This window comes from Symphalangus syndactylus, chromosome 7, assembly GCF_028878055.3.
Source record: "Symphalangus syndactylus isolate Jambi chromosome 7, NHGRI_mSymSyn1-v2.1_pri, whole genome shotgun sequence".
NCBI lineage: Eukaryota > Metazoa > Chordata > Mammalia > Primates > Hylobatidae > Symphalangus > Symphalangus syndactylus.
In genome coordinates this window covers 26,674,288-26,962,645 of record NC_072429.2, presented here as the reverse complement: position 1 = coordinate 26,962,645, position 288,358 = coordinate 26,674,288, and the positions used below count along the sequence as shown (strand labels likewise).

The following is a 288,358-nucleotide window of genomic DNA, read 5'->3' as shown; positions in this document are numbered from 1 at the left end:
CCTGATATCTACAAATATATATCTTTTTCATTAGCCAGCCATGGTGGTTTATGCCTGTAGTCCCAGCTACTCAGGAGGCTGTGGCAAGAGAATCGCTTGAGCCCGGGAGGTCGAGGCTGTAGTGAGCCATGATCATGCCACTGCACTTCAGCCTCAGCAACAGTGAGAAAAAAAATAAAATAAAATAAGATGCGCCGGGCGCAGTGGCTCACACCTGTAATGAGGCCAAGGCCAGTGGATCACCTGACGTCAGGAGTTCGAGATGAGCCTGGCCAAAATAGTGAAACCCCGTCTCCCCTAAAAATACAAAAATTAGCCAGGCGTAGTAATCCCAGCTACTCTGGAGGCTGAGGCAGGAGAATCACTGGAACCTAGGAGGCAGAGGTTGGGGTAAGCCGAGATCGCGCCACTGCACTCCAGCCTGGGCAACAGAGTGAGACTCCATCTCAAAAAAGGAAAAAAAAAAAAAAAAGATAGTAATGGTACTTGCCCTTATGCCATTCACAGTGTAGTGAGGGACAAACACATAAAAACCATTACAGAGACATAAACCAAAATGAGAATGTCTCCCAAAAGTTAAGTGTTTTTTCCCATGTCAAACAGCTAGAAAGTTCTGGGGCAAGAATTTTCTGCAAAGTCTAAGGTCTCCGAAGTCTAAATTCAGAACACTCTTAACAGCACTCTGCAGCATTTTATAAATGAACAAATTTTGATAAAAGAAAATGAGGAAAAGAAAGCTCCCAAACTGAGATTCTGATATTGGAGGGATAAGTCAGGTTAGCTATCTCAGGAACCAGTGAGCAGCCAGCAGAACTGAGAGAGATTTCTCAGCAGAACAAAATGGGGAATTATTCCCATAGATCTACTTCATAATTTCTCCCCAGCAGCCTTGAAGTGATGTCCAATCTGGCACAGCGTCTGGCATTGGATTGGTGCTCAAGAAACATCTACTTACTCTCTGTTCAATTGAATTTAAATTAGTTATATGACTTCTTTTGGGTATGTTGCCAAATGTCAAACAGTTGCCCACTGGCCCCCACAAAATCCTTGAAATCTTAGTGATGTTGCCTTGAACCCTGAATTCTACAGCATGGGAAAGTCTTAAGCTATCCTCAAGACCTTTGCATTTTTCTGGTGTTGAGAATCTTTTTGTTGGCTCACTAATTCCATTCTACCCCGTGTCTCAAGGCATAGTGCTTTCTCTATTTTCCATGAGGAATCTATTTGTATATGCCCTTTGCTAAGCTTTCAAGAATTCACTGAAGATGACGCAGTTCTGGGGAGTGATTATATCATGTACAATGCAGTACAGCTGATTCACCTTCTTGCTGGTTCTACCACCCTCTCCCTTGCCCTCTCTCATATTTTCCTCTCCCTTTCTTCCTCTTCACTCAGGTACAACTGTACTTGCTGTAAGTATTTTACAGCAAGTGGGCTTGTCAAGGGATTTTTCCCCATCAGGGTGGATCTCTCCTCAGAAAGAATTCTCAAACCAACTGCTAAGACAATAAAATTTTCCATCTCTTATTTCACCCAAGACTGAAATCAAAGATGGAGACCACTGTTCTTTACTTTCCATTATTTCCTTTGACCACATGATGAAAGATGTCAGAGTCCCTATCATAATAGAGCTCCTGAGTGCTCACCTAACTCAATGGAAGAACTGCTTTCACCTTGATCCAATTGCCAGCTTATCTACCTGGCTTTGATTCTCTGGAACCACAGGCTTTCTTCACCACAAGTGTGGTCTGACGTGTTCTGGATCTGTGTCTATAAGCAACAGAAAAAAAAAATTATTAAACACCCATTGCAAACAAAGTAAAATTCTAGGGACTGAGAGAGAAGAATCATGGCCTCTGTTCTATAAGAACTTGTGAGCCCAGCTCTGGCACCAACTTACCATGTAATTTTAGGAAGATGACTAACTTCCAAGCCTCAGTTTCCTCATATGTAAAATGGTGATATTATAAACACCTACCACATAGGGTCATTGCAAAGAATAAATAAGGTAAAGACAAAACAAAAAGGCAAAACAAGTGAAGTACTTGGCTTGGTACATGGTTAATAGTGATAATAAATTATGTACAAATAAATCAGTGCTGATTGCTCAATGAAATGGGAAAAGACGCATAATGTAAGGCAGACTTTGATAAGTTTTATAGGAGAGTTACAATGTCCTATGGGGAAATATGGGAAGGAAGTATTCATTCTAATTTAGAGGATTGAGAAAGGATACCCAGAGTAGATAGGAGTTGAGCTAGGTGTGAAGAATAAATAGGATTGGGACAAAAGGTCTTGGGAAGTTTCCACAAAGTATTGAGAATCAGTGTTGAAAACTTGTATATTTTTGGTAGTGTTTCAGTCTTGAAGGATGATGATCTTGGCTCCTACCAGTTATGGTGAGAAACTAGGTTGCTATATTCAGAAACGATTTGGTTGATAGAAGTCTTGAAAGCTTTGTGGCTAAAACTCTACCTGATCCCTATGCAGTCTGTGGGTGGCATAGTCTTTATAAGGCCAGAGGTTACATTACCTGAAAGATCATTTAGACCAATACTCATTAGATGACTCAGCTGTTGTTGTAGGTACAACATCCTTATTCAAAAGCCAACTCATTATCAGTTCATATACCTCCAATGATAGAAAGTTCATTGCCAACACTATTTTGACCACAGTTAATATACTGAAAAGAACCAGACGGCAGGAAACCCACCAGATTCATGGGAGATCATGGTAAGAAGGACATAGTTTCCAGAAATTATCAGTTTTAAAAGGAAACTTAGCTTGCCTCTAAGCAAACCATTCAAACTCTCTGGACCTCAGAGCATCTCTCATGTTGCTTATAGCTCTAATATCCTGAAGCCTCAAATCAAAAAGGTAGCAGAGATTAAACATATTGTAGAGAAAAACCAACTGAAATTGGGCACACATACATATTTTGTAATTTTCAACTACAAAGTAAAGAGATTATTATTACCACTATGAAAGCATTTCATTTCAATTCAACAAGCATTGTGTCAGTCCCCAGGGTTACAGAGCTGAATATTCCTACTCTACTCCACCCTGGACAAACCATACCTGGAAAGCCTTCTATCCCAGTGTGGATGCCTCAGTTTAACAGGTATAGCATTACACTATGGTTTGGCCAGAAGCTGGAGATATAGCTGGAACATAGGCTGTCATCTAAGTGAAAACTCTTCTCAGAGCTATATGAGAGGAACTAAAGTTCTTTTAAACTACTGAGAGCAGAACAGGTGTTCACAGGTAAAATTACCACAGAAGTGGATTTCAGTTTTATGTACTGAAGACCATCCTAGTTATTAGAGTTGCCCAACTGGAAAAGCTAATGAATCCCATTGCAAGAAGTATTTCAGAACGATCTGGAGAACTAACTCTTAGAATAGTTGTAGAAGACATTTTTGCACTGGCTAGGCGATTAGTCCAGAAGATACACAGTAATATTGATCATGATTCATTCACTTATTCAACATATATTAGTGAACATTTCCTGACTTTGGGGCTGGCATCCCTGGGTTTAAATCTCCACTGTGCTACTTCCTAGCTGTGATGCCTTGAACCACTTAGCGTCCCTGTATCTCAGTCTCCTCATCTACAAAATGGGAATAATAATCGTTCCTGCTTCAGAGAGTTACTGTGAAGATAAAAGGAGATGATTTATGTAAAGCAGTTTTGAACAGTGCCTGACACATAATACATAGTCAATTAATATTAGACATTAGTAGCAGTAATATGTGATATGTTACTGCTGTAATATATTGCAGCCAATGGCAGGCACTGAGCTAGACACTGGATTACCATGGTTAAGAAAACAGACATCAATCCTACCTTCTTGAGTTTAAAGTCAGCCAAGAGGTTGGAGGGTGTAAAAGACAGTAAACAAAAAGTCACAGAAACAAATAGAGTTTCAAAATGTGACAATGCTATTAAGGGAAAAAAGAGAATGCCATGATAGCATATAACAGAGAGGAAGGAGACTCATCTAGACTCAGAGGTGCAGGGAAGAGTTATTTGAGGAACTGACACTTAGGGTGAGTTGCAGTATAGACGCATCCCTGTACCAGTGATTTAGAGGAGTGCCCTCATGTTTGACTTATTTTAAGTCCACAGAGAAAGCAAGCCGTCTATCTGCAAGAGTGTAGCATCACCTGGCAATCTGATTCCCAATTTGTGCATCAAGACACGTTGGCAGTGTAAATGTAGACAAGCTCTCTTTGCTTTAGCTATTATATTCCATTTGATTTTTCTCTGAAATCTATAAACTCATCAATAAATCCATCCATTCATTCAATGATCCACTGGCCTATGGGAGATTCAAAGACATGTATCCCCCAATGTCAAAAAATTCTGCAAGGGAAGCTGATGTGTGTATAAATTCCTGTAAGTGAAGATACATGGGGGTGATGGAGGGAAATGCTATGGAATTTTGAAGAAGTTAGAAATTCAGCACCAATCCGGGTAAGAAGGGAGAAGTTGTTGGAAAAGGTGGCATGTTGAAGTGTGCTGGGGGATTCTAAGCAAAGTGAACGCAAAGGAATCAAATCTTACTCAGCATTTGTGTTCTAAAATCAATGCATAGAGCCAAAAAAAAGTCATGAATAGAGGATATCAAAAGTTCCCTTGAAAATCCCTTATGAGAGACTGTGTTGGAAAATGGCACTGTCTCTCAAGAAATCCAATACAGTCACTGTGTCCTGTAGACCCAAAATCAATTGTTGTTGTTTCAGCTGAATTCATGAGCTTGCTTTAAGGGGCCAAGTTGTATGAAAACCATGAAATCTTCCACATTGGACTCACACATGATGTGATGAGATGCTCATCCTGTGGGAAGACCATAGGAGTGGTGAGGAGCAGTAGTTGTGGCCATGTTTCCTGCGTCCTGCAGGGCAGCACTCACCATTCAGCATGGAAAAGCAGGCAGAGCTGTCCCTAGCAGCTTAGCCATCAATTTGCTCTGCTCTCAGCCTCTCTCAGTCTATTCATGTTATTTTTTGCCAACTAGTTAACTGTGCATGCATTAAATATAAATATAATAATGTGTCCAATGCAACATGGTTAAAAACCCAAGGTCAGCAAACAGCTGGGCTATTCAGGAAACAGCTCAGTGGCCCAATGTAACTGGAAGTTGGGGTCTATATTAGTCTCCTAAGGCTCCCATAACAAAGAACTACAAACTCGATGACTTAATGCAACGGAAGTTTATTTTCTCATGGTTCCTTTTGGAGAGCAGAAGTCTAAAAATCAAGGTGTCAGCAGGGCCACACTTCCTGTGGAGGCTCTAGAAGAGATTCCATTCTTTGCCTCTTCCAGCCTCTAGTGATTCTAATTCCTTGGCTTGCAGCTCTTCCCCTGTGTCCTTATGTCTCAACTCTCCCTCTCTTTTATTTTATAAGGACAACGTCCTTGAGCTTAGGGCCCACCCTAAATCTAGGATCATCTCATCTCAAGATTCTTAACATCTTCAAAAACCCCATTTCCAATAAAGTCACATTCACAGGTACTGGGGTGGTGGGGTGGGGTTAGGACTTAGACATATCTTTTGGAGATCTGCTATTCAACCCAATACAAAGTCTAAGAAAGAGAATTTTAAAAGTAGATTGAAGCCCTGTTTTGACAGGCTTTGAAGGCCAATTTTGAATGACTTTGAGGTTATAGTTCTCTTTAGAGTTGTGATGGTGGCAACTTTTACTTACATGCTATTTAAACATCTCTCTGCAGGGTCTCCTCCTCTGCCTTACTGTTCCTCTCTGACACCCTGGAGCCCTTCCCCACTACTTTATGTACTCATGAGGGATCCTGCAGGACAATAAGCTTTGATAAACTTGATAAACTCCAACATTGCTTTTTCATGTCCTAATCAAAATTTCCAACTCATATCGTATCTTCTACATGAGTGATGATTAATCAACTAAAATAATCTTATAAGATTAAAATACTCTCATGATTAATCAGATAAAATAATCTTATTTTAAAATAATAAAATAATTAAGGCACTGGCTTGTCAACATTGTTAGAAATTGCATATGTGGCCTTTTGAGTGTGTCTATGTTAATGAGTGCTCTTGCTTGCAGAGATGCAGCTGCTGCTGAGGACACCACCTGAAGCAGGGAGGGAGAAATGCCCTGACTAGCTGCTGCTTCTTGTCCCCAAAATATCATTGGCCAAACTCAGCTAGAAGCTAGCTGACACAGGAGCCTGGGGGCTGCAGCTTGCTGAGATTAGGTCCCTGTGATACAGAACAGAGGTGGGAAGGGAAAGACACTATGGGAAGACAAATGGGCCCTGGACCAGCAAACTATTATTATCCCCATTTTACAGAAAGGGACATGGAGCTCAGAGAAGGTGATGTAATTGCCTAGAGTCATGCAATTGGTGAGTATGAGTGTGACTCTGAATCCAGGTCTGTCTGAATCATAAGCCTGAGGTCTTGCCAGTCTTGCCTGGCTCTCACTACCATCATAGAAATTTCACTTGCTTTGTCTGACTGCTTGGTCAGGAGATAGACCAAGGTCTTGAGAGGCGGTTTAATGGCTCTGAAATCTGCAATAAAACCTTCCCTGGATTCAAGATCTGGGCTTTTATAAAAAAAATTCTGGGAAACATGTGCAGAACGTGCAGGTTTGTTACATAGGTATACATGTGCCATGGTGATTTGCTGCACCTATCAACCCATCATCTAGGTTTTAAGCCCCACATACATTAGGTATTTGTCCTAATGCTCTCCCTCCCCTTGCCCCCAACCCCCAAAGAGGCCCCAGTGTGTGATGTTCCCCTCCCTATGTCCATGTGTTCTCACTGTTGAAGTCCCACCTATGAGTGAGAACATGTGGTGTTTGGTTTTCTGTTCCTGTGTTAGTTTGTGGAGAATGATTATTTCCAGGTTCATTCATGTCCCTGCAAAGGACATGAATTCATTTTTTATGGCTGCATAGTATTCCATAGTGTATATGTGCCACATTTTCTTTACCCAGTCTATCATTGATAGGCATTTAGGTTGGTTCCAAGTCCTTGCTATTGTAAATAGTGCTGCAATAAACATAAGTGCGCATGTGTCTTCATAGTAGAATGATTTATAATCCTTTGGGTTTATACCCGAGATATGGGCTTTTTGAAGGGCACAGAGTTGCAGTGCTCCGGCCTCCTTCAGGGAAGAACCCACTGAGTCCACTGCTGCAAGTGCCATCAGCAGACACTCCAGCTGTCAGCTTGAGCTTGACAGACTCAGCTGCAGAGAGCCACCTTGCCCAGGAAAGTACCCTTCCCTGACAGCACATATCCAATCACTGATAAAGGCTCAGTCTTTTCAGCTCACTGAGGACAACTCTAATAAACATCACAGTTCAACTTCTGCCTCTCTCCAATCCTGTTTCCTCTCCCTTCCCCAAGTGCCGATCCCTAACAACAAACCCTGACTATGACAGCCTGTGACAGGCCTTGTTGTTGTTATTGTGCTTGTCTCAGAGCCCCCTCAGTCTACACATATACTGGATGATGGTGGTAACAGGAGCGAAAGCCATGGCAGTGACCATCGTGGAGGTGGTTTCACATCCTTCCATCTCTAGACAGTGTGCCGGCCTGTCCTAAGTGGAATTTTTCTGGTTAATTTAGACAGACAAACAAGTGGAGATACCATGAAATGGTGAGGCACTCCATCATTTTTTTTATGATGATCCATTGCTTCACTCCCCTAGAATGAATCACCAAAATAGTATTTGATTGGAAGGCCAGTGGAAGCACAACCATCAGCTTTTTAACCCCACCTCTTTGTTTTTTATTCAGAGGGCAGAAAATAGCTTCTGAACTACTTACTGTCTTGATAGTGCCTTCTTACTGGAACTGAAACACAACCTAACATTCTGTAGCCCTTCTAGGCTATTGGGGTCTTCTCTCTAGAGGTAACCTAGATTGGTTTCTGCCTTTCTGTAAAATATTCCCTCTGAAGATTCCCAGGATGCTTGGAGAAGTGCTCAGACCCACTGATTTCTAATACCAGCCCCTAGAGCCACAATAAAGGCCTGAAGCTTGATGGGGCTTCCAAAAGCCATCAAGTCCACCTCTCTGCCCTTAGGAAGAACTTCCCACCACCAACAACACACACACATTTTCTTTCTTCAAAATGAAATAAATCCCTTATTTTCTTGGCTATCCCAGATCACCACTATCCTGATCAGATGACACAAGCTACTGAAGCTCTGTAGAGCTGTGGGTGGCCTCCTTCACAATTTTCTTCCCTGCCAACTAATTCCTGACCTTAACCTTCTTAGGTGTCAGTGCAGCACCTATTATTCATGACTTCATTGACATTTCTTCCAAATCCCTGAAGCTGGTGGTGACTCATCCTCTCTTGTCATCAAGGGGCATCATTGCGCTGTATACAGTACATGGCATGAAGTTCATGTTAGCTGTTCTCTGAAGCCTTGCAACAAAAGAGCTCTGAAAATTTTTTATTTGATGACCTGGAGGCAAACACGAAGATTTCCAATTTAACAGCCTGAAGAATTAAATTAAACAACCTGTGTGGGTCATGCAGGGACAAGGAGCCTGGACTTGCCCCCTTGAGGGTCAGAGTCCTCAGGTCCACGGAAAGTTGGTTTAACAAAGGTCTAAAATGTCCACAGCAGTCCAGGCCTTCCCCAGAGGGCCCTGTTTAAATTTATTCATCTACCCAAATGCAGTTTGCATGAAAAGGGTATGTCCTTGTATTTTCCGTGGGATATTTTCTTTAGCTGAAAAGAACTGAACATTTATTGGACTAAATGAGAACTGAGAATTCGTGCTCCTAGACAAAACTGCTGTCTTCACAGCACTAATTAAGTCAAACAGGATGGCAATTTCCTGGGAAATTGCATCAAAACTCCTAGCTTCATGGTCGTTTGGTGGTATAGGTCCCCTCCACCCCGATTCTTAGAGCCTGAGCCACACTGGCATTTAGATAAGAGAAGGGGGCTTTGGTAACATAATTCATGGTGGAGAAAACAACAGTGGCCTTTTCAGTAAAATCACGCACAGGACTTATGCTAAGAGAAGGTTTATCCTGCAGGATAAAGGCTTGTTGGCTTGCAGATGTCCTACCTCAATGTCAGGACACGGTTATATCCTTTTATTCTCTTTTCTCCCCTCCTCTATTCCCCACTCCCATATAACTCAAGCCCACAACCGCCGCTCCTACCCAACAGCAAAATCTGAAATAAGTCACCAACAGCCTTAAGGGCCCAGCTCAAGGAAAAATGAAACTCTGGGGTTAAACGCAAATCACAAATATATGACCCTGAGACCATACATAGTGCACAGATACGTCAGTTTGGTTCATATACAGTATCTTACTTTAAAATTTCAACATGCATTTCTAAATTGAGAGTCCACTAAAAATCCAGTTTTCCAGTTTCTCCTGAAAAATAAAAATATCCAGCCACAGCTAGGTAGGATTCCTGCACAGCCAGAACCAGCTGGGGCTCAATAACCAGCATCAGCCCCTTCACAAGGGGCACACCCTCTCTAATTCACCTTCCTTGTGCCACACAAGTTCCAGTTTTGCATAGTTCTGCTCTGGTCCGTGCAGGCATCCAGGTTTGGGTCCCCTGAATTAAAGCAGGGAAAGGAGAAGAAAGAGGGAGAGTCAACTGAGAAGAGGTTTCCCTGATAGATTTGTTCAGATGCTTTGGTATAGATGGAACAGCATACGTGACTAAAAGTTGCTTAAACAACAAGGGGCCGGGCACGGTGGCTCACACCTGTAATCCCAACACTTTGGGAGGCTGAGGTGGGTGGATATCACTTGAGGTCAGGAGTTCGTGACCAGCCTGGCCAACATGGTAAAACCCCATCTCTACTAAAAATACAAAAATTAAGCAGACATGGTGGTGCATACCTGTAATCCCAGCTACTCAGGAGGCTGAGGCAGGAGAATCGCTTGAACTCAGGAGACAGAGGTTACAGTGAACTGAGATCACACCACCGCACCCCAGCTGGGGGACAGAGCGAGACTCTGTCTCAAAAAAAAAAAACAACAATAAGGACTTTTATTACTTCATTTAACAAAAGTCTACAAGTTGGCAGGGTTAGATTGTGGCTCAACAATGTCAAGGCTCTGAATCAGCTTCTGTGCCACGTTTTTGGCTTTCTCCTCACAGTGGCAGGATGGCTGCCAAGCACCACATCCTCATGACATGCAAGAGAAGAAAGAGGGAGAACGGGATTTCTCCTCCTATGTCTCTTTCTTATCCAGGAGCAAAATATTTTCAGAAGATTCCAGGAGACTTTGACTCAGATCCCATTGGCCAGAACTAAACCACGTGACCATCCCTAACCCAATCACTGGCGAATGGGAATGAAATTGTCATGTCTGAGTGAGACCAAACATGGCTCATTCCCTAGATTCAGCAGAGGGGGGTCCATCTTAGCATACTGCTGCAGATACAGTTCTGTGAAAAAGAAGATGGGGAGAATGGTAAGTATGGGTGACACATACCGTTTGTGAAGGTGGCATCCTGAGATTCTGTTAGAGTGGCTCCGTGTTGGAATGCTGGGGAAGAAATGAACATGTGGCTGAGTGGAATCCGCCTCTGTGGGGTCTGTTGGTGCTATAAGTAAAAAGTAAAGGACCATGTGTCCCTTCTGGACTCTATGTATGACCAGCTGACAGTAAAGTCATTTTGTTATGAACTCTACCACTCCTCGCTTTCACTGTTAGGGGCCTGGCGCTTGTGTTTCAGGTACTTGCCTGGCCATCAGAGAGCGGGTTCCCATCCCTACCAAGGGCCCAGAATTTGTTCTCCAGATTTTCTTCCCCTAAGGGGTGCATAAAAAGGAGTTGCCTTTGAGAGCAGTCCTGGGACTCAGGCCTGCAGTCAGAAGGGCAGCCCCTCTGGTTGAAGCTCTTTACTAAAACTACTGATGATGTGTTTTCTGGAATGGGAGCCTCAGTTCATAAATCAAGGCTTGTTGCCTGCCCCTTGTCACCTTCTCAGAGCCGTGCGCTCTAAAAAACACTTAGGAAATAAAGTTTCAGCTCTCGGTCCCCTGTGTCTCCCCTCCACCCTTTGTAAACCACTCCGCTAAGCTAGAAGAACTGAGCAAAGCTGATGACCTCAGAAGACCCAGGGACAATAGCAGAACTCTGTCCAAGCCTCTTCCCTCCCACTGCACCAGATGGGAAGGTCATGCCGGGAGCCAACTCTGGAGAAGTCCTTCATGCCCTCTGGCTGCCGTGCGCCCAATCTTTGGATGCAACAGCACATCAGTTGGCAAATGTCAAAAACTGAGAAAATAATAATTTCAGTACTCCATGTTGGCGTCATGCTCTCCAGCCTCCCTCTAAACACATTCAAATCTCTTATCTCATTGGGTCCTTCTGATGACTCTGAGCAGCCACTAGGGCAGTGGTCACAAAAATCACCAAATCACAGTCATCATAGCCACTATTTTATGGACTCCCTACTGGGCACCAGGCATTGTGCTCAGCACTTTGCACTCATTATGTCTCACTGCTCTCAGCCCCATAAGGTAGGTACTGCCCCTAACCCCACTTTATAAGTAAGGAATCCAAAGCTCAGAAAGAAGGTGCAGCGTACCCAGGGCTGCTCAGTTCACAAACGACAGAGGCAGGCTTTAAGCTCAGATCTCTTTAGTTGAAAAGCCTGGGCTTTTAATAACTGCTACTTTATTCTCTCAGTCTAGGAAGTGATGTTTTGATGGCAGCTGGAGTGAATGCTCTTGAAATCCACTTCCTGATTCTTCCTTCTCTCCCGAGCCTTACTTCCTGTTTTCTGACCTCTTCTGGGAACAACCTGAGTTTCAAGGGCTGGATTAGGTGCTCTGTAACCTAGAAAAGCAGGTTCAGGTCTCTCCAGCTTGGTCTTGTCAGGACTCCAGGGCTGAACGAGGCACAAGAATCAGAGGACCAAATGCTGAGGCAGTCTCAGGCAGCTCCGACAGTCGGGGACGCCAGGCCCAGCAGTCCTAGAGTTGCCCTCTTAAATCAGTCGGGTCCCAAGATGAGCAGCAGCTGTTACCTAAGCTATGTCAGGGCCAGGAGCCAAGGTAAGGGTCAAGGACTAAGAGGAAGAGCACATGAGGGCTGAGCACAGGATTTGCACTGGGCAGCTGGGATCCAGTTCAAGGAGCCTCCTGCCCCAGATGGGAACAAAGTTCCAGGAACACACTTGAGCCAACTGAGAAGAGAACTCCCACTCAGAGTAGGGCTCCAGTCCAAGGAGGGAGGCTGGGAAATAAGGAGCCAATAAACCAGCCCATCTCAGGCAGTTCTGTATTCCCTGTTTTCCGCGTGCAATCTGTCTGATTAATTCAGCTAGTGTGTTATTGGCTGATAACAATACATCATTTCCCCCACGTAGCACATATAATAAAGTGAAGTAACCTATTTCACCATCTTTAATCCTTACCATGGTTCCCAAAATATAGCAGGTATTAGGGAGTCTCCATTTTGTAAGTAAGCAAACTGAGGCTTGGAGAGATTAGGTGACCTGTGCAAGGTCTTCTACAGGAAATGACAGGATTGGAGTCCTAGTCTGCTTAGCTCCCTAAAAAATGTTCTTTCTTTTCTATCATGTACCATGTATCACACTCAAGAACCAGAACTGTGGGGTCTTCACACACTGAGATATTGCATAGATCATGCATGTATACATTTATCAACTAACATCTTCTCTGTGCTTGGTGCCAGCAGTGCCAGACTGGATAAGACAGACAGCCTGTACCCAAGGAACTTACTGCTCATGCCCCCTAGACTTTTCTAATGTCCCTCAAAACCCAGCAAAGAGCCAGCTGCCTCCTCCCGTCCTCACCCCAGCCCTGGGTGAGGCAGGTCAGGTCTGCTATTGCATATTCCTCACGCCACTTTCTCTGCTCATTACAGAAACCACGCTGTTGACAGAGGCAGGGCTGTGGGACCAACGGATTAGACTGTATCATTTTGAATCTAAGCTGCATCCTCCGCAATCAGTGGCCTCTGCTGTCCCAGAGGTTTCTGTTTGTTTGGGGTTGGGAGGATTTGCTCGGATTAGCATAGGGATTGTCTGTTCACCGGGGAAAGGGGCCCAATGACTGCCGATGGACCAGCTGGAATGCAGTCAGCTCGGCTCCTCCCATGAACCACAGCTCTGGAGTGACACAGCGCTTCTGCTGGCTCCAGCAGCAACAGGCGCCTGCCTGTAAGCACGATGGTGGGAATGACATCTTTTGGTTATCACTCCATCACTGAAACTCTTCAGGAATAATTCCAGCCCCCTCTCCAGCAGCCAGGGCTATAAATAAAGAATCCCTGGGGATGCTGAATCCTGCCCTTCATCCTGGCTGCCTCTGTGACTCATTCCACAAGCCAATTCTTCTTCTATCTTCTTAATCATGGGGAGGGGGAGTGAAAGTCTGTGCATATCTACCTCCAGGCTGTGTGCATTGTCTTAGTTGCAGTCCATACGCATACGCGTGTGTGTGTGTGTGTGTGTGTGTGTGTGTGTGTGTGTAGATGTGTGTTTACCTGTGACTCAGTGTTTAAGCTTAAAATGTAGAGAAGTGGCTGGGCATAGTGACTCACGCATATAATCCCAGCACTTTAGGAGGCCGAGGCGGGCGGATCACTGGAGCTCAGAAGGTCAAGACCAACCCGGCCAACATGGTAAGACCCTGTCTCTACTAAAAATACAAAAATTAGCTGGGTGTGGTGGCAAGTGCCTGTAATCCCACCTACTCATGAGGCTGAGGCAGAAGAATCGCATGAATCTGGGAGGCAGAGGTTGCAGTGAGCTGAGATCGCACCACTGCACTCCAGCTTGAGACACAGAGCGAGACCCTGTCTCAAAAATAAATAAATTAATTAATTAAATTAAAATTTAAAAATTTAAAAAGTAAAGGGTAGAGAAGAGATGCATTCCTCATACATACTTCAGTGTGGTGATTGTTAGCTAAGGCTCCATAGTAAATTAAGTCTTCATAAATATCTCCATTTATGAAGGCCCTTTTTGGGCACTACCCTATGATAAGTAAGGTGAATAACACACAAACTCTATCATCTTCATAGACTACAACTGCTTAAAGCAAATAAAATCCCTGAAGCGGTGGCAGCAGTTGAGAGCAGCATTTCATAAAAAGAAAACCCTCACCTATAACAGAGAAGAGTAAAGGAAACATTCATTTACTGAATTCCTTTTTCCCCACACCAGGCACTTACTAAGTGCCACAAAATTCATTCCTTAAAACAGCGCAAGAGTTTCCCATCCCAGTTTTCAAAGGTGATAAAACAGGCCTAGAGAAGTTAAATAATTGGCCTAAAATTACAAAGACCATGTGGACCCAAGGTAAAATGTGAGTTCAAGGGTTTGGGGCAGAATCTTAAAGGTCATCCCATCTAAATCTTCATCTAATGCTTGCATTTACCCTACAAAGCTCATGAAAACTGGTCATTCAGCACCGTGGTAGGAGAAACTCAACTCTCAAGACAAGTGGTTCCATCTTCAGACAGTGCCAAACTGCTAGCAAGCTCTCTTCTATGTTGAGGCCAAATCTGCCCCCTTTTTATTTCTACCCACCCAAGTTTTCTTATGCCCTCTGGGGCTAACAAAGCAGATCTAACTCCTCCTCCTTATCACTGCCTTTTAAATAAGTCATCTTCCATTTCCTTACCCAGCCAGGCCATTCCACACTTGAAATTATTTCAAATCCCTAAATATTTGTTCATTACTATATCCTTCATGCTGGTACCCACAGTGCTGCCACATCTAGGTTAGGTAAATATCAGTTGAGTAAATGAAGAGATACATGAGCTTTTTCAGGGTAGATAGTGCCATGACTTGTTTCATTAAATCTTTGGTCTTAATTAAAGATTGCCTGGTTGCCAGGAACAGTCTATTCTGGCTACTTTAATAAAAATTCTGGCATGATGGAGGGTTTCAGGTGACTCTAAAGACAGGTAAATGTAGAAGATTACAGGGTCCTGTGGAATGAGAACAATATCAGAAAGTTCTCTCTGTCTCTCTCTCTCTCTCTCTCTCTGCCCTTTTCTCCTCTGCCATTACCCTCTCCCATGTTCTCTATATCTACCTTCATTTTGTGCATCTACTACATTCTCTTCTTGGTGTGCCAATTTTCTCTATTGCACATGGCTCAACATGGCAGCTATCCCAAAGACATACCCCCTCACAGCTTCATGTCTGTCAGCATCTAAATGACAGAGGCTCTGTGTCCCAATAGAGAGGAATCGATTGGTCAAGTGGTCACTCCTAGACCTATCAGCAGTGGCTGTCAGGCAGTGGGGAGGAATCTACTAGTACAAAACGTGGCTGCATTAGGCATCTCTTTAGCAAGGATTCGAAGGCTGTCTTAGGAAGGAAGAATCTTTGGGAAGGAGTATGAGTGAACAGAATGGAAATGCTGACATCTCTTGTACACCTTTAAATACCAATATTATAAATAGATCTGAGAGGTCAGGATGCTCTCAGAGAAGTTTACTATCCTAGGATTTCCAGACATGGGCTGTAAGGACTGGAGGCTTTCAGAACTTCTTGCACCTCTGAAAGTCTGATTCAGAGCCATGAAGTCCTGGAAAGCCTGACTAGTGGCATGGGTGGCCCGAAAAGGGCTCAGGCTTCGCTTTTGCAGGAGAACATTGCACTGGACCTATTTGTGGCTCCTTAGCATCTTGTCAATGATCCTGGCCATCTCTGGAAACACAGAAGGTCCCATCCGCAAGCACTGAACACAAAAAAAGATCATTTTCTTCCTCCCTGTGTGCATAAAGTTTGTATGTGTGCAGTGCTGAGGCTTATACAGTAGGGAGCGGATGAAGAGGAGGGACTATGGAAATGCGACTGTTTTGTAAAATAAATGAATAGACTCGTAGGCTAGAAAGTCCCTTACAGATCATCTAGCCATGTAGTCATCAATGGGTGTGCCTCAGACCTTGAGGGTTCCCTAGAAGAACCTCAAGGACCAAAAGAGGAGGTAGCAGGAAAGTATACAGGAATCCTTCCTGAGTAGACAGGATTCCACCCATCAGCATCCTCTGGCAGCAGTGCAATCTTTCTGCTCTTAGCTTTGTATGTTGGGTTGTTATGTGTTGTTTCACTGGTTTATAGGTGAGGAAACTGACTGCAGAGAGGTAGAGCAACTTGTCCAGGATCAGATAGTACTGGTTCCCAGTTGTGCTGACTCCCAGAGCCCTCTTTCTGCTGGCACAGGTCATATTGAGACAAAAAAGAGAACAATGATTTCTGACAAGGAAAACTGTCATAAGAGCTAACCATCTGTGTCTTCCACCCACAGCAAAGCATCAGGCATTCACTATTGACATGTTTCCATCACCCAATAGCCTGATCATACAGCTGTGCTTGGTAGTATCCAAGCTGCAGAACAGGGATGAACTCGTGGCTTCAGGGCTCAAGCTCTCTAAATTGCCAAACTTGCTCCTTGGGTGTCTGTTCATTTTGCAATTAGCTAATTGGCAAAGGGACCCTGTAACTGTTAGGGCAATTTAAATGCAATCAACAGAACTCAACTCTAACCAAAGAGAGAGAGAGGGAGAGACAGAGAATGTTGAGAAGCTCTCCAAACTGACAATATCAAGACACCATGGCTGGAATAAATGAAGGCCAACCAATCTTCCCAAGATTCAAGGTCCTAGGAGAGGGAGACAGACTGTATAAGCTCAGTTCACATGATTACCTCTTTACTGGCCACTGACATTCTCTTGTACCAGTTGGTGGTTCTAGGCTTTCCAAGCCACCATATTTACTGTTACCCTTGAGGCAAGTCTTAACTTGTCACTCAAGCAAGCTCTCTATCTCACAAGTGGCCCTTGCTCCTTCTCTTTTTCCCCCTTCCAACTTGGTTTTTGTCATGCCTCCACTCCTATAATCAAAAAACCCACCTCTTTTCAAACTCCCAAGAAGTGTTTCCTTGTATTCTCAATGTCTTGCAGTCTGATACGATGATTGTTTTATTTGACTCACACATGTAATTTTTTACCATGTTCTCTCTTCTAGGAACTTCAGAGAGATTTCTTTGGGATTGAAACAGAGGGCAAGATGCAGAAAGTGTTGAATCCAAAATTAACCCTTCTCTAACAGACTATCCAAGAATTAGACTCAAACTTAGGGTCAGTTCAGTACAAGACTTAAAGGGCAACTCTTGTTGTCCACCTTGGTTGAAGAAATTTAGCCTAGAGCAACAGTCAGTGCCAACATGTTCCCCACTGGTTCTCCTAGAAGGCCTACAGGGACTTCATATAAACAGAACTTCTGTGTCAGAGTCCCTGCAGCAGTACACAAATTAGGCCTTCCCCATGGACTTGGCTGCAAAAATATTTAAACACATAATGTCCAAAGTTACTTCGAGCTCTAAGAGTCTATGACTCCCTGATGATGCAAATGGAATTTATTTCTAAGAAGAGGGTGATGAACATCTTACTCAATGAACCATAATTCACTTCGTCAGATTCCAGAGACTTCCTGACTGGTTCTTGAGAGAACTCCCATGGTGCTGAATATCTGCCACTTGCCTGGGAGTTTATGACATCAGACAGCAGGGTCTAACATGACTGTTGGAAGAAATTGTTATCTACACTATGAGGCAATAGGCTCATATATACCCTCAATACCAAACACATCACTTTTTAGTTGACCCAAGCCAATTGACCAGTGGATAAGGGGTTGCCAGTGGTTGAATGAGCTGACTACCTGCAACAGAGAGAAGTGGTCTGTGCCATCTTCTCCACAAGCAGCCTTTGTTATGGCCTAAAGCCAAAAATAAATTAAAAAGAAAAAAATCAAATCAATTATGGATGTAGAATTAAGCCATGCTTCAGGATTGGGATGCAAAAAATAATTGATTGTCCCATGTAAGTGAGGAATATTTTCTCGATCCCTAAATGGCATGCTATTATGTTTGGGGTTGTGTTATGGCTTGAAAGTTCATATGCTGGAAATTTGAAAACTTAATTCCTCATGCAACAGTGTTGAGAGGTGGGACTTTTAAGAGGTGATTAGGTCATGTGGGCTCTGCCCTCATGCAAGGATTAATGCCATTATCCAGGAAGTGGGTTTGTTATTATGGAAGCGGGTTCCTGATAATTGGATGAGTTTGTCCCCCTTCCCCTCTCTTGTGTATGTTCTCTTGCCCTTTCCACTTCCACCATGGGATAATACAACAAGGAGGGCCTCACCAGATTCAGGCCCCTTAATCTTGGACTTCCCAGCCTCCAAAACCGTAAAAAATAAATCTTTGTTCTTTATAAATTACCCAGTCTGTGATATTCTGTGATAGCAGTGCAAAACACACTAAGACAGGTTGTTTCTCCAAAAATGGGAGTGGTTTTTCACCAATCTATCCACACTGGTTTTCTTTGAAAAAAAATATATTAACTATGTAATCTGTGACCATAAAACACAGAGGAATTAGCCAAATGAACTAGAAATGTTCAGATCGACCACCCTGCAATGCAAAACACTATTTGAGAGGGACTTGCCATCTTGAATAGAGAAAGGCTTCCCATATATATAACTGAAAAGGCAGATGCTTTGGCACATAATCAACTGTATCCTCCACTCAGTTACACAACTCACTGTTGTGAGTGACAGGCTGGAATCTTGAAATTAATTTCCTTTGGCTGGTTCTTAGTAGCTCAGCACACCTGGGAATGTTTGGCTCTTCCACCTGAAGTGTTTGTAAGAGAGGAAAGAAAGTTGGAAGCAGAAATGGTACATTTCAGCTGCCCTCTCATCAGAAAATGCAGGGACCAAATTAGCCCAGCCCACACTAAGAATGCTGAGTAAAATCAGAGTCACAGACTATCATAACAGGAAAGAGACTGGAAGAGCAAGCAGTCCAAACAAGAAAGTGATAAGAATAACAGTAATAATAAAAATAATAATAGTGAAATTTATTTTTTTTTCTGGAGATTTTTGTCAGATGCCTAGCCAGCATCCACATCAGCCTTATTCTTTCCTAATAGAACCTCAATCAACTTCCCTCCATGTAGCCTCAGGTGAAACTGACTGCAGCCTCCACCTCCAGGGTGAGTTCCATTGGTCAAATGCTGCCTACCAGTGATTGGTCACAACAGGCATGTGACCCAATTCTGGCCAATGAGACATAAGCAGGTATTTGCTAATGGGATTCTACAAAAAAAAGTTTCATTTCAAATAGAGAGTCTCAGGAGAGACATCATTCTTCTTCCTCTGGACACTAACACTAACACATCTAGATGTGATGCCTGGAAGTGATGTAGTCATCCTGCTATCAGCCTAAGGTTGGAGCCAATGCACAGGATCACAAAACAGAAATATGGGGAATCCCAGGTCCTTGATGACACCACTGAGGCACTTATTTAACCAACCTTGAAGACATCCTCTTCCAGAACTTCTTTCTAAATAAAGCTATTACACTTTCATTTTTATGCCACTTTGAGCTGGAGGTTTGATGAGCTGCAACGAAAAATATCCCAAGTTAGACAGTGTTTACCATGAGCCAGCCTTTGTACTTGTAACTCTACAAGCATTGTTGCACTTAATCCTTGTGACAACCCTCTGAGAACAATATTATTATTATCCTCATGATACAGTTGAAAAAGACTAAGTCTTAGAGAGATTAAATGACTGACTTTCTCAGAATCTATTCATAGATGGTAGAGACTAGATTGAAAATATAAGCAGTCTGACTCCAGGGTCTGTGCCTTTAATCTCCATGCTATGCAATCCAGAAAAGGGAAAAACTTGCTCCAAAAAGCACAATAAGTTAGTATCATTCAGGGATTAAAACTGACATCCAGTTGTCTTTCAATGCTTAAGTAATGGTGATGATTTTGGAGAGCAGGAGCTAGTGTAGCCAGTGCCATCACCTTTAACCAAGGCATCCTTTCCCATGGGACCCATAGTCTGCCTTAAATGTCTGGCTCTTTTTTCTAATCGTTGACCACATTCTCTGGCTCTCTATGCTCATCTCCCTTCCACCTTCTTCTTCATTTCTGCCTTTTCAGCTCATTAATTGACTTTCTGTAGCCATTAAAGAGAGACATGTGAATCTCCTGGAAAATCCCCCATGACAGGAGCAAGATCCTTGCCAATGAGGAGTTCTCACCAGCAAGGAAATTAAGCTGTCTGCTGGGGGCATGGAGGATGAATTGGCAGGTCTCCCATGCTAATTGCTTTCATCTTGATTCAGTGAGTCTCCCAAGCCAGGTCACAACTCAGCAGTGCCCAGCAGTTCCAGGCCTAGGAAGAAAGCAAATACTTGAAGCTGCTTCTTGCTAAGGATGAGTCACAGGGGGCTCTGCCATAGGGACCTCATAGGCCTTGGATTGTCCATGAGCAAGGTGACATATTGATGATGGCAATGTCATCATGCTAATATAACAAACAGGAATGGGAAGCCCACTCTTACATTGTGGGGCATTGTGGTTATGAGCATGGTCTTATAATTAAGCAGATACGGATCTGAATCTCAGTTCAGTTACTTGCCAGCTGATGAAAAAAAAAGAGTAATGGAACTTTCCCTGAATTTAGTTTCTTCCTCTGTAAATATATATATATATATACACACACACATATATATGTATATACACACACATACATATACATATATATACATGGTTGTGGGGAGTAGATATGATGAGTATAGTATCTAGCACCTGGTAATGCTCAATGCCTTCAAAGACAATGATATTGACTTCAAAGATGATGACGACGATCATGATCATGATGAAAAATTGAGTGGATAGATAACGGGTTAATTCTCATGGTCAAGGATTCTCCTTAGTAACAACTCAAGACAGGTGTCAGACTCATTCAAAGAAACTCTCTGCCTCAATTTTGCCACATGTTACCATGTTTCTTCCCTCCTAACAAAGACTAGACTACGTACAATTCAGTACACTTGAGCTTTAACCAAACCATTAAGTGGCTCTTCTGTGGTTGGCTACAAAGATGATTTCCCATTATATCAAGCTATGTTAATGGCAAACATCCAGGTCAACTAAATAGAGCCAATTAGTCAGGCTACATGTGGAGTTGGAAAATATAAACCAACACAGATATGGTTAATTTCAATAGGGAATGTCAGTTACAGGACAACTAAGCTTTAGTGTTCAAAGCTATTATAATCATCTTATCAGATTGATGTTGAAAAGACTTCAATATCCTTATTCAAATACCTCCCCAGGATTTCATCTCTGTCTACCATTAAGTGTGGTGTGGCTATCCAGTTGACCAAAATATACATGCCTTGTTTGACATGATTTTAAGGAAGATCAGCACCCAGACTTCTAAATCAAGTGGTATAAGTAAGGCCATGTTTAGACTACCATTTGAGCAATGCATGGGCATCATATTTGGTTGGTTTTGGAAACCTACTTGTTTACCTGAACTTCGGTTTACATGAAGCTATTACACTTCCTTTTTTAAGCCACTTTGAGCTGGAAGTTTTATTAGTTGCAGCCAAAAACATCCCACATCCCATCATGTGCCAGCCTCTCTGTGTAGAGGTGGAATATATAGACGTCATCTAGTGCACAGTTATAACTATGCTCCATGGAGCCCTAGCATTTCAGTGGAAGTGCTAACAAGGGTTTGGGGATGAGATAGGAGTAGAGTACACAGAATTCTAGAATGCCCACCCCTCACTTCAAGCAGTGTACCTGTTTCTGTTTTCCATATTGGGCTTTCAAATAATATTACTCATAACGTTTAAAAGAGGTTTGTAAATCACACTCCTGATTGAACCCATTTATTTTTCAGGAGAAAAGCCTGCAGCCCAGAGAAGTCAAGACTTGCCCAAGGTTACACAGCTAGCTACCAATAAAATCAGGACTAGAATTCCAGGCTTAGAGATCAGCACACTTGCCTAAAAAGAGCTATCGGAAACATTTTTTTTGCAAACATCCACTTCAAATATTCATGACCATCACTGTAAACATCAACAAACACTACTGTCATATACCTACTATGAGTATGTGGTACTGTATTTGGCACCTTAGAGCTTGGGAGGACAGAGTGTGGGGGTGATATCAGAGAAGACGTCATGGAAGAACTAATGCCTGAACAAAGTTTTGAATAGTGCATACGAGTTCCCCAGGTGGAAAGGGGAAGTAATGGAGCCTATTTGGAATAGGCTCCTTCAAACATGAAACCTATTTGGAATTGACAACTATGTTATAAATGTAAAGTATATTATTCTTACCAAATTACCATGTATATCAGTAGAGTCTAGTCAGGAAGCAAGAAGCATATTAGGTATTTCAAATAGAGGGAATTTAATCCTGAAACCTAGTTATATACTGTTGGAAATAATAGGAAACAAAAAAAAATGGGAAAGGAGAGGAAACCCAGAGAATAGGAATTGCAGAAAGCACCTACCCCTCCTAGGGCTGAAACAAAGATGAGACTATGTTATTATCTAAGCCCAGGAATGCACTTATGACTGCATCACTGGGGGTGCCAGGAAGGGTGATGGAACCACCAAGGAGAGGCCACCAAGCCAGTACTAGTGGAAACCTGGTTGTTTACCTGAACTTCGGTTTACATGAAGCTATTACACTTACTTTTGGAAACCTACTTGTTTACCTGAACTTCGGCTTACATGAAGCTATTACACTTCCTTTTTTAAGCCACTTTGAGCTGGAAGTTTGATTAGTTGCAGCCAAAAACATCCCACATCCCAACACGGATGGCTCATCCAAGCTCCAAGCTAGTACTGAGCTTTTATGACTGAAGTCGAAATTGTAAGATATACAGTCACTCCCAAAGATCACATGAGAAACAGTGAAAGAGAAAGAACATTGCTTCCTGCCTTCTCTCAACTTCCAACCTCCTGCCAGTGCTTCACACTGACTGAACCCACCAAGGGAGCCTGGGATTGGTGGTTTGCAGTGGTCCAGGACCTGTGATGCACCGCATGGAAGGGCAAGAATGGTGCTGAGAATAAACAAGGAAGTAGCCGCCACACTGTATTTTCTAAATGTAATACTCCTTCTAGCAATTTCTCCATAGTTCTCCAATTCAAGGTCTATCCTCCCTCTCCCCATCACAAATACACATCCACACACTGATATACCCATATAGCAACAAGTCCCCAACAGCATAGTAGTGGGCATTTTTAATTTTTTTCTACCCAGTACTTGAAGCCTCTTCCTATTTGGAGGGAATTCCCCATTGTCCAAAGACAAAACTCTAGATCCCTGACTTGCCAGCTTCCCTTGTAGCTAGGAAGTAGCACATGACCTAGACTCCATCAATCAGAGGAGCTAGTGATATGAAGAAGTAGAGACAGAGAGGTTCCATCCTGATGGCGAGTAGCCACTTACATCCAGGTTCAAAGGACCATAATGGGGGTCATGCCAGTGGCTGCATCTGGGGTTCAATGACATTCAGGTTCCAATGGCTGTGGCATCCATGTCCTTACTAAACAGGTTCTGTCATGTGATTTGGCCCTTATCCTCTAGACTTCCCAGTGATTTTGAGATCTACCCAAATCTTTTCAATAATCTCATTATCTGGTTAAATCATCTAGAATAACTGTCTGTTGCTTGCAACCAAGAACATGGCTACTATAAATTCCTTCCTTGTTTTATAACCAGAGATCTTCCATCTTGAACCTAACACTTGTGACTGTCTAAAGGCTTTAGGGAACTTCATCTCCTATGATATCCAAAAGAAATGAACAATGGCAGATAAATAGACTCTGGCACAGAAGCCTCCAGAAGGTGCCAAGATATGCTGCCAGCCTCCAGCATCCAGAGGTGTAAGAGCATGTGATCTCCAGACATGACCATGGGCAAGGGGTGCTTGCCTTGAGGGTCAGGCTCCAAACCTAGTAGTAGACACCGAGTTGTTTTTCTGCCTCTCCCTCAAGGATTCACCCTGTCCAGGAAGCTCTTGGTTCTGTTGCATTTCCTGCCATCAACCAGACCATAGATGGCCCCAGGAAGCACTGTCAGAAATTATTGATCTCGGGGGTGGAGCCAAGATGGCCGAATAGGAACAGCTCCGGTCTCCAGCTCCCAGCCCCAGCAACACAGAAGACGGGTGATTTCTGCATTTCTGCTTGAGGTACCGGTTTCATCTCACTAGGGAGTGCCTAACAGTGGGTTCAGGACAGTCGGTGAAGCGCACTGTGCGCGAGCCGAAGCAGGGCGAGGCATTGCCTCACTCGGGAAGCGCAAGGGGTCAGGGAGTTCCCTTTCCTAGTCAAAGAAAGGGGAAACAGACGGCACCTGGAATATCGGGTCAGTCCCGTCCTAATACTGCGCTTTTCCAACGGGCCTGGAAAACGGCACACTAGGAGATTGTGTCCCGCACCTGGCTCGGAGGGTCCTATGCCCACGGAGTCTTGCTGATTGCTAGCACAGCAGTCTGAGATCACGCTGCAAGGCGGCAACGAGGCTGGGGGAGGGGCGCCCGCCATTGCCCAGGCTTGCTTAGGTAAACAAAGCAGCCAGGAAGCTCGAACTGGGTGGAGCCCACCACAGCTCAAGGAGGCCTGCCTGCCTCTGTAGGCTCCACCTCTGGGGGCAGGACACAGACAAACAAAAACTCAGCAAGAACCTCCACAGACTTAAATGTCCCTGTCTGACTGACAGCTTTGAAGAGAGTAGTGGTTCTCCCAGCACGCAGCTGGAGATCTGAGAACGGACAGACTGCCTCCTAAAGTGGGTCCCTCACCCCTGAGCAGCCTAACTGGGAGGCACCCCCCCAGTAGGGACAGACTGACACCTCATTCAACCGGGTACTCCTCTGAGACAAAACTTTCAGAGGAACTATCAGACAGCTGAATTTGTGGTCTCACGAAAATCCACTGTTCTGCAGCCGCCGCTGCTGACACCCAGCCAAACAGGGTCTGGAGTGGACCTCTAGTAAACTCCAACAGACCTGCAGCTGAGGGTCTTGTTTGGTAGAAGGAAAATTAACAAACAGAAAGGACATCCACACCAAAAACCCATCTGTACATCACCATCATCGAAGACAAAAAGTAGACAAAACCACAAAGATGGGGAAAAAACAGACCAAAAAAACTGGAAACTCTAAAAAACAGAGCACCTCTCCTCCTCCAAAGGAACGCAGTTCCTCACCAGCAACGGAACAAAGCTGGATGGAGGATGACTTTGATGAGTTGAGAGAAGAAGGCTTCAGACGATCAAACTACTCTGAGCTACGAGAGGAAATTCAAAACAATAGCAAAGAAGTTAAAAACTTTGAAAAAAAATTAGAAGAATGGATAACTAGAATAACCAATGGAGAGAAGGGCTTCAAGGAGATGATGGAGCTGAAAGCCAAGTTTCGAGAACTACGCGAAGAATGCAGAAGCCTCAGTAGCAGATGCGATCAACTGGAAGAAAGGGTATCGCTGATAGAAGATGAAATGAATGAAATGAAGAGAAAAGGGAAGTTTAGAGAAAAAAGAATAAAAAGAAATGAACAAAGCCTCCAAGAAATTTGGGACTATGTGAAAAGACCAAACCTATGTCTGATTGGTGTACCTGAAAATGATGGGGAGAATGGAACCAAGTTGGAAAACACTCTGCAAGATATTATCCAGGAGAACTTCCCCAATCTAGCAAGGCAGGCCAGCATTCAGATTCAGGAAATACAGAGAACGCCACAAAGATACTCCTCGAGAAGGGCAACTCCAAGACACATAATTGTCAGATTCACCAAAGTTGAAATGAAGGAAAAAATGTTAAGGGCAGCCAGAGAGAAAGGTCGGGTTACCCACAAAGGGAAGCCCATCAGACTAACAGCTGATCTCTCAGCAGAAACTCTACAAGCCAGAAGAGAGTGGGGGCCGATATTCAACATTCTTAAAGAAAAGAATTTTCAGCCCAGAATTTGCTATCCCGCCAAACTAAGCTTCATAAGTGAAGGAGAAATAAAATACTTTACAGACAAGCAAACGCTGAGTGATTTTGTCACCACCAGGCCTGCCCTAAAAGAGCTCCTGAAGGAAGCACTAAACATGGAAAGGAACAACCGGTACCAGCCCCTGCAAAAACATGCCAAATTGTAAAGACCATCGAGGCTAGGAAGAAACTATAGCAACTAACGAGCAAAATAACCAACTAACATCATAATGACAGGATCAGATTCACACATAACAATATTCACGTTAAATATAAATGGGCTAAATGCTCCAATCAAAAGACACAGACTGGCAAACTGGATAAGGAGTCAGGACCCATCAGTGTGCTGTATTCAGGAAACCCATCTCACGTGCAGAGACACACATAGACTCAAAATAAAGGGATGGAGGAAGATCTATCAAGCAACTGGAAAACAAAAAAAGGCAGGGGTTGCAATCCTAGTCTCTGATAAAATAGACTTTAAACCAACAAAGATCAAAAGAGACAAAGAAGGCCATTACATAATGGTAAAGGGATCAATTCAACAAGAAGAGCTAACTATACTAAATATATATGCACCCAACACAGGAGCACCCAGATTCATAAAGCAAGTCCTCAGTGACCTACAAAGGGACTTAAACTCCCACACAATAATAATGGGAGATTTTAACACCCCACTGTCAGCATTAGACAGATCAACGAGACAGAAAGTTAACAAGGATATCCAGGAATTGAACTCAGCTCTACATAAAGTGGACCTAATAGACATCTACAGAACTCTCCATCCCAAATCAACAGAATATACATTTTTTTCAGCACCACACTGCACCTATTCCAAAATTGACCACATAGTTGGAAGTAAAGCTCTTCTCAGCAAATGTAAAAGAACAGAGATTATAACAAACTGTCTCTCAGACCACAGTGCAATCAAACTAGAACTCAGGATTAAGAAACTCAGTCAAAACTGCTCAACTACATGGAAACTGAACAACCTGCTCCTGAATGACTATTGGGTACATAATGAAATGAAGGCAGAAATAAAGATGTTCTTTGAAACCAATGAGAACAAAGACACAACATACCAGAATCTCTGGGACACGTTCAAAGCAGTGTGTAGAGGGAAATTTATAGCACTAAATGCCCACAAGAGAAAGCAGGAAAGATCCAAAATTGACACCCTAACATCACAATTAAAAGAACTAGAAAAGCAAGAGCAAACACATTCAAAAGCTAGCAGAAGGCTAGAAATCACTAAAATCAGAGCAGAACTGAAGGAAATAGAGACACAAAAAACCCTTCAAAAAATTAATGAATCCAGGAGCTGGTTTTTTGAAAAGATCAACAAAATTGATGGACCGCTAGCAAGACTAATAAAGAAGAAAAGAGAGAAGAATCAAATAGATGCAATAAAAAACGAAAAAGGGGATATCACCACCGATCCCACAGAAATACAATCTACCATCAGAGAATACTACAAACACCTCTATGCAAATAAACTAGAAAATCTAGAAGAAATGGATAAATTCCTCGACAAATACACCCTCCCAAGACTAAACCAGGAAGAAGTTGAATCTCTGAATAGACCAATAACAGGTTCTGAAATTGTGGCAATAATCAATAGCTTACCAACCAAAAAGAGTCCAGGACCTGATGGATTCACAGCTGAATTCTACCAGAGGTACAAGGAGGAACTGGTACCATTCCTTCTGAAACTATTCCAATCGATAGAAAAAGAGGGAATCCTCCCTAACACATTTTACGAAGCCAGCATCGTCCTGATACCAAAACCTGGCAGAGACTTAACCAAAAAAGAGAATTTCAGACCAATATCCTTGATGAACATTGATGCAAAAATCCTCAATAAAATACTGGCAAACCGAATCCAGCAGCACATCAAAAAGCTTATACACCATGATCAAGTGGGCTTCATCCCTGGGATGCAAGGCTGGTTCAACATACGCAAATCAATAAATGTAATCCAGCATATAAACAGAACCAAAGACAAAAACCACATGATTATCTCAATAGATGCAGAAAAGGCCTTTGACAAAATTCAACAACCCTTCATGCTAAAAACTCTCAATAAATTAGGTATTGATGGGACGTATCTCAAAATAATAAGAGCTATCTACGACAAACCCACAGCCAATATCATACTGAATGGGCAAAAACTGGAAGCATTCCCTCTGAAAACTGGCACAAGACAGGGATGCCCTCTCTCACCGCTCCTATTCAACATAGTGCTGGAAGTTCTGGCCAGAGCAATCAGGCAGGAGAAGGAAATAAAGGGTATTCAATTAGGAAAAGAGGAAGTCAAATTGTCCCTGTTTGCAGATGACATGATTGTATATCTAGAAAACCCCATTGTCTCAGCCCAAAATCTCCTTAAGCTGATTAGCAACTTCAGCAAAGTCTCAGGATACAAAATTAATGTACAAAAATCACAAGCATTCTTGTACACCAACAACAGACAAACAGAGAGCCAAATCATGAGTGAACTCCCATTCACAATTGCTTCAAAGAGAATAAAATACCTAGGAATCCAACTTACAAGGGATGTGAAGGACCTCTTCAAGGAGAACTACAAACCACTGCTCAATGAAATAAAAGACGATACAAACAAATGGAAGAACATTCCATGCTCATGGGTTGGAAGAATCAATATCGTGAAAATGGCCATACTGCCCAAGGTAATTTATAGATTCAATGCCATCCCCATCAAGCTACCAATGACTTTCTTCACAGAATTGGAAAAAACTACTTTAAAGTTCATATGGAACCAAAAAAGAGCCCGCATCGCCAAGTCAATCCTAAGCCAAAAGAACAAAGCTGGAGGCATCACGCTACCCAGCTTCAAACTATACTACAAGGCTACAGTAACCAAAACAGCATGGTACTGGTACCACAACAGAGACATAGATCAATGGAACAGAACAGAGCCCTCAGAAATGATGCCGCATAGCTACAACTATCTGATCTTTGACAAACCTGACAAAAACAAGAAATGGGGAAAGGATTCCCTATTTAATAAATGGTGGTGGGAAAACTGGCTAGCCATATGTAGAAAGCTGAAACTGGATCCCTTCCTTACACCTTATACAAAAATTAATTCAAGATGGATTAAAGACTTATATGTTAGACCTAAAACCATTAAAATCCTACAAGAAAACCTAGGCAATACCATTCAGGTCATAGGCGTGGGCAAGGAATTCATGTCTAAAACACCAAAAGCAATGGCAACAAAAGCCAAAATCGACAAATGGGATCTCATTAAACTAAAGAGCTTCTGCACAGCAAAAGAAACTATCATCAGAGTGAACAGGCAACCTACACAATGGGAGAAAATTTTTGCAACCTACTCATCTGACAAAGGGCTAATATCCAGAATCTACAATGAACTCAAACAAATTTACAAGAAAAAAACAAACAACCCCATCAAAAAGTGGGCAGAGGACATGAACATACACTTCTCAAAAGAAGACATTTATGCAGCCAAAAAACACATGAAGAAATGCTCCTCATCACTGGCCATCAGAGAAATGCAAATCAAAACCACAGTGAGATACCATCTCACACCAGTTAGAATGGCCATCATTAAAAAATCAGGAAACAACAGGTGCTGGAGAGGATGTGGAGAAATAGGAACACTTTTATACTGTTGGTGGGACTGTAAACTAGTTCAACCATTGTGGAAGTCAGTGTGGCGATTCCTCAGGGATCTCGAACTAGAAATACCATTTGACCCAGCCATCCCATTACTGGGTATATACCCAAAGGACTATAAATCATGCTGCTATAAAGACACATGCACACGTATGTTTATTGCGGCACTATTCACAATAGCAAAGAGTTGGAACCAACCCAAATGTCCAACAACGATAGACTGGATTAAGAAAATGTGGCACATATACACCATGGAATACTATGCAGCCATAAAAAATGATGAGTTCGTGTCCTTTGTAGGGACATGGATGAAACTGGAAAACATCATTCTCAGTAAACTATCGCAAGGACAAAAAACCAAACACCGCATGTTCTCACTCATAGGTGGGAATTGAACAATGAGAACTCATGGACACAGGAAGGCGAACATCACACTCCGGGGACTGTTGTGGGGTGGGAGGAGGGGGGAGGGACAGCATTAGGAGATACACCTAATGCTAAATGACGAGTTAATGGGTGCAGGAAATCAACATGGCACATGGATACATATGTAACAAAACTGCACATTGTGCACATGTACCCTAAAACCCTAAAGTATAATAAAAAAAAAAAAAGAAATTATTGATCTCTACACCCTTGCAAATTCAGAACCCACAACTTCCTTCCAATATCAGCCAAGAATTTTCCCAGGTGTAGGATACTTGCTCTGCTCCTCCTATTCTAAATCATCATCTATTAAATTAGTCATCTATTGCTGCATAATAAATCACCTCAAAATGTAGAGGCTTAAAACAACAATAGTCATTTATTACCTCTCATCATTTCTGGGGATCGGCATTCAGACAGGGTAGGGTTCAGATAAGTTGTTTCCATGATCCACAATGTTCAGGGATCTCAGTAAGAAGATTCAAAGGCAGAAGGCTGCACTCAGTTACAGGCTCATTCATTCATATGTCTGGCTGTTGATGCTTGCTCTAGGCTGGGGGCCTAGCAGGGACCATCAAGTCAAACACCCGCACATGTGCCTGGTCTTCCTTACACATGACACCTGGGCTCTAAGAGCCAGACAGAAGCTGTATTGCCTTCTACAATCTAACCTAGGAATCCACGTGGCATCACTTCTACCACATTCTATTGGTCAAGGCAGCTACAGAGACTTGCCCCATTTCAAGGGAAGGGAACAGAAACAATCCTCCACCACCACCCTAAAGGTGATGTGTCAATTTCTTATTGTAAAACAAACCTGTGAGATGGGAAATACATTGATGTGGCTATCTTGGGGAAATATTTCCTGCCACAGTCACCTTCAATAATTCCCAGGTTTAAAAGACTTCCTTGGACTCATTCCTCCTTGGATCATATGGCAACTCATGCTGCACCTGCCATTCTAACTATATCCCCTCAGTGAGTCCAGAATATCCTACACCTACCCACCCTCTAAGAGGATAGCTATGTTCAGTGAGTTCCAGATGGTCTTCTGGCTCCTTCTTCTGAAGAAAAACAAATAAACAAATGCAAATATCAACTCGAAAGGGCTCCCTGCTACAAACGTTAACCCAATGATACTAATTTCAATAACCCCTCAGAGCTATGCACTGCTTTATAGTACTTTTGCTTGCACAGGCTTATTAAATCAATAAACTCCAAGATGACTTTTCTGATGAAAAACGTAAATAAATAAAACTACACTGTGTTAAGTACAAACATGGCTTGAAAATCACTTACACCACTCTTCCCCATCTGAATTCCCACCTACTTCAATGCCATTGGTTAAGACCCAGCCCCTCAGGGACTGACACCTCAGCAAGAAGTAGGGTTCCACATGAGCAATCTGGTTGATGGGGGAGGGAAAAGCAGGTAAGAAGGTGGCTTACAGAGTAGGAAGGGGAGGCTCTGACACATTTGAGTTAATGTTCTCAAGCTAACGATCCTGCAGGAGCTGGACAACTTGGAGATGGAAAGGCACAAAATAAATCGACTGTGCTTTTAACCCTCAGGCAAAGCATCAGTGATTCATTGTTGAGAATTTTCATAACACCCTCCTGCAGCCCTACTCCCTCAGGTCTTCAGCTGCAGGCCAGGCCTGACTCTGCATGCAACAAGGGCAAAGTGGTAGCGGAGAAACAGAATTGGGCACAAACTAGACTGCTCAATCTAGGCCCTGATTTTGGTAGGGGAGAGCCGCCTTAGGATTCAACCATGGCTACAGAAGAGGAGTAACTTGCACCTGTCAAAAAGCTTGAATTATCAATGCTGAAATTTGAAAGGGGTTCCTCGTGATAAATGAAAGTAACAGCTATCTGGCCAGGCGCGGTGGCTCATGCCTGTAATCCCAGCGCTTTGGGAGGCCGAGGCGGGCAGATCACGAGGTCAGGAGTTGGACACCAGCCTGGCCCACATGGTGAAACCCCATCTCTACTAAAAATACAAAAATTAGCTGGGCGTGGTGGCACACGCCTGTAATCCTAGCTACTCAGGAGGCTGAGGCAAAAGAATTGCTTGAACCCGGGAGGTGGAGGTTGTGGTGAGCTGAGATCACGCCACTGCACTCCAGCCTCAGCAACAGAGCGAGACTCCCCTTCAGAAAAAGAAAATAACAGCTATCCTTTGAAGATGCTTGGTTTGTGCCAGTCACTGAACTAACAGCTTTATGAGCATTATATATTTTTTAAGGTTCCGGGGTACATGTGCAAGATGTGCAGGTCTGTTACAGAGGTAAACATGTGCCATGGTGGTTTGCTGCACAGATCATCCCATCACCTAGGTATTAAGCCCAGCATCCACTAGCTATTCTTCCTGATGCTCTCCCTTCTCCCCCTCAACACTCTGACAGGCCCCAGTGTGTGTTGTTACCCACCATGTGTCCATGTGTTCTCATCATTCAGCTCCTACTTGTAAGTGAGAACATATGGTATTTGGCTTTCTGTTCCTGTGTTAGTTTGCTGAGGATAATGGCCTCCAGCTCCATCCATGTCCCTGCAGAAGACATGATCTCATTCTCTTTTATGGCTGCATAGTATTCCATGGTGAATATGTACCATATTTTCTTTACTCAGTCTATCATTGATGGACATTTAGGTTGGTTCCACGTCCTTGCTATTGTGAATAGTGTTTCAGTGAACATATGCATGCATGTATGTTTATAATAGAATGATTTCTATTCCTTTGGGCAGTTACCCACTAATGGGATTGTTGTGTCAAATGGTATTTCTACCTCTAGGTTGCTGAGGAATCGCCACACTGTCTTGCACAATAGTTGAACTAATTTACACTCCCACCAACTGTGTAAAATCATTCCTTTTTCTCCACAACCTCTCCAGCATCTGTTGTTTTTTGACTTTTTAATAATAGACATTCTGACTGGTATGAGATGGTGTTTCATTGTGATTTTGATTTGTATTTTACGAGCATTATTTAACTTAATTAATTAATGGAATTAATTAATCAAACATGTGTCATTGAGTACCTATCATGGTTTCCTGGAGCTTATATTCTTTGAAGCAGATGCTGTTAGAACTGGGACTGAAAAATGTCTCTGTGGAATTCCAGAGCCTGACATATTAGCCACAAAGCTGTAGAATCCATTTCTGGTAACTCTCATGCCTTTGGTGACTTGAGCAGTTGATGCCAGGCGTCCAAGGGTTTGCCTCGGGCTGCAGTGCTAAGCAAGCTGAACTAAAAGCTGAGTATATCTTGATAATCTGTGGAGACAACTCAACGGAGGAAAATGGAGAGGCTCTAACAGACCCAGGCTATGTAGAAAGATTGTCAGAAGAACCAGTCAAGTCTGGGGTTGAATCCCAGCCCTGCCAGATGTTGGGTGAGTTACTTCACCTCTCTCTAAAGTGGAAATAAAACAATTAAATGATATAATGAGCTTATGCCCAGCACCTTATCCACAGGAAGTGATGGAGCAATGCTTAATGGGGAGAGGCATTAATATGAGAATGGAAAGGCAGCTTGGAAGGAGGGGCTCCAAGTGGCAACCACGGCCTGGGAGCCAAGACTGATAGCTGAGTATGTTGCAAAACAAAGTGGAAAACAAGACATGCATGCCGGGACCTCAAAGGCAAAGACTAGGTAGGGGTTGTACTAAGCCAGGAAGAAGGGAAAAGGTCAAATGTCAAGAAAGATGCAATTCTTTCTTTCTTTCATTTGTTCAGTCATTCAGTAAGTATTTCCTAGTTTCCTGCTGTATGCAAGATGCTCTGTTGTGCCAAAAGGAGCAGAGAACTGGTTGCTGTCTGTGGAAGGTGGTCAGACAGGCAGTCAGGGGCTCAACTGTCATCAAAAGGCTTTTGAAAATACCAGTCCAAAGATTTAGGAGCTGCCGTGATGGGTCAGGAAGCAAGCAGAAACTTGCAAGTTTTTCCCACAGTTCAAATAGCTTCACAGGCCCTGAATCTGCACCAGTTTCTGGGAGTTTGAGAGGCCACAGGGGCTCGGATTGGAAAGGCCTCTCTGGATAGTGTGTCCAGTCTGGACCATCCCAAGTAAACCTAATCACTCTTGGAACCAAACACTAAGGTAGACCCAGTTTCATGGGACTCAGGCTGGCCCCTCACATGGCCAGAATGTCCACCTACTTGGCAAGGGGCCAGGCGGTCAACAGCTACACCTCGCTGAAGTGTTAGAAACCCCCTCTCCACAGACAGGCTGTGGTGTCCCGCAGGGAGACACCCATTCAGTGCCTTCCTTCACATCTACTAAGTGCCTACTATGTGCCAGTTCTGGTCTAGGCCTGAGGCTATGGCCTTAAATAAAACAAATGTGATCCCTGCCCTCTTGGGATTTATGTGCTGGTTGGGAAAACAAACAACTAAGAGTCTGCAATCCTTTATCTAAAACGCTTGTCACCAGATGTTTTAGGGGATAGAGAATTTTTCACATTTTAGAGAGGTTATGCAGTTCAAATACCACATAACATGCTATACTCCGTAGAATCCAGACCAGCACATCAGAGTCAAGCATATTCACAGTTCTGTCTCCACACATGTAAATATTTACACTTAGAGGGATAAATTAAGGAGGCAGATAGCTTCCCATCGGTTTAGGTCAAATTTTGCTACAAAAACTGTAAATTTGTATCAAAAATAAACTGATGTGTGCTGAACTTGTTTTTTTTTAACATTCAGTTTTCAGAATGTTTGGAATTTCAGTATTACGGAGAGGAATTGTAAACAAATTAATTTTAGTTTGTGATACAATAAGAGGGTAATGTAGTCATGCATGAGGTAGGGATAAAGCAACGTCAGGGGAGAGGGCCACTCACTACGCAGGGCCCCTCACACGCATTCTCTCGTGTCAGCTCTGCTAGCCCCAGGAAGGTGATGTTGTCACTGTCATTTTACAGACAAGGAAAAGGAGAACTGGTACCATTAAGAACCTCATTCTAAGCCAGCATTCCCTATGCTCCTTTTAGCACAACAGAGCATCAGACAAGCACCATCATGATTTTACCACGTTCACATACCTCTGCTAGTTCTTAAGTTTCTCCTTTAAATCAAATCATGTTTTAATGTATATAAATTTATCTTTAAAGGAAGCATTATAGAACTACTGTAAATGGAAAGATGGTATCTTTGTAATACACAGAAAAATACACAGCTCTTCAATTTGTTCAACACTTGCCTCTGTACCACTTCAGCGCTATCTACGCAGCCCACACACTCTGAGAAAGGTTGACCTAGGCCGACAAGTGGAGCCAGCCGGAGCCTGATGCTCTTCCTCTCACAAGACACCACCCTTCTAGACCAAGATGGCAGCAAGAATCACATGGACCCATTTCACCAGCTTACCACATCCCAGGCCCAGTGGAATCTTCACCTTCCAAAGATCTTGTCCTCATCAGAATTAACTCTGAAAGCAGAAGAGCAGCCACCAGGAACTGTGCTACATAGTTTCTTTACAAACAATGCCTCATTGAAGCTTCACCACTTGGAACCAGTGCTACTGCTACCTTCTTAGAAAACAGGAAATTAAGACAAGGAGACACCAAAGTCACACAGCTACTAGAGATAGAGCCAGGATTCAAACGCAGGTCTCAGGTTTACAAGCTCGCGCTCAGTATTGACAATCCCACGTTTTCTTAAGATCATTCCCATCCTTTCTGCACAGGAAACCACTATGGCACACGTTTACCTATGTAACAAACCTGCACATCCTGCACGTGTACTCCTGGACTTAAAGTAAAAATTGAAGAAAAAAAAAAAGATCATTCCCATCCTCCCTTTGGCATTCCAAAGCTCTCTGCAGTCCAAATGTATTCAAGGCCTTACATACTATTTTGCATTTCTTGTTCTATGTCTGCCCCATACACCAAGCTGTGAACTCCTGGAAGGCATGGTCCAATTTCAGTGTTCCCGGGCGAGGTGAGGTGGCTCATGCCTGTAATCCCAGCATTTTGGGATGCCGAGGTGGGTGGATCACCTGAGGTCAGGAGTTCAATGCTCCCAGTGGACTATAGGGGCGATGAAAGCAAGGATCTCTTCTGTTTCATTCACCTGTGTCGCCTTCACATAGTGCTGTGCCTGACAACTATAGTAGGTGCTCAATAAATACTTGCTGGTGAATGGATGGATGAAAAGCTATATTGGTATCTACCCAGAAATCTGGTATTCCCAGTACCTAGCACAGTGCCTGGCACATAGAAGGATCTCAGTAAATATTTGTTGAATCAGTAAATGACAGTCCTGTTACTTGAAGATGAAGCAGAACTAAGATTTTGAAATTCTACTTTCTAGAATTCAAAAGAAGAAGATGAATTTTAAATGGGACCTCCTTCAGTTAAAAACAAATAAACAAGCTAAAGGAAGGAAGGTAAAGGAAGAAGTTACTCAAGATCAATTTAGATAAACTTAAATTTTTAAAAGCTTTGGATGTGAAATCACACCTGAGCCCAAATGGAACCATCTTCTGGGGAACATGCTTCCATGAGTGTGCTTGCTATAATTCCCAATTCTTGTATCAATTCTCCTGAGACTGATGGCACAACTAATTTTAAGTGATTAAATGTGTTCCTGGAATTCTCGTGTTCCTCCTGAGTCAGATGAAAGGTGTGTGCTCAGAGAAGAAACATTTAAAAAGCAATTGTTTAGTGAATGTGGGCACAGGTATCCCATATTTGTCAGGGTTTGGAAACGAAATATGATGTGAAACGAATTGCATGTTGAAGAGCATATTAGGTCCTCTGTCAAATCCATTCTTGTTTTATGATGTGATCATCTCAGGGTAACATACTCATCGGCCGCGCTCCACTGAAATCACAAATGTAACAACCCCCTTGACAAAATTCTCAAGGACAGAGAGTACTGCCCAGCACAGGGGGAAAACAAATTCTATTTCTCCAAGTCACCAAGTCAGAAACATGCAGGATTGTTGCATATTATTTAATGAATTCACATGGAAAAGCACCTAACTCTATGCTCAGCACATCAAAACAAGTAAAACAGCTCCATGTAACCAAATTCTGCCAAATTCTGCCCAGGTCTCAAATAATTATTCATATAATATGAGACCATGGAAAAATTGCCTGCATATCTTTTATTCTTTTCTCCCAGCAATCCTTTGGGGCCTATTGGCAATGGCTAGAAAGTCAAGGCTCAGACAACCAAGCAACTGATCCAAAGTCACACAGCAAGGAGATGACAGAGCTGGGAGGAAAATACAGCTTTTTAAACTCCAGCAACTATTTTCCTCGTTTCCTCTGCTTCTGTCACTAACTGACCTGGCTATGCTTAGGACTGGTCCTGGCCAGGCGCGGTGGCTCACGCCTGTAATCCCAGAACTTTGGGAGGCCGAGGTCGGTGGATCATGAGGTCACGAGTTCAAGACCAGCCTGACCAATAAGGTGAAACCCCGTCTCTACTACAAATACAAAAATTAGCTGGGCGTGGTGGCACTCACCTGTAATCCCAGCTACTTGGGAGGCTGAGGCAGGAGAATCGCTTGAACCTGGGCAGCAGAGGTTGCAGTGAGCCGAGATCACACCACTGCATGCAAGCCTGGGTGACAGAGCGAGACTCTGTCTAAAAAAAAAAAAAAAAAAAAAAAAAGGACTGGTCCCTCAAAGCAGGTAGCCATTTAGGTGGAGTGATTTTTAAAATTTCCCCACTTCCAAAAATGTTTCCTCCAATGGCCTTCCACAGTTCCTAAAATCCCTGCCCGTTTCTCCTCAAGATCAGGCGCAACTACTAACCTCCCACAGGGCTGTCCTGTATGGGTCTTTAAAAGAGCCCAGGCCTGTCCTTGTTGGTAAACATGTGAATCAAGATGGTGCTTCCAGAATCCCAGTGCCCTCATCTGTAAAATTAAGAGTCTGGGTCACATGATCCTGAAAGGCCCTTCCTGCTGGGACATTCTCTGTCATTCTGACCTAAGGGGACATCTAAGGGGTTTGGCCACCTTTTCCTTGTCCACTTATAAAAGGCCCAATGGCAGGGTAAGGACAAGGGCACTGGCGCCTGAACAGAAATGTTCCTGCCAGAGGCTGGGATGACAGAGGGCTCGGGGCTGGCACAGCTCCTGCATCTTATGTCATAGCTAATACGGCTCCCTGCCACTTCCTGCTCCCATCCCCTTCCCTCTCTTCCTCTCTCCTTACCCTGCCCAGCCAGGCAGGCAAACCACAGGCAGAGAAGCCCTGGCAAGGCTGATCTGTGGTGTCTCTGCTGGCTCTGTTGATGATTCCACTTAAAGGAACCAGTTGTGCTGGCATCTGGGTCCAGCAAATGTGTTTGGTTGCTTCTAGAATGCCAAAGGGAGCCACTGAAGCTGCTCTTAACTCCTGCTGCCCCCACAACCCTGCATATCACTGGTTCCCTGTGAACACATAGAGCAGCAAGAGTGGGAGAGAGACTGACTCAGGAGACAGCTGTAAGACAGGAGGGCAGAGAAAACTATCGCCCATAGATTTTAGCAGCTTCTGGAACACAGAAACTGATTCCTAGAAGTGGGGTGTGTGTGTGTGTTTGATGACTGAAACTCTGATAAACATCTGATTCTCAATAATACTCAGCAGTTTTTATCTCTAATGTATGTTCGGAAACTAGGGGTTAGATTGAGAATACATTAGAGGCTGTTAGCAAAACAAACACATGTTTATAGATTTCAACAAGGTGATTTTTAAATAGTTCATTGTTATTTGAAAATACTAATTATTGGCAGTCACTATCTAAAGATTTTATCTGCATTTTTGCATTTAATCCTTAAAGCATCCTATAATGTTACCATGGCAGTATTGATTGTTTTGTTTGGCAGTTTTATCACATCTATGTTGGTATCAATGAATAGAAGCTGAGAAGAGACTTGGAAGGGGGATCCTTCTGAGTACAAATTTGAGCTGCTCACTTAAAGCAGTTAAAGCAAATGGATTTTATTTAGTTCAAGGGTCAGCTACAATTGAAAACTAGTGGAGGCCAGGAGCAATGGTTCATGCCTGTAATCCCACATTTGAGAGGCAGAGGCAGGAGGATAACTTGAGCCTAGAAATTTAAGACCTGCCTGAACAACATAGTGGGACCCCATCTCTACAAAAAAAAAGTTTTTTAACTAGCCAAGTGTGGTGGTGCACACCTGTAGTCCCAGCTACGTGGGAGGCTGAAGCAGTAAGATTGCTTGAGTCTGGGAGGCTGAGGTTGCAGTGAGCCTTGATCATGCCACTGTACTCCAGCCTGGGTGACAAAGTGAGACCCTGTCAGGAATGAAGGAAGGAAGAAAGAAAAGAAAAGAAAAAGAAAAAGGAAAAAGAAAAGAAAAAGAAAAGAAAAGAAAAGAATGGAAGAAAGAAATAAAAGAAGGAAGGGAGGGAGGGAAGGAGGGAGGGAGGAATGAAGGAAGGAAGGAAGGAAGGAAGGAAGGAAGGAAGGAAGGAAGGAAGGAAGGAAGGAAGGAAGGAAAGGCAACTAGTGGAAGAACTGGGTTGAGATATCTTAGAGGATTGGGTTGGGAAAGATTCTGAGATTAAGTCTGGGCTCAGTGGGAAAGACTAACATGATTGACAGCCAATGCCTGGAGAATTGATTGACAGCCAGGTGTACTGGAGAAAGAAGCTTCACCGTATGTCATAAGTATTTGTCATCCTTGCTGAAGAATGAATTCCAGATCCATCCTCCTGAGCAGGACTCCTAAATATGCCCATACTGACAGTGCTCTGCACAGCTCCAAAAGGGTACCATTCATATAGATTTTGAGGTAAATGGACCCCCCTGAAATGGTACAGTCATAACCTGCACAACGGCACCTGGCAGCCCTGCTCCTGTGATGCCTTATGGAAATGAAAACTGTGGTAGGAGGCAATGAACTGGACTGTAAAGATGGGTCCTTAAAGGGTAGACAGCTCCAAATCGGAAGTAAAGAATCCTTAGCCCTGCTATTAATGTGTTGTGTGTCCTCAGGCAAGATCTTTCTCCTTTCTGTATCTGTTTTATAGCCTGTGAAATGACTGTTTTAGACCACAGGATCCCTAAAATCTCTGCCAAGAGATTTATCTGGAATGTATAGTGGATGTAAGATGAGAAGTAAGGCTGTAACTTTATTTTTTCCAAATACCCAATTAATGTGTTGATAAAGGTGATATTTCCTTTCCTCACAAATGCCTTTATCAACACAGTAATTCTCATACGTTGCTGAATCTAGTTTAAATAGTCTATTCTATTCCAATAATCTGCCAGCCTGACCTCCTGCCAGTAGCACTGTTTCAACTACAGTTACGTTATCAAGCCTTTTAATCTGGTAGGGAAATTCCCTCCACCTAACCTTTTTTTCTGGAAGTTTGTGGTTATTCTTAAGCATTTATTCTTCCAGAAGCACTGTGGAATCATTTTATTAAATTCCCTCCAAATTCCAGGGATATTTTCGATGGAATAACATTAAATTAATAGGTTAAATTGAGAAGCATTGACATCCTTACAGTACTCCCAGAAGTGGAATACATCTTTCCGTTTATTCAAGGCCTCTTTAATTCCCCTCAGTAAAGTTTTGTCACTTTCTTCATATAGGTCTTGTACGTTCCTTGTTAAAGTTATTCCTGGGCATTGCATATTTGGTTGTTATGGTGAGTAGAAGCTCTTTTCTTTTATATTTTATAGCAAGTTCATGCTGGTATGTAGCAAGCCATTGATTTTATTTTTATAGATGTATTTGTACTACTAGATCTGTCTGGTGTAGTGAGAGCCATCAAAGTGATGAACCTTAATCAGAAATAGCCCTGAGGGAGAGAGAGAGTCAGCAAAGGGGAGAAATGTCCTCACTTCTCTTCTCTCTCTCCCTTCTGCCATCCCCCCCGACTGACCAAGCCCAGCTGGCAGCCACACGACAGGAAGCCTGGATGGGGGGTGGGCAGCCCCCTAGCCATGCAGAGCAGTGCAAGACAGGCCATGGAATGGACTTGGGACAGACAGGCTAAGGACCAGCTCAGAGTGTCTTCATAAGGACTATGGATTGCTTCTGAAAATTATATCTGCTCTCAAAGAATGAGTACTTAATTCCACCATGGTGGTCAGAAGAATGTGCAAACTGGTTTGAGAAGAATAATGAAAGAGGAGAGAAAATAGTTGTAATTGGATTATGAAAACAAGCTCATGGCCTCCTGAGGTGACTACTCTGAAGGGGAAAATCTGCCTATAGATATACTTATTATTATATATTCATTATATTATGTATTACTATTATACATGTTATAGATATTAGATATATAATATATGTACTATTTTTAAGTAGGTACATTAACATAATTATTTATTATGTAAATTCCAACAAGCTCCCAAAGAGTCAGAGATCAAAGATAATCCACTCTCTTGAAGAACCCAGAGAAATCTCATTTTCCTCCCTCCTGCCTTCCTCAGAGGATAAAGGCAGAGGGAGAAGTGAGGGGACTTCTCGCAGGTGCACCCTTCACCCTTCGCTCTTCCAGCACAGCCAAAAAAGTCAAATAGAACCTCACTAGGACCAATACAAGAAGAGGAAGGAGGAAGGGGAGGAGGAGGGGGAGGGAAAGGGAGAGGGAGAGGGAGAGGGGGAGGGGAGGGAGAGGGGGAGGAGAATTTCTGAATACCAGTATAAACCGATGAACCTGTTATATGTTATAATTTTAATTTCTGTATAGTTCAAATTTCTTATAATTAACCAGATATGTTGCTTTGAGAAAAATCTCAAAAGCCTTCCTGAAAGCTTCTTGAGGGGCTTCTTGTTCATCTGAGCTCTTCTCAGCATGTAGAAGTAGATGCTCAAAGAATGTTTGCAGTGACAAATAGCCCAATTCAAAAGTAGACAAAGAATAGACATTTCTCCAGAGGAGTTATGCAAATGGCCAACAAGCATAAGAAAAGATACTCAACATTAATAATCATCAGAAAAACTCAGATCAAAACCACAAGATATCACCTCACACCCATTAGGATGGTCACTATTAAAAAACAATAACAACTGTTAGTGAGGTTAGGGAGAAATTGGAAGCCTTGCACACTGTTGGTGGGATTGTAAAGTGGAACAGCTGCTACGGAAAATAGTATAAAGGTTCCACAAAAAATTAAAAATGGAACTACCATATGATGCAATAATCCCACTTCTCAGTATATATTAAAGGAATTGAAAACAGTATCTCCAAAAGATATTTATGCACCCATGTTTGCTGCAGCATTATCCTCAATGTTGTTGAAGCAACCTAAATGTCAGATGAGTGATAAAGAAAATGTGATATATACGCAATATATACACAATGGAATATTACTCAGCCTTAAAAAGGAAGGAAATTCTGATGCATGCTACAACATGGATGAACCTTGAGGACATTATGCTAAGTTAAATAAGTGAGTCACAAAAAGGCAAATATAATATGATTTCACTTACATGAGATAAGTAGTTGAGTTCATAGAAACAGAGAGTAGAATGGGGCTGGGGGAGGCGGAATGGGGAGTTGTTGTTCAATGGGTCTGCAGTTTCAGTCATGTAAGATGAACAAGTTCTAGAGATCTGCTGTACAAAGATGTCCATAGAGTTAACAATGCTGTAATGTATACTTAAAAACTGTTAAAGGGGTAAATAGATGTTATGTACTTTTTAACCACCATTTAAAAAAAAAAAAGGAATGTTTGACATGAGGTGAAGCTGAACCTATTCAAAGACAAATGACTGACATGCTAACTCCTGGGGCCTTCCCACTCTTCAAGGCCCCACCCTGGGTGACATTTCCTGTTGTCACATCTTAGTCAACAGCCCAGTTGATGGTAGAGTCAGTGTTTTTCCCAAGTTTGTGTCTCCCACACAATCCAACATGATGCCTGGAACAAAGCCCTTGCTCAACCGATGTCCATGGAACAAATGAAAGAGTGGATGTAATGGATCCTCACTTTCCCCATCTATAAAATGTGGAAAACACCTGCCTTTTAAGCAGTGTGTGCAGTGGAGAAATTCCTCTTCTTCCCTTTGCTGGTGGGAGGTGAGAATGTGGGGGTTTTCCTTCCTCCTATGCCTCCGGCGTGTGTCTATTCCCCTCCTGATGAGTCATACAGGAATCAGACACTGTCGCTCTTGGACAGAACATGTCAGGTACTTGCTTGGGAGCAGCAGGCCCATGAATCTGTGCTGCATCCCCCGCGGTTACCTAGGGAACTCTGGGGCACAGCCAGGAAGGGGGACTCTGCAGACAGAGAGGGCTCTGGCCAGTGTCCCCACCTCTCCTTCAACAGCCCGGCAGGACCTTACTATTCTCTAGTTTGGAACTAGCAACCTGTCCCTCTAGAGGACCCAGGCAGTCCCCAGCCAAGAGGCCCTGAAAAGCATCAAGCTCCCCACCCCAAATGTTCAAATAGGCAGAAGCAATCAGTTAGCAAATGACTGCACCAGGAATCAGGGCAGCTGGGACCTGGCCCTGCGTCTTAGTCCTTCCCCGTACACAGTCAATAATAAGCAAATCCTTCTTCTTTCCACTCTCTGTCCATGTGAAGCCTAAATGATGCAATATATTAAACTGCTTAGCATAGCCCTGATATCTAGCAAACAATTAATAAAAGCAGCTATAAATTTAACTACTATTTTTGTTATTAGTAGGAGTAGTGGTATATTATCCTCACTATGATCTTCCAAGTGTTATCCCATTTTACAGATGAGGAAACTGGACTCAGTGGTTAAGTGACTTGCTCAAAGTCCTTCAGCTAAGAATTGGATCCACTGGTAATGGCCAAGTAGCTACTTTAAAGGGTAGAAATTATTCTGGCAACTCCCGTGGGAGTGTGTGGGAAGGGTGGCCACATTCACTCAGCTCCATTCACACCCAGACAGGCTCTCTCACTGTGGCTGCATAGCAACCGCAACACCTCCAGACCTGGCTCCAAACCTCACATCCCCTCATCTTCAAATCCCACATCTTAAGAGCACCTGGGTACTCCTTGGCTCTGATTGGGTCAGGAGTCCACCCCTAGAGCTGGAGGGGAGGGTCCGCCTGGGCCTGACAGGTGGAAGACCCAGGGCACAGCTTCCGTTACGAAGGGAGGCTAAAAGTAGGCTGGGGTCCAAACAAAAGGCACCTGACCTATACACACACACACATGTGTATGTGTGTGTGCACGTGCATGTATGCGTGTGTGTGTGTAAATACTAGAAAGCATTTGCCAAAATGTTAACAATGATGTTCTCTTGATAGTGAAATGAGGGTGATTTTCTTTTTGTTTTCTATGTCTTTCCATAGTTTTGCAGTAAGAACAATTTACCTTGATAATTTTTTAAAAGCTGCTTGCATTTGTTCAGTATTTAAATAATGAAAATAGCATGCAGTTATTTTTAAGACTATGGGGCTGGACATTAGAGTCTTCATTTCTGGTTCTGGCTCTGAGTGACCATGGTCAAGTAACTTGTCTGGCCTCAGTTTCCCCACCTGGGAAATGAGGAAAGGGCTACACAACTTCTACAGTCCCTTCCAGCTCTGATTCTAAATGCCTCTCTCCTATGTACACACAGCACATGAAAAAGTGTGGATAAGCTAGGTTCTAGGAGACCTGCTTTAATGCAAGGAGAGTAGTTGTTCCCAAATAGAAATTAATCCTGAATGCAAATGGGTATATTTGTGGAGCTGAAAAAATTTCCTCACAAATTGCATGGGCTTCCCAGAACCTTACTGGAAGGCCCCTCCTCAGTGGAGACCAGCTGACCTACTCTAGCCCAGAAAAATCTCTCCCTCCCTTAGACAGAAGAAGGAATAGCATTACCAAGTGAGCCTACTATGTGTCAGGCCCACTCCAAAGTGCATTATACACACAGTCTAATTTAAATTCACAGCACTTGTGATCATCAGTTGTTTGGCAAGTAACAAGATACTGAAGTCTCCTAAAGTGTTGTTTAACTGCCACACCATTATTGAATGGGAGTCCATGACTGTCTTCCCATAAAGAGCCTTGGGAGAAAGAAATACTTTTAATTCATCCTTGTATGAACTTCAGACCCTAACACAGTGCTCAATAAATATTTGCTAATCACTAGAATCTTCCTCCTATCATCAGTGTTTGATGGGCTCCATAGAGTCAAGGATTTGACCAGCTCATTGGAACACACAGCCTTAGTTAAGAAAGTGATGATCTTAGTTAAAACTGAAAGGAGAGAAAGAGGAACCAACAGATCAAGTCACTATCCAGTGTTAGCAGGAACCTACCTCTTTGAAGAGTTCCTAACATGCACCAGGCCTGCAGGAAATAGGACATTGGACTGGTAGACTTTGGGAACAAAAGGTTAGAAAAGGTCAGATTTGTGGGTTGCTGGAAGCAACTGGAGACCATTGGGATCTTGGGAAGAGGTTATAGTTGAAAGGAAGAGAGGGTTGCAGAGAGAATAGGTTTCTAACATAAAATTCACTACAGAAATAGAAAAATTGTGATAGACACATAGACAATCAAACAAAGCAACCTCGTCCTACACAATTTTGCATGCTGGAAGCTGAGGTTTCAGGAACGCAATGGGCATTTGGAATCAAAAAGCCTGGGCCAGAAACAAGAATGATAACTTTAAAATGTCTAAAAAGAGAATGCCATTGAAAGACAAAAGCTTCACAAACATTGCTTTATTTTGACTTTCAGTTAAGGCTGAGATCAAACTGTCCTTTTCATTCATTCATTCATTCATTCACTCACTCATCTAATAAATATTTACTGAGCACTTACTAACCATTAGACAATGCACTAGGCCCTTGGAGGAACAAAAAGAAACACTGCCCTGCTCTCATTGAGCCTGAAGCCTAGGGAGAGAGATAGAGTGTGATCAAAGAGTCATATGCAGAAGTATGTAACCACAAACCATGGCAAATGCTATAAAAGAGAGAGAGGTGATTTTCTGGGCGTGGAAAACAAAGGAAACTTGCCTAGACTGAGTGGGGAGGGGCAGGACAGTCTTCCCTGAGGAAACGACCCTGAGCTGAGGTGTGATGAATGGAAACACTAGGCAAGAATAAACTACAGCAAGTGAAAGTCAATGCCATTTGTTTTTTTTTTTTTTTTTTTATTTGAGTCAGAGTCTTGCTCTGTCACCCAGACTGGAGTGCAGAGGTGCAATCTTGGCTCACTGCAACTTCCGCCTCCCTGGTTCAAGCAGTTCTCCTGTCAGCCTCCCAAATAGCTAGGATTACAGGCAGACACCACCACACCTGGCTAATTTTTGTATTTTTAGTAGAGATAGGGTTTTGCCACGTTGGCTAGGCTGGTATTGAACTCCTGACCTCAGGTGATCTGCCCGCCTCAGCCTTACAAAATGCTGGGATTACAGGGGTGAGCCACCACACCAGCCACAATGCCATTTTTAATGAGCCCAGTGGAGGCAAGACGGCCAGACTGGCAATCAGAAAACCTGGGTTTAAGACCTGCATCCTGTTAAGAATCCTCTCTATGAGACATTCAACCAAGTTAAGAACCCTCTCTATGAGACATTCAACCAAGTTATGTGTATAAGAACCCTCTCTATGAGACATTCAACCAAGTTATGTGTATAAGAACCCTCTCTGAGACATTCAACCAAGTTATGTGTATAAGAACCCTATATATGAAACATTCAACCATTTTACAGATAACCTCCATTGGATCATCTGTAAAAATGGCGATGTTGGACTAAAATAATGTTTCTCAAAATGTAGTCTTCTACAATCAAATAATTGGGTTACTTACAAAAATATAAATTCCTGAACCCCATTTCAAACCTACTGAATCAGGATATCTAGGGCTGGGGCCCAGGAATCTGCATCTTAAGGCTTGCTCTAGGTGACTTTTATTCCCTGTAAAGTTTGAGCATAGCTGGCTATGTGGACAAACCTTTGCCTACTCAACACTCTACATTCCTTCCTTTCTAAATTCCAGGCTCTTGATGGAGCAGGACCAAGAAGGGGAAAAGTGAGCAGTTCCCTAGACGGAACAAAGGAAAATTCTAAAGTTTTTGAGTGACAACAAAGGGCCAAACTTTCACACCTGGAGATGATCCAACTGTTTCAGGGAGAAGTTCCCCGGCTTGACTTCAGAGCTCCAGACTGAATACTTTTTTTTCTTTTCCACTTTGTCCCTGGGATTTAATTGAAAATACAAATTCACTGGCATTCACTCCCTGCCCTTTGCTTCCTTCTCTTCATCCCCTTCCCAGAGGACCTGGAAGATGGAGGTTCACATGAGTCCCCCTGCCTTCCCTGCCCTTCTAGGGTATGAATGGCCAGCCTCCAATGAGACGATTTATAGCCTTTGAACCTCTTTGGTCTGATACACAAGGAAAATTCCTGTTGACACTAATTGTACCAATGGCCATGAATTATAGTCCAAGGACCTGCCACTCTGCCTGCTGAACTGAGCTGGGTTTCTCTCCCACTGCACAGCAAGCTTACTGGCCAACTGCCCGCCACACCCCATTCCCCAAGCTCACCAACACCCACACCAGCTTGATCTCCAACCTCACTGTGGATAGAAATATTTCCAACAAGCCCCGGCTCTCTGGATATGGCAATTTCAGAAGTTGCCTCTCAAAGGCCAGATATATTATTTCTGCCTACCTGATAAGATTCTTGTATTAGAATGAGACAATTCATGTAAAGTATATAACAGATGCCTAGTACACAGAAGTTCTCAACAAATGTTAGCTGTTATTATTTGTATTGTTGTTCTTTTACCAGCCGCTGTTTGTTCAGGGCAATTTATGTCAGAAAAAAAAAATGCATCGGTGACATCATTTGGCAAGTAAAGCTCTGTAAGGATAGCTGAGAGATTAACAGAGAAAATCTGTACCTAAATACTCCAGATACTGAGAAATCTTTTGTGTGTTTTTACGATTACACAAAAATATCCATAATAACTAACATTTATTGAGAGCTTTCTAGGTGCCAGGCACAGTTCCATTTAATCTTCACAACAACTCCATGTGGTAAATACTATTAAAATCCCCATTTTACAGATAAACAGATGGAAGCTTAAATAAATAAAGTAACTTGCCCAAGGTCACAAAGCCAGGAAGTGGCAGGAGCTAGAATTTTATCTGTCTGGATAAAGCCAGTTTGGTGTTTAATAAGCTACTTCCTTAGGGCTAACTGGCATTTCTCATGCTGTCTTTGTCTTTGACATCCATAGCTGTGCGTTCTCTCTCCCTCTCTCTCTCTCTCTCTCACACACACACACACACACACAGTTCATTGCCATCATGGGACCAATAATTTTTGCCCTCCTTAAAGACAATTATTGAATCAGGTCTCCCACCCTTCTTGGAAGAGTTAAGGCAGGATCCTGATATAAACTCACTTAAGGTTCCCCAGGAAGTGTTAGGAGGAGAGATTCAATCCTCAGACCTCACCATGGAGAAGGGCACATATTTGTGTTGTGCACACAGCCCAGCACAACTTCTGCCTCTCTGGACTGCCTGTGCTCTAATCCCATCTCTGCATAATTTTGGACAAGTTAATGAATCTCTCTTATCTTCAGTTTTCTCACCTGTAAATTGGAGCTAACGACATGAATCATGCTATGGTTTGAATATAGTTTATTTGGCCCCATCAAGTCTCATGTCGAAATTCGATCCCCCAGTGTTGAAAGTGGGGCCTGGCGGGAGGTGTTCGGATTGTGAGGGAGGATCCCTTATGAATGGCTTGGTGCTATTCTTGCAGGAGTGAGTGAGAGCTGGTTGTTCAAAAGAGCTTGGCACGTCCTCCTCTTTCTTCCTCTTTCCCCACGTGATGCCAGCTTCCCTTCCCCTTCCACCATGGAGTGGAAGTAGCCTGAGTCCCTCACCAGAAGCAGATGCCTGCACCATGCTTCTTGTACAGCCCCCATAAACCTTTCTTCTTTATAGATTATCCATCTTCAGATACTCCTTTACAGCAGTGCAAGCGATTAAGACATACCACAGAAGTGTTGTTCAGGGAATTAAATGAGATTGTGCATATGGATTCACTTGGCACAATGCTGCATGCATAACTGCACTCAGTAAGTCATAGTTAATTCAAATGGGGCCAAAGAAAGCAGGCAATGCTTGCCTGTAAGTGGGTAGCACTCCAAAGGGCAGGGGAAATATTTGGGGCCCTCCCAGGCACTTGCAATTCACACCTCATAGCTAATTGCCATTATACCAGGCTGCTCCTGTCTAAAAGTCTCCACAAAATCTTCCCCATTCCCCAAGCACTCACTCAAGAAGTGCCACAAGAAGCCAAAAAAACAAAATACTGCCTCTTTCTCCCCTCACCTTTTCAGGACTCCCAAGGCAACCTTCCAAATCTTTTGGTTTGGTGTCCAGTAAACAGCAGAGACAAGCTGGGCATTTCCTGTCCCAGCATTCCTCAATGCACGATGAAGATGGGCAAAGGAAACTGCCTCTTTCTCACCCTGCTCCCACCTTCACTATGCTCCCCGTTCCCAAGTCATGCCATATGCTATTTCCCAAGCAAGCCTACACTCATTCCAAGACCCCACACAGCCACCTCTGCCAGACAATGGAGATGAGAAGGCAGAAACCGCCTTCTGACATCACTTCCTTGCCTTGCTCCCCTGGGGCCTGGTCTGTCCTCTCCAAAGCTGGACTCTAACACTTTGTCCAGATACAATTTTTAGATGACCCCAAGGAAAAAGTTCCCACCACTTCCTTTAGGCTTTTCTGAACTTGGTACTACAAGTGAAAATCCCCCAAAAGGGTTGGATGGTTTGCTTCAGAGAGCACAGAAAAAGGAAGAAGAGAAAGGATGGAGAAATTTGAGATTTGTGTCATGTGTTTATTTATTTGCTTATTTAACTCACATCCCTGTTCAATGTCAGACACAATTCTCTATGCATCCGCCATTGCACGTTCCCGTTATTCATCTTAGACTGTAAACTATGGGAGGACAAGGAAGGCCAGCATCAATTCACTACATTCAGTTCAAGTTCTGTTCCGTAATAAATGGTGAAACACTGAATTAGTTCTATTGCCCGAAAGTGAAAGAGGTTACGCCTAGACAAAGAGAGTTACAACAGAGAGGCTCCTCCAACAAAAATAAAAGTAACAAAATGGAAATCAATTGATCAAGGGTCCCTGCCAAGGACTTGGCACTTAGGAAGCCCCTATAAGGAATTCAGGAAAAGTGTCGGGTAAAGAACGTATCCACAGCTGCATCCACAGCTTGCAGCAAATTCTCAGTAAGGTCTAGAATCCAAAAAGTTTAAGAACCACAGGTAAGAGACAGCCTTTTCCCTTCAGAAATTTGGAGTGGGAGAGATACAACTTATATATATATATATATATATATACATACATACACACACACATATATATCCTACACACATACAAACACGTATAAATTATAGAGAACATCAATATAATAATAGTAGAGTTCTTTTGTTGAATGTTTTTACGAGCCAGCTCCCAGCCTGAGCAACACAGACTATATACAGTTCATTTAATTTTCACAACCACCTAGAATGTGCATTATCTGAAGAAATAGAAAGCATTATCCTCTGGGCACAGATGAAAAAAAGAGGCTGAAAGAGTTTATGTAGCTTGCCCAAGGTCACACATCTGGGTCAACTAAAGCTGGGATTCAAACTCAGAGTCTGTGCCGTGCTGCCGAAACAGATGAAAGTGGTGGCAAAAACAAGTTGTGGGAATGGAGTCAAATCTCCTGGCTAGAGACCCTGGCTCTACCTCAGACAAATTTCTCCCTCTCTCTGGGCCTCTGTGTTCTCATATGCAAATTAAGAGCGTTAGACTAGATGAAACATTAACAAATTTTTTCTGCAAAGGTCCAGGGAGTAAATATTTTAGGCTTTACAGGACAGACGGTCTCTGTTGCAGCTACTCAACTCTGCCATTATAACCGGAAAGCAGCCATAGACAACATGCAAACAAATCGGCAAGCTGTGTTCCAGTAAAACTTTATTTGCAAAAATAGGCACAAGGCTGGATTTGATCCATGAATTGTAGTTTGCAGACTCTGAACTAGATGATCTCTAGAGTTTTCTAGTTCTGACACTTCTGTAGCCTCTGATCCTGACTTGTGGCAGTGCAGCCCAGAGGGACCAAGGCCCTGAAATGTCAGCTGTAAGGAACCTATTGCCATAAGTATTTTTTGCTGTTTTTTGTTTGTTTGTTTTTCGTGGTTTTTTTGTTTTTTACCTTTGATGACTTTAGGACGTGTGGTTGGGAAATAGATCCTGGCAGTAGCAATACCAAGAAAGCTTGGGAGGACTTTTGCCCCAGTAAAATCTCTATCAGCTCCCTGACCTGGATCTGTGATGTGGACAGTGACCTCTATCTTGAGAAGGTCATGGGGCAAACAGCTGCATGCCCACCTTCAAACCAGACTGCAACTTAAAAGATCTTTTCCAGAGAAATTCTGGAGGCACCAGAGATTTTTGGGCAAAGTGATAGTGGCAAGCCCATGGCCAGCAAGGGTCAGCCAGAGCCATTCAAGAAAGCAGCACACGGTCCCCTTCACCCTCAATTCTGTAGCAGCATGGGTGGGTTTTGGCAGCCTGTTTCCACTGTCCCACCAGAATAGCACGAAAGCATAAGAGAGAATGGATCTGCTCTCTAGTTCAGAGACAGCAGGCCTTTCGGATCTTCCTTCTGGCACCCTGTGCCTGCACACCCCAGCCCCCACCTCACTCCCCAGCTCCTGGGCTCTCCCCAAACATGTGATGTGCATTCAGCCCCTGGGTGACTTTCAACCCCTGGGTGACTTGCCAATTAATCTTTACCAGCCTGTTGCAAAGGGCTGCCACTGAGCTCTCTCTGCCTTACCAGGGAGTGCTGTATGACTGGAAGTTCTGGGTTGGGGGAATGCATGCTCACCAGAGAGTGACAAGTTGTAATTACCAGAGAGAAAACGCAGTCCTTCCCAGAGGGAGCTGAAATTCCTCACTCTTGGGAGCCTCTGAACCTGCTGCCTTTGGAGGTAGAAGAGAAGGCTTTGCTGTAGTTAGTGTACCCCACCCAGGAGAAAGAATGCATTTCATCCTCCCACCAGGGTACAGGTGGGGCAAAAATTCTTCGAGTCCCCACAGACCCTAGTGTACCTCCTAAAGCAGATGCCTCACTCCTCCAATTCCTTTTTTGTGTTTAGCCTCATTTACTGGGTGTTGTGTATTTCAGCTGTGCCACTTGTTAGTCCTGTGGCCTCGGGCAAATCATTTAACCACTCTGGGCCTCAGATTCCTCATCTATCAAATGTCAATAATAATAGTACCTACCTCATAATGTTATCATTAGGATTAAATTAGATAATGTACAGAAGGCACTTTGGGCCCAACGCCTGGCACCTAGTAAGTGCTGACTCCTAGCAGATAGTATTACTATTACTCTTTGCTGAGCACTTTCCACACATTTTCACATGTCATCCTCACCATAGCCCTGTAGAGCTAGAAACTATTCTGATCTTCATTTCACAGGTGAGGAAACTGGGCCCAGAGTGGTTAAGTGACTTGCCCAAGAACACACAGCTAATAAATTAGTGGAACTGGGACATAAACCCAGGTGTGTCTGATCCAGGCTCTTCATCACTTCACTCTCCTGCCCAGGGTCATAGTAAACATTAAATGACGGAAGTGCAGTTAGAATCCAAGTTAGCTCTCAACTCCCTGAGCAGATCAAGTGCTGGCCTGCAAGGCAAGGACGAGTAACCTAAGGTGCTCCACTGGGGAACTTTTTTCCCAGACAGCTCTCCCTTGCCCTCCCCTCCCTGACCTCTGCCTTACTCAGGACCCTGGTCACATTCTGTTTTCTGCTGTTATTTCCTTCAGGCTAACATTGAGCCTTCTGCTGCCTTTTTCTTTTTTTAATCTCTGTCTGGTGCAGAGAGAAGGGTGCAAGCTTTGGAGCCAGACAACAATGCTTTGAATACCAATGCTACTTACTCACTGAATGGCCTCGGCCATGTCACAGAACCTCTCTGAACCTCAGTTTCCTCATTTGTAAAATGGAGAGAATTCCTCCCTTGCATTGTTGTGAATATTTGAGTAAATGCACATAGATTGCCTAACACAGTGCCTGGCACATAGTAGGTACTTTCTGAAAGGTGCTTTAGCGTTATCATCATCTCCCACAGCACCTAGCTCAGTGTTAGGTTATTGTTTGCTTGGTTTCATTCATCTTTGATTCACCCACGGTACTTAGCATGCTGCTTACACAGAGTACATGCATCTCTATATGCCTGGTCGAATTGAAAGCTAGAGAGAGCACCATGAAAAATTGCATGATCACAGGTGACAGATCTCCTCCCATAGATGTCTTAAGCAGATCCTTGAATCTCCCATAGCTTCAGTTTCTCTACAGGTCAACTTCAGTGGCAGCTTCCCCTGGAGGGTTCACAGAAATGGGAGTTCTGCAACATCAGAGGTTTCTAATGCAATAAGATGGATAATGAAAAGATTCTTCTTCCACAACCGTCGAGTGAGTCAGAGCTCTGTGCTTGGCTTTGCCCCAGGGAGTACCAAGAAAATGAAATATCATCTGTATTCTCATGACACCTAAACAAATGGTCAAGTCCATGGGTCAAAAATCAGCCAGAGGGGTTAAGAGGCATCTCCAGCAAAGGGAGGGGAGGAGCAGCAAGGAAAGCACCATTAGCAAAGGTTGCTGAGTGGGGTCCTGCTACATGGCTGTTATTAAGGCTAATACCTGTTCCCCTTACAGTGAGATCTTTGTTTTGCCTTCATGAAAGACACTGGTAAATGACAACAAGTCTGAAATCTGCAAGGATTTTGAACTTGTCAATCTGGCTCAATAATTTCTTCCACATCCTGACACCTGAATCAAGACATAAGTTCTCATCTAGGTAACAAACTATTTTCTTTCACAATGAGGATAAACCATCTCTGAATCTCAGATTTGCTCTTTTTTTCTCCTCCTGGCCTTTTGCCACCACTGAAAAATGTCTGATAGGCTGAGTTTTCACATTACAGCTGGTTACTGTGATTATGTAGACACAGCCTCAGTAAATTCAATGGTGTGTTGCTGGCTGTTCAATAGCTGGTGAAATTAGTGCCCAGGGAAGTGGGAAATGGGCCACCACAATCAAAATGTGGATTTGGAACTTGCTTTTTGTTCTATCCCACCCTTACCCTCCCCTACACCCCTGTCTTTGTGCTAATGCCAGCTACGTGTCAGGTTACTGGTATTCTCTTCCTCCTCCCTCTCCCCTTGTAAGTAAACCAGCTCAAGAGAAGCCCCATTATCTTAGACTTAAAGATACATTGGGAATGGTGGGAACTGAGTTCATGATACCTCACTCTCACCCCTACCCTGGAAGATGCATGACAGAAAGGATAGCAGGTGCCTTCAGGGGCCACTTTATCCAGCAAGAGAAGCTGACCACCTGGAGCTATGGGATCTCAAAGATCATCTAAGCCAGCTCCTATCTGCAGACAGACTAGTCTGAGCCACCCAGGACCAAGGACAGCCTCTCCTTTCAATAAAGGCCCCTGACAGAGGGCTGCCAAGTTCTTCCAGTCTCACATCCCACTGTGTAGGTCATGAGCAGCTGCAGGAGCAAAAGGAGCACTGTCCTGTAGGCCAGGGAAATAGAGTTTGCTAACCAGCTCTGCACCTGACCATCTTGCCAAGTCTCTTTCCCTAGTGCACCACCTCCAACACGGGAAGATAAGCAAACCAAGGTTCTGAGAGCTTCTGAAGATCTAAATCACTATAAACTTGTGAATCTCTTATTATCAAATCTTCAAATACAGCTTAGGGCAATTTAATTATAATAGAAAATAATCCATTTTCAGGGCTGTCTCTGCCACAGATTTCTTAACCCAAGGGAAACCCCCTGAAATTGTGTATTTTGCACATTTGTGGAGTCTGTGCATTTTGCTGGGAGTAAATTAAAACCTTCGATACGTGTGTGATAACCACCTGCCTCCCTTCTCAAAAAAACAAAAATAAAAAGAGGTTAAGAACTTACCTCTAGGTTGAGAAGCTTAGATATAAGTCATCCTGAGTGACTTCTGTTTTCCCCACCTGTGAAGATCAAGTTATAACAAGTATCAAGAGCAGAAGATGAGAAACCCAAGATGCAGGCTTGCGAACTGGAGTAAAAGAAGGTATCAGGCTTTACATTTCAATCTCCAGCTGCCACTGCCCATTGCTCTGCCGTGTATCTGCTAGCCTGTGACCCCAGGAATCAACTGACTCTCTCTGGACCACTGTTTCTCATCTGTCAATGAACAATGGTTATGCTTCTCTCAAAGAATTATAAAGTGTCAAAGAAAATGAGTAAATGCATGGCTATCAGTAAGCGCTCAGTTCGTGGGAGTCCCTGCCCAGCACCAGTGGCTCAGGCCCCAAAATTAACTACTCAAAAGGCAGCTCCATCTATAACAGTGGTTCCATCCCCTGCCTTGCCCCAAGGGGAAAAGTGTGACACAGTAGCTGAGTATCCAACTTTGGGAGAGACCCCACAGTTGGGTTCAGTACCCAGCAGCTCTCCTCCACGCCTTTGTGAACTTGGGCAAACCGCTAAACTTCCCCGTAATGTGGTGTCTCATCCATGAAATAGAAATGGTGAAGAGTGTATTCTTTCTCTCATGAGAGTCATGAGAAAATGCAAAAAGAACTCAGCACACTGTCTAGGGCAAAATAAATGTTGGATAAATGTGAACTAACATAAAGTTCTTTGGCTCTTTCTTTCTTTCTTTCTTTCTTTCTTTCTTTCTTTCTTGGCCCATACTTTCTCTTCTAAGTACCATTCACCCACTTTTGGGAGTGCGTCCTTGTGACTGAATGTCCAAGATGGATATCAGACAGAAAGGAAAAAACTCAACAAATAACCAAGATCCTCTACGTCCCTTCCCCAGGTCTCTGACCTCCCTCACTCCCACTCCCAGATAGCCAGCTAGCTTCCTCCCTCAATTCCCTTCATGTTTCCTCAAATATCACTTCAGTGACATCCCAAGCACCCACTTAACATTCAAATCCACCCCATAAACACCCCACTGCATTTCCCCCTCCTTACTTTATTTTCAGCCTAACACCTGTCACCACATTACACACCTCATTATCTGCTTATTTAGTTTACTGTCTGTCTTCTGTCGGGAGAAGCTACGCTCCTAGAGGGCAGGAGTCCGTCTATTTTGTTCATTTGCTATGTTCACAGCGCCCAGAGCCAGGGCAGAGAGTGGAGACTCAGTAACAATCGGCTGAATAAATGAGTGAATGCCTGAGCGAATGAAAGGATGAAGAGAAGCCGGATTTTACTGGGGCCAAAGAGTTTGCACGGGGCGAGGGGAGCGAGATGAAGGATGAGGGCTGGCCTCAGATCCGACTCAAGTCCCTCCTACCTGCCTAATCCTAGAATTCTCTTTCCCTCTTTCAGGTGCCGGACAAGTTGCATATCGTTAAATTCGGGGCCCACTCTGGGAGCCCCCTATTAGAGGTAAGCAGCCCCCAACCCACCTTTGACACGGAAGAGTGACTAGCGGGGAAAATAACGCCAGCGGGCCGCCTAGGGGTGAGTGACCCGCCATCTCCACGCCCAGGTCCCGCCCTCCCGGCCCCTGCCCCCGCCCCGCCCCCCGCAGAGGGCGCGCCCTCCGAGCGGCGGAGGACGCGGCTGGCCTGCCGGCTTGCCGGGGTGGCGGCGTCGGGGCTGCGGGAGCCTTGGCTGGACCCGCATTGCCCCCTAGTGCCGCGCGGAGTCAGGGCGCCGGGCTCCCCCGCCTGATGTCACCGCCGTGCAGTCAACCCAGAGGCGGCTCATTGAAAGCAGACCCTCCTCGGCGCTCTCTGGGCGGAGGACGCGCCGCGGTCCGCAGACCCGCGAGAGCTGGGCACCTACGGGCGCCCCCGGCCCTGCCGCCCCCTCCTCCCCGCCGCTCCCCCCCAAGCCCGGCCCGGCGCGCCTGACGTGGACCATTAAACTTGGAGCTGCCGCCTCGTCCCCTCTCTCCTCCTCCTCCCTCTGACAGGCGAGCGAGCGGCTCGGTGCAGGCAGGAGACGTGCTGCCGGGCTGGGCTGCCCGGGGGAGATGACTCCTCGCCAGGAGGGCGACTCTGGGAAGAAGACCACGGGGGAAGCAAAGTTTCAGGGCAGCTGAGGAGCCTTCGCCGCAGCCCTTCCGAGCCCAATCATCCCCCTGGCTATGGAGGGCGGACTCTAAGATGAATCCCGATCTGGACACCGGCCACAACACATCAGCACCTGCCCGCTGGGGAGAGTTGAAAAATGCCAACTTCACTGGCCCCAACCAGACCTCGAGCAACTCCACACTGCCCCAGCTGGACATCACCAGGGCCATCTCTGTGGGCCTGGTGCTGGGCGCCTTCATCCTGTTTGCCATCGTGGGCAACATCCTAGTCATCTTGTCTGTGGCCTGCAACCGGCACCTGCGGACGCCCACCAACTACTTCATCGTCAACCTGGCCATGGCCGACCTGCTGTTGAGCTTTACCGTCCTGCCCTTCTCAGCGGCCCTAGAGGTGCTCGGCTACTGGGTGCTGGGGCGGATCTTCTGTGACATCTGGGCAGCCGTGGATGTCCTGTGCTGCACAGCGTCCATTCTGAGCCTGTGCGCCATCTCCATCGATCGCTACATCGGAGTGCGCTACTCTCTGCAGTACCCCACGCTGGTCACCCGGAGGAAGGCCATCTTGGCGCTGCTGAGTGTCTGGGTCTTGTCCACCGTCATCTCCATCGGGCCTCTCCTTGGGTGGAAGGAGCCGGCACCCAACGATGACAAGGAGTGCGGGGTCACCGAAGAACCCTTCTATGCCCTCTTCTCCTCCCTGGGCTCCTTCTACATCCCTCTGGCGGTCATTCTAGTCATGTACTGCCGTGTCTATATAGTGGCCAAGAGAACCACCAAGAACCTAGAGGCAGGAGTCATGAAGGAGATGTCCAACTCCAAGGAGCTGACCCTGAGGATCCACTCCAAGAACTTTCACGAGGACACCCTTAGCAGTACCAAGGCCAAGGGCCACAACCCCAGGAGTTCCATAGCTGTCAAACTTTTTAAGTTCTCCAGGGAAAAGAAAGCAGCTAAGACGTTGGGCATTGTGGTCGGTATGTTCATCTTGTGCTGGCTACCCTTCTTCATCGCTCTACCGCTTGGTAAGTTGGGGACTAGCAGGAGGGGGACTGGGCATTTTTGGACCCTGGGTTTACTGATGAACTTACTCTAAAGTTTTTTGTGGGTTTTGTTTCTTATGCAGTCTGTGCGTGTTTGGAGATTGAATAATATTTTTTGTTCTGCAAAGGATTTGCAGATTGGGGAGCTGGCTAAAAACCAACTCAGGTGTTAGTAGAACACGCTAAGGTACTAGCTTCTAGAAATAGAACCAAGGAAGGAAAATCTGGTATGGGGAATGACTCACTCAACAGCCTCAGTTTAATTAAAAAGGACACTGGGCTTGAATATCACACCAGCGTTATTTCAGTAGTAATGATGTGTCGGCTAAGGCAGCGTCACTAATGCAGCATACAAAATAGTTTGTAGTTACTGCAGACGCGGCATTTGGGAAGCAGGGAGGCAGCTCGTACACAGAAAGGCAGCATTCATTCAGCATTTCCAGGGCTAGAGCAGAAGCCACGCTTCTCAAGAGCTTTGCAGAGGCTGCATTCTCTCCCTCCCCTCTTCACTGACAGCTATCACCCAGATATACTACATTCATTATCCGTTAGTAAGAGCATTTTACAGCCACGTAGCCCCAACCAGCCTTTAAGTTATTGGAAGCTTGAGATATGAAAAAGAAGATGACTAGGGGGTCACACATTTTTAGTTTTTCCCCAGAAATATTTCTAACTCTGGTGATTTATGGAATGCCCAGAATCAAATTATAGTTGTTCCTCATCTCAGCTGACAGACACCAAATCCTGGTAAGATGGAATTCAGTGCGTCCTCCCCCTCTTATGAAAACGTGTTCATCTTCTTTTTGTTTGGTGGTCCTACTAACTGAATTGTTCAAAAGGCTACCTGATGTTTTCTAAGGAAGAAGCCAAGGTCTGGTTAGCAGGTAAACCTAAAGGGGGGCATCTGTCACATGCTGTCCACATGGCCTGGGGAACCCTTGTCCTTCCTCTGAGGCACTGATCTGCTTTGATTCCTTCTCTTATCCCTGGGGGACACTACAGAAAATGAATGGAGAGAGGTTATCATGACAGTCATGTGCCATATCAGGAGAGGTAACAGCTGCTACACTCCACGGACCACATAAGCCTGCAATCACACCGGAGTCTTAGGTCAGACCCAAATATAACCAAATCCCTCAAGCAGCTATAAATTCTGAAGACACACTGCTTTCAAGAGAAAAAGGCAAATGGAAAGGAAGCAAACGGATATCGAGTTTCCATTTAAAAAGAAAGAAAAAGATTTTCAAAAGCCGTCTAACCTTTTCTCCATGTCATCTTTTCTAAAGCAGGCCTGCAGGCTAATGCCTTTCTAAATATTTTCAGTGGTTAGTGTTAAGCAGAAAGGGTTTGAAAAAGTTCTACTCCCCAGGCGTGATCACATACCATTGCAGGGAAGCTTGCTTTTCTTTCCCAAGGTCTCGGGGTTCTTGTGCAGGCTTGTTCGGTTTACGATGGATGACAGTTCACACTGCATTGGGCCATTACAAAGATCATGGTTGTACATGGAGCTGATGGAGGTGATTTGGCCTCTTATTAGCCATATGACCTTGGCCAAGTGACCACTCCTGTATGAGCCTCAGCTTCTTCATCTACAAAACAGGGCTGATTAATATTTGCTCCATGGAGTTTGCCTAATGTATAGGAAGGACTTAGCACAGTATTTGGTATATAGCAGATGCTCAGTGAAAGTTAGCTATGAGCAGTACAAACCAAACCCCAATCTCCCCTTCGGTATAACTGTGTCTTTTCTCCTTCTCTACACATTTGCCAATCCCACACCTGTTACTGAAGTCTTGGAAGAGAACTGAGTCTTTCTTTCTTTGCCCCTGCCCTCCAGCCTGCAGAGGCTGTGACCAGAGCATGCTCAGGAAGGAGAAGGCCTCAGCAGGATGCAGGAATGGATCAAAGGTGCAGGCTTTGGCTTTTAGGGGCAGGGGAAATAGCTCCAAACAGGTAAGGAGGCTTCCAGCGTACTGAAATGGGAAGAACACGGCTCTGGTGATCAGGAGCAATAGAGTTCCCATTTGAGCTTTGCCATCAGTTAGCTCTGTGGCCTTAGGCTTGTTGCTTTGCTTCTCTGGACTTCAGGCCTCACATCTGGAGAACGAGGAGGTTGAATTAGATTAAGGGATCTCAAACTTTGAGAACTATCAAAATCACTTGTGAAACTTAATAAACAATGGTAGCTGCCTGGGCCGAACCCCCAGCAAATAGGATTCAGTAAGTCAGAAGGATCCCAGGAATCTGCAGGTGTAATCAGCCCACCAGGTGATTCTGTAGAGGTAGTCCAGAGACCAGGCTTTGAGAATCACTGGCCAGAAAATTTCTCAGTTTCCTTCAGGCCCCAGCACCTTGGAAGCCAGGGTTTTAAATGCTGCCAATCTCAGACCTTTCCCAGCCACATCTTAGTGTGAGATGATGTGGCTTCTCTCCGGGTCTTGCTCTTCAAGTCATCAAGCCCACCCTCAGTTTCTTCTCATTCATATTACCCCCATCGTCTCTCTCCTTTCTGTCTGTGCCTTTCTGAGACCTTGCCCCCCTAGCATCTCAGGTACTGAGCTTCCACACAATAGAAAGTGAGAAGTTCTTGCCACCCTGATGCTATCTTGTTTCTCTTCTCCTTGCAATGAAAACTTTCCAACTATCATGCAACAATCTCCCAGAGATCTTCCAGTGATTTGTCCCTGAGCCGATCCCATCAACATCCTTCTTCCCTGATAAGATGGGGAATGTGGACTCTAGGACTTGGGTTTGGGATGGGCTTCAAAAAGTACTCAAGAGCTTCAAACAAAGAAGGTACTTAATTACTGTTTTCTTAATGATTCAGGAAGAGCATTCCAGCAAAATAAAGATGCGAGTTTCTACTGCCTCTGAGTTGAAATAACACCCAAGCACAAGTGGCATGATATAGAACAATAACTTCTTTGGAATCTGAAGAAGGTTCCCAATTCTAAATTTTCCTTGAAAATCTTTTCACTCATAAGGGGAGGAAGCAGATGTGGGGGAGGACTGTGTTTGGCAAAGGGAGAAGTGCAGGTAGGAGCAACTTCCAATTGGTGATAGACTTTCAGGTGCCAGGATGGCACAAGATTTCCATAGCTGTGTTTGTTTTCTCCGTGGGAGAGAAGGGTTGGGATCTCTCCTGGGAAGGAGGGAAAATAGCTGTGACCCCTACAGGATCCTGTTTAGGGGCCCCATTTGTTTTCCTTCATCTCTTATTTTTATTTCTGGAGCAGGGTTGGGCTGCCTGCAGAGCAGGGCCTCTTGTCTCCTCCTAAGCTCTCCCCACCTGGGACTTCCTCCCCAACATCCTCCCACCCTTTCCCTGTGGCCTCAGACCAAGTTGGACCAGGGACCAGTGCTCACTTACTCAGGAGCAGGGATGGACTCCACCAAACAAGGGCCTCTTTATTTGGCCCCTGGAATCAGGCCAGGGAGGGACAGGAAATAACTGGAATAGAATATAGCAGTATTTCTTACTCCATGAGCCATTTGCAAGATGTCAGAGAATCTTCAGCTGCCCAGCATTAGAATGAAGACTAACTTCCAGCCCACCTGGGGAAGGCCTGGTCAGGGTCTCAAGAAGTGGCTGAGCTATTGAGGATGTGCATTGCAGCAGTGGGGGAAATTTGGGGATGCAGGGCCGGTAGCAGGAAGTGCTCGGCAGCCAACCAGTAGCTGGGCTTAGTGAGTTGTTTAGAAAACACTGGAACCTTGCCTTGCTCCAAATCTTTCTTCTGTCTTTTAAAATGCTGGAAGGCACCAGGAAGTCATTATTGAACTAACTGCTTTCCCCTCCAAATAAATGAAGGTCAATTTCAAAGAAACAGTTTTGCTCCCTATAGTATTGGAACAAAATAGAAATCCCTCTCTCCATTGATTTGATCCTCCAGCCCTTTCATTCAAATGGGGGCTGACGAATTTCCACCTTCCACAAGCACAAGGGTCTCAGAGATGACTCAAGACAGAGCCACCCCACAAACACACACTAATCTTCCAGCTCTGAGATTTCGAAACACAGGGATTTGAGTTGCCCACAAATAAATCAATTGGTTTGAGTACTTGGCAAGGGGGACGTTTTTACACACGGGAATCCTTCCTGGAAGAGGGAAATCCTACTAAAGTAAAACCCATTTATTAAATCACGAATAAGGACTTCCTGAAGCATCTACTACATGCAAGGCACTGTACCAGACACTGGGTTATCAAGCCAAAAACAAACATAGCCCCTGATTGAAGAAGGCTTACAGCCTGGTGAGATTGTATTTATTATTGGATACATACTATGTACCAGACATTCTGCTAGGCCTCCTACAGACGTTATCTCATTAGTCCTCACAGCTACTCTAACAGGCAAAAGTGACTGCTCCCTTTTTATGGATGAATATACTGAAGCTCAGAGAGGTAAAACTTCTTGTCCAAGGTCACACATCAAGTAAGTGATAGGGCCAAAAGTTGAATCCAAATCTGTCAGAACAGACCCATACCTGCTCCACCACACCAAGGAAATGTCTGGCCCTTTTGCTGTCTGGTAGCAACCTGTTTTCATAGGACATGTTCTCCAGGAAACCCAGAACCACCCTGTCAAGAACTAGTAACGATGCTTCTGTTGCAAAACCTGCCTTTCTTCCACTGCCTGCTCACTTCTGAAAAAATAACCAACACATGACATATCAGGGCGGGTCATCCATGTTCTAGCTCAGGGCTCAATGTTCTCCTGTGCTGTGTATGACAAGGGTCTCTCAGGATTGGGCATTTTGTCAGTCACCCCAACCAAAAGAGAAAGTGGGAGGGATCTTGCCCTTCTAGTGATGTGGGTTCACATCTTTAATCGTTCATCCATTCACCGAATATCTATTCAGTGGGTATCTATTCAGTGGGTACTGTGTCCAGGCATTATACTGATGATATAATGGTGAGCAAAATAGTTATATCTCATAGAATTTGGCTCTAGTAGGGAACACAGATATATTGAAAAACACACATGCACAAACAAACATGAACATAAATTGCAAGAAGTGACTTGAAGAAAAGGAGTATGATGCTGCTAGAATTCTAAAACAGGGGTTAGTACATCACAGGTCCCTGAGGCAGTGACATTTAAGTAGAACCCTTAACGGTATGGAGAAGCTAATTCAGTGAAGGCGGCTGATAGAGGAAGAAAGGTGTGGGCAGGAGGAGGGCACACGTGAAAGTCCTGAGGCCAGAGAGAGTGGAGAACTAACAGAGGCCAGAGAATTAGAAGGGAGGCAGGTGCGTGTCAAGGCCAGAGGCGTGGGCAGAGGCCGGGTCATGCAGGGGCTTTTAGGCCACATTAAGGACTTTAGATTTTTATCTTAAGTGCGTTGGCCACTGCGGCAGGGTTCGAAGCAGATGAAAGATACTGTCTGAATCATGTCTTTTAAAAGTGACTGCAGCCACTGTGTGGAGCATACACTTCAGACGAGACAGGTAGGAGGCTTTGCAGTGGCAGTGAGAGATGACGATGACCTAGACTAGGCTGGGGCAGTGGAGGTGGAGAAGCAGACAGCTTCAAGGATCTGGGGATGGGTTGGTGATGGCATAAGAGAGTCCGCGAGAGAGGAAATGTGTTCAGAATAACCCTGGGGTTTCTAAGTAGATGGAGGTACCATTTGTTGAGAAGGGGAACAGAGTAGGAGGGGGGAGACTTAACACAGCAAACAAGATACCTCCCAAGATTTTCCTCTGAATACACCATGCTAGGAACAATCTGCCAGACACATAAGTCGAGTAGACAGAATGTCCAACCCAAAAGCCAGGGGCTGTGAGCAACAGCAAACCTAGCTGCTCATCAGAAACATCTGGAGGAGGGGGCTGTTTTTAAAAGCATAGATCCTTGGACCTCACTGTAGATCTCTTGCATCAGATTCTCTCCTTGTAGTGCCAAGAATCTTAATTTTAACAAGTTTCCCAGGTGACTCTTATGCAGCCAGCACCGCACAAGTCCTCCCCGTGCCTAGAAACCCCTGGAAAGCTTTGCAGAGCAAGCATTGTCATCCCTGTCTTTACAGGTGAGGGAACTAGAGTTCAGAGAGGTTCAGTACCTTGCCCAAGATCACACAGTTAGTAAATGGTAGAGTCTATCAAATACCACATTTGGCACTCAATAAACATTCATTATATTATTCCTGTTGTTAGTACACTTCTTCTCCAACATTTATCTGAGACCTAGCACCCAGAGATTTTACTGGGTTATGATGGATCAGAAAAAAAGTTAGGAAAATGCTGTGTTTTTTTAGAAAAACTAAATATATTTCATATAAATTATTGTCTTTTTCTTCTAAAGACTGTGTCTTTTCTATTTGGGGACACTGAAATAGCACTTCTTTGATGGAACGATGGTAATTACTGGCAATAGTGTGTGTATGTCTGTGTGTGTGTGTGTGTGTGTGTGTGTGTGTGTGTGTTGATATCCTACTTGGTAAAATTAAAAGTTAGTACCCTATGTCAGTCCCTTTCAGAAATTTCTTTCAAACTTTACTGAGTCTCCTAAAGTCTTGGAATCATAGAAGACACCATGGCGGCTAGACACAACAAATATTTGTGAGGAAAATGGGAGGGAGGAAGGAAAGAAGTGACGGCAAAAAAGAAGGAAGGAGGGCTGGGTGAATGAGTTAGTCTTAGCTTTGCTGTGAGATTCGGAGGTCTGGGGCAGAGGGGCAGGGAGGGGAAGAATGATGTGTGAAGAGCTATCCTTGTCAGGTCTGACAGGATGACGGGGCCAGTCGTGGAGGCACCCACCCCTGCTGGAGCAAAACGGCTCACAGAAATGCCAGCAGGTGCATGTGTAGCTGCAGTGCCATCACGGATGCGCCTATTAAGATATGTTATGCAGGAAATGCCTTTACCTGAGTGTGTGTGTGTGTGGCTAGTAAAAAAAACTGACGTCTGCCGGGCAGCACTGGAAATTGCTTTCTGCCATATCTGCAGAATGTTTCTGCAGTCACTGTGCTTCCTGACCACATTTGATAATAGTAATACTAATAGCTACCATTTATTAAGTCTCATAGAGTGCCAGGCTTACTGTGCTCTCCATGCTGGCTAAGGGTTCTTTCTCTGTATTCCCTCATTTATACCTGTCCACAGGATTGTGAAGTGGGCACTGGTATTGTCCTCATTTTACAGATGAGGAAACAGAAGCTCAGAGAGTTTGAGTGATTTGCCTCAGGTTACCCAGCTGATCAATGACAGAACATGGACTCTAATGCAGGCAGTCAGATGGGTTCATCATTGGAGCTCTCCTAGAGGTGGGGCTCTGAGCCAGATTTAAGAAAGTGCAGGAAGGAAACTGGGGAAGCCAGAGTTTATTCTAGAAGGAGGAAAGAAGAAGCATGTGGCTGCCCGTCATTCAGCAACCAAGAGGCACCATATCCTGGTGAAACCATAAAGAAGATAAAAATAATTGGGTCGTTCCTCTAGGAAGATAAGTCAAAATTTCTCTTGTATTATTGATGCTTTAGAAGACTTTTTTCAGCTTCACAACTTATTGTTGGTAATGTCACATACATTTTTCAGATTTTTATCAAATTTGGAGAAACATAAAATTTAGAGGACTTTTTTACAGTTTAGTTTCTGGCTGCATACATTTCAGACCCGGATTCACCACCACCCACCCACCTACGTGTGGTGCCAGCACCATGGGGACACTCTTCCATCATGAATCTGCCTCTGGTCCTGCCTCTTGATGCCACAAGATCAGGTGAGTTGGCATCGTGGGCAAGAGAGTATTTCTAGAAGCTGTTTTCTCACTTTGCGGTTACTGTGGCTAGTGGTGACCTAGCTATACAGAAAGAAAAGACTGTAAACCACATACGTATATTCAACAGAACCCTAACAAAATCTATCTTAACTCAACTCTTAGCCAGTTCCCAAAAGTGTCCATGGCCCCTATATTACCACCTACATAAGGAGAAATGGGAATAATATTTAAATAAGGGGAATTACCAATTGCATTAATAAACCTTACTTCTGAAAACTTTGTGTGGCCGTGGAGGGGCATTGCAGGGCCCCAGCTCAGGCCGTGTAGGGTCCCATGAAGAGGGAAGCCCTAAGGCTACTCTCCTCAGGGCTCTCTCCAGCAACCTCGTGACTGCTCTTTCTCCTCTACCTACTGTGGACGTCTTCTGAGCAGTGACCAAATCTCTGCCGAACACGGGTGCTCACACAAGCTGAATGAATGAATGAATGAGTAGTACAGAGCCTAGCAGAAGAATTAGGAGTGCACTCAATTGAACTAAAATTATTTGCCACTTCCCAAATACACTTTGCATTTTGTGTGTGTGCATTTGTTCCCTCTCCCACCAGTGTGTTTCTCATACCCTCTGAATATCCAATTCCTGCTCGTCTGTAAACATGCGGTTCTGCTGACACCTTTCTCGCGAAGTCTTCCTGGATCCCACCCTTTACCTCATCAGTAATCACTCCCTTTATCCCTGGTTTATGGTGCTTGTCACGTTTCTCTCTGGGGATAAAGACAGATGTGCACAACTTTTGCAGCACTGCCAGGCTGCAAACCTTTGCAGGGTCCAAGTTCAAATTGTCTTCTTGTCCTTCATGCCCAGGGATGTGTACATAGTAAACTCAATAAAAAATAGCAATGACCAATAGGATTCATACAGTGTGTACCAGACTTCTTCTAGTATTTGAACCTCCCACAGCCCACCAGATAGGTATTCATGCTTTGCCCATTTTATAAATAAGGAAATGGGGCTGGCCATGGTGGCTCAAACCTGTAATCCCAGCACTTTGGGAGGCGGAGGCAGGCGGATCGCCTGAGATCAGGAGTTCGAGACCAGGCTGGCCAACATGATGAAACCCCGCCTCTACTAAAAATACAAAAATTAGCCAGGCGTGGTAGTGGGCACCTGTAATCCCAGATACTTGGGAGGCTGAGGGAGGAGAATCACTTGAACCTGGGAGATGGAGGTTACAGTGAGCCAAGATTGCACCATTGCACTTCAGCCTGGCAGACAGAGCAAAACTCCGTCTCAAAAATATTAAATTAAATAAGTAAACAAATAAGGAAATGGGCTTAGAGGGGTTACGTGGCTTGTCTCATTCCTCAAAACTACCACAAGTTCATTACAAAGAGACTGTCATAGACTGGTGTTCTAAAACCAAAATGCCGATCTGGGCCTGGTCATGAAGCCAGTGAAGCAAGATTGGCTAGGTCAAGACCCGTGTGGACACAAGGTAGGATCTTAAAAATGGATGGCCTCTTCATTCTTTGTCAAAAGGCTGCCGTTCCACCTGCCTCTGGGGGAGATTGTCCCATTGCCAATTGGCCCTTACATTCCCTCACCCTACTAGCCCTGGTCACCTGCCTCTCACCTCTGAGAGGGATATGGTCAGAGTTGATCCCTGCAGAAGCAGGAAAAGAGGAAACTCTTCCAGTGACTTTATAGCAGAGCCAGATAGAGACCTCTAAAGGCATAAGGTATTGAAAAGGGAATAATAAAATTATAAATTAAAACATACACACACACACACACACACACACACGTATGCACAGAGCCCTAAAAAAATGTAAGGAAGGCCAATGATATTCTGATTCTTTCCATGGAGGTAACTTTGATTTCTTTAATATCAGATTATTTTACGAAAAATACAGGTGCCCCAGCTTTGCGAATGCTCTGAAGACACACTGGGTCTTTCTGTTGAGTAATAGATCACTGTTCTCTAATGGGGTGACCATATATCCCATTTCACTGAGATGGTCTCTTTTTATGCCTATTATCAAAGCATCATTATAATTATAATAACCCTTTCTTATTTTCAAAAGTGTCTCAATTTGAACAATAAAAATGTCTCCCTGTTTTAAAACCTGGAATAAGGGTGTTTATAGTGTGGACATCCAATAGCACACCAGTTTCATGCCACAGCCTGAAATGGGGAGGAAAGAGAAACTGGCACTAACAGCCTCAACAGTCCAGAGAAAGATCCATGATGAGAAAGCAAAGCCACCATCCGTTTAAGAAGGAAAAATGTGACTTACCATGTGTGTATTTTGTGGGAAGCAGGAGTTTTGCAAATGTGGGCTTGAAATTTTTAAATAAAGTGTTCATTTCTTTTACTTGCCCTGATGACATGAGTGAGTGGCTGAGCTGAGATTTGAATCTATGGCTGGCCAGCCCTAAATACTTAGGGAATAAATGATTAAATGAAGGAATGGATCAATTTCAGCACAAGCTAAAAGGTGCCATCTGAATGATGGGTGTCTCCAGAATGCAGAGGAGACAGAAAGAAGAGTGGGCTGAAATAAGATTTGGGGGAGGAAAAGGAAAGTGAGCTGTGTTTTAAGGACTTGTAAGGCTGGAATCAGTGCAGGGGGAGGGCCATCTTCACCCCACCCATCATCACGCCTCCTGGCATGACAGCACATGAGTCAGCTCAGGATACAGTAGAATCTGTCCGCATTGGCAGGCTCTGCTCTTACGACTCTATTGACAGCACACTCCTGGCCACACTCACCTGCAGCTCATCTGACCACCCTTTGAACACTCAAGTGCCCCTCTCTGGTGCGAGCACAGGAATTGTGCTATAAAAGTTGCACCAATGAGCAGTTCAGTTTAAAATGTTCAGTAACAGAATGTTCCAGCACATGTAAGTGGCCCATTCCTCCTAGAGCCCCATTTAACTTTTTCCAAGGGTGTCTGCCTACAGTGTCTTGCTCCCCGCTAAGCTTTCTCTCTCCTGTTGGGATGAATTTGGGGCTTGGTTTTGCACAAGAATTTTTTTTAATTCTTCAAGACAGAGTTTCCGGCCAGGCTAACGTGCGCTGCTTAGAGGCTGAGCTTAGCACCCTGGCCGTGCCCCAAAAGGAGGTTAAAATGGGACCAAGGGCAAGCCGGGCTCACTGTCATTCGCAGGCGTCAGCCCCAGGGCTCACACCACCAGCACTGGGCCGGGCGGAGATCCAGGGAGGCAGCTGGTTGGGGAGGAGGAGGATCCACCAACTGGAACAGCAACAAAAAATTACATCTCCGATTCATATATTCAGGCCATTAATCAGCCCCCGGCATCAAGAGGAAGCAGTAGGGTCCCTTCTCCCAGCTTCTAGGGACACTCCCCACAGCGCCTGTTTGTGATTCCTTGTCCCCAACCCTTTAGCATTTACCTTAACACCAAGGTTTCTTGGCTTCACTGTTTCGCGGACCACTTTGGCAATCTGATGAAGCCCCTTCTCACAGTCGACACATCAAATAAAAGACACAGGATTTCAAAGAAAGCCAATTATATTGAAATACAGTTATAATGTTGAAAACACATTTATTATAGAGTAAAAAAAGTCCTTTAACATATTAAATAAACAAGATCTAGCAGCAAGTCAAATAAATAACTACTATAATTTTGAAGTACTGACAAGTGGAAATATTTCATGATATCTGCAACAAATGTAATGTTATATCACAGATCTGATTTCTATTGGTGACAAATCCTGCTGACTCTAGTGTGGCTGCTTGCCCACTTTCCTATCAAAGGAAATGCAAACTTTCAGCCAAAGTTTAGTTTGGGGGTTTTTGGTTTATATATATATATATATATATATATTTTTTTTTTTTTTTAAAGAGGGTTTTTTTCTCACCCAAGTTTATGGACCCTCTAACTCCAGAATGAAAACCCTGCCTTGGGACATTACAAAGATGTACTTCAGGATATGAGATTTTCTATGCTTTTTTTCTTTACAATGTTTTGTAAAGAATGCCTGTTTTTAGACTTAGGACCACAGGGAACTTGGACCGTGCCATCATGCCTTGTAACTATTTTGCATGATTACTTGTAGCAATTTTTAAAAATCAACTAGTTTATTTTTTAACGATGCATAGATTCTTATTTGAATCAGAAAAAAATGAAAAAATTCTTCTGCTCTTACCTACCCCACGTTCACACCCAGCACTCCCAGTATTTTTTCCCCTGAAGTAACCATTGTTACCAGGTTGTGTATGCTTTCCAAAATAGTCTATTTATTTGTAAGCATACATATCCACATGTGTATATGTATGTTTGAGTGTTTTTGCATGCAGAATGTGTGTGTTTTCACTCTGTTTATTTTGATTCATGGTGTCATTTTAGAAACACTTCAGTGAAAGTTTCATTTTTCACTCAACAGCATAGCATATCTTAGACATAGTTCTGTGTCAGAATGCATAGAGTTACTGCTGGTTTTCATGGCTGCATAATAATCCATTTTACGAAGTATCCTATTTTACTTACCAATTTCCTAGTTGATTGACATTTAGGTTATTTTTGGTCTTTTAGTACAAACAATGTTGAATGAATACTCTTGTATATATGTCTGTGCCCACATATTCAGGATAAATTCCTAAAAATGTAGTTGCTGGGGCAAGGAAGATTTGGTATTTTAGGTTTAACCTGATTATGTGTAATAAGAAATTTAAACTATAGTAAAATGTAAAGTGGTGTTAAAACAAATAGGTTAGGCTGGGCGCAGTGGCTCATGCCTGTAATCCCAATACTTTGGGAGGCTGAGGCAGGCGGATCACCTGAGGTCAGGAGTTCGAGACAAGCCTGGCCAACATGGCGAAACCCCTTCTCTACTAAAAATATAAAAATTAGCCAGAGAATCGTTTGTACGCAGAAGGTGGAGGTTACAGTAAGCTGAGATCACACCACTGCACTCCAGCCTGGGTGAGAGTGAAGCTCCATCTCAAAAACAAACAAACAAACAAAACAAATAGGTTAGATCTACATCTACTAATCTATTAGGAGGATGGCTCATGATATCTAAGTAAAAAAGGCAAGTTATAGAGTAATGTCTAACCCAACTTTTAAAAGCTATTTATTAGTTTAGTTACCTCAAGGGATAGGATGGAGTGAGGAGGAGTAGATTATTAGCTTTTTTATAACCTCTGTATTATTTCACATGTTGCAATAAGCAAATACTCTATTTGTGATTAAGAACATCAAATTAAGAAAATTTGATAGAATACAAATTGGGTTTCAATAGAATTATAGTGGGGACTATTAAACATTTTTATAATTTTAGAAGAAAAACTATCAATGGCCAAAAAAGAAGATTGTTCTTAGTCATTTTCAATCTAATTTAACATATATATATAATATATAATACATATATTATATATATATATATTTAATATATCGCCCGCTCTGTGATTACCAGCCCCGGAACACTTAGAAATTGCTTTGGCCCGTGCTGGGAGCAGTGACTCATGCCTGTAATCCCAGCACTTTGAGAGGCTGAAGCAGGAGGATCACTTGAGCCCAGGAGTTCGAGACCAATCTGGGCAACATAGGGAGACCCCCATCTCTACAAATAAAAAATAAAAATTAGCCTCATGTGGTAACACGGGCCTGTAGTCCCAGCTACTAGGGAGGCTGAGTGGGGAGGATCCCTTGAGCCTAGGAGGTCAAGGGTACAATGAGCCATAACCACACCACTGCACTCAAGCCTGGGCAACAGAGTAAGACCCCATCTCAAAAAAAAAAAAAATGAAGAAATGACTTCAGCCCTTTCCTCTGCTGGTTATAGCCCTGCTCATTCCCCCAGTTCAAAATCAGCTGTCATGTTGTTGATTTTTTATTCTTTTCAAAATGAGAAGAATTTTCTCTTTCTTGGTAGCAAAAGCTAATTTATATGTAACAGCAAAATATAAAAAAGAAAGGAAAAATCATCCATAATCCTATCACCTGCCTTAGTCCATTCAGGCTGCTGTAACAAAATACCCTAGACTAGGTAATTTATAATAAATGACAGAATTTATTGCTCACAGTTCTGGAGGCTGGAGAGTCCAAGATCAAGGAGCAGGCACATTCAGTGTCTGGTGAGGACCTGCCCATAGATGGTGACTTCTGTGTGTCCTCACATGGCAGAAGGGGCAAACAGGCTCTTGAATGCCTCTTTTATAAGTACACTGATCCCATTCATCAGAGTTCTGTCCTGGTGAACTACTCGCCTTCCACATGACCCACTTACCAACACCACTGCATTGGGGATTAAGTTTCAACATATTAATTTTGGGAGACACAAACATTCAGACCATAGCACCATCGATATAACCATGTTTAGTATTTGCCTATGCAACTTTGCAGAATTTTCTGTATGTGTTGTTGTGTGTATTAACACAAGTTGGATCACCCAGTGCTTTTTTCACTGATCAGCAAGTCATCCTGACTGACTTCTTATCATATCGATGAATCTGAGTCTTTTCATTTTTTTGTTTTTCCTTTTCTTCTTTTCTTTTTTGTTTTTAAAGACGGAGTATCACTCTGTCACCCAGGCTAGAGTGCAGTGGCACAATCATAGCTCATTGCAGTCTTGAACTCTTGGACCCAAGCGATCCCCCCCTTACTTCCTCCTCCCAAGTAGCAGGGACCACAGGTGTGCACCACCACACCCAACTAATTTGTAAATTTTTCTGTCAAGATGGGGTCTCCTCATGTTGCCCAGGCTAGTCTCAAACTCCTGGCTTCAAGCGATCATCCTGCCTCAGCCTCCCAAAGTGCTGGGATTACAAGCATGAGCCACCCCACTCAGCCCTTCCCATCTTTTTAATGCTGCACTGAATTCCATAATAGAAGGTATCATAATATACTTAACCAATCCAGTTATGTAAACAAGCCATTTACACCAATAGATAAGACACACACAAGGTATCACTTTACAAGGTACAAATGTGGAGTGAAAAGTCTGTCTCTCTCACTTCCTTGGCCCCAGTCATCCAATTCCCCTCCATGGAGGCAACTACTATTATCAGTTTCTTCTATATCCTTCCAGATACGTTCTATGCATATATAAATATATTTATATGATATTTTTAATGGAAAGAAAATAAACACTATTCCTCATTTTGCTTTTCTCACTGACCAATGTATCTTGAAGGTCTTTCAATTTCAATGGAAATTCCATTTCCAAATAGAGCAGCTTCATTCTTAGTAGCTCTATAGTATTTCTTTTTATTCAGATAGATCTCCATGGAAAGACATTGTAGGTTATTTTAAATTTCTGTTACTACAAAACAATATTTTTATACATCACCAATTTCCACATGAGTAAATATATCTGTAAAATTTTGTAAGTGGACCATTCTGAGTAAATGTTTTCATGTTTATAAATATTACCAGATTGTCTTATGTAGAGATTATATCAATTTACATTTCAATAACTGACATTTGAGGGTGCCCACACATTCACTAAGAGCTGTTATCAAACTTTTGGATCTTTGCCAACTTAACAGGTGGAATTTTTGTGAATGAGGTTAAGCATCTTTTCATATGTTTAAAATAATCCATTCCCTCTTGATGTGCAATTTGTTTTCAGTTTTTAGCTGTGATAAATATTCTGTTACACACATTCTTTTCCTTAATATCTTTAGGGCACTTGCCCTTTAGGATTTCATTGGGATAAAGTCCACTTTGAATGGTTAGATCAAAAGGCAGACTCCCGGGAAAGGCCTCAGATGTATATTGTCAAATTACTCTCTGGGAAGGGTGTAGCAATTTGCACATCCACAAAGTATGTTTCAACATTGATGAAGAAGCCAGTTTTTATGCTGATAGCTTCTCACTGCCTAAGGCACAAGAAGTTTCACGCATCTATGTGACTTCCTCCTGAGGTGATAAGATGTCTTGAAAGCTTCAAATCCTTGCAGCTAATTTGGTGTCAGTTTTCCAGAGTTCAGGGCTAGCTAGCTGCCCTCTTGGGATGCAACACCCATCCATCAGAGGAGCCAGAGGAGACAACAGCCTCAGAATGTGTGTATTTTGTCCAGGAGCTAAGAAAAAAAAGCAGTCAGCCACAACGTATAAACAAATTTGATCTTTCACACATGGTGGGCTGCCAGGCCCACTACGGTCCGCATCAGTGGTTTGAGGCTCCAGGACTGACGTCCCAATTTAAAACCATAACAAAATAAAAGAAAACACTGTTGCCATCCCCAGGAAAACAATCCAGTTGGAGGCACTCAAAGGATGAGTTAATAAGGAAGGATTCCTCTAGGCATCCAAGCTCACCCCTACCCCACCATGAGGGCCTGTGTGGTTCAAGGGAATGCAGTAGACAGCCTATATTTAGATCAGGGCATGGCAAATGCACCACATTTTAATTGCAAAATTCGGATTGGCCCTGGAAGATGCCAGACTCACGAATTGAAAATTCAATTGAGCACCACTCAAGAAGCAAGGAGCTGGCTGCTTGAGCAGATTCTGCCAGGGAAGGAGCCCTTTGAGAGGGAGCCAATGGGCCCTGGTCAGTCAGAGGCATAATTTAATCCTACCCTTGAACTACTGATCTAGAGGGAGAAGCTGGGTTATCTTTAAACTGTACTAAATCTAGAGGTGTTGGAACCAGCAACTAGGACAAGGCAGGGGCTGGGTGAACTTTGACCCACTTACCAGAGGGTTGGGAATGCCACTAAGCCAGAGGCCTGGGCTCACCAAGTGATTCCCAGAATCTGACCAGGAAAGCACTTCCTGTCACCTGCCTCTGTCACCGCCTTCCCACCCCCTCATCTTGAGGAAGAGGGCTAGCACCTTCTCTTCTCTGAGACACCCTTGTTAGCTCTTCATGACTCCTGCTTGAGTTGCTGTACTAGAAGGAATAGGGACTTGAAGGCCAGGTGGTGGCTCACTCCTATACTCCCAGCAAGCACTTTGGGAGTCTGAGGCAGGCGGATCACTTGAGGTCAGGAGTTTGAGACCAGCCTGGCCAACATGGTGAAACCCTGTCTGTACTAAAAATACAAAAATTAGCCGGGTGTGGTGGCAGGCACCTGTAATCCCAGCCACTCAGGAGGCTGAGGCAGGAGAATCCATCGCCTGAACCCAGGAGGTGGAGGTTGCAGTAAGCTGAGATTGCACCACTGCACTCCAGTCTGGGAGAAAGAGCCAGACTCCATCTCAAAAAAAAAAAAAAAAAAACAAAAACAGGGTCGTTGAAATCTGACATATCTGTCTAGCTCTGGTGCTCAGCTGGCTAAGCCTCAGTTAACTCATCTGTAAAACGAGACCAAAATCATCAACCTCAAAGAATTGTAGTGAGGAATAAACGAGAAAAGGATGAAAGGGACTCAGCTGGGTGCAAAACACTAGTACATATTTCATAAACGTCAGCTATTCATATATATGAAGCCTCTAATCTGGCATCCACTTCAGAGGAGATATTTAAGTACCTGTTAATATTATGATCATGACAAATTCTATGAATGGGCTATGTGTTTTGAGGAAACAAAAATGAGACAGGTTCTTTCTCACTGAATAGTTGGGAAAACCCTCTGTTAAAAAAGGGCAAAAGAGTAAAAAGCTAAAGATTTTTTAGAGTGCCAGATATGATGTTCACGTGGTCAAAAATATCAGATGACTTTACCTAACATTTATGGTCATGTTTCTCTCTTTTTAAAATTGTTTCAATATTTAGATTTGTGATATTTCAGTCATTCCAAAAAGTACAAAAGTAATTTGGGACACCCATGAGTCCTCCATCTAAATTTAACATGTTGCTGAATTTGCTATACATCTTCTTTTAAGAAATAAAAATGTTACAAATATATCTAAAAGGCTCCCCACCCCTCATCTCATTCACCTCTCTCCTTCCCAAAGGCAATTGCCACACTGTCTGTGATTGAGTGGACTTTCTTCTATACAATATGTTTTTCTTTTGAGATAGGGTCTCGCTCTGTCACCCAGGCTGGAGAACCATGGTGCAGTCTCGGCTCACTGGAATCTCCACCTCCTGGGTTTAAGCGATTCTCAGGCCTCAGCCTCCCTAGTAGCTGTGATTACAGGCATGCACCACCACACCTAGCTAATTTTTGTATTTTTAGTAGAGACAGGGTTTCACCATGTTGGCCAGGCTGGTCTCCAACTCCTGATCTCAAGTGATCTGCTCGCCTCAGCCTCCCAAAGTGCTGGGATTACAGGCGTGAGCAACTGCACCTAGTCTCTTCTATACATTCTTAAATGTGTACTCTTAAGAAGCAAGAATAGTGGTCAAGACTGGGGCTCTGGATTGTCAGTCCTGGGTTCAAACTCCACTCCTGCTTCTTTACTACCTGTGTGGCCTTCAGCAAATTGCTCAACTCTCTGATCCTCTTTTCCCCCATCTCTAAAATAAACAAATAACAGCTAATTTTGTTGGGTGTTGCAAAGGTGAAATAAGATTATTCATGTAAATCAGTAGTTCTCAACCAACAGCAATATTTCCCCAGGGGATGTTTAGCAATGTCAGGAGACATTTTTTATTGTCACACTGGGGGTGCTACTGGCATTAACTGGGAGAGGTCAGGTATGCTGCTAAACATCCTACAATGCAAAGGACAGCTCCCACAACAAAGAATTATCCAGCCCAAGATGTCAATCATTGTTGAAGTGGAGAAAACCTGACATCAAGCATTCTGTCACTTTATAAGGGCTCAATGAACATTTGTTCAGTAAACACAATAACATAAATTATTATAATTTGTTCTTTGAAAGACATTGTGTTAAACAATTTTACATAAATTATCTCACTGGTATCCAGTGAGTTGCACCTTCTTGATGAAAAGAATGATGGACAGCAAGCACTGTTTTTTCTGCATGTCTGAGGATGTCTATACCATTCGTTAAATCAAAATGATAAGCCTATTAAAAATGTAAACTTTCAGACTGATAGATTAATTGGAAGTTGTTACTTAGAGCCTAACTTCTCTTTGCTCTCAGTGAAAAACAAATTGTATCAGTGCTTTTAGCCAAAAAATTAGTTCATTCAAACCACAAAAAAAATCCCTTCAACCTAAGCAGGCCCAGGAACTGGCGTAGCTGTAAATAAATACATAAATAAGGCATCAAAATTAAGAGAATATTTTTGGCCCCTGTTCACAAGGACTAGCTCTCAAGGACTCAGGAAGCCACAGAGGCAGGGTAGAAAATGGGAAAGAGGAAAACAGCCAGAGCTCTGCTTCTCTGACTCAGCCCAGGCTCAGGTGGACTTGGAACACTCTGTCCTGCAGCTGCTGACTGTGTTGTCAGAGTGCATCCACTGTGAGTGGCCTTATCCAGCGGGTCTTCAAGTGGGGTCCTCAGCCCAGCAGCATTGACATCACCCAGAACTTGTTATAGATGACAAATCCTAGATCCCAACCCAGAACAACTGAATCAGAAACTGGAGGTACACCCCAAGCAGTGTGGGTTTTCCCAAGCCCTCTGGGTACTACTGATGCACACTTAAGTTTAAGAACCACCAGCCTAATAAGAACGGACCTCAAGTTCCCTGTGTATTTCCTGTTTTCCCACTATAGCCACAAAGCACTCCAACACCAGCTCAGATGTGGAGGAATCTCTGCTCGCTGGCCCTTGCCTGGTGTCAGATGCTTGGCACATATTCCATAACTCCCAGCAGATTATGAGGAAGTTGCTATTGTCTCCTTTCCAGATGAGAAAACCACAGCTTAGGGAGTTTAAACAACTTGCCCAGGGTCATACCTGCACAAAAAGCCTGGAACCAGGATATGTGAATCTCAGTCGGCCTCATGCCAGATCCTAGCCTCTTTTTTGTTGTTTTTTTTGTTTTGTTTTTGTTTTTTTTCGAGACGGAGTCTCAAGAGTCTCGCCATGTCGCTCAGGCTGGAGTGCAATGGTGCGATCTCGGCTCACTGCAACCTCTGCCTGCCAGGTTCAAGCAATTCTCCTGCCTCAGCCTCCCGAGTACCTGGGACTACAGGCACGCACCACATGCCCGGCTAATTTTTTGTATTTTAGTAGAGACGGAGTCTCACCATGCTGGCCAAGCTAGTCTCGAACTCCTGACCTCATGATCCTCCTGCGTCGGCCTCCCAAAGTGCTGGGATTACAGGTGTGAGCCACCATGCCTGTCCCAGATCCTAGTCTCTTAATGATGACATCATACTGTGACATCACACTGCCCATTGAGGATGAAAAGAAACAGAACAAAAGAGATCAGCACTGCTCAGGCCAAGTTGTGAGCCCTGTCAAGTTTGTCTTTAGTGACCCTCAGTCACTGGTCCTGGGGTTCGCCTGGCCTCAGGCAGTTCTCTGAAGTTGTTAACCCCCCATGGTCATGACACTGCCCCACTGGAGGCCAAAGCTTCCCACACTTCAGTGCTCTCCTAGGCTTTTCCTCTTACTAGCTGTGTGATTTTGAAGCTGACTCTTCTTCTCTTATTATCAGTGATAATAATACATCCATATCAAGGTTGTTAAAAGAATTAAATGAGATAATCTGTGTGAACATATCTAGCCCAGTGACTGTTGCACAGCAGAAATGAATTAACTCTTGGTTTTCTTTCATCCTTCTCTACACACCAGCAACTATCAAAACTACTCCATCCAGAATCCATTCTGTTGAAGTATCTTGTATTGACCAATTAGCTAATATGATGAGCTAATCCTCAGGTGTCAATTCATAATAATGGTTTTCTGCATTTGCCTCCAAAATGACATCTGCATTTCAACCAGCGGTCCTTATCCTCAAAGTCTTCCAACCATGGAATGATTAATGATGGAAAATTTAGGGAATATGGAAGACCACTGGGGAGAGATTTCCCAGCCTTTCTCCACCCCACATATCACTCCAATATCATATCATTAGCGTTAGGTGGATGGGGAATCCCAGAGAATGGGTAATGAGACTAGAACAGAAAATATGCCTTCAAGGCTGCACCTGGCTTCAAAGAGGAAAAATGAACTACAGGCATCTGAATCTCGGGTTAGATGTGAACAATGCAAAAAAGAAGTGAAATCAAAGACTAATGGGTCATTTGCCAGGATTTAATACAATTGCTTAGGATTTGCGTAGTTGAATGTAATAAAGCTTCATTAAAAAGTAGTTATAACAACTAATAAGACCCTAATTAAATTAGCTTTCACTGGGCAAGTTGCTTGTGAGGTCCTAATTAGGTTATTTGCAGCCATTGGCCTAGCCGGAAAACCAAAGAAGACTCTTAAGTCCTCAGTGATGCCTGGAAAATCCAGTCTCTGGCCTTATGCAGGAAATGCTAACAGACTCTATCTAAATTTGGGGCAGCCAGTCCGAAACTATCTTAGCTCTCCAAAAATCATAGTATGCGGCCAGAGTGAAATCCCTTAATAGGTCCCACCACTCTTAGGAACTAGACAATTTTAAAGATGGAAAGGGCATGTAAAGGTGGAAACGCCAAGAATTTCATTTTACAGATAAGAAAACTGAAGCCATGTGAGAAGCGATTAGTCCAAGGTCCCTCAGCAAGGGCAGTGTCCCCAGCCCCTCTAGTCTTCTTCCACTGTGATCTGGAATAAACATAGAACTCAGAGCTGCTGGTTTTCATTTGAGAAAGAAGAGGGAAACAAAGAGTGCTGGATTCTCAGAGGCTCCTTTCTTTGAAGGAGAGTGAGAGAGAGAATGCGTGTGTGTGTGCGCGCGTGCACAATGCACTGAGGATAGTTCAGCCCAAGGTAAATTGCTGACCTGCTTACAAACTGTCTTTGCTTTGCTGCCGCAAAGATCTTCCTAGAGCACAGATCCGCTCAAGCTGGTACCCTGCTGAATTACCCCAGGGTGACTTCTGAACTTCTGAGTGTGACAGAAAAGACTCTTCGCAATTGGAATCTAACCTACCCCATCTCCCAAGATAGGGCTTTGTGCTCAGACAGATCAGAATCTCAGCCCTGTCCCTCACTAGCTGTGCAACCTCAGGCAAGTTACTTAACTTCTCTCAGCTCCCATTTTTTCTGCCTGTAAGACAGAGATGACATTTTACTTACCTCATTGGGGTGATAAGAGAATTAAAAGACAGTAAGGCAGGCAATCACACGTGGCCCCTGCTATTGCTCCTCCAGCCACACAAGAGTAGTCTCCCTTCCCTGAACACACCTGGCTCTATCATGCCCCAAGCCTTTGCCAGTGCAATTCCCTCTGCCTGTAACACCCTTCCTTCTCTCCTGTGCACTGTGAATTCCCCCAGCTCAAATGTAACATCTCCTTTGCTGTCTTCCACAATTCCCCAGGCAGTGGCTACTGTCTCTCCTGTGCTTTCTCTGTCCTCACTCCATGCCCATCAGAGCCTTGTCACACTGGGCTTTTTGATGTCCCTCTCTCCCAGGAAACTGGGTCTCACCTAGCGTGGGCCTGGCACAGGGACAACTCAGTAAGTGAATGAAATCTGATCAGAGCTGTGAAGAGGAACTTTAAGGAAGGAACAAGACTGATTCCAATGTCACTTCTGCTCTTCTACCAAAGCTGAAATATAGTTGAATTCTGTGTGTACTGACAAAGACTTTGCTTGACCAAACTTTAGTCCAGCTGCTGAATCTTCTTCTAGACTTATCTGTGCACTTCTTTGTAAAACCCAGTTTTAGGAAGAACCATGGTGAGTCAGTTCAGAAAGAACCACCCACATCGATATCTAATCAACCTCAATATCTAATCACTCTCAATATCTGATCAGGCCTCTTATCCTCCAGTATCCCCGCAAGTGACATGTGATTACCCTGGCCTGCCTTCAGCAAGAACCCTGTTAGTTCAGTTTAGCTAGAATCACCCTTACTCCTGATGTTTTCTCTTAGTAATTTTCCATCCACTGCCCCCACCCCTGCTCCTTGGCCATAAATTCCCACTTGCTTATTCTGTATTCACAGTTGAGCCCAGTTTTGTCTCCCCCACTGCAAAGCCCATTGCAGTAGTTCCTATACCTATCTCAATGGTTCTGAATAAAGTCTTCTTTACTGTGCTTTAAGAAAGATCATTAAATAATGTTTTCTTTAATAGTATATACACACACACACATGCATACACACACATGCATATACACACGCACATGCATATACACACACACATACACACACACACCCCCCCAAGATTTTAGCAGCAATTATCTGTGGCAGTTTTTATTTTCTTTTCATGCTTCTCTGTAGTGAGCATGAATTGCTCTTGCACAAAGAAACAAAACAATATAAAGACTGTTCTTTAAACTGATGAGCTAAAAGGAGATACATGAAATGCCAGCTTTCCAAGCATAACTGCAAAAGTTGGGAGTTACCTGAATTTCAATATGGTACAATTCTGATTTAATGCATCACAATCTCTGAATTTCTTCTCTGTGGTGTCTGTGACAAGAGCTAACTTGGAGTTGCAAGGTGCATACTAGAAGGTGGATCACTTGCCTGATATCTTTACAGGGACCTTTTGGGTACTGTCAGTCTTTACATACAGGAGAGAATAAGTACAGTGCTATCCGATACAGTAGCCACCGAACACATGAGTGTAATCATATTTAAATTAATTAAAATTAAAAATGCAGTTCCTCGGCCACAGGAGTCACCTTGCAAGTGTTAAACAGCTACACGTGGCTAGTGACTGCCATATTGGACAGCACAGATTTAGAACGTTTTCATCATCACAGAAAGTTCTGCTGGACAGTGCTGAGTTGTTTTTCAGCTTGCTCCAAATATGGCTGAGATGTCTCAAGAATAAACACATCCATTTGGCGCATGAACATGTTCTTCCTTGTTCTTGTTCTAAAAACTCACATTTATGGCAATGTAGAAGGGCACACCCACTTTGAAAAACAGTTTGGTAGTCCCTCAAAAGTTAAACAAAGGGTTGCCTGATGACCCAGCAGTCCTGATCCTAGTATATAAAGGAGAGAATTGGAAACATGTCCTCACACAAAAACTTGCACACAGATGTTCACAGCAGCATTATTCATAATGGCCAAAAGGAGGAAATAAATGTCCATCTGCCAAAGAACAGATACGCAAAATATGGTATATCCATACAATGGAATGTTATTTGGCCAAAGAAAAGAGAACAAAGCATGGACACATGCTACAACACAGATGAACGTTGAAACCGATACGCTAAGGGAAAGAAGCCAAACACAAAAGGTCACATTTTGTCATATAATTATGTTAAAACAAAATGTCCAAAATAGGCAAATGCACAGAGAGAGAAAGTAGATGAGTGTTCGCAGAGACTGAGGAGAAGGGGAAATGAGATGACTGCTAATGGGTACTGGGTTTCTCTTTTTTTTTTTTTTTTGAGACGGAGTCTCACTCTGTCGCCCAGGCTGGAGTGCAGTGGCGCGATCTCGGCTCACTGCAAGCTCCGCCTCCCGGGTTCACGCCATTCTCCTGCCTCAGCCTCTCCGAGTAGCTGGGACTACAGGCGCCCGCCACCACGCCCGGCTAATTTTTTGTATTTTTAGTAGACACGGGATTTCACCTTGTTAACCAGAATGGTCTTGATCTCCTGACCTCGTGATCTGTCCACCTTGGCCTCCCAAAGTGCTGGGATTACAGGTGTGAGCCACCGTGGCCGGCTGGATACTGGGTTTCTTTAGGGGTTGATGAAAATGTTTTGTAATTAGATAGTGGGGTTGTTGTACAACTTTGTGAATTACTAAAAACCGCTAAATTGTACTTAAAAAGGGTAAATTTATGGTATGGGAATTATATAGCTCAATATGACTTTTTGTAAAAAAAAAATACTGTTCTAATTGGGAAACAACCTAAATGTCTATCCATAAGCAGGTAAGGAAATAAACTCTCACACATTCATACAGTGGACTGTGATACAGCAGTTAGAAGGAATGAATTAGATCTGGAAACTAAGAAAGATCTTTAAGATAAATTGTTGGCTGGCCACACCTGTAATCCCACCACTCTGGGAGGCTAAGGCGGAGGACCACTTGAGCCCAGGAGTTCCAGACCAGCCTGGGCAACACAGTGAGACCCTCGTCTCTACAAACACACAAAAAAGAAATTGTTGGGGGAAGAAACAAGTTTCAGAGCATTGCATATAGTATGAAATGTTGCATTTTTTAAATCCCAAATATTCTATTTTCTAATAGTATGTGTATGGAAATACATAGAAAAAAACTGGAAGGTAATACCCCAAAAAGATGAAAACATTTCCCCATAAAGTAGGGATATGAAATTAGGGATGGTAATCAAAAAAAATTGTTCTTAACTTTTAAAAGAAAAAGTATTCATTTATTACATATGTAATTAATAATTTGTAATGCTTTCTTTATTAAAATAAAAACATAAATTAGATCATCTTTGGGAGGCCAAGTTGGGTGGATCACCTGAGGTCAGGAGTTCAAGACCAGCCTGGCCAACATGGTGAAACCCTATCTCTACTAAAAATACAAAAATTAGCCAGGCGTGGTGGCGTGCACTTGTAATCTCAGCTACTCGGGAGGCTGAGGCAGGAGAATCACTTGAACTCAAGAGGCGGAGGTTGCAGTGAGGCGAGATTGCGCCACTGCACTCCAGCCTGGGTGACAGAGCAAGACTCTGTCTCAGAAAAAAATAAAATAAAAATAAATAAATTAGATCATCTCAGTGGAGGATAAAGGGAAATATAATACAGAACAAGTTTCGATGATATAAACTACCTAACTATAATGAGGTACTTTTTCTGTTTGTAAATTGAGCTCTCATATTCTCCCAGAGAAACAAACTTACCTCTTAAACTTTGCTTAGCTCTGAACTCTCTAGGGCTGAAAGTAAACCTACGGGGCCAGTTCCTCTAGTTTAAGACCCTGATGAAAGAATGCCAGACATGAATGTCCCTAACTCCACAGCTCCAACCTGATTAAAGATCGTTAGTCTGATGACTTCCACCCTGTGTAACCCATCAGCCTCTCTCCCTAACCAGATCTATCTAGGTAACGCCTCGAAATTCTTTTATGCTTTCTGTAGGCTGAGCCTCCGCTGAGACGATTGAGGATACTGTGTGTGATCTACTTAGGGGATTTCAGGGGTTGGGGAGAGATAGAGATTTGCTTTTCATTTGATTTTTTCCCAATCTTTTCTTCCTCAGATCATAGGAAGAAAAGATAAAATTTTAAAGGAACACAATGAAACATTTTCTCATTTTGTAACTAAAATTTTGTGATGATTTCCTTCCAATCAGCATATTGTTACCTGGGTGACTGACTGACTACTACAATTGGCTCTCATTCTCTCTCTTTCTGTCTCTCTCTCTCTCACACACACACACACACACACACACACACAAACACACACACACATTCTCACTCCCCAGTTTTATTCTTCTTGGTTCTCTCTTCCTTTAAAACCAATACCTCTTTACCATTCAATGAGGTACCTTACCCAAGATTTGCTCCTTTATTTATATCACATCTTAGAGCTACCACTTTCACCTTTACGAACTCAGATTCTTAAAGTGGCAGGCCCTGTTTCCTTCTGAACCTTTCATGCAGAGTTTTTTTGTTTTTTAACAAAACTCTTCTAAAGATACCAATTTACTCAGGATGCCCCAAGAACAAATGGCCCCATTTGTCACAGTGGAGAGCTGTGGCTATCAGCTTTCTCGCTGGCCACTGGCTCCCGGCCAGAGTATCGTGCTCCTGTGCTTTCGTTTATTACCTGTCTGACCATGGTGCAGTGTCCTGCAGGCTACTCATTATTCTAGATACAAATTCCATCCGCAGTGCCTTTTAAAGAATGATCTGAAGTAGCACAAGGTCTCTGTTAATCAGTTAATTATTGTACATCACACAGAGGAAGGCTAACACTTAGCCAAAGAAACATCAGAATGATACTGTGAAACCTGGTCTCTTGATAGGCTGTGTTACCATTTTGTCAAAGGGCCTCTAATAAAAGATGATTGCTTGCTCATGACGAATGAATGAGAGAAACTAACAATGCCTTACAATTAGCACCCAGGGAACACAGCCACCATTTACCATGTGCCAGGCACTGTGCTAAGTGCCTCATATATGTTACCTCCTTCAATCTTTACAACAACCCTGGGGGAGATTGGGGGTGGGGAGAGAAGCTTGTTATTAGCCTAAATTTACAGATATGGAAATTGAAATTCAGACAGTGAGAGGCTTGTAAAGATCACACAGCCAGATATCTATTAAGTACCTTCTCTGTCTCGAGTACTCTTCAAAGCACTGCAGATACAAGAGTGAAAAAAAGAGGCAAAGCCACTGCCTCCGTGAAGCTTATAGTCCTGAGGGGTGGGCATGGACAAATCGTACATATAAATAAGCATGTGATATCAGATAATTGCAGGTACTATAGAGGAAATAAGATGGAGTGGTGTGCTAGAGAGGAGCAAGGTGGTGATGATCAAGAAAAAGTATGAGCTGAACCTGAGGAAGCTGATTGAAAAAGAAAATAATTAATTTTAAGAAAAAAGAGGGCCGGGTGCGGTGGCTCACGCCTACAATCCCTGCACTTTGGGAAGCCAAGACGATCACTTGAGGTCAGGAATTTGAGAGCAGTCTGGCCAACGTGGTGAAACCCTGTCTCTACCAAAAATACAAAAATTAGCCAGGCATGGTGGCACGAAGGCTGAGGTGGGACAATTGCTTCAACCCGGGAGGTGGAGGTTGCAGTGAGCCCAGATTGCGCCATTGCACTCCAGCCTGGGCAACAGAGCGAGATTCTGTCTAAAAAATAAATAAATAAATAAAAATAAGAAAAGAAAAAAGAGAGAAAGCTGCTCGTTGAGATCATGGGCTGAAACTTGAGTGACTAGAAGGAGCCAGCCCTGCAGGAATCTAGGGGAAAGCATTCCTGGCAGCAAGGACAGTAAATGCAAAGACCCTGAGATAGGAAAGCATTTGACATGAGTGACATGGAAAATGGCAGCCAGAGTGCTGGACTGCACAGAGGGAGGAGGAGAGAGGTGGCAGACGATGTCAGACAGGAAGGAAGCATGGATATCCTGTGAGGCCTTGTAGGTCATGATAGAAAGGTTAGCATTTTCTCTAAATGCTATTGAAAATCACGGGAGAGTTTTGGAAAGGGAAATAATGTAATCCGATTTCTGTTTTTAAAGACTTCATCGGGTAAGTGGAGAATGGATTGTAGAGGCTTAAGGGTAGAGACAGAGAGGTCAGTTGTGAGGCTGAGGCCGTGGTCCAGAAGAGATGATGGTAACTTTGGATTGCATTCTGTTCTTATCTATAAAAATCTAGACCATCCAGAAAAAAGCCTGATCCAGGATTTACAGAGAATTCCCTAGTAAATTGACATGAGACTTCTCCAGGATTTATCCCACCTCATGCTGAATGCATCCAAACTCTGTGACACTTATTTCTCTTTAAATAAACTTTTTATTGAAGTATGACATGCATACAGAAAAGAGCACCAATCAGAAGGGATGGCCGTGTCAGTATACACAAAATGAACACATCCCGGTAAGCAGCACCCAAAATAAGAAAGAAAAGATTATCAGTACCCGCAAAGCCTCCCCATTTCTCCTTCCAGTCCATCTCTGGCATTCCAAGTGTGTGTCTGTCACGTGTTTTGCCAGAATGACATTCTGTAAATCTATATTTTCAGTCTTGCTTATCTCATGACCTCTTTTTCTAGACCAAAAGTTGCATGCCTTCTGCAATCAGAGATTTCTGATACCACCAGCCACGATTATTTGAATTTTGTATTCTGTGATGTATATTATGAAAACAATTTAAATTATAGTATAATATTGAATATGCTTAGATTCTATTGTGCCCTCTCTTAAGAATCAGAGCTCACACATAAACATGGCATAGATTCTGGAAAGCCTGCAGGTTACCTTATCTGGAATCATCTGGAAATCCAATGGCACAGAGTGTAGGATTATGAGACATGAGTTTGTAGCATAGAACAAAGACATGATTTCAGGGCTTTGTTCAGAAAACAAGACCCTGGTGAAGAACTAATATTTACTGAGCACTTATGACGTCCCTAGCACCGAGCTAGGTGTTTCAGTATGTTATCTTATTTAATCTTCACAACCCTTTGAGGATGGCATAATTCTCTCCATTGTACAAATGAGAAAACCATGGTTAGCTGGGTGCGGTGGCTCACATCTGTAATCCCAGCACTTCGGGAGGCCGAGGTGGGCAGCTCAACTGAGGTCAGGAGTTCAAGACCAGCCTGGCCAACATGGCGAAACCCTATCTCTACTAAATAATAGAAAAATTAGCCAGGTGTGGTGTGGATGCCTGTAGTCCCAGCTAGTCCAGAGGCTGAGGCAGGGAGAATTGCTTGAACCTGAGAGGCAGAGGTTGCAATGATCCAAGATCGCACCACCACACTGTAGCCTGGGCAACAGAGCGAAACTCCATCTTAAAAAAAAAAAAGAAAAGAAAAGAAAACCATGGCTCAGAAAGGTAAAATAATTGACCCAAGTTCTCAGGGCTCATAAGTGGCAGAGCTGAGCTTGCAACTAGCTCTGTCCGCCACGAAATCCCATGCTTATTTCACTCAACCTATGCAGCCTCTATAGCACTTTTTTTCATTTGATCTGCATGAAATAGATTGAAGTATTGGCCTCAATACTTGGTTGTTGCAATAAGCCTCATTTCTTTTAATGGTTTCCCTTTTACATTCTTTTTTTCAATACACTGGCTTTCAAATTAATGCTAAAGCTATTCATAAATGAAATGGGGGACCTGGCTATGACTTTGCTTCTTTCCAGAAAGCAAAGGCTCTTTAAGCTTGATGACGTTGAATGCTTGCTGTAAATCCAGGAAAGAAATGAATGAGCACAATTTAAGTCTCTCCAGCCTAGAGTCTGGCCACGTGAGGGACACGGGATCTACATTGCATCACCATATTATCCGTTATTGAGAAAGGAGACAGCAATTAGCACAAAAATTTAGATTAACCACGTTCACATCTCTGGGAGAGGTATTCACATTCTCTGGCTTTCTGCAAGCTCTTCCAAGCTCAAGCTGTCCCTGGATTCTTTGGCTTTGCGTCATGAAGGGAATTGATTTGATCAATTACACTGCTGCTGTCTAATTAGTAAGCATGGCCACACTGGCCCATCAGTTTCACAGAGATTAAACCTGGAATCCTGACTGCAGACCAATTTTCATAGCTGAAAGTCTCTGTACCTTCATCCTCAATCCATACCAGTTCCCTAGAGTTAATCATAACAGGCCTTTGACCCAGGGCTGGAGGCATGTTCTCCAAGTCTGGACAACAGGGCTTCCGGAGTCCTCCTGCATTACAGCACAGATTATTTTGTGAAAGCTCCACAGGTTAAGAAGCTGGGCCTTTTCACACATGCTATGCACTGCCCTTCACAAAGCACTTTATGCTCACCCTTTCATTTGAGTTTCCTGGTATCTCAACAAGGAAAGAAAATATAATTCTCATTTCAACATGAAGAAAGGAACCTTCACAGAAATGATGATTCAAAGCCACAAAGCGTTTTTCAACAGAGATCAGTCATCATGTTTTCAAAAAGTAACTTTTATTGGGTTAGTCACGTTTTATTACAAGAAGTTATACATGTGTTTTCATTGTAGAAAATTTAAAAGAATCAGAAAAACAAAAAAAGATAATAAAAAGCCACCCCTTAAACATAACCACTGAAATGTTGAAAACATATTTATTCAGCCATTTTTCTATGGCATATCAAATGTACTATTTCGTAACCTATTCTTTGTCTCTTGACATATTGTGAACACGTTTCTAATCATATTCACTTAGTTAATTTTTACTGGTTGAACTGTATGTGTCATTAAGCCAGTCACTTATGTTGAATATTTGGGGTTGTTTTTAGTTATGATAAATAATGATAAATAATGTGCCAATAAAATCCTTGTATCTAAAGAATAATAACATTTATTGAGTATTTTTTTTGTCTCAGATACTGTACTAAGTGTTTTACATGTATTATCTCATTTAACTCTTCCAAGAATCCTATGGATAAATAATATTATCTCCATTTTATAGATGAGGGAACTGAGTCCTAGAGAGAGGTTAAGTAACTTGCCCACAGTGACATAGATAATAAGTAGCGATGTTAAAATTTAATTCAAGTCAGCCTGACTGCAGAGCTAGCACACTTAACCACTAAGACAAATTCTTAAAATTGTAATTTCAGGAAAACTAAATACGTAAAACTGTAAGGCTTTTGAATCACCTTACTCAATTACCCTCCAGAAAGCATATTCCAATTTATACTCCCACCCTCAATGTATGAATGCCCATTCACTCACATCATCACCAACATGGAGTACTACTCAATTTGTATTGTTCATTAGGGAAAAATGAAGCCCAATCTTCTGATAGCTCATTCACGCTTTTAGAGCATGCATGCAACATGGTTCCTGATCAAAACAGTGATTTTCTCTAAATCAATGGCTCTTATCCTTTTTTTGGTACCTGGGCGCTTTTGAAAACCTGAGGGAAGCTGTGAAACAGCTATGCAGAAAATGTACATATGCACATCAAATAACCTTTTATTTTTCAGTGGCTCACAAACACCATTAAGAACTTCTGGGCTTGCCAGACGATTGATGCATCAACAACATGAAAACTAAAATTAAAAGCAGGACTAATACACCCATTCTTCAAATGCTGGTCTTGCCAGATTGTTCTTTTAAACAATCCTGAAGCATAAGGAACCGGATCAGGAGACACTGGAATGAAACACCCAGGCACTATAACAGTGTATTTGCCATGTGGTAGGAGGTACTAGGTCAAGACTCTCTCCTGAGGTCATGCTGTCCTCCACTAAGATCAGCAAGATCTCAGAGCAGATGGACCGGCCGGCACCAGCCCTGCCTCCATTTGTGCACTTCAGCAACCTCAGAAGAATAAGTATTGGATTCTCTTGCCAAATGCACTTCTTCACACGCTGGCGTTTTTCATTATCTCCCCTTGCATCCTGCTCCTTTATGGCTTGCAAAGCCTCGTCCCAGATAAGTCAAACCTCCACCAACCCTACCCACTCCCCTCCTGTCACAAGCAGTGGATCAGGGCAAGCAGGGAAGAGAGAGTGAGGTCCAGGGCCTCGCCTGTCCATCTGCTCTGAATGCTGTTGTGCCAGGCAGATCTTTCTGTGAGCCCTCCTTGACCAGAGCACGTGCTCCCTGGGAGGAATGGGGCAGTTTTTTGTAATGATCCATCAGGGAAGTTTTTTGTAATAATCCATTGAGGCTCAGTGACATTTCAGGATTAGGGGTGAAACATCTGGTTCCAGCTTGCAAGGAAGGAGATGGACAGAGGAATTAGCAAGCTTAAGTGATCTGCCCTTTTGGGTGACCCTAGTGGAGAATTTTTTCTTTTTTTGGCTGAGCACAGGGGACTTTATTGATAGTACATGACAAGGTGGGGCTCCCTAGGCCCCTCCTTCTTCAGGGGGTCTGTATGGAAACTGTGAGGAGGGGAGAGTCTCAGTGTCGTGGGGGACTGAGTGTGGCAGGGACTCCCCATCAGTGAGGGCTTCTCTCTTCCTCTCATGCTCTCGCTGGGGCTGGTTGTCCAGGGGTGTTACTCCGTGGAGGCCATGTGGGCCATGAGGCCCACCACCCTGTTTCTGTAGCCAAATTCATTGTCATACCAGGAAATGAGCTTGACAAAATGGTCATTGAGGGCAATGCCGGCCCCAGCATCAAAGGTGGAGGAGTGGGTGTCTCTGTTGAAGTCGGAGGAGAAAACCTGGTGCTCAGTGTTGCCCCAGATGCCCTTGGGGGAGCCCTCTGATGCTCACTTCCCCACCTTCTTGATGTCATCATATTTGGCAGGATTTTCCAGATGGCAGGGGAGGTCCATGACTGACACATTGGTGATGGGGACACAGAAGCCCATGTCAGTGAGCTTCTTGTTCAGCTTAGAGATGACCCCTGCCCACAGCTTTGTCAGTGCCAGTAGAGGCAGGGGTGATGTTCTAGAGAACCCCACAGCCGTCACACCACAGTTTCCCAGAGAGGCCATCCACAATCTTCTGGGTGGCAGTGATGGCGTGGACTGTGTTCTTGAATCTTCCCACAATACCAAAGTTGTCATGGATGACCTTGCCCAGGGGCACGAAGCAGTTGGTGGTGCAGGAGGCATAGTTGATGATATTGAGTCTGTTGTCATACTTCTTGTGGTTCATGCCCATCACGAACATGGGGGCATCAGCAGAGGGGGCAGAAATGATGACCCTTTTAGCTCCTCCCTGCAAGTCAGCCCCAGCCTTCTCCATGGTGAAAGACGCTGGTGGACTTCACAACATATTCAGCGCCAGCATCGCCCCATTTGATTTTGGAGGGATCTTGCTCCTGGAAGATGGTGATGGGATTTCCATTGATGACAAGCTTCCCTTTCTCAGCCTTGACAGTGCCATGGAATTTGCCACAGGTGGAATCATACTTGAACATGTAAACCACGTAGTTGAGGTCAATAAAGGGTCATTAATGGCCACAATATCCACTTTACTAGAGTCAAAAGCCGCCCTGGTGAGCAGATGCCCAACACGTCCAAATCCGTTGACTCCAGCCTTCACCTTCACCATGGTGTCTCGGGGATGCGGCTGGCAATGCACAAGAAGGTGCCACTGTCTGTCCAACGGGAGGAGCAGAGAGCCCCTAGTGGAGAATTTAGCACAGTCTGGATGGATAGACCAGACCACTGTGAGACAGGGGCAAAGAATGCAGTCTGCTCCTTGGGCTGGAACCTGAGCTGCCCTGGCCTGGCTACCCACCCATAGCCACCTTTGGGGTCTCACTGTGCACAAAACCACCTCATCCTAGTCAGAAATATGGAGCAGAGTGGTGAGGGGAACAAGGGCTGTTGTGCCCTTTTATTGTCTGGCTTAATTCTATCTTTTCATCCCTACTTATATTTTCCATCCTTTGAAAACTCACTCTTTGCTCTATCCTCTCACTTTTGTTCTTGGCATTGCTCGTCCACAGATCATGGAAGGATTTGTGAGTTAGGCATCTCTTCTCCCTCCACCTTCTTGGAGGCCCAGAACTTACTTTCACAAGGCCTGGAGATGGCAAAAGGATGACTTTTCAATTCTAAATTATTACAGTTTCTCCTGGATTTGGCTGGGAAAATGAGTCATCTGAAAGCTAGTGTATTCACAGTCAAACGCTTATCCCCTGCACTTTCCAGTACCCTGTGTAATCTGCTACACTTTCTTAAATTGCCTTTTGGTACAGGAGGTCCTTCTTATTCTTGGGGGATATGTTTCAAGACCCCAGGGATGCCTAAAACCATAGATAGTACCTAACCCTATATACACTATGTTTTTCCTGTGCACACATATCTACAATAAAGCTTAATTTATAAATTAGGCACAGTATGAGATTAAGAATAATAATAATAAAATAGAATGATTGTAACAATATACTGTAATAAAAGCTATCTGAATGTGGTCTCACTTGCTCTCTCAAATCATCTTATTGTATGTAATATTTTTGGACTGCAGTTGACCTCAAGTAACTGAAGCATGGATGGCAAAAGTGTGGATAATGGGGAAACTACTGTCCTTGGCTTCCGAGTGGCCTGCCTCACCAGGTTAAAACAGCAGCATGTGGGAGAGCAGGAGCTCATGGGTCGTACTGAGATAGCTCCATGACTGAGCAAATTACTTCTCTTAAGAGTGTCGATTTCAACATCTGTAAAATGAGGACAGTTAATTGCATCTCCCACATAGAATTGTTTTGGGTATGAATGAGAGGTGCATGTTAGGGGTTATTACAGTGCTTGCCACCTATAAGCTCTCTGTACATGATAACTACTCTTATTGTCATTGTTATTGTTATAAAATTCAGATCCCCACCATCTTCTGTATTTTTCTTTGAATTTTGTCATAAAGACAGAGTCAATTTCTAATTATTGTGAGAATCAGCACACATTCTCCACCTTCTCTGTAATCAGGACACTGTGTAAGAAGCCAGGCCTCCCCTCTCAAGAGCTGAATAACCTTCTTACGTTACAGGCTTTCTGAAATACACTTCCTCTGTTGCAGTTACGCAGAGGATATGCTATTTCCTGCCCTTCCAGCTCCTGTGTCCTCAAAACATGTGAATATGGAATCACTTTTATAGGAACATTCTTTGAAAGTGACAATGTCAAGAACTGGGTGTGGTGGCTCACATCTGTAATCCCAGCACTTTGGGAGGCCAAGGCAGGTGGATCACCTGAGGTCGGAAATTCTAGACTAGCCTGGCCAAGATGGCAAAACCCCATCTCTACTAAAAATACAAAATTAGCTGGGAGTGATAGTGCACACCTGTAATCCCAGCTACTTGGGAGACTGAGGCAGGAGAATCAGTTGAACCCAGGAGGCGGAGTTTGCAGCTACTCGCGAGACTGAGGCAGGAGAATCACTTAAACCTGGGAGGCGGAGGTTGCAATGAGCCAATCATGCCACTGCACTCTAGCCTGGGCAACAGAATAAGACTCTGTCTCAGAAAAATAAAAAATAAAAAAAAAGATAGTGGCAATGTCAAACAATGCCTCCTTTCCAAACTATCCCCACCACACATCTCTCCATCCCTGCGTGTAACCAGCATCTCCCCATCTTCTTCTAGACACCCCCACACTGAATGTTCCAAGGGAGTCACAAGTCTCCAGTCTGTGGCAATCAGCACTGGGGTGTGGAAGGGCCAGTAGCTCTGGCTCAGGCCTCAAATTGAAGCCTGTCTCTACCACTGTGTAATCTTGAGCAAATTCCTTAATCAGGCTGAGCTGTCATTGTTTCATCTATAAAATGGGCTAATAATTATACCCACCTCATAGGCTTGTGAAGACTGAATAATTAGTGAAATCTGCTTGCTTCCTGAATCAGTGTTAATCTCCTTGATCAGATGCAGGCATCTAAGAGATGTTCAATACAGACTTGCTGTGAAGGGGAGCGAAGCTCGGGGACCTCCTGCTGAGGGCGATAATCCAGAACCTATGCCAAATTGAGAATGGAGCATTTATCTATGTGAAAAGAGCTGGTGAAAAAAAGAAAGAAAGAAAATGAAAGCTATTTTCTACCATCACCATTCCCAACTCTCTCTCCCCGGCTGCCTGTCAACAAGGCTGACACCAAAGCTGCCAGAAGACAGGACAGAAATCCTCGCCTGAAAAGAGACATAAGAAAAGTGACAAAAGACATTTATATGAATTTGGAACTCCTGGAGCAAACTGGGAGGGAAATGGAGAGGAGCAGAGATGGGAATGGACAAGGAGGGGGTCAGGGAGATCCGCATCAATAGTTCTCCTCCATGCTTGGTGTCTGAATCAGCTCTGGCTGCTGTAACAAGATACCTTAGACCAGGTGGCTTATCAACAACAGAAATTTATTCCTCACAGTTCTGGAGGCTGGAAGTCCGAGATCAGGGTGCTGGTATGGTCAGGTTCTGGTGAGGGCCCTCTTCCGAGTTGCAGACAGATGCCTTCCTGTTGTGGCCTTACATGGGAGAAAGATGGGGAGGAAGCTCTCTGGGGTCTCTTTTATAAGGGTATGAATCCCATTCATGACGGCTCCACCCTCGTGGCCTAATTACCTCCCAAAGGCCCCACCTCCTGATAACATCACATGGCAGAATAGGACTTCAGCAAATGGATTTTAGGAGGACAATCACTCCATTGCACTTGGTATGGGTGATTTTTCTCTTATGGAATCATTGCCTCTGTGTGGTGCAAACAGAGGAGGCCACCAAGGGAAATGGAGCCCATGAGTCAGGAGAGGCCACAAGGAAGGTAGTGTCCCTGCCCCACAACAGGAATCAGGAGACTCCAAGGGAGGGCTTTGAACTTCCAGGGTTATGGGAAAGGGATACGGGGGATAATCTCACCTAACTTTCAAGGAGTAGGAAGGCCTCCTCCACCTGGCATCCAGGCTACCATATGTAGCCAGCACAGGCAATAATACTGAACACATTCAGACCTTTTATCACTGAGATTCTCAGAAAACATTCTTGTATGGCCACAGTAAGCCCACCCAGCTGGGTGTCCTACAGGACATCTTCAAGTTGTACTGCTACCTGGAAGGTTTCCCCGCTGTAAGGAGCCTTTGAGGGCTGGAATTTCGGGGTCATTTATGGCATGCCGGTAGACCTAGACTGAGAAGCAAGATAAGGGTTCATCTTGCTGGAACCTGGAGAGTGGCATGCGTTCAGCAGCAAAGACTAATCATTTAATTATACAGTATTTATGATGCCAGGCAATGTGCTTAGCCTTCAGGATACAGAAAGACAAGAAAGGGCTCTGGTGAGAAGACAAGACACCCTGGAGATGGTGTACCAGCATCATTCACTCTGTATTGGAGAAGTCCTGAGGGCTGCGGGTGTCAAAGAAGGTATGAGTCCCAGATGTGGCCTCCTCAGGGAGGAATGTGTCCCAGACTGAGCCAAACAAGCGAGAGGTGACACAGAGCCATCCAGGGGTCCAGACATAATCTTAACCTGCCATATCAGTTTGGATGCAGGAAAAGTTTTGATGCCCACCAGCCAAAGGACAGAACAAAGGGATGAGTCAGAAAGAAGAGGGCAGGGAAATCAGCGAACAGCTGCTGAGAGGAGAGATGAAAGGGACTGCATGGAGCCTAATGGCCTAAGTGGCCCAATCTCAGTGTTTTACCACCTGATTCCCCAAGGCTGGAAATTGTCCCTGTTCTCTTGTAGAGCCTTTCATCCTAAGACATCTGTGCCTCTCTGCCAGCCGGCAGGTTCATCTACTGCTTAGGAAGGAAGGATCCACTGTTGTGTGTCCTGTTTGTCCTAGGCTCAAAGAAACTCTGGCTGGAGAAATACCTGCACCTTTTTCCCTAATTTCCATTCTACCTCTAAAGGCTGAACACAAGGCTAAGAGTCAGAGAAGGAGGGGGCCCTGGTAGCTAATGAAACCCCGCTGTTTTGTACATGGAGAAACTGGAGCCCAGAAAGGCCATAACCCAGCTTGAAGGTCTACCAGCTACTAGCCCTCTTCTAGCTCTTTTCCCATCCCTATATTTTTGACCTTTGTCTCTCCCTCAATCTTTCTCTTTCTCTTTCTCTCTCTCTTTCTCTCTCTCTCTCTCTGATTACCAAAGAAATATTTTAGGCCAGGCATAATGGCTCCTGCGTGTAATCCCAGCATTTTGGGAGGCTGAGGCAGGAGGATCACTTGAGCCCAAGGTTTTGAGACCAGCCTGGGCAACACAGGGGAGATCCCATCTCCACAAAAAAGTTTTCAGTTGGCCAGGCCTGGTGACACTAAGTAGTCCCAGCTACTCAGAAGACTGAGGCAGGAGAATCGCTTGAGCCCAGGAGTTTGAGGCTGCAGCAAACTATGATCATATCACTGCACTCCAGCCTGGATGACAGGGGGAGACCCTTTTCAAAGCAAACAAACAACAAAAATGTTCATTGCAAAAAGAATTTTAAATACAAGGTGCAAATGTTCACATAAACACATTCCAGAGATAAAAGCTATGAACAGTTTGGTGTATACTCACCCAGATTTCCAAATTTTATTTTTTTGTTGGCTGTAAATATACCAAAACACACACACAGAGGTTTTTTTAAATAGAAATCCAAAGCATTCTAAGCATTCTTTCCTGAAATTTGCTTTTTTGCTACTTAATTTCGTTATGGACTTCATCCCATTGTTGACAGCTTACCATTTTAATAAATGTATGGTTTTTCATTATGTAAATGCTACGTGGTTTATTTCACAATCCCCTATTGTTAAAAATGTAAATTATTCCCTATCTGTGGAAAGCATTACTGCAATTTTTTATACTTTCATCTTTGGTCTCTTTCAAGAATACTTATGTAGGCTAAATTCCTGAATGTCAAATACTTAGATCAAAAGGCATGCTCATTTTAATTTCATTAGATAATGCCAGTTTTCCACCCAAAATTTACATCTCCGCCCAGAATGTATGACAATGTCTGTTTTCCCACACACTTGCCAAATTGAGCATAAGCACTTTTTAAAATATCTTCCACAAAAATATACCTAAAATATTTTAATATTTTGCTTTTTTTTTCCTGAGACAGGGTCTCGCTCTGTCACCCAGGCTGGAGTGCAATGGTGCAATCTCGGCTCACTGCCATCTCCACCTCCCAGGTTCAAGCAATTCTCCTGCTTCAGCCTCTCAGGTAGTTGGGATTACAGGAGTGCACCACCACGCCCAGCTAATTTTGTATTTTTAGTAGAGATGGGGTTCACCATGTTGGTCAGGCTGGTCTCGAACTCCAGACCTCAAGTGATCTGCCCGCCTTGGCCTCCCAAAGTGCTGGAATTACAGGTGTGAGCCACCGTCCCCAGCCTTATTTTGCTGCTTTTTAATTTACATTATTTATTTTGTAAAGAAATTTCAGGCCAGGCATGGTGGCTCACTCCCATAATCCCAGCACTTTGAAAGACTGAAGTGGGCAGATCACTTGAGCCCAGGAGTTCGAGACCAGCTGGGGCAACATGGTGAAACTCCATCTCTACCAAAAAAAATACAAAAATTAGCTGGGTGCCATGGTGCGCACCTGTAGTTCAGCAACTCTGGAAGCTGAGGTGGGAGGATCACTTGAGCCCAGGAGGTGGAGGCTGCAATGAGCTGAGATCATGCCACTGCGCTCCAATCTGGGCAATAGAGTGAGAGACTCTGTCTCTAAAAAAAAAAAAAAAAAAAATTTATATTTTCCATTAATTCATTGGCTGTCAATTATACTTACTCTTCTTATTTGTTTATTCGTATGATTTAGTTTTCTGTTGAGTTTTCTCTTATTTATTTGAAAGAGAGCTTTGTGTATTAGAAATATCATTCCTTGGCCAGGCTCATGCCTGTAATCCCAGCACTTTGGGAGGCCAAGGCGGGCGGATCACCTGAGGTGAGGAGTTCGAGACAAGCCTGGTCAACATGGCGAAACTTCGTCTCTACTACAAATACAAAAAATTAGCTGGGCATGGTGGCAGGCGCCTGGATTCCCAGCAACTTGAGGCCAGAGAATCACTTGAACCCGGGAGGCAAAGGTTGCAGTGAGCCAAGATCACGCCATTGCACTCCAGCCTGGGCAAAAAGAGCAAAACCCTATCTCAAAAAGAAAGAAAAAAGAAAAGAAAAGAAATATCATTCCTTTTACTGTCATTTGGATTACACATATTTCTCTCAATTCTTCTTTTGTTTTTGAAGTTTGCAGCCTTATAAAAATGTCTAGACAAATTCATCAGTACGTTTACTTACAGATCCTGGACTTTTAGCTGTGCTTAAAATGGTCTTTCCTATTTCATACCTATAAAAATATGTACCTATATCCTCTTCTAATAGATATGTACCTATATCCTCTTCTAACAATTTTTCTATACTTAAGATATTGGATCTAAGTTTATTTTAATGTAAGAAATAAAGTAGAGATCCAGCCTTATTTCTTTCTTAAATAGCTATCCTGTTGCCCCAACTTACAGTCTGTTTTTTCCCACCACTTACAGTCTGTTTTTTCCCACAAGCATTGAAATGGCATATAAAATTCTCATGGATATTCGGTTCTCTATCTAAACTATGTAATGTCATTGATCTTTCTTCTGCCTTTTTCTGCACTTCCTGCCCTAGGATTTTTTTAATTACTATGATTCTATGACAGGTTTTAATATTTATAGAGCTGAGTTTACCCATTTTCCTCATACCCACTCTTACCATTCCTCTTTATGTCCATTGATCTGGATATTTTTCTCATGGTTATTTTTCCAAATTCCATATTCTTCCATAAATTTGGTTTTAGATTATTTAGCTCTCCACACAACAACAACAACAACAAAAACCTGTTGGGATTTTAATTAGACTCTTTCGAATTTTCAGATTAAATTTGGGGAAAACGGAAGTTATCTTGGATAGAGACTTCCTATACAAAAGCAATCTATGTATCTTCATTTATAGATGTCTTCTTTCATGACCCTTTATAAAGTTTTATCGCTTCTTCATGGTAAGTCCCACCAATGCTCAGTTTCTAAAAGTGTTCTGCAGGGAAATTACTATTTCCAATGAGGTCAAAGCATGGAACAAATTCAGTCTGGCATCAAAGATGGAAGCTTAGTGCTGCAGAAACCATTTCATCCCGTCTGCTTTCAACTCCGGGCTTAAGCCAAAAGGTAGCTCCCCTTCTGGAAGTTGGAATGGGTCAATCAGTTAATCAGTGGTAATCAATGGGCACTGACTGCATGCCCAGGCCTGTGCTAGAAGGGCAAGACACAAACCTCATCTTTAAGGAGCTTTTACAGTCCCCAAAGAGTTAAGAGGCACACCCCCTGACAATGGCATTTTATATTAACCCATGTACTATGGACTCTCTTTGATGGTAAATAAAAAAGAAGAAGTCTGGAGCAGTCAGGAAGGGTTTTGGGAGGAGACGGAAACTGAGCTGGGTGTTGGCACATGAATGTCATTTAGGTAAGTAAAGAAGAGAAAGGAATCAAATACAGGCAACAACCGTTTATTCAGCACCTATTATGAACTCGATACTGAGTTAGGCACATGAAAAGGAGGTAATGTTCTCAACAAGTATTTTTACACATTCACTATAACACAAGCTCTGTGTTGGGTGCTAGAGAAACCAAGACAAGTAAGATTGACCCTGGCCTTAAGGAGCTTGTGAACAAGAAAGACAAACCCTTAAATAAGTTCAACTGTTAGATGGAAATCTGTAGAGAGAAGAGCAGAGACTCTTAATCTGGGGACTGTGTACTTCCTGGACATCCATGGATGAGATTCAGCAGGCCTGTGAGCCCCTGAAATTACATGGCACTGAATTATCTGCTTAACCAGTATTGTCAAGTTAAAAGTGACACAAAATTCCTGGCTTCTAGATACTTGCATTTTAATAGCCAGATAAAATATATGTGAAGATATCATTACTTCCAGGAGTTGTCATTTGTAGAAGCAAAATAATATTAATTTTAATAAAAATTTTAAAAATGTAAAAAAAAAAAACCATTACGAAAAATCTAAGTACCTAGTTCTGGCTTTCCCCACCCTAGAAGTATTCTCAGAGTTTGGAAATAATATTGCGTATTATGGAAACTAATTTGAGGCCAGGAAGATTAGCGTTTCAATCATAACTCTACCACTTAATATCTGTGTCATATTGGGTGAGTTCCATACACTCATGGCTTCCATTTCCACATTTGTAAATTGGGAGTTGCAGAACCCAAGGCGTTACACGAGGCACCCTCATGCCTATTGTGAAGATGAAAATACTAATAGGTCGGGTGTGTAAGTCATCTGGATCTTAGCGGGTCTTCTCGGGCTGTTCATTCCTTCCTTCTGCTTTCACACTTCAGAGGAAAGTGGTTATGAGAAGAAAGAATTGGAGCCAGGCCTGGAAAGGATGGAGAGAAAAGGGCATCTCAGACCAGTGCAGACAGCACGAATAAAGGGAAAGGGGCCAGAAAAGCCAGTGCTCTTGCAGAGAATCAGTCCATTGCAGCCACGTTGAATAGGTCTTATATTCTAATCTAAGCAGTTTGAACTTTATCCTATAAACTAGAGGAGTCACTGGAGGATTGGGGCCAAGGGAGTCAACCCCATAGTGAGGTGGCTCTCAGCCCAGCCTTTGCTCACCCATGAAACCCAAGATACACACAAAAACAGTTCTTAAAAGTAAAATTGTAATGCGGGCTAAGGCAATACTTCTCACCTCAGGATCTTGTTAAAAAGTAGATTTTGAACTGAACATGGGGACACCTGCCTGTAGTTCCAACTACTCAGGAGGCTGAAGCAGGAGGATCGCTTGAACCCAGCGATCAAGGCCAGTCTGGCCTGGGCAACATAGCAAGTTCAGAGCCAGCCTGGGCAACATAGCAAGACCCTAGCTCTTAAAAAACAATAAAAGCAGATTCTGATGCACTGGATCAGAGAGTCTGCATTTCTAACCAGCACTCAGATGCTGCTTATCCATGAACCTCATTTTGCATAGCCAGAGGCTAATGTATTTTGGTTTTACTATTTTTATCACTATGATTCATGCAACACCTGTTGGCTGAGTGCCTTTCACGTGTCAGGCACTGTACTAGGTAGGCCTTGGGCAGAGAGAGAAGAGTCAGACATGAACTCTCTTTTCTAGTCATTCACAGTCTAATCAGAGGAGATGAGATATAAACCTAAGCAATTGTAATCCAAGGTCGAAAGGAATAAATGCCACATTTTAGTTTCAGAAAAAATGCTTTGACAATTCAGTGTTCCCAGTTAAGGGAGAAATTCTCCTTTTCCTTATTATTAAACGAGTAAAAACCCACACTTCAAAATTGGATTTTAATTACAGTCCACTACATACTAGGCATGTGACCTTGTTAACCTCTTAAGCCTTAATTTCCTCCTCTGCAAAATGAAATACATAGTAGCAGGGCTGTTGGAGAATTACAATAGAGAATGTTTGTAAATGTGGTACCTTAATAACTGGTTTGGGAATGGAGTTGTTGCAAAAGGTGGCTCTGGTTATTATTGTTTTCAGCATTTGTTTTAAAACTTAACACGGCTCTGTTGGCCGAAAGATATTGTATTCATTGGACAAGTTTATGATCTCATTCCAGGGTTAAGTGGCAAATAAAAATGGAAAAACCTTGAAGGGAATTTCCAAATCCAAGGAAACCTTCTTTTACACAGCTGGTGCTGAAAGAAGCAGCAACTATTGTAAATTTTTCCAGTTTTTACTGGACCAAATTGTTTCAGCTGAGGAGATGTGGTTTGGCTGACGGTGTAGCCAAATGCCCCTAATAAGAGCCACACTGCAAAGGAGTTCCACTCCATTTACAAGAGCATCAAAACAGTTTCTCCACCCACTGACTCCCCTGAGGTCATTGGCTTGTTTGACACTGACTGTGAAATAAATCAAATCAAATTTATAATCCCAGAGTCCCAGAATGTCAGGGCCCAGAGGCATGTTAGAAACCACCCTGCCCATGGCTGGCATTTTGTGGACCAGATAAATGATGCTTTAGGTCCCCACGCCACACTGCAGTCTCTGAGCCCGCTCATTGCCTCATTTCTTCAGCCAATATTGAGTGAAGGCCAATGGATTTAAGAATATGTAAAGTCAGCACTTTGGGAGGCCAAGGTGAGGTTAGAAGTTCAAGACCAGCCTGGTCAACATGACGAAACCCTGTCTCTACCAAAAAATACAAAAATTAGCCAGGCATGGTGGCACGCACTATAGTCCCAGCTACTCAGGAAGCTGAGGCAGGAGAATCACTTGAACCTGGGAGGTGGAAGTTGCAGTGAGCCAAGATCACACCACTGTGCTCCAGCCTGGGCAACAGAGTGAGACCCTGTCTCAAAGAAAAAAGAATATGTAAAGAATAAAAAGATTCCTCCATTTATGCCCCACAATAAAGAGATAGGGACAAGGGACCACAGGCACATCAAGAACTAACGAGGCGGCTGCTGGGGGCTTAGTAACAAAAGATTTCATTTAAAAACTGTCTTTCTCAGGGACCTCAGACTGGTGCTGCCATCTGTCTGAGTGGTGCTGCCATCCATCTGATTTCATTTCATACCTCTCAAATCATCAGATTTCATTTTCATTTCAAATCTCTCAAATCATCTCATTTCATTTTAAACCTGTCTCTCACCTGTGAGGGACCTCGCCCTGGTGCTGCCATCTACCCATTTCTTCATCTGTAAAATAGGGATAATCCCACCCTGCTCAGGGAGCTGTTGTCGAGATTAAAGGAAATAGGAGCTAAAAAAGTTGGCGGCACATAACAAGGACCTAATATGCACAGCATCTTTTGGCTTGTTTTTCAGCTTTTTTTTTTTTTTTTTTTTTTTTTTTTGAGACAAGGTCTCACTCTGTTGCCCAGGCTGGAATGCAGTGATGCAATCATAGCTCACTTCAGCCTCAACCTCCTGAGCTCAAGCAATCCTCCCACCTCAGCCTCCTGAGTAGCTGGTCTACAGGTGTGGGGGCCACCACACCTGGCTATTTTTTTTTTTTCTTTTTGGCTTGTTTGGTTTTTAGCTTTTATTTCTTCTTTTTCTTTTCTTTCTTTCTTTCTTTTTTTTTTTTTTTTTTTTTTGAGACAACGTCTATGTTGCCCAGGTTGTTCTCAAACTCCTGGACTCATGCGATCCTCCTGCTTCAGCCTTCCAAAGTCCTAGGATTATAGCCATGAGCCATTGCACCTGGCCTTTTAGCTTTTAGATAACATTCATTGGATTTTCCCCAGTTACAGAAGGAATTTGTCTTCATGGAGAACATTTTGGAAAACACCGAAAAGCACAGAGAAGGAAAATTCACCCACAATTCCCCCACATTCAAAGATAAGCACAGTTGACATTCCAGTACACGCCCTCCCAGACCTTTCTATACATGAGCATTATGTTGAGACTTGGCAGTGAATAAACAAAAAAAAGTATATATACATTATATATATATATATATATATATATCTCCACACACATAAGTATGTATATTTTGTTTTCGTATGAGCTGCACTGTGGTGATTAAGAGCCTCTGTCACAGCTGCCTGGATTTAAATTCTAACTCTATTACCTACTAGCTCTGTGGCCTCAGGCAACTTACCTATCAAATTTGAGTTTCTGTTCCCCCATGTGTAAGAATCATGGCCCCTAGGCCAGCAATGCAGGTTGGACACAGTCATCAAGAATTGTTGTAAATGACAGTATGAATGGTGCCTTCTAGAGCACAGTCATGAGGGACTGCCTTGGGAACGGTGGCTGTTGAAGGAGTAACTGGCCCAGCAGCAGTTAAGCACTTAGCCCATCGCCTGGCACGGAGTCAGAGCTTGTTAAATGGTAGCTACTATTCTACAGACATGCCCTTTTAGGTGAGTGGCCCTGAGGTTCACGGAGGGTTGAGACCTCCACTGTTCATTGTTTACTGTTCAGATTTGTTGAATGGCACCTTAAGGATGACCTGCTGGGGCCATGTCCAGCCAAGAAATGTTTCTCCTTGTGTATATCCTGCTCAATGTGAGCCTTTGATCCTTGCACTTCTCAGTCCCTCTAAATTGCCCTTGGGCACTCAAAGACTAAGTGACGTGGGTGGGCTCACGGCAACATCTGTTCCTCGATTTATCTCTCCTCCCCTCACCACCCCACCCCAGAAAAAAAGAATAAAATAATAGAAATGCCTCCCACATGTGGTTTCCCAGGGCTGCACCTACACAGCAGGTGAAATTCACTATGGATTTGGGTGGTGTGCAAGATTGAAATGACATCTAGAGATAGCACAAGAAACTGTGAGTCACATATTCAGTCAGTCCACACTGAGCAAGTATCTATTCAGCACCTGCTATGTGTGCCAGGGCCTGGGCTCTCCAGAGACAAAGTGGTTCCCTGTTCACTTCTCTTTCAATCCTTTAGGTTCCTCAGAGAGGAGTGCCTCTCAGTTTAGGGCCAAAATGTCTTCAGCACCTCTCAACCACTGCTAATCTCCCTTTCTGAGAAACAGAGAGCAGGCCCCACAGTCTGGAGCTATCCAGGAGGTACAAACATTGTTTTGTCTTCATCTTATTTTCTCCACCATGATGTTTTATTTATAGTAAATGATGCAAGTTTTTAAATAGTGATAGAAAGCTTCCTTCAAAAGAATTGAGATACCAAAAGCTAACTGACGCAAAGAAAAGTGCTAAGTAAATGGTGGTCCAGGTGGCAGAATGAATGCTTAGCAAGCTTTAGACCTGGGATAGGTGAGTCTCAATCCTTTGAGGGTTACTGATACCTTTGAGACCATGACGACAGCCATGGACTCTCACCAAGAAAATATAGGAATGTTGCCCACAATTTTAGCAGGTTCAGGAACCACGTGGAGCCCATAATTCAGCTGATATTGGAAACAGCAGTAGGGTAAGTCTCAATCCCCAGACAGCACATAGACCTCATCCTCTTCACCACCTTCCTCATCTTGGTAGCAGTGGTACTGGTGGTAACAGCAGTGCTGGCAGTTGTAATAGTAGCAGCGCTCAAAGCAGTCATCATAGCTATACTTATTGAGTGCTTTCAATGTGCCAGGTACTTACCAAGCCTGAGTTCACCTCATCTGTACAGAAAAGAATTATTACCCTCCCCATTTTCCAGGAAACCAAGCCTCACCAAACTTAAGGATCTTCTCCAAGGTCACCCAGCTGAGAATGCCAGGGCTAGGGTTTGAACCCAGATCTACCTACCGGTGATGTTTGAGCAGGTCCTTAACCACTAAACTCCACTGCCTCAATAAATATTTGCTGAAGAAAATGAATGGAAACTTGAAAAGGTCTTGGTGGCCACTCTGCCATTCACCAGGTGAGTGACCTTGAGTGAGTCACTCCCCTCACGCTCACTGACCCTCCATTAAGGAAGGAGGCTTCCCAGGCCTGGTGAGCCATGATTCCAAGAGGCAGAGCAAGGAGCATCAGGAACATTCCATGAGCAAGGGAAGTGGAGGCAGGCTCAGGGCCAGGCTCGGGAACACGCACAGGGGGTTAGTGGGATTTTTAAAGAGCCAAGCGCAGCCTTGACTTCCAGCACAGAGTGTCCAGGCCTTCCAGGAACCCACAATTCCTGTTGTATTTAGTCCCCTCTCCCGGCAGCTTCATCCACCACACTCTCCTCCAGTGACAGGTTTGTTTGGCTGCCCAGGGGAAATGATCCCTGTCACACATCTTCTTACATGCCTAACAGGCTCAGCATCTTGTTACTTAACGACAGCTTCTTGGTTTGCACCAAGGCATGCCAGTGCAGCAAACAGGACCCCCCTAATCCCAGCAGCTACCGTGCTGGCAGAGGAAGAAGGAGAAAGGAGGGGGCCGAAAAATTTGTGGAATCCGTGGCAGCCTGGCGGTCCAGTCCCTGACCCACACTGCCCCGCTGTGGTGAGAGTCTAGGGAAGCAGGCGCGCCCCAGCAGGGATGGGCAAGGCTTTGATCTCTGACTTCATGAGGACTCTTAATTTTTTTTTTTTTTTTTTTTTTGAGACAGCCCAGGCTGTAGAGCAATGGAGCAATCTCAGCTCACTGCAACTTCCACCTCCTGGGTTCAAGCGAGCATTTTGGCTAATTTTTGTATGTTTAGTAAAGACAGGGTTTTACCATGTTGGCAAGGCTGGTCTCAAACTCCTGACCTCAGGTAATCTGCCCGCCTCGGCCTCCCAAAGTGCTGGATTACAGGTGTGAGCCACCATACCCAGCCAGAACTCTGAATTTTAAGGCTGAAAAAGACCCAGCTCACACCACTCAATTAAAGAAGGAAAACAGGCACAAAATTGGAAAGCAGTTCACCCAAAATGACATATGTAGTAAAATAGTTCCCAAATATGTTTCCTAAAATTAGATTTCCAGCCCAATCAGGGATTTACAGGGACAATAATTAGTATTTGGTTAATTACTACTCATGCAGAGTTGACTGAGTGACAGACACCTGGGATCCAGAGTGCTCATAAGGACTCTACATATTTTTACCTTGCTTAATCTTCACAACAATCAGAGAGGTCGGTACTATTATTAGCCCATCTTACTGATGAAGTACTAAGGCTTAGGGACAGTATGAAACTGGCCCAAGGTCACATGGCCACAGCCAGGATTCTATCCCAGGGAGTCCCATTCCAATAAAAAAGGGGACTACCTGTCAGAAGTCACTGAGGACTCGTTCAGGGTGCCCTCCTTTGCAGGAGGACAAGATAAAATGAAGTGCAAATGGAACAAGAGGGTAAGATCAGTGTTCACCTACCAAACAAGTGAGGATTAAAAAGGCTGAAAGAGCCCAGAGCTGGGGAGTTGTGGGGAAAATGTCAGATTCAGGCACAGCTGATAGGTGGGTAAATTAGTACAACCAGTTCAAAAGGCAATCTGGCTGTCAGGGCTTAAATGTGGAAATGACCCCGTGATTCCTCATGTGGAATTTATTGCACAGAAACACCCAAATGTGCATGAAAAAGTGAAAGAATGTGGCTTTTCATCACTGCGGTCCGTAATAGCCAAAAATTGGAAATCAGCTATAGAGAAGGCATTAAATAAAACTACCATCTATCCAGACAGTAGGATGTAATGCAGCCCTTGTGGGGTGGGGAGAGAAGTGAAATAGCACCACGTACTTTGACAAGGAAATATCTTTTACGTACTCTAAGCAAAGAGAGCAATTTGGGGAAAGGTATGTGCAGTATGACCCCATTTTTTAAAATCTGGAAGGATTCCAAATAAAACTGTTAACTCTGATCCCTTCTGCTTAAGTGGAGCATTTTTACTCTAGACTTAACAGATTTTTTGTAATACGTATTTTTTAAATTCAGCATGTATTACTTTTGAAATAAAAAAAATACACAAATCTTGAGGGGAAAAGAAAAGAAATGAAGATATAGCTCCTTTCCAGAAGGAATTTACAGTCTGGGTGATGAACTAGGATTCAGCCAGCCCTGGGATGGCTTAACATGAAAAAGCAAATAATAAAATAACAAAATACGATCTGCTTTTATGAGTTCTATGGGGTGCAGAAGAAATAAGTCCATCTGAGTTGGGTGGGGCTAATGAGAGCTGAGTTCCTGGAAGAGAATGGGCCAGGATATAAAGTATATTTAGAAAATGGTCACTATTTATTATTTTCAAGATGCCAGACTCTGTGTCAAGTATTTTACATGGATATTTTCATGTATTCACAGTAACTCTATGACATAGATATTGTCCCCATTTTACAGATGGGAAAATGGAAGCTGAGATGGCTAATTAACCCTTCTAAAGCTGAACAGCCAATAACTCAAGAGAGGTTTCAATACGGGTCTGTGTCATCCCAAGTTCTGGGTTCCAGCCACTTGACCACACTGCCTAATCAGCCAAGGGCAAAGAATGGCCCTTGGCTGCTTCTTCTCAGAAGAATAAACAGTGTAACAAACCCAAACCCAAAATGTGGCAGTAAATGCCCATGAGAAAAGTTGGCATCACCCCCTCACCTTTGGCTGAACACTTCTCAAGGCCAAGGTCCTTGGAGGGTACATTGCAAGAAAAAAAGGCAAAAATCTAGCCCATCGTTGTTCCTGACAAGGTGCTTCCAGTGTGATGAACATGAAGAACAACCAAAAAACGTATGCCACGCGGACACAGGGGGAAAGTGAAATTTATGCCCCCTTCCTAATGCTACATTTGTTCTGTTGAATGGCCTCTTAGCTGCCATTGTGCAACACCACACTCCAAACTCATCTCTGCATTCCCACAGCTTGTCCTCATGCCTAGCACTTAGCAGGAGCTTAGTGTTTGTGGAATGGATGAATGAATGAACAAATGAATGAACATATAAAAATTTTAATAACTATGACTATCATATACTGGTCTCTTGATCCAAAAAAATGGGACCAACCTTCCTCACTGGTACCTTCCAATTGTAATTATTAAATAAGCTAGTGGTGTGAAGAGTTAGCAGAGGACCTGCAGAGCACACACACAAGATAAATGCTGGCTATGATGAATCTTAGCTATTAGCATTATTGATATTTGTGTAACCTTTAAAAGAGCCAGTTTCTCAGGTTGCATCCCCATTAATCCATTTATTGCCTATTTCACAACCACCTTCAATGGGGTTGGCACCAAACAAAGTTACAATTTTTTCCTCAACAAACATGCTTTCTTGTTCTAGATCCTTTCCATGGTTTTGCCATGTTGGCCAGGATGGTCTCGAACTCCTGGTCTCAAGCGATCTGCCCACCTTAGCCTTCCAAAGTGCTGGGATTACAGCATCCCACCTTTGGCCACGGCTCTAGCCTCCATCCTGGGCCCTATGTGTCCTCATGCAAAGTAATGTGCTGCCTGTATACACACTCATCCCTGTGTAATGCACAAGGCTTCCAAACTTTACCTCCCTCACTCTACTTCTTCCCCAAATTTTCTTTTTTGTAGAGACGGGAATCTCACTATGTTGCCCCAACTGGTCTCAAACTCCTGGTCTCAAGCTATCCTCCTGCCTTGGCCTCCCAAAGTGCTGGGATTACAGACTTGAGCCACCATGTCTGGCCCTCTCCAAAATTTATTCTCCAGTTTCCCATTTTGTCGAGGCCAGTTTCCTATGTTCTTCAGACTCAGTGACAGAAATAAGCCCATCCCTGTGGACAGAGACAACTTCCCGCATCAGGGAATACTAGGTGTTCATACACCATAGTTGCAGTTCAGCTGGGGCCTTCTGTACAGAGTCTTAATCCAAAAGAATAGCTCCAATGGTGAGACCCAAACCTAATGGTGTGAGTCTTGTCACAAATCAGGCCACAAGATAGTGCCCTCCCTTGTCTCACCTAGACCAAACCTAGAAAGTAGCCCCCTCTGACCTGAAAAGAGGTCAGTACTTGGCGCTTACATCTAGGTATGGATAACCTTCTTTCTAAGTTGAACTCCTGGCTGACTTACTCCCGCACCAGGAGCCCAGCCATTGCCCCCCAGCAGCCACCACTGAGTTACTGGGCAGAGAATTAGGAGTCAGGCTCCTTTATTTCTTCTTCTTGATTATCTGAGGTTTGAAACAGGCCAAATCTCAAATAATCAAGAAAGTGAAATGCTACAAAGAAGAAATGCAAGAGCAATCCAAAATCAAAGATGGGAATCCTTGTGGCATCTGTGCCAACCACCTCAGAGATTTCCAGCTACTCTCTGGGACTTGGTTTCTCCACCTGCAAACTGGTTGGACTTGGCAGTTGCTAAGATCTCTCTCATTCAGATATGCTCTAAGAGTGTTGGCTCTTCTTTTAACAAATAGATTCAGTGATGATCCCACAGACCAGGCCCTTGGGAAGCTCAGTCTGAGAAGTCAGGAATACAAAATATGCCACAAGCCAGGTGGCAGGGACAGAGCTATGGTTAGAAGGTACAAAATGTTCTAGAAAGTATTCCATTTTTAAAGATATTTAAATTTGTATATACAAGAGGAAAAATCTGAAAGTATAGACACCAAAATACGGTATTTTGGCACTGCGGAGTTATATGTGCTTTTAAAATAGTTTTTCCTTTTGCATTTTTCTATTTTCTCATCTTTACACAGAGTATTATTAATTGCATCTTTAAAAAAAAAAACCACATGTTTATTCAAGTAGAATTTAAATTCCAGATATATTACAAGCATGCTGTGTGACCTGGGGCAAGTCATTTAACCTCTCCAAGTTTCAGCTGACTTATATTTAAAATGGAAATTGTTTTTAATTTAATATTGCCATAAAATGTTTTGGGATCTCAAATTCAGAGGGGTGAGTTAATCATGTTTCTTATTCATAACGTCTCATTATCATGAGTCTATGCCAGGCCTCTCTCTTATTATATTGATTTATTTCCTTTTATTCCCATTCCCATTTCCCTCTGCCTCCACCCCAGGCATTCTGTCTTTAATATGTTTTTGTTAATTTGAATGTGTTTTTGAAAAATGCACGTGGCTGTTTGGTGAGCTACTTAAATGGTATTATGTCATAAATCTCATTCTATTTCCTACTTTTTTCACAAAGAACCATGTATTTCAGATCTTTCCACGTGGTCATGTGGACATGCCACCCTGGGCCTCTAAATGCTGCATAATATCTAAGAATGCATCTACCCCATTCTACTTTACCCAGAGAGGGACTTCCAGGTTGTCTCCCACCTCCTGTCACTACAAACAATATTGCCATGAGCCCCATCATATATGAACCCTTATGGACTTGTGTGAAAATTCATTAGAGATCAGTATCCTGGAGCAAAATGGCTGGGTCACAAGGTGTATGTATACTTAATTAGACCAAGTGCTACCAGAGTCATCTCCAGGATGTGTGTACAGCCTGTGCACCCACCAGCCATGCACAAAGCTCCTCGTGTCCCCACACCCCACACCCCTGTGTGAACTTGGAACTATCCAGCTTCCTAATTTTTGCCAGCCTATCAGATATGTCCCTTTGTGGTTTTCGTTTTCGTTATTGTTTTTTTAGAGACAGGGTCTTGCTCTGACACCCAGGCTGGAGTGCAGTGCCACGATCACAGTTCACTGCAGCCTTGAACTCTTGGGCTCAAGGGATCCTCCTGCCTCAACCTCCCAAGTAGCTAGGACTACAGGCACGCACCAACATGCCTGACTAATGCTTTAATTCTTTTGTAGAGACGGGGTCCCCCTGTACTGCCCAGGCTGGTCTCAATCCCTTGGGCTCAAGTGATCCTCCTGCCTTGGTCTCCCAAAGTGCTGGGATTACAGGCATGAGTCATTGCACTTCGGCCTCTTTGCGGTTTTTATTTTATTTGACTGCCTAATATTTTGGTTATCTTTTCATATGTTCATTAGCCCTTGCGTTTCCTATTTTGTAAATTTCCTGCTAATTTCCATGGCCCACGTTTCTACTGGGAACACTTTTTCTTGCTGATTTGTAAGAGTTCCTTACATGTTCTAAATATCAATCCCTTGACTGTTTTGTTCACTGTAAATATCTTCTCAGATTCTCGCCTCATGATTCGTCTTTTTGAAGTATTGTTTTTCTTCACCCCTAGATCAAAAAAAATAGTCTTTTATGTTGTTCTCTTTTACCTTTAAAACGTTACCTTTCACATTTAGGTCTTTAATACACCTTCTGTTTTCCACGGAAATAAGTCGGCATCTACTTTATGACGTTTTGTGAAGGATAAACCAATATCGGGAAAGCACCTAGCACAGTGCCTGACCCCAAAGAGATGTGCAATTGTGGGCGATTATTGTTATCACTTAGACTGAAGGTGTCAAGTGCTGCCGGAGGAAATTATAGGAGCTTAGATGCTGTTTAACTAGATCAAGAAAGGTTTCATGGACAAAGGCGAAGTTATTGAGGCTGGCCCTAAAAATGAATGTAGGATTCATTCATTTTGAAATGCAAAGGGAAGTATTCCAGGCAGAGGAACTGGCTCGGGGAAAGGCCTGGCGGCAGGAACGCTGCGGGTTGACAATGTTGAGGAGGAGCATATTGGGGCGAGAGCTTGACTACTCACAAATTGCTGTCTTTCTGCCCGTGCCCATTCCCCTCCCCACTGCAGGCTCCTTGTTCTCCACCCTGAAGCCCCCCGACGCCGTGTTCAAGGTGGTGTTCTGGCTAGGCTACTTCAACAGCTGCCTCAACCCCATCATCTACCCATGCTCCAGCAAGGAGTTCAAGCGCGCTTTCGTGCGCATCCTCGGGTGCCAGTGCCGCGGCCGCCGCCGACGCCGCCGCCGCCGTCGCCTGGGAGGCTGCGCCTACACCTACCGGCCGTGGACGCGCGGCGGCTCGCTGGAGCGCTCGCAGTCGCGCAAGGACTCGCTGGACGACAGCGGCAGCTGCCTGAGCGGCAGCCAGCGGACCCTGCCCTCGGCCTCGCCGAGCCCGGGCTACCTGGGCCGCGGCGCGCAGCCGCCAGTCGAGCTGTGCGCCTTCCCCGAGTGGAAGGCGCCCGGCGCCCTCCTGAGCCTGCCCGCGCCTGAGCCCCCCGGCCGCCGCGGCCGCCACGACTCGGGCCCGCTATTCACCTTCAAGCTCCTGACCGAACCCGAGAGCCCCGGGACCGACGGCGGCGCCAGCAACGGAGGCTGCGAGGCCGCGGCCGACGTGGCCAACGGGCAGCCAGGCTTCAAAAGCAACATGCCCCTGGCGCCCGGGCAGTTTTAGGGCCCCCGTGCGCAGCTTCCTTTCCCTGGGGAGGAAAACATCGTTGGGGGGGAGGGGAGGGCGGGGCGGAGGGGGGAGGGGAGCGTCCACGCCGGGTAGAGGCGCGCCCCAAGGGGAACCGGGGGGAGGGCCGGGGAGAGGGGCAGCTGCTTTTCTGGCAGGGGCATGGGTGCCAGGTACCACGCGGAGAGCCGGGCCGAGCATGCTGAGAGCCTGGGGGACCCGACGCCGCCGGGATTTACCTCTCTCTCCCTCTGTGTATATATAAACGAGTCCCTCTCTACTTGTATTTAACCGTGGGTGCACGTGAGTGTGTCTGTGCGGTGTGCGTGTGTTCCGCTTGTGTGTGTGTGCGTGGGGCCGCCCTATGGGGGCGGAGCGAGTGTGCGCCCAGGAGGCAGCCGGGGGCGTTGTGTGTGTCGTGACTTCGTACCTCTCAAGCCCCTCCTTGTACTTCACTGAAGGATGGCACTTTGGTGGGGTTGGAAACAAAGTCGACATTAAAGGTCATTTCTCCTGTTCGACTTTGAGTGGTTTGTGGACGAGCGTCAGGCAGAGCCTTGCGTTTCCTCTTCCTTCCGCTTCGAATTTGACCCCGTCCTAGGTCTTAGGGTCCTTCTTCGTTTTCCTTTCCCGTGCCCTCCAGTCTCCACCCCAGAAGAGCCGCTCTCACCACGTCCTGAGGACAATTAGTGCTGGCTCCCCTAGGTCCCACTTATGCCTTTGCGGTTACTGACCTATGGGGCTGCACCAATCTGGCCCTGTGGCTGAATGTGATGCCCTGGACTTGCCTAATAAATCCTGCTTACCTGCTTTTGACCCTTAGCAGAATCTGAATCCTCTTGCGGCTCCTTCCTGCTGTGACCAACACTGAGCAACGTCTGGCTTGGTCCTGATCCCTAGAACCCCAACCCCAGCTGGGGTTCCCCCGCCAGTCCCCTAAATGGGCCTGTTTCCTGAGAGATGATGAAGCCCAGGCAGAGAGAGAGGGGCTGGTTCCCTTCCCCTCCCCTTTGCGTCCCCAGGCCAACACTCCACTGATTGTTTGCCTGTGCCCACAGAACTTGAAAAGACATCCAAACTGCAGATGTTTCTGGATAAGATCGGATCCTTGGGGCTCAGCAACACACAGGGTCAGTCACAAGAACCCTCCCAAGCTCTGCTGACTTGTGACCCTGCCTAGAAAAAAGCACTGAGGAAGGTCGCACAGAAAGGTGGAGCATTTTTTGGAGTTGATAACTTGAGTCCTAGTCTCAGTCCTACTACTGATTTATTGTATGAAGAGCAGAGACTTACTTCCCTCTCTGGATCTTGGTTCCCCATCTGTGTAATGGTGGAGTTGACTCTAAGGTCTTTGCTGCCTCTGAAAGCCCCTAGTTTGAAAAGAGAATAAAGGACACTGAGCAAAATATGAAACATTTTTCTTCAGAGATTCAAAAAAGCCTAGGAGGAATGCTCTTCCCCCATCCCATCCCTTTTTCTCTTTCTACTTTGCTTTTCTAAATTGAGCTTCATAATTTTGCAAATGGCAAGAACCTCTTCCAATAATATTAGCACATCAATCATTCATTCTGTAGGTGATTGAGAGAGAAAATACTTAAAGGGGAAAGAGCCAGTGATTGATGTAGTTGAAAAGTATAGGGGTGTCAGGTATGGCTGGATCCAGGGGCACAAACAAGATTGTCAAGTTACTCACAGTCTCTTACTCCTTCCTGTAGCTTCCATCTTTCAGTTCTGCTTATCTTTATGTATTACCCTAGTTTCCTTATTACAAATGCCTTCCTCACAACATTCTTACAACTTGATACCCCAAAAGGAGAAACAAGATTGCCCAGCAGTTCTGTCAAAAAATGAAAAAGAAAAAGAAAATCGGCCGGGTGCAGTGGCTCACACCTGTAATCCCAGCACTTTGGGAGGCCGAGACGGGTGGATCACCTGAGGTCAGGAGTTCAAGACCAGCCTGGCCAACATGGTGAAACTGCGTCTCTACTAAAAATACAAAGAATTAGCTGGGCGTGGTGGTGGGCAACTGTAATCCCAGCTATTCGGGAGGCTGAGGCAGGAGAATCACTTGAACCCAGGAGGTAGAGGTTGCAGTGGGCCAAAATCGCACCATTGCACTCCAGCCTGGGCTACAAGAGCAAGACTCTGTCAAAAAAAAAATCCTAGGAAGCCAGAGATTCTGTATCACAAACCCCCTTAAGACTTTGATGAAGGCTATAAACTCTCTTTCCATAAAAATGCACATACCAAAAAAATTACATTTTCATTCAATTTTAGATGCCGTACCCCTGTGTAAGATCTCACTATCCACAGTTTATATGCTCTGAACTGGATTTTAGTAATTATCTAGGCCAACTCCTTCAATTTTACACATGGGGAGACTGAGGTAAGTAACTTGACTGGGTCACACCAAAGCTGTAGAACCCAGGTCTTCTGCCTGTTTGTCCAGTACCTTTTACATTCCTCTGTGCTTTGTCCAGTACCTTTTACATTCCCCTGTGCTTTGTCCAGTACCTTTTACATTCCCCTGTGCTACCATTCTGTAGTTAAGTACATCCTCCAACAGAGAGCAGTCCTCTTCTTGCCCAAATAGAGAAAAGGGGGCCCTAGGAAAAGAAAAGGCCCAACTCCATCCCCAGAGAAGAAGGAATCATTTGGGGAAGTTCTGAAAACATTTTGTTGGGATCACAAATCTTCTAACAAATCTTACACAGAAATCTGATATAAGATCAGCCCATAGTGGAGTGGAGAGAAGAAGACAGAGCCTCCTCAGCCTCCTCCTCTTCTGAGACACTTGCTCTGGCCTGCCCCAATCACCCTGGGGTTCCACAGAATGATGTTTAAAAATCACTGGTCTAGTGTAAGTAAATGGGATTTGGAGTCAGTAGGGCCTTGGTTCAAGTCTTGGCTCTGCATGACCTTGGGCAGTTCATCTTGCCTCTTCTGGTCTAGCAAATGGACATGATCATCACAGCCCACCAGGACACACAAAGGATTCAATGAGACCATTGTAGTATAAACACCAAAATGCAAATCACTGGGCAGATGCAAGTTATAATTTGGACCTTGGATATTTGAAGCCACAAGGCACCAAAGGCATTTCCTGAGCTGCTCAGTTCTGATGATCTCATTCATTACTGGTGTTTGGAGGTCACCCAGACAGCATAGAGAGGCGGTAGCAGCCTCCTGTTTCTTTCCAGAAGGAAGACTGGCCAAGCAGTGGCTTACATCCCCCAGAAGGTGCTAGGGTCCAGACCTGCCCCTAGCCACAGTCTACATTTTGCTGGCCTTTCCAAGTCACCTCCTTGTAGCCAGGCCCTAGGAGGACCCAGAGTTCCTCAAGAGCCCCTCAGGCAGACGGGTCCTCTCTGTTCGGATCTCCCAACTAGCAGCAAAGCAGCCCTACTTTTTCCTCTCCAGCCACCCAGACTGCTGGGTCATTGTCACCACTGAAGCATGCACAGGAATAAATCTGCCAACCCCAGTCAAGAGGCCAGTGGCTTGGCAAGTGGAATACTAGTTAATTTTCCAGACTTGAACTCAAATTCCACCTCTGCCAGTTAGTAGCTATGTGACATTGGGCAACTTACATCATGGGTCTAAACCTCCATTTCCTTAACTGTAAAATAGAGATAATAATACTAACTACTTCATAGGGACATTGGGAGGATCAAATGAGATCATGAGACTAAAACGATTGACACTATGCCAGGCACTCGGTGAGCATCCCATGAACAGTAGCTATTAACAGAGGTAGTCATTTTTCAATTATTTACTTGGATATATGAAATTTGGAAAATCTGGATATACAGACAAAACAATTCAGATTTTTTTGGCCAGATTCCAGGTTTTAGGACTTGGGGTCCACCCTGAAGAAGAAAGACATAAGTTTATCACAGAGTAAAAGAATTTTGTTGGCCAGGTGTGGTGGCTCACACCTGTAAACCCAGCACTTCGGGAGGCTGAGGTGGGTGGATCATTTAAGGCCAGCAGTTCGAGAACAGCCTGGCCAACATGTGAAACCTGTCTCTACTAAAAATATGAAAATTAGCCGGGCGTGGTGGCATGCACCTGTAATCCCAGCTACTTGGGAGGCTAAGGCAAGAGAATTGCCTGAACTTGGGAATCAGAGATTGCAGTGAGCCGAGACAACTCCCAGAACAAGTTATCTCACTGTCTCAAAAAAAAAAAAAAAAAATTGTCCTACAGCATGAAGTCACGTTACTTAAAAAGGTCATCAGTCCAAACTAAAATTAAAAATAACATTTAAACATTTAATAAAAGTTATGGAACATTCCAGGTGACAAAACCAAAATGGGTAAGGGAAGCACACATGTGTTAGGATTAGCACATCCTGTGTCAGAAGAGATGGAGGAGGGGACCAGGACAGTGACCCTGAGCATGCACCTGGATTCAAGGCACAGCAGTCCTACCCGAGTCAAGCACTTACCCTCTTGAGGCCAACCACTTTGCCCGTAAATTGGGGATGCGGTTAGCACCTACTTCACAAGGTTGGGATGAATAATAAATGAGACAAATATGAAAGAGCTTGGCACAGAGTAGGCACTATTTTTATTAACTATGGGGGACCTTGTATATCCTCCATTCCAGCAGTTCTCAACTTTTCCTGAGTCAGCAGTTCCTTTAAGAATGTAATAAAAGCTAAAGAAAGATGAACATAGCAAGCCCAGACTTCACCTATTATTCCCGCCCCCTTAAATCTCCCAAAGGACACATGGAACCCAGGTTATAAACTTTGCAACAAATATGGCTTCCTCAATATATAGAAGAAGCCAGAGAGAACATACAAGAGTGATTAATCTGGCCCCGTGTTAGACATGTGAACACAACACGGAAGGAGACCAAGACCCAGGCTCAGGGAACTCAGCCTGGGTGAGAGGCAGCAGGTCAGCAAGCAATCCCTTCAAGTGCATCACAGGTAGAAGGTGGCCCACTACTGTCATTTGGTGAGATCCCAGTGTCAGGCTCCATGTCCCATTGGAGGGATGGAGATGATGGTGAAGTGCTCCGGGCTCTTGCAAGGAGGTTGCCCCCCGAGGTTGGTTGGATTTGGAAGAATTTGCATCCTTCCACAGTTTTCCCAGCATATACTTGGACCTGCCTTTTGAAAGTTAAGAGCCAAGAATTTGACACTTTTTTCTTCAGCTTCCCATTGACAGCCATTCCCTTGGGCAATGAGTGGCTGACTTCCAGCCGACTTGGCTGGAGTCAGAGGTTTAGTGTCCAAGCTAATTCACTGAAGTGTGGGTGTTGGGGTGAGGAGGGGGCACACAGGTATGACCTGCCCTTATTCCCTCTCTGATCTTCTTTCCTACCATCCCTGTTTGCTACTCTTCAAATGATAGGAGCAGGGAGAGCCTCACGACTCCTAGCTCAGGGACTTTGCACTTGTTGTCCCCTCTGCCTGGAGCCTCTTCTTTCCATGTGGCTTCCTCCATCACCTCCTTCTCCTCTTTGCTCAAATGTCACCTTCTCAGTGATCATCCGATTTCTCTGACTGTCCAGTTTAAAAGTGACTTCCCTACTGCCAACACTGTCCAGCCCTCCCTATTGCCCTTTCCCACTTAATTTTTCTCCATAGTACTTATCACCACCTGACATATATTTTTTAAACTTATTTACATGTGTATTGTCTGTTTCCCCACACACACACTAGAAATGTATATTCCATGAGAGTGGGGATATTTATCTGTTTGCTCACTGTTGTGTATTCTCAGCACTTCATGTAGTACCTGACACATTGCAGTTCACTAAATATTCTTGAATGAATAAATAGGTACTACCCTACCATGACTATAAAAATGCTATAATAGCAGAACAGAGTGCTATGGGAAGCACATGGCAGGGGGTCCTACCTCTAAATTGATGGAGCAGTTCTGGTCAGGGAGGGCTTCCTGTAAGAAGTGGCATCTGATGAATGTCATCTAGGACTCATTGCCTGGCAACCCTGGTGTTTCCATAGTTAGTGCTCTCCCTTGTGCTCCTAAGTGGGGATGGAGTCTGAAGGCCTGCTGTCTGATTCTGGCTCAGCCCCTAAGTCCCTGGCCCTCTCTAGGGCTCTGTCTTTTACTTGTACTAAGCCAGAGACAATAGCTAAACTCTGTGGATCTGTCACTCCAGCTTTTGTTCTCCCCTCCTTGTTGCACAGTCCTCAGATAAGCTATCTTTGGAGACAACTTCATTGGGATTAGTAAGACAAACAGCTTTGGCCCTTGTTCATGGCCTTATTCAGAGAAACAGAATCTTCACAAGAGATTTACAAAACTGCTTGGGAGCAGAGGAAAATGCTAAAACCTAGTGAATGCTCTCAAATATTGTGTCAGCCACTACTGTCAGAAGCATGCTATGTCCTCACCAAAAAGCACCTGAAACCCAATCAACCACTGACACCTGTCATTCACTCATTTGTTTTTTCATTCATTCATTCTACAAACTATTCTTAAACACCTATGCAAAGCTTGGAGCCAAGGACTTGAGCAAACCCTGTCTTTGCTCTCACGAAAATTTCATTCTGAAAGGAGAGATTGTACAGTCATTCAAAATGGCCAGAGGTAGTGGCTCACAACTGTAATCTCAGCACTTTGGGAGGCCGAGGCAAGAGGATTGCTTGAGGCCAGTACTTCAAGACCAGCCTGGGCAACACAGTAAGACCCTATCTCTACAAAAAAAAAATTAATTTAGAAAAACCTTACATACAAGGTAGAAAGACGTTTGTGTAACACACGAGTTAAGTACTAGAACCATAGAGTCAGCTAGAACTGGTTGACAATCCTGATTTTCCCATTTATTAGTTGTGTCTTCTTGGGCATGTCACCTATCCTCTGAGAGGGTCAGTTTTCTTATTCTGTAAAATGAGAATAATACCTATCTTAAAAGGTTGTCATGAAGATCTGTTACACTTGGGATGTAGCATGTTTAGTACAGTACCTGGCACATGGTACTTGTTCAGTAAATGGAAGTTATTAAGCACCATTGTAGGCATACCAATAAAGGGCTTTGGGAATCCAAGGGTTCATGTCCATTTGCACAGAATCAGAAAGGCTTCATGGAGGAAGTGGCATCTGAGATGGGTCTAAAAGATGTGGCCGGCTGGGTATGGTGGCTCACGCCTGTAATCCCAGCACTTTGGAGGCCGTGGAGGGCGAATCACCTGAGGTCAGGAGTTCGAGACCAGACTGGCCAACATGGTGAAACCCCATCCCTACTAAAAATACAAAAATTAGCTAGGCGTGGTGGCACATGCCTGTAAACTCAGCTACTCTGGAGGCTGAGGCAGAAGAGTCATTTGAACCTGGGAGAAGACGGTTGCAGTGAGCCGAGATCATGCCACTGTACTCCAGCCTGGGCAACAGAGCAAGACTCCATCAAAAAAAAAAAAAAAGATGTGGCCAAGTAGAGAGGGCAAGAAGGAGAGCAGAGGAGACAAGGCATGATGAGGAAGAGGAGAAGATGGGACTGGGAAAGGAAGCCAGAGGCAGATCAAGGCAGCTGAAGGAGTCCCACCAATGTAAGCAGACCATCGTGTGTGGAGAGCCTAAGATTTGCCGTAGAATAGGGAAAGTCATGTTTCACGGGGTCCACTGGGCAGCAAAAGAGAAAGGTGGAAGAAGGGACTCCAGTTTGGGAGGGTGGTTAGCGGGCCCTGACAACCAGCCAACAATGAGGATTCAAGCAGGGAGTTTCAAGGTGAGATCTGTGAAAGGTGACTGGGTGGGTGGCCACAGAACTGACCCAAGAGGTTCCATGTCCATAGAGTTGCCCCATTACGGTTTTCATGTGACAGGCTGAACAGGTACAATAATCTCCACCCAAAAGAGGAGGAAAATGACACTCTAAAAGATTTCTTTCTTAAGTCACATAGCTAGTGTGAGGGAGAGCCAGAACAAGACTCCACACTGCCTGGCCCCAACTGAGAAATGTTTTTCTCTTACTAGATCTTTCTATGTGACAGATGTGTTTCAACCCCAGATTATGATGCCCAAAACATAACTCAGACAAGTAGTAGTACAGCCTGGTCATTAGGACCTGAGCTTGAGGTCAGAAAGAACTGCACTCAAATCCTGGTTCTGCTACTTGCCAGCTGTGTGGTCCCAGACAAATGATTTAACCTCTCTCAGCCTCTGTTTCCTGATTGGTAAGACTGGCAGAATAATAGAATCTTCTTCACAAAGTTGCTATGAGAAATAAATGAGCCAATGCATGGAATTGAGAAGTACTGGGCATATAGGAAATGCTCAACTAATAGCCAACAGTATTAGTAATAGCATTATCTAGTGAGAGGAAACAGGGAAAATGGAGTGTTAGAATTAGCCATCAGGAAAATGCAAACCTCTATGAACCGGGGTAAGAGGTATTAGAGGACTCTCTCGAGGGTACATTATGAGATGCTTCAACTCTCCTGCGATAAGTACTATTTTGGGAGACCTCACAATAAAAGAAAACCAGAAGAAAACAAATCATAAATCCAAATCATCTGAGCAAGGGCAGATGCTAACTGGGGCTGATGAGCAAATGTTGGGGGCAAAACAAGGTCCAGGAGCTGGACTCATGTAGAAACTTCTAGGCCAGGGGCTCTCAAACTTTCCAACTGCAACCCACAGGATGAAATACATTTTACATTACCACCCAGTATACATAGAGAAATACAGATATGTAGATATAGATACAGACATAGATCAAGATTTCTGAATCCCGGCGCTATTGAAATTTTGATTTGGAGAATTGCTTGTTGGGCAGGGGTGGGCACTTTTCACAATTTGTTGAATGTTTAGCAGCATCCTTGACCTCTACCTACTAGATGCTAGCAGCATCTCCCACCATCAGCTGTGACAATCAAAATTGTCTCCAGCCAAATGCCTCCCAGGGGGTAAAATAGCCCCCAATTGAAAACCTCTGATGGATAGAGATGTAAGAAACAAAAGTTTCATGAAGGTTACCCATATTTACAAAATGTACTCTAATAGTTCCCATTTTGTATTATTAGATGTTACTGTTTGTTTGTTTGTTTGTTTGTTTGTTTTAAGATGGAGTCTTGCTCTGTCACCCAGGCTGGAGTGCAGTGGCGCGATCTCAGCTCACTGCAAGCTCCGCCTTCCAGGTTCACACCATTCTCCTGCCTCAGCCTCCCGAATAGCTGGGACTACAGGCACCCACCACCACGCCCAGCTAATTTTTTCTATTTTTTAGTAGAGATGGGGTTTCACCATGTTAGCCAGGATGGTCTCAATCTCCTGACCTCGTGATCTGCCTGTGTCAGCCTCCCAAAGTGCTGGGATTACAGACGTGAGCTACTGCACCCAGCCTAGATGTCACTTTTTAAAAGTGCTAATTTGGGGCTGGGCACGGTGACTCACACCTGTAATCCCAGAACTTTGGGAAGCTGAGGTGGGTGGATCACTTGAGGCCAGGAGTTCAAGACCAGACTGGCCAACATGGTGAAACCCTGTCTTTACAAAAAATAATAATAACAATAATAATAATAAAAGTGCTAATTGTGGCCCACTAACTTGATTTTACACCGTAAGAACCATACTTTGAGGGGCACTATTTCCGGTGAGGGTTTCTACTTATCCCAGGCACTGAAGAACTTAGTTGTAACTATTTTCCAATGTCCCCCGTCATTCCCAGAGGAGACCCCCTAAGATGTTTGGGCTGGGAAAGATAATTATCCTCTCAGGGCCTCTGTCTCATCCTCTGCAAAATGGGGGTCAAATGCCTATCTCAAAGTCTTTGGTGGACATTAATAAGATAATTCTTAAAAATAAGCACTGACTCTAATTGAGCCATCACTAAGTGATAGGCACTGTTCTAAGGGCTTTACACAGATTTACTCATTTAGTTCTCACTTTGTTTCTATAAACAAGGTATTATGGTTATTATCATTACTGTACAGATGAGGAAAGTGAAGTTCTAAGAAGCTAAGTAACTTAACCAATGATGCATACTTAGAAAGGTCTGGTGGTTTTAAAATATTTCTGCAGATTCTTTGGCACTACTCTCATTAAGAGGTGAAGCCTAATCACCCACGCCTTGCATGTAATGCAGCAGAAGTGACCTGTGGGACTTCCAAAGTTATATAAGGTGATTCTGTTTCCACCTGTCTTTCTTTCTTGGAATGCCCACCCTTGGAACCCATCCATCATTCTATGAGAAAGTTCAAGCCACATGGAGAGGCCACATGGAGATGTTCCTACTGGCTAAGGTCCCGGCCAACAGCCAGCCTCAACTGTCAGACATGTAAATAACTCCTAAGTGAGAATCAACTAGCTGAGCCCAGCCAATCCCCATAATGGTGATGAAAGTAACAATAATAAATGATTGGACACCTAACAGGCGCCCTAGAAATGTCCATTCTGTCTTGACAGAGCTAATGAAATGATGGGAAATATTTGAGATCTGGTATCTTCTGGTCTTGACTTGCAAAGGAGTCAGAGGGCATAAAGCCAGGAAGAGATGTGCTTTCTTGTTTGACTTTTTTCTCATCCAATTTAGGTAGGCAGCTTTGTGTCTCGGGGACCTCCAAAGCTTAATATCAACAACCCAGAACATTGGGACTAAAACCACAATGTTAGAACAACACATCAATGAGGTAGGCATTATTACTGTCTCATTTTTAGGCTTAGAAAAGTTAAGGTAATTAGTCCAAGGTAACATGGCTTCTAGGTGGCAGAGAGCCAGGATTTGAGTCATGCCGCCAACCAACCTTGTTCTGCGCACCCCCAGCCTGGACAATCCTCCTTTGTACCTGGGAGGAAGCTCCTCTCATCCTCCTGCTTCTCCAAGCTCCCACTTACCTCTGTCCTCTTTCTGGTCTCTAGCTTTTAGAAAACAAACGCCAGGAAAATTGCAAGTTTCTCCTGCTTCCCTCTCTCCCCCACACCTCACGTGAAAGAGGGAGGCACAAAGCCTGCTACCTGATTGAATCCAGGGAAGGGATGGGTGGGGACAGAAATATGAACGAATATCACAAAATATTATCCAGTCACTCACTACCTAAATGTCTCATCAGTCCCTATCCTAAGGCAGTTACTAAGATGCTCTGCAGGTGCATGCACACACATGCAGGACATGGCTCTGACTCAATCTGATGTGGATGACGTTCAATTAATCCTGCTCAAGGCCACTCCTCAAAAGTTTATGTAGTGCAGGGATTGATGAGGAAGCACCTGCTGCAGAATTCAAGGTTGAAAGTAACCACCTTCCTTCCCCTTCAACCTGACCCAGGATGAGCCCAAAGGTTTCTCATGAAGGGGTTCCAAAGGCAGAGGCTGGTGGCTTACCCACCAGGGCAGAGTGAGCAGGACTTCCCTATCCCAGCCAGATCCCTCCGCTGCTTCAGAAAGCCCCAAGGGCGGGTCAGTCCAGGGCTGTGATCTGTCCAAGAAAATACCCTGGACAAGGCTTTCCTCTCCACCATCCCCCATTCCCACCCCGAAAACACCTGCAGAGAGATGTCAGAGAGGACCAGATGCCTTCTGTTAGGATTCTCCCCATTACAAGCCTTAAACCCCATGTGTTCTGGCACTACGGTCTCCCACTCTCATTACTAATGTAACAGAGACAGGTATTCCTTCAACACCCACTCACCGCATGCCGCTGGGGCCTCTTCTCAGCCAGACACGCTTAAGATACAGTGATGAACAAGGATCTTCATCACTGCCTTGGCAGTGGGAATGTGGCAAGGGTGACAGCCGAACCGAAATTAGGATTTGACGTTTGATTGTGTCTGCTGCATTAGTGACTCACAGGTCCTCCCAAACATCTGTTTGCATAAAATGGCATGCATGGGTCACAGGATTCTGTAAGAAGGGGAATTTTGCAGGTGGGTCTCTGGGGGCAGAGAGACGAGATCTTTTTTTTCTAGCATCGCTGATCTCTCATTTTCTTCCTCTGTTGACCCATGTTGCCTTCCAGCTACCAAACTACTCTGGTATTTCCCCTAACTAAAGCACTCCATGTTTATATTCCCTGACTCCACTTTCCCTCCCCGGGTTCTTGCTGCCATCCACTGAAGATGGCTTTCATCCTTACTTCTCCCTGAGAACCCTGCTTGTCAAGGTCATTAAGGGCCTTGATGCTGCCAGAGCCAAGGCGTCATCTTCCTGAACGTCTCAGCAACATTTGGTGTGACTAATACACTGCTTTTTATTTTTAAGCACTTCTTTCACACTGCTTCCAACCTCGCTGACCACTCCTTCTCAGTGGAGAACCTTCTCCTCTTCCCAATCTCTAAATGTTGAGGTTTCTAAGACTCAGTCCTTAGGCCTTTCTCTTCACTCCCTGGCGACCTCCTCCACTCCTATGACTTTAAGTTTATCCACAATGGTGACTCCCAAATTATGTCACCAGCTCAGGCTTTTCATAGGCATCTCAAACCTAACACGTTCCAAACTGACCTTTTGTTTCTTTCCCACAATGGCTGCTCCCCTATCTCAGGAAATGGACCAATGTTCACATGATTGCACAAAATAAAAAATCCTAGAGCATTCTTGACTTCTCTCTGACTCTTAAACCCCACATCAAGCATCAGAAGCTACCCAGAATCCATCCGTTTCGCACCACCTCCACTGCCACCACCACCCCATCTTCTCCAGCCTGAACAACTACAGTTGCCTCCTAACTAACCTCTGTGCTTCCACCTCAGAAGACTGTCAGTTTGCACCTCCTCCCCAGCTACCAGAATGATCTCTTTGAAAAGTAAATGAGGCCGGACGTGGTAATGAGGCCGGACGTGGTAGCTCACGCCTGTAATCCTAGCACTTTGAGGCTGAGGTGGGTGGATCACCTGAGGTCAGGAGTTCGAGACCAACCTGGCCAACATGGCGATACCCCATCTCTACTAAAAATACAAAAAAAATTAGCCAGGCATGGTGGTGGGTGTCTACAATCCCAGCTACTTGGGAGGCTGAGGCAGAAGAATTGCTTGAACCTGGGGGACGGAGGTTGCAGTGAGGATCAGGCCACATCACTCCAGCCTAGGCAAAAGAGCAAAACTCCATCTCAAAAAAAAAAAAAAAGAAAAAGAAAAGAAAAGTAAATGAGACTATGCCTCTGCTGGAACCCTCCAGTGATTTCCCATCACAATAAAATCCACACTTTGCAATGGTCTGCCCCTCTCTGTTTGCTCTCCCACCTCCTCTTCTGACACTACCCCCTCCCTCACTCCACTTCAGCCACATGGGTCCCCTTAATGAACACACCAGGGACAGTCCCTTCTTAGGGCCTTTTCTCTTGCTGTTTCCTCTACCTGTGCTCATTCCAGATATTTACAGGTTTCACACCCTTCAGGACTCAATAAGTGACCTCCTAAAAGAGGCCCTGATTACCCATTCTAAAACACTTCATCTGTCACTCTGTAGCTCTTTACCTGGTTTTACCTTTTAATTATCACGTTATGAACTGATCTATTATTTATTTCTTTATGGGCTATCTCTTCCATTGGAATATGAAATCCACCTTAGCAAGTACTTTAATTACTTTGGTTACTTCTGGATTCCTATATCAGGGAATAATAACTGGCACATAGCAGGCACTCATTAAATATTTATTGAATGAATGAATGATGTCTTAATATCTGGTCTATGGCCAGGCCCCAACTAGTAGCATGCTAAAGCTGACTTGTACCGGCTGAGAGCAGTTTATAAGCATCTCTGTTCAACTTTGCGTTCAGTGACATCGTACTGACAGCTTGAAATATGCTGATGGGAATATGTACACCACAGAAACTGACAAACACTACAAATCAGGGCTCCTTTTTCTTTTCTTTTTTGTAGAGCTATTTACCAGCACCCCAAAGGGTCTGGAAAAGGACTGGAAATAATCTTGGAAGAAACTCTTTCCTCAAAGGACTCTGGATCACTGAGAGGCCAAGCAGTGCTGCCTCTGGGCCCTGGTGACAAAGCCTGATCCTGCATTGCGAAGAGGAGCATTCTGCTTGGAACAAGGCACTGTGGGACCTGAAGGGAAGAGAGTTCCATCTAGCCCTTGAGGCTTTGCAGCTTTGGGAGGGCTTGGACATAGCATAGCCCTGAAGGAGGAGGAGAGCTCACAGAAGCACCAGAAACATCAGCAGCAGTGACTACTCTTTAATGCAACTTGCTGAAAGCAGTTATTAAGAAGGTGGTGGGAAGAAAGGAACCCACAGGGCCCCCAGAAATATCTAGGGAGCCTTTTTAAGAGGGCCTGAGTTTCACAGGTGAGGACTAATAGACAGATTTTCTTTTAAGAGACAATGCTCACCCAGGCTCACCCAGACTGTGCAGTGACACAGTCATAGCTCACTGCAGCCTCGAACTCCTGGCTCAAGGGATCCTCCCACCTCGGCCTCCCAAGTAGCTGGGACTACAGGTGCATGCCACCATGCTCTTCTAATCTTTAAAATTTGTAGAGACAGAGCCCCACTATGTTGCCCAGGCAGATCTCAAACTACTGGCCTCAAGTGATCCTCCTGCCTTGGCCTCCCAAAGCACTGGGATTACAGGTGTAAGCCAGTATATCCAACCTAGACAGAAAATATTGATTATTCACACTCACGTGACCTAATTTGCACCCTCTGACTTATGAGACTAGAGAGGGTCATCTTTGAAAAGAGGTGTGTGCTCTGAGGCTGGCTCTTTTATTTGAACCGACAGCTTTTAGTACCAAGAGCTGGAGCCGTGATTCTCAAACTCAGAGAGGAGAAGAATCACTCAGTGAGCTGATTAAAAATACCGACTCACAGTCACTTCCAGCCCCGTCTAACGGATTTAGCAGATGGAAATAAGACCCAGTAATCTGCATTTTAAAGAAATGATACAGTTGGTCCATGGACCAGATATTGAGAAGCATTGCACAGACGGTCAATGACTCAGGAGGACTCGATTTACGATCTATCGACTTTACGATGGGTTTTTGGAGACGTGGCCCCATCGTAATTCCAGGAGCATGGGTGATCCAACTTACATTGCCTGGGTAAGGGCTAGGTTTTACTCCCCCCTCAACGGCGCCTACTGTCTTACGGGGCCCCCTTTGCTAAACACCGAGTTGGAAAAGCAGCTTCCTCTCTTTCCCAATCTCTGATGGTGCTGCTTCCAGGTGTAACTTCTACCTGCCCTCTGCCTTAAGGGTCCCTAGAACCCAGGATGGCTCCAGAGAAAGTAAGCTTGTCATCGGCCCGTCACTTCCCAGGTGGTTAACGTCCACACCCTGCCCCCAGCGGCGGGGGAGCGGGGCCTGCGGGCTAAAGGGCGGTGTTGTAAGAAGCCCGGTCGTCCAGAGCCCGGTTCCAGAAACCAAACAGCAGTTGTTATCATGCCTTTTAAATCACGCGTAGAGGTTTTATTTTCTTCCTCTGCAGGCCTGTAAATATTTGCCTTTGGGTTTCTGTGTTTTCTGCCGTTGCCAGGAGCTCCGATCCACCTCCCGCGGCGGGGGCGCCCAGGTGCGCGGGTCTCTCCTGCGAGCTCAGCGGGCCGGCGCCGCGGCGTCTCCAGCAGAGCGCAGCAAAGAAGACGAAGCCTCCTGGGGCCTCTCCTCGCTGCCTGGAGCTGGGCATCCTTTCTCTGTACGTGCAGAGACTGGGAAGCAGCTCTTTAGACACTGCAGTGACCGAGCCCGCTCCACGCCCCTTTCCCCTGAGCAGGTGCTTGACGTGGGGCATGCTCGGCGTTGAGGTGGAGCCGCGCGCCACCCGCTGGCCAACGCGCCTAAGCGACAGGACTGCAAAGAAACGAGGCTGCTTGGCAATTCAGCTTTTGCGGCCCTGCGGCACTTCCCCTATTCCTTCATAGATGCAGCCAGATATTGTAGAATTCTAGGTTAGGAATGCTTAACCTGGGGTCCGTGCGCTGGCTTCAGGGAATCTGGGAGCTCTCTAAAATGCTATAAACAATGTAATATTTTTCTGGAAAATGTGTGCACACTTTTCATGAGTCTGACTAATTTTATATGGTCTGTGGACCAAGTGCCAGGCAATGTGCAAGCCATTGGTGGTAAGTGGTGATCAAGCAGACATGTCACTTCTCCTTGTGGACTTTGTAGTCTTTGTGGTAGGCTGAAGAATGCCCCCCTCGGCCAGCCGCCCAAAATATGTTCACATCCTAATCCCTGGAACCTGTGAATGTTACCCGTTATGGCAAAGGGGACTTTGAAGATCTGATCAAGTTAAGAATCATGAGATGGGGGGATTAGCCTGGTTTATCTTGGTGGGCCTGATATCACAAGGGTTCTTATAAGAGGAACACAAAAGGAGACAGACAGAAGACAATGTGACAACAGAAGCAGGAGAACAAAGGGACAGACATTTTAAGATGCTACACTGCTGACTTTGAAGATGGGAGACTTTGAAGACGGGGAAAGGGGGCCGTGAGCCAAAGGATGTGGGCAGACTCTGAAAGCTTGAAAGGGCAAGGAAACAGCTTTTCCCCAGGAGCCTCGGGAAAGAATCCCACTGCTGACACCTTGACTTTAGCCCAGTAAAACTGACTGTAGACTTCTGACCTCCAGAACTGCAAGAGAATCAATATGTTTGTTGCTTTATGCCACTATTTTGTAGTGCTTTGTTATAGCAGCTTTAGGAAGCTAATATGCATCTCAGCAGGCATCAGACTCTAAAAGTGGTAAGAGACCACAGTCCTTTACAATGCTGAGATTCTCTGTATCACTGGCCCTTCCCCTCTCCAGGAGGAAACAACCAAGAGACAGAAAGTCCAATTGACACTACAGAAGTAGATTTACTGAACTCACCCATGCCATAGAGGTTTGTCTACACCTGAGTCCCTTTCCTGGAGAGTTTCAGAACTAGTTAGGAAGGTAAAATTTAAATTACATCTGTGGCCAGGCATGGTGGTGCATGCCTGCAATCCCAACAGTTTAGGAGGCTGAATGGAAGGATCGCTTGAGCCCAGGAATTTGAGACCAGCCTGGACAACATAGCAAGACCCTATCTCTACAAAAAAAAGTTTTAAAAATTAGCCAGGTTTGGTGATATGCACCTATATTCCTAGCTACTCAGGAGACTAAGACAGGAGGATTACTTGAGGCCATACATTGATGGCCATTTGGGCTGCTTTCTACCTTTTGGCTATTGTGAATAATGCTGCTATGAGGATGGGCATACAAATATCTCTTCCAGACACTGCTTTTAATTCTTTTGGATATATGCGTAGAAATGGATTTTTCTGAGGAACTCCAATACTGTTTTCCGTAGCAGCTGCACATTTTACATTCCCACCAACAGTGCACAGGGGTTTCAATTTTCACCACCTCTTCACCAACTTTGTTATTTTTCTGGTGTTCGGTTTTTTTGTTTCTTTGTTTGTTTTTGAGATGGAGTCTCGCTCTGTTGCCCAGGCTGGAGTGCAGTGGCGCAATTTCAGCTCACTGCAACCTCTGCCTCCTGGTTTCACAACATTCTCCTGCCTCAGCCTCCCGAGTAGCTGGGACTACAGGCGCCCGCCACCACGCCTGGCTAATTTTTTGTTTTTTAGTAGAGACAGGGTTTCACCATGTTAGCCAGGATGGTCTCGACCTCCTGACCTCGTGATCCACCCGCCTCGGCCTCCCAAAGTGCTGGGATTACAGGCGTGAGCCACCGCACTCTGGTGTTTGTTTTATAGTAAGCACTCTAATGGGTGTGAGGTGATACCTCACAGAGATTTTGATTTGCATTTCCCTAATCATTAGTGATGTGGAGCATCTTTTCATGTGCTTATTGGACATTTGCATATTTTCTTTGGAAAAACATTTATTCAAGTCCTTTGCTCATTTTTTAAATCAACTTATTTGTGTTTGTTGTTGATTTTCAAGTAAGTCTTTTAAGTCAGTTTTTTTTGGGGGGTGGGATTTATATAAAATAAAATTCGCTATATAAAATGAATTTCACTATTTTTAAGTGTGAGATTTTAAGTGTATGATAGGTTTCGACAAATGTATGCAATCATATAACCAACACCACAATCAAAATACAGAACATTTTCATCCCCCCAAAAATTTCTCTTAGGCCCCTGGGCCATCAAACTCCTCTTCCTTCATCAGCCCTGACAACCACTAATCTCCCCTATAGTTTTATCTTTCCTGAATGTCTTATAAATGAAATCATACCCTATGTATCCTTCTATGTCTGGCTTCCTTCCACTTAAAATAATGCCTTTGAGATTCATCCATGTTGTTGTATGTGTAATTCATTCCTTTTGATCAGTGAGTGGTATTCCAGTGTATGGATATACTACAATTTGTTTATTAATTCACCAGTTTATGGACATTAGATTGTAAATAAAGGTGCCATAAACATTTGCATACAGGTCTTCCTTTCTCTTGAATGAATACCTAGGAGTCAGATTGCTGGGTTGTATGGTAAGTATATGTTTAATTTTATAAAAGCTGCCAAACTGCCAGGTGCAGTGGCTCATGCCTGTAATCTCAGCACTTTGGGAGGCTGAGGCAGGCGGATCACCTAACATCAGGAGTTCTAGACCAACCTGGCCAACATGGTGAAACCCCGTCTCTACTAAAAATACAAAAAAATTAGCTGCATATGGTGGCAGGTGCCTGTAATCCCAGCTACTCGGGAGGCTGAGGCAGGAGAATCACTTGAGCCTGGGAGGTAGAAGTTGCAGTGAGCCCAGATCACACCACTGCACTCCAGCCTGGGCAACAGAGCCAGTCTCCGTCTTTAAAAAAAAAAAAAAAAAAAAAAAAAAAAAAAAAAAAACCTGCCAAACTGTTTTCCAAAGTTGCTGTGCTATTTCACGTTTCTCCAAACAATGCATGAGATTTCTGGCTGCTCCACATCCTTAGTAACACCTAGTATATTAGTCTGTTTCATTTTTAGTCATTCTAATTGGTTTGTAGTGCTCTCTTGTGGCTTTAATTTGTATTTCCCTAAGGCCTAATAATGTTGAACATCTTTTTATGCGCTTATTTGCCCTCTGTACATCTTTGGTGATGTGTCTGTTTAAATCTTTTGCTCATTTTTATTGGCGATTTTGCTCTTCTTGTTTAGATGTAAGTTATTTATTTACATTATGTGTAATTCTTTTAACATATATATGCTTTGCAAATATTTTCTCCAAGTCTTTTTGTTTCTCCTGTCTTTTCATTTCTTTAACAGTGTCTTCTGAAAAGCAGGCATATTTAATTTCAATGAAGTTCATACTTTTTATTGTCCTGTAAGTAATTGTTTTATTTAAAAAGAAAGCAGGCTGGGTGCAGTGGCTCATGCCTGTAATCCTAACACTTTGGGAGGCCAAGGTGGGAGGATTGCTTGAGTGCAGGAGTTTGAGACTAGCCTCAGCAATGTAGGAAGACCTTTTCTCTACAAAAAAAATTCAAAAATTAGCCTGGCATAGTGGTGCGCACCTGTAGTCCCAGCTACTTGGGAGGCTGAGTCCAGAGAATTGCTTGAGCCCAGGAGTTGGGGGCAGCAGTGAGCCATGATTGTGCCACTGCATTCCAGTCTGGGTGACAGAGCCAGAACCTGTCCAAAAAAAAAGGAAAGCAAAAAACCTTGCTTGCTTGATGAAGCTTACGGGGAGAAACAGTTGGTCTTTCAGTTAAGGAACGCCGAGTAAGGAGAAATTAGAGTGAGCCTTCATTGGACCAAATGGAGAGGGGAGGAGACAATTGCTTTAGGTTCAAACAACTTCCAAGCCCTCATTATCTCTCTCTGCCTCATAAGCGGGGGAAAGTGGAGCTTCCCCACATAATCAATTAATGGCGTGAATAAATGTATAATTGCAGACAAGAGTAAGTATTACAAAGGAGAGATGCACAGTGCTCTGAGGGCTGATCACCAAGTCCCAGGCCTAGTTGGAGGTGGCGAGGGAGGAAATGTTCAGAGGTGAGTTTCCTGAGGGAATGGAGCTTGAGCTGACCTTTTTTACTTTAATTTTTTTAGAGATGGTGTTCCCACTATGTTGCCGAGGCTGGCCTTGAACTCCTGGGCTTGAGCAGTTCTCCCGCCTCAGCCTCCCGAGTAGCTGCTACTATAGGTGTGCACCATTATGCCTGGATTGAGCTGAGCTTTAGAGGTGAGGCAGGAAGGGAGCAATGCGGGCAGAGGAAACAATTCAGGCAGTGGCTCTCGCCGGAGGGCGCTTTCTGAAAGTCCTTTCAGTACCCAGTGTGGATGGTACTGATTGAATGAGAGAGAGATTCATAAGGAGGCTGGGAAGATAGGCAGATCTTGAGGGTTTGGGGTGTATTTTTGTCTTCATCCTAAGAAATTGGGAGGAAAATTTCCAGTTTTGCAGGTGATGTGATCCAGATGGGCATTTTGGAAAGCTCAATCTGGTTGGTGGGTGGAGGGATGATGGATGAGAAAGGGAGTTTGTGCTGCATTAAAGTTAATTTATCCTCCTCACTAGGGTGGGTATAATTTCTTCAAAAAATGGGAAAAAGTCTTGACAATGATGTGGAGAAATTAGAATCCTTGCGCACTGCTGATGGGGATGTAAAATGGCAAATCCACTACAAAAAGCAGTTTGGCAGTTCTTCAATCAGTTAAACATAGAATAAGCATTTGACCTGGCAATTCCACTCCTAGGTACATCTCCAAAGGAACTGCAAACAGGTTACTCAAAAACTTACACACAAAAAGTTCATAGCATCAGTATTCATAGTGGCCAAAAGGTAGAAACAATTCAAATGTCCACCAACTGATAAAGGGGTTTTTTAAATGAGGTATATCCATACAATGGAATATTATTTAGCCATAAAACAGAAAGGGGTTTTTTAAATGAGGTATATCCATACAATGGAATATTATTTAGCCATAAAACAGAAAGAAGAACTGATATATGCCACAACATAAATGAATCTTGAAAGAAGAAGCCAAACACAAAAGCCTACATGTTGTAGGATCCCATTTATGTGAAATATCCAGATTATGAACAGACACTTCTCAAAAGAAGACATTTATGCAGCCAAAAAAACACATGAAAAAATGCTCGTCATCACTGGCCATCAGAGAAATGCAAATCAAAACCACAATGAGATACCATCTCACACCAGTTAGAATGGCCATCATTAAAAAGTCAGGAAACAACAGGTGCTAGAGAGGATGTGGAGAAATAGGAACACTTTTACACTGTTGGTGGGACTGTAAACTAGTTCAACCATTGTGGAAGTCAGTGTGGCGATTCCTCAGGGATCTAGAACTAGAAATACTATTTGACCCAGCCATCCCATTACTGGGTATATACCCAAAGGACTATAAATTATGCTGCTATAAAGACACATGCACATGTGTGTTTATTGCGGCACTATTCACAACAGCAAAGACTTGGAACCAACCCAAATGTCCAACAACGATAGACTGGATTAAAAAAAGTGGCACATATACACCATGGAATACTATGCAGCCATAAAAAATGATGAGTTCATGTCCTTTGTAGGGACGTGGATGAAGCTGGAAACCATCATTCTCAGTAAACTATCACAAGGACAAAAAACCAAGCACCACATGTTCTCACTCATAGGTGGGAACTGAACAATGAGAACACATGGACACAGGAAGGGGAACATCACACTCCAGGGACTGTTGTGGGGTGGGGAGAGGGGGGAGGGACAGCATTAGGAGATATACCTAATGCCAAATGACGAGTTAATGGGTGCAGCACACCAACATGGCACACGTATACATATGTAACAAACCTGCACATTGTGCACATGTACCCTAAAACTTAAAGTATAATAATAATAAAATAAAAAAAATATATCCAGATTAAATCTATAAAAACAGAAAGCAGATGAGTGGTTGCCAGAGCTGGGGAGAGGGGGAAATGAGGAATGACTTAATAGGTACGGAATTTATTTTTGGGTGATAAAAATGTTCTGGAACTTGGTAATGGTGATGGTTGCACAACATTATGAATGTATTATATGTTACTGATAGGAAATTTTATGTTATATGTGTTTTACTACAATAAAAATTTTAAGTTATTTTGTCCTCACTTCCCCCTTGGCACCCTACTTCCCTCATCTATGCAAGAAGGAAGTTGAGCTCACTGTGCCCTTCAGGTTCTAACTTTCTAAGACACCATAAACTGCTCAGGTAGTGTACTTTGCACTCTGCCTACCTATAGGATAACTTAAGTAGAGTACCAAAGAGGCAACAATAATATTAAACCACAAAATTAAAAAGTTACTCTCTTTTCAGTCTCTTTTACTCTTTCTGATTGCGTCAAGTTGAAAGTCTTGCTTTGGTGCTAGTGCAAAGCACTGTTCACCAATTGCTTGCCAAGTTGAGATAGAATATTCACACATACAACCCATTACATGAAATGGGCATATTACTCACAGATAGGCAGCAAGGGACAACAGAAGCCCAGGATTCACAATTAGCCAGTCCCTCAAGGCTCAGGAAAAGCTGCCTGGGTCAGATGAAGACTCATCTGCACATGCCCCTCTTGCACCACAGCTGAAGGAAAGCAGCTCATCCTGGGTTTTATACCAGGACATATGGGACTCACTGAGCTAAAGCATTGAAGGACATCCTGTTTCTAGGAGGGACCAAAACAAAGCCCAAGCTGTACCAGTCAGCTCCTCCAAATCTCAGGATATTATATCCCCAGCACATTCTATAGTTATGCTTGAGAACTATAAGTAAGACGAGGGGGAGAACTGGTTCCATCCAAGGCTACCCAGAGAACTGTCTTACTAGTAGACACCTAACACCCCTCTAATGCTTGCTAATCTCTTTCTTTATGTGTGTTGTTGTTGGTTTTTTTTAATGTTTTACTTTTTTACCTTTTTGTAGAGACAGGATTTACCTATGTTCCCTAGACAGGTCTCAAACTCCTGGCCTCAAGTGATCCTCCTAACTTGGCCTCCCAAAGCACTGGATTACAATCTGAGCCACTACCCCCAACTTGTTTATTTCTTTAAGTAAAGAGATATCAGACCTCAGGCTCAGAAATTTAGGCAGACAACCTCAGACCTCAATTTTAATAACATTATTTTGTTTCTATTATACCTACTTCTGCTAAAAACATCTCTTTAGCACAAGTGACACTAGTATTTCAACTGTACAGATGACATAAAATTTTCTTCTTAAAATAAATTTTATTGAGTCAAAAAGTGATGGAATTCTTTTTAAATTTACTTAATAGAAGACGGCAGAAATAGCAAAAATCATAATGTAGATATGCTAATCACTGACGTTTGAGAAACAGTACACTATTCAATTACTGATGCTACTTCTTGGGAACTGAAAGCAGGACTTACAGCCCATCAGTCCTTTAGAAATTATAGGCTGTTGGCTGGACACAGTGGCTCACGCCTGCAACCCCAGCACTTTGGGAGGCCAAGCCCTGCAGATCACTTGAGGTCAGGAGTTCAAGAGCAGCCTGGCCAACATGGCATAACCCCGTCTCTACTAAAAACATAAAATTTAGCCAGATGTGTTGGCAGGTGCCTGTAATCCCAGCACTGAGGCAGGAGAATCACTTGAACCTGGGAAAAGGAGGTTACAGTGAGCCAAGATCGTGCCACTGCCCTCCAGCCTGGGCAACAGAGCAAGACTCTGTCTCAGAAAAAGAAAAAATAAGAAATTATAGGCTGTGGACAAAGCTTTGGCTAAGAACAGATCATACCTGCTTCATCCATCCCACTGTGTCACTTTATGGAGCAACAGCAATGGGCCAGGGAAGCCTGCAGTTTGGAAAATAAAGCTGAGGAGACAGAAACTGGCTTCAGGTCCAAGACCTTTTGTGCAGGCCCTAGGAGTAACTGGGCACTCTGATGTGACTCCATTGCAGAAGCCCTCAGCAGGGAAAGGGACGGCAGGGAAGAAAATGCCCAGTCACTCTCACTGCCTCCCATATTTCACCTATCCCACAGGGGTGAGAGAATCTTCTAGAAATAGGCCTTCATAAGTTGTGCTCACACTGCTGGTCATACTTACCCTTCCAAGGGGTTGCTACTGGCGGTGTCAGTTCCCGTAAGAAATAAGCATGGTCAAGATAACTCTCAGAGCACCCCCCACAAGCCTTCATATTCCTTCTCATCATTCATCTTATGCCAAGAGGCATCCAGAGCAGTAATTACTAAGGAATCCCAAATGAACATTATTCCTAAATCTAAGATTTAAAGGACTGTTCATTATAAGGAATAACAAAAGCAACTCACTGTGCCTTAGTCCTTAGGAAAATCTCCCTAGATAAGAAAATGGAAATTTGAGAGTTTTCCTCATGTCCTTCAAGCTGATGCCTTGGGAGCCCCCAAATTTTCGTATAGACAGCTGGATTAAGTAGCAAAACAGAGCCCCCTCGGGTGGTTGTGGGGAGAGGAAAGGAGAGGGAGAATCTAAAAGAAATGCTAAAACACTGCTGGGATAAATTACAGGAAAAGTTCATTGGTCTCATTCCTGTTAATATCACTTCTGGAGAGTGGTACTGGGGCTCCAAGTTAGTCCTATTTTAACACTTGGATTTTTTAAATTGTGTTATTTTTATAAAGATGATGATGATGAAGGGATATTAATTAGAAGGGATGCCAAATTTTAGCCTGCCCAGTATACTTCTGGGGACCCAACCAGCCCCCAGTATAGAGAGACATGTGCCTCACTTCTAAGCCCCACATCTAAGCTGTGGTGCAGGAGGGGCATGTGCAGATGAGTCTTCATCTGCCACTTTGGCAGGCATTAACATCTTCGGTGGTCCCTAACCATCAATGCTAAGGAAGTAGTGTCAAAAAAAACAAAAGAGCCAGGTAGATAAATGGCACCATCCTTCGACAGAACTGTAGGCCAAGTGTGCCTTCGGGAACCACAAGCCATCCTTGCCCCTTGAACCCTTGTAAGTCCTACGGGCTCACGCATGCCCTGCATGACCCACATGGCCCCAGCTCATATGGGAGAAAGCCTAGCAGAGTGGTCGTTGGAACAGGGAAGGCATCTGGAGTCCAAAGCTTCTTCACAACTCCTACAAACTCTCCACCACTTTTCATCCCACTTTCTTCCTGTAAAGTCAGCACTGCTGGCAGAAGAAATATCTCGGAGGCTTAGGCAAAGCATTTGAGGAATAAATGAGAAGTTGCTTTAGTCCCCTCGATTTACACAACCCTCTTAATTGCCTCCATGCCTGTGGTTGTTAGCCACTAATTATTAGGTGTTTCGTCTGTGTCAGCATTTTCATAAACTGTTCCTCTCCCTGGGACATGAGAAGCATTTCCTCAGGCTGACTTTGAGGCAGTGGACCAGAGCTGCAGCTGGAGAAAGCGGGCTGGGGTTGGGGAGGGCTTAATGGGATTTTGAGTGTGTGTGAGTGATTTTTAAGCTGTGAGTCAATTTGGTAGAAAGAGCACTGAACTGCAATCCACTGAAACAGTAATAATAATAATAGCTGCTTTTTGCTGTGCCGGGCACTGCCTAAGTCCTCTGTATCTTCTAATCCTCACCAAAAAACCCTAAATGGAGGACTTACGGCTCAGAGAGAGTAAGTCACCCAGCCAGGAAGAGTTGTGTATCAGTTAGGGGAGTGAGTTTGGCTGCACATAACAGAACACACATAATAGTGGCTTGAACAAATCAAAAAGGGCTGTTTATTTTTTCTCTCATATGAGAAGTCTGGAAGTAGGCAGTCTGGGGACAGTGGGGACAGTATGACAAATCCACACTGTCAGGAGAGGCCCATGGCCCTTCTAGTGTTTCCCTACTCTGTCCTTAAAATGTGGCCATAATGTCCCTCTTCCAGGCAGGAAGAAATGTGACAAAGACAAAAGGCACATACTGGGCCAGGTGTGGTGGCTCATACCTGCAATCCCAGCCACTCAGGAGACCAAGGTGGGAGGGTTGCTTGAGCCCAGGAGTTTGAGACCAGCCTGGACTACATAGCAAGATCTCCTCTACAAAGAAATTTAAAAACAAAAAATTATCCAGGCATGGTGGTACGCCCCTATAGTCCCAGCCAGTCAGGAGACAAGAGGATCACTTGAGCCCAGGATCTGCAGGTTGCTGTGAGCTATGATTGCATCACTGCACTGCAGGCTGGGCAACAGAGTGGGACTCTGTCTGTAAAAACAAACAAACTGGCCAGGTGTGGTGGCTCACGCCTGTAATCCCAGCACTTTAGGAGGCTGAGGCCGGTGGATCACCTGAGGTCAGGAGTTCAAGACCAGCCCGGCCAACATGGTGAAACCCCGTCTCCACGAAAAATACAAAAATCAGCCGGGCATGGTAACAGGTGTCTGTAATCCCAGCTACTCAGGAGGCTGAGGCAGGAAAATCGCTTGAACCCAGGAGGCGGATGTTGCAGTGAGCCAAGATCACGCCACTGCAATCCAGCCTGGGTGACAAAGTGAGACTGTCTGAAAACAAACAAACAAACAATCTCCTCCAGTGTGGCAAAAAGAATTTTTGAAATCAAATAAAAACAAACAAAAAGACACATACAGCTGAGTTTGCCCTCTGTTAAAGAGATTTCCAGAAAGTCTCATCTCTCTGCTTCTACTGTGTTGTGTGGCCGGTTTTCTACAAATGGCTATTGTGTCACTGGTACTGTGCTAAGATTTTACATATATTATTACATTTATTCCTCATAACCGCCTTGTAGAGAAGGAATTATCAACCTCTGGGTTCTAGTTTATTCCCTGCTATGTGGCTAAAATGTCTTAGATAAATCACATTCCCTCTCTGGACCTCACTTTTCCATCTGTTTTATGAGGGATTGGACTAGATAAGGAGTTCTTAACTTGAGATCTACAAACCCCTAAAGGGACAATGGATAAAATTCAGAGGGAAGGGTCATGACTTTAGATGGGGGGAAAATTACATTCTTATCTTCACTAACTTTTTTTTTTTTTTTTTGAGACAGAGTCTTGCACTGTCACCCAGGCTGGAGTGCAGTGGCCCAATCTCGGCTCACTGCAACCTCCGCCTCCCAGTTTTAAGCAATTCTCCTGCCTCAACCTCCCGAGTAGCCAGGATTACAGACGATCACCACCACGCCTGGCTAATTTTTGTATTTTCAGTAGAGATGGGGTTTCACTATGTTGGCCGGGCTGGTCTTGAACTCCTGACCTCAGGTGATCCTCCTGCCTCGGCCTCCCAAAGTGCTAGGATTACAGGGGTAAGCCACCGTGCCTGGCCTCTAACTTTTAACTGACATTTAGTTTTTCCTTCTTTTATGAATTTAGCCAATAGACCATAGTAATATTAGCAGAGCTTTTGACATTGTCACCAAAAGAATATCAGATATTTCATAGCATATTACAGTTGTTTCAGATGACTTGAAATATTGAATATACTCATCACTACTTCAAAATTGTGGTAGCTATTACACCTGCTTTATTTAATGTGTTAATAAAAAGGAATATGTGTGTGTGTGTGTAGACAGACAGAATATATAGATATGTAGATATATATATCTTGCTAATTTTATTGTTAATATTATAGGAACTGTATTTCAATATAATTTATTTCCTTCATATTCCAGTGTATTTTGTTTTATGCATTTAAAAAAATTTCTCTGAGAAGGGATCCAGAGGCTTCAGCAGCCCACCAAAGGAGTTCACAGAACAAATGATATGAAGAACTGGACAGAGATCTCTTTGTCCCTCTGGCTATAAATATAACTCTGTCATAAGCTATCGTGGTCCTCCTGAACAAGTCGTTTCAGCTCTCAATTTCCTCAGTTTCTCTTCTGTAAAATGGAAGTAATACTTGCTTTGTCTAGCTCAGAGCTGTTAGGGGAACCAAAGTAATCTTCATATAAGCACACACGAATGCACAGCTTATGCATATTCAATTACGCAGGATCGGCTTCTGTAGTGCTGAGCGAATGTTGAGTCTTACTATATTCTTCAACTTTAGACCTGTTTCCCAAAGACACTGATGTTTTTCTGTCACTTCCATGTAAGTGTCCTGCTATAACCATATATTATTTTTTTAGTGCCAGTTTAGGACTGGTCTCCTGAGTGGCTGGGATTACAGGTATGAGTCACCACACCTGGCCTTGTATATGCCTTTTGTCTTTGTCACATTTCTTTCTGCCTGGAAGAGGGACATTATGGCCACATTTTAAGGACAGTGCAGGAAAACACTAGAAAGGCCATGGGCCTCATCTGACAGTGTGGATTTGCCATTAAAAAAAAAATGTGGGTATGCCACACACTTTTAAACAACCAGATCTCACGAGAACTTACTATTGTGACCACAACACCAAGGCGGGATGGTGTTAAACCATGAGAAACTCATGCCATGATCCAATCACCTCCTATCAGAACCTGCCACTAGCACTGGAGATTATACTTCAACACGAGATTTAGGTGGGGACACAGATCCAAACCACATCAAAAGCTCACTGCAGCTTCCATCTCCTGGGTTCAAGTGATCCACACACCTCAGCCACCCAAGTAACTGGGACTACAGGCACATGCCTCCACACTTGGCTAATTTTTCATTTTTTGTAAAGATGGGATCTATGTTGCCCAGGCTTGTCTTGAACTCCTGGCCTCAAGTGATCCTCCCACCTCAGCCTCCAAAACTGCTGGGATTAGAGAGACGAGCCACCATGCCCAGGCTATGAATATCTTATTTGTTAAATTATGTTTAAGAAAGTACTTCAAATTATGTTTGAGGTACTGCTGAATGCTTTCATAGTCTTTAACTAAAAGACACAGGGTACTGTGAGTGAGGTAGACCACATGGACAAGCAAGATAGTTCCTAAACAAGCTACTATTTTGATCAGTTTCTCCAAATATTTATGGAAATACTCTGAGATATTTATGTTGGGGAGGATGTTTGATTTGCACACTGGAAGCTATTCTTTTTTTCTCGCTTCAAGAGAATTTCAGGATGATGTTGGGGTCTGAGTCATATAAATAATCTGGCTAAAAGTCAGGCTTGAGGAAATTTCTATGCTACTAAAAAAGAAAAAAGAAAAGCCCACTTTTTTTTTTTTTTTTTTTTTTTTTTTTTTTTTTTTTTTGAGACAGAGCATCTCTCTATCACCCAGGCTGGAGTGCAATGGTGCAATCTTGGCTCACTGCAACCTCCACCTCCCAGGTTGAAGCAATTCTCTTGCCTCAGCCTCCCAAGTAGCTGAGACTACATACAGCTGCCAACACACCCAGCTAATTTTCATATTTTTAGTGGAGATGGGATTTTACCATGTTGGCCAGGCTGGCCTCAAACTCCTAGCCTCAACTGATTTGCCCGTATCAGCCTCCCAAAGTGCTGGGATTACAGGCACGAGCCATCGTCCCAGCCTGAAAAGCCCACTTTTATATTTTTTTAAAAAAATCAACTGATTATGCTGGGGGCAGTGGCTGACACCTGTAATCCCAGCACTTTGGGAGGCTGAGACATGTGGATCACTTATTTTTATTTTCCTTACACAGGGTCTCACTATGTTGCCAGGCTGGAGTGCAGTGGCTCAACCATGGCTCACTGCATCCTCGAACTCCTGGGCTCAAGTGATCCTCCCGCCTCAGCCTCCTGAGTAGCTGGGACTACAGGCATGTGCCACCACACCCAGCTGTTACTTTTTAAAAGACAGGCTCTGAGTGTTCTACATATGTTAATTCATTTACACATCCCAGTAGCTCTGGGATGAAAATACTGTCATTATCTCCATGTTACGAATAGGGAATCTGAAGCTTACTTAAGTTAAGGAGCTCGTCCAAGGTGATAGGACTTGTTGGAGCAGAGCTGGGATTCAGTCTTGGCCAGTCTGATATCACAGTTCATCTCTAAAACAGGAGTCAGCACACTACAGACCACAAGCTAAGTCCCGCGTGATGCCTGCTTTTATAAATAAAGTTTTATTGGAACACAGGCATTCTCATTCATTTATGTGGTGTGCATGGCTGCTTTTGTGTGACAACAGCGTTTGAGCAGTTGTGGATAACTGGAGTGGTGGAGCGTAGAGTCATCCTCTTTAAAATGTGAGCCCCCAGAGTGGGAACTTCCAAGCTGAGATCTCAATCCCCAGAGTGAGCTTGTTGCTGAGGAATTTGCAGTTTAGTCGGCTCCCCAGATACCCACTATCTTTGCTTTGACGTGAACAGAGGATGACGAAGAAACCTGTCTCCTTTCTGGCGTGAAAATATTTCCTTACCCTTCAAAATGAGTCTAAATGACAGCTGAAGGTGTTCTGTGCGGTGCTTGGCACCCAGTCAGCACTCAGCAAACGTCCCCTTCCTTCCGACACCTGCCCTTGCCACCTGCTGGACCAAAATTGGCCACCTGCCTAAACTTGCAATGGTTTGTATGTCATGGACACAATGCTTTATGCTTTAAAACCAACATTGACATTTCATACAATAAAGTGAGGGTTGGAAGTAAGTTTCACAACTCAGAATAAACTGGGACCAGCTGATGAGTGTGAGGGTGGTGGGTGCAGTGAGGGGAATGTGTTAGGTCAGCCAGGTCAGCCATTCCATTATGGTTGAGGCAGTGAATTATCTTTCTTTGTCCGGAAGACCAAGGTGGAGGGCAAAAGGGGAATGAGCACTCAAGTGAGTGGGAGCAGAATGCTTGCCAGGGCACCCTTGGATGACTCTTTCCAAGACTGTGTCAGTCTTGGTCCCTCCACCCATCCAAAACCAGCATTAAAAGCCTAATCTTTAACCAGGCACTGAGCCATTTGCCTGACACTGAAAAACGGCTGAGTTTTCCTGCCAAATATATATCTACATTTTTTTATAGATCTAAATCACCTTCAAGTCACTTCTCCTCTCTGCAGTTAAGTTTACTAAATCTGCCCAGCACTTTTGTTCTTTAGAAGAATATAGACTTGTGGTTAGACTGGGTTTTAAGTCCCTGATCCATTCTACTAACTGTGTGACCTTGGGAAAAACTTTTAACCTCTCTGAACCTCAGTCTTATCATTTGCAATAACAGTACTTACCAATTTCATCCACCTGCATAACAAATATTTGAGTGCCTATTGTGTGCCAGGCACTGTGAAAAGCTATAAATTTCACAGCAAATAATACAGACAAGATCCTTATCCTTGTGAATCTTACCATCTAATAGAAGGCACTATAATAATCAAGTAAATAAGATTATTACAGATGGTGATAAATGATGCGAAGGGGTATAGAGGGTGATGTAATAGAGTGAGCCACTTAAGTGACATTGAAGGAAGACCTGAAGTATGAGAATGAGCAATAACCGTGGGAAGAGCTGTTAATGGTATCAAGCCACAGGAACATGGAGCACAAAGGTGTGGGGATGGGAAAAGAGGTGTTGTTTTAGGGCTGGGCGTGGTGGCTCATGCCTGTAACACCAACACTTTGGGAGGCCGAGGTGGGCAGATCATTCGAGGTCAGGAGTTCAAGACTAGCCTGGCTAACATGGTGAAACCCCATCTCTACTAAAAAAAAAAAAAGTACAAAAATTAGCAGGGTATGGTGGTGTGTGTCTGTAATCCCAGCTACTTGGGAAGCTGAGGTGGGAGAATCGCTTGAACCTGGGAGGTTGCAGTGAGCCAAGACTGCACCACTACACTCTAGCCTAGGCAACAGAGCAAGACTCCATCTCAAAAAAAAAAAAAAATGTTGTTTTAGGAACAGAGAGTAGCATAGTGTCAAGAGGGAAGGCGGTACGAGATGAGGTCAGAGAGGGAGGCAGAGGCCCGATCACATGGGCTTTACGCATAATGGTAAGGATTTTAGATTTTATTCTAATCAGGGTGGGAAGTCAATAAAAGAATTGTACAGGGTTCATATATTCTTTTCTCTTTTTTTTTTTTTAATTTCTGAGACAGGGTCTGGCTCTGTCACCCATGCTGGAGTGCTGTGGTGTGATCATGGCTCACTGCAGCCTTGACCTCCTGGGGTAAAGGAATCCTCCTCACTCAGCCTTCCGAGTAGCTGGGACTACAGGCACCTGCAATGGCACCTGGCTATTTTTTATTTTTAGAAATAAGGTCTTACTATGCTGCCCTGGCTGGTCACGAACTCCTGGCCTCAAATACTCCTCCTGCCTGAGCCTCCCAAGGTGCTGAGATTACAGGCATAAGCCACCATGCCCAGCTATGATTCGTGTTTTGAAAAGATCGGTTTTGATGCTTTGTGAAAAGATTATAAGAAACAAGAGAGGCCAGGGTTATTGTAAAGATTACCTGCAATTACAAATGTAATGGGCACAGCCCCTGATGCACGTAAATTCTCTGTGAATGATAGTTAGTTGTTCTGGAAAGTCTAAGCCTGTCCTGTCCAGTACACCAGCCATTCGCCACATGTGATTACTGAGCATCTGGAATGTGGCTAGTGCAACCAAGGACTTAAATTTCTGATTTTATTTAATTTTAATTAATTTAAATTTAAAAACTGATATTCAATTCAGTTACTGGGAAGTATGTTTGAAAAAAACTTACATATATGAATCAATGTTTTAAAATATAGATTTTATGAAATGTGAATGCAGACTCAAGTATTTTTTATGAAAATTTGATGTCCAAATTGAGATATACTATAAAATACACACATGACCCCAAAGACTTAATAAGAAAAAGAGAATGTAAAATAATTTGTTACGGCTGGGCACGGTGGCTCACACCGGTAATCCTAGCACTTTGGGAGGCCGAGATGGGCAGGTCACCTGAGGTCAGGAGTTCAAGAGCAGCCTGGCCAACATGGCGAAACCCCATCTCCACTAAAAATACAAAAAATTAGCCATGCATGGTGGTGCATGCCTGTAATGCCAGCTACTCGGGAGGCTGAGACAGGAGAATCACTTGAACCCAGGAGCTGGAGGTTGCAGTGAGCCGAGATCACGCCACTGCCCTCCAGTCTGGGAGACAGAATGAGTGAGACTCCGTCTCAAAAAAAAAAAAAAAAAAAAAAAAAACTTGATAAACATTTTTGTATTGATCACATGCCCAAAGGATATTTTAGACATATTTGATTAAATAAAACATTAATTGCATTTAATAATGCTAAACATTAAATTAATTTTACTTATTTTACTGTTTTTAATGCCGATACCAGGAAATTTAAAATTTGACCAGGTATAGTGGCTCAAACCTATAAGCCCAGCACTTTGGGAGGCCAAGGCTGGAAGATACCTTGAGGCCAGGAAATCAAGACCAACCTGGTAAAAATAGCAAGACCCTCTCTCTACAAAAAAAAAAAGAAAAAAGAAAGAAAGAAAAGAGGCACGATGGCATTCACCTGTAGTCCCAGTTGCTTGGGAGGCTGAGGTGAGAGGAGGCTGCAGTGAGCTATGATTGTGCCACTGCACTATAGCCTGGGTGACAGAGTGAGACCCTGTCACGAAATAAAGATAAACTAATAAAATATGTGTGGCCCAGTACAGTGGCTCATGTATGTAATCACAGCATTTTGGGAGGCTGACATGAGAGGATCACTTGAGGCAAGGAATTTGAGGCTGCAGTGAGCTAGAATTATGCCATTGCACTCACTAGGTGACAGAGTGAGATCCTGTCTCTACTAAATAAATAAATTACATATGTGGTTCACATTGTATTTCTATTGGGCATGCTGATCTAAGGGAAAACAAAAATGTAGACATAAATGCACAGAATGCTAATTCTTGATTATGTCTCATCAGAAATTTTAATTCAAAGATTGGAACTGGGAAAAAATAAGAAACAAAAGCATCTTTTGGAAACACTGTAGGAATGAATAATCTACATTGTAATTATTTATTTATTTTTATTTTATTTTATTCTACATTTTGTTTGAGACAGAGTCTCACTTTGTTGCCCGGGCTAGAGGGCAGTGGCGTGATCTCAATTCACTGAAACTTCTGCCTCCCAGGTTCAAGCGATTCTCGTGCCTCAGCCTCCCGAGTAGCTGGGATTATAGGCCTGTGTCACCACATCCAGCTAATTTTTGTATTTTTAGTAGAGACAGGGTTTCACCATGTTGGCCAGGCTGGTCTCAAACTCCTGGCCTCAAGCAATCCTCCTGCCTCCACCTCCCAAATTTCTGGATTAAGGCATAAGCCGCCATGCCCAGCCTTATTTATTTTTATATACATCTCATTCTCAAGGAGTTCTTTTAGCATCCCTGACTGTTCCTGGATTTTAGACCCTCCTTTGGCAAGCTCAAGAAGCTCAGTCCCAGGGGAAACATAGAGAATGGAGCTCAGGACTTAGAGGGTCCCAGAATGTAAGGTTTTATCCCCAAAACCAACTGGGCTCAATACAACTGATTAGGTGATGGACATGTGTCATTAAGAAACCACTGAGCTGCTCATCCCCAAAAAAAACACTGAGGGAAACTGATTCTTTTGCTACTTTCTTGATTTATTGCTATACCCACCACTGGACCTAGTATGATGCCTAGCATTTATTCATTATTCAATAATTTATGTTCAGCACTGATTATTTCAACAAACTTGGGTGCTCAGTTCCCTATCTGGGGGGTGTGAATGAAAGCTTCACAAATATTGCCACTATTAATAGTAGTAGTAGTATTCATCAACAATAGTAATAATAAAATCACTATTAGTAATTAATCATAATAATGGTAATATCTGTGAGATCTTCATTAATAGTAATAATGATTACAATAACAACAAACATTTATTGAGTACTTACTGTGCTACGTGCTATTAATATTAAAGCGGCCAGATGCAGTGGCTCACTCCTGTAATCCCAGCACTTTGGGAGGCCAAGGCGGGTGGATCGCTTGAGCTCAGGAGTTTGAGACCAGCCTGGGCAACATGGCAAAACCCCGTCTTCACAAAAAATACAAAAATTAGCCAGGTGTGGTAGTGAGCACCTGTAATCAGTCCCAGCTACTCGGGAGGCTGGGGTGGGGAAGATTGCTTGAGCCCAGGCGGTCAAGGCTGCAGTGAGCCGAGATTGCGCCACTGCACTCCAGCCTGGGTGACAGAGAGAGAACCTGCTTCAAAAAATATTTTAAGTATTTTTTCTATCTTCAGCACTTCATTTTCTGTGTTTTAGATAAGACATGACACCATTTAATTCTCACAACAACGCTGTAACTCCAAAAGTGTCAGTATCTACTTATTCAACTCAGACAGCTGAGTGGCCAGTGTTTTGGCCATAAATTTCTAAAATAGGATGTTCACTGATCCCTTACAACTGTAAACAGGACAAACATGGTCTCTGCCCTGGGAAAATGCAAACAGAGCCACCCTCTGAATCAAAAACATTTCTTGTCCTTTTACAGGATAGTTGTAAGGACTAAGAAACAAAATCTTCGGCCGGGCGTGGTGGCTCACGCTTGTAATCCCAGCACTTTGGGAGGCCGAGGCGGGCGGATCACGAGGTCAGGAGATCGAGACCACGGTGAAACCCCGTCTCTACCAAAAATACAAAAAATTAGCCGGGCGTGGTGGCGGGCGCCTGTAGTCCCAGCTACTCGGAGAGGCTGAGGCAGGAGAATGGCGTGAACCCGGGAGGCGGAGCTTGCAGTGAGCCGAGATCGCGCCACTGCACTCCAGCCTGGGTGACAGAGCAAGACTCCGTCTCAAAAAAAAAAAAAAAAAAAAAACAAAATCTTCATGTTTCCAGGAATGGATGAGTTGGCTTTCATCATTAAAAATTTGTTTCTTGCTTTGTGTTCTACATACACTTAAACAGCATCCAACTACTTATTGTTCCTAAAAATGCTTCTGATATTTTTATGCTCCAGATTCCATGTCCTTCTACCGATCCTGTTTTTTTTTTTTTTTTTCCACTAAGTGAACTATTCCTCTTTCTACAGCCTAACTCGAGTATCTTATTAGTGAAGACCTACCAAATTGGGCCAGCTGCACTTTGATTTCTTTTGGCATACAAAGAAAGGCAGATTGCTCTTCTTTTGGGCTCAGTAACTTCTTTATTTCCCTTCTCCACTCCCCACTAGTCTGTGAGCTCCTGATGATGGGGAAGGGCAAGGATTCTGTCTTATTAGGCTTTCTGTCCCCAGCTACTGGCACAAGACCTGCCATATAATATTATTGTTGCTAATATTCATTAAACACTGTGCTCCTTGTCTTCTAGATATTTTTTTTCTCCCGCGCCCTGTGCTCCTTGTCTTCTAGGTATTTTTTTCTCCCAACCAGCTTGTGAGGTAGGTACCACAGTTATCGATCCCAATTTTTACATATGAGGTAAATGTATACATTAAAAAGTTGGCTGGGCCCTGTGGCTCACATCCGTAATCCCTGCATGTTAGGAGGCTGAGGCAGGAGGATTGTTTGAGCCCAAGAGTTTGAAATTAGCCTGGGAAATGTGAGAACTCGTCTCTTAAAAAAAAAAAAAAAGTAAAATAAAAACCTTAGAAGCATAAGTAACTGGCCCCAAAATCACACTGCTACTCAGTGGCAGAGCCTGAATTAGAACTCAGTAATCAAATAAGCCACCTAGAGCATTTTTCACAGCATGCGGTGCTTAATAAGCATATAGTCTATGAATATTAGCAATGGGAATTATTGTTCAGAGTTGTACAGCTAGTAAAGGACGCTGAGACTGTAACTCAAGTTTTATGTATTTACTTATTTATTTAGCTCCAAAGTTTAGAGCCTTTCCATTACACCAGAATTGAATTATGAGGGCCTCTTAAAGAGGCCTAACCATTTGCTTTTTTCTTTCTTTCTTTTTTTGAAAATAGACAGAGTCTCCCTCTGTTGTTCAGGCCAAAGTGCAGTGTCGTGATCACAGCTCACTGCAGCCTCTGACTCCTAGGTTCAAGCATCCTCCCACCTCAGCCTTCTGAGCAGCTGAGACTACAGATATGCACCACTGTGCCCAGCTAATTTATACACACACACACACACACACATATGTATATATAGATAGAGATGGGATTTGCCATGTTGCTCAGGCTGGTCTTGAACTCCTGGACTCAAGAGATCCTCCCATGTCCACCTTCCAAAGTGCTGGGATTACAGGTATGAGCCACCACACTCAGCCTCCATTTACACTTTTTAAATTCTGGGTGTATTTCTTTAAATTCAGAAATATTAAAACCAAAAATATGATATATTTTTGATGTTTTCTTTTGGTATATAAAGCTTTCAACTTACAAAAAATACAACTGTATGCATAAACTCATTTAGATGGAAATTCAAGAAACAAGTTTCATACTCTTCCTGAAAAAGTCTCTTCCAGCTATCTATCTCTGCAATAGGTTCTGTGAATTACAGAAAACGAATTCTCTGCTGTCATTGCTGGTTACCTGTCTGGCTACCTCGAGGATGGGTACTGTATTTCAATTCTGTGATCCCAGCACAATGCCCAGGGGCTAATAAACATTCAATGAACATTTCTCGAATGAATGTATAGGGCAACCACTTTTGGTCTCAGGGTTCCCTTACACTCTTAAATATTATTGAGGTTAGTCTGAGTGCAGTGGTGTTTACAACTAAATGATCACAACCAGTTACAGATCTTTTTGTTTCTTCTCCACTCCCACTGTTTGACTTGGCTAGCCCTTAAAAAATAAAAATGGGCTGGGCGTGGTGGCTCACGCCTATAATCCCAGCACTTTGGGAGGCCGAGGAGGGAGGATCGCTTAAGCCCAGGATTTCAAGACCAGCCTGAGCAATAAAGTGAAACTCCGTCTCTACTAAAAATACAAAAAAATTAGCTGGGCGTGGTGGCGCGCACCTGTGGTCCCAGCTACTCAGAAGGCTGAGGCAAGAGAATCGCTTGAGCCCAGGAGGTTGAGGCTGCAGTGAGTAGAGGCTGTGATTGCGCCACCGCACTCCAGCCTGGGCGACAGACTGAGGCTCTGTCTCAAAAATAAATAAATAAATAAATAAATAAATAAATAAATAAATAAATAAATAAATACATACATACATACATACCTACATACATAGTGAAACGAACACCACAGGGACAGACTTCCTTTTGTCCTTTTTTCTTTTCGTACAGACTAACGCGGAGTCTGGCCGTAACCCAAGATGGCAACCATCTCTCAAATGTCACGCCGCACAATGACGTCACACAGCGACCATGCCTTTCCTCCCTGAGAGTTTCGCTACATTTCCCAGGATGCTTTGCCAATAGCGACGCTATTAGTCGTCATCGCCGGAAGTGCACCTGACCGAGCGGAAGCAGGAGCTCTCAGAGGCTTAGAAGGTGGAGACCGGAGAAGCTGTGAGGTTGTGAGTAACCCCGTGGGTCTAAGCGTGTTGGCTTTGAGGAACAAAGCTAGGGAATAATCTGCTGGGAAGCGCGAGGCGTCACTTCCCTAACCCTAGGAGCTCAAACTCCTGCGTTCTTCCAGTAGACCTGGGAGCGAAGAGAAGCAAGATATTGCTGTGGAGGCGAAGTCTCCGTATTAAGATCTTGCTGGTTTTTTAAGTGTTCTTGGAACATACTAGGGCAAATTCAGACTCTTGTCGTGATACAAGGGTCGTTGGCGTGATTTTGCTGCGACTAGAGCAATTTACATTTTTGCAAATCTCTAGCAAATTTTTGCAAATATCTGGGCTGCTGATGCTCTGACTCAGCTTCTACAGCAGTGGTTCGCAATTGGTGCACATCAGAATCACCTGGGATGAAATAAATAAATAAATAAACCTTTTGCCCTTGCTTGACGCGACGCTAATAAATCAGAATTTGGTCAGGGTCTGAGCAGTGGTATTTTCTAAAGTATCTCTAGTGTTCTCTTGGGCAGCTAGGGTTCAGAGTCACGCTTTCTAATGCCTGACTCTGGCCCCCGCGGTAATCCTGATTAGAGTCACCTGCGCCAGCGTTCCCCTTCCAGTGTAAGCTGCGTGGGCTCTACCACACGCATTTGGGTTAAAGTGATCACAATTTTGGCATGGATTTTATTTTGAAGTCCACTAGAAACGTATTGTTGGGCTTGCTGTGGTGGTGCTAAAAAGACGGACCGTAGTTTCTTATTCGTGCCTTGGTTATTGATTCTGAATGGAGATTAGGGCTGCTTCCTTTTTCTTGTCACTGTTTTAGTATCTGCCTAATTTTTGCTATCCAAACAGAACGCGAACGGTGTGGAACGTGGAAGAGTTACATTAAAAACGGCTTCTTTTGTTGCTTTTAAGAAGTTCTGGGCCAGGCGCCGTGGCAGGCGCCTGTAATCCCAGCTACTCGGGAGGCTGAGGCAGGAGAATCGCTTGAACCCAGACGGTAGAGGTTGCAGTGAGCCGAGATCGCGCCACTGCACTCCAGCCTGGGCGACAGACTGAGATTACGTCTCAAAAAAAGAAAAAAAGATCTGGTACCAGATTTGACCAGAAAAGGGGTCTCAGTTAAAATGACGTTTGACATTATTATTATTATTATTACTTATAAGCTATATGTTTAAATAATGAATTCCAGTGAAAGGAAGTTACGGTGTGTTTTTTGGCTGTAATGCAGAGGTTGGTTTAGGTTTGAAACAGAACTTTTAAAAATATAAGCACCATTACATAGCAGTTTTGTTTTGTTTTCCCCCAGCTTTAGCGTCACCTCCCTCACTGGGCAGCATGGGGGAGAAGTCAGAGAACTGTAGGGTTCCAGAGGATCTGTTAAATGGTTTGAAGGTTACAGATACTCAGGAAGCCGAGTGTGCTGGCCCTCCAGTTCCTGATCCCAAAAATCAGCATTCCCAGAGTAAGCTGCTCAGGGATGATGAGGCCCATCTCCAGGAGGACCAGGGAGAAGAGGAGTGTTTTCATGACTGCAGTGCCTCATTTGAAGAGGAGCCAGGAGCGGACAAGGTTGAGAACAAATCTAATGAAGATGTGAATTCCTCTGAACTAGATGAAGAATACCTAATAGAACTGGAAAAAAACATGTCGGATGAAGAGAAACAGGTAAGTATTTTATTTATTGTGCAAGATCTGCCACTTACACTGCATTTTAAAATGTGGTCGATACTGTATCATAGACCACCTCATCTGTGGTAAAGAATAACTTGCCCCTTTGTCTTCTTATGGCTTTAGTAGTGTTGGATCTGAGATAAATCGGTGGCATGACAGGGAAGCACTTGAGTGTGTCTGCTTAGCAAAGAAATTTTCATTATTTTCTGTGAACCTTGAGTTATGTTCATCTTGTACTTCAGGAGTCTGTAATGTAACAGTCTTTTTGTTTATTTTCAAAACTATATATACTTTTTAGTTTTCTGTTATGACCTTTTCTATGGTTGGCTGTTGAAATTTCTGTAATGAACATTTTTATGTTTATGCTACATTTATGTTTATGAACATTCCCTGTTTATGCTAATCCCTTATTAGGAAAATATGACTGCCTGAATATCTTGGTGGGGCTTTGGTTGCAGAGGTCTTGAGGAACAGAATTGTGTTGATTATAGCTAGCTATCCTTTGTTGAATGCCTACAATGTGCCATCCGCTGACTTAAAATGTTACTTGTGTTTTCATTAATCATCACGACATGCCTATGAGATACATACTGTTATTTCCCATAAGGAAACAGCTTAGAGGGATGAAGTAACTAGCCCAAGATCAAACACCTAATGAATTGCAAAACTAATTCTCAAATCAAATCTGTTGGATTCCAAAGCTAGAGTATAATGTAGAATGTAATAACAAAAACATCTGTCTTGCTGCAAAGCAGATAGACTAATAAAATGTACACTCTCCTGTTTCTTTGCCCTGGGACCACACCCTTAACTGGGCAAGCCTTCACTTTTGGAGACTGAAGTCCTGCTGTCCTACTTCCTTCTGATTGCACAAGCAAGGTAGTCTCTGAAGAGTTACTGTAATGTCTTGAGTTTGTCTACAAAGAACTTGAACTAGATTGTAGTTTATGCCACTAAGGAGCTCACTCACTGAACAGGTTGTGATACATTGGTATTGAGTTGAGATAATAAATGTTCAGCCTAAGCCTAACAATGGGGGTGGGAAGGTAGCCTGGGGTGGGAAGGAGCATCTTCTCTTTCTCTCTCCTTAGACACTTTTCATTATCAAATCAGTTAGCTTTAATGTGAACGTGTTTGCTTTTGTGCTAGTGTGCGCCACCAGAACAGGAGGAAAAAGGGCAAAAATGAGCCAAGTTCATAAACTACCACAGCAAATACAGCTCAAAAAAATTAAGTACTGTTCCATAACATTATAACAGGTTTCAGGCTTTTTAGAAGCACTGATTATGCATCTATGTTAAAAAGTTAGCAGTGCTTTTCTGATACCTTAATATATTTTGCCCTGAAATTATATTAATTTTCTAGTGCCCTCTAGATTTGACAGTTGAATGGTTTGGCTCAAGGTGTCACAAAGTCTGATCCCCACCTCTAATTTAGTAAAACATTTTTCATGTCTCCTAGGCCAGAAAATCATACTTTAAGTTCTATAAATACTTTTAGGATTTTTTTTTTTTTTTTTTTTTTTAAGACAGGATCTCACTCTGTCATCCAGGCTGGAGTGCAGTGATGTGATCATGGCTCACTGCAGTTTCAACCTCCTGGGCTCAAGTGGATCCTCCCACCTCAACCTCCTCAGTAGCTGGGACAACAGGCTTGCACCACCCTGCCTGGCTAATTTTTGTGGGTTTTTTAGTAGAGACAGTGTCTCACCACGTTGCCAAGGCTGGTCTCCAACTCCTGGGCTCAAGCAGTCCTCCCACTTTGGCCTCCCAAAGTGCTGGGATTACAGGCGTGAACCACCACACCCAGTGAGGATAATTATTTTTATTGCCTGTAAGTTTAATATTCTAAGTAGAACAATACTTTTTTTCACTTTTTTCCCTCCTTTTAAAAATTGAGATATAATTTAGTGAAACTGTTTATCAGTTCTCATGGGTAGAATGCAATGAGTTTGACAATTGTATACACCTGCATAGCTCACGTTTCTATCAAGATAGAGAACATTTCCATCATGTCAGGAAACTCCATTTGTGTGCTTTATCAGTCGTTCCTTTCCCAACCCTGCCAGTCTCTGGTTAACCACTCTTCTGATTCCTGTCCCATAGGTGGTTTTTTCCTGTTCTAGACATTCATATAAACATAATCATACAGTAGTATTCATGTTTAAAACATAAATATTTTCTGTTCATTTATATACCAGTCTAAGTGTTTTCATAGCTAATTTGAAAATTTGTAAGAATATCTCATAACAGTAACATACTGCAGTGCTAGTCCTATTATTTAGAGAAATGAAAGCCACTGACTCTACTTTAAGGAAGCAACCTGTAAGAGTGCAGATTGCCTTCAGCTAACTGTGGTACTACATTATTAGGTGTTTTTATGCTATTTTGATAAATATCTTTCCGAAATTTTCAAGAAGCCAGCGAAACAGATTGAAGAAATGTCTTCTGCATATATGGTTTGGCTTTAATAGCTCATCAGGAACAGGATAGTATTATATTTGAATCTTTTAAAATAGATAAAGTTCAGATAGTTCAACAATGACTAAAAAAGCATAAATGGCCAAAAAATGTGAAAAGACTTTCAACCTCATTAATAATAACAAAAAATACAGGCTGGGCGTGGTGGCTCACGCCTGTAATCCCAGCACCTTTGGGAGGCTGAGGCGGGCGGATCATGAGGTCAGGAGTTCGAGACCAGCCTGACCAACATGATGAAAACCCGTCTCTACTAAAAATACAAAAATTAGCCGGACATCGTGGTGTGCACCTGTAATCCAGCTACTTGGGAGGCCGAGGCAGGAGAATCGCTTGAACCTGGGAGATGGAGGTTACAGTGAGCTGAGATCAGGCCTCTGCACTCCAGCCTGGGTGACAGAGCAAGACTCTGTCTCAAAAAAAAAAAAATACAAACTAAAACATTATGTCTCATCTATCAGATCAGAATATTGATCTGATGTTGACAAGGAAAGGATGTTGGAACTCATATACTAATATTGGGAATTTAAATTGTTGTGTCACTTCATGGGACGCAGATAGCAAATTTTTATGTGAACATTTCTTTAGATAGGGCTATCAATAGACTCTTCTACAATGATAGGAATGTTCTACATCCTGCACCATGCAGTATGGTAGCTGTTGACCACATCAATCTGTTGAGCACTTGAAATATGGCTATTATGGCTGAGGAACTGAATTTTATTTTAATTTATTTAAATAGTCACACGGGGTGGCTCACACCTATAATCCCAGCACTCCGGGAGGCTGAGGTGGGCAGATCACCTAAGGTCAGGAGTTCGACCCGAGACCAGCCTGGCCAACATAGTGAAACCCCATCTCTACCAAAAATAAAAAAAATTAGCCAGGCCTGGTGGTGGGCTCCTGTAATCCCAACTACTCAGGAGGATGAGGCAGGAGAATTGCTTGAACCCTGGAGGTCGAGGTTGCAGTGAGCCGAGATTGGGCCATTGCACTCCAGCCTGGGAGACGAGAGCAAAACTCCATCTCAGAAAATAAATAAATAGTCACATGGGCCAGGCATTGTGGCTCATTCCTATAATCCCAGCACTTGGGAGGCTGAGGCTGGAGGATCACTTGAGCCCAGGAGTTTGAGACCAGCCTGGGCAACATAATGAGACCCTGTCTTTCCAAAAAAAATTTTTTTTTAATTAAAATTTTTTTTAAAGCCTTTAAAAATAAAAATAATCACGTGTGGCACAAGCCTATAGCCCCACCACTCAGGAGGCTGAGGTGGGAGGATCCCTGGAGCCTGGGAAGTCAAGGCTGCAGTGAGCCATGATCACGCCACTGCACCCCAGCCTGTGCAACAGAGTAAGACCTTGTCTCAAAATGAATAAATAAATAATTTTAAAATAACATAGTCACATGTGGCTAGTAACTACCATATTGGACATGACCGCATTAACGCTGATTCTCTTGTAGCCATTTATTTCAAGGAATATTTCAAGAACATTAGAAATATATGCAAATGTATATACATAGATGTGTTGCAGCGTCATTCATAATTTTGGAAAGCTAGACAATGTTAAACAGGGTATTTGTAGTATAGTAAATATATTTGGTCTTTGTCCCTGGTTCCTGTTACAGAGCCACTAAAACCCTTGGAATTTTCTGATAGTCTAGTGTATTTTTTGTTATTCTTAATGTACCCCTTTTGATAACACCTGAGTTCATCCTAATGAGATAACTTTTAGGGTGTGGCCTATCTATAGCCTAAGGAAGGATGGGGCCAGTCACCAAAAAGACTAAGTGATTAGAGGTTTAGAGGGTTGGAACTTTTGGTACCACCTACCGAAATCCAGGAAAGGAGGAGGGCAAGTGCTGGAGATTAAGCTCCATTAAAACTTTTTTCTTTTTGTGTTTTGAGCCGAGTCTCGCTCTGTTGCCCAGGCTGGAATGCAGAGGTGCGCTCATAGTTCACTGCAGGCTTCAACCTCCTGGGCTCGAGCAATCCTCCTCCATCAATGTCCCAAGTAGCTGGGACCACAGGCGCCCTCCAGCACACCGTGCTAAATTTTTTTGTGTTTGAAATGAAGTCTCACTATGTTGCCCAGGCTGGTCTCGAACTCCTGGACTCAAGCAATATTCCCATCTCAGCTTCCCACAGTGCTAGGATTACAGGTGTGAGCTGCTGCGCCTGGCCTATAAAAACTCTTGAACAAGAAATCTGATGTGCTTCCAGGTTGATGAGCACATGGAAGTGTTAAGAGGGTAGCACCCAGAGAGGGCGTGGAAGCTCTGCACCGCTTCTCCCTCTACCTTTCCCTGTGTGTCTCTTCACCTGGCTGTTCTATATCCTTCATAATGTCCTTTATAATAAACTACTAAGTGTAAGTAAAGTGTTTCCCAGAGTTCTGTGAGCCATTCTAGCAAATTATTGAACCCACAGAGGGGGTGGTAAGAACCCTGTGCTAACCATTCAGTCGGAATCATAGGTCACAACCTGGGACTTGTGATTAGTGTCTGAAGAGGGGCCAGGCTTGTGAGACTAAACTCAACCTGTGGGATCAAACACTGTCTACCTGGAGATATGACAGAACTGAATTGAATTATAGGACACCCTGTTGGTGTCCATTGGAGAATTGTTTAGTGTGGAAAAAACTCTCATCTAGTGTCAGACCTATTGGGAGGGTATAGTAGGAGAGAAAAATATGTTCTTCCCAGAGTATTACTTAAATTTTGTTGTTATATTTATGTAATATACAATGCAGTTGCTAAAGGTAAATCTTGGCCGGGTGCAGTGGCTCATGCCTATAATCCCAGCACTTTGGGAGGCCAAGGTGGGCAGACCACTTGAGACCAGGAGTTCAAGACCAGCCTGGCCAACATGGTGAAACCCCATCTCTACTAGAAATACAAAAATTAGCCAGGTATGGTGGTGCGCACCTGTAGTCCCAGCTACTTATAAGGCTGAGGCACGAGAATTGCTTGAACCTAGGAGGCGGAGGTTGCAGTGAGCCGAGATCACGCCACTGCACTCCAGCCTGGGTGACAGAATGAGACTGTGTCTCAATAAATAAATAATTTTAAAAATTTTTTTAAAAAGATGAATCATAGGTATTGACGTGGGAAGCTGCCTGTAATATAATGTCAAATTAATTAATCAGGTTATACAACAGTGATGATTTCTTTTAAGTTAAGGCTATGTGAAAATATGTTTATACATACAAATTTGAAGGGTATACACCAAAGTATAAGCAGTAAGTAACTTTGAGAGGTGTGATTATTAGGGAATTTTAATTTATATGTAATGCAATTTTGTAATACTTGCTTTTTTTACAGTAAGCCTATATTACATTATTCCATTTTAAGAATATAAATAAATAAAAATTGATTACTTTACAACCAAAGTGTGTGCCCTACCACAAAAGCACATGAAGCTGACCCCTGATGATTTGGGAAAGAAGTGCTATTCCATATAGGGTCTATGTATTATTAAAGGTTTCTTGTTGGACACAACCAAATAATAGTAGCCAAAGTCTGTTAATCAAGCTAACTTCACTTGTCCTGTGGCTGGGAAGATAATTCAGGCTGAAGTGTAGTGTCACTTCTCAGCAGGACTCATAAATCAAGAGTAATTGAGGAGGAAAGCAGTTAAGATTTGGTAAAAACAGGAAAAGCTCTCAATGAGAGTATAGTGTATTTGTGTGTTTATTTCAGCAGTAAATCTTACTATTTGTGAAAGCTTAAATGTAGGTATAACTACCCACAGGAATGGAATTTTAGCTAACATTTGAGATGTACTAGGTATGTGAAGCAAATAACTGGTTCTGAGAGGCTTGGCTAAGGTGAAGGACAGATGTAGCAGCAGAAGAGAATTGCAATAATAACCTTATGATACAAAAATGCTATCTTAGTGTGTTGGAGCTGCTATAGCAAAATACCTTAGACTGGATAACTTATAAATAATAGAAATTTATTGCTCATAATTCTGGAGGCTGAGAAGTCCAAGATCAAGGTGCCAGCAATTTCAGTGTCTGGTGAGGGCCTGTTCCTTACAGATGGCACCATTTGTGTCCTTACATGGCAGCAGGGGCAGGGCAGCTCCCTTCAGCCTCTTTTATTAGTACACTGATCCATTCACGAGGTTGGAGCCCTTATGACTTATACTTAATACCAACACAATGGGGATTATGTTTCAACATGAATTTTGGAGGGACACATTCAGACCATAGCGAGTGTTTATAGTATTAGGACCTATGGCACATACTGCAGAATGCTAGTATTGATTCCATAAGAAAATCACCTTTTATGGACTGCTTGTCACAGTGCAGTTTCTTAGGTCTCATGTGTAAATTTCCTAGGTAATTCATATGCACATGCTGAGGCTTGAGGACCACTGTCATGGGCTTTGCACAGTCTTCCTTCATTAAATAGCTGTTGAATGAATAGCTTCTTTTTCTCCCCCATGAGAGCCAATAATTGGCCTTTTTCTCACATTTATTCAAGTCATATTTGCATTTCTTCCACCCACCAGACATTGTTTGAGGCCCTGAGGGATACAGTGGTGAATAAGACAGGGTTTCTGTTCTCTCATTGGAGAATTAGGACAAAATGTTAAGATGAAGGATGGGTTGGGTTGGAAAGATGGTGCTATGGTTTGAATGTTTCCCTCCAAAATTCATGTTGAACTTAATCCTCAATGTATAGTATTAAGAGGTGGAGCCTTTAGAAGGTGATTAGAAGAATTAGTATCCTTATAAAGTATACCAATAAAATACGTGAGGGAACCTGTTGGGCCCTTCTACTCCCCTTCCACAAAGTGAGGATGCAGAAAGAAGGCACCATATTGAAGCAGAGAACAAGCCCATTACCGGACACGAAATCTGCTGGTGCCTTGATCTTGGAATTTCCAGCCCCTAGAGCTGTGCAAAATAAATTTCTATTATTTATAAATTACCGAGTCTGTTATTTTGTTATAGCAACCTGACTAAGACAGGTGGAGAGGACTGCTTTAGATTGGCTGGTCAGGAAAGCCTCTCTGGAGAGGTGGCCTTTCAGCAGAGACTTGGGGGAGGGTGGCGCTGGGAGCAGCCAAGTGTGTGACTGTCTGAGAGGGAAGCATTGCAGACAAAGCAGTTGAATAAAGCCCTAAAGTAACAATAAGCTTGGTGTTTTGTCATGTTCAAGGAGTGGAAGAGCTGATGCCTGAAGCATAATGATTAAGGAAGAGAGTGGGCTGATAGTAGGCAAGGGTCTGATTATGGAATAGTTCCTAAGCCGTGGTAAAGAACTTGAAGTTTATTCCAAGTGCAGAAGGAAACAGATGGATAATTTTAAGCCAGGGAGAGATGGAAGTTATTTATATTTTAATAAGAGAATTCAGTTCTTGTACAGAGAATGGAGGGGTATGAGGATGGAGGAGGGACATCAATAGAATATTTGAGACCAATTAGGCTCTAATGCAGTAGCCCGGTGAAGATGATAGTAGCTTGAACTGTGGATCTGAAGAGAAGTGAATGATTTCGGGATATATGTCAGAGGTAAAGCTGACCACACATTGCAGTGGATTCGATTGGAGGGATGGAGTGAGACGTTAGAATGATTCCTTGTCTTCAGCTACTGGATGGATGGTGGTGGCCTTTATTAATATGAAGAAGATGAAGGAACTTTGAACTCATCCAGGTTCTGGTGATTTAATTCTTTCCTGCAAACAGATATTTTTTATTTGTAAGCCAAAATGCAGATTTAATCATTTCAATGGGTTTGCTCCCTTTCACTAGTGGTTTGCAAATGGTATTCATTTACGTGTACACATAAGGGATCCAAAAGTCTGTTGCTTGGTGAACATGCATTCAGAATGCCTGGTATCTGGGATTTTAAAACATTAGGCTCTGAAAATTTTAAGGATTATTCTTTAAGGTCATTTTCTCTTTAGGAACCATTATCAAAGCTTAGAAGTTTCAGTTTAGAACAGAAGTTATATTTCAGTCTCTTCCCTCTGTCATTTTTCCTAAATTCCACATTACTTAATCTTTTGGACTTCCATGTTTCTACCACCTTATTGCACCATTTTCTAATCTAATCAATGTTGTGGCTGTGGGTGTGTTTGCAGGGAATACTCTCTTGATTGCTTCCAAAAAGTTTTCAGTAACTTCTTCCATAGTGGCCTGCATAGTCCTGTTAACTTCATGAGCAACCTTTCTGATTTTGTTGTTTCCCTTTTCTTTCATTTTTATTTTTTATTTTTTTGAGATGGATTCCCTCTCTGTTGTCCAAGCTGGAGTGCAGTGGTGCGATCTCCGCTCACTGCAACCTCTGCCTCCCAGATTCAAGCGATTCTGTCTCTGCTTCCGGAGTAGCTGGGGCTACAGGCGTGTGCCACCACGCCCAGCTAATTTTTGTATTTTTAGTAGAGACTGGGTTTCACCATATTGGCCAGGCTGGTCTCGAACTCCTCACATCATGATGCAACCACCTCGGCATCCCAAAGTGTTGGGATTACAGGCATGAGCCACCACGCCCTGCCTCCTGCCTCCCTTTTCTTTCATTTCTTGTTTTCTTTTGTTTTTTTTGTTTGTTTGTTTTCTGTTTGTTTATTTTGAGACAGAGTCTTGCCCTGTCGCCCAGGCTGGAGTACAGTGGCATGATCTTGGTTCACTGCAACCTCCACCTCCCAGGTTCAAGTGATTCTCCTGCCTCAGCCTCCCAAGTAGCTGGGATTACAGGTGCCTACCACCACACCCAGCTAATTTTTGTATTTTTAGTAGAGACAGGGTTTCACCATGTTGGCCAGGCTGTTCTCGAACTCCTGACCTCAAGTGATCCGCCTGTCCCAGCCTCCTTTTCTTTCGTTTCTAATGGGCATCCTTTGGAACTAAGGTGGTCAGTTTTACCAACTTCTTAGTTACCACTGTTGAACTTAATGCTGTCTACAAACGATTAAATCAAATCCTAGAAGGAGCTTAGATTTCTGATCCCGAGTTTGTTTATTTTTATTTTTGTAGAGGCTCTTTCACTTGGCCTCCCAAAGTGCTGGGATTACAGGCATGAACCACCCTGCCTGGCCTGATCCTGAGTTTAAACCAGCGGAAATGTTGCTTGCTCTAAAACAGGGGTCGCCAGCCCCCGGCCATGTACTGGTACCAGTCTGTGGCCTGTTAGGAACCGAGCCACACAGCAGGCTAGTGAGCGAAGCTTCATCTGTATTTACGGCCACTCCCCATCGCTTGCTTTACTGTCTGAGCTCCACCTCATGTCATATCCGTGGTAGCATTAGATTCTCGTAGGCTCGTGAACCCTGTTGTGAATTGCACATGCAAGGGATCTGGGTTGCCTGCTCCTTACAAGAATCTAATGCCTGATAGTCTGTCACTGTCTCCCAGGTGGGACCATCTAGTTGCAGGAAAACAAGCTCAGGGCTCCCACTGATTCTACATTATGGTGAATTGTATAACTATTTGGTTATATATTACAGTTTAATAATTATAGAAATAAAGTACACAATAAATGTAATGTGCTTGAATCATTACGAACACCCCCTTCCCCAAGACCCTAGTCCGTGGAAAAATAGTCCCCCACAAAAGCAGTCCCTGGTGCCAAAAAGGGTAGGGACTGCTGCTGTAAAACATTTGGAAGTTAGTGAGGTGTGTTTACATTATTTGCTGGTAGAAAAGTTAAAATGACGTTCAGTATTTCCTGTGTTTATTAAGAAAGGTCACTTTGTGTAGATCAGTGGTTTCCAGACTTTATCGTGTCTAAGCATCACAGGAAATGTATTAACCATGCACAGCCTGAGAAGTGTCTGACACCACACACCTGTGAGGTGACAACCAGGCATCTGCTTTGTTAGCAAGCCTCCTGGGTAATTTTGATATAGGAAGAACTGTGGCCACACTGTGGGAAACAGATCCAGATGGACACAGATGACTAAGCTTCCAAAACAAGAAGTACTGACCTAACCCGTACATTGACTGCATCCAACATCGGAAGAACTGAATAGGAGGTTTTCTCTTACCCACATCCCGTTGATCAAGGTCTAAAAACAACTTGGGCCGAATTTAAGCAGTCCTGACATAGAAAATTTATTTCTGTTAAAGATTGAGTTTTGGGAAATAGAATTTTCTGATTTAAGAAACAAGGGGCTATTTCCAAGATTAATTCCTCATAGATCAGTCATTTTTTTCCTCAGAAGGATAACACCTACTGAGAGGCAGGTTCTAACTGTGGCTTAAATCTAAAGATCCTCCCTCGTGCCTCCCTAGAGGACCTGTAAAGGTGACTTGTGGAAAGAACAGATATGTCTTTATGTATGTAAAGCAAGTGATATCTGATTTCAAAGAAGACAAAACCAAAAGCTTATTTTTTTAATGATAAGGAATTCCCTTCAGAATAATTTGTAGAACTGGTGTCCCTAGCCCTTCCAATATTTGCATTCCAAGTGTAGTTTTCTTGTCCCACCTAGATAAGACTAAAGCAGAAAGTTTTGTTGCATGTGCCTCCATTTTCCAGCAGTTGAGCAAGTATGTAGCTCTCTTTACGCTCTCTTTTACTCCAGCGATTGATCTCTGGGTACCGTGATCCCTGGGTACTGTGCTTGGCATAAAGTGTATGCCATTTTATTTTGTAGCAATTACTTCACAAAACTGCAGAGGGCAGCAGAGAGCTGCTGATCGATTTGTAATATGGACATAAGCTTGCCGGTGTGAGTCTTGGTTTTCTCCCTGTTTGTCTGTTGAGCACATGCTTACCATAGGATTATTTAAATATGAGATTATTGTTTAAATGTATTTCATGCAAGTTTTTAACTATTTAATAATGATAGATGGGGTATACACTTATAAGCTCGAAGTCAAGTGTGTTTATGTTGTATTCACTGACCTAAAGTAAAAGAAATACCCTACTCAGCCACTGCATTGTAGTCTGTTGAAGAGTGGTTTATTTATAAGGGACTAGAGGAGCACTTTCTAACATTTTGCCATGCTACCCAGGATTTTAAATTATATCAGTTGAAGTTCTCCAGCTTGGATTTTTGGATTTTTTGGAGGGTGGTTTTTTTGTTGCCAATTAAAAAATTATATTCAAGCTACTTCTAATATTTTAAGCAAGTGAATCAATCCATTTGAAGCTCTTAGCACAATGTCTGGCACATAATAAGTATTATGAGTTTTAGCTCATTGAATGAGTTACACAGCCATGGAATCAGGCATCTAATCTAGTATAGGTAATCTAAGCAGATAGGAGTACTATGTTAGTAAATAGGAAATTACAAGGTAAGATTATAGCCAAGTCATGGATATTTGCTTTACAGGAAGAGTCTTCACTTAGCAATAGTAGTATACCATTTTTCATCCTAACTAGTATTTAAAGTAATTTGTCTTCTTTATAGAATATCTTCTTTATGCAAAGCAGTTTATAATATTTAAATCTTGATTTGCTAATTTTATTCAGAAAGGACACTTGTAATAGTTTCCACCTTTATTTCTTCGTTAGTTAAATGAAAACTAACCCACATATGCTACAGATTCAGGGTAATTCTAGAAATTGAGTTATTCATTCAGCAGACATTTGTTAGTACCTGCAATTAATAGATAAAATTGGCCGGGTGCTGTGGCTCACGCCTGTAATCCCAACACTTTGTGAGGCCGAGGCGGGCGGATCACCTGAGGTCGAGTTTAAGACCAGCCTGACCAAAGAGGTGAAACCCCATCTCTACTAAAAATATAAAAAAATTAGCAGGGCGTGGTGGTGTGCGCCTATAATCCCAGCTACTCAGGAGGCTAAGGCAGGAGAATCACTTGAACCCGGTAGGCGGAGGTTGCAATGAACTGAGATTGCATCACTGCACTCCAGCCTGGGCAACAGAACAAAATGCTGTCTCAAAAAAAAAAAAAAAAAAAGGCAAAATTGGTTTTCTTTCTTTTTTTTTTTTTTTTTTTTTTTGGAAACAGAGTTTTGCTCTGTTGCCCAGGCTGGAGTGCAGTGACGCAATCATGGCTCATTGTAACCTCTACCTCTGGGGCTCAAGTGATCCTTCCGCCTCAGCCTCCCAAGTAGCTGGGACTACAGGCATGAGCCACCACGCCCAGCTAATTTTTTTGATTTTTAGGAGAGACATGGTCTTGCTGTGTTTTTCTCTGTCAAGAAACTTATAGTTCAGGTAGGGAGACATGTAACTATGCTTACCTTTTTATTTTAGGTAGTTTTGCGTTTTATCACGAAACAGATCCAGATGGACACAGGTGACTAAGCTTCCAAATACAAGGCTTAATGGGCACAAAGCAGTGTGCACAAGGCATATCACATGTTGCCTAATCTTTCCACTCCTATGTGCTTCTTCTTGTGCTGCTTCTTCTTCTTTGCTGCCTTGCTGTCTTTTGATGTGTGCCTTGCCCTCTTGCCTGTATCACTCTCAGAGTCTGAGCTGTCAGAGTCAGAGACTTCCTATTCATTTTCTTCTCCTTCTTTCTTATTCTAGAAGGATTCCTTGTGGGGTCAGGCTTCTCAAACTCCGCATACTTTGCCTCTTCCTTTTCCTCTTCCTCATCAGGTATCAGAGTATTTGGTCCCACCTGGTTGCATGAAACAATCTTTTGCAAAGTGGCCTTTACAGCCACGCTTCTTGCAGGTAGTGTTCAATCAATATTCTGGTTAGCATGTAAGTATGGGGGGTGGGGGGCAATGGGTAGAGCCTTCTCTGTGCTGTGTACATTAGCACAGTGCCTACACATTATGTGCCATAAGTATGTTGAAAAACTGTCATTACTGAGGTAGGGGTTTAAAGTCCTTACTGGAGACTGTATTTAGCTCTTGAAAGATAAAAATTATTTCCTAGGTGGAGAGTTCTATTTTAACTTTTTATTTTTGAAATAACATTTTTTAGAAAGTAGCAAAAAGAGATTCCAGCTTCCCTTAATTTTAACAGCTTACATAGCCATAGTGCAGTTATCAAAACCAGGAAATAAACATTATTACAATGCTATAAATTGCAGACCTTATTGAGATTTCATCACATTTTCCATGAACATCATCTTTTCTGTTCCAGGATCCATTGCATTTAGTTTTCATGTTGCCTTAGTTTTCTCTAGTTGATGATAGTTCCTTTGTCTTTTTTTTTTAAGAGAGACAGAGTAGCCCAAGCTGGAACACAGTAGCATGATCATAGCTTACTGCAGCCTCAAACTCATGGGCTCGAGTGAGCCTCCTGCCTCAGCCTCCCTCATAGCTGGGACTACAGGGACTTGCCATGATACTCAGCTAATTTTTTTTTTTTTTCAGGATATGGGGTTTTGCTTTGTTGCCCCGGTTGGTCTCGAGCTTGTGCTCAAGTGATGCTACCACCTCAAGAGTAACAATAATAATAATAGAACAACCTAAGTCTTGTGGTCCAAGCCCTTGATTCAGTGAGGAAGAGGTTTGTTTTTGTTTTGTTTTGCTTTGTTTTTTTGAGACCAGGTCTTGCTCTGTCCCCCAGGCTGGAGTGCAGTGGCACGATTCCATAATTCCACTGTAGCCTCAAATTCCTGGGCTCCAGTGATCCTCCCACCTCAGCCTCCAGAGTAGCTGGGACTGCAGGCGTGAGCCACCATGCCCAGCTAATTTTTGTATTTTTATTTTTATTTTTATGTTTTGTTTGTTTTTGAGACAAAGTCTCACTCTGGCACCCAGGCAGAAGTACAGTGGTGCAATCTCAGCCCACTGCAACCTCTGCCTTCCAGGTTCTGGTGATTCTTCTGCCTCAGCCTCCCGAGTAGCTGGGATTACAGGCACCCGCCACCACACCTGGCTAATTTTTATATTTTTAATAGAGATGGGGTTTGACCATGTTGGCCAGGCTGGTCTCGAACTCCTGATCTCAGGCGATCCACCTGCCTCGGCCTCCCAAAGTGCTGGGATTACAGGTGTGAGCCACCGCACCTGGCCTAATTTTTGTTTTTTAGTAGAGACAGGGTTTTGCCATGTTGCCCATGCTGGTCTCAAACTCTTGAGCTCAAGCAATCCACCCTCCTTGGCCTCCCGAAGTGCTGGGATTACAGGTATGGGCTACCATACCCAGTGAGATTTATTTTTAACATAGGTCTCGAAATGACTATAGGTCAGAGCTCTGGAACTGGATAACATGTTTTGGAGCAGTGTCATCCTCTTTTCAAATTCCCTAGTTCTTGACACCAAGGGAATTAGAAGTGACTTTTTCTTTAGAACTATGAAGCATATAAGTTCTGTGAGTTTTGCAGCAGTTTCTGTGCGTTACTCAGTTCTACTTCCTGCAAACAATTCTTTATTTCCACACCTGTGGAAGACAGTGTGGTCTTGTGGTTAAGAGCATGAATGTTGTTGTTTTGTTTTGTTTTGTTTTGTTTTGTTTTGCTTTGCTTTGCTTTATTTAAAAGATAGGGTCTAGCTTCGTTGCCAGTGCAATTCCTGGGCTCAAGCGATTCTCCCACCTCGGTCCCTCAAGTACTTGGGACTATAGATGTGCACCACCTCACCTAAAAATATGAACTTGGAAATGTTAGGTCTGTCCTAGCTCTATCATTTAACTTGGCATAAAGTGGGATCACAAGGATTAAATGACTAGCAGATAAAAGCAATCCGGAACTGTTAACTATAGCTAGTAAGTCAGAATTCAGTGAGCATAGACCATAAAATATTTCAGGTCTAGAATAGAACTTAGAAGATCTCTTAAAAATCATTTTTAGATACTTGGTTTTCTAAAGGTTGCAAGCATACATTCCACAATGTTATAGAAGTATGACAACCTCAATTATTTAGCTCCTTCAAGTTATGAAGAAAAGTTGTTTGGCTAGGGATGTTGGGGTGAGAGAATTTAGAAAGGAATACACTGGAAGCTTCTGAGGTTCTGGCAGTGTTCTCTATCTTAATTTGTATAGTAGTTTTGTGAATGCATATTTTGCAACAGTGTACTAAGCGGTACATTTCTGTATGTTTTTACATATGTATTGTACCTCTGATTGTTTAAAGAATTTCTGATATTGGGATATTGAAATCTTCAACTAATGTTGTATTGTCTGTTTTTCCTCTGAATTCAGTCAATTTTTCCTTTATGTATTTTATGGTTCTACTGTTAGATACGTATACACTTAGAGTTGTTATATTTTCCCAATTTTTTGACCTTTTTACCATTATGAAATATCCACTTTTTTGGTCTCCAGTAATATATCTTGTCTTAAAGCCTGTTTTGTCTGATAGCACTTCAGCTACTTAAGGTTGCTGTTTACACAGTATCTTTTTTTATACTTTTATTTTCAACCTGTATATGTCTTTGAATGTAAAGTATGCATCCTATAGTTAGCATGTAATTGAATCTTTTTAAATCCAGTGTGATAATCCCTGCTCTTTGAGTTGTTTAGTCCGTTCATGTTTAATCTGCTTATTGATATGGTTGGATTTACATTAGTCATTTGTCTTTTATAAGTCTCGTGTGTTCTTTATTCCTGTTTTTTACTGCCTCTTTTTGTATTAGATAATATTTTCTGCATGCTATTTTAATACTTTGGATTTTATTAACTATGTTTACTTTTTAGCTATTTTCTTAGTGGTTGCTGTAGGAATTGTAATGCACATCTTTTTATAGTCTACTTTAGTTTTTCGGGATTCTTTTGTTTTTCTTTTTGTTTTTTTTTTGAGACAGGGTCTCACTCTATTGCCCAGGCTGGAGTACAGTGGTGCAATCATGAATCACTGCGGCCTCCACCTCCCTGGGCTCGGGTGATCTTCCCACCTCAGCCTCCTGAGTAGCTGGACTACAGGTGCACACCACTATGCCCAGCTAATTTTTGTATTTTTTGTAGAGACAAGATTTTGCCGTGTTGCCTAAGCTGTTCTCAAACTCCTGAGTTCAAGCGATCTGCCTGCTTTGGCCTCCCAAAGTGCTGAGATTACTGGCAGGAGCCACTGTGCCCAGCCCTACTTTAGTTTAATACTACTTAATTTCAGTGAAATATATTGATAGAAGCTTTGCTTTAGCATAGCTCCATTTCCTCTCCTCCACTTTGAACTATCGTCATGTACATTATATCAATATATGTTGTAAACCTAACCACTGAGTGTCATAATTACAGCTTTTTATAATCTTTTGTCTTTTAAAGAAATTAAAGAAGAGAGAAAATAATATTAGACTCTTATATCTACTTAACATTTCTGATGATCTTCATTTCCCCCTGTGGTTTTGAGTGACCATCTACTGTCCAGCCTGAAGGACTTTAATATGTTTGTGAGGCAGGTTTCACAGCAGTAAATTCTCTTTGTTCATTGTGAAAGTCTTTATTTTGCCTTCATCTTGAGGTAGTTTTGTTAAACGTATAATCTTTGTTGAAAAATTTTCTCATTCACCATTTTAAGTATGTCATGACACTGCCTTCTGGCCTCCACTGTTTCTGGTGAGAAGTCAGAAATTAATAGTCTTGTTCTCTTATATCATTTTTCTCTTGTGGCTTTCACATTTTCTCTTTATCTTTTTCTCTTACCACTCTGACACTCTGGTGTCTTCACATGTAGATCTTCTGTTCTACTTGAGGATCACTGAAATGAGCTTCTTGGATCTTTAAATTAACATTTTTCATCAAAATTTTAAAGTTATCAGCCTTGGCCGGGCGCAGTGGCTCACACCTGTAATCCCAGCACTTTGGGAGGCCGAGGCAAGTGGATCACAAGGTCAGGAGATCGAGACCATCCTGGCTAGCATTGTGAAACCCCGTCTCTACTAAAAATACAAAAAATTGGCCGGGCGTGGTGGCAGTCGCCTGTAGTCCCAGCTACTCGGGAGGCTGAGGCAGGAGAATGGCGTGAACCCAGGAGGCGGAGCTTGCAGTGAGCCGAGATCGCACCAGTGCACTCCAGCCTGGGCGACAGAGCGAGACTCCATCTCAAAAAAAAAAAAAAAAAAGTTACCAGCCTTTGTTTCTTCAGACATTTGTTCTGTTCTCTTTCTTCCCTTCTTCTGGGTCTTCCATTCATATCAAGAGGGCCCTGTTCATTTTTCTTCAGTCTTTTTGTTTTCATTCTTCAGCCTGGATAATTTCTTTCGATACAACTTCAAGTCTACTTATGCTTTTTATTTTTATTTTGAAGCAAGGTCGCACTCTGTCGCCTAGGCTGTAGTGCAGTGGCACAATCATGGCCTCAACTTCCTGGGCTCAAGCGATCCTCCCACCTCAGCCTCCAGAGTAGCTGAAACCATAGGTGCGCACCACCACACGTGGCTAATTTTTTTGGCTTTTTGCTAGAAACAGGGTTTCGCCATGTTGCCCAGAATGGTCTAAACTCCTGACTCGGCCAGTTCGCCCACCTCGACATCCCAAACTACTGGGATTACAGGTGTGAGCTACTGCCCCTGGCCTGCCCAGTTTTGTAGTTGGCTTTAGGGAAAAGGATTTGACAACCTCCTTACTTCACCACATCAGAAATTACACCTATTTTTGAACTGTATAATAATTTTTTTAGTTTTCAAAAAATAAATCAGAAAGGATGAGAAAAAAACTAAGCCTTAAAATTGACCATAAGCAGAAACAAATTAACATAACAATCATGAATTGATTATATAGAAAAGATAATTCCATTAACTTTGGACACAGACTCTGACTGCAGCAAAACCTTGAACTTCAGATAGTAGGTTCATTGTTGGTAATGATATTTGTATAGTAATTTTGGAACTCTTGTTTATTGAAGGATAGAGCAAATTAGTAAAGTGGCTATTCTGAGAACAAGGGTTTTCACTGTGGAGGAATGTGAGGAAGAATCCTGTATTGTTGGATTTCACTTGTATGTGTTCTTTGGACTCATAAGGGTTTCATTTTGTTTAAGATGTATTTCCTGGGTTTCTTCACTGAGAGGGCCTAAAAGCAGTAATACCCTAGTAACAGTGAACACACTAACACCCAGATCTTTGTTTCTAAACACTATTCCACACTAAAAGAATCCAGGACTCGGCCGAATTGGGGTGGCTCACACCTGTAATCTCAGCACCTTGGGAGGCTCTGGTGAGAGGATCACTTGAGCCCAGGAGTTTAAGACCAGCCTAGGCAACATAGTGAGACCCCCCATCTCTACAAAAAAAAAAAAAAAAAAAAAAAAAAGCCAGGCGTGGTGGTGTGCACCTGTGGTCCCAGATACTGGGGAAGCTGAGGTGGGAGGATTGCTTGAGCCCAGGAGGTTGAGGCTGCAGCGAGCCATGATCTCTTTAGCCTGGGTAGTAAAGCGAGACCTTGTCTATAAATAAATAAGTAAAAATTGATCTAGGACTCCTTGGAGATATGGCAAGATCTAAGGTAGGCAAAGTACAGAATACTACACCTGGAATATTATGTAAACCTGCAACAAAGTTCACCCTTGGGAGAATAAACCCAGGTAAAATGCCCATGCAGATCCTGGAAGTGGGCTAGGGAGGCTTGAACTGGAAATCCTAGAGAACTCAGTACCTGGAGCACAGTTTAGAAGGGCCATATGGGATATGGGTGGGGCCCACCAGAGAGGAGGGCCTTGACAGGAGCCTCTTCTGCCCAGGTCTGAGGGCCAAAAAGTGCTCTATAACACATGAAACCATTTAAGCATTAAGTAACACTCCAAATTTTTTGCAGTGCTTTTATTGTTTATAATTTAAAACAATCTGTGAGGCAGAATTGAATTACAAAATTAAAAGCAGTATGTACAGTCTGCATTCAAAGAAAGATAATGTGAGAAAAGAACTGAAAGGTGGCCCCAGGGAGGAGCTATGGTTTGTACTAGACTTTGAAAACTATAGAAAATTTGGTGTTAGAGAGTTGGGAGGAGGATATGGAAGAGTTATTCCATGGAAGGACATGGGGGACACATAAGCAAACAAATGGAATGAGGGATAAGCATGGTAAGCTTTGAGAGACAATAGTGAGATGAGACTGTCTAGCAGAGAGGACTTGTGTTATATAGGTTGAGTAGGTTGGAATAGAAGCTTGATGTAGTGTGAAAAAGAGATTTCTGAATCTTGATTTTTCTCATCTGTAAAATGAGTCAAGACCTCCGTGCCCACCTCTCAAAATTATCTTGAAAAACAAATGAGCCAATGTATGTGACAGCAGATTTTCAGCAGTGAAGCGCTGTACTAGTATAGGTTGTAATGAATTTTGAATACCAAGTTGAGAAGTTTACAGTTGTGGTAGTAACTGTTGAAATAAACTCCATTCATCGAGAGCATTGGCTGTTTGGGGCTCTCCTTGGCAGCTCCTGTGATGATTTACAATGCAGGATAATGTCACTGTTTCCCCCTAAGTTTTCGGTGATGGAGAAGAAAGGACTGAGTAAAGAGCCCTATAAAATTTCTTTGGTTTCCATTTAAGTATAATTCAAGATCAGATGTTTCCCTGTGAGGCCTCTCTGGAATGTGTTAAAAGGCATTGTGGAGGTATGTAAGGGCTTTAACCACATTAGAAGCTTCTGTTCATAGAACAGAACCTGGAAAGAATTTCCTCTGATAGTGCTGCAGAATATCAGAACTGCCGGCTCACGTATGTATGAATGCTCCTGGCACCTAGCACGCTAAGGAAGACCTATACACTATCTATCATATCTGTCCTTGGATTCCAATAATATTGTACTATATGCCTGTCATCCTTTGGAGGAAGAATGTATTCAGCAGAAAAAACTCCAGTCTTTGTACTGGGATCATCAATTCAGTCTCAGCACAGCTAGGAAATAGTTCAACTTTCTCCTCAAAGTGCTATTTTTAGCTGTTTCCAAGGAGATGTTCAGCATGATACTGATAATTGCATTACTCTTAATTTGCACAATCTGTTATGGAGAGGGAAGCAGCAGTTCTTTTTCAATGTTTACTACTCAGTGGGCCACTGGGTTGTGATTTATCTGTTGAAATAATAGGATGCCTTACTTAGAATAATTGACCTCAGCTCACACCTGTAATCCCGGAACTTTGGGAGGCCAAGGCAGGCGAATCACTTGAGGCCTGGAGTTCAAGACCAGCCTGGGTAACATGGCAAAACCCCATCTCTACTAAAAATACAAAAAATTAGCCAGGTGTGGTAGTGCATGCCTGTAAACTCAGCTACTCGGGAGGCTGAGGCACGAGAATCGCTTGAACCTGGGAGGCGGAGGTTGCAGTGAGCCGAAATCATGCCACTGCACTCCAGACTGGGTGATGGAGTGAGACTCTGTCTCAAAAAAAAAAAAGGAATAACCTCAGAATTACATTCTGGAGCCTTTCGCTTTGCTACCTCAACTTTCAGTCCTTCAAGTTATAAAGGCAAGATGAGGGCTGGGCACACTGGCTCACACCTATAATCCCAACACGCTAGGAGGCCGAGATGAGAAGATTGCTTGAGCCCAGGAGTTCAAGACCAACCTGGCCAACACAGTGAGACCCCATCTCTACTAAAAACAGAAAACAATTACCTAGGGGCAGTGGTGCTTGCTTATAGTCCCCGCTACTCAAAAGGATCACTTGAGCCCAGGAGTTCAAGGTTACAGTAAACTCTTATGGTGCCACTGCACTCCAGCTTGGGCAAGAGAAGGAGACCCTGTCTCTGAAAATAAAAATAAAGACATGGTGAGTATTTCTCGAGCTGGCTGCTCAGGCTGGCCCTTAGCACTAATTCCTTTCTGGATACTTGAGACGTGGCTTTGCCCATTGGGAACTTGATGTTATAAATTTCCCAAAGAATGATTGGTCTCATAAAACACGAACACACACACACACACACACACACGCTTACTTCACAAGAGCCTGATCCGGCAGTCTGATTGATTCATCTGTGTTCATAGAATATTCCTAATGAGTTGACTCTGAAGAGAAGATTATAGATCAGAAAGTAGCTTAAGATTTACAGTCAGTGCTAAAGAAATTGAAAACTCTTAAAGGATGGGCATTAAGCTCTAGTAACTTGATGATTTAACCCCTCTCTAAAGAATTTGTTTTTTAAATAACTGTTAACTGAATTCGTTATGTTGTCTTGGCTCTCCAACATCCAACACCCCTTCCTATTTGGAGGAATTCTCTTGTGTTGTAATCTTGTTGAGTGGCAGTACCCCATGTCTCTCACTTCATCTTCTGATAACACAGGCTTGTGATCGATGCTTGGTATATTAGATGCTTCTGACCAAGACCTTGAATCTAGATTGAGTGAAGCAAAGACAATGGAATGGTTAGAGTTGATTTGCTGTCATTGCAGCCCTGTCCTGGCAAGTCTTTCACTAAAAGACACTCATGCATTCTGCTTCTTAACTGAGCCTCCTTGAGTTCTACCTGCTTTTTTTTTTTTTTTTTGAGACGAGTCTCACTCTGTCGCCAGGCTAGAGTGCAGTGGTGCGGCCTTGACTCACTCCAGCCTCTGCCTCCCAGGTTCAAGCGATTCTCCTGCCTCAGCCTCTGGAGTAGCTGGGACTACAGGTGCCTGCCACCACACCTAGTTAATTTTTTTTTTTTTTTTTTTGGTATTTTTAGTAGAGACAGGGTTTCACCATGTTGGCCAGGGTGGTCTCGATCTCTTGACCTCATGATCTGCCCGCCTCAGCCTCCCAAAGTGCTGGGATTACAGGCATGAGCCACCACGCCCAGCCAAGTTCTACCTGCTTTCTAAGCCTATTCGTTAAGCCTCTCATTGATTCTGTGAGCACTGATATCTTTCCAGTAAACCTGCCCCCTGAAGTTTTTTGCTTAAGATAGTCTTTTGCTTGCACGAATAACCCTAATCAATACAGTAGAGATCATTACAATCTAAGCATCTTTCTTATGGGTAGTACCAGGTAAATATGGCCATATTCTTATATTTTATTTTTTTCTGAATTCCTTTAGAATAGCCCTTCCCTCAGATAAATTATATCTTAAAATGAATTGTTATTTGTACCTGCTGTGTGTCTGGCACATAGTACATACCACAAAAATTAGATTCACTCTATACTTACATTTTTGTTTCTTCATTGAGATTCATCAAGTGCTCTATTTAATCTACAGTGTAATAATAGGACATTTGGGAAATACCCGGTCTCATCAATAGCATATTGACAAATCTTTTCCAGAGAAAGAATATTTTTATTTTGGTTCCTGTACTCATCCGTTTTCACACTGCTATTAAGAATTGCCTGAGAGTGGGTGATTTATAAACAAGAGAGGTTGAATTGACTCACAGTTCCACATGGCTACAGAGGCCTCAGGAAACTTACAATCATGGCGGAAAGTGAAGGGAAAGCTGATGGTTTTAAAGTGTGGCACTTGAAAACCATCAGTTCTCGTGAGAGTGAACTCACTGTCATGAGAACAACATGGGGGAACTGCCCCCATGATCCAGGGTCCATCCCTTGACCCGTGGGGATATTTGGGTAGGGACACAGACCATATCAGTTCCTCATGTTAAAAGGACCAGTTGTTTAGGTTCCAGGCTTCTCTTGTGCATGAAATACCCTGCTAACTCTATTTCCTCCCTTTGAAATTACTTAATCAGAAGCTTCAAGAAGGAGGAAAGAGCCCAGCACAGTGGTGTGCACCTATACTCCCATCTACTCAGGAGGCTGAGGCAGGAGGATCACTTGAGCCCGAGAGTTCAAGGTTATAGTGTGTGTTGATCACATCTGTGAATAGCCACTGCACTCTAGCCTGGGCAACATAGTGAGACCCTATCTCTCTTTTTTTTTTTTTAAAGGGACTTTGGTGGATTTTCTGTTTTGGGGGTTTTTGTTGTTTTTGTTTCAAAGCACTGTCAAAAGGTGGCAGGCAGACAGACTCTTCTGGTTTGGCTTGTGCCAGTTATATTGCTAAGATGTTCCACAAAAAAGTGCACACACTCAGCATGTGTCTACTTTGCTTTGCAGGATAACATTCTCTCAGCCTTTGTGTTCGATGAGTTTTTGGCCATCTGTGTGAGTTTCTGAGTTTGAATAAGCTAAGAAAAGACAGACTTATTTATTTAGGTTTCTTCACATTTTCTTGTGTTAACCTGCTAACAGTATACTGCCCTAATCCTACAGACATGGCTTGTACCCACGAATGTGCTCTCCTAGCATACTGTGTCTCCTTCATGACACAAACCATGAAGGGTTCTTATAAGGATTAAAGTACTTATTTCACAGAAAATAATAGCTTATTTATTGAGCCCTTATTTGCTAGTCACTGTATGGGCAGCTTTACATATATTATTACATTAATCCATTAAACAGTAGTCCATAATACTATTAAAGCTTCATTTTTGAAATGAAGAAACTAAGGCTTAGAAAGATTCTGAAACTTGTCCAAGGTCACATAACTAGTAAGTACTAGAAGCTAGAATTTGAATTTACACTGGTATGCACACCAGTGGGTATGTTATTTAGTTTCATTTCTGAGTAAGTAGAAATTAAGTGATACTGTAATTATCATTCCGTGCAAAAGATAGAAACAGAAAGCAAAGGACATGCCAAGAAAACCTATGTTTTTTGTTTTAAACGTCAAGAACGCAATTGATAATTAGCCCGATAGTCATGTGTGTTTTTTTCCTCTCTCACTGTACAAGGTTTTGGTGAAACTGATTCAGTTCTCAAAAGTCAGACTGTTGCCTATTAAATAGACTTGTGCATAAGGAAAGCTCACCTTTTTGTTCCCTTATAATAATATTGTGAGAAATTATGTAATTCTCTGATGTCTTTCAGAAAAGAAGAGAAGAGAGCACTAGACTAAAGGAGGAGGGAAATGAACAGTTTAAGAAAGGAGGTAAGATAACTTTCAGCACTGATAATCTGGTCATCTTGACTCCTCATCCTGTTGTAGAGTCTGTGAAGAAACCCCAAAGAACATTTGAAGAAACCCCAAAACCAAACTTCACAATACAGTGTTGCTTCCAGTACCTTGGCATTTTGGGTTTTTAACCAGGCCAAATTATTCATCTGATGGTGACAAGTTACCATTTGTCTCTTGGCACATGCATAGTCTTTCTGTAATCCACTATCTGTTAGTCTAGAATCAGGGGTAAAACTCTTGAGCTCTTGCTTTGGAAAACACTAACCTGGAATGTTAAAGGTTATGTGCTGCATTGCTGTGAAAGCAGAGTCCCTGCTTCTCACTTGCTGTGGGGCTGTGAAAGCGGCCTGACTGCTCTGGTATGGCCTAGGGCTGCCTGTCCTTTAGTTGCTCTTTCTTTCTTTTTTTTTTTAAATTCTCCAAACTGCTTCAGAAAAGTTGCTCTTTCACGTGCCATTTTCTTTGGATGCTTTAAATAGGGAGATTCTTCATGTCCTTCTGCATGTTCTACATTTGCTTAGAAATAAGTTGGTGGGGTTCATTCTGATAATTTGGGGTAACTATTTGATCTCAGAGCAAAAGTCTGCTGTCACATTTTGAAGTGTATATGCTTCAGAAATCTAGGAGTGTTAACATTTTCCACTTGTTATTTTCAGGTTTTTGATTTTTTTCTTATTATTTTCCAAGTTACCCTATTACCTGATTTCAGATTTTAGGGGTTTTTTTTTGCCTATATCTTGGTTTAGTAATCATTAATATTTTTTTCTAATAGAATAAATACTTCTAGTTTTGGAAGCATATTTTTTATATGTTAATATTAAATATTTCAAACCTGAGAAAGGAGTACATAGGCAATTTTCTATTAGTATCCTGACCATAATTCTCTTTTTCACCATTTTCTCTTTTAAGGTCTTGATTTAAATATTGATTTTTACATTGTTCCTTTTAGTTCTATCAAATGTCTCTCTTCAAACATTTCACCGATGCCATTTTAGCCAGGTTGACTGTATGAAAGCACAGCAGATTTAATGAAAACAAATATGTATAATTTTTTTCTTTATCTCAGGCCACGGATCCCAGAGTTTAGTCTCTTTCCTCTGTCCAGTTCTCTAACCTCCTTTGAAAACTCCTTTCTGAATTGCCCAGCCAAATGAAAACTGAACATTGAGGGAGCGCCAGGACTCCTGAGTATTGAGGGCTTGTCACTGACAGCATGTTCAGCTGTCAGTTCACCAAGCACAGCCTGTGAGATTGGCACAAGCAAGCACTGTTCCTTTAAAGAGAGAAGGAAAGAGGAAATGAGTTTTACTGCCCCAGACTTAATAGACTGTGACCATCTTTTAACTCAAAACCTTCATCCTATGAATGGAAAACAGTGCTTCTGAGATCCTGTGGAATATAGTAGTATCAGGAATAAAATCATAATGACTACTCATCCTTTATCTTATCCTCAGATTATATAGAAGCTGAAAGTTCTTATAGTCGAGCCCTTGAAATGTGCCCATCCTGCTTCCAAAAAGAGAGGTCAATTCTATTTTCAAATAGAGCTGCAGCAAGGATGAAACAGGTATGTATCTTTGACCTTTTCTTTTTAAAAAGCACATGGACTTGCAGTCTTTTCATACCATAGTTTCTCTCCAGAAACTAGCATAGAGGTTGCTGCCTCCCTTTTCCTGCCCATATATTTCCCTGATGTAAAGGCCATGGGGAGAATAGAAAATCTTTTGAAAAACTTGAGTGAGATTACTGTTAACATTCCCCGTTAAAGTAGCTCAGTGAATACCTTCATGGAAGGAGGGCTGACAAATTTTTTGCTAAACTAGGGCAGGTTAATGAAGCAATGAGCCAAGCAGTGCATGTCCTAGAATAGCTCTAGATCCTTATTTTAGGCCTCTGGAATTCTAGATAAACATGCAAAGGCACAGGGAAACACTGGTACAAACTCTGGGCTTTAAAGCATCTTTAAAGACGGTTATTCCCAGGATTCTGACTTTTCTGCTCAAAGTATGAACACTTGGAGAAATCTCCAACAGCTGGAAAAAGGTACCCTTAAATGCAAAATAGATGTCAAGGAACTTTAAAAACATTTTATATTTCTAAAGGACTGAGAACCTAGTATAACAAGGTGAGTATGGAATAGATGAGAGTACAAATATATTTGTTTTAAACCATGATGGTATTAAAAGTTAGATTTGGGCCAGACGCAGTGGCTCACACCCGTAAACCCAGCACTATGGGAGGCTGAGGCGGGCGCATCACCTGAGGGTCAGGAGTTCAAGACCAGCCTGGCCAACATGGTCAAACGCCATCTCTACTAGAAATACAAAAATTAGCTAGGTGTGGTGGTGGGCACCTGTAATCCCATCTACTCAAGAAGCTGAGGCAGGAGAATCGCTGAACCCTGGAGGCGGAGGTTGCAGTGCACTGCACTCTAGCCTGGGCGACAAGAGCAAAATTCTGTCTCAAAAAAAAAGTTAGATTTGTTTCTGATTTGTCTGATTTTCCTATTTAGTCTTCATAATTGTTGGATTGAAATGAGAGTGGGTTTTTTTTTTTTTAAACAATACCACTTTTTAAACTATGGCTACTTACATCCAAAGTACAAAGGATAGGTTATTTAACATACCTTTAAGCAACCATAATGCTGGCTCAAGATTGGGAGTGGCAGTGTTTTCATTTGTTTGTTTAGATCAGATATCTCTTTGATACTGTCTGAAATTCTCAAATGCCTCTACCACAGTCACTTTAGGTGACAAGGTTTTTTTTGTTTGTTTGTTTGTTTTAAAGGCCCCAGGGCAGGGATTGGGGGGTGGGTGCTTGAATGCTTGGACATGCAGAAAGGTTATGTTTGTTTTTTTTTTTACCAGAACTTGTATAGGATTCAATCTTCAAAGCAGAGTATTTTTGGAGTATTTCATGTGGCATGAGAGAAGAAATAATTTTAGAGTACACAAACCAACATTTTGTATTAGAGAAAACAAAACAATTGGTTTAACTTTATTTAAAACAATATTCATTAATGTATCCCACCAGCAATCAGAATTAACATCTAACAGTTTTTACACTTACCTGGAAAATTCTGATCTTTTGGATTTGCTTCTCCATTTTGCCACATTCTTAGACCAGACATTGTCATTGTGAAATAGGATCAAGGATGCGCCTTCAGTATCAGAGGAAATGCACCATACCCAGTTGGCTCCTGGGATTTGGGATTCTTTGTTTCCACAGTTGCCCAAGTTATTGATATTTCTAGGTTTGGGGTCGCATAAATAGTCTGGTTCTTGAGTTAGGAAAATGTATGGTCTTGCTAGTATTTTGTCTGTCACATCTGAGGAGAACTCAAAAGAGCGTTGCTCTATGATTGTTTCCTGTTCAAAGAATAGTTTTGTTGGTGAAGTTTTCTGTTCTTTTAAGTTGCATTCCTTTTTTTTTTTTTTTTTTTTTTTTTTTTTGAGACGGAGTCTCACTCTGTCACCCAGGCTGGAGTGCAGTGGCGTGATCTCGGCTCACTGCAACCTCCACCTCCCGTGTTCAAGCGATTCTTCTGCCTCAGCCTCCTGAGTAGCTGGGATTACAAGTGCCCACCACCACACCTGGCTAATTTTTGTATTTTTAGTAGAGACGGAGTTTCACCATGTTGGTCAAGCTGGTCTCGAACGCCTGACCTCGTGATCCGCCCACCTCAGCTTCCCAAAGCGTGAGCCGCTGTCCCCGGCCTTAAGTTGCATTTTTAATACTTTATGAAGACTCTAAAATGAGAGACTTGATAACTTCTAGGATTAGTACCGTGACAAAATTTAAGGAACATATTCTAAGTTTTTCAAGGAAATGATGGTTTAACTGCTTTAAGAGGTAAAGACGAAGAATTTCTGAAAGGCAGGTTTGCAAGCTCAGCATCCCTGACTCAGCGCCCCTGGCCACACTTCACATTTCATATCTGGAGAGAGAAAAGGTAACCTGGAGCTAGGGCAGAGTTTCAGCTCTAGGTCTTGCTAGCTACACAAGAGCAGAGCCCTAAAAGAATAGGTTCTCTCTTTTTTTTTTTTTTTAACTACTGTCCTTATACATTGTATACATTGTTTTATATGTATAGTTAGATTTGTTTGTCCTTATATATTGTGTACATTTGTTTTGTCATTATATATTATGTATATTGTTTTATATAAATATATAGCTACCTATATATAAAAATTATGAAAGAATGGTAAAGTTGTGATTTTTTTTTTCCACACACTCCACTTTGGGGACTACCATTGTAAGCAGCAGACAACACCTGGGTCCTCTGAAGTATTAGCAGACTATCAGCCTCAAACAAAAGTTTCTGCAATAAAACTCCATAATTCCTTGATTTGAGGAGGACAGTGGATAAGATGCACTACAGCTTAATAATCACTTCTAGGCACACAAAGAATACCACCACAACAGTTGTACACATAAATTGTAAAGATTTATTTCTATTTCAGAAACTGTGAAATTGTGTGTTGTTGACTTACAGAAATGTGATAAGTTGGAAAAATACTGACTTATATAAAGTTACACAGATTTCTTTACTTATAGGACTTCTTAGAGTTTTTAATATTTGAACTGGTATGCTGAACATTGAAAGAGAAATAAAAAAAGGTCCCAGATGACCCTGAAACCTTTTTTGTTTTGTTTATTGTGGTAAAATACAGATAACATAAAGTTGGCCATATTAAAGTACAGTCATGAATCACTTAACAATGGGTATACATTCTGAGAAATGTGTTATTAGGTGATTTCATCATTGTGTGAACATCATAGAGTATGCTGACACAAATCTGGATGGTATGGCCTACTACACACCTAAGCTATATGGTATAGCCTAGTGCTCCTAGGCTACAAACGTGTACAGCATGTTTCTGCACTGAATACTGTAGGCAGTTGGAACACAATGGTAAGTATTTGTGTATCTAAACAGAAAAGGTGCAGTAAAAATGCAGTAGAAAATATTTTTTAAATGGTGCATCTATATATATAGATATATACACACACACACATATGTATACACACACACACATACATATACCATATATGCCATGAATGGATCTTGCAGGACTGGAAATTGCTCTGGGTGAGTCAGTGAGTGAGTGGTGAGTGAATGTGAAGGCCTAGGACATTACACTACCATAGACTTCATAAACATCTTACATTTAGGCTTCACTAAATTTATTTTTTTAATTTTTCTTTAATCACCTTGGTTTACTGTGCCTTGTTTTCTTTATAAACTTTTAAATTTTTTAAAACTCTTTTGTAATAACAGCCTAAAACATAAACATGTTGTACAACTACAAAAATATTTTCTTTATATCCTTTTCTGAGTTGGGGCAGGGTCTTGCTCTGTTGCCCGGGCTGGAGTGCAATGGTACGGTCATCGCTCACTACAGCCTTGAACTCCTGGACTCATGCGATCCTCCCACCTCAGCCTCTCCAGGAGCTGGGTAGCTCGGACTACAGAACTGCACTACCACTCCCAGCTAATTTTGTTTGGTTTTAATTTTTTTAGAAATGGGGTTTAGAAATGTGTTTCACAGATTAGTCTTGAACTCCTGGCCTCAAGTGGTCCTCCTGCTTTAGCCTCCCGAATCACTAGGATTATAGGCGTGAGCAACCGAGCCCAGCTATATCCTTATTCTATATACTTTTTTCTATTAAATAATTTTTTTTTTTTTTACTTTTTAAACTTTTCTGTTGAAAACTAGGATGCAAATACACACAGTAGCCTAAGCCTACACAGGATCAAGAGCGTCAGTATCACTTGTCTTCCACCTCCACATCTAGTCCCATTGGAAGGTCCTCAAAAGCAACACATACATGAAACTGTCATCTCCTATTATAACAATGCCCTCTTCTGGAATACTTCCATACTTCCTATAGGACCTACCTGAGGCTGTTTGACGGTACACTTTTTTTTTAGTAGAAGGAGTACACTCTTAACATAATAAAAAGTAGTGTATAGTAAATACATAAACCAATAACAGCCATTTATTATCAAGTATTATGTATGTGTTATGCTTTTTTTTTTTTTTTGGAGACGGAGTCGCTCTGTTGCCTAGGCTATAGTGCAATGGCACTGTCTCAGCTCACTGCAACCTCTGCCTCCCGGGTTCAAGCAATTCTCCTGCCTCAGCCTCTCAAGTAGCTGGGATTACAGGTGTGCACCACCATGCCCAGCTAATTTTTTTGTATTTTTTGTAGAGATGGGGTTTCACCATGTTAGCCAGGCTGGTCTCGAACTCCTGACCTTAGGTGATCCGCCCACCTTGACCTCCCAAAGTGCTGAGATTACAGGCATGAGCCACCATGCCCGGCCTGTGTTATACTTTCACATGACTTGCAGTGCAGTAGGTTTGTTTACCCCAGCATCACACCAACACCTGAGTAGTAGGTTATGCCATGATGTTATGACGGCTACTATGTCATTAGGTGATAGGAATTTTTCAGCTCCGTTATACTCCTATGGGACTACTGTTTTATACACAGTCTATCATTGAAACGTCATTATACAGTGCATGACTATATACAATTCAGTGGATTAAAATACCTTCACAGTGTTATACAGCCAACACCACTATCTAGTTCCAGAACTTTTCCATCATCCTAAAAGGATACCCCACACTCATTAAGTCATCACTCTTCATCCTGAAACTTTTTTTTTATTTTCTGAGATGGAGTCTTGCTCTGTTGTCCAGGCTTGAGTTCAGTGGCGTGAATTCGGCTTACTGCAATCTCCACCTCCTGGTTTCAAGCAATTCTCCTGCCTCAGCCTCCCAAGTACCTGGGACTACAGCCACCCGCCACCACGCCCAGCTAATTTTTGTATTCTTAGTAGAGACAGGGTTTCACCATGTTGGCCAGACTGGTCTCGAACTCCTGACCTCTAGTGATCCGCCCACCTTGGTCCTCCAAAATGCTGGGATTACAGGCATGAGCCACTGCGTCCAGCCCTGAAACTGCTTTTGATTGAATCCTGAAACAGTTTGGCTGACACTGCTGTGAAATATTCTGCAAAATATTTAGTATTTGCTACAGTAGGCATTGTGAGAATATTGAACACTTATTTGAAATAACTTATTTCTGTAATACAAAAATTCCTAATTTCAGGAAAATGGACATTTTAGAGCTGCAAGACATCTTATATAACATCCAGTCTACCCTGCTCCTATTTTAGATGAGACAAACTGAGCCCTAGAGAAGGAAAATAGCATGGGCAGTGTTAAAGAGCAGGTTATTGTCAAAGCCAGGACCAGAATTCAGTTCTTTGACATCCAGTGTTCTTTCCGCTGTGTCATGCTTCTAGATTCAGAAAGTTCAATTAGTTAGATATTTTGTTTAAGAGTTGTGTATTTTTGTTTGATCAGTGGACAAATTAAGGTTTATAACTGAGACTACATGACAAGCCACACTGTGTGTCTGTAGATGGAGCATCTGTATACTTTCTGAAATATACCACTTTGGGGTATGATAGTATAACCACTAGCCAGAGAGGAGGGTAATTCAGTTATTCACGTGTCAGTCATTTGCCCTGTTTTAGGTCACAAAGTTTCTCAATGTTAGCATTCTAATGTAAAGTGTCTTGCAAATGTAATAGGTCAGTTAGAACAATCTTTAAAGACATTTTCAGAAAAAAGCGACTTGAATAAGTGTTACCAGGAGGCCTTCAGATCAGAGCCATCCCCATGTTAATTTTGAATTTTGTCTTGGAAGTAACATTCAGGTTTTTACGTAATTTCTTTGAAAACCATTCTGTATCTCCATAAGCAGTTATTAGTGATCAGATCATGTCATTAAGCCTTTGGGCCGTTAAAATAAAACTAGGGCAACACATATTAATACTGTTTTTCTTTTTAGGACAAGAAAGAAATGGCCATCAATGACTGCAGCAAAGGTACAGCTTTATTATCTTATTACATGTTAACATACAGGAGCAATATGTCAGACAGAGGGGCTTTGGGTCAGGTGTGCACTTGTACATGTGTACCCTTCCTCTGAAGCCTTGCAAGAGGTGACTTTATAATTATTTTCAAAGATACTATGTAATAGAGTAACTGCTTTTGAATGGATAGTTCAATCAGTTTCTCCTCTACTGGTAAATACATGAAGAAAAATTCAGTGCTCTAGCCTGGGCAACATGACAAAACCCTGTCTCTACCAAAAATACAAAAGTTAGGCAGATGTGGTGGCGTACCCCTGTAGTCCCAGCTACTCGAGAGGCTGAAGTGGATCACCTGAGCCCAGGAGGTTGGGGCTGTGGTGAGCCGTGATTATGCCACTGTACTCCAGCCTGGGTAACAGAGTGACCCTGTCTCCAAAAGAAAAAAGAAAACTTCAGTGCTCTCTTGGCAACAGAACTCATGGAATAGAATTTACCTCCTGTAGTCTCTGAATTACTTTCTGTTGAGATTCAAAGTGAAGATCGTAGCTGCTATTAGAGCATTTGGATCTGTGTATTTTGAGAAGGGGGACAACTGTGATGAGGGACAGTTTCTGTTAGTGAATTGATAGTCTTTTTCAGGTGTCATAATTCTTCCAAACCTACTTCACATCATTTTTTTTTACCCTTTCAGATTCTACAGAATGAATCCAGCCTTTGCTATATGATATCTAAGTTCTATTAAGGTCTTATCACCCCACTAACTTTTATAGGGACACCTCAGACATAGGGTCACTACAGTTTTTTTGTGTTTTGGGGTTTTTTGTTTTGTTTTGTTTTTCGAAAATTGCCTGATAGGCCAGACAGGTGCCTTGCCTTTCTCACCAACTTCATGTGGAGAATATACATAATCACTTTTTCTTGCGGCCTAGTCTCAGAAGTTTTTCTAGCAAGTCACTATTTTTGTGTTTTCTATTTTTTTAGCTTTTCTTCTTTGGATAATAGTTTCTGGGAGAATTATAGAGTGGAAGAGAACCTTATATGTTACATAGATCCCCTGTCACACTAAGCATGTATTCCCCTGCTGTTACCAAAAAGGGGTCCTGATCCAGACCCCAAGGGAGTATTCTTGGACCTCTCACAAGAAATAATTCAGGGCAAGTCCATAAAGTGAAAAAGCAAGTTTATTAGAGAAATAAAGAAACAAAAGAATGGCTACTCCATAGGCAGAGCAGCAATGTGGGCTGCTCAGTAAAGTATACTTACAGTTATTTCTTGATTATATGCTAAGCAAGGGGTGGATTACTCATGAGATTTCCAAGAATGGGGCAGAGATTTCCCAGAACTGAGGGTCCCTCCCCTTTTTAGAATATATAGGGTAACTTCTGAATGTTGCCATGGTGTTTGTAAACTATTGTGGTGCTGGTTGGGATGTCTTTTAGCATGTTAATGCACTATAATTTGCATTTAGGGAACAGTGAGGATGACCAGAGGTCACTTCCATCGCCATCTTGGCTTTGGTGGGTTTTGGCCAGCCTCTTTACTGCATCCTGTTCTGTCAGCAGGGTCTTTGTGACCTGTATCTTGTGCCAACCTCCTGTCTCAACCTGTTACTAAGAATGTCTTAACCTCCTGGGAATGCAGCCCAGTAGGTCTCAGCCTTATTTTACCCAGCCCCTATTCAAGATGGAGCCACTCTGATTCAGATGCCTCTGACACTCCAATTTTTTATTTAATTAATTTAGTGCCCTCTCTACTGGCTTTCTTTTCTTTATATTTGGTATTTCCTTATAGTATCTGAATGAAACTGTTTCTATATTATAATATAAAAGACCACTTCTGATCTGTTACCAAGTTGGACTGGAACTAATTCTGAATGTACTGTTTTGTTTGGAGGAAGTTATTTAACCTATTTCCTTTGTGTGAGGATGTGTGGGTTTGGGAAGTTTAAATTAGGAACAAGCTGCTGGTTTTCAGAGCTTCTTTCTCTGCAACCAAATGGTGAAAAAATGCCTCGTAAGCATGATTAGCATGGTATATTGTAAGAAATAGTTCATTTCCATATGAAACAGTTTACTTCCAGCTGCAGCCTGAAGTGTAGGAGCCTTGCCTAGAAAATGAGGGAAAGGAGAAGAAAGTGTTTTCCAACCAAAGTGTTTTCCACATTTATTTTTGGATTTGCCTAAACTAATATTTATGTGGTTAGACATGGTCGTTATGGATACATGCATTGTATTCATAGGCAAATTACATTTATATCAATATAGTTTTTTATCGAGAGCCCCTGACATCCCCCACTCTCCACACACACACACACACACACACACACACTCTCTCTCTCTCTCTCTCTCTGTCTCCCCTCTCTCAATTCTCTCTCTGTCTGTCTCCCCTCTCTCAATTCATAAACCTTGGCAAAGAACTTAGCTTATTTCTGAGGTCATATTGGCGCTCCAGGGTTTTCATCCTTGACATAAAGTTTGAGTTCATTCTCACCTCAGTCTCCTAAGTAGCTGGGACTACAGGTGCATGCCACCACACCCAGCTAACTTTTTTTATTTTTTATTTTATTTTTTGAGACAGAGTCTCGCTTTCTCACCTAGGCTGGAGTGCAGTGGTGCCATCTCGGCTCACTGCAACCTCCGCCTCCCAGGTTCAAGCAATTCTTCTGCCTCAGCCTCCTGAGTAGCTGGGACTACGGGCGCATGCCACCATACCCGGCTAATTTTTGTATTTTTGGTAGAGACGGGGTTTCACCATATTGGCCAGGCTGGTCTCGAACTCCTGACCTCATGATCTGCCTGCCTTGGCCTCCCAAAGTGCTGGGATTACAGGCGTGAGCCACTGACCCCAGCTCAAGGTTAGGGTTCTTTCAGAAAACCTTCTCCTGACCCAATATTCCCCTTCAATTGCTGTACCATTTATCTGATCCCTTTCATTGAAATAATTGTCTATACTTGGCTGTCTCTACTTTGTCTTCTCCTGTTTTCTCCCTACTTCACTTCCATGGAGCATTTGTTTTATCCATGCCATTGAAACCCATCTTGTAAAGGTCATCAGCAGTTTCATCTTGCTCAATTTAGTAGTTGCTTTTCTAGCCTAACTTTACGTGACCTTACCTGCATTTAATATAGTTTATCATTCCTTTCTCCTTTAAAATTCTCTCTCTTAAATTTAATGAACTCTATTCGTTTTTTCCCTGCTTCGTTGGCTATTCCTTCTTACTCTCCTCTGTTAGCTTTTATGTCAACCTCAACATTTTGGAAGTCTCTAGATCTTAGTCCAGCATGGGACCCTCTTCTTTTTTTTCCCCTCTGTATTTTCTCCCTAAGTGATCTCATTCAGTTCCGAAGCTTTAAATACTGTCTATAAATTAGCACAATGTAGCCATTCCACCTTGTGTGTATATTTCAAAACGTTATGTTATATTTATGTTTGTTATATACCATAAATATACACAATTTTTATTTGTCATTTTAAAAGTTAAATTAAGACAGAAGGAAAATGCATGGATTTTTTAACCTAAGAAATTAGAGCAACAGGCCCGGCACGGTGGCTCATGCCTGTAATCCCAACACTTTGGGAGGCTGAGGCTGGTGGATCATGAGGTCAGGAGTTCGAGACCAGCCTGATCATTATGGTGAAACCCTGTCTCTACTAAAAATACAAAAATTAGCCAGGCGTGGTGGCACGTGCCTGTAATCCCAGCTACTCAGCAGGCTGAGGCAGAAGAATCACTTGAACCTGGGAGGTGGAGAATGCAGTGAGCTGAGATCACGCCATTACACTCTAGCCTGGGTGACAGAGCAAGATTCCATCTAAAAAAGAAGAAATTGGAGCAACAAAAATGCAATTAAGGGAAACAAAAGGAGTATTTTCATAAAGATAAAAGCCAAAATTAATGAATTTTAAAATATAAAACTAATAAATACATGCCATGTATATGGCAGAGTTTCTGTCTTCAGCTCTGACTTCTGCCCTGTAGTCCAGTGTCCTGCATCCCACTGCAAAGTTGTTCGTTCTTCTTGGATGTCTGGTAGGCACCTCAGATTTAACGTGCCCAGCCCCCATACACACACAAAACTTGCAGTTAGTTTTTTCCATTCTAATAAATGACATTACCATCCGTTCCCTTGCTTAAGTTAAACCTTTGGAGTCATCCCTGATTGTTCTTTCATGCCACATGGCTAATTAATTAATTAGCACGTTCCATGGGCTCAAATTTAAAGAGATACTTAATCCGGCTGCTATTTTCCATCTCTGCTATTTCCAGCTTAGACCAAGCCAACATCCTCTCATCTGGACCACTGCATTAGCTTTCCAGCTGATCTCACAGCTTTCAGTCTTGCCCCACCCACCCACACTATAGCCAAAGCAGTCCTTCAAAAATGTAAATCAGAGTATGTCTGAAGCTTGCTTAAACTTTCCAGTGGCTTCTCATCACACTCAGGAAAAAGTCCAAACTCCTTTCCTTGGCCAAGAAGGTCCTCCATGGCCCCACATTTCAGCCTCTGGTCCCCAGCCTGGTAACTCACATGCCAGAGTTATTCTTGTTGGTCCCTCTTCCTGGCATGCTCCTCCTTAGCCTTTCACATGGCTGGCCTCTCTCACGTAGTCCGTCTTCATATTCTGAGACCACTTTCTGAAGTTACCTCATTTCTTGCTTCACTTGCATTTCCATGACCTTGTTTTATTTTTCATTATAGTACTATGACTATTAAAATTATATACCTGTCTATTCTTGCCTACTAGAATAGCATAAGGCTTCATGGAACACGGACTGTGTCTGTCTTGTTTACCACTACAGCCCAGAGACATACTGCATTGGACATATATATTAAGTACTAAATAAATGTTCACAGAAAGCATGAATTTAAAAATTAAGGATAGATTGTGAGAAAAGAAAAAAGTTCTAGAGCCAAGACATGGCTTTTTTTTTTTTGCTTTTTTTTTTTTTTTTTTTTGAGACAGAGTGTTATCTCTCTGTTGCCCGGGCTGGAGTGCTGTGATGCAATTGCCACTCACCGCAACCTCCGCCTCCTGGGTTCAACTGATTCTTACACCTAAGCCACCCAAATAGCTGGGATTACGAGCCCACACTGCCACGCCCAGCTAATTTTTGTATTTTTAGTAGTGATGGTGTTTCGCCATGTTGGCTAGGCTGGTGGTCTCAAAGTCCTGACCCCAATTGACCTGCCTGCCTCGGCCTCCCAAAGTGCTGGGATTGTGGGCCTGAGCCACCGCACCCAGCCAGCACTGCTTTCTAATAGAAAAAGAAACAACTTGGAAGAAATTAGAAGAAATGCAGTATGTTGAACCAAAACATAGCAAAGGATTATTAGAAGGGCAGCTGATGCTGGATAAAGGAAAAGATATTATGCATCAACCACCTCATAGTGCTGGAGCAGTAGTTTGAGGGTTGAAGGAACAGTGAGGATTTAACTAGAAATATAATCTTAGTACTCAAGACCTAGAAAAAAGAGAATGATAGTCTGCCACCAGATTGGTTTCCCTTAACTCTTTAATTTGTATCTTCAAATTCTCTCTCACGTAGCCTGGCCAACATAGTGAAACCCCATCTCTACTGAAAATACAAAAATTAGCCAGGCATGGTGGCACATGCCTGTAATCCCAGCTACGTGGGAGGCTGAGGTAGGAGAATCGCTTGAACCTGGGAGGAGGAGGTTGTAGTGAGCCAAGATTGCACCACTGCACTCCCGCCTGGGCGACAGAGCAAGACTCCGTCTAAAAAAAAAAACTCTCTCTCACTCTTTCACTGCGCACTTGAACTCTGTTCTGGCCTGTCCTGGACTGGGTAAATGACAAGTAGGCAAAAACCAGGACTTGGAGTATAGATCAGGATGTGGCAAACTACAGCCACAAGCCAAATCCAGCCTGCCACCTGTTTTTGATAGCCTAAAAGCTAAGAATGGTTTTTACAGTTTTAAATCACTGGAAAGCAAAAGAAAAATATTTCATGATAATGTGAAAATTATGTGAACTTAAATTTTAGTGTCCATAAATAGTTTATTGGAACACACCTAACCTTTTTTGTTTACATATTATCTGTGCCTGCTCTCGTGCTACAATAGTATCATTGAGGAGCTGCGACACAGATGGTCTGTCTGGCCCACAAAGCCTACAATCTTTACTATCTTGCTCTTTATAGAAAAAGTTTTCCAGCGTCAGGTATACACTTGACAAATGACTCTTCCTTTCGTATCCTTGGAGGATGATTGATAAAGGAATCTGATATAGCCGAAGATATGTAGGCCGTTTTTCTTTGTGATAAAAATTATTTCTTCTCTTTTTACAGCAATTCAGTTAAACCCCAGCTATATCAGGGCAATATTGAGGAGAGCAGAGTTGTATGAGAAGACGGACAAGCTAGATGAAGCCCTGGAAGACTATAAATCTATATTAGAAAAAGATCCATCAATACATCAAGCAAGAGAAGCTTGTATGGTAAAACCTAAAATTTTTTAAATATTTTTCCTTCTATTCTTTGTGTTGCTATCCAGTGAGTCCTAAATAATCCTTTCAGACACAATTAAATTCCATTTCTGTGCTTTTGAGGAGCTTATCAAGATATATAGGAGGCCAGGCACGGTGGCTCTTGCCTGTAATCCCAGCACTTTAGGAGGCCGAGGAGGAGAGATCACTTGAGGCCAGGAGCTCGAGACCAGCCTGGCCAACACAACAAAACCCCGTCTCTTCTAAAAATACAAAAAATTAGCCGGGTGTGGTCGTACACACCTGTAATCCTAGCTACTCGGGAGGCAGAATTGCTTGAACCCAAAAGGCAGAGGTTGCAGTGAACTGAGATCATGCCACCACACCGCAGCCTGGGCGACAGAGAAAATCATTGAGCCCAGGAGTTGGAGGCTGCAGTAAGCTGTGACTACATCACTGCATTCCATCATGGGCAACAGAGTAAGACCTTGTATCTTAAAAACAAACAAATAGGCTGGGTGCGGTGGCTCACGCCTGTAATCCCAGCACTTTGGGAGGCCGAGGAGGGCAGATCACCTGAGGTCGGGAGTTCGAGACCAGCCTGACCAACATGGAGAAACCCTGTCTCTACTAAAAATACAAAATTAGCTGGGCGTGGTGGCACATGCCTGTAATCTCAGCTACTCGAGAGGCTGAGGCAGGAGAATCGCTTGAACCCAGGAGGTGGAGGTTGCAGTGAGCTGAGATTGTGCCACTGCACTCCAGTCTGGGCAACAGTGCGAGACTCTGTCTTAAAAAAACAAAAAATACAAATGAATTAAAAAAAGTTAAAAAGACAAATATAGCACTGTAAACATCTGATATGTATCCTTTCAGACTTTTTTCTGTATATATTTATTTGTTAAATTTGTACTGATGCCCTCCTTTAGTGTAGACTTTCTATTAAGAACTGGAAACAGAGCCAAACAAAACTTTTTTTTTTTTTTTTGAGAAAGGGTCTCTGTCACCCAGGCTGGAGAGCAGTGGCATAGTCATGGCTCACTGCACCCTCAACCTCCCAGATTCAAGCAACCCTCCCATCTCAGCCTCCCGAGTAGCTGCGACTACAGACACATGCCAACACACCCAGCTAATTTTTGTATTTCTTGTAGAGACAGCATTTTGCCTTGTTGCCCAAGGTGGTCTCAAATTCCTGAGCTCAAACGATCCTCCCAACTCGGCCTCCAAAAGTGCTGGGAACATGGGCAGGAGTCACTGCACCTGGCCCAAACAGAACTTTTGTCTTTATGTAGCGCACATAAATACCACAAACATAAATACTTGGGTTTTTTTTTTTCTTTATTTAATAGGATCATAGACATACACTTAACTTGATCTTATTTCCACATTAGGATTCTCGTGTTTCTTAAATTCAAAATAAAGGCAAAGGTTTTTTTTGTTTTTTTTGTTTTTTTTACCAACCCTTGTTTCTCCTCTTTTCCTCAGAGATTACCTAAGCAAATTGAAGAACGTAATGAAAGACTAAAAGAAGAGATGTTAGGTAAGCTTACTTCTTTTGCTTGATCATAAACAGCTAGGAACCTAGGGTGGGGACATAGTGAATACTAGAGGAGAACACATCGGTTAGAAAGTTTTGGACTGTACCTCAGGGCTACTGACTTCTGAGTTATTTTGACCCCAGAGGGGCAGCATGGCTTAGAGAGGGTATTGGCTTTTTTGGAAACCAGATTTCCTTTTTGATTTTCTTGGAAATTTTTCTTGCCTTCAAGAATTTAAACATAATTCAGTTCCCTGGGATTATGCTTAAAGGGGATTTAAAATCCTGGGATACCACCAACCTCGATTTCAGTTAACAATTACATAAAAACAGTTTAGTTTCTTCATCGAATTATCACTCCTTGAGATTCATTAGGATGCAGTCAAGATCATGAGAATTTTTATTTAGAAAATGGCACTCAAAGTCCCTTTAGTGTTTGAGAACACATGAGAGGGCAGGAATTAGGAGTAAAGAGAAAGAAGACTGGGGGTAGGGGTAGGGCAAATGGATTCATTTGATCCATGTTTAGTTATTTCTCGTATTTGCCAAAGCGTTTTAGAGTTGGAATCAGAGAACCTCCCACGAGCAATCTGCTTGAGTAAGAGGAGTGAGGGTTCCTAAACACAGACTTAAGTCTTTTCCACTTGTAACCTGTCTGATATTTCGCTGGTCAAGATCTGCCATGTATTTTCCTTCTTGAGTATTTTCTAAATCTGTTGTTTGAATTACATTTTATAAATTGCAATCATGTGGCCCTAAAGGAAAAATCATTTAAAATAAATTGAGCCTGTCTGGCATTTATGGCCTTCAGACATCAGCATCCAGATAATGGGAACAAATTTCCCAAAGGATCATTCTGATAGCCAAGTTGATTGAGAGGAGGCCATTAACCTAGACTATACAGAGACATCTGGCCCCTGCCAGGTAGACTCAGACTGTAAAGATTGCTGCTTCAGATTCAGGATAGCTCTGGAGCCTTCCCCAGATTTTCCAAAAAAGGGAGGGGGATGGGGGAGCTTTTCCCCTAATTTACATATTTAATTAAACTTGGCCAGGCACGGTGGCTCCTGTAGTCCCAACACTTTAGGAGGCCAAGGTAGGAGGATTGCTTGAGCCCAGGAGTTCGAGGCCAGCCTAGGCAACATGGTGAAACCCCATCTCTACAAAAAATTAGCCAGGCATGGTGGCATGTGCCTGCCCATAGTACCAGCTACATGGGAGGATCACTTGAGCCCAAGGGTTAGAGGCTGCAGTGAGCGATGATGGTGCCACCACACTCCAGATTGGGCAACAGAGCATGACCCTGTCTCAAAGAGGAGGGAAAAGAGCATTTTCTCACCTATTTTTACTAACAATGATGCTCTATTTTAGAAAAAAAAAAAAAAAAACTGTTTGCATTTAGTATTTGAATTTCTTGCTAAAAAAGATGACCTTGTGAATGGCCATAGTGGATCTGGAAGGCATTGGTCTCTTAGTCCATTTTTTTAAAGCCAGTCCGGTAAAGGGACTGGTGCAAACTGAATCTTACTGCCTATTGTTAGTTCCAGATGGAATTAAAACTTCCATTTGTCCTTGTCTTTATAAATTCTAATGCACCAGAATTTTCTGTCTCCAAGGCTTTGGGTTTTTCTTATGTCATTCCCTTCATTTGAAAAAATTCAAATTGAATTCATTCCCTCAGTTGCTTCTAAAATGAATTCACCTGCCATTAGACTTAACCAACTTAAGTTGCTTTGTAAATAATGTGTTGTTACACGTGTGTAGTTTGAATGGCTATATTCCTTGTTTCCCTTAATGAGTATAAAAATCATGAATAAGATACTACTCTAGGTGTTACCCCACAATAGATAACCTACAAGAGAGAAATCACTCTTTACATGGCATTTCAGCCCCCACAAGAGCTTTTCTGGTATTCTTTCCTCCTTGATACAGATGAGGTAACTTCGGTTCATGTTCTGTGAGATCCCTAGAGGCTAGACATTCTGAATGCAAATTAATATCACTTAGAAGTTCTGAGCAAGCTTTTCACAGTAGACTGCATGATCTTTATGCTAGTTCCTGTTAAAATGATGGCTTCTATGGAGAATAAGCAGTTAAAAATTTTTTTAATTGGGTAGTGTGGGCTGGGTGTGGTGGCTCACACCTGTAATCCCAGCAATTTGGGAGGCCGAGCCCAGAGTTCAAGACCAGCCTGGGCAACATGGCAAAATCCTGTCACTAAAAAAATTAGCCGGGTGTGCTGGTGTGCACCTGTAGTCCCAGCTACTTAGGAGGCTGACGTGGGAGGATCACTTGAGCCCAGGAGGTCAAGACTTCAGTGAGCCACAGTGATGCCACTGCACTCAAGCCTGGGTGACAGAGTGAGACCTTGTCTTTAAAAAAAAAAGAAAATTATAAAATCAGGTAGTGTGATGCCTATGCCTATAGCTTTTGTTCTTATTCAGGATCACTTTAGCTTTCAGAGTCTTTTGTGGTTCCATACAAATTTTAGGATTTTTCTATTTCTGTGAAGAATGTCATTGGTGTTTTGACAGGGATTACATTGAATCTGTAGATCACCTTGAGTAGTACAAAATGGGTTTTTATTCAGATGTGTTCAGTATTCTTTAACTTGTTTTTTCTTCCATCTCTGTAATTTCCTTTTCATTAGAAAGAAGAGCTATGTACTCCTTGAGGGAAAAAATCCTGATAGGAATTATTAGTGGGTAGAACAATTATTTGCTTTGCCCTTTCTAGCCCATCATTTATAATCTTTAGAAAAAGAGACCCAGGGTGGCCATTAGTCCTAGTGGCACAGTCCTTGCTGATCACAGAAGATGATCGTGATAGCGTCAAGACGATCACTTGAGGAAAGTGGTCAGCAGCTGGAGTGGGGGTTGGTTGTTTTTTGTTGTTGTTTTTTGGGGTTTTTTTTTGGTCTTTTTCTCTGGGATAATTAGCCTCCCAGCCATAATAACCAAGGAATGTCAGGTTTAAAAGGACTTAAGAGTATGTGTGGTTGATAGTGTGATGAGATGGAAATAGAGACCCTGGACATAGCATCCCAGGAGGCTCAGAGCATTTTTGAGGAGCTAGTCATTGATGGTTTATTTGCTTTATCCCTAATGGAATGATTTCACAGTTTTCTTAAATAGCTGGAAAAAAAGTTGGCTGGGTACAGTAGCTCATGCCTGTAATCCCAACATTTTGGGAGGCCAAGGTGGGAGGATTGCTTGAGCCCAGCAGTTCGAGACCAGCTTGGGCAACATGGCAAGACCCCCATCTCTGCAAAATCTTTAAAAGTTAGCCAGGCGTGGTAGCACAAGACTGTGGTCCCAGCTACTTGGGAGGCTGAGGTGGATTGCCTTAGTCCAGGAGGTCAAGTTTGCAGTGTTATGATGGTACCAGCCTGGGCAACAGAGCCAAGACCCTGTCTCAAAAACAAAAAAAGAAAAAAGAAAAGAAAAATCTTCTGTGAAACCACAATATAGAAAAAAAAAAAGTAGTGTTTTATATAAATGCAAATGTACAGTATAGCATTTATAATCAGAATAATCAGGTTAGTTTGAGGAATATAAAGATTTGAAGTCAGGTTTCATATGGCAGACACAGCCTTTATGAGTATATCTAAGCCTTTATGGGTATATTTCATTGTTTCAATTTTACAGTAGTAAATTTTTTGCTCACATAGGTAAATAGGAAAAAAAAAATTTTAAAGTAAAACTGACAAGACACTTTTCAGCTACCCTGAAGCTCCTCTGCTCAACTGTAAGATACTTAGGACAAACTCCCAGTGTTACTGCTCTGCCCTCAGGAGTCCCTTGAGAAGTGTGGCTGTGTCACCTTATGGGAGGAGTGCCTTCTTGGGGGTTGGTTCTTTGCATATGAGTCATTATTTATGGCAGCCATGCTGGGAGGGCAAGAGGTTTGTACTGGGATGATGATACAGGTCTCCAAACAAGCTTTGATTCCAAATAGAAAAGAATATAGGGTAAACACATCTGTCATCATTTGCAAGTTATTTTATCCTGTACGCTGGCCCAGCCAAGAAGTCTTTCAAGCAACTGAAATTGTCAATAAAATCTGTATGAATATATTTTTGGTTCTTCCTTGATCTGTCATCTCAGTTTATTGAACTATAAGGTGGCAGATAGAGTCATCTACTTTCTCCAAAAAGTAATCTAGGCTGCGTGGGCTACTTTTCACATTGTCTAACGGGGAAGCCCTACCCAGGCAGCTTTATCCCTCTAATCACTAGAGATGGGTGTTTACAATTCATTTTTTAATATAAGCTCTCTCATCAAGATTCTAACCACCAGCTGCAAAGCAAGTCAACCTTTTGGGGCTGCATCTCAAATACGGTGCCCAGAACATCAGCACCTAAGAACCTGCCAAAAATGCATGATATCGGGCCCTACCCCAGACCTACTGAATCAGAGATTTAAGATGGAGCTCGGCAATCTAAGTTTTAACCTCTCAAGTGTTTCTGATGCACACTCAACTTTAATGACCCTGATGAGTTGAGAGACGGAGTGTAGAGGCAGCTCAGGTGAGGGGTTAAAGGCCAGAGGAGGGCATGGCTAAGAGGGGCGTTCAGCTCTGCTCCGAGAGACACCTTCTGAGCAAAAGCAGCCATGGCACTGAGTTTTATCTTTTCTTCTTTGTGTTGTAGCTGCAGCAGAGAAAAACTAGAAAGCAGACATTTCAGAATGTGTGGTCTTCCATTTCACTAGACTTCAGATCTCAGCTGTGTATTTGGACAAGTTGCCACTGGAGGAATAGAGTCAGTTACATTACCACTTACTGGGTGTGCAGGGGATACCAAGCTTCCCTTGCCCCAGGTCCTGGGTAGGGAGTAGGTCCCAGAACACAAGTATGGCTTGTGTTCTGACCATTCCATGAGATGCTGCTCTTCCTACCTTAACCAAGAGCTGCCAGGTGCCTATCCCCACCTTGTCCTAGAGCAGCTACTTGAAACTTACCTACTTCCCTCAAAGAAACCATAGACACAAAGACAGGGCATTGCCCCAGTAATCCACCTTCCTTTCACCAGCACCTGCTGCTGTTCCCCCGCCCTGGCCACTCTGGGACACATGTGGGCCTTGTTCATAATCCAACCCAGGTTTTCCACTCATACCTTCACTTTCTAGGAACATATTCCTGGTGTCCTGATTCCTAAAGTCACTCAGTTGTTCACTCCTGGCCACTAGCAATCTGATGAGGGCACATTGTGAACTGAATTAAGAATACCATCCGGAGCTTGTCATGGTGGCTCATGCCTATAATCCTAGCACATTGGGAGGCCTATGTAAGATAATTTGAGCCTGGGAGGTCAAGACTGCAGTTGAAGAGTTCAAGGCCAGCCTAGGCAGCATAGCAAGACCCTGTCTACAAAAAAATAAAAAATTAGCCCGGCGTGTGGCATGTGCCTGTAGTCTCAGCCACTTGGGAGGCTAAGGTGGGAGGATTGCTTGAGCCCAGGAGATCAAAGCTGCAGTGAGCTGTGATGGCACCACTGCATGCCAGTCTGGGCACAGAGTGAAACCCTGTCTCAAAAGAAAAATATATATATATCATCTTGTATGAGTGCCATATTCAAGAGCTACATATGGAGTAGAATTAGCATGTCATTGCCAAGTTCAGCATATTCTTCTGGCTATACCTGGACATTGTGTGCTTTTCTGCTTTGCAAGTAGTAGAAGGTCCTAGAATCAGCTCCCTCACTGAGGCTCACAAGAAAGACTGACTTGTTACCACCCCTCTTAAAGCTGCTGAAGCCATACATGTAGGTACAGAAACCCAGAGTCTTTTTTTTTTTTTTTCTACGTTTCTCTTGATTACTATTCTGCCTGATATCTGTCATTACAGACTGTACACTTGCAGGATTTTGCACTCTGGCCACATTCCACAAGAAACCAATTCCTTGTTGTGGTCGGTTGTCCCTCAGTAGAGAATATCAGTAGATTTTCAGTGCTTTGCTTTTGTCTTCATTTCCTAATTGCTATCCTGAGGCTTCTCTTAGGAGAATAGTTCCCACTCCTTTGAAAGTTCTTGGTAAGGCTTCTTTCAGCCCTCGAATTTACCTAAGGTCTAATATAGGCATACCTCAGAGATGTTGCAGGTTCAGTTCCAGACCAACACAATAAAGCGAGTCACAAGAATTTTTTGGTTTCCCAGTGCATACAGAAGTTATGTTTATATAATACTATAGTCTACTAAGTATGCAACAGCACTGTATCTACAAAAAAAATTTACATACCTTAATTTTAAAATACGATATTGCTAAAAAATGCTGACAATGAGCTCAGCCTTTAGGGAGTTGTAATCGTCTTGCTGCTGGAGGGCCTTGCCTCCACGTGGATGGTTGCTGACTGATCAGGGTGGTAGTTGCTAAACATTGGGGTGTCTGTGGCAGTATCTTTAAATAAGATAGCAAGGAAGTTTGCCGCATCCGTTGATTTTTCCTTTCATGAACGATTTCTCAGTAGCATGCAGTGCTGTTTGATAGCATTTTACCCACAGTAGTTCTTCTAGTATTGGACTCAGTCCTCTCAAACCCTGCTGCTGCTTTATCAGCTAAGGTTATGTAATGTTTGGGGTGTGTCACAGAGCCTCGTTCTGTCGCCAGGCTGGAGTGCAGTGGCGCAATCTTGGCTCACTGCAACCCCGCCTCCTGGGTTCAAACAATTCTGCCTCAGCCTCCCAAGTAGCTGGGATTACAGGTGCATGCCACCACACCTGGCTAATTTTTCTATTTTTGTAGAGATGGGTTTTCACCATGTTGGCCAGGCTGCTCTCGAACTCTTGACCTCAAGTGATCCGCCTGCCTCAGCCTCCCAAAGTGCTGGGATTGTAGGTGTGAGCCACTGTGCCCAGCCAGTTTATGTAATATTCTAAATCTTTTGTTGTCACTTCAACAATGTTCACAACATCTTCACCAGGAGTAGATTCCATCTCAAGAAACCACTTTTTTTGCTCATCCACAGCAAAGTTTTGAGCAAAACTCAAATGACCTCCTCGTTCATTTGAGTTTTATCATGAAATTGTAGCAATTCAGTCACATCTTCAAGCTCCACTCAAATTCTAGTTACCTTGTTATTCTCACCACATCTGCAGCAACTTCCTCTACTGAAGTCTTCACCCCCTCAAAGTCATCCATGAGGGTTGAAATCAACTTCTTTCAAACTCCTGTTAATGTTGGTGTTTTGACCATCTCAGCAGCCATAGCCATATGAAGTGTATTTTTTTTTTTTTTCTTTGAGACAAGAGTCTTGCTCTGTCGCCCAGGCTGGAGTGCAGTGGCGCGATCTCGGCTCACTGCAAGCTCCACCTCCCAGGTTCACGCCGTTCTCCTGCCTCAGCCTCCCGAGTATCTGGGACTACTGGTGCCCACCACCAAGCCCGGCTAATTTTTTGTATTTTTTAGTAGAGACGGGGTTTCACCGTGTTAGCCAGGATGGTCTTGATCTCCTGACCTCGTGGTCCACCCACCTCAGCCTCCCAAAGTGCTGGGATTACAGGCGTGAGCCACCGCACCTGGCCAATGAAGTGTATTTCTTAAATAATAAGACTATGAAGTCAAAATTACTCCTTGATCTATGGGCTGCAAAATGGATGTTGTGTTAGGAGGTTTGAAAACAACTTTAATCTCCTTGTTCATCTCAGAACTCCTCAGTGACCAGGCGCATTGTCAATGAGCAGCAGTTTTTTGAAAGGGATCTTCTTTTCTGAACAGCAGGTCTCAACAATGGGCTTAAAATGCTCAGTAAATTATTCTATAAATAGATGTGCTGTCATCCAGGCTATGTTGTTCCATTTCTAGAGCACAGGCAGAGTAGATTTAGCATCATTCTTTTTTTTTTTTTTTTTTTTTTTTTTGAGACGGAGTCTCGCTCTGTCACCCAGGCTGGAGTACAGTGGCGCGATCTCGACTCACTGCAAACTCCGCCTCCTGGGTTCACGCCATTCTCCTGCCTCAGTCTCCCAAGTAGCTGGGACTACAGGCGCCTGCCACCAGGCCCGGCTAATTTTTTTGTATTTTTAGTAGAGACGGGGTTTCACCGTGTTGGGCAGGCTGGTGTAGATTTCCTGACCTCGTGATCCACCTGCCTCAGCCTCCCAAAATGCTGGGATTACAGGTGTGAGCCACCACGCCTGGCCGATTTAGCATCATTCTTAAGGGCCCTAAGATTTTTGAATGGTAAGTGAGCACTGGCCTCAACTTAAAGTCACCAGCTGTATTATCCCCTAACAAGAGAGTCAGCCTGTCCTTTGAAGCCAGGCGTTGAATTATTCTTTCCTGTTGCTATGAAAGTCCTGTATGGCTATATGGCATCTTCTTTCAATATAGTGCTGTTTCATCTACACTAAAAACATGTTTAGTATAGCCACCTTCATCAGTGATCTTAGCGAGATCTTCTGGATAACTTTTTGCAGCTTCTATATCAGCCTTTGCTGCTTCACCTTGCACTTTTATGTATGGAGATGGCTTCTTTCCTTAAAGCAGCTTCCTCACTCAACCTTGGTAGGATTGAAGAAAGTTAGGGCCTTGCTGTGGTAATCCAAGGCTTTGGCTTAAGGGAATGTTGTGGCTGGTTTGATCTTCTATCCAGATATCTAGACCTTTCTCCATATAAGCAATAAGGCTGTTTTGCTTTCTTATTCATGTGTTCATTGAAGTAGCACTTTTAATTTTGTTAAAGTCTGGCTCTTCCTTTTACTTGAACATTTAAAGGTCATTACAAGATTATTAATTGACCTAATTTCAATATTGTTGTGGCTTAGGGAAGAGGGAAGCCTGAGGAGAGGGAGAGATACAAGGAAATGGCTGGTCAGAGGAGCAGTCAGAACATGCGCCGCACTCATCAATTCAGTTAGCAGTCTTACGCGGGTGCAGTTCTTGGCACCCCCAAAACAATTACAATAGTAACCTCACAGATCATTGATTACAGATCACCATAACAGATATAAGAATAATGAAAAGGTTTGAAATATTATGAGAATTACCAAAATATGAAAGAGATATGAAATGAGCACGTGCTATTGGAAAAATTGTGCTGACAAACTTGCTTGATGCAGGATTACCACACATCTTCAATTTGTAAAAAAACACAATATGTGTAAAGCACAAAAAAGCACAGCACAACAAAATAAAGTTTGCCTGTATAAGAATTTGAATTGGGCATGAATTTTATCCTTTCTATGCTGGGCTCTCTTGATTTGCCTTTTGCTCAGAGAAAAGCTAGAGTTAGCTGCATGCCTTAGTTTCCTGCCTCACAGGAAGAAATGTGGTATTAGGATTCAGTTGTATGCAATTTGTTTCATCCGAACAGAGAAGAAAGTCCCAAAGGAGCTATTCCATCGAATCCATGCCCGAGTGATCTTAAGGAGATGAAAACACAGCATTCCTAGTTATGCTCAGGGTAAACTGCCTGATGCACAGTCAGTATCTCCAAAGAAATTATGCATAACAAATCAGTTGGGTTATGGTCATATGCTACTTGGCAGAGAAATTAATATTTACCAACTGAATCCAGTGGCAAGCACTCTGATCCCTTTTTCTAAACATTCTGGTCTAAGCACGAGTAGTTCTGTACTCTTCTCTTTGCCATGGGATCTAGTCTGATAGACGAGATCCTAATAGTTCGGGACATGTGGACATATTCAGGCTGACTGATGGTGCTGCCTGTGCTATAGGTGGAAACAAGGAAACCTCATTGATTACTGTCCAGATGGGGAAAACAGAATTTGACAGCCAGTGGAAAGTGTGGCAGATAGGCTAGTTTGGCAGATGTTCCTGTTTGGATACTAGGAAGCTGCTTTAGCCTCTGAGCACCCAACCTGACTCTAAACAGCAGGCAGAAAAATGTGTGCGTGTGCATATATTTAGGAGCCTGAGCTCTACTGAAGGCTGTTGCTTCTCTGTCATCGGCACAAACAGCAAAAGGTAAATTTTTCAGTCACTAAAAACTTGTTTATTCTACTATACTGTTTTGCCCTGTTCTTTGTGTTCCATTGACCACACTCTGGCTTCAGAGCCCATCTACCCAAGCATTGTAGAAATGTTAATGTTTGTTCAGTGAATAAATGGCCACTTTCCCACAATGTGGGACTTTGTCAGAACCACCCCCAGGGTCTCCCCTTCTGGTTCATTCTTCATTTTGCCACAGGATTACTAACCCTGAAAACTCAGTTCTCAAGCTGTCAGTGGCCTCCTGTGGCATGGGAACCGTAGACTGACGGGCCTGGCTCAGGAGAGCCCAGCAGGAGGCATCTGCTGCCCTGCTTCAGCCCCACTGGACACACAGCTTGCCTGCCTACCTCTGTGCATTGGCTCCCGCTGTTTGGGCTTGCACGGACAGCACCTCTGTCTCATATGGTTGCAGTCCTATGGCCTTTGGTGCCTGGTTCAAGTGCAAACTCTTAGACAAAGATAGACCAAATCTCTTTCCTCCACCCCTTTCCTCTCTTTCTGCCCCAGCTGAAGGAATCTTCCCCTTCCTGACTCTTACAGCATTTTATAACTCAGCTACATATGAATTTGGTTTTGTATGTCTTTTCTTCCTTGTCAAATTCTAAACTTGTTTTGGTGTATAGACCATGTCGTGTATCTTTGCATCTCTACCACACACAGCAAGGTGCCACACACATGTAATTAGTACATGTTGGTTGAATTAATCTATGTCAGGTGACCTTAGGTCTTCTCTAACACAGAGACTATTTATTTGTGTGTCTTTTATTACGTGTCTGCTACCTGCCAGGTATTATATATATGTAGCCTCATTTAGAAAGCAGAATTTCGCATTTTCTTTTTTTTATTTTTCTCCTGTAAGTGATGGTTGGTGAAACTAATGTAAAATGTTATAAAGGCAGAGATACTGGAATTGAAGGAAAGAGAATAATTATCTGTGTGTTAGTTTGGGTCGTCCAAAAAACAGATGCCAAGATAGGATTAAAAGTACAAGAGACTTATTGGGGGAAACACCTGCAAGGGAAAATGGGGCTGGGAGCTGGAGGCTGTTGGCAGAGCTGGCAGACCCCTGTGGAGGAGGAATGGCCGGGGAAGGGGGGAGGTTTTCCACTGAAGTGTGGTGCTGAGAAAGTTTCAGCAAAGCCATTGGGGAGCCAGTGCTGCCCCTCAGACGAGTCCCTGGACTATTCCTCCCATGCTCAGGCATTGGCTGGAAGCAGCAGGTGGGAAGGGTGGCCTCTGCATGAATGTGCTGATGGATTTTAGAATGCAGCCACTCTGTCCCCTGCATTTGGAGAAGTACATCTTCATGACTGCCACACCATAGAATCAACCAAGCTAAAAGTTCAAAGGTGGCTTGTGGCAGACAGGCCCTTTAGCCAGTTAGGCAAAGTGAGGGCCTGGGAAAGAGAATTCTTCCTCTCGTCGGCAGTTTGAATATTTGTAGTCTTAGCTTGGAATGGTCTTTCTGCACTAGAGGGAAACCTCCTTTAGTGCAGACCAGCCTAAAGCCAAGCCATTGCTCCCTGAGGAAGCTGCCATCTCAGGAGCACGGTGACATGCCAGCACCCTGGACCTATTCCCATCCGCCAGAGCACTGTGGCATGTGGCCTCTTCTGAAAAGGCTTCCTCGTGCCACTGCAAGGTCAGAAAGCACCTCTGGGCACACCTCCATCTTTTGAGTCTGCCTCCCCACTAGACTGTAAACATTGTGCCTGGAAGCTACTTTTATTCTTTACATCCCAGTGGCTCACATAGTAGATGCCAAGTAAAATTTCCAGTTTGTACTTTAAATTGTTTTTCTGGCACTGGAGATGGGCTTGCAGTGATCCCTCCATCCACGTAGTGGCCCTGGGCTCAGTGGAGCATCCAGAGTAGGCCTGGACCAGAGGCTTCTCCACCATGGAGCTGCCTCTCCTTGGGAGTCTGATGTGAGTGGCTCTTGATACTCATTCTCACTTCACTCACTCCATATCACAAGAGCCAAGGATTTCCCAGTACCAACATTTTCTTGGGCTGCTTTTGATGGGGTTTTTTCCCCCTCCCTGTCCTCTTTTTCCAACCCCAGGACAAACTGCCAGCGTTCCTGGTTGGTGTTGCTCACTCAGGTCACCCTGAGGCTGCCCTCTTTCTCTTGCTTGTGAGCCCCTCCCTCTACGCCCATGTGCCCGAGGCTGTGCCGCTGCCGTGTGCAGGCACCCAGGGTTTGTGCCAGTGATTTCCGGACACAAGCAGCAGCACGGAACGTGTGTGTCCCAGGTTTAGGTTTGGGAGGCCTGCCTGGAGAACGGCCATCCCAGGTTCTGGGAGCTTTCTCAATTTACTGTTTTATCCAAAGATGGGTTGGCCTTTCTCTGGACATAGTAAGCTTCCTTGGGCTAGTTCTTAAGTCTGAGACTAAAAGTTCTCACCATGAGTTATTAGGGAGGCCTGTAAAATGTAAAGGCCATGCGTCTTTTTTGCTCTGTTACCCAGCTGGAGTGCAATGGCATGATCATGGCTCACTGCAGCCCTGAACTCCTTGGGCTCAAGCAATTCTCCTAACTCAGCCTCTGCATAGCTGTTACAACAGGTGTGTGCCACCACACCTAGCTAATTTTTAAATTTTTGTAGATACAGGGTCTCCCTATGTTGCCCAGGCTGGTCTCAAACTCCTAGGCTCACGTGATCCTCCTGCCTCAGCCTCCCAAAGTGCTGGGATTACAGGTGTGAGCCACTGCACCCAGCCAAGGCCATGCACCTTTAAGTTCTTTACCTGGGCTTTACTCTAAGATGGGAGGCCTCAGAGTGAGAAAAGCTGCTAAGAAGTGGGAAGGAGCCTGTACCTGTGGTGATTAGGGATTTCTCTTTTCGTCCACCCCCATTCTCACCTCCACTGGAAACAAACCTGTAAGAAAAATTAAAGCAGTTTAGAAAGGGTTGAAACTGTTTATTCACCCATCCCTGCCAAGATTTTCTGGAACATTCCTAGTTTCAAATGTTCCTTATATCTTAAAACAGCATAAGAACTGTTTTTTGTTTTTTTTAAAAAAAAAATTTGTAGAGATAGAGTCTCACTACGTTGCTCGGGCTCGTCTTGAACTCCTGGGCACAAACCATCTTCTTGCCTCAGCTTCCCAAAGTGCTGGGAATACAGGCGTGAGTCACCATGCTTGGCAAGAACCGTTGGCTATATACCATGACTTTTTTTTTTGAGACGGAGTCTCACTCTGTCATCCCAGGCTGGAGTGCAATGGCGCAATCTTAGCTCACTGCAACCTCTGCCTCCCGGGTGCAAACAATTGTCCTGCCTCAGCCTCCCTAGTAGCAGGGACTATAGGTGCATGCCACCACCCTCAGCTGATTTTTGTATTTTTTGTAGAGATAGGGTTTCACCATGTTGACCAGGCTGGTCTCGAACTCCTGACCTCAAGTGATCCACCCACCTCGGCCTCCCAAAGTGCTGGGATTACAGGCATGAGCCACCACGCCCATCCTATATACCTCACCCAAGTCGTGTAAATAAAGCCTGAAACTTGGGAAGAGGAGCCTGGACTATTGTCTTATTGAGATTGCCGTGGAGCCTGGACTATTGTCTTATTGAGGTTGCCGTGCAAATGAACAAGATCCCATTTCTAAGAAATGGCTAGTGTGGTATAGAAGCTAAGGATTTGCTTAGGAAAGCAGGAAGCTCTTGAATATGAATCCAAGCTCAGTGGAAATGGGCTGAGTTGAATTAAATTTAGCAGGCGGTTGCTGCCGTTCTAGAGAGGAGACTTGGAGGGACCTCTGCCCTCACTACCAGGCAGACCTGGCGTGGCAGGGTGCCTTGAGCCTCACTGGAACAGCAGTTGGTTTTCCCAGAACTCACCCCAGAAGCCTGTGTCCTCTGATAGTACTGGCCATTTAGGACAGGAGGCTTTGATCTCCCAGAGAGAGCCAGCAGGACTCCACTCTCATCTTTGCAAGCACAGGCTTAGGGTGGATGGCATTGAAGTGACTGCACTGCTGAGTGGGGAATAGGAGCTGGGAACTCCCCTGGAAGCTTTCATCATATTAAAAGTAGGCATTTCTTTAACTGCAAAGAGATACTTTTATATTTTGTACTCAGTGGTAAGGCAAGATTAATTGGTGCCTTCCTGCTTCTGTTCATTCCTGTATTCATTTGAGTTTTTGCTTTTACATTACAGGTAAATTAAAAGATCTTGGGAACTTGGTTCTCCGACCTTTTGGGCTCTCTACGGAAAATTTCCAGATCAAACAGGATTCCTCTACTGGCTCGTACTCCATCAATTTCGTTCAAAATCCAAATAATAACAGATAACAAAGATAACAATAGCTTTACAAGCTGACTTGGAATTGTGTGCTGCTTGCTGTTAGCTAGGGGAAAGGCCCTGCCAATGTTTAACTTTTAAAAGCATCTTATCTAAAAGAAAGGCTATCCAGTAGAGCCCAGTGCTCCCTTTTCCCTCTTTTATGATCAGGGTGAAATGTACTTCCTGATGTAACGAACCTAATTTAATTTCCATTTTAAGGTGGTGTCTGTGCAGCTGGTGTCCCCAGTTCTGGCTGTCCTATGTCCAGGAAGAAGCCCATTTGTCAATGCTGAACTTCCTGATCATACACACAGCCCAGCAAAAGCCTCTCCTGAACCAAACAGACCTGTTGGTTGGGAGACTGCCCAGACATGATTGATGACGGATTCCCACCTGCCTGTCCCCACCCTGATCACACAGCTAACGAGGCTGCCTTCAGCATTTCCTGATTTCCTCTGTGGTAATAAAAGCTTTCTGTGCTTAGGTCTGGGTTGTGAATTTTGTCACCTAACGACAACTAAGGCAGAAGCCTTCTCTGGCTTTGGGAGCAGTGTTGGTTTCAAGCCGGGTTACTGATTCCAGATTCCACAGATCTGCCCAAAGTTTTTGTTGCCTTGAAGATTTATCTTGAAGAGTTGACCATTCTACCATGTACTAGAATTCAGAAAGTCCACCCTACAAGCTATCTTGGGCCCTACCAGGTTTGTATAGATAATTATAAATCTGTGTTTGACCAAATGTTAATATTTTTAACTTAAAATAGCTTCATTGAGGAATGGTAGTATATGAATCCCAGAACAAAACCATATTCTTTTAAACTACATGAACCCAGAGGTGTCAAAGATAGAATATTTTTGTGCTCATCAGTTGGTGCTAGTGAGAAGCTTGCAGTTGCTCTGGTTTGAGTGTCAAAAGCATTGACATGCAAGTTTCATCTTGGAAGTAAATTACACATATAATTCTGTAAGTGACATGCAGTAGTCAGTCATACTCCCAGTGTTAAGGACTATGTGATTCTTCTCATCTGTTCCTAAAAGCTTTTTATCTTTTTTCTTCTTTTGGTCAAAGTGAACCTCAGAAGAAACTATGTTAAATCTGGCATCCAATTTTCCCGAAAATGTGTGTGTGAAAAATCACACAAGTTGTATGGAAACCGTGTGGAATGCTGGATGGTCTGGTAGTCAGTGTTCGGTGCTTCCTGTGCAGCCAGCATTATGCTAGAAAGTGGTTCTCAATTTTTTTTTTCTTTTTTTTTTTTTTCGAGACAGGGTCTCGCTCTGTCACACAGGCTGGAGTGCAGTGGCGCGATCTTGGCTCACTACAATCTTTGCCTCCCAGGCTCAAGCAGTTCTCCTGCCTCAGCCTCCAGAGTAGCTGGGATTACAGGCATGCAGCACCACACCTGGCTAATTTTTTGTATTTTTAGTAGAGACAGAGTTTCACCATGTAAGCCAGGCTGGGGGCTTGAACTCCCGGCCTCAAGATGATCCACCCACCTCGGCTTTGGATTACAGGTGTGAGCCACCGTGCCCAAACTTTTATTTTAGCAGCCCTTCATAGTCTGGGAAAAAAAATCTTAAGAGCATTTCCATTTATGTGCATTCTATCAACATTTAGTATATTAAAAATTAAGATAGAAAGTGTTAAAGTAATCCCTTTAAAAAATAACATGTTTCATGTTACTATAAATAATTTTATGTCAGGCCAGGAACGATGGATGGTTTATGCCTGTAATCACAGTACTTTGGGAGGCCAACGCAGGAGTACTGCTTGAGGCCAGAGATCCAGACCAGCCTGAGCAACATAGCAAGGTTCCATCTCTACAAAAAAAAGTTTAAAAAATTAGCTAGGCGTAGTGGCTTCGTGCTACTTGGGAGGCTGAGGCAGGAGGATTGATTGCTTGAGCCCAGGGGTTCAAGGCTGCAGTGAGCTATGATCCCACTGCTGCTCTTCATCCTGGGTGACAGAGTGAGACCTTGTCTCTAAAAAAAAGTTTTACTGAAATTTTTAAAATTTTTATGGAAAAATCTTCCAACTCAAAGACACATTTTAGTGAGAAGGATGACATTTTTGCAAGTCTCTTTAATGCATGGCTTGATAGAGAACAGCAAGAGTCTCACATCTCATATATTCAGTTTGTCCTGAGATCACAGTGCAGTCACTGACAGGATGACAGTGAAAAAAATAGACCCTTTAATTTTGTATTATGGAAGTAGTTTTCATAATATAAAATACAGATACACACCTTGAAATGGTCTCCAGAACACCTATGGATCCTTGGACTACATTTTGAGAACTACTGTTAGATTTTGCCTTGAGCTCAATGGCTGAAACTTAGCAAAATCAGGGCTGAGATTCCGGAAGGACTATCTGTGCCTCCAAGGAATAGGAAATAGACTTGTTCATCTAGAAACAGCTTTGGTTAAGAGAAGATGCCCGAGACCACCATTGCCACGAGTGTAGAGGTTTTGTTTCTTAGGCTTCCTCCTCCTCTTCCTCTCAATCACACTGAAATCTTATAGGATGCTACACAAGGCCAACATTACATGCTCCCAGTGGGTGGGCCAAGCAGTGCATTGTCTGGAAAGGAAAGAATCCCAGTAGGTGTGAGCTTGCTTAAGCCAAGGAGTTTTTATCTGGCACTATTACTTTGCTGCTTCCAACATTTGTAAGAAAAGATATATTCAAACCTTTTGAAAATGTTTGACCATAGAAAATCTTCAGATTTCAAAAGTAGAAAGTAAGTGTTAAGGAAGGAAGGTGGCCTGTATTTGCCTATTGCTGCTAGAATGTATCATTTTAAAGCCTCTGGCCAGGCACCGTGGCTCACACCTGTAATCTCAGAACTTCGGGAGGCCGAGGCGGGCGGATCACCTGAAGTCAGGAGTTCGAGACCAACCTGACCAACACGGTAAAACCCCGTCTCTACTAAAAATACAAAAATTAGCCAGGCACAATGGCGCATGCCTGTAATCCCAGCTACTTGGGAGGCTAAGGCAGGAGAATCGCTTGAACCCAGGAGGCGGAGACTGCAGTGAGCCAAGATCACACCACTGCACTCCAGCCTAGGTGACAGAGCGAGCCTCCATCTCAAAAAATAAAAAGTTCCGTGATGCTCCCCACCCCACACCAAAAAAGCATACTAGAACTTACTTTTAAGGTAATCACACTGTGACGTTGTACATATTCTTATTCCAACAATATTGCAATGGGTCAAAATAATTTTTGGAGGCTGGGTGCGGTGGCTCAATCCCAGCACTCTAGAGGGCTGAGGCAGGCGGATCACCTGAGGTCAGGAGTTTGAGACCAGCCTGGTCAATGTGGCGAAACCTCGTCTCTACTAAAAATCCAAAATTAGCCGGCATGGTGGCAGGTGCGTGTAATCTCAGCTACCCAGGAGGCTGAGGCAGGAGAATCGTTTGAACCTGACAGGCGGAGGTTGCAGTAAGCTGAGATCGTGCCACTGCACTCCAGCTTGGGTGACACAGTGAGACCCTGTCTCAAAAAAATAATAATAATTTTTGATCTTTTAGAATTGCCCTGGAGACTCTGAGAAACATTCTTTAAAATATTATCTACTCTTTCTCGTCTGCCTCCTGAATAGACCATGAGCTCATGGAAAGGGCCACATTTATGTTGTTAATAGCACCAGCAGCTACCACTGTATTAGAGACTTAGTAAACTGGTATTAAAGGATATTCCACAAGAGGTGTGAACAACCATCACTATTCAAAAGTCTTCTAATTCTATGCCCTTTTAGTGCCTGTTTTTTCAAATGTCTCCTTTACTACTAACCAATATCTGTTACCTCAAGATAAATAGAAACTAGTCATCTCCATAAATTTTAAGACCCAGCAATGTCAGCTTAGGAGGCTTACTTGCTATTTTTTCTCAGCAGCGCACAGTGGCTTAGGCCTGTAATCCTAGCACTTTGGGAGGCTGAGGCTGGCAGACTGCTTTAGCTCAGGAGTTCGAGACCAGCCTGAGCAACATGCTGAAACCCCATCTCTACAAAAAACTACTTGGGTGTGGTGGTGTGCGCCTGTAGTCCCAGCTACTTGAGGGGCTGAGGCAGGAGGATTGCTTGAGCCCAGGTCGAGGCTGCAGTGAACTGAGATCATGCCACTGCACTCTAGCCTGGGTGACAAAGTGAAACCAACCTATCTCAAAAAAAAAAAGGCTCACTTGCTATTTTTCACATTCCAAAGAATGCAGTGGGAGACAGAGACAACAGCTTGGTATCACCGAATCAAGGTCAGTAACTTATCTGTGACTTAACCCGGTATTGCCCAAAGTGGCCACCTCACCTTGGAGTTTCTGGAACTAGTTACTCAAGTAAACTTTCTTAGTAGTGTTATTTCGTTAAGTGTGTAGTTCTGGCAAATTTGGAGGGCTCAGCTAGGGTTTCTCAACAGTGAATCCAGTAATCATACCCATAAAGCTCAAAACAACATTACAGGTGTGAGCGCAGTGGCTCACGCTTGTAATCCCAACACTTTGGGAGGCCAAGGCAGGAGGATCACTTGAGCTCAGGAGTTTGAGACCAGCCTGGGCAACATAGCGAGACCCCATCTCTATAAAAATAAATAACATAATAAAAATAAGCATTCTGTAAAGAAGGTCACTCTAAGCCAGTCTAGCCTTTCTTGCACGGCCATGTAGAATGAACATTCAACCTGGCATGTAAGCATTTGTCTCCTGGTTTTTAAGTTTTCATTTTTTGCATTTTGGATATTTCCAAGAATTAAAAAATCCCCAACTTTTCCTTTCGTTTCAGTCTCCTCACCTCCAGGCCACATTTCCATCAAGTCTTGTGTTTTCTGTATATTCCCACACTGTATCTTAACTACTTCTCCAGTTTTCACAGAAGCAGCTTTTCCGTTGGTTGGGGCCTCTGCAGGAGGCTTCCCCAGGAAATTGGGATTTCTACAACAAATTCATACTCATGGTGGTTTTTCTGTGTAGAGTGCACTGTGGATTCATTCTTTCATTTTACTCATGGATCCATGCTGTTAAATTCACCTATTTTAAAAATCTCAACCATTTTTCTAAGAACTAGCTGGGTGCAGTGGCTCACACCTGTAATCCCAACACTTTGGGAGGCTGAGGCAGGAGGATCACTTGAAACCAGGAGTTCAAGACCTTAGCCTAGTAAACATACTAAGACCCCATCTCTACCAAAAAATGTTTTAAAACCAAGCCAGGCATGGTGGCACATGCTTTCAGCCCCAGCTAGTTGGGAGGCTGAGGCAGGAGGATCACTTGAGCCCAGGAGTTCGAGGCTGCAGTGAGCTATGACTGAGCCACCACACTCCAGCCTGGGTAACAGTGAGAGACCCTGTCTCTGAAAGAAAAAAAAAAACAAAACAAAACTATGCTTTTCCATGTGTGCTTCCCTTCCATCACAAGCACTGCAGCCAGTTTGTTGTGGTGTTTTTTAGCCTTTTGCTCCTTGTCCCATTCCCTGCAAAACACACATCTTCTCACTTTACAAATAACAGTACTTAAGGAGACAGTGTTACACCATGTCTAAATGTGGAGGCTGGGGAGTCGCTAAGCCTACATGTTATAGATGTCACTATAACTTTAGGGACATCGTGGCACACTGGGCATACATCTGAGCTTCGGCAAAATGACAAGACCTCATACACTGTCCTTCAGAGCTGCTTGGATATAGCCAAAGACATGAATGGTTGTGTAATCCATAAATGCTGAAAGTTGCAGTTCCTACAACATTTTATGTAACTGAAAGTAGGAGAGTGCTTTAAGAAATGTTGCTGGCCAGGCACAGTGGCTCACGCCTATAATCCCAGCACTTTGGAAGGCCAACGCAGGCAAATAGCTTTAGCCCAGGAGTTCGAGACCAGCCTAGGCAACATGGCGAAACCCTATCTTTAGTAAAAATACAAAAAATTAGCCAGGCATGGTGGTACACACCTGTAGTCCCAGCTACTTAGGAGGCTGAGGTGGGAGGATCACCAGAGCCCAGGAAGTCAAGGCTGCAGTGAGCCAAGATGGCACCACTGCATTCCAGCCTGGGAGTGAGACCCTGTCTCAAAAAGAAAAGATGTTGCCGGGCTTAGTAGTTATTTCTGGTGCTCCTTCAGTCTCTGAGCTGGCCTCTGAGACTACTGGTAAGTAACATTTCACTCAACTTTCAAGCTAGAATCTAAGTTGGTGCAGGAAGACCAGGCACAGGAGCTTTTTAGAGGCATTTTACTGCTTGAATAGACAGTGGGATGAGAAGCTGGCGGCAGGCGGCAGATGTAAACCTGTTGGAAGATACATCTTTCCAAGTGTGGTCTGATCCCAAGAACTAAGCAGGCCTGCAAATCCTTTTACCACCAGTTCTGCAGAACTTGGGATGTCAAAGGGAAAGGCTATGATTAAGACAGCTGTGCAAGTTAATGGCTGCTTTAATCTTGGGAAAGATCTTTAAGAGGAAGAGTCCAATAATCCCCCAAGACCAAAGCGCAAATCTGAGACACCATATAGGATGGGAAATATCTTGACGAGCCCTCATCCGTTTCCTCTGCTTGTTATCTGTGCTCTCTCCAGATTGCCCTTGGCTTAAGAGGAAAGGCTGGAGCTGTTGGATCTCAGCTGCTCAGCCCCCATTCAGATGCAGCCTTATGAGCCTGCAGCCGATGGTCGCTGCCAGCTGGATTGTATGTTCCTTCCTGTTGTTTTCTGTGATCACTTCCCTTCATTACTGTGCTGGTTTCCTCCCTATGCTCGTCCCTCCCCTTAAAAAATACAGGAGGGAAGAGGATAGGGAAGAGAAACTCTTCCTCTAATCTTATCTGTGGATACTGTGTACTTGATACATACCCACACAATCCTAGTCAAATCTCCTTGAAGTGATTTCAGTTAGGGATTCTTTCCAGCCTGCTTCCTCGGTACTTGATAGTAACAAGCTTAATCCTTCCATCACCTGGATTTCCTTTAAAAAAGTATGTGCGCATTCCACCAGAAGTGGCTGAAAAATCTGTTCCTTCACTGAACTGCACAATTAAAAGCTGTACAGGGAAAGGAAGCTATAATTTGCAATCACTTCCTCCTGTTGTGTGCAGAGCTATCCTGACCTCACACTAGACCAGATCCATTAATGCTTCTGAAAATGAAAAACTGATTACTGTGCTTGCTTCGGGAGCACATATGCTAAAATTGGAATGATAGAAGATCAGCATAGACTCTGAAAAAAGTCAATTAAAAAAATGGATTACTCACTACCAGCCAGTCCAAGAGGTAGGGTGAAAATAACGTTAGCACATGAGAATGACTGCTTACAACCCTTCAAGGGGCAGTTTATGAGCTGGGCACAGTGGCTCAGGCCTGTAATCCCAGCACCTTCGGAGGGCGAGGTGGGAGGATCGCTTGAGCCCAGGAGTTCAGAACCACCTGGATAACAGGGAAACCCCGTCGCTACAAAATAATATTTTTTTTGTTAGCTGGGGGTGGTAGTGCACACCTGTAGTCCCAGCTACTCAGGAGGCTGAGGCAGGAAGACCACTTGAACCACAAGGTTGAGGCTGCAGTGAGCCATGGCTGCACCACTGCACTCCAGCCTGGGCAACAGAGCGAGACTCCGTCTCATAAATGACTAAATAAATAAATACGAAAATTAGCCAGGCATGATGGCAGGTGCCTGCACTCCAGCCTTGGTAACAGAGCGAGACTCCGTCTCAAATAAGTAAATCAAAAATTAGCCAGGCATGATGGCAGGTGCCCGTAATCCCAGCTACTCGGGAGGCTGAGGTGGGAGAATCACTTGAACCCGGGAGGCAGAAGTTGCAGTGTGCCGAGATTGCACCATTACACTCCAGCCTGAGCGACAGAGCAAGGCTCCGTCTCAAAAGAAAAAAAACAAAAACAAAAAAATTAGTTTATGAAAATGAGTGAGAGGGCTGGGCGCAGTAGCTGGACGCACTGGCTCATGCCTGTAATCCCAGCACTTTGGGAGACTGAAGTGGGAGGACTGCTTGAGTCCAGGAGTTCGAGACCAGCCTGGGCAACACGGTGAGACCCCCCCCCCCACCCCGCTCCCATCTCTACAAAGATAATTTATTTTTAAATTAGCCAGGCCTGGTAGTGTGCCTATCTATGGTCCCAGCTATTCAGGAAGCTGAGGTCAGAGGATCGCCTGAGCCCTGGAGGTCAAGGCTACAGTGAGCCAGGATTGCATAAGTGCACTCCAGCCTAAACTGTGAGACCCTGTCTCAACAACAATACGACTAAAAAGAGTGAGGATGTTCTCTATTTTTACATTTCAAAGCATCAAAAATTTCAATCTTCCTGGCCACAAGTTGGTAATTGTTAAACCTAAGTTGGGTACACAGAGGGGTTTGTTATGCTGGTCTACTTTTATAAATATCTGAGATATTCTATAATAAAAACATTAATATAAAATTTTCTTCTAATTGCCCAGCCCTCTGAGATCTGCAAGCTAGGAATAAGTGCCATCATACAAAAGGTAAGTTCTATCAGCCAGAACTAGAAATATGATTCCCTGCCTTCTTTTTCCTTTCACTCAAGGGGAAACTGGAAACTCCCATTTCCCCCTTCACTAAGGCATAGCAGGGCCTGCTGCCTCACTGCCAAGGAAGCCCACAGCAAGTGATTTATGCCAGTGACCCAGTGTCAGCTAGTCTTCATTTCTATCAGTCCCAGTTGCCGGTTCCGCTTGCAGAAAAATATGGCCTACTAAGGTGGGAACCGCTATCGGCCACTGGGCTCATCGGCCATCAGTTGTCATGACGGATGTGAAGGGAACCCCCACCCAAAAAGGCTTCTGGAGAAACTTGGTTTCAAATGTGAAGAGGTGGATTTGAAGATACCGGAATTTCACTGTCCCTCTGCGGCCTGCAGTACCAGACTGATGTCCACATGAGAGACATCCCCACCTGGACTCACACCCAGCAACTGCCACGTGCTGTCTGAGCCAGTAGCAAAGAGCTTCCACTCGGTGCCTCCAACTCAAAGTCAGAAATCCACAAAACTGAAACTCCTCAGAGATGGGAAGTAAGGGAACAGAGGTGGGGAAAATAATAATTAAACATCAAAGGAGTAGGCTTTGGTAGGCTATACACAGTACTTGGTCTCAAGTTTGTAAGGCATAGTTTGATTGCCCCAAAATTAAATGCTGTTTGCAACTTTGCCCATCATCAACTTAACTGGGAGAAAAGGCCTGACAGTTTCCTAGGGCAGTGTGGTACTTTGACTGGATTCTGAATTAGCATCACAGGCTGGAGATTATGGTTTCAGCTTGTGCTGTAGAAGCTTGTCTGGCCCATCTCATTTCCTACAGATGTTAAGAAAGCCGCCATCTAGACATGTGAAGGGTCGTATCCATCCTTGTCTTCTGTAAGGTTGCTCTTACTAAAGGACCTGGCTGTGCTTTTCTGGGCACTGACATATCAGGCTCCTCTTTTACCTCAAGGCACTCCACAGTGATGTTATAGTTCAACTTATGTAGAAGATCACCCAAATTTTGAGTTGTCTACTCAGGATCCAGAGGACTTAGGCACTGAACTTAAACAAAACTCAGAAAAAGTGGATTATATTCCAATTAACAACAAAAATTCCTGGCCGGGCACGGTGGCTCATGCCTGTAATCCCAGCACTTTGGGAGGCCGAGGCGGGCGGATCACGAGGTCAGGAGTTCAAGACCAGCCTGACCAACATGGTGAAGCCCCATCTCTACTAAAAATACAAAAATTAGCTGGGTGTGGTGGCGCACGCCTGTAGTCCCAGCTACTTGGGAGGCTAAGGCAGGAGAATCGCTTGAACCCAGGAGGCGGAGGTTGCAGTGCGCCACTGCACTCCAGCCTCAGTGACAGAGCAAGACTCCGTCTCAAAAAAAAAAAAAAAAATCCTAACATCTCCCCAGGGGTTTCAGCCTTGGCTGGAGTAGGAACTGAAGAGCTTGGTGAGATGGATTTCTACACCTCATTTTGCCAATGAGGCTACTGTGTGAGTTTGCTGTCAACGGTCATTGATAGAACTGATAACAGAATCCATGTCTCCTACCTCTTTAGACTAAGGCAGGTTATTAGTATAAAAACATTTTTGTTTTTTCTTGAGACGGAGTCTCGCTCTGTTGCCCAGGCTAGAGTGCAGTGGCACGATCTCGGCTCACTACAAGCTCTGCCTCTTGGGTTCACGCCATTCTCCTTCCTCAGCCTCCCGAGTAGCTCGGACTACAGGCACCCACCACCACGCCCGGCTAATTTTTGTATTTTTAGTAGAGACAGAGTTTCACCGTGTTAGCCAGGATGGTCTCGATCTCTTGACCTCATGATCCACCTGCCTCAACCTCCCGAAGTGCTGGGATTACAGGCGAGAGCCACCACGCCCGGCCGAAAACATCTTTCTTTTAACATCACCAACCCACTTTCCCTCCTTTAGACAGCTGCTTCTACAAACTTGTCTCACAAGGAAATGATGAAAGGGCTAACCCTGAAAGTACTCTTAACGCTTAAAGACAATGTCTTCCCACTGTGTTTGGCCAGCTCTGTCTTCTTCTGGCACAGTTTTCCTGAATCATACTCTCCTTTACCCCAAGCTCACTACCTTCTTGGTACCAAAGCAAAGGAATTATTAAGGCCATGAAGTTTCATTCCAAGCCAGGTGCGGTGGCTCACACCTGTAATCCCAGCACTTTGGGAGATTGAAGTGGGCGGATCACTTGAGGTCAGGAGTTCAAGACCAGCCTGGCCAACATGGCGAAACCCCATCCCTACTAAAAATACAAAAATTAGCTGGGCATGGGGATAAGCACCTGTAATCCCAACTACTCAGGAGGCTGAGACAGAATTGCTTGAACCCAGGAGGCAGAGGTTGCAGTGAGCTGAGATCGTGCCACTGCACTTCAGCCTGGGTGACAGAGTGAGACTCCATCTCAAAAAAAAAAAAAAAAAAAATCATTGCAATTAAGCAAAGATTTGGCAGTATGCTAATCACTAGAGAAAAGGATGCTTAAAAAATAACATATTCTGGCCAGGCGCAGTGGCTCACACCTGTAATCTCAGCACTTTGGGAGGCTGAGGCAGGTGGATCACCTGAGATCAGGAGTTCGAGACCAGCCTGACCAACATGGAGAAACCCTGTCTCTACTAAAAATACAAAATTAGCCGGGAGTTGTGGCACATGCCTGTAATCCCAGCTATTCGGGAGGCTGAGGCAGGAGAATCGCTTGATCCCAGGAGGTGGAGGTTGCAGTGAGCCGAGATCGCACCATTGCACTCCAGCCTGGGCAACGAGAGCGAAATTCTGTCTCAAATAAATAAATAAATAAAGTCCAGGCACAGTTGCTCATGCTGTAATCCCAGCACTTTGAGAGGCCGAGGCAGGTGGATCACCTGAGATCAGGAGTTTGAGACCAGCCTGACCAACATGGAGAAACCTCATCTCTACTAAAAATACAGAATTAGCCAGGGGTGGTGGCGCATGCCTGTAATCCCAGCTACTCGGGAGGCTGAGGCAGGAGAATTGCTTGAACCTGGGAGGTGGAGGTTGCAGCGAGCCGAGATCGCACCACTGCACTCCAGCCTGGGCAACAAGAGCAAGACTCGGTCTCAAAAAAAAACCTCTTTATTCAAATAATTTCTTATTCTGAGAAAAGAATCATGGCCAGGTGCAGTGGCTCATGCCTATAATCCCAGCACTTTGGGAGGCCAAGGCAGGAGGATCACTTGAGCCCAGGAGTTTGAGACCAGCCTGGACAACAAAGCGAGACCTCGTCTCTATTTTTTAAATTTAAAAAAAAAAAAATCTTTACTTGAAAAAGGCAAAATGAACTTACGCTTTCTTATGTGAAGGCCAGCATTGGTAAGATTTTCAGTTGCTTCTATTGGTTGCATCACTCATTCCCTGCATCTTGTAGGAGTTGTGTCTATAAATATACTGATACATGTATACATGACCAGGATCAGTATGAGTCTCTTGTAGGCCCTCGCAGATAAGGAGCACATGGCTTGTTAATCTTCCTTGGTTCTCCCTGTTTCATTTTCATTAGTGAGAAATTTGAGAGAAAAAAGATATTAGCAGAGCCAGATTCCTGTGGTCTCTTTTTTACACTCATTTAGATAAACTGAAATGGGAGAATGTCTGAGATTAAAGCCTTCACGTACTCTGGAATAACAGGCAGCCAAAGGACTGCTTTTCTGAAACAGAAAAAAAAAGTACATTGACCTAAGTTTCTGGGTCAGTCCTGTGAACTGTCTGTAGGTTTTAAAAGGCTAATTTTTTCCTGATAACCAAGTGTTTCTGATTCTTAGGTCAAACCCTTGACCTCTCACTGAATGTGCTGGGCTCTTAAGCAACCATTTATCCATAAGGGCAGGATTCCTTAAAATTAAAACAAAATAAAACAAGACAAATCCAGCAGGAGATATTTAATTACATCCAATTCTGAAGGGTAGGTTGTTCTATCGAAAAGCAGTCATGTTTGTGCACAGGGTCCTAATTAAACTGTTCACCCTTCCTCTATCCTTCGTCATAAAGAGGTCCCATAAAATCTCCTAGTGATTAGAAACCTACAGGCTGTTCTCCTTAGGAAGCACTGCTACTCAAAACAGCTCCCTAAAGTACAACTAGTGATTGAATTTTAATAGTAAAAAAAAAAAAAAAAAAAAATCTTTAAAAACTCCTAAAAAGTAAACATAATTTTTAAATAACTAAATTTTTAAAAAATCAAAGACTTTATTGGATAAAGGTTACACAACATTCTTGAACATTTAAAACTCTGAGCATACTTAAGATGAGAAACAATTTTTATCATTCAAGTCTACAAAACAAAATAGGCTTATGAAGACTGAAATACAGACAAAAGGTAGCATGAAGCAAAGCTTAAATATTAAGCAACTAAAGCAATGAAAGTGAAATAGCAACATGGTAGGTCTAGATTTTAAATACCACCAAGTCTCATTTTTTAAAAAATAAAAATCTGGTTTGTAACAAAACATCTTTGAGAATATGCCATGAGAAAAAAAAATATTTATATACTTAAAACCTGATCTCTCCCAATTCTTTTGCTTTATATTATTACTTCTTGGTCATTTCCATCACTCTACACAAATAAAGAATTCTAAAGCTTAATTAAAAATCTTGATTATACAATTCATGTATCATGGTTTGGGAGAGTTATCTGGTTCCTGAAGTGAGCCTGAAAGGTACTGCTGGTGTTATGTATCTGAAAGAACAAGACTGACCCAAACCAAAGCCCTAGGCCATATAGAGTAGGACACCCCTATAGTATAATTCATGTCATCTTTAGAACTCCCTGCTGCTACAGTTCCTGAGCTGACTTTTTCTGATTTGATAAAGTATATAATGACTTCATAATATGTAATTTTCCAGACAATTGTAGAATGCAATCAAAACTTTAAATTATTTGCAGTATAATCAGAATTTGCATTAAGCTCATTAGACACAAGACTGCCTGCCTTTTCTTCAAGTTGTAAAACAAATCATAGGTGTATTAAATGTTTTAAAACTCACCCAGAACGTTTTGTTAATCCTGAGCCTGGGGTTATTAGGTAATTCCAAACTTACACAGTAACATTATGGAAAGTCTGACTACTTGAGCCAAGTGCTCAGTTATCTGTTACGTTGTTTCATATGAATTTTAAGGTTTTTTATTTTTTGGCATATTTTCCCCTTTTTGTAATAAGTAATCAATATGGATTTTCTGGTTTAAAAAATAAATCAGTATTGCCACTAAAAAACTTCAGTTTTATTATTATTAAAAGTACGGCACCATCAAATATTAAATGCCTTAAAAATGTAGTACTAACAGGTCCATCTGGTTTTCTCATGTTTTCTCCATTCATTAAAAAAGAAAAATTAAGGTTTTTTATATATTTACCAAAGACAAGAAAAAAATTACAGTCTCTATTAGTAAGAATTCATGCTCCATGCATGAAAAGTTTGACACTGTTTTAAAGGATCCTGTTCCTGCCACTTGTCCCCCAGGGCCAAGTCCTACTGACACCTATTAGAATTTCTTGCACTTAGGAGGGGTTCTCTGTGGAGAGAGGTCATCAAAATTTAGACGTTGTCACCTTTTTTGAACTAGATAAAACCAGTAAGGATACAGACAATAATAAAAGGCTTTCCAACTCAGCAGAATTAAGAACTAGCTCTTGGAGTATATACATTTGCACTCCAAGATCAACACTAGCCTATCCACTTTGAGTCAAAATTTGAAAGGTAAGAATGTAATTATGAAAATGTGCACAAAATGTTAAATACTAGTGGCAAATAAATATATCTTAATATGTTCTAACAAGCAAACATATATTCAAGATAATACAGCCCTGCTTTATTAAAGAAAGAAAAGATCCAAATTTTGTTTGTGGGGTGGGGCGGGGCACTTTGCCATCCTTTCAGCAGGGTGTTATTTTCTGTTGTTTCTACTGGCACCTTGAAGGAAACATTGGCCTTGGCATATGTGACTATTGCTTTTCATAGAAGAGCCATTTTAGAAATATCTTTGCTCGTATCTGAACTGATTAAGCTAAACCTTGGAGAAAGCACAAAGTTTAAGTATGAAAAATAATTCAGCATTTCTGCATTATCCCATGCCTTTTAGGCCTGTCCAAACTGTACTGATAAGAACTTCACATTCAAAAGAAGTTACTGTCAGTGTTTCTTCATACATAAAATTCAAGTGAGTTCTTGTGTGTGTAATTCACATCATTTTTCTCCTCATCTCATGCATAATTTATTGCAATAGTTTATTTTTTATAAAATATTCCCTAATACCTTTTCTTCGGTTTAAGATAGCACAATTTGCAAGTGCCCCTTTATAGACTGTTGTTTTTAACCACTGCCTTAACATTTACTTCTTAGTGCAGCTTTAAAAACTCCAATTTCATTCAGTCCTGATGCTCTGGTGTTCTCTGTGTCATTGTGGTACAGGTCCATGAAACCAGCAGCCTGCTAATGTCTTTGTGCTGAAATATAGTAAAGAAAAGGAAGAAAATGTAGTTAAGCACAAGTAATTATATGAGGAAAATGATGTCCTTGTTGTTTAAGCCCTACATAGATTGTGGGATCACACCTGATTTTTTCTTTTAAATCGGTTAAACCTGACCGATGTTGTTTTGAGAAAACAACTTACTGCCACTCTAAACCAGCAGAAATATTCATGTTATTTCTGAAGTATTATCAGGCCAGTTTCCAACACAAGTAAAATGGCTGCCATCTTTACATAATCAGTGTGCACTTGGGTGTTTTTTTAAAATACTTGCTTATAAATGCCTAGTAACAGGGGAATTTTAACTTTGTTCCTTATATCGCCATTTCATAGTACAGTGCTCTGAGAATCAGCTTAGCTGCTGGGGACTGCTATGAAGCACCAACAGCCTTCTACTAGCACAGACTAGCCTACAGTTTTCAGGAGCAAATTTATATACAGAGCTAGGCTATGTACAAATCAGCAACAGGTCACAATGCCCACATACTTGCAAAGAGCAAAAAAAGAAGGGAATGGAGGGTGCCTCCCCAGAAGTAGACACGGCACATCCGAAGGCATTAAGAGCACCATTTTGATACTAGAAGACAACACATGTACACTTGTTAGACGGACCAGTATCCCTTGTTACACCAGCAAACCTGATTATCAGCAGAGGCCTCTTCACCATACCTCCAACAAGAAGCAAGACTCCAAGCACAGTATTTATAAAGGGCGAGGCTTATAAAAATTACTGCTAAATAGCATGACCAGAATGATCAACACTACTAACCTCCCTCTAATACTACAAAGTAAAAGGAAGCCCACTGAAACCCTCTACAATCCCTGGTTATGCCTCTCAAACCTGGAAACCCAAGTACCAACGCGAGTTTGAATTCCAAAAGAGATGATCCGTGGAAAGAAAGATGAATTTTTGGTCAAATGCATTTTTAAACCAAAAATGGTATTTCAGTGGAATAATAACAAACACATCAAACACAATGCAACAAGGAAAACAGAAAAACCACTCCGTCCTTCCCATTATTTAACTTCCAAACATTTCACAGGAGGTATCTTCCCCATGATTTGACAGAACTGACTTGATTTTGTGTTGCCTTCCGGTGTTCCCATGCTTCCTTCGCTTACTAGATCAAGCCCTACAAAATACATTTCACAGGGTATTCTATCATGTTTCTCCTCAAGCAATGAAAAGTGACCTCTAGGGACAAATACTACACACATCAAAATGAAAGATGAATGCAGTCCTTGCTTCTGGAAAAAAAATGATTTACACTGTTTTAAAATTTGACATTGAGCTCAGTTTTTACTTTCTAAAACTAAGATACTGTACTAATATGATTGCATACTAACAGATTAAGGCTCACACAGAACTTTGGAAGCAAATATTCCCATTTTATAAACTGAAAGAAAAAAGGTAAACACCCAATCCCATGTACAATTCCATTTCCTTCTATTTATGACTCTCAATATTTGGCTTCAATTTTAGTGAGGCCTATTTAAGTTCAGTTAAAATCTATGGCAGGAAAGGTAAGGACTCAAACAGATCTTACTATTCCTGTGAGAGGTGCAGAAAAAAAAAAACCACTATTCCCTCAAGAGATACGCATCTTAAGGGTAGCTACCACTCCTACGCAGATAAGTGTCCAAAATCCCAGCTGCAATCTCTAATCCAAAATTTGCCATTCTGACCCAGCTTGCAAATTACAGCTTCCATGCAACTATACAGTTCTTCGCTAGCTGTACAAACACCAGAGGGTTAAACAGCCTTACTTCAAGGAAGCAATTAAAGTAGTCAGTTTCAAAGCAGTGCAAACACACAGAAATCCCTGAACTTTTCCTACCCTATAAGGGCCCAAAAGAAGCCTTTTAGGCATTATCCAAGGAGTTATTAATAAATGTACTTAAAGAAATAGACTGTATTTCAGCACTATCTTTTACCACCCTCTGGAATTTTGACTTGCTTTATGTAAATGACAATGGTTTTGAGACTAATTCACTAGGAATATATATATACATATGTGTTCACATATATATTCTTACATATATACAGTAAGAAGTAATGACTAAGAAGTTTAATGAATATAAAAGTGACAAAAAAAGACTGAGATAGTGAAAAGATAAAAGAAATCCAGTAGTTTTGACTTTCCATGGAGACTCAGTTGCTATTTGACATAATTCTGCAAGGTCACACCCAACTTCTACCACCCTAAGAGAATCTGCTCTCAATTCACGGAAGCTCACAGGAGACTCCTCTTTTTTGGCATGGCAGGTAGTATCAATGGAAAGTTATTTTCACTCATTAAAACTATCACCTACACGAGGCACACCCGGCTACCAAAGTCAATGAAAACTAAAGAAAAAGAACTAATGAATTCTTTTAAGTCTAGCCTAATCTACTTCAGGAATGATTAAGTGATGAGATGATGCCCTCTTCACTTTGTGGCAGGGCTTAAAACAGACAGACCTGCCCGTTTCACTGTTAACTTCAATGCTCCCAGTCTGAATCCACAGTGGTCTGTCAGACACTGTAAGGGAGCAGCAGGACTCGTCACTGTCTGATGTAATAGCTGCCATTTGTTGAGACCTATGGTAGAAAAAACCAAGTTAACAAAAATAAAGCATTCGAGTTTTTTAATCCATCCATTTTACCAAAAAAATAGTTTTAAAATAAGACCAAAATTCAGGTGAATTTTCATAACAAATTTATTCTGGATAACTTGCTCGCTTCACAGAAAGAGAAGCTTTGGTAGGTACTAAATGAAAACAGACCTGAGAGCTGTGTAGACACAACAGCCTTCGCCAGGAGAGGGCACTCTCCGGCTCAAGTCAAATCCACGGCAAGATGCCATGGGGCACACCAAGATTCTGCCCTCCAAGCAAACTAACAAATAAAAAGGGGAAATGCTAACTCACACCGGGTGTTCTTAACAAAAAATGTTTTACTAATCTCACATTAGCCTAGTGTTGGAGAAGTCCTGATCTTCTCAGTCAGTGTTCAAGGATAAGGTTGAACTTGTCATCCTTGTTCACACTACATAATTAATGAGCTCAATGACCCTTTTTTTTTCTTTTTTTTTTTTTGAGGCAGAGTATCACTCTTGTTGCCCAGGCTGGAGTGCAGTGGCGCGATCTCGGCTCACTGCAACCTCCACCTCCCAGGTTCAAGCGATTCTCCTGCCTCAGCCTTCCGAGTAGGTGGGATTACAGGCGCCCGCCACCACACCTGGCTAATTTTTTATATTTTTAGTAGAGATGGGGTTTCACCATTTTGGCCAGCCTGGTCTCAAATTCCTGATCTCAGGTGATCCACCTGCCTCGGCCTCCCAAAGTGCTGGGATTATAGGTGTGAGGCACCACACCGAGCCTCTTTTGACCCTTTTTAGCAAAATGACCAAAAACTGCCTCAACCCCTTTCCACTTTAATCCCAATAACCACACTTGCATACTATTCAGAACCTAAATTTACTGTGTGAGGTAACACCTCGTTGAAATAACAGTTATAACAAGATAAGCTTTTTTATGACACTTAAGCTTTCAGAACAGACTTCAAATACTAAGCGTAATTTAAATGAAGGACTGCTATCTTAAGCCTAATTTTTAAACATATTTGCTTGTTTGCTTACTTTCCTAACTATAAATAAAAAACAATTCACCTATCACATCAATGTAGTCAACTCTGGGATCATTAGTTAGATAACATCCAGTCTTTATAATAATTTTTTTAATGCTAAGTTAAATTAGAAGCAGCAGTATATAATGAAAACCTATTGATAAAAGGCATTCCTGACATTGAAAAGATTTTGTATACACCTGATCTAGAAAAGTAATTACTTCTGAATTTTAACTCAGGGGAAAATAATTTTTTAGGGTGAGATTTAATAATGAGGCATTTATCCTTTTGTTCATGGAAAAACTTAATATACTATCAACTATAACCCAACAGCAATCACACAAGAATAAGGGAATCTGAGTGCACTAAAGAAATTATCTTTTGAACCTCTCCAAGTAAAACTTGTTAGGTTTCAACAATCATTCTAGAGAATCTCCTTTTCAATTTTAAGCAAGGAGAGTCAAGATGTATCAAAAAATGATCTCATGTTTCCCTGTGCAATTCCTCACCTGCAACCCCCTGAAATGCCAAAATATTAACAAACCAGTCCCTCTGGTCCACAGTGCCCGGTTTGTGAGTCTTTTGTGCTAATGTTTAAGATAATCTTCCCCTCAATGCTTTTAGGATCTCAAGGCTTTTCTTTGGAAATTTACCACCAGTACAGGATATCCATTAGGAAGAGCCAAGGAGACCCAGCTGTGATGCAGTAAGTGGAGGGAGAGACCCATGAAAAGGCGGCAATTTCATCGGAAATTACTTATTTTGTCCTTTGAGAGAAAGCTTAAGTGCAACAATGGCAACTATTCTTGGGAAGCAGCAGAACTGTAATGGACAAACCAGAACAGGGTAACCCTCAATCTCCCTCTTAGCGTGCACGAAAGAAGTAGAGCTTATGCTCTTAAAGAAAGCCCACAATTAAAAACTAAAAACTTAAGAGGATAGACATGTACCTATTATCTCACTGAACACTCAAAATCAATTTTCTTAATACAGCAAAGCATGATGCAACATGAACAAGCAGGAAAAGCAACAACAGTATCTCATCTTACAATAGCCCTTCTGGCTTTCCAAGCTTAGGGCTATTTTTCTAACCAGCTCTTTTACTAGAGTTTTAGATAAACTGCATGTAATTCTTCCCAGTATACCAGGACTCACACCAAGATGTGCCACTCTCAGCCAGATTCCTTGCTAAAAACTAAACTGTTGGGGGAGATGACAGATTTGTGATTAAGAGCATCCCCAAAATGACCCATGGGTAAAAATGACTATCCTCTGGAAAATATGGCCAAACCACACACAGTTCAAGGCGTTGGAATGTGTGGCATTTCCCTCCTAGAAAGAGGAGACAATCTACTCAATCATACGAGCAGCAATAAGAACAAAAATTTTCAAATTAATCTCCACTTTTTCTCCATACGGCAAAACATTAAAACAGTAAAATGCTACGGTCCCAGGGAAACACGGCATCTATGCAAATCAGCTAATTTACCCAAAAGCTGACAAATGTAGCTTTGTAGTTCTAACATCTTTGTAAAGTATTCCTAATAGGACCTCCACTGCATTGAGCCCTACCAGCTCAGACACTTTTGTGTCATGGAAAGGGTTCAGGATGCATGGGGCATCTGAGATGGTCATCGGTCATTAGGACGTGTCTGAACCAGAATTGCTCATCGTTCATTCACGAGAAGACAATCATTTCCCCCCATGCCAGGCCCTGCGTTTGGCATAAGGGAGAGTAGAATAGGAAAGTGAGTACCAGATCACTGGAATTTGCGTGTTAAATAAATGAATGGGGCAAGAGTTGAAATATGTTAACACAGGTCTCCTTTAACCATAATCCTCATGACCTTCAATTCAGTTAACCTCTACAAATGCCTATTCAAACTAGTGAGTCCATGCTACTTCCAGAGACTTGTGAATAATCACACTATGATTTCTCGAAATTTTCAGGTACAAATAACATTGTTATAACATATTTCCATTTATACGGAGTATACGTTGCAGAATGATACTATCAAAAGCTACCAGAATTTACTGTGCAACACAAAGTGATTGCAGTGGTAGTAATAATAGCAAGTATTTATACAGCCTCATGCAAGACATTTTTTTTATTGCTTTAAATATTCTTTTAAATTCTCACAATTGCCTTATGAGGAGATACTATTATTCTCCTTATTTCACAGGTGATGATACTGGGAGTAACCTGTGTAAGACCACATAGTGTGTAAGTGGCTGATCCAAGTCAGGCTTTGAATCCATCAAATCTGGCTCAAGAGCTTGTACTTTGAGCCATGTGCCTGAGAAGTGAAAGGCAATGGTTCTTTGCTCAATAAAAGCCTGCTATTAAGCACTACTGTTGCAAAAATCTTTTTTGTGTTTTGAGACAGGGTCTCACTCTGTTGCCCAGGCTGGAGTGCAGTGGCAGGACGATGGCTAACAGCAGCCTCAGCCTCCCAGGCTAAAGTGGTCCTCCCACCTCAGCCTCCCAAGTAGCTGGGACTACAGGTGCGCACCACCGAGCCCACCTTATTTTTTTATATTTTTTGTAGAGATAGAGTTTCACCATGTTGCCCAGGCTGGTCTCAAACTCCTGGACTCAAATGATGCTCCTGCCTCGGTCTCCCAAAATACTAGGATTATAGGCATGACCCAAGGCACCTGGTCCCAAAAATGTTAATGAATGCTTAAACTCACCTGCATCACTGGCAAGTTACATATATATATACTCCTAAGTATCCATTTCTTTCTTTTACACTCAACTTGATGACACTCTCACATTACAAAAAATTTTTCCACAGGCAATAAAAAAATTCTATCATATTTTACCTGACATCCCTAGGCTTTTTCAATAGCTTTTAAGTGAATCTAAATGAGGGACACTGAGGGGGACAAAATTACCTTAAATAGTAAAAAAAAAAAAAAAAAAAAAAAAGAAAAAAAGAAAAAGAAAAGAAGCCCTTGCTAACACCTGATATGCATTTTATTTATTTATTTATTTATTTATTTTGAGATGGAGTTTGGCTCTGTTACCCAGGCTGGAGTGCAGTGGCATAATCTTGGCTCACTGCAACCTCTGCCTCCTGGGTTCAAGTGATTCTCCTGCCTCAGCCTCCCGAGTAGCTGGGACTACAGGCACCCACCACCATGCCCAGCTAATTTTTGTATTTTTAATAGGGAAAGTGTTTCACCATGTTGGCCAGGCTGGTCTTGAACTCCTGACCTCAGGTGATCCAGCCACTTTGGCCTCCCAAAGTGCTAGGATTACAGGAATGAGCCACTGCACTCGGCCCCTGATATGCATTATAATTACAAGGTTTTTATTTGAGAAGAGGAAAAAAGTGTGATCATAACAGGCTAACACTTCAGCTATGAAGTATTTGGCTTTTCCTTGTAGATACTGACAACCAGGATAGAAAAAGTTATGAGAAGTTTTAATGATGGTTTCTGGTTAAGACTCAGATTTCCAAGTCAATATAAGGAAGTAACAGTCACATTTTTTTTTTTTTTTTTTTTTGAGGTGGAGTCTCGCTCTGTCACCCAGGCTGGAGTGCAATGGCGCAATCTCGGCTCACTGCAACCTCTGCCTCCTGGGTTCAAGCGATTCTCTTGCCTCAGCCTCCTGAGTAGCTGGGATTACAGGTGTTCGCCAGCACGCCCATCTAATTTTTGTATTTTTAATAGAGACAGGGTTTCACCATGTTGGTCACGTGGTCTCGAACTCCTCACCTCATGATCCACCCGCTTTGGCCTCCTAAAGTGCTGGGATTACAGGTGTGAGCCACCACGCCCGGCTGTCACATGTCACATTCTTTTTTTTTTTTTTTTGAGATGGAGTCTCGCTCTGTCACCCAGGCTGGAATGCAGCGGTGCAATCCCGGCTCACTGCAACCTCTGCCTACTGGGTTCACGCCATTCTACTGCCTCAGCCTCCTGAGCAGCTGGGACTACAGGTGCCCGCCACCACGCCCGGCTCATTTTTGTATTTTTAATAGAGATGGGGTTTCACCATGTTGGCCAGGCTGGCCTCGAACTCCTTAACTCAGGTGATCTGCCTGCCTCGGCCTCCCAAAGTGCTGGGATTACAGAAGTGGGCCACCGCGCCCAGCCTTTATAACTGTCACTTTCTTATGACACAAAGAAACTTCCATATTTAAATAATGACTGTTTTCAACTTCTTTTTAATGATACTTTACAAAAATATCAGAAACGTGAAGAAAAAATATTTAGCAGGGCGCAGTGGCTCATACCTGTAACCCCACCACTTTGGGAGGCTGAGGCGGAAGTTACTGCTTGAGCCCAGGAGTTCAAGACCACCCTGGGCAACATAGTGTGACACTGTCTCTACAAATAATTTTTTAAAATTGGTCAGGTGTGATGGTATGTGTCTGTGGCCCCAGCTATGAGGCCGAGGCAGGAGAATCGCCTGAGCCCAGGAGGTCAAGGCTGCAGTGAGTCATGATTATACTCCTACAGTCTAGCTTAGGCGAGAGTGAGACCTTGTCTCTAAATAAATATATATATATATATACACATATTTTTTTAAATTCACCTTTAAACCAAGTTTGCAATTGGTCTGTTTTTAACATTAAGGCTTTATGGGCCAGGCGCAGTGGCTCACGTCTATAATCCCAGCACTTTGGGAGCCCGAGGCGGGTGGATCACCTGAGGTCAGGAATTGAGACCAGCATGGCCAACATGGTGGAACCCCATCTTCCTGCCTCAGCCTCTGGAGTAGCTGGGACTATAGGCATGAACCACGGTGTTCGGCCTCATAAATAATTTGTCAATTTTGAATATGGAAGTCATTTAAATTAGTAATGGAATTAAACTACTTTCCAAGTTTTACATACCATCACACTTTTTGCCATATTTTAATAATATGTACACCACTTTTTGAAATTTACTTGCTTTTTCCACTTTTTATGTCAGTACAGTTATTGGAAAACAAATATGCCTTGATATAAAAGTTTATGTTACTGGAAGGGAACAGTTTTAACCAAAACCAAATAACTTCTAGGTAAGTGCAGTCACACTAATTCACCTAAAAATTTGGCAGTTACAGTTCTTAAAAATGGAGATGCTGGCCGAGCACGGTGGCTCATGCCTATAATCCTAGCACTTTGTTGGGGGCCAAGACGAGAGGATCACTTGAGCCCAGGAGTTTGAGACCAGCCTGGGCAACAAAGGGAGATTTTGTCTCTACTAAACATTTTTTAAAAATTAGCCAGGCCCACCTATCGTCTGGGAAGAAGTGAGGAGCGTCTCTGCCTGGCCGCCCCGTCTGGGAGGTCTACCACGGAGGCCAGGGGCAATGTGGGGGCTGGACGTGGTGGCTCACGCCTGTGGTCCCAGCACTCTGGGGGGCGAGGCGGGTTGATCACTTCGGGCTAGGAGTTCGAGACCAGTCTGGCCAACTTGGCGAAGCATGAAAAATACAGCAGACAAACCAACCAACCAACTCAGTGACAACAAAACAGGTCTACCCTGGAGTCATACTCTAATTTTTTCTATTTTCCTCCCTTTCTGATCCTTTATCCCACTTTCTTTTTCTTCCTCTTCCTTCTCCCTCTTCTTTGTCAAATAGAGGATTGAGTTATTATCACTGATCCATATAAAGTCCCTCTCTCATTTATTTTAACTTCCACCCCCCATTTTTATTCCCCGACTTCCCATGTGCAACCTTCCTAATATGTTTGATACGCATCTTTTTGTTTGTATGTATTTTTAGAAAATGTTTATTGTTTATGTGTGCAAAAAAAATTAATAAAAAAAATTAAAAAAAAAAAAAAAATTAGCCAGGCATGGTGACATGCACCAGTAGTCCCGGCTACGGTGGGGGCAGGGGGCTTGAGGTGGGAGAACTGCTTGACCCCAGGAAATCTAGGTTGTGATCTCGCCACTGCATTCCAGCCTGGGTGGCAGAGTGCGACCCTATCTCAAAAAAAAAAAAAAAAAAAAAAGGAGGGGCTGGGGCACCGATTAGCATTGTAAGCTACAGTTATTTCCTTGTGTAGGACTACAGGTTGATCAGGAAGGAATCCTGGAAGTGGGCAATGCTAGCAGCATATTCCAATCACATCACTGACCAAGAAAAACACTCCTGTAACTTAATTTCTAACACCTTCTAGAAAGTGCCATCCTAATTTTAAAAATTTCTATCAAAACTAAATTACAAATGGAAGGTGGTGATGGTTGAACATTGTGAATGTATTTAATGCCACAGAACTGTATAATTAAAAATGATTAAGATGATGAATTTTACATCTATTTAGTTTTTTAAATACCACACAAAAAAATCACAGTGCTCCATTAATATAACAAGGAGAAGGTGATTTTCATACAATGCCACAAGAAAAGGAAAACAAAAATCCTGTTTGGATCTATAAATGTTAGGTCTCTTACTTGAATAAAGATAAGACAAAGAGTTGTTTATCTTATGTTAGTGTCAGTTATCCATGGTAAAGACACCAAAATACCCTGGAAAACTAAAAATATACAGATCAGCTATATCACTGTGACTTTAAATTTCCTATTCCTTCATTCAAAATAGCACAACAAAGCATATTACTATTAGCTAATGCTTTCATTTTTTAATCCTGTTCATTTGTTGAATGAAGGAATACAGTAAATCTACACAAACTGTAAACTTGGAATATGAAGGGCCTATTAACTAAATCAGAACCAGGTAAAAGTAACTAATGCACACTCACTGTTTTATTTTCTCCTCGAAATTGGCATGGCATCCTATTTCTGAATTCCTTATGTCCGGCATGTTTTTTGTTTTGTTTATTGAGACAGTCTCACTCTGTCACCCAGGCTAGAGTGCAACCTCCGCCTCCCGGGTTCAAGCAATTCTCCTGACTCAGCCTCTCGAGTAGCTGGGATTACAGGTGTATGCCACCATGCGCAGCTAATTTTTGTGTTTTTAGTAGAGATGGGGTTTAATACAGACGGGGTTTCGCCATGTTGGCCAGGCTGGTCTCGAACTCCTGACTGCAGGTGATCCACCTGCCTCAGCCTCCCTAAGTGCTGGGATCACAGGCATGAGCTACCGTACCCAGCCATATCCGGCATTTTTTAAGAGATTGTTTTAATAGCTGTAATATAAGAACACTACCAAAACGAAAACTAAATTTGCCCCAACTTAGAAACTGAGTCTTCATTCTCTCTGGAAAATTCCCTATTGGAGGCCATCACTAGGCACAAATTCCTGAATCAAAACATTAATTTTTCTAGACATTTGCCCATCTCTTTGGCTGTAAGTACTAATAAAAGTGAAAGCGTGCAGCACAGACCATAGAAAATTCACAACTTAAAAGGGAAAACCTAATTTTAGATACAAATTATAGACTTAAGGTATTTCCAGTTCCCAATTCAGTTATTCTACAGACTTGTGACCTTTTAAACATAACCAATTTTTAGAAAAGTACAACCTGCTTAAATAGGAGTGTAACTCAATTTAATATTTTGCAATTTAGACACTCAGGCTCACTTATGAAGATATATTCATTTAGTTGATTTTAGTGTCAGTTCCCTGTTCTTTGCCTCCAGTCTGTTTTCACATCAAAATTCCTGCCTATTCAACTTGGTACTAATCTACAATTACTATTTACAGATTTTTTTCCCCATCAAAACCATCTAAGGACACATCACCACATTTTTCCCCATCAAAACCATCTAGGGACACACCACCACATCATGCAAAAAGGCTCCAGACTAGTGAATCCCAGTTTCTCTATCTCACTGATATATAGGGTTTTTTTCAGAGACAGGGTCTCACTCTTGCCCAGACCAGAGTGCAGTGGTGTGATCATAGCTCACTGCAGCCTCTAACTCCTGAGCTCAAGCCATCTTAGCCTCCCAAGTAGCTAGGATACAGGCGAATAGCTGGGACTGTAGGTGTGCGCCACCATGCCCAGCTAAGTTTTTATTTTTCTGCAGAGATGGCGGGGGGACAGGGGTCTATGTTGCCCAGACTGGTCTCGAACTCCGGGCCTCAAGCAATCATCCCACCTTGGCCTTCCAAACTTCTAGGAATATGGGAATGACCCACCGCACCTGGCCTCTCACAGATAATTGTTTGGTCTTTGGTTCCACATCTGTAAATGAGAGTTGAATGGATGTTCCTTCCAAATGATTAGTCAGCTTCCTGGTCTATAAATTCTAGAAAGTAAAAAGGGAAAAATACTCTGATGCTTTACATTTCTGAGAATTTCCAGAAATAAAGACATTCTTAGCTTTCATAACTCTTCCTTCACTTGGTTTCTCCCCTGGCCAATCCTTTGTTTTAGCCACGACTCTTACTTAAGCCGCAGATTTGGTCTAAGCCAGTTTACTCCCACTCCAAGGGGAAAAAATACCCACTTCTGTTATCTCCATATCAAGAATAAGTGCCTTTTATCATTTCAAAGAGAAATATAAAGTGGCTACAACTACCCAATTCAACTCTATCTCCATCTGCAGTAGACACTGGACAAATTTATCTAACACATTTCCATTGGAATAAAAGTTTTTAATATTCAGCTATTAGAGTTTAGAATACATATTTAAGATTAGATTCTTTAAAACTTGCTTCCCTACTGAAACTACAAATGAAATATGCCAGACCGCCAGTTTAAAATGAAGGGGTCATTTGGCATATCATTTGTGATATGCTCAACCTTTTCCTCAAAGTTGTGTTCTACAAAACAGATTGTTACTTTTATATTCAACAATGATTTTTTTTCTTTCTTCTCTTTCCCCATGGCTTCTGAAACAAATTAAATTTGGTTTATGCCACAAGAGCACATTTACCAGGCACTTGACCATATTAGTAATGTCCACTTCAAACTACTGTTAAGATAAAACTCACCCAGGTCATTAAACAAAGCCTTGGAATTACATATTTTGGTGACTTTTAAGTCTTTCTGAACTTTAGACTTCAAACTTTTAAAAACACCTGAATGAACAAGTTCATTAATCTGAAACAAATACTTGGAAAATCTTTTAGGATAGTTCCTTATAACTTCTCAACCACGCTGTGAATTTCAAAGAATTTTTTTTTTAAGTATAGTTGTTTCTGTTTGCAGGAAAGAATATGTTCTACTCAAGTGAAACATCTGTTTTTAAAATGTGTGTTTATTATAATCAAAAAGCATTGAGTGAGTTCCCCAGAAGAAATTCTACTTGCTTTTGCAGAAATTAGCAGTCAATAACCTTAAGAAAGCTGACAAGACTATTGATTTTCAATCTCCATTAATCTTTTCATTATGAGTTCCATAATAACTACTTCAAATTGGATTTAGAAATCCACAAAAAACTGCTAAATTTTAAATTTCTTAAAGTATTGAAATTAGATATCCAAAAGTTGTTAAGACACAAAAAGTATGAAAGCAACTTTAAAAATCTTGAGATAAACTTGCCTCCACAGCCAATCAGATATATTTCTCACTACTAATACAAAGCTAAAAATGGAAAATAAGAAATCAAATCTTAGGGACAGATGGACCGTGTAGAAAAATAGTAAGCTAAGTTAGTAGCCCCAAAAGCAGTGATACATGAGGCAGAAAACCAAACAGAAAAGACCGGTTGTAATTACCCAAATGTAAAAAAAGGAAGCATGTGATGAAATATTAAAGCTAAAAATTAAAATTCACACATTTATGAGAAATTGGCAGGAAGGGAGTATCAAATCTAAAAGCATTATCAAACCTCTATACTATAAAATCTTATTTTGAGAATATACTGATTCATCTCTCATTATTTGAAGCTTTCTTATCTCAGATAATATATTCCCTGACAGGGCAGATAGCAAAATAAAAGTTTGATTTTTTCATCTCTTCTAAACACTCTTACAAAGAATAATTTTCTACCATCTTGAAATTTTTCAAAGCTTTTTGAGAAACACACACAAATAATTTGGATTTAGTTGATTTTATTTACAGTTTTTTTTGGTTTTTTTTTTTTTTTTTTTTTTTTACATTTCAGAGCATTACACAATTACATTTTCTCATTTTCTGACCTGCAAACAGATACCTTAAACGGAAATTATTTTAATTATCAAATTAGGTACATCCAAAATGCAACAATTACACATATGACAATTAATTCACAAAGTATAATTTTACTGGGACATATCCTAAGAATTTAGGAACAGCCAGTCAGGAGAAATCTGACCAAATTTAGCAATCAACTATTTACAAATCCAAAATCAAACCTATCTAAACTCCCAAACCAGAAGCTTGAAAGTATTTATTAAACCCCCACTGGACGAAAGACAGTGATGACTAACACCTATCCAGTCTTGACAGTTTTAATCCCAAACACTGGGCTATTTCCCCAGTCTGTAACTGAATAGCAAGCATCTGTTTGTCAAACACCTAACCATCTAACTTTTACACCATTATGCGCATAGAAAGGCTAAGTGTTCATTATTTAAAAAACAAGTAGTCATTAAATATCCACACTATTCCCCCAGCTCACCAAGCCCTTATTGCAATCCCAAATATGCAACCTGTGTCACACAGTGACAGGCTATATTTCATATATATACATACGTATATATATATATATGTATATATATGTGTATATATACAGTATTAGGTACAAATGGCAATTAACAGTCCCTACAAAAATTCAATTTCAGTTGAGGCTATAGCTCCTATGCCTTGGGATGGTTTTGAACTTCAAAACTGAAAAATACTGCTAAAATCTCACTTCCTTAACACAAAATTTGATTATATGTTCAGTTTAAGCTCTCAGTCTAAAAATGGCTATAAGGTAAGCATTAAAAAGCCAGCCAACTGAGTGCAACTTCTCTCTCCAATCTGGCCAAGCTATTTTGTAGAAATTATTCCTAACTAGACTAGAAAATCTATGGTGACTTCCAATGGTCTTGCCTACCTTACTGCCCATGTTCACGTTTCAAACTGTGTCAACAAAGCCCGCACTTCAGGGGTCAGCTGCTTGGCAGCCTTAGCTGCCTCTGTGATAGCCTTGCGATACAGGCCCTTTCTCTTCTTATTAAAGCGTGACTGGAAGTTTTCTAAAAAGGGGGAGAGTTGTGAAAGAGCAAGGAAAGATGTTGTTGGAGACCCAAACCATGAAATACGGGCCTCCTGTCGGACTAAAAGGCCGTTATCTTTCCGGCTCACAGTTATAGTAAGAATACGAGCTGGCCACCAAGGGAAGCCATATATCTTGGCCCAAACAATGTCCCCTACACATATGGTCCTGCCATCTGGTGTGACGCATTTAGAGACGTTTTTGGAAAAGACCTTCATTTTCAAGGAATTACTGAGCTTTTTCTCTTCCTTTGAAGAGGAGGAAGTGGAGGAGGTGGAAGGTGCATGCATACTGCCTGGAGGAAAATCAAAGCTTTCAGAAGAACTACACTCAGAGTTGGAAGATTTCAAATCATCTGTGCTATCAATGCTACACACTGAAGCACTGGAAGAGTCAGATTTCTTTTGATTTAGGGTCATGTAAACAGAGATATTGTTTTTGCTGCCCTTTTTGCCCAATGTCTGTGGTTCATCCTGATCACCAGGCACATGCACTTCATTTGTGTCCTGAACCTCACTGCTGGCCTCTTCAGGGCCTTTTGAGTGACTCTGATTTTCTGAAGGGGCCTCACCTGCTGAGCGGGTAGAGGTGCAGCGAGACTGGGGCTTGGGTGCCATCTTGCCACTCCGCATTTTCTCAAGTCCTGTCTTCAGAGAAGAGTCATTTTCTTCATTCCTGTACCTCTGTGGTTTTAAACGAACCCGGGGTGGAAGGGAACCTGAGCTAGGATTCTGATATCGACGTGTGAAATGGACTTTTGAATGTGCATTTTTGGAAGTAGAGGTTTCATTTCGCTTCTTTTGTGCCTTTTCTTTGGCAATTTTTAACACTTCCCGAGCTTTCGCATGATCCATGTTCTTACTCTGGAGAACTTTTTTAGTACTTAACTGAGCTTTTGATGTATTTGCCTGAGCAGAAACTTTTACTACTCTGCCTCTGCTGTGAGCAATATTTGAAACCTTAACCACAGCATTTCTTTTCTGGCTTTCATTTTGGTTTTTCCCATCCACTTTATGGTCAGTTTTCAGTTTTTTGTTCACAGTAGTCATACTTTCATTTCTCCGTTTTTTATCTTCATATTTAGAAGAGTCACTTGCACTACTACCTTTTCTAATTTCCTTTTTTTCAGCAACAACACTGTTTTTACATTTATCACACAGAACTTGCCTGGGTCGTAGTTTAATAGCATTCATTATTGAAGTGGGTTCTTCCCTGTACATTTTTCGTTTGGGTCGCTTAATTTTCCGAGGAGGTGGCTGAGGTATTGATTGGTTATATGTGTCCCTGATAAACAAAGGGGGAGGATAAGGTGCTCCTTCATGGAAGAGAGGTGGTGGTTTGGAAGTCCACAGGCTTTCAGCCAAGCTCAGCTCGGGATGCGGGACAGGAGAAGGGTCATCAGGAACAGCACCATTTGCTTCACACTTGACTTCTGTCCCTTCTTGGAATGTATTACTTTGGAGCGGCATGGCTTCTGGTTTATCCTTATATTCCCTTTTGGGAAATACTGTCACAGGGATACCATGGGGCCCAAACCTTTGAAAGAAATAGAAGAAAAAAAGAAGACATTAAGTTAACATCTATAACTCAATTTCTTAAATGTAAACAACACCTGATGCTTATTTATATATAACCTTTCCCGAAAACTATTTCATATTAAAAAACAAGAACACAAAAATCTACTGACTATCTCTTCCCCTAAAAGTCCAAAGACCTTCATTTATTTAGGTTCTACATTTTTGGTAAAAACAAACAGCTGCCCTAAGCAATGCCAGAATAGTTGACTAAAAGTAGGTATTTCCAGTCTTGAATCAGAAAGAATGTTTTCTCAGATAGCTTTATGTTAAGCATCACATATATTACATTCACTGAACCATATACAACATTTTCAGTAAATGCAACTACAACTTTGTGAAACACACATATATTTCTTCCTCTAGTTATAACAGCTTTCAAAACCTCCACAAAGCAAATTCAGCCTTAACTACCCAAAACTACTTAATGAGTAAAATCCCATCTCAACTTTATTGGTTAATCACTGAAGATTCAAAGAAAGTTGCTCTTTTACTCTTGCATCCTAACTAGTTACCTATTCTGCCTCCCAAAACACAAAAATATGAAGAACTCAGATACTCAAACTACTTCAAAGCAAACAGTTACAGAGCTGTGGCTTTCTTTTTAAATCATCTCACATTAAGAAATATATCTGCATTGCAATCCAATAAAAACACTTAGGAATGGGCCGGGTGCAGTGGCTCACGCCTGTAATCCCAGCACTTTGGGAGGCCAAGGTGGGCGGATCACGAGGTCAGGAGATCAAGACCATCCTTGCGAACATAGTGAAACCCCATCTCTACTAAAAATACAAAAAGATTCGCAGGTCGTGGTGGCGGGTGCCTGTAGTCCCAGCTACTCGGGAGGCTGAGGCAGGAGAATGGCGTGAACCCAAGAGGCGGAGCTTGCAGTGAGCCGAGATAGCACCACTGCACTCCAGCCTGGGCAACAGAGCAAGACTGTGTCTCAAAAAAAAAAAAAAAAAAGACCACTTATGAATGTATACATGCATCCATATATACATAAATACACACACTTAAGCAAAGGTTTCACCAAGTACTTAACCTTGTATTTTGTGATACATAATTTCTTTTCTACTCTGGTCTACTTCATTTGTTTTAAGGCTAGTCAGACCCATTAAACTGATCTGAAAACTCCATTACGGGTCCAGACTCTGTTTGCAAACCACGGTACCTAATACAAATCTTTAAAATTCTCAGTTTCTAATAACCTTATTTCATCAATAGAGTTAGAAATAACAGTGGTTTAACGTGCCTGGGCTGAATATCAAGAACCTGATCCTTAAAATAAACTTGCTATACTAAGTTTTCTTCACATAAAATCAAATCACACTACCAAATAATTTCAGCATGTAGGTTAGCATGTTGACTATATGCACTATTTGATTCCAACAGTATCTAACACAATGCAACTGTAATGCCAATCCTGTAAGGCAAAGGGGCTTAGATCTAAACCCAAAGATTGGCTTCAGGTAGTCAGTCACGTGGAACCTTCAAAACTAGATGCCAATGTTTTAGATATGTCTGTCTTTTCTACACTACAAATCTTCAGTGCTCAGATTCTCCAAAATGATCTTTTTTTTTTTTTTTTTTTTTTTTTTTTAAAGACAAGATCTCACTCTGTCATCCAGGCTGCAGTGCAAGTGGTACCATCACAGCTCACTGCAGCCTCGACCTCCTAGGCTCAAGCAATCCTCCTATCTCAGCCTCCCAAGTAGCTGGGACCACAGACACACATCACCATGCCTGGCTCATTTTAGTATTTTTTGTAGAGACAGGGTTTCACCATGTTGTCCAAGCGAATGCCTGAGCTCAAGCAGTCTGCCCACCTCAGCCTCCCAAAGTGCTGGGATTACAGACGTGAGCCACCGTGTCCAGCAGGGAATGTTCTTATGCTCCCAAAAAGGTTCAGAACACCTTTGCTAGGAAGAAATCTTGATATTAGGTACTAACAGCTGTGGACAAACCTAAACGTGGGCAGGATTTACAAAGAGCCAGCATACACCAGGTATTATTCCAGCACCTGAACGCTTTTTTTCCAAAATTCTTTGTTAGTTTGGCTACCACAAACCAACAACTTACAGCAAATACTTAAAAACATAAAAAGGAAAGGCTTTTTTTTACCTACGGTAAGACAAGATTAGGTCTCGGATAGCCCAAAAAGGAAAGGTACCCTCCTATTGTATCAGACTGCACAGAAAGTTGCTTTCTCCATTCTAACTTCTGGTAATCAAGTGTTTGCTTCCTGACTACTTAACTCAAAGTAACTTTAAGCATTTAACCCTTTCTTACACAGTACATAGGTGCTCATTAACCACTTTTTCAAAAGATGACAGGACAAAAGAGGTCCTTCTTGTGTTTTAATGTAGAACCAACATAAACAATGTGACTTATTTGATGTGATACCACTACTTGCATTAACAATAACATTTTCTAACTCGTAAGAAGGCATAATTTTGTTCCCGTCACACATTCACATTTCAGTAGCTGAATGAAGAGAAGTGCCCTTCCTCTTATTGATTTATAAAATTTATAGAGACAGTGCCTCACTCTGTCACTCAGGCTGGAACGCAGTGGTGCGATCATGGATCGCTGCAGCATCAACCTCCTGAACTCAAGCAATCCTCTCATCTCAGCCTCCCGAGTAGCTGGGACTACAGGCACCTGCCACCATGCCCGGCTCCCTTCCTTTTATTAGGACTAACTAAACCATACTTATCTTAATGTTTGAGGTGAAGTTTCACAGCTGTCTTTTATCAACTGTTTGTATCCTCTAAACTCATTTTTGCATGTGTAAAATGAAACACTATTTCCGACCTTAAAGGATTCAGATAAAGATCAATAGGTCAATACACAGCAGCCATTTTCCTTGGCTAATATTTACTTTATTTAATTTGCTTCATGTAAGTGATTTAATCTTATTTTCAAACTAATAACTTACAGCCTGATGCAGTGGCTGACGTCTGTAATCCTAACACTTTGGGAGGGTGAGGTGGGCAAATTGCTTGAGCCCAGGAGTTTGAGACCAGCCTGCGCAACATAGGAAGACTCCGCCTCCCTACAAGCAGGAAAAATTAGCCTGGTGTGGGGTTATGTACCTGTGATCCCAGCTACTTGGGAGGCTGAGGTGGGAGGATTGCTTGAGCCTGGGAGGTCAAGGCTTCAGTGAGCCATGTTCGCGCTATCGCACTCCAGCCTGAGCAATTGAGTAAGCCTTTGCCTCAAAAAAAAAAAAAAAAAAAAAAAAAAAAAAAAAAAAAAAAAAAAAAAAAGGCCAGGCGCAGTGGCTCTCGCCTGTAATCCCAAAACTTTGGAAGGCCTGAGGTCAGGAGTTCGAGACCAGCCTGGCAAACATGGTGAAACCCCGTCTCTACTAAAAATACAAAAATTAGCTGGGTGTGGTGGTACGCACCTGTAGTCCCAACTACTAGGGAGGCTGAGGCAGAATCGCTTGAACCTGGGAGGTAGAGGTCGCAGTGAGCCGAGATCGCACCACTGCACTCCAGCCTAGCAACAGAGAGAGACTCCGTCTCAAATAAAATAAAATAAAAATAAATAAAACAAATACAAAAACAAAAAACACCTAATAATTTACTAGAGGTTTTTTTTTGGGGGGGGGGGGGCGGTTGTTTTGTTTTTTTGAGACAGACTCTCACTGTCGCCCAGGCGGGAGTGCAGTGGCACAATCTCGGCTCACTGCAACCACCGCCTCCTGGGTTCAAGCTATTCTCATGCCTCAGCCACCTGAGTAGCTAGGATTACAGGTGCGTGCCATCATGCCTGGCTAATTTTTATATTTTTAGTAAATGGGGTTTCACCATGTTGGCCAAGCTGGTTTTGAACTTCTGGCCTGAAGTAATCCACCAGCCTCAGCCTCCCAAAGTGCTGGGATTACAGGCGTGAGCCACTGCAACCAGCCAGTTTTGCTAGAGTTTAGGCTCCTTCCCATATCTTTAATTTATACTCTCAATGCAAGTATGGCCCAGCCAATTACTTTATAGCTGTTTATATCAAGTAATGGAATCTGATATGTTTATCTTTATGAAGTGCAGTAAGAATGTTAATATTTCATAACTGGATTGTTTTTATTCTCTGCTGTTCCCACATAAGCATACAAAATACCCAAGCGTTAAATGCTTTTAATAACATAGGGAAGAAGCACCTAATTGTGTAATGATGAGTGAAAACTACAAAAAGGGGGAAAAAGGGGAAATAAAACTGTAATTGTGTGTGGGTAGTGAATGCCTGGCAAAGTGGAAAAATATTTCAAAATAATAATAAAACATCCTCAAAGGACCAAAAAGATAAATCACTTTAAGAAGAAATGGGGATCACATGTCTATGTCTTTGCTTCATTTCAGTAACCATGCTGTCATCCCTACACAGATAACACCTAGGGCAGTGTTACCAAACTAAGGATGGGGACATTAATTTTGAAATCAATTTCGGGGTCACACTATCATTAAAATAAAATCAGAGTTGAGAGTGTAAGTAAATATCTGTAACTGCAATGAATCTGTTTCATACATGTATATAAGAATATATGGATTCAGAAGTAAAATAGATTTCTAAGTAGGCTAAAATGTTTGAGAAACACTAACCTATGAAACTATAAACTAATAAGAATATAAAGTAGAAACAAAACTATGGTCCCTTAAAAACCCTAATTTCTCCTAGCCTGACCAACATGGTGAAACCCCGTCTCTACTAAAAATACAAAAATCAGCCAGGTGTGGTGGTGCACGCCTGTAATCCCAGTTACTCGGGAGGCTGAGGTTGCAGTGAGCTGAGATCACGCCACTGCACTCCAGCAATCCAGCCTGGGTGACAGGGCGAGACTCCATCTTAAAAAGAAAAAGAAAAAGAAAAAAAAACCCTAATTCTTCAAGTACAGTCTGTGAAAAAATACATCACAACTCCTCAGAGTGTTTGCAGTGGAAATTCCTAAGCCCTGCCCAAAACATAAATCATAAAACTTTCCTATAGTAGAACTGGAATCTGATATTTTAGCAAGCACTTTTGCTTTAGCTTTTTCTAAGGGAAGACATTTATGTCTCATGTGAATACTCACCAAGATTTTATTGAACAAGTGTTTAAGTGAAAGGCTAACTGCTATTCCTTGCTTTAAGTTTTCCAAAATAACTTTCTACAAATACTCCCAAGAGTTGAGTAATAATATATCCTACCCGCCTTGTGCAGCATAAAGGCATGTGTTAACGTATTAGTGACTCCTAACCCTTATCCACTTTCAGTCTTTAACCACTACCCAAAGATTCTAAACTAAAACGATTCAGGTATTATAACTTAATTAAAAATACTGCAACTGTCTGCAAATCTGCAATTCTTTGAAAATAAAACTTTCTGTGAATCTGTAATTCTATTCAAAAAAAAAAAATTTCTTTTTAATAGAGACGTGGTCTCCCTATGTTGCCCAGAGTAGTCTTGAACTCCAGGGCTCAAGCCATCGGCCTGCCTTCCATAGTGCTGGGATTAGAGGTGTGAGCCACCACAGTCGGCCTCAAAACTCTTTTAAAATAAATATCTTCTTAATAATTTAGGAGTAAGTGCCAAAAAAAAATTTTTTTTTTTTTTGGAGACAGAGTCCACTCTGTTGCCCAGGCTAGAGCGCAGTGGCCTGATTTCAGCTCACTGCAACCTCCACCTCCCGGGTTCAAGCAATTCTCAGGCCTTGGCCTCCCAAGTGGGTGTGTGCCACCATGCCCCGCTAATTTTTGTATTTTTAGTAGAGATGGAGTTTCGCCATGTTGGCCAGGCTGGTCTCAAACTCTTGGCCTCAACTGATCTGCCCTCCTTGGCCTCCCAAAGTATTAGGATTACAGGCGTGAGCCACCGCACCTGGCCAGTGCCAAAATTTTAAGGGGGAAGAACACTAGGGTTTAATAGTTACTTTGTGTTGCCGGGCATGGTGGCTCACACCTGTATTCCCAGCACTTTGGGAGGCCAAGGCAGGCAGATCACCTGAGCTCAGGAGTTCGAGACCAGCCTAGCTAACGTGGTGAAACCCCATCTCTACTAAAAATACGAAAATGAGCAAGGCATGGTGGCGCACACCTATAGTCCCAGCTACTGGGGAGGCTCAGGCAGGAGAACGGCTTAAGCCTGGGAGACGGTGGTTGCAGTGAGTCAAAATATCACACCACTGCACACACTCCAGCCTGGGAGACAAGAGTGAGACTCCGTTCTCAAAAAAATAATAATAAAAATAAATAAATAAAAATTAGCTAGGCATGGTGGCACATGCCTGTAGTCACAGCTACTTAGGAGGCTGAGGTGGGAGGATCGCTTGAGCCATGATTGGACCACTGCACTCCAGCCTGGATGACAGAGACCCTGTCTCAAAAACAAAACAAAAAAAGGCCAGGAGCAGGAATGGTGGTTCATGCCTATAATCCCTGCACTTTGGGAGGCCAAGACAGGAGGATAGCTTCAGGCCAGGACTTCACGACCAGCCTGGTCAACATAGCCAGATGGTGTCTCTACAGAAAAAGGAAAAAGAAAAAAATAGTAATACCCAGATTCATTTTATTTTGAGCCAATGATTTTAGAAACTACCTTGCCTTACAAACAGCAGCAGACTAAATCACAGAAGAGGTAAAACTGAAGCAAGCTTATTGTGGTTCATATTTCATCTCTTTGTGAGACTGGTTACGATGTCAAAGTTCAACCTGAGAAAAAATGAAATAGCTAAATGCAAAAGAAAATTTTACCACAAAAAGTAAAAAATGGAATTACAATACAATCCAGCAATTCCACTTCTGGGTACATATCCAAAAGAATTGAAAGCAGGATCTCAAAGAGCTATTAGCCAAAAAGGTGGAAGGTGGAAGCAACCCAAGTGTCTACTGACATACGAAAGGACAAAGTGTGAGCTAGACAGAGATATACAGATATACAAATATATTATACAAAATAATAGTTTCAGTCTTAAAAAGGATGAAATCATAGGCCGGGTGTGGTGGCTCACACCTGTAATCCCAGCACTCTGGGAGCCTGAAGCAGGCAGATTGCTTGAGGCCAGGAGTTCAAGACCAGCCTGGCCAACATGGTGAAACCCTGTCTCTACTAAAAATACAAAAATTAGCGGGGGCATGGTGGTGCATGCCTGTAATCCCAGCTACTTGGGAAGCTGAGGCACAAAAATTGTGTGAACCCAGGAGACAGAGGTTGCAGTGAGATCATGCCACTGCACTCTAGCCAGGGTGACAGTGAGACTCCGTCTCTAAAAAAAAAAAATCATGGCACATGCTACATGAATGAGTCTTGAGGACATTAAGTAAGCCTATCATAAAAAGATATTGCATGAATCCACTTACATGAAAAGTATCTAAAGTAGTCAAATTCACAGAAGCAGAAAGTAGAATGGTTGATAGGAGGTGGAGAAGGAGAAATGGGAAGCTGTTGCTTAAAAACTATTGAATTTTAGTTTTGCAAGATGAAAAACTTCCGGAGATCTGTTTCACAACAATGTGAATGTGCTTAACACTACTGAACTGTATCCTTAATGGTTAAAATACATTTTGTTATTTTTTTTTTTACAATTTCAAAACACTTTTAAAAATGTGCATCTAAGACAAGCATGCCCATAGTCCAAAGTATTTAGGAGGCTAAAACAGAAGCATCACTTGAGCCGGAGTTCGAGGCCATCCTGGGCAACACAAAAAGAACCACTATAAAAAACAAAAACAAACAAATAAAACGCGTGGCGGGCCATGGTGGCTCATGCCTGTAATCCCAGCACTTTGGGAGGCCAAGACAGGTGATCACCTGAGGTCAGGAATTCGAGACCAGCCTGGCCAACATGGCAAAACCCAGTCTCTACTAAACATACAAAAAGCAGCCGGGCATGGTGGCATGCGCCTGTAATGCCAGCTACTTGGGAGACTGAGGCAGGAGAATCACTTGAACCCAGGAGGCAGAGGTTGCAGTGGGCCAAGATCACACCATTGCCCTCCAGCCTGGGCAATAAGAGTGAAACTTGGTGTCAAAAAAAAAAAAAATGCAGCCAGGTGTAATGGCTCATGCCTGTAATCCCAGCACTTTGGGAGGTCAAGGCAGGTGGATCACCTGAGGTCAGGAGTTCAAGACCAGCCTGGCCAGCATGGTGAAATCCCATCTCTACTAAAAATACAAAAAATTACCCAGGGGTGGTGACAGACACCTGTAATCCCAGCTACTTGGGAGGCTGAGGCAGGAGAATCATTTGAACCTGGGAGGTGAGTTTACAGATCACGCCACTGCACTCCAGCCTGGGCAACCAGGCAAGACTCCATCTCAAAAAAAAAAAAAAAAAAAAAAAAAATGCAGCCAGGCATGGTGGCTCAAGCCTATAATACTAGCTACTCAAGAGGCTGATCACTTGAGGCCAGGAGTTTAAGTCCAGCCTGGGCAACATAGCGAGACCTGATCTCATAATTAAGTAAAAAATTAAAATATGAAACAATGAAAAAAATGTATATCTAGCTAAATATAGAGGGGAAAGTTTTATGAGAAGCAGTACATTGGTAAAGAATTATTAGTGCAAGGGAAACAGTAATTACACAGCAGAGAAACAGGACAACGCCCTAACTTGAGGGAGAATCAAAGTACACACTGCCAATGAGGGCACATGGCTATCATGTGCCTGCAGATGTGCTGTTCCGAGAACACAACATTGCCTGCATAACCTAAACCTCTCAGGAGTAAATATCAGGCAAATCCAAATTGAGGAACAGTCCTTATTACATAATTGCTACATAATTATATTGCAAGTAAATGTAATACATAATCATTTACTACAGGAGAAAAAACACATTGAAGGAAATTTTTATTGGAAAAATTGAAGAAATAATGAAACATGAGATACAAAGTAAAGTACTCTATCAATGTTTCTTTAATTTGAAAACTATACTGTGGCTATAGTTTTCCTTTGATCTTAGAAAAGAAATGCTCAAGCATAAGTAACGGAGAATGATGTCTTCAACTCAGTCTCAAACAGTTCAGGAAACAAATTTATTTACATAGAGAATGACAAATTAAGTGTGGCAAAATGTTACAAATGAGTGACTCTAGAAAGAGTTCACAAGAATTCTCTGCTGTTTCAAATTATCTAAAAATAAGAAGCTAAAAAAGTGTTTTTTTAAAGCATGAATTCAGTTTACTTAGTTCCACCAATACTTCTATGCAAAGAAAGCACACAAAAAGGAAAATCTATCCAACTTAAGTGGTAAAAGCCAGCAAATTCACCTCAATTATCACTAAGCATAAATCTATATGAAACATATTGAGACTCCTATCTCTTAAAAATAAAATGTTTAAAAAACAAGTATGCTAACTGGTCTGATAGTATAAAACTGTCTCAGCCCTAGGACACAGCTTCAGTAGGTGAGACCAGAATGTACCAGTCAATGCCAAATGAGGTTACAGTCTTCGGAAGGAAAGAAATCACCGTGGATTAGTGATCAGGAAATGGGCTTTGCAGGGAATGGGACCTAGAAAGGCTCAAGCAGATTAAGTGAAGAGCAAAACAGGGAGTGGTAAATGGTGAAGACTAGTTATCCATTCTGAATATTATTAAGGATTCAGAGGCTTACATAAGCAATAAAATAAAGGTGATCCATCTGGCACAAAAAGAGGAGGGCACGTTGGTGAGTGTGTCTGAGTGGAGAGGGCTGCCAGTTTAAGGGTGTGATAGACGGAGAATAACCAGTCTCTTAATAAGAAGGCTGGCTGGGAGCAGTAGCTCACGCCTGTAATGTCAACACTCTGGGAGGCCGACGTGGGTGGATCACTTGAGACCAGGAGTTCAAGACCAGCCTGGCCAACGTGGTGAAACCCCACCTCTACTACAAACACAAAAAAATTAGCCGGGCCTGGTGGTGTGCGTCCATAATCCCATCTACTCAGGAGGCTGAGCCAGGGGAATCGCGTGAACCTGGGAGGTGGAGGTTGCAGTGACCTGGGATGCACACTCCAGCCTGGGCAACAGAGTGAGACTCTTTCTTTTTTCATTTTTTTTTTTTTTTTTTTTTTTGAGACAAAGAGGAGACTGGCTGAGAATGATAGCAATGGCTCATGCCTATAATCCTAGCACTTTAGGAGGTTGAGGCCAGGAATTTTGAGATCAGCCTAGGCCACATAGGGAGACCCTGCCTCTACAAAAAATTAGCTGAGTGTAATGACACACGCCTGTGGTCCCGGCTACTTGGGAGGCTGAGGTGAAAGGATCACTTGAGCCCAGAAGGTTAAGCCTGAAGTGAGCCATGATGGCATACTGTACTCCAGGCTGGATGACAGAGCAAGACCTTGCCTCAAAATAAAAAAAAAAAAAAAAAAAAAGGACAGAGAGAGAGGCTAGTGAAGTCTTCTGTCTAGTGATGTGATTAAATGTGTCTAAATTACTTTGTTAAAAACGTGGCCAGGCACGGTGGCTCACACCTGTAATCCTAGCACTTTGGGAGGCCAAGGCGGGTGGATCACCTGAGGTCAGGAGTTCAAGGCCAACATGGCAAAACCCCGTTTCTACTAAAAATACAAAAAAACTAACCAGGCGTGATGGTGGATGCCTGTAATCCCAGCTACTCATGAGGCTGGCGCAGGAGAATTGCCTGAACCCGGGAGGCGGGGTTTGCAGTGAGCCAAGATCGTGCCATTGCATTCCAGCCTGGGCGACACAGTGAGACTCCCTCTCAAAAAAAAAACAAAAAAAACAAAACAAAACAAAACAAAACAAAAAACAAAACAAAAACTTAAAGCACAGCTATTCTCATCTGATCCCATCATTTTAAAATTAATAAGAACACAAAAATAATTCCCTTTCCCTTACATTCTCAAATATGAGCCCTTTTCAATAATGTTTAGAAAGTATACTGGTGGCCAGGCCTTGTGGCTCATGCCTGTAATCCACGCACTTCTGGAGGCCAAAGCAGGAGAATCGTTTGAGCCTAGGTGTTCAAGACATTGTTGTTACTAAAAATAAAACAATTTGCTAAAAATAAAACAATTAGCCAGGTGTGGAGGCAAAGGCTTGTAGTCCCTGCTATTCAGAAGGCTGAGGCAGGAGGATCACTTGAGACCAGGAGTTCAAGGCTGCAGTAAGCTATGATCATGCCAGTGCACTCCAGCCTGGGCAACAGAGACCCTGTCTCTAAGGCAAAAAAAAACAAAAAAAAAAAAAGGCTGGGTGTGGTGGCTCACAGCTGTAATCCCAGCATTTTGGGAGGCTGAGGCAAGCGGATCACAAGGTCAGGAGATGGAGACCATCCTGGCTAACATGGTGAAACCCTGTCTCTACCAAAAATACAAAAAATTAGCCGGGCGTGGTGGCGGGCGCCTGTAGTCCCAGCTACTCGGGAGGCTGAGGCAGGAGAATCGCCTGAACCCGGGAGGCAGAGGTTGCAGTGAGCCAAGATCACTTCACTGCACTCCAGCCTGGTGACAGAGCGAGACTCCATCTCAAAAAAAAAAAAAGAACAAAAATGGAAAAAAGAAAGCAAGCATGCCAGAAGGGGCTATAGGGACAAAACTTACCTACTAAAAGACTATAACAATTTCCTCATAAGCCATCAGCCCCAGGTGCTAATGAAAGAAAAACATTAAGAGACACCCCCACCCTCCACTGTGCAAGCAACTGTTAACCTCATTCCCTAGTAAAATTCTGTCATTCTTCCAAATTAAAAGGAGAAAGTAGGCCAGGTGTGGAGGCTCACACCTGTAATCACAGCACTTTGGGAGGCCGAAGCGGGCAGATCATGAGGTCAGGAGATCGAGACCATCCTGGTCAACATGGTGAAACTCTGTCTCTACTAAAAATACAAAAATTAGCTGGGTGTGGTGGCACATGCCTGGAATCAAAGCTACTCGGGAGGCTCAGGCAAGAGAATCACTTGAACCCAGGAGGTGGAGGTTGCAGTGAGCCGAGACCGCGCCACTGCACTCCAGGCTGGCGACAGTGAGACTCCATCTCAAAAAACAGAAACAGGCTGGGTGCGATGGCTCACACCTGTAATCCCAGCACTTTAGGAGGCTGAGGTGGGTGGATCACGAGGTCAGCAGATGGAGACCATCCTGGCTTACACGGTGAGACCATCCTGGCTTACACGGTGAGACCATCCTGGCTTACACGGTGAGACCATCCTGGCTTACACGGTGAAACCCTGTCTCTACCAAAAAATACAAAAAAATACAAAAAATTAGCCGGGTGTGGTGGTGGGCACCTGCAGTCCTAGCTACTCGGGAGGCTGAGGCAGGAGAATGGCGTGAATCAGGGAGGCGGAGCTTGCACTGAGCCGAGATCTCACCACTGCACTCCAGCCTGGGTGACAGAGTAAGACTCCATCTCAAAGCAAAAAAAAAAAAAAAAAAAAGGGAGGCTGGGTGTGGTGGCTCTCGCCTGTAATCCCGGTACTTTGGGAGGCTGAGGCGGGCGGGTCACAAGGTCAGGATATTGAGACCATCCTGGCTAACACGGTGAAACCCCGTCTCTACTAAAAATACCAAAAAAAAAAAAAATTATCCGGGCATGGTGGCGGGCGTCTGTAGTAACCAGGAGACTGAGGTAAGAGAATGGCATGAACCCAGGAGGCAGAGCTTGCAGTGAGATCGCGCCACTGCACTCCAGCCTGGGCAACAGAGCAAGACTCCGTCTCAAAAAAAAAAAAAAATAAATAAAGGAAAGTAATACTTCACAGGTATTATCTGAAACTTCTACAGATCCTTTCAAAGCATTTTAAAGATGCTCCTATTATACCGTAGGCCACAGTACAACAGGGTGCAGGTTCAGTGGATATTCAAAAGCAAACCCATGTTAAGTGACTTCAAAAGCTACTGTCAGGACAGGCACAGTGGCTAACGCCTGTGATCCCAGCACTTTGGCAGGCCAAGGCAAGAGGATCACTTGAGGTCAGGAGTTCGAGACCAGCCTGGCCAATATGGTAAAACTCCGTCTCTACTGAAAATACAAAAAAATTAGCCAGGCGTGGTGGTGCACACCTGCAGTCCCAGCTACTCAGGAGGCTGAGGCAGGAGAATCACTTGACCCCAGGAGGTGGAGGTTGCGGTGAGCCAAGATCATGCCACTGCACTCCAGCCTGGGCAACCAGGTGAGACTCCGTCTCAAAAAAATAAAGAAAAAGAAGAAACTACTGTCACATTCATCCTATTATAGTTCTTCCACTTAGCACCTACTTCATAAAAGTAATAATAGTTTGGCCAGGCACAGTGGCTCACACCTGTAATCCCAGCACTTTGGGAGGCCAAAGCAGGCGGATCACCTGAGGTTGGGAGTTTGAGACCAGCCTGACCAACATGGAGAAACATACAAAATTAGCTGGGCATGGTGGCGCATGCCTGTAATCCCAGCTACTCAGGAGACTGAGGCAGGAGAATCACTTGAACCCAGGAGGCGGAGGTTGCAGTGAGCCAAGATCATGCCATTGCACTCCAGCCTGGGCAACAAGAGCGAAGCTCCGTCTCAAAAAAAAAAAAAGTAGTAATAGTTAATACTTATATAGCACTTACTATATACAAGGCACTATTGTTAAATGTGTAGTTACATTAATTGATTTAATCACCACAGTAAAGTACTATTACTATCCCTATTTTATAACTGAAGAAACTAAAGCACAGAAAAGGAAAGTGACCCCCTAGTGGCTCTTCCAGTAGAGCCAGTACATGTATCCAGGAAGTGGCCCAAAGTCAGGTTCTTAACCACTGTCTCCCCTCATTTCATTAAGTTACTTAACTTCTCCATCAAGACACTGAGGGAGATAACAGGCCCGCATGCTCTTTTCTGTCCTGAAGTGGTAGACAGGCTTCAGAATTCACAATTTTTCTGGTTTCCAGAAGATAATAAGCATGCCATTATCAAGCATTTAATATTTCAGCATTGAAATAAAATGAAAGCATACTCACACTAAATGAATGGATAAATAGGTAAAAGAGCCTTACATCACTGCAGGTCAGGTTAGGTTTTGTCACCAAAAAGGTAACAAAAGAAGTCCAGTTTTCTGAGCTTTTTGTATTTTCGAATTGCAGTCAACAATCACGATAGAATTTTCAGCAAGATTAAGTAAGAATACATACACGAGTGCTTATACCGTAGGGTCTAGTACACAGTAAGTGGGCAAAATATATGGTAGCTATTATTATATTAAAAATAAAATGTATTTGATTTTATTTACTGTATGTCATTGGATAATTTTTTAATTAAAAGCTCCAAGTATTACAAGGGCAGTCTGCAGAGTACTCAAATACATGGGGGGTGGGAGGGAAGATGACTTTAGCAATATTAAAAACAGTGTCTTATAAAATCAACTGGTGTGGAGAAAGGCTGAAAAAATAAAGATCTTTCTGACCATAAGAAATTACTCAATCTTGGCCGGGCACAGTGGCTCACGCCTATAACTGCAGCACTTTGGGAGGCCCAGGCAAGCAGATCACTTGAGGCCAGGAGTTCAAGACCAGTCTGGCCAACACGGTGAAACCCCATCTCTACTAAAAATACAAAGAAATTAGCCAGATGCAGTGGTGCACACCTGTAATCTCAGCTACTCGGGAAGCTGACACACAAGAATCACTTGAACTCAGGACGCAGTGAGCCAAGATTGTGCCACTGTGCTCCAGCCTGGGCAACAGCGCAAGATTGTCTCAATAAAAGAAAAAAAAATTACTCAATCTTTAGCCTCGATCTCCTGACCTCGTGATCCGCCCACCTCGGCCTCCCAAAGTGCTGGGATTACAGGCGTGAGCCACCGTGCCCAGCCACAAAATATTTTTAGGATCAGACAAATCTTGATTTCATTTTTGTATTAATACATCACTTACAGCAACATACTTGACATTTTCCAAATAAATTAAATGCCGGCATAAAATAATCTTTTTTATGGGAGACCAAGGTGGGAGGATCACCTGAGGTCAGGAGTTCGAGACCAGCCTGGCCAACATGGTGAAACCCCATCTCCATTAAAAATACAAAAAAACTAGCCGGGCATGGTGGCACACGTCTGTAGTCCCAGCTGCTTGGCAGGCGGTGGCAGGAGAATCGCTTGAACTCGGGAGGCAGAGGTTACAGTGAGCCGAGATCACACCACTGCACTCCAGACTGGGTGACAGAATGAGACGCCATCTCAAAAAAAAAAAAAAAAATTCCTCAAAGAAAGGTTACCTAACAACTTATTTTAGTCTGAAATCCTTTTCAAATTCAGTCATCCAGCACTTACTAAACACTGACCTGTACTTAACAGGCTTCAAAGCTGACAATTTGTACTTCCTCTTATGAACAAGCAGGTTTCACTACTGCCAGATCCAAGCCAATCAAGGCAAAACAGCATGTTATCTAATTTAAGACCCAGGACCATGTAGAAGAAATGATTTCCAAAAATGTCCAAAGTTCACTATATTGAACTGAAGAGCAATTAATGTTTACAGCAAATAGCTGTTGCCTAGGTAAGTGAGGAACAGAGAACTCTTATTTCTAACTGCCAGGTTAACTCCCCAGCAAAACCATAAACTAAGTGGTATGGCAAAATATAGTTAAGTACATTTTAATTAGAACAAGGTTTTCAAACCCCGGATAATTGTGTATCATTCAAAAAGGCATCTTGAACATATCTACTATTATCTACCATTTACAATTTTAGGCAATTTTGCTTAAGTAACCTCTGAGCCTTGCTGTCTATCTATGAAATGGGGATTAATAGAATTTACTTCAGCAGATTTGCCAGAGTTAAATGAAACAATGTAAACAAAGTATTTGGCACAGGACTTAGCACAGAAATTGAAAATACATAGTAGCTACTATAAAATACAGAAAGTAAAACTTGGCAACCTTCTTAGATTGTAGAAATATGCAAGAAAAAATAAACAAAAATTTAAAACCTCACACATTTAAAAAAACAAGAAACATGCAAAAAAGTGAAATTAAGTATTATAGGGATTATGAGTTTTAAAAGGCTAAAATCCACTATTCTATAGTAAGCCAATTACATAAAATTGGTTCAAGGTAAAGAAATGAAAATTATGGACTGCTTAAACTTAAACTTATAGATTCAGGAAATCATTTGCAAGACTAATTACCAGCTCCACAATAAGGATTTAGATCAGCCACCCAAGTTGCCCATCCCCACATATGATACATTGCTTAGTTTGTAATTATGTCTCATTGTTAACTAACCATTAACTTTTTTTTTTTTGAGACAGAGTCTCACTCTTTCACCCAGGCTGGAGTGCAGTGGGGAGATCTCAGCTCACTGCAACCTTCACCTCCCGGGCTCAAGTGATTCTCATGTCTCAGCCTCCCAATTACAGGTGCACACCACCAGGCCCGACTAATTTTTTTGTATTTTTTGTAGATACGGGGCTTCACCATGTTGGCCAGGCTGGTCTCAAACTCCTGGCCTCAGATGAGCCACCCACCTTGGCCTCCCAAAGTGCTGGGATTACAGGCATGAGCCACCATGACCGGCCTTAACCAGTAACCTTTAAAACAGGCTTAACAAATTGATTGTTCTATTAAATACTTTGGCAAACTATCCCCTAAAAATCAGTTATCTCCAAATATGGTCCAAGAATCTTCTGTATCAGAATCACTTTGTTTAAAATGCAAAATGATGGAATGAAGCTCAGAAATCTACGCACACTTGTTTTGACAACCACTGCCCAAAAGTGTTTAGTAAAGGCATTCTATATTAAATCTACCTAGAATATAACTTAATCTCCAATTACTTTCTTGCAATACCTGCCACTACAACAAGCTTCTGTTCTGGTACTGCGTGTCTGAATTTACTCAAGAATTTAGGGAAAACAGGGTAAATAAATACCAGGAAATAATGATGCACTTTATAGGCAAAAATAACTACTAACACATCTTTCATTTTTTATCAATATGAAATTAACTCAGCCATTACAGTGAAGATAAGCACATAATATATAAACTCTTTAGTAGTCCCACAGAAAACCTGATCTTAGGAAGATTAGACCTTGTTTCAACAAGAGCTTTACTTTAAAATAGTACACAGTAGAGTACAGTCTTATTTATAGTAAGAGGTTGAAAACCTCATCAGAAACCCCAGTCCAGGCCGGGCGCTGTGGCTCATGCCTGTAATCCCAGCATTTTGGGAGGCCGAGGCCAGGAGTCCAAGAGCAGTGTGGCCAATATGGTGAAACTCTGTCTCTACTAAAAATACAAAAATTAGCCAGAGATGGTGGCAGGCACCTGAAATCCCAGCTACTAGGAAGGCTGAGGCACAAGAATTGTTTGAACGCGGAAGGCGGAGGTTCCAGTGAGCCAAGATCGCACCACTGCACTCTGGCCTGGGCGACAAAAGTGAGACCCATCTCAAAAATAAAAAAAAGGAAACCCTAAGTCCAATAAAACATGCCTAGCATAGTTTGTATATAACACATCTAGTTAGTGTATAAAATATATTTTTAAGTTTTATTTTTAATTCCATAATTTGTTACATGATTTTTTTTTTTTTTTCACTTTTTTTTTTTGCTAGAGTAGCTTCTCCATAGACAGAGCAGGGCTACCCCACAGGCAGAGTGGCCCGGAGGATTCTTTAGACTCAGAATGAAACCAGGTTTAATGCCCAACTAGTAATCACTTCTGAAAAAGATCATATTAATGCAACATGCAATGGAAGAGCTCACTCCCAACACATACTGCACAGTAGTGGGCGTCCTAAAGCTGTGTGGGTCAGGGAGTGACTGGCACTTGCCTCTTCTCTGTTTCACTGTGTAAAGCCTTTATTGACATCTTGGCATATAAGCAGAATAATCACCAAAAAAATATTACTTATAATGTACCACAACACAATCATTCAAACATACTACTTGAGGGCCTAAGTTCTCAACCTGGACACTGTAGTATAAGCTACTGATACCACTACTCACTGCTTCACCAGAATGGCTGTATATTTTTCCCACCAAAAGTAGGGCTATTGCACCATACGTTTCATGGTCTCTGTAAAGAAAAGAAATCATTGTCTTGGTTTATATTTCCTCAAAAAACAAGTAAATTTTCTACAAATTGCTTTTAAGAACTTAGTGAAAACTGAAGTTTCCTAAGGAAATCATCAATTATTTTTAATGCAACAGTACCCCCATGTACACACACACACAGTCGGTATTTGTAAAAATATCAATTCTGAAATACAGCTAGCTACACCCTTTAATACGCATATACCACTAACTTAAAATGCACAAGCATTTTTTTAAGAGATGGGGTCTCAGTATGTTGCCAAGGCTGGTTCAAACTTCAAGGTTCATGTGATCTTCCTGCCTCAATCTCCCAAAGTGCTGGCATTACAGGCAAGAGACCCCATGCCCAGCCACACAAGTTTTTATTTTTTTTCTTCAGATAGAGTCTCACTCTGTCACCCAGGCTGGAGTGCAGTGGCACAATCTCAACTCACTGCAACCTCTGCCTCCCAGGTTCAAGCAATTCTCGTGCCTCAGCCTCCTGAAGAGCTGGGATTACAGGTGCACACCACCACACCTGGCTAATTTTTGTATTTTTAGTAGAGATGGGGTTTCGCCATGTTGGCCAGGCTGGTCTCAAACTCCTGGCCTCAAGTGATCCACCCATCTCAGCCTCCCAAAATGCTAGGATTACAGTCATGATCCACTGCACCCGGCTACACAAGCATTTTCAAGCATAAACCTTTACTTCATGATTCCTTATTTCCTGTCACATCCCCTGCTCCAAAAAAAATGATTCAGAAAGACCTTTCAGGATTTTTTCCCTTTTTTCCCCCCATTTAAAAGCTTCTGCAATAAGATTTTTAAGGATTTCCAGGTGGCTTTATAACTATGAGGAGTGAAGAACTACCTCTTCAGAAGCCTGGGCTGAAGGCTTTTGCTCTTTGCAAATAGTCTTGAGTGGTTCAATTTTCTTATGTCTGCAATTACTAAACTTAGGACTGTGTTTAAGGGATAGACCTAAAAGCTTGCCAGCAGGTAAGATATCCATAATCATTTCTACTGACCCAAAACAAGGAGAGGCTTTTAAGAGAGGCCTTGATAAGGCTGTGGTTCTTGCCCTTTCAGTTTGTTCCTGAGGGACAATAACTATTTTAAAACAAGGAAATGCAAGAGGATGCAACTGGGAAAAAAAAAAAAAATATATATATATATATATATATCCAGAATGTAAAGAATTTTACAAAGTCCATGGATTAACAGTAAACTGCAAGTGAATAAAAGTAACAGCAGAACTACAGATGAAAAGGACAAGAAAATCAACCAATTACAACGTATGAGCTTTATTTGGATCCTAATTTGAAAACTGAACAGTCTTCAGCTATTAATCTTGACAGTCCTTTTTTTTTTCCTTTTTTTGAGACGGAGTCTTGCTCTGTCACCCAGGCTGGAGTGCAATGGCACAATCTCAGCTCACTGCAGCCTCCGCCTCCCGGATTCCAGTGGCTCTCTTGCCTCAGCCTCCCGAGTAACTGGGATTATAGGCACACGCCACCATGCCTGGCTAATTTTTTTTATTTTTATAGTAGAGATAGCGTATCATCATGTTGGCCAAGCTGGTCTCGAACTCCTGCCTTCAAGGGATCCAGCTGCCTCAGCCTCCTAAGGTGCCCGGCTAACAGTCTGACATTTTAACAGTGACTGAATATTTGATGATATAAAAGGATTACTGCTATTATTTCAGGTGTAATAATGATAGTAAGACTGTTGTTTTTAAAGTCCTTATCTTTTTAGATATCTGCACTGGCCCGACGTGGTGGCTCAAACCTGTAATCCCAGCACTTTGGGAGGCCGAGGCAGGTGGATTACCTAAGGTCAGGAGTTCAAGACCAGCCTGACCTACACGGAGAATCCCCGTCTCTGCTAAAAATACAAAATTAGCCAGGTGTAGTGGCGCATGCCTGTAATCACAGCTACTCAGCAAGCTGAGGCAGGAGAATCACTTGAACCCAGGAGGCAGAGGTTGTGGTGAGCCGAGATCATGCCACTGCACTCCAGCCTGGGCAACAAGAGCGAAACTCCGTCTCAAAATGAAATAAAATAAAATAAAAAAATAAAGTTCAACAAAAAGGCTGGGTGCGGTGGCTCACGCCTGTAATCCCATCATTTTGGGAGGCCAAGGCAAGCAGATCACCTGAGGTCAGGAGTTTGAAACCAGCCTGGCCAACATGGTGAAATCCGTCTCTACTAAAAATACAAAAATTACCCGGGCTTGGTGGTACAAACCTGTACTCCCAGCTACTCAGGAGGCTGAGACAAGAAAATTACTTGAACCTGAGCAAGACTCTGTCTATAAAAAAAAAAAATCAACAAAAATATGACGCACCAATGATTTATTATTTTGTCTATAATAATCATTTAAGCTGGGTGCAGTGGCTCATGCCTGTAATCCTAGCACTGTGGGAGGCCAAGGAGGGCAGATTACTAGTCACTTGAGGCCAGGAGGTTGCAACCAGCCTGGGCAACATAGCGAGACCCAGTTTCTACAAAAAATATATATATATTTTTTGAGACAGAGTTTTGCTCTTGTTGCCCAGGCTGCGGTGCAATAGCGTGATCTTGGCTCACTGCAACCTCTACCTCCCGGGTTCAAGCGACTCTCCTGTCTCAGCCTCCCAAGTAGCTGGGATTACAGGCACAAGCCACTACACCCGCCTAATTTTTGTATTTTTAGTAGTGACAGGGTTTCATCATATTGGTCAGGCTGGTCTTCAACTCCTGACGTCAGGTGATTCGCCGCCCACCTCGGCCTCCCAAAGTGCTGGTATTACAGGCGTGAGCCACCGCGCCTGGCACTTTTTTTTTTTCTTAACTCGCCAGGCACAGCGGCATGAGCCTCTAGTCCCAGGTACATGGGAGGCTGGGGTGGGAGGATCGCTTGGACCCAGGAGTTCAAGGCTGCAGTAAGCTATGATCACACGACTGCACTCCACTCTCTGTGATAAAGTGAGACCCTGTCTCTAAACAAATAAATAAAATAATCATTAAGACAGTTTAGAATCCTGAAGGAATGCTTAACTATATGTCAAAATTTTAAAAGCTAAGATTAAGGACAAAATGAGAACAGGAAAACCCAAACTGAATTTGTAGGGTTGATTCTTCTCATCTGCTAGCATTTAGACTATTGTCATTAGACATTGCTAAGGAGCTCAGAAGCAGGCAGGTAATTTAAACTAAGAGAGCTGGTATAAAACAACAGTGGCCAGGTGCTGTGGCTTACGCCTGTAATCCCAACACTTTGAGAGGCCGAGGCGGATGAGCCTGGGCAACAAAGCGAAACCCTGTCTACACCAAAATGACGCAAATTAGCCAGGCATGGTGGCATGCACCCGTAGCTGCAGCTATTTGGGAGGCTGATGTGGGAGGATTGCTTGAGCCCAGGAGGTTGAGGCTGCAGTGGTGAGTGTGCCACTGCATTCTGGCCTGGGTGACAGAGCAAGACCCTTTCTCGAAAAAAAGAAAAAAGAAAAAAAGAGCACAGAGTAAGCTAGAGAATGCATGCTTCACTTAAAGGCATCCAGTTCTTTTTAGAAAGAGTCTTGCTCTGTCACCCAGGCTAGAGTGCAGTGGTGCCATCTCGGCTCACTGCAGCCTCCACCTCCCAGGTTCAAGCAATTCTCCTGCCTCAGCCTCCTGAGTAGCTGGGATTATAGGTGCATGCCACCATGCCCAGATAATTTTTTGTATTTTTAGTAAAGGCAGGGTTTCCACATGTTGGCCAGGATGGTCTTGAACTCCTGACCTTAGGTGATCCACCCACCTCAGCCTCCCAATTTGCTGCGATTACAGGCATGAGCCACCACACCCGGCCAGGCATCCAGTGTTAAGTAAATACAATGCTAAACAAAATCTGATTTTAACCAGATACTAAAAATATCCTCAAAATTACTGTGTCATTTATGGGCCAAAGAAAGCTACCTAGAAGATAGAAAGGAGGACATAACAAACCAGGGTAGTACAGGGAAAACCAGGCCACCTGGTCATTCTGTTCATATTACATATAAACTGAGGCATAAAGTTTGTGTCTAAGTGAACTGCCCAAAACTAAATCAATTAGCCTAAGAACTAGGAAATGGAGCTTAGTAAGGCACAATGATTCACCCAAAGGCACAGTGCTAATAGGAGAGGCTAGTACCAATATTAGAAATTAAAGCCCAGGCCAGGAGTGGTGGCTCACACCTGTAATCCCAACACTTTGGGAGGCCGAGGCGGAGGACTGCCTGAGCTCAGGAGTTCAAGACCAGTCTGGCCAGCATGATGAAACGCTGTCTCTACTAAAAATACAAAAAAATTAGCTGGGCGTGGTGGCGTGCGCCAGTAATCCCAGCTACTCAGGAGGCTGAGGCAGGGAATTGCTTGAACCAGGGAGATGGAGGTTGCAGTGAGCCGAAGTCCCGCGACCGCACTCCAGCCTGGGTGAAAGGAGCGAGACTCTGTCTCAAAAAAAAAAAGAAAAAAAGCCCAAGCACCCTAACACTCTGTCCAGTCAATAATTTACTATTTAGTACCACTTTCTTTTCTTTCTTGAGTTATGTGTGTCCAGCTCCTTTTTTTTCACAGAATGATTCTCCTCAGAAATGTGTTCTCCAACCAAATAAATCTGAAAATAATGCAAAAAATAATAATACAACAGGGAGGGGAGGCATTTCAAATGATTTCAAAAGCAGACTCTTAGTCATCCACACATATATTAAATCCTGTGTTCTAGACTCAAACACCTTTTCCATACAGTAGATAGCTCTTCCAATTTTACAAAGACATTTTCTATACTATGCATAATGTCAGCATAAAATATGGAAGAAATTTATAAAAGCAATAACTAGCCCTTTTGAAGACTGAAGAAAAGCACAAATACATTACACATTTAGTCTCCCAAATGTTAATCTCATTGGAGAGGCAAGAACCAAAACTTCAGAGCTTACTATGTATTCCCAGGTATTCAGCTAAGGAACTAGCGGAGTCTCCAGCGCCAGGTTTCACGGCTTTTACCCAACTAAAGAATCTGCTTGGCTCCAACACCCATATTCTTTACATTATCTCCACACAGGCAATGAAATCAAGAGAAGCACTAACTTTCAGAAATACGCAACTTTCAGCAACATGCCATTCTTTACTTTCTGCTTAAACTAAAACTTAGCCCAACTAGCTTTCTAATATGCAAGTAGAAAAAGCAGAGGTTTTAGAATGGGATCAACCTACATCTGAATCCTTGCTTTGCCACTTACAAGTTAACTGGCCAAATTAAATGAGCCTCCATTGCCTCCTGTGTAAATTAAAAACACTACCAAGGTTATAAAAAAAAAAAAACTAAAGCGGCCGGGCACGGTGGCTCACGCTTGTAATCCCAGCACTTTGGGAGGCCGAGGCGGGCAGATCACGAGGTCAGGAGATCGAGACCACGGTGAAACCCCGTCTCTACTAAAAATACAAAAAAAAATTAGCCAGGCGTAGTGGCGGGCGCCTGTAGTCCCAGCTACTCGGAGAGGCTGAGACAGGAGAATGGCGTGAACCCGGGAGGCGGAGCTTGCAGTGAGCCGAGATTGCGCCACTGCACTCCAGCCTGGGCGACAGAGCGAGACTCCGTCTCAAAAAAAAAAAAAAAAAAACTAAAGCATGAGGTACAATGTCTAGCATATAATGGGCACTCATAGAAAGCTCCTAATTTTTACCTAGAGGTTGAATTCAATGGCCCACCAAGATACAAATTACTTTAAAGCAACTGATGAATATGGCCTTAGTAGAGTCTAAAGTATCTTGGCTGGGTGCAGTAGCTCACACCTGTAATCCCAACACTTTGGGAGTGTAGAAATGGGAGGATGGCTTGAGGCCAAGAGTTCAGACCTGGCGCAGTGGCTCACGCCTGTAATCCCCAGCACTTTGGGAGGCCGAAGCGGGAGGATCACTTGAGGTCAGGAGTTCAAGATGCGCCTGGCCAACATGGTGAAACCCAGTCTCTACTACAATCCCTTGAACTCCGGAGCCTGAGGTTGCAGTGAACCAAGATCGCACTATTGCACTCCAGCCTGGGTGACAGAGTGAGACTCTGTCTCAAAAAAAAAAAAAAGAGTTCAGGCCAGGCACAGTGGCTCATGCCTGTAATCCCAGCACTTTTTAGAGGCCGAGGCGGGTGGATCACCTGAGGTCAGGAATTCAAAGACCAGCCTGGCCAACACGGTAAAACCCCATCTCCACAAAAATACAAAAATTTGCCCGGCGTGGTGAAGCCTGCTGTAATCCCAGCTACTTGGGAGGCTGAGGCGGAAGAATCACTTAAACCCGGGAGGCCGAGGTTGCAGTGAGCCAAGATTGTGCCATTGCACTCCAGCCTGGGCGACAGAGCGAGACTCTGTCTCAAGGAAAAAAAAAAAAGAGTTCAACCAGCCTCAGCAACATGGTTAAGATCCCCATCTCTACAAAAAATTTTAAAATTAGCCAGGTGTGGCCGACTGCAGTGGCTCACGCCTATAATCCCAGCACTTTGGGAGGCCGAGGCAGATCACGAGGTCAGGAGTTCGAGACCAGCCTGGCCAATATGGTGAAACCCTGTCTCTACTAAAAAATACAAAAAATTAGCCAGGCGTGGTGGCATGTGCCTATAGTCCCAGCTACTCAGGAGGCTGAGGCAGGAGAAACACTTGAACCCGGGGGGGCGGAGGATGCAGTGAGCTGAGATCATGCCACTGTACTCCAGCCTGGGTGACACAGGGAGACTCTGTCAAAAAAAAAAAAAAAAAAGAGCACAAACTCAGTAGCCCTGGGTTCCAGCCTAGTCTCTGAAACGGACTGGCAGTCATGTCTCTATGCTCAATCTCAAGGTTTCATTTGGATGAAAATATAGCTGGCTGGCTGCAATGGCTTATGCCTGTAATCCCAACATAAAATCAGAGGATTGCTTGAGCCCAGGAGCACGAGACCAGCCTGAGCAACATAGTGAGACCCCCATCTCTACAAAAGATACAAAAACAGGCTGGGCGCGGTGGCTCACATCTGTAATCCCAGCACTTTGAGACACCGAGGTAGGCAGAGCACCTGAGGTCAGGAGTTAGAGACCAGCCTGACCAACATGGTGAAACCCCCGTCTCTATTAAAAATACAAAAATTAGCCAGGCGTGGTGGCGGGCGCCTGTAATCCCAGCTACTCGGGAGGCTGAGGCAGGAGATTCGCTTGAACCCAGGAGGTGGAGGTTGCACTGAGCTGAGATTATGCCACTGCACTCCAGCCTGGGTGACAGAGTAAGACTCCGTCTCAAAAAAAGGAAAAAAATTAACCAGGCGTGGTGGTATGCACTTGTAGTCCCAGCTATTTGGGAAGCTGAGGTGGAAGAAGAACACAGTGAGCTACGATCCCAGCACTGCACTCCAGCCTAAGCAACATAGCGAGACCTTGCCTCTTAAAAACAAAAACAAAAAAAAAACTGTCTCCTGGATCCATCAGTAAACCCCAAAACTGCACATGAAAGTGTACAATCAACATAAGTGCAAATTACAAAATATACTGGCAGGTCCGTTTTTCCAGATTAAACTGTAAAAAAAAAGGAAATCCAACTAGTCAACCATTAGACCAATAATAATTCCTTGAATTGCTAAATTTTAGTGTTTTATTTCCTCAACATTTCCACAATTTTTTTAAGACAGGGTTTCATTCTGTCACCCAGGCTGGACTGCCAGGCTGGACTGTGTGATCTTAGCTACTGCAACCTCCACCTCCAGGGCTCAAGAGATCCTCCCACCTCAGCCTCCCAAGTAGCTGGGACCACAGGCACAAGCCACCACGCCCGGCTAAGTTTTATATTTTTTTCGTAGAGACAGGGTTTCACCATGTTGCCCAGGCTCCTCTGGAACTCCTGTGCTCAAGTGATCTGCCTGCCTTGGCCTCCCAAAGTGCTGGGCGCCTGTAATCCCAGCTACTCCGGAGGCTGAGGCAGGAGAATTGCTTCAGCCCGGGAGGCGGAGGTTGCAGTGAGCCGAGATCACACCACTGCACTCCAGCCTGTGCGACAGAGCAAGACTCTGTCTTGGAAAAAATAAATAAATAAGTAAATTATAGTAATAGGATCCTTTCACTTCAGAATATTCAAATGGAAAAGGTTCATATTAGGAATAGCTCCTCCAACAAAAGAAATTGCTGTTTCTAAACACTGATAGCATGAGACCGAAACTCAATAGCAATTCTCTACCAAAGAAAATTTTTAAAAAATAAAGCACTAATAAAATGAGCACTTATCCATTCCATTTCCAAAAACAACTTACCTTCTGCACCTTCCTTTTGCAGATTTGAAATCCAGATTCTCACACAATCACTGGCCATCTCTTCTGTTTCATTCAACAGCATAGACACCAGAGTGTCTCTCACTATTATATACATCAGTAGAGGCCGGGCGAGGTGGCTCATGCCTGTAATCCCAGCACTTTGGCAGGCCAAGGTGGGTGGATCACCTGAGGTCAGGAGTTTGAGACCAGCCTGACCAACATGGTGAAACCCCATCTCTACTAAAAATACAAAATTAGCCAGGTGTGGTGGCACATGCCTGTAATCCCAGCTACTTGGGAGACTGAGGTAGGAGAATCGCTTGAACCAGGGAGGTGGAGGTTGCAGTGAGCAGAGATCGTACTATTGCAGCCTGGGCAACAAGAGCGAAACTCCGTCTCAAAAATAAATAAATAAATAAATAAATAAAATACATCAATAGAAAGCACACTCACCTTATTCTGCTTTCTAATTATGAAAACAGAAGTGCAGGCTGGGCGCAGTGGCTCACGCCTGTAATTTCAGCACTTTGAGAAGCCAAGGCAGCAGGATCGCTTGAGCCCAGGAGTCTAAGACCAGCCTAGGCAGCACAGCAAGACCCTGTCTCTATTAAATAAGTAAACAAACAAACATAAACAGAAGTGCAAATGCCCTAATCCAAAATTATTTTTAAAAAAGATACTTCAGGCCGGGCACGATGGCTCATGCCTGTAATCCCAGCCCTTTGGGAGGCTGAGGCGGGTGGATAACCTGAGGTCAGGATTTCAAGACCAGCCTGGCCAACATGGTGAAACCCCGTCTCTACTTAAAAAATACAAAAATTAGACCAGCGTGGTGGCGCACACCTGTAGTCCCAGCTACTTGGGAGGCTGAGGCGGGAGAATCGCTTGAACCCAGGAGGCGGAGGTTGCAGTGAGACGATATGGCGCCACTGCACTCCAGCCTGGGTGACAGAGTGAGACTCCGTGTCAAAAAAAAAAAGACATTTGAGATTAAATAATACAGAATAACTGCTCTCATCTTTCCCCCCCCAAACACCATACTTCAATATGAAATTTTAAATGGTTTTTTTCCCCAAATGGGAAAGGATTCCTGGGTCTTGATGGGAGAGCAAACAAGTTTAAAACATACTAATAAGCCATTGCAAACAGGTGAGATACCATCAGAGTGTGTGCTGTTGCAGGAAACAGAATGGAAAGCCGTGAATGGGAGTCTCTGCACTTCATATCTGCAAAAGAAGAGAATAAAAAGGTTAACTCCAGACTTAGAACAGGTTCTCTTCCCCTGTTGAAAGCAGAGCCCAAAACTTTTTAAATCAAAAAATGAAAATGTGGTTAAGCCAAATTTGTAGATGAACTCAACCTTCTTGTCCTTAATACATAAACTGTATCCCAGGTGTTAGAAGTTACTTGAACATTTTTATGCTACACCACCTTGACATTAAAGGATTTTTTAAAAATCTCCAATCTCTTCTTTAAACTTTTCTTAAAACTATCATTAAAATTAGCAAAATATGCTTCTCTTTTGAACGGTTAACCTAACGGGAATGACTTCTAACCGTAAGAATAACAGTTAAAAGGTTCATTTTAACAAATGCTCTTCCCCCTGTAAGGAGCGACAGGTAACCTTTTGGGAACCCCCATGTACACACCCCTTTCTCCAATCCTGCTAAAGTTAAACGTTAATTTGAGGACAGACAAGTGCCTCCTCGCAAGCAATGCCCCCTCCCCCCCCGTCCAACACGCCGTTCTCTGCAAAAATCCATCTGCATCTTGCATTAACCCACCCCCCCAGTGACGGTGAGTCCAGGCCAAGTCGCAGAAAAAGACCAGGCGTGAAGGGTGAGACCTGTGAGCCCATTTGCACCCGCGCCCTCCCACCTGGTGGCACACCTGCCCCGCAGGCGCCCACCTGGGACCGGGACCGCCCTCTCCCGGTCTCGCGCTCCTGCCCCACTCGGAGCGCGCGCCACGCGCCGCGCAGGACCAGAGGGCGGGGCCCCGGGCAGCGGGGAAGCGAGAGCTCGGGGAGAGGGGGCCGCCCGGGCTCACTCCCTCCCTGGGGACCCAGCGGACCGGAGCGTGCTGCGGACGGGCGCGGTACCTTTTGGACAGATCCATGAGGACCCCGGAGAAAAGCTTCTCCCCGAGGCGGAACGACACGACGAGCGCGTCCTCAATGATGTGGTCCAGCGTGACCCGCACCTCCGAGCCCGGGATCAGTTGCGACACCGTGGAGTCCCCGCCCGCCGGCGGCACGAGCGCCGGGGCTACGGGCTGAGGCAGCGGCGGCTCCTCGCGCTCCTCGGGAGCCGGGGGCTGCTCCGGCGGCGATGCAGGAGAAGGTGGAAGTTCGGGCCCTCCCTGAGGCGCGGCTGCCGCCGACTCCGCCACCCGAACGGACAGTTTCTCCTCAGCCTCCAGCTCCGGCCCCGCCGCCTCTGGGCTGCGGGCGAGCTCCCCCGGCGGCGGCGGTGGCGGCGGGAGCGGCGGCTCGTCGGCCTGAGGAGCGGACTGCTGCCCGTCGGTCTCGCCATCCGGCACAGACGCTTCAGTGGCCGTGACCGGGAGGGGGTCAGTGCCGGCCTCACTGCCGGGGATGGGCTCCATCTCCGGCTCGGCCTCGCCGGCGCCCCCCTCCCCGGGGGACGCTGCAGTCGCTGCCGCCTCTGCAGCCACAGCCGCCATTTTCTTCCTGGCTTCTCCCTCCTCCAACTCCGGCTGCAGCGGCGGCGGCGGCAGCGGCAGCGCTGCTTGGTTCCCTGGGCCTTCCCCTCCCTCCCGCGAACACTTTCGTCCCGCCCTTTCCCTGATGCTCGTTTTTGGCACCTCGCCATTGGCTCCATTCTACACCCCTCCCGCACTTCTGATAGCCCATTGGCCAGGGATGGACGTCTATCATCTAGTCAGTCCATCCTTCCCACGCAGAGTAGGAACTTCTCATTGGCCAGACGTGTTGTCAAGTGTGGAATCTGAGTGGAGGAATAGGGGGCGGAATCAAAGGGGGCGGGGGAAGTCACAAAAGAGGAGCCATATACTCATTGCCTCTTGCTATTGGCTGGAAGAGGAAATAAAGTTTTATGGTTGGCCTACGCTCCTGCCCATTATCAGTCAGGTCTTCGGAGGTGGGAGAAAGGAGGGAATCATGTGGCGTGCCACTTCTTTCAAAGGCGGCCGAGGGGAGGAGTAACAAGGGAATGCGGGAGGGGAACCGCTTCCCAAGAATCTCTGCGCAGAGATCCTTAGAATAAATGTTATTTCTAGGCGCGGACTTCTTGCGGCCGCGTGTGGGCACGACAGGCTTCTTTGGGAAAGACAAGTAAAGTTTGAAATACAATCCTACAGACACTTTCTGAGTGCCTACTATGCTAGTCACTGCACTAGGTCCTGGGGAATAGAATGTTCAAGACGTTCTCCATAGCCTCATAGCAGCTGGCTCCAGCTGCCATGAGGGATACGAGGAGTATTTTCCTTGACTTCTAGGAGTACGATGAGTATTTTCCTTGACTTCTCTCCACTTCCTAGGAACAAAGCATCTACTTATTAATATTTCAAAAATAGGAAAATGCTCATGAAAGAGGAGAGACACCATCCTCACTGGATTAAACTGATGACTGTTACAGAAAGGAGTCTTGAGACATTGCTGAACTGACATGTGAACACTGCTTGTTCTCTCCAAATCCACTGCAAAGTGGACACACCTGGTCCCTGCTAAAGCCTTTTTCTTTCCTGGCTTCTCCAATGCCACGAGAACAAAAGCTTTCTCACTTCAGTGTCCTGACGCCCCTACTTCTCTTACTCCCACGTCAAGTCTTTTCGTTTGTTATCTCTGGAAGAATCTACTGAACCTATTTCTCTCAAATGGCGCCTCAGAGTCAGCCTTTTTTCTGGGAGAATGCCTACAGGAGAAAGGGTAGAAAAACTGCTAGCATTGAAAGTAAAAAAAAATAAAGTCCTGAAGAATAATTACAGCTAGTGTCTTTTGAGTACCATGTACCAGGCACTAATACAAACGCTATAGCATATCATCTCAATCCTTAAAATTTCGAGGCACAAAGAGGGTGCCCAAGGTTACTCAGCGGGTAAATTGCATAGTCAGAATTTCAGTTTTACATGGAAAAGACTGAAAATAGCAATAAACAAATATCACCATATGCTCTGCCTATTTCAAACCAAGTGGCTCGTGGGGAAAGGCCAATAGAAGATCCCAATCAGGGAAGTTTCAGAATATCATTTAAAAATACAGAAAGAAACAAATGTACTTAGTGTTCATTTTGTACCAGAGATTTTCCCAAAACTCTCACTTAAAATCCTGTAACTTAAATCTTCTCCCTTTTTTACAGATGAGGAAGCCAAGCCTTAGCCATGTTAAACATCCTAAGCGGGCCAAGCGCGGTGGCTCAAGCCTGTAATCCCAGCACTTTGGGAGGCCGAGGCAGGCGGATCACCTGAGGTCAGGAGTTTGAGAACAACCTGACCAACATGGTGAAACCCCATCTCTACTAAAAATACAAAATTAGCTGAGCATGGTGGCGCATGCCTGTAATCCCAGCTACTTGGAAACCTGAGGCAAGAGAATTGCTTGAACTCAGGAGGCAGAGGTTGCAGAGAGCCGAGATCTGCCCACTGCACTCCGCTCTGGGCAACAAGAGTGAAACTCCATCTCAAAAAAATAAAAATAGGCCGGGCGCGGTGGCTCACGCTTGTAATCCCAGCACTTTGGGAGGCCGAGGCGGGCGGATCACGAGGTCAGGAGATCGAGACCACGGTGAAACCCCGTCTCTACTAAAAATACAAAAAAAATTAGCCGGGCGTGGTGGCGGGCGCCTGTAGTCCCAGCTACTCGGAGAGGCTGAGGCAGGAGAATGGCGTGAACCCAGGAGGCGGAGCTTGCAGTGAGCCGAGATTGCGCCACTGCACTCCAGCCTGGGCGACAGAGCAAGACTCCGTCTCTAAAAAAAAAAAAAAAATAAAAAATAAAAAAATAAAAATAAAAAAAAATAAAATAAAATAAAAATAAAAAGATAATAAGATCTTAAGGGTCATACAGCTAGCTAGCAGCAGATCCTATCTAACCTGGGTCCTTCCAAGTACATGACTTTCACTCAATCATTCATTAAACGAAGAGTTATCTCCTTCAGGCTAGATACTTGCAGTAAGCAGACACAGATTCTGCCTTATAGGATTTTCACCATAATACTTTGTCTATAGTTCACCATGATCAACTAATTAAACACAACATAGAGTCTATGAAATGCCTAGTCCCTAAGGTTTCACATTGTACCATCTCCCACAGGGAGAAAAATGTAGTTTGGGTCCTGGGACCTGATTACCTCTTGTAGTAATTCACTACAAGATGCTGCAATGAGTAATTTACATTTCAGATTCATAGCAGATTGTGGCATACCAAGTCATTGTCCTAAGCCACCATTTCATTCTGTAACTCAAGAGCTTCTACTGGCTCCCAATGCTCACATAGAGTGTACCTTCTTCTGCTTGGCTTTCAAAGCCCTCTCTGTGTTCTCACCTTACCTTTCAAGGTCTCTTCTCCACTACTCTTCAAGCCTCCTAATATTAGAAAGATTTGGTCATATATTGTTCATTCACTTATTCATTCATTCAACAAATAAATATTAAAGGGGCTGGGCACGGTGGCTCACGCCTGTAATCCTAGCACTTTGGGAGGCTGAGGCAGGCGGATTACCTGAGGTCAGGAGTTCAAGACTAGCCTGCCAACATGGTGAAATCTTGTCTCTACTACAAATACAAAAAATTAGCCGGGTGCAGTGGCACACACCTGTAATCCCAGCTACTCAGGAGGCTGAGACAGGAGAATCGCTTGAACTAGGGAGGCGGAGGTTGTGGTTAGCCGAGATTGCATCACTGCACTCCAGCCTGTGACAGAGCAAGAATTTGTCTCAAAAAAAAAATAAATAATAAATAAATATTAAAGAACTGCTATGTTTCAGTGACTGGACCAGTCAGGCAGAAGGCATGAAATAAAGAATACAAAAGATATCACTTGAGTTCAGGAGTTCAAGACCAGCCTGGGCAACACAGGGGTTTCACTGTGTTGCCCAGGCTGGTGAATATATATATATATATATATATGAAAGATTTAGTAACTGCACTCCTGGGGATTATTTTTCTAGTTGGGGAACTGGAAAATGAGCAAACAATGAATAAACAAGATGATCACAGATGTGAGCAATACCATGAGAGAAATAAACAGGGTGAGGGAATAGAAGTAGCTGGCAGAGGGACTGAAAGGTGTCTCCTTTAGATAAGGTTGTCACAAAAGCCCTCTCTGAGGATTGGACATCTTAACTAAGATGCAAAGGAAAAGGCAACCAGCTATTGACATTGCTGGATGAATATTTGGATCAAGAGGAACGGCAATTGCTTGAAGTTCTGAGGCAAAAGAGGGCTTGGCTTGTTCCAGAAACAGAAGGAAGACCAATCTGGTTGAGGAATGAGCAAGAAGTTGAGTAGATGAGGTTGAAAAGGAAAACAGGACCCAAATCATGTTTTGTACTGCAGATACAAAAGCAAGGGATTCTGCCCTCAGGGAGCTCCAAATCTAGTGGAAATCCTGGGCGAGCCATAGTGGCTCATGCCTGTAATCCCAACATTTTGGGAGGCCAAGGCAGGAGGATTGCTTGAGCCTAGGAGTTTGAGGCTGTAGTAAGCTATGACCATGCCACTGCACCCCAGCCTCGCAACAGAGTGAGACCTGAGCTCACAGAAAAAAAAGAAACCTGGCTTTTACATTTGCTTTTGTAATCTATTCACCTCTGCATTCAGCCTCCTCCTGGCATGGAATTGGTATGGAGGATGTCTTTGATATTTGTTTAATGGATGGTCACATGATATTTGTGGCTGACTAGGTGATTGGATGGATGGTTGATGGATTGGATGGATAGTTGGAGAACTGGACAGATGGTTGAATACATGGATGGATGGTTGAATGAATAGATGAATGGCAGGGATAAGGAAACCAGCTGATTGCTGAAACAGATCCTCACTCTCATGAGCATACTTTCATCTCAAGCTCTGCAAGATACTATAATGTGGTGGCTAAAATTCAGTTGAAGTAAATAAACCTGTAACTGGCCAGGCTCAGTTGCTCACATCTGTAATCCCAGCATTTTGGGAGGCGGAGGCAGGCAGATCACTTGAGTTCAAGAATTTGACACAAGCCTGGGCAACACAGCAAAACCCTGTCTCTACAAAAAATACAAAAATTAGCCAAGCATGATGGTGTGTGCCTGTAGTCCCAGCTACTCAGGAGGCTGAGGTGGGACAACCACCTGAGCCCAGGAGATTGAGGTTGCAGTGAGCCATGATTTCACCACTACACTTCAGCCTGGGCAACAGAGTGAGATGCTTTCTCAAAAATAAAAAATAAGGCCAGGCGCGGTAGCTCATGCTCATAATCCCAGCACTTTGGGAGGCCGAGGCTGGTGGATCACCTGAGGTCAGGAGTTCAACGTCAGCGTGGCCAACACACTGAAACCCCATCTCTACTAAAAATACAAAAAATTAGCTGGAAGTGGTGGTGCATGCCTGTAATACCAACTACTCAGGAGGCTGAGGCAAGAGAATCGCTTGAACCTGGGAGGCAGATGTTGCAGTGAGCCAAGATCGCGCCATTGCACTCCAGCCTGGGCAACAAGAGCGAAACTCTGTCTCAAAAAAAAAAAAAAAAAAAAAAGGCCGGGCATGGTGGCTCACGCCTGTAAACCCAGCACTTTGGGAGGCCAAGGTGGATGGATCTCCTGAGGTCAGGAGTTCGAGACCAGCCTGGCCAACATGGTGAAAACCTGTCTCTACTAAAAATACAAAAATTAGCCAGGCATGGTGGCATGCAACTGTAGTCCCAGCTACTGGAGAATTGCTTGGGCCCACGAGATGGAGGTTGCAATGAGCTGAGATTGTGCCACTGCACTCCAGCCTGGGTGACTGAGCAAGACTCAGTCTCAAAAAATAAAAATAAAAATAGCACCGGGCGCGGTGGCTCAGGCCTGTAATCCCAGCACTTTGGGAGTCTGAGGCAGGCAGATCATGAGGTCAGGAGATCAAGACCATCCTGGCTAACGTGGTGAAACCCCATCTCTGCTAAAAATACAAAAAATTAGCCGAGCATAGTGGCGGGTGCCTGTAGTCCCAGCTGCTCTGGAGGCTGAGGCAGGAGAATGGCATGAGCCCGGGAGGCAGAGCTTGCAGTGAGCCGAGATCGTGCCATTGCACTCCAGCCTGGGCAACAGAGCGAGACTCTGTCTGGAAAATAAATAAATAAATAATAAAAATAATATAAATAATAAAACTGTATCTGACTCCCCAGTCATCCTCTGACTACCTATATGATCTGAACATGATCTTAGGCAAATCGCTTAACCTATTTCCTCATTTGTAAAACATCTTAATAATAACTACTTACCAATAGAGATTGCTGGGTGGCGGGTGGGGGGTTTATTTCGTTTTTCAAGTCTGAGTCTTGCTCTGTCGCCCAGGCTGGAGTGCAGTGGTACAATCTCAGCTCACTGCAATCTCCACCTCCCAGGTTCAAGCAATTCTCATGCCCCAGCTACCAGAGTAGCTGGAATTACAGGCACCCACCACCATGCTCAGCTAATTTTTTGTATTTTTAGTAGAGATGGGGTTTTACCATGTTGGCCAGGCTGGTCTCAGACTACTGACCTCAAGTGATCTGCTCACCTCAGCCTCCCAAAGTGCTGGGATTACAGGCATGAGCCACTGCGCCCGGTCTGTTTTCTTCTTTTCTTTCTCTCTCTCTTTTTTTTTTTTTTGAGACAGTCTCACTCTGTCACCCAGACTGGAGTGCAGGGGCACGATCTCAGCTCACTGCAACCTCCACCTCCCAGGTTCAAGCGATTCTCCCACCTCAGCCTCCCAAGTAGCTGGGGTTACAGGTGCCTGCCACCATGCACAGCTAATTTTTGTATTCTTAGTAGGGATGGGGTTTCTCCATGTTGGCCAGGCTGGTCTCGAACTCCTGACCTCAGGTGATCTGCCCACGTCGGCCTCCCAAAGTGCTGGGGTTACAGGCATGAGCTACTGCACCCAGCCTGGTCTGCTTTTTTATTTATATAACATATATAAACTGCTTAGCGTAGACCTTCAATTATAGTAAAAATAGTTCAACAGTTGTTAGCAACTAAGTCCAAAAACTCATTCTTATTCTTGTATCTGTGGTTGATCATACTCAAGGGGTGCTGATCCTCAATAACCAAACTTGAGTAAGTCTAAGTAAAAACCCAAACACGAGGGTATTGGTCCCTGGAGAGGAATAACTATGGCTAAATATGGCTTAGTGGTTTCCTCTGGGTCTGGTTTCTCAGGAAATAGAGTTATAGACAGAAGATAACATGGAGAACATGGCCATCAAAGCATGGGGGCTGAGTGAATTGCTCCTCCTGTTCTGGGCCTATTTCTGACGAGGTAATCAATAACTCAGTAAGGAACCGACGCCTCAGAGAGGTCAAAGAATACTCTAAAAGCTGGAGATGGAGATTAGGATGGGACTAGGCCTGTCAGTCTCCAAAGAATGTACTCTTGGCAACTTTGATCTTTTGGCTATTTTTTTATTTCCTTAGTCATCCCCTGGGACAGGATCCTTGGGCAAATGGCTTATTGGTGTGCATTTTTTGATCAAACCTTCTAGTTCCAAGCCCACAAGTCAAATGTGACCTTAGATTCTAAACATCCCTGATTGTACCCAGCCCCTTAAAAAAAATTCTAGGAACATTTATTTACTTGACTTTCTTCTCAGCTATTAGATTGTTCTTTTTTAATTTTATTTATTTATTTATTTATTTATTTATTTATTTATTTTTGAGACAAAGTCTCCCTCTGTCACCCAGGCTGGAGTGTGGTGGTGTGATCTCAGCTCACTGCAACCCCCGCCTCCCAGGGCTCAGGTGATTATCCCACCTCAGCATCCCAAGTAGCTGGGACTACAGGCACATACGACCATGCCTGGTTAATTTTGGGGTTTTTTTGTAGAGACAGGATTTCACCATGTTGCCCAGGCTGGTCTCGAACTCCTGAGCTCAAGCAATCCACCCGCCTCCGCCTCCCTAAGTGTTTTGGGAGGTCAAGAGAGAAGACTTGCCTGGCCAATATGGCGAATCCCCATCTCGACAAAAATACAAAAATTAGCCGGGCATGGTGGCGTGTGCCTGTAATCCCAGCTGCTCAGGAGGGTGAGGCGGGAGAATTGCTTGAACCTGGGGAGGCGGAGGTTGCAGTGAGCCGAGATTGCACCATTGCACTCCAGCCTCGGTAACACAGCAAGACTCCATCTCGAAAAAAAAAAAAAAATCACAAAATTGCCGGGCCCAGTGGCTCACGCCTATAATCCCAGCATTTTGGGAGGATCATTTGAGCCCAGGAATTCAAGACCAGCCTGGGCAACATAGTGACTCCTCATCTCCCTCATCTCTACAAAAAATTAAAAAATTAGCCAGGTGTGGTGGCATGTGCCTGTAGTCCTAGCTACTTGGGAGGCTAAGTGGGGAGGATTGTTGAGCCCAGGAGATTGAGGCTGCAGTGGGCTGTGATCATGCCATTGCACTTCAGCCTGGATGACAAAAGAAAACAATCATAAACCTGAAATCATTTTGATAGAATTGCTTCTCTGTCATCACAGTTGTTCTCTGTCTCTGTTTCCCTATCTGTAATATGGGAATGATAAGTCATTTCTTTCTTTTTTTTTTTTGAGATGGAGTCTCACTCTGTCACCCAGGCTAGGTGATTCTCCTGCCTCAGCCTCCCTACTAGCTGAGATTACAGGTGCATGCCACCACACCCAGCTAATTTTTGTATTTTTAGTAGAGACGGGATTTCACCATGTTGGCCAGGCTGTTCTCTAACTCCAGTCCTCAGGTGATCTACCTGCCTCAGCCTCCCAAAGTGCTGGGATTACAGGCATGCACCACCACACCCGGCCGATAAGTCATTTCTACTTAAAATAGTTGCTGTGAAGTTTATGTTACATTAGATCACACATGTGAGCTAGTAACTTTTCTCGTTATCTTTTCCAAGGGTTTGGGGCCTGCGTAGGAGTGTGGACATCATCTGGTTCAGCCAATGTAAATTCTGAGCCAGGAACTGGGGCCCAGGCACTGGCCTTAGCATTTACTTCATAGCTGTTTCCAAGTTTACCTCCAGTTTGTTCCTTTGACTATGTAGACAAACACAAACTGACCCGAATATTTAATTCTAAGTTGCTTTGGTTCAATTTTATACCAAATTCCTATTCTCTACCTTATTTGTATTTGTTTAGTTTTAGAACAGTAGAGATTTTTTAGGAAGGTATGTGTGTACAGTTCTATATGAAAAAAATCTTTGTGAGACCTGCCTTGTTCATCTTTGTACCTCTATTCCTAGTACAGTGCCTTGCATATGATAGGCCTTCAAAAAAATATTAGTAGGAGGGCTGGGCACGGTGGCTCACGCCTGTAATCCTAGCACTTTGAGGCCAAGGTGGGCAGATCACCTGAGGTCAGGAGTTCAAGACCAGCCTGGCCAATATGGCGAAACCCCGTCTGTACTAAAAATACAAAAATTAGCCAAGTGTGGTGGCACATGCCCTTAATCCCAGCTACTCAGGAGGCTGAGGCAGGAGAATTGCTTGAACCCAGGAGGCGGAGGTTGCAGTGAGCCAAGACTGCACCAGTGCACTCCAGCCTGGGTGTCAGAGTGAAATTGTGTCTCAAAAACAAAAAACAAAACAAAAAAAGCTGGGTGCCGTGGCTCAAGCCTGTAATCCCAGCACTTTGGGAGGCCAAGGTGGGTGGATCACCTGAGATCAGGAATTCGAGCCCAACCTGGCCAACACAGTGAAAACCCGTCTCTACTAAAAATACAAAAATGAGCTGGGTGTGGTGGAGCATTCCTGTAGTCCCAGCTACTTGGGAGGCTGAGGCAGGAGAATCACTTGAACCCAGGAGGCGGAGGTTGCAGTGAGCTGAGATCATGCCATTGCACTCCGGCCTGGGCGACAAAGCGAGACTCCGTCTCAAAATATACATATGTCTGTTTGTAGGCCCGGCACAGTGGCTCATGCCTATAGTCCAGGCAATTTGGTAGACTGAGGTAGGAGGACTGCTTGAGCATGGGAGGTCGAGGCTGCAGGGAGCAGTCATTGCACCAGTGCACTCCAGCCTTGGCTACAGAGTGAGACCCTGTCTCAAAATAAAAATAATTCATAGAATTTATAAACAAATGACCAAATAAGTAAATGGTTACTTCTAGTTGGTAGGATTAATGTAGAGTTTCTTTTCTTTTTGGCCATCTACATGTCTCAATTATGCTAATTTTCTAAATTTTCTACAGTGAACATGTATTTCTTAGGGGGGAATCTTCGAATTTTTTTTTGGCAAATAAACACATAAATAAGTGAATAAAATAGGGCCTGGGTCGTCTTGGAATAGGAAGATCCCAAACGTGGGTTTTCTAGACAGGGTGTGCAGAAAAACAGGCGTAACTGGGTTCCCCAGGATCCGATGGGTTGGAGAGACTAGAGAGTTCCCATATGAGAAGCCAGAGCTCCACCAGCCTGGACATTTTGTTCTCCTTTGGGTCATGACACATTCTTTTCTGCCCTGGTATCTCTGCTGGGTGAAGGAGAAAAGCAAGTCCCAGGACAGTTTTTCATGGACTTTAAATGATTTATAAGGTGCTTTCCTCCTCCAGCGGAGGCGAGGCCTGGGTCTTGGCTGACTTTGTGGCGTTGCAATGGAGATGGTGCGGCTCCTACCCCCGCCCTCAGCCCCCGCCCACCCACCCCTGGCCTGGGAACCTTGAGAGGTAACCCCCTTCCGTAGGAGCTGGCTCCTGTATTCAAATCCGAATTCCGCCCAGACTCAGCCCACTCCATCCAGCTCTGTGGATGCTGACTAGGAAGGGAACAGATGAAGCCAATTTAGTTGCCCTTTCTTTGTTCCCGTGACCTTGAGGCACTTAACTCAGCGGAGCTCGCGGTGCGGGGAGCCCGGCAGAGCTCTGGAATGAAAGGCAGGAGACCTTGGAGGGCTCTTGGAGCCTGCACTCTTTCGTTCTGCTTTGGTCACCATAGTGACTTCTGTCTGAAGCCTCAACCCTGCGGTTATTGCTCGATATTCATTCATAATAAGGCCACCCCTGAGTTTTCCGCCCACTGGGGGACCGAGTACCACGTGCATTGAAGTCACAAAGCGGAGGCGCCGGGGCCTTTAAACACTGTGTGTCAGGCAGGGTGGGGCGGGCCGACGCTGGGCACAGCTCAAGTGTCAGAACGCGGAGGAATTCACATTGTATCTGGTCCTCTTCCCTCAGTTTGCAGAGAAGGGACTTGCCCAAGGTTTCTCAGCCCTTCCGAGGGACAGCAGGGACTAGAACAGGCACCCTCACCCCCGACCCCCCTGACCCTGGTCTCCTGGCCTAGTGCTCACTGCATTCCATCACTCAGGGCCGTGCAGGGCCCATGGTCCTGGTCCAGGTTTTCTAATTTCTTGAACTCTTGGGCTAAGCACGGGGCTCACAGTTTCCATGATTGTCACTAAAGGTAATGGGAATTGATGGTAATCAGCTCATAAACCCTTAGTGAAAGGCCTAAACTAGAACTCCCTTAGCTAGTCAAAAGATTTCTAGTTCCGGTACAGATTTGCAAGTAAATTAGCTCATTTAATCCTCAAAATCACCCTGCAAAGTGACTATTATTATTCCTTTTTAAAGTGAGAAACCTGGGACTTCAACGTGTGTTTGAAAAGATCAACTTGGAGTCAGAAGTGAATATGAATCCTCACTCTAGCCCCCGGGACAGAGCGAGACTCCATCTCAAAAAAAAAAAAAAAAAAAAAGAGGTGAATGTGAATCATGTGAATCCTAACTCTGCAATTTACTAATGATAAAGAATTGCCTAAGAACTCATTAATAAAGGCACTGCCTTCTGACTCAGGGAAATCAAGTCCTACCATTTCCTTGCTGTGTGACTTTGGACAGGATACTTGACTTCTCTGAGCCTGTTTTGCTCCAGATGTAAAAACAACATAACAATAGAACCTACTTCATAGGATCATTGTAAAGAATAAATAATGTGTGTAAATCACTTAGCACTGTGCCTGGCACTTCATAAGTAGATTCTATTATTTCAATATTTAAAAGTCAAAGACAAAAAGAGAAAGTCTGCATCCCACTGCCAGACTCACCCAGAGCCCAAGGGCTTCCTTTTTGTCAGCCTAGGAACCAAGTGCTTGGAAAAAAGGACATTCCAAGATGAGTAAAGTGAATTGGAAAGATTATTTTCATAGCTTGATTTTTGTTTTTTGTTTTGTTTTGTTTTGTTTTCTTGAGACAAAGTCTCACTCTGTAGCCCAGGCTGGAGTTCAGTGGCGTGATCTCGGCTCACCGCAACCTCCGCCTCCCGGATTCAAGCGATTCTCCTGCCTCAGTCTCCAGAATAGCTGAGATTACAGGCGCACACCACTGCACCCGGCTAATTTTTTGCATTTTTAGTAGAGCGGGGGTTTCGCCATGTTGGCCAGGCTGGTCTTGAACTCCCGACCTCAGGTAATACGCCTTCCTCAGCCTCCCAAAGTGCTAGGATTACAGGCATGAGCAACCGCGCCTGGTGATTTTTGAGTTTTTAAGAGACTCAAAACAGGAAAAGAAAGGAAATAGTTGAGTCAGTGTCTCTCTATAGCTTAGCTGTCAATACCTTCCAGAGCTATGCTGCCCAACACAGTGTCCACCAGCTCTGTGTGAGTATGGAACACATGAAATGTTCCTGTCCAAATTGAGATGTTCTGTGAGTATAAAGCACACACCAGATCTTAAAAATTAGTGGGAGAAAAACATTTCAAAATATCTCATTGGCCTGGCATGGTGGCTCACTCTTGTAATCCCAACACCTATGGAAGGCCAAGGTGGGTGGATCGCTTGAGCTCAGGAGTTCAAGTCCAGCCTGGGAAACATGGTGAAACCCCATCTTTACAAAAAATACAAAGAAAATTAGCCGGGCATGGTGGCGTCCACCTGTAAGTCCTGGCTACTTGCGGGGCTGAGAAGGGAGGATGGTTTGAACCCAGGAGGTTGAGGCTGCAGCGAGCAGTGTTTGTGACAGTACTCTAGCCTGGACAACAAGCAAAACCCTGTCTCAAAAATAAAACAGAACAAAACAAAGCATTGATTTTTAAAAAATATTCGTTACATGTTGAAATATTCATTACATATTGTATTTTAAATAAAATACATTATTGGCTGGGCACAGTTGCTCATGCCTGTAACCCCAGCACTTTGGGAGGCCGAGGCAGGTGGATCACCTGAGGTCAGGAGTTCGAGACCATCCTGGCCAACATGGTGAAACCCCGTCTCTACTAAAAATACAAAAAATAAAAATAAAAATAGCTGGACATGGTGGCATGTGCCTGTAATCCCAGCTACTCAGGAGGCTGAGGCAGGAGAATCGCTTGAACCAGGGAGTCGGAGGTTGCAGTGAGCCTAAATCGTGCCACAGCACTCCAGCCTGGCGACAGTGAGACTCTGTCTCAAAAATAAATAAATACATAGGCTGGGCACAGTGGCTCACCCCTGTAATCCCAGCACTTTGGGAGGCAAAGGCGGGTGGATCACCTGAGGTCAGGAGTTCGAGGCCAGCCTGACCAATATGGAGAAACCCCATCTCTACTAAAAATACAAAATTAGCCAGGTTTGGTGGCACGTGCCTGTAATCCCAGCTACTTGGGAGGCTGAGGCAGGAAAATCACTTGAACCCCGGAGGTGGAGGTTGCAGTCCGCCGAGATCGCACCATTGCACTCTAGCCTGGGCAACAAGAGTGAAACTTCCGGTCAAAAAATAACTAAATAAATTAAATTAAATTAAAAACATTATTAAAATTACTTTCACCTATTTCTTTTTATGCTTTTAATATGGCTACCAGAACATTTTCAGTTACATGTATGACTTACGTTATTTTGCTACAGGACAGAGCTGGTGTAGAAAAGTCTGATTCTAGGCCGGGTGCGGCAGCTCATGACTATAATCCCAGCACTTTGGGAGGCCAAAGCAGGTGGATCACCTGAGGTTAGGAGTTGAAGACCAGCCTGGCCAACATGGAGAAACCCTGTCTCTACTAAAAATACAAAAATTAGCCAGGTGTGTTGGTGGGCGCCTGTAATCCCAGCTACTTGGGAGGCTGAGGCATGAGAGTCGCTTGAACCCGGGAGACAGAGATTCCAGTGAGCTAAGCTCGCACCACTGCACTCCAGCCTGGGTGACAGAGCCAGACTCTGTCTCAAAAAAAAAAAAAAAAGAAAGAAAAAGAAAAATCTGATTACATCTTAGCCAGCATGTGTTGGGCACCTTTGCACATTTCTCTCCTTTAGTTCTTTTTTTTTTTTTTTTTTTTTTTTTTTTGAGATGGAGTCTCGCTCTGTCACCCAGGCTGGAGTGCAGTGGCGCGATCTCAGCTCACTGCAACCTCCACCTCCCGGGTTCAAGCGATTCTCCTTCCTCAGCCTGCCGAGTAGCTGGTATTACAGGCACCCGCCACCATACCAGACTAATTTTTCTATTTTTAGTAGAGACGGGGTTTCACCATGTTGGCCAGGCTGGTTTCGAACTCCTGACCTCAAATGTTCTGCCCACCTTGGCCTCCCAAAGTGCTGGGATTACAGGCATGAACTACCATGCCCAGACTCTCTCCTTTAATTCTTACACTTTTGTCTGGAAGGTATTGTTTATCTACATTTTGTTCCTGAAGGACAAGCTTGGAGATGCCAACTCTTCATTTTGCCAGGTAAGGTCACCAAAAACCCCCTATTATTGTGTACTAGTATTATTTTATTGAAAGTATGAGTTTTTTTCTTTTTTCTGAGAGGGAGTCTCGCTCTGTTGCCCAGGCTGGAGTGCAGTGGCATGATCTCGGCTCACTGCAACCTCCGCCTCCCAGGTTCAAGCAATTCTCCTACTTCAGCCTCCTGAGTAGCTGAGATTACAGACGCCCGCCACCATGTCTGGCTAATTTTTGTATTTTAGTAGAGACGAGGTTTCATCATGTTGGCCAGGCTGGTCTTGAACTCCTGACCTCAGGTGATTCGCCTGCCTCTACCTCCCAAAGTGCTGGGATTACAGGCATGAACCAACCCGCTCGTCCAAAAAATCACTTTTAATACCAATAAAATTTAAAAGGTCAACTAGGCCGGGCACAGTGGCTCACACCTGTAATCCCAGCACTTTGGGAGGCTGAGGTGGGCAGATCACGAGGTCAGGAGATCAAGACCATCCTGGGTAACATGGTGAAACCCCATCTCTACTAAAAATACAAAATAATTAGCCGGGCATGGTGGCGAGTGCCTGTAGTCCCAACTACTCCAGAGGCTGAGGCAGGAGAATGGCGTGAACCCGGGAGGCAGAGCTTGCAGTGAGCCGAGACCGCGCCACTGCACTCAAGCCTGGGCGACAGAGCGAAACTCTGTCTCAAAATAAAATAAAATAAAATAAAATAAAATAAAATAAAAATAAAAGGTCGACTGTGGAAAACAGTGCTTTGCCCAGATACGAGCAGTTGACATTTCTTTTTGAGATAGAGTCTCACTCTGTTGCCCAGGCTGGAGTACAATGGCGTGATCTCGGCTCACTGCAACCTCTGCCTCCCGGGTTCAAGCAATTCTCCTGCCTCAGCCTCCTGTGTAGCTGAAACTACAGGTGTGTGCCCCACACCCGGCTAATCTTTGTATTTTTAGTAGAAACAGGGTTTCACTGTGTTAGCTAGGATGGTCTTGATCTCCTGACCTCGTGATCTGCCCCCCTCAGCCTCCCAAAGTGCTGGGATTACAGTCCTGATCCACCACCCCCAAAACATTTCTTAAGAACATACTACCTGGCAGGTACTGGGCTAATTTATGCTATGTCCTATTCGGTTCTGTATAACCGATGAGGCCAGTGCTATTATTATCTCCATTTAACAGATGAGGAAACTGAGGCTCTGAGAGCCACTTGGCTAATAAGTGGGGGCTGTGGGATTTGTACCCACGTCTGATAAACTCTAAGGCCAATTCTTTTTTTTTTTTTGAAACGGAGTCTTGCTTTGTCGCCCAGGCTGGAGTGCAGTGGCATAATCTCGGCTCACTGCAAGCCCCTTCTCCCAGGTTCACACCATTCTCCTGCCTCAGCCTCCCGAGAAGCTGGGACTACAGGCGCCCGCCACCATGCCCGGCTAATTTTTTTATTTTTAGTAGAGACGGGATTTCACCGGGATAGCCAGGATGGTCTTGATCTCCTGACCTCATGATCCGCCTGCCTCAGCCTCCCAAGGTGCTGGGATTACAGGCATGAGCCACCGCGCCCAGCCATAAGGCCTATTCTCTATAAATTCTTCCTCCCCATAATTGCCCCAAAGAGCGATTGCAGTTTGCATTTGGGTAAAAATTTGATGAGATTTTAATTCTTTTAGAATCTTATTATAGTTTCATATCCTTTGCTCACCCTCCTCACCCCACTCTGTTCTTAAATTTGGGAAAAGGTAATTACAGTTGAAGTGACACAAGTACTTAAAAGGAAATCAACACATCTGCCTTCATTCTGCATGAATATGGAAGAGAGATTTCCATCTACCCACCTTTCTCATTTTCCCTTCTGATGGGAAATGTCAGGAAGCTCTGGTGCTTGAACCCAGCCCATAGAGAAAACTCCAGTGCCCCATATCCAGTGGAGGCCAAGGCTATATATACTAGGGCCACTCCACGGCTTCATCTGCATCTTCCAGGCCGTGCTCAAGGCCCCGGGAGACCAGGGTCTGCCATGGAGTTATCACTCCACTTCCTCCTCTTTCCCACAGGACAGAGGATTTAGGACTGAGCTTATCGTGTCTGAATTAAAATGTATGTGTTTATTTATTTTGAAACAAGGTCTTGCTTTGTTGCCCAGGCTAATTTTTAAATTTTTTTCTGTAGAGATGGGGTCTTTCAGCTGGGCACGGTGGCTCACGCCTATAATCCCAGCACTTTGGGAGGCAGAGGTGAGTGGATCATTTGAGGTCAGAACTTGGAGACCAGCCTGACCAACATGGTGAAACCCTGTCTCTACTAAAAATACAAAAATTAGCCAGGTGTGGGGGCACATGCCTGTAGTCCCAGCTACTCAGGAGGCTGAGGCAGGAGAATCCCTTGAACCTGGGAGGCAGAGGTTGCAGTGAGCCGAGATTGCGCCACTGCACTCCAGCTTGGGCAACAGAGTGAGACTGTCTCAAAAACAAACAAAGAGATGGGGTCTCACTATGTTGCTCAGGCTGCTCTCAAATTCTTGGGTTCAAGCAATCCTCCTGCCTCATTCTCCCAAAGTGTTGGGGTTACAGGCGTGAGCCATTACACACGACCCCAATTGATTTCTGAATTATCCACCTCCTGGCTCGCTTTCAGAAGCTCAGCTCTCAGGGAGATCATGCCAGACTTCTTTTTTTGAGACAGCGTCTCACTCTGTTGCCCAGGCTGTAATGCAGCAGCATGATCATAGCTTCCCATTTGCCCATCTTCCAAATCTGCAACTTCAGGATTTGAATTTGGAGGTGAAGGTTAGTACTGAGCATGTTTCCCCTTCGGCATTAGAAGTCAGGCATGGGCTGGACGCAGTGGCTCACACCTATAATCCCAGCACTTTGGGAGGCTGAGGCAGGTGGATCACTTTAGGTCATGAGTTCAAGACCAGCGTGGCCAACATGGTGAAACCCCATCTCTACTAAAAATACAAAAATTAGCTGGGCGTGGTGGCAGATGCCTGTAATCCCAGCTACTTAGAAGGCTGAGGCAGGAGAATCGCTTGAACCTGGGAGGCGGAGGTTGCAGTGAGCCGAGATTGCGCCATTGCACTCCAACCTGGGCAACAGAGTGACTCCGTTAACAAAAAAAAAAAAAGAAAGAAAGAAAGAAAGAAAGAAAGAAAGAAAGAAAGAAAGAAAGAAAGAAAAGAGAAGTGACTTGCCCAAGGTAACACAGCCAGTAATGGCTGAGCCAAGGCTCCATAGCTTAGAACTGTGATCTAGTTTCTTCAAGGTCATGTCATAACTAGTAAGTGATGGAGCCAAATTCCAACTGAAACAAAAAGGAGAGACCATGCTCTCCCCCAGGAAACTGTAGAGATTATAAATGACAAAAATAGGCCGGGCGCAGTGGCTCACGCCTGTAATCCCAGCACTTTGGGAGGCTGAGGCTGGTGGATCACCTGAGGTCAGGAGTTCGAGACCACCCTCGCCAACATGGTGAAACCTCGTCTCTACTAAGAACACAAACAATTAGCCAGGCGTGGTGGCGGGCACCTGTAATCCCAGCTACTCGGGGGTGCTGAGGCAGGATAATCGCTTGAACCCGGGAGGCGGAGGTTACAGTGAGCCAAGATCACGCCATTGTATTCCAGCCTGGGCAACAACAGTGAAACTCCGTCTCAGTAGTTCAAAGGAAACTTCCTGAGAAGAGAATTTAATTTGAAAATATCTCCGTTCTACTTGGCATGTGGTATAAGAAACATTTGGCAGTCTGTGGTGGGTCAGGATTTCTATAATAAATCTTTCCCATTGCCAGTCTTACCAAAAGAATCTTCTATTGTTATACAAAAAAACAAAAATAACTACCATGTTCGAGATGTTTACTACATGCCAAGGACTACATTAGTAAGCATTTCTTGTATATTAATATCATTCCATCTTCATGATAGCCCTATGGGTAGATATTATTATTTTCATTCTATACATTAGGAAATTGAGTCTCAGGCTGGGCACACGCCTGTAATCCTAGCACTTTGGGAGGCCAAGGTGGGTGGATCACGAGATCAAGAGATCAAGACCAGTCTGGCCAACATGGTGAAACCCTGTCTCTACTAAAAATACAAAAAATTAGCTGGGTATAGTGGCAGGCACCTGTCATCTCAGATACTGAGGAGGCTGAGGCAGGAGAATCACTTGAACCCGGGAGGTGGAGGTTGCAGTGAGCCAAGATCGCACCACTGCACTCCAGCCCCGGTGACAGAGTGAGACTCCGTTTCAAAAAAAAGAAAGAAATTGAGTCTCAAAGAGGTTAAATAACTTGCTCAAGTCACCCAGATGGAGGGTGGTAGAGCCAGAGTTCAAAATGACAATGCTATCGTTTTCATCCCTGGCTAAGCATGAGAAAAATGAAGATTACCGGGCCCTGCTTAAAGTCACCAACTCGGGATTTCCCAGGGATGTGGCCCTGGGATGTATTGAAAAGTCTCCACAGGTGACCTGAAGCCCACCAAAAATTGAAGACCTAGCCCCAGTTAGGCCTTAACCCAAAACTCACCCTTTTAACTGCTCACCTGCCTGGACCCAGTGCTAATCATATTAGTTGCTATTACAGAAGAATGTCTGTTTGGTAAAACCACTCATGGCCTTTGTGAAGGCTTTGGTTTAGTGATTAGCTTTCAAAATGCAAACTTTGTCCTTGGAATAGTGGAAAACAGCACGTGGGCTTAGAGATTCTTTTTTTTTTTTTTTTTTTTTTGAGGTGGAGTTTCACTCTTGTCACCCAGGCTGCAGTGCAATGGTGAGATCGCAGCTCACTGCAACCTCTGCCTCTCGGGTTCAAGTGATTCCCTGGCCTCAGCCTCCCAAGTAGCTGAGATTACAGGTGCCTGCCACCATGCCTGGCTAATTTTTATATTTTTAGTAGAGACAGGGGTGGTCCTACCATGTTAGCCAGGCTGGTCTCGAACTCCTGACCTCAGGTGATCCACCCGCCTCTGCCTCCCAAAATGCTGGGATTACAGGTGTGAGCCACCATGCCCGGCCTAGGCTCAGAGATTCTGAGAGGAAGGGTCTCAAAAACCCAGATGATCTAATATCTTCAGAGTCAAGGAACATGCCTTTCACTCCGCCTGGAACATTGTGCCCTCTCCTCACCTCCTTAGCGAGTTTCAGATCACAATTCCCTTACCTAGCCATAGGAAGCAGGTACTCCCACGTAGCTTTCTCTATTTGTGTGTGATTATTTACTTCTTGTTTCCTCCTTCACTAGACCAGAGAACAAGGAGCACATTTTGTTTTGCTCATCTCTAAACGCAAGCCCCAAGCGTACGTTATAGAAGGCACTCAATCAGTAATACCTAATCTTTGTGTACCTTCTTCTATGCACCAGTGACTGTGCTGAGCAGTTCATATGTATTATCTCACTTAATTGTTACAACAGTCCAATCTTCATTTCACAGATGAAGAACCCAAGACAGAAAGACGAAGTGGTCACTTAATTTTTTTTTCTTCTTCTTTTAAAAAACTTACTCTTCAGGCCAGGCGCGGTGGCTCATGCCTGTAATCCCAGCACTTTGGGAGGCCGAGGCGGGCGGATCACCTGAGGTGGGGAGTTCGAGACCAGCCTGACCAACATGGAGCCACCCCATATCTACTGAAAATACAAAATTAGCCGGGCATGGTGGTGCATGCCTGTAATCCCAGCTATAATCCCAGCTACTAGGGAGGCTGAAGCAGGAGAATCATTTGAACCTGGGAGGCAGAAGTTGTAGTGAGCTGAGATCTCACCATTGCACTCCAGCCTGGATGACAAGAGCAAAACTCTATCTAAGAAAAAAAAAAATTATTCTTCATTCTTCAAATGACAACTTTAAAAAAAAATTATAGATTCAGGGGTATATGTGCAGGTTTCTTACATGGGTGTATATATATATAATATATATATATTATATATATATATATTTTTTTTTTGAGACTAAGTCTCGCTCTGTCGCCCAGGCTGGAGTGCAGTGGGACGATCTCAGCTCACTGCAAGCTCCGCCTCTCAGGTTCATGCCATTCTCCTGCCTCAGCCTCCCCGGCAGCTGGGACTACAGGTGCACGCTACCACGCCCAGCTAATTTTTTGTATTTTTAGTAGAGATGGGGTTTCACTGTGTTAGCCAGGATGGTCTCGATCTCCTGACCTCGTGATCCACCCGCCTTGGCCTTCCAAAGTGCTGAGATTAAAGGAGTGAGCCACTGCGCCCGGCCTTACCTGGGTATATTTTATAAATCTGGGGTTTGAGCTTCTAATGAACCCATTACCCAAAGAGTGAACATCGTCCCTGGTAGGAAGTTTTTCATCCCTTGCTTTCCTCCCTCCCTCCCCTCTTTTACAGTCCCCAGTATCTGTTGTTTCTACCTTTATGTCCCTGTGTACCTTTTGTTTAACTTTTTGTTACCTATTTGGTTTTCTGTTCCTGAGTTAATTTGCTTAGGGTAATGGGCTTCAGTTGCATCCATGCTGCTGCAAAGGGTATGATTTCATTTTTTTCTTTTATGGATGTGTAGTATTCCATGGTGTGTATGTACCATATTTTTTAAATTTAATTTATCATTGACAAACAGGTTGATTCCATGAGTTCACTACTGAAAAGAGTGCTGCAATAAATGTACGAGTACAGGTGCCCTTTTGATAAGATGATTTCTTTTCCTTTGGGTAGATATCCAGTAGTGGGATTGGTGGGTGAATGGTAGTTGTTTTTTGTTTTTTTTGTCCTTTTTTTTTTTTTTTTTTTTTTGAGGTGAAATTTTGCTCTAGTTTCCCAGGCTGGAATGCAATGGCACAATCTCAGCTCATTGCAACCTCTGCCTCCCAGGTTCAAACGATTCTCCTGCCTCAGCCTTCCAAGTAGCTGGGATTACAGGCATGTGCCACCATGCCTGGCTAAGCTTTTGTGTTTAATAGAGACAGGGTTTCACCGTGTTGGTCAGGCTGGTCTCAAACTCCTGACTGCAGGTGATCCAACCGCCTCGGCTTCTCAAAGTGTTGGGATTACTGGCATGAGCCACCGTGCCCGGCCTGTTTTAGTTCTTTAAGAAAGAAATCTCCATACTGTTTCTCATAAAGGTTGCACTAATCTACATTCCCATCAACATTGTAAAACTGTTCCCTTTTCTCTGCATCCTTGCTGTCTGCTGTTTTTTGACTTTTTTTTTCTTTTTTGAGATGGAGTTTCACTCGTTACCCAGGCTGGAGTGCAGTGACATGATCTCTGCTCACTGCAACCTCCACCTCTTAGGTTAAAGCGATTCTCCTGACTCAGCCTCCCACATAGCTGGGATTACAGATGTGCGCACCACCACACCCGGCTAATTTTTGTATTTTTAGTAGAGGGGCTTCACTACTTTTGGCCAGGCTGGTTTTGAACTCCTGACTTCAGGCGATCCACCCGCCTCGGCCTCCCAAAGTGCTGGGATTATAGGCGTGAGCCACTGCGTCCTGCCTATTTTTTGACTTTTTAATAGTAGCCATTCTGACTGGTGTGAGATGATATCTCACTTGGTTTTAATTTGCATTTCTGTCATGATTAGTGATACTGAGCATTTTTTCATGTTTGTGGGTCACTTGTATATCGTCTTTTGAGAAATGTCTGTTCATGTCCTTTGCCCACTTTTTAATTTCCTTCCTTCCTTTCTCTCTCTCTCTCTCTCTCTTTCTTTCTGACGGAGTCTTGTTTTTGTCTCCAGGCTGTAGAGCACTTACACTATCTCAGCTCACTGCAACCTCCGCCTTCCAGGTTCAAGCGATTCTCCTGCCTCAGTCTCCCCAGTAGGTGGGATTACAGGCGCCTGCCACCACGCCTAGTGTCTAGAAGGTTTTTGTAGTTTGAGGTCTTATATTTAACTCTCTAATCCATCTTG

At 43.3% G+C, this 288,358-nt stretch overlaps 3 protein-coding genes, 2 long non-coding RNA genes and 1 pseudogene across 29 annotated transcripts; 2 read left to right on the top strand and 4 right to left on the bottom strand.

Annotated features, from left to right (window-relative positions):
- Positions 1–9,886: 9,886 nt before the first annotated feature.
- LOC129486081 (uncharacterized) lies at positions 9,887–18,675 on the bottom strand. Its single transcript, XR_008658855.2, has 4 exons — positions 18,591–18,675; positions 16,898–17,029; positions 10,487–10,540; positions 9,887–10,007 (listed from the first exon to the last, which is right to left on the bottom strand). It is a non-coding gene; the product is annotated as an uncharacterized lncRNA (long non-coding RNA).
- A 37,888-nt stretch (positions 18,676–56,563) lies between these two features.
- ADRA1B (adrenoceptor alpha 1B) lies at positions 56,564–112,794 on the top strand. 2 transcript variants are annotated; one of them, XM_055285418.2, is made up of 3 exons: positions 56,564–58,031; positions 65,662–65,769; positions 111,666–112,794. In XM_055285418.2, exons 1-3 carry the CDS (start codon positions 57,083–57,085, stop codon positions 112,271–112,273), a joined length of 1,665 nt encoding a protein of 554 aa, XP_055141393.1. In that variant the 5' UTR covers positions 56,564–57,082; the 3' UTR covers positions 112,274–112,794. The 2 variants fall into 2 exon arrangements, with proteins under 2 accessions (XP_055141393.1, XP_055141394.1); XM_055285419.2 differs by lacking the exon at positions 65,662–65,769 and having other exon boundaries at positions 56,618–58,031.
- Positions 72,978–77,893, bottom strand: LOC129486080 (uncharacterized). The gene is made up of 2 exons (XR_008658854.2): positions 77,798–77,893; positions 72,978–73,822 (listed from the first exon to the last, which is right to left on the bottom strand). It is a non-coding gene; the product is annotated as an uncharacterized lncRNA (long non-coding RNA).
- On the bottom strand, positions 89,891–150,128 carry LOC129486078 (glyceraldehyde-3-phosphate dehydrogenase-like; annotated as a pseudogene).
- An 81-nt stretch (positions 150,129–150,209) lies between these two features.
- Positions 150,210–206,750, top strand: TTC1 (tetratricopeptide repeat domain 1). 4 transcript variants are annotated; one of them, XM_055285420.2, is made up of 8 exons: positions 150,210–150,312; positions 151,610–151,968; positions 176,058–176,118; positions 177,600–177,712; positions 184,015–184,051; positions 190,350–190,498; positions 191,972–192,026; positions 206,142–206,750. In XM_055285420.2, exons 2-8 carry the CDS (start codon positions 151,639–151,641, stop codon positions 206,273–206,275), a joined length of 879 nt encoding a protein of 292 aa, XP_055141395.1. In that variant the 5' UTR covers positions 150,210–150,312; positions 151,610–151,638; the 3' UTR covers positions 206,276–206,750. The 4 variants fall into 4 exon arrangements, with proteins under 4 accessions (XP_055141395.1, XP_055141396.1, XP_063499213.1 ...); XM_055285421.2 differs by having other exon boundaries at positions 150,219–150,309; XM_063643143.1 differs by having other exon boundaries at positions 150,225–150,312; positions 206,487–206,750.
- PWWP2A (PWWP domain containing 2A) lies at positions 191,807–266,473 on the bottom strand. Of its 21 annotated transcripts, none has more exons than XR_010121844.1 (7): positions 265,799–266,467; positions 236,469–237,433; positions 223,709–223,828; positions 221,034–221,224; positions 218,071–218,265; positions 204,798–204,859; positions 191,807–200,799 (listed from the first exon to the last, which is right to left on the bottom strand). XR_010121844.1 is itself a non-coding variant. In XM_055285415.2 (4 exons), exons 1-3 carry the CDS (start codon positions 266,380–266,382, stop codon positions 204,807–204,809), a joined length of 1,602 nt encoding a protein of 533 aa, XP_055141390.1. In that variant the 5' UTR covers positions 266,383–266,467; the 3' UTR covers positions 191,807–200,799; positions 204,798–204,806. The 21 variants fall into 21 exon arrangements, 11 of the variants coding, with proteins under 11 accessions (XP_055141390.1, XP_055141389.1, XP_055141388.1 ...); XR_010121845.1 differs by lacking the exon at positions 191,807–200,799 and adding an exon at positions 202,949–203,257; XR_010121848.1 differs by lacking the exons at positions 191,807–200,799; positions 223,709–223,828 and adding an exon at positions 232,913–233,017 and having other exon boundaries at positions 202,949–204,859.
- Between the last annotated feature and the right edge of the window lie 21,885 nt (positions 266,474–288,358).

Bases quoted from the DNA above. Each gene is read 5' to 3' on its own strand.
- ADRA1B (XM_055285418.2), top strand. From the start codon at position 57,083: ATGAATCCCGATCTGGACACCGGCCACAACACATCAGCACCTGCCCGC. The intron at 58,032-65,661 runs GTAAGTTGGGGA...CATACATTTCAG, and splicing joins CTTCATCGCTCTACCGCTTG to ACCCGGATTCACCACCACCC. The intron at 65,770-111,665 runs GTGAGTTGGCAT...TCCCCACTGCAG, and splicing joins TCTTGATGCCACAAGATCAG to GCTCCTTGTTCTCCACCCTG.
- TTC1 (XM_055285420.2), top strand. From the start codon at position 151,639: ATGGGGGAGAAGTCAGAGAACTGTAGGGTTCCAGAGGATCTGTTAAAT. The intron at 177,713-184,014 runs GTATGTATCTTT...TTTTCTTTTTAG, and splicing joins CTGCAGCAAGGATGAAACAG to GACAAGAAAGAAATGGCCAT. The intron at 190,499-191,971 runs GTAAAACCTAAA...TCTTTTCCTCAG, and splicing joins AAGCAAGAGAAGCTTGTATG to AGATTACCTAAGCAAATTGA.
- PWWP2A (XM_055285408.2), bottom strand. From the start codon at position 266,382: ATGGCGGCTGTGGCTGCAGAGGCGGCAGCGACTGCAGCGTCCCCCGGG. The intron at 237,434-265,798 runs GTACCGCGCCCG...TTTCTTTCAAAG, and splicing joins CTCATGGATCTGTCCAAAAG to GTTTGGGCCCCATGGTATCC.